The sequence below is a fragment of the Scardinius erythrophthalmus genome, assembly GCF_964197995.2.
Source record: "Scardinius erythrophthalmus genome assembly, chromosome: 16".
In the NCBI taxonomy this organism is placed as follows: Eukaryota; Metazoa; Chordata; class Actinopteri; order Cypriniformes; family Leuciscidae; genus Scardinius; species Scardinius erythrophthalmus.
In genome coordinates this window covers 10,297,342-10,525,401 of record NC_138236.1, presented here as the reverse complement: position 1 = coordinate 10,525,401, position 228,060 = coordinate 10,297,342, and the positions used below count along the sequence as shown (strand labels likewise).

At 38.4% G+C, this 228,060-nt stretch overlaps 6 protein-coding genes across 11 annotated transcripts in view; 3 read left to right on the top strand and 3 right to left on the bottom strand.

The window, feature by feature from the left end:
- The first annotated feature begins 101,045 nt into the window (after window positions 1–101,045).
- On the top strand, window positions 101,046–105,056 carry snrnp48 (small nuclear ribonucleoprotein 48 (U11/U12)). The gene is made up of 9 exons (XM_081389381.1): window positions 101,046–101,347; window positions 102,056–102,163; window positions 102,288–102,348; window positions 102,441–102,521; window positions 103,134–103,316; window positions 104,071–104,192; window positions 104,388–104,488; window positions 104,589–104,720; window positions 104,898–105,056. Exons 1-9 carry the CDS (start codon window positions 101,198–101,200, stop codon window positions 104,959–104,961), a joined length of 1,002 nt encoding a protein of 333 aa, XP_081245507.1. The 5' UTR covers window positions 101,046–101,197; the 3' UTR covers window positions 104,962–105,056.
- Window positions 105,057–106,092: 1,036 nt separating this feature from the next.
- On the top strand, window positions 106,093–126,420 carry LOC308704000 (uncharacterized protein; the record flags this gene model as incomplete). The annotated part of the gene is made up of 25 exons (XM_081388049.1): window positions 106,093–106,113; window positions 108,533–108,602; window positions 108,709–108,777; window positions 109,506–109,780; window positions 109,860–109,913; window positions 110,003–110,056; window positions 110,156–110,209; window positions 110,317–110,370; window positions 111,052–111,105; window positions 111,394–111,447; window positions 113,605–113,658; window positions 113,778–113,831; window positions 113,925–113,969; window positions 114,206–114,259; window positions 121,096–121,149; window positions 121,470–121,523; window positions 121,988–122,059; window positions 122,146–122,181; window positions 122,320–122,364; window positions 122,448–122,480; window positions 123,031–123,177; window positions 123,281–123,457; window positions 123,535–123,625; window positions 123,713–123,790; window positions 125,268–126,420. 25 exons carry the CDS (start codon window positions 106,093–106,095, stop codon window positions 125,468–125,470), a joined length of 1,956 nt encoding a protein of 651 aa, XP_081244175.1. The 3' UTR covers window positions 125,471–126,420.
- On the bottom strand, window positions 126,391–154,708 carry LOC308704915 (uncharacterized protein). 3 transcript variants are annotated; one of them, XM_081389592.1, is made up of 6 exons: window positions 129,462–129,608; window positions 128,645–128,766; window positions 128,418–128,537; window positions 128,296–128,329; window positions 128,155–128,205; window positions 126,391–128,009 (listed from the first exon to the last, which is right to left on the bottom strand). In XM_081389592.1, the coding sequence occupies exons 1-6, from the start codon at window positions 129,520–129,522 to the stop codon at window positions 127,930–127,932; spliced, it is 468 nt and encodes a 155-aa protein (XP_081245718.1). In that variant the 5' UTR covers window positions 129,523–129,608; the 3' UTR covers window positions 126,391–127,929. The 3 variants fall into 3 exon arrangements, with proteins under 3 accessions (XP_081245718.1, XP_081245720.1, XP_081245719.1); XM_081389594.1 differs by lacking the exon at window positions 129,462–129,608 and adding an exon at window positions 154,595–154,708 and having other exon boundaries at window positions 126,421–128,009; XM_081389593.1 differs by lacking the exon at window positions 129,462–129,608 and adding an exon at window positions 129,621–129,967 and having other exon boundaries at window positions 126,421–128,009.
- On the top strand, window positions 129,627–131,982 carry cd83 (CD83 molecule). The gene is made up of 5 exons (XM_081389591.1): window positions 129,627–129,780; window positions 129,862–129,977; window positions 130,402–130,630; window positions 130,804–130,910; window positions 130,992–131,982. Exons 1-5 carry the CDS (start codon window positions 129,708–129,710, stop codon window positions 131,124–131,126), a joined length of 660 nt encoding a protein of 219 aa, XP_081245717.1. The 5' UTR covers window positions 129,627–129,707; the 3' UTR covers window positions 131,127–131,982.
- Window positions 154,709–162,516: 7,808 nt separating the features above from the next.
- rspo2 (R-spondin 2) lies at window positions 162,517–219,229 on the bottom strand. Of its 4 annotated transcripts, none has more exons than XM_081389414.1 (5): window positions 218,403–219,229; window positions 197,091–197,279; window positions 186,584–186,727; window positions 185,830–186,030; window positions 162,517–163,156 (listed from the first exon to the last, which is right to left on the bottom strand). In XM_081389414.1, exons 1-5 carry the CDS (start codon window positions 218,503–218,505, stop codon window positions 163,035–163,037), a joined length of 759 nt encoding a protein of 252 aa, XP_081245540.1. In that variant the 5' UTR covers window positions 218,506–219,229; the 3' UTR covers window positions 162,517–163,034. The 4 variants fall into 4 exon arrangements, with proteins under 4 accessions (XP_081245540.1, XP_081245542.1, XP_081245541.1 ...); XM_081389416.1 differs by having other exon boundaries at window positions 162,517–163,142; window positions 185,834–186,030; XM_081389415.1 differs by having other exon boundaries at window positions 185,836–186,030.
- Window positions 219,230–221,832: 2,603 nt separating this feature from the next.
- Window positions 221,833–228,060, bottom strand: part of eif3ea (eukaryotic translation initiation factor 3, subunit E, a) — a 43,199-nt gene continuing 36,971 nt past the window's right edge. Inside the window, exons 11-13 of the mRNA XM_081387952.1 lie at window positions 224,862–224,964; window positions 222,778–222,912; window positions 221,833–222,044 (exon numbers count right to left, since the gene is read on the bottom strand). Coding sequence (XP_081244078.1) covers window positions 222,009–222,044; window positions 222,778–222,912; window positions 224,862–224,964 — 274 coding nt within the window. The 3' untranslated portion in view covers window positions 221,833–222,008. The remainder of the gene's footprint in view (window positions 222,045–222,777; window positions 222,913–224,861; window positions 224,965–228,060) is intronic.

Sequence of the window (228,060 nt, the reverse complement as noted above, 5' to 3'; positions counted from 1 at the left end):
GGAATATTTAGGATATACTGTATAGGAAGGGGTCAAAATTTGACAAGTTAGCTTGTAGATGTTATATACACAATTTGGCTGATAATCTTTCTAAATTGGTCACCATTCAAAAGATGTCAGATTTCAAATTGCATACAGTACATTCAGGCTGAGCAGCTGCCATTAAGATGAGTGGGAATCCACACAGTTCTAAATTAGAGGCCTTTTCAGATCAGTTATAACTAACATTGACTACGGCTAAGTTAGAAAGAAACGTTATCACTGAGAGTCTGAGAGCCCTGATTTGTAAGATATTTGTAAAGTTTGGATGATAGCCATGCATATAGCTCAATGTTGCTATAATGTTTCTTCTTTGCTAAGGGGCTGTTTACACGACACCATTTTTAACTAAAAACGTTAAACTTTTTATGCGTTTTGGCCGTTCGTTTACACGACAGCGGCGTTTTGGGTGGCTGAAAACGGTCTCCGTGTAAATAACAAAAACGTGAATCTGTGAAAACGATGACGTCATTCACATGCGTATTACATGTTCAGTCTATAATGTTTCATCGCCATCTAATTGCCTGGCAGCAGAATACAGCGTTCTTAGTCGTGATCCCTGAGAATGAGGATCATTTTGACAATGGAGTCGTCTGTATACGCGGAAAACTCAAAGTAAAAGCTTCTCAGTTTTAAGCATATTGTTGTCATGTAAACATACCCAAAATCTGTGTATGAATGTAACAATTTAAAGTTACCAAAAATGTGTACGAAAACTGTAACATAAAAAGAAAATTATGTATTGCAGTGATATATGAGATGTTGCAGCTTTAGGGGCCGTTTACACTTGGCCACTTCATGCGTTTTCTCAGATCGGATACATATCCGATCGTGAAAAGACCAGGTGTAAATGCCCTCCGAAACGCACTCGAGACGGATTTGAATCCGATCGCTCAAACCACTTCAGGAGGTGGTCTGGGCCGCATTCCAGATGAAACTGGACAAGTGTAAATGCATCTGGTTGTTGAAACCACATATGTAAATTGTACTCCTCCCAAAAATGCTAAAAAATAAACGTGTGAGAGCGTGTTATAGGCTATATCTAATGTTATAGCCAGATATGACGACGCTACTGGAACACGCATCGCCGCAGATGAGAAGCTGAGCATCTATTCATTAAGTCAACGTGCAAACTATCGCAAATCAAAGTGAAAGTAAGTCGCAGATGCTTAATACGCAATCATCATCATTAAAGTAGAGAAACCAATGATCTTACCAGGGCTGATTGCCGCTCTCTCTTATTGCGGTCTTTGATTTTGAAATTTTTGCTGACGATCAATAAAATGCAGCTCATATCTGTTGCTTTCGGTGACGTGCACTCCATTACATCTGCATATAGCGCGGGAATTGAAGATCGGATTTAAATCCGTTTCGCAAAAACACATTTATGTGACCAGGTGTAAATGGATTCGTTTTGATAAATCAGATAGCTATCCGATCTGAGAAAACGCATGAAGTGGCCAAGTGTAAACAGCCCCAGATCTTTAGTCTTTATTTTCTGTCACCATGCTAATCCAAAAGGTGCAAAGAACTTTTTAAATATATGAATGTGTCACATGTGGCGGTGGTGAAAGAAGCGCACAATGATAGAAATACAATAACAACAGTCTTTAATATAACACTTTTGAGATAACCGGAGGAGAATTGCATAACACAGCCACTAGCATAAACAACGCAAAACAGGACCAAGGACTGAACAAAAGAGAGAAAATATATATCAAACTAAACAAGGGAACTAATGGGATAATTAACAAACAGCAGGTGAACAGAATGAAACTGACACAGAGGAAACTAGGTCAACATAGAATGACCAAAACAAACACACTGAACAGAACATAGTCCTAACAGAATGTTAATTAATCATTATGGGAACCAGGTACACTACCGTTCAAAAGGTTGGGGAGACCAAAAAAATGTACCAACCAGTTTTTTTGGTCTCACTTTAGATTAGGGTCCAATTCTCACTATTAATTAACTACTACGACTTTTGCCTCAATAAACTCCTAATTGTTGCTTATTAAAATTTAAGGTAGTTGTTAAATTTAGGTATTGGGTAGGAAGGATTAAGGCATGTAGAATATGTTCATGCAGAGTAAGGCATTAATATGTGCTTTATAAGGACTAATAAACTGCCAATATCCTAGTAATATACATGCTAATAAGCAACTAGTTAATAGTGAGAATTGGACCCTAAACTAGAATGTTATTAAAAGTATATTATGCTTACCTAGGCTGCATTTGTTTATTACAGTAAAGTGTGAAAATGTATTATACTTTAAAATGTAATTTATTGCTGTGACAGCAAAGCTGAATTTTCAGCATTATTTCTACAGGACTTTCAGCATTATTACTATAGTCTTCAGTTACATGATCTAAAATGCCGATTTTGATGCTGGAAAACCTGCTTTTTTAGGATTCTTTGATGACAGGAAAGTTCAAAAGAACAGCATTTGTCAGAAATAGAAATATGTTGTTACATTATACTTGTCTTTACTGTCACTTTTGATCAGTTTAATGTGTCCTTGTTGAATAAAAGTATTATTATTATTATTATTATTAAATCTTACTGACCCCAAACTTTTGAACAGTAGTGTATGTGTACAATAAACAAACAAATAAATAAATAAATAAATAAATCATTTTGTAATATTGAATGCTTGGTCACCAGAAATATTCAACAAACCATGTCTTTGTCTTCTCTTTAAGGAGACTAATTTTTATTTTGTCCCTTGTGTGCAAAAATCCCTTGGGACAAGCTAGTAGAAATATAGATGCTAACATGCCATTCTTCCTGAATCCATCTTTGTTTAGGTGGTAAAATGCTGGCTAACTGGCAGCAACAGTACATCATCAGCTTCTCTTGGCTATCCCATTTGCAACTCTGTTAGCAGGGGATAAATCTATGAGTTATTGCTCCTCTAGGACTCATGAATCAGGGAGCCCACTGTAGTGAGAATTAAAGTCCTTCTAATGGGCCGAGCTTCTGCAACATATTGCTGTGTTTGCGATCACAATAGCTACCAAGACTTGAATACATTTTGCAAAACAAGTCATTGGAGGAAGCACAAATATTAGAAAATAATCTGCCATGGGCAATTTGATAACAATGTCAATTGAAAATATTTGGCAGGAACAATGCTGAGGGGGAAAACACAAAATTTTCCCTAATCTAAAAAAAAAGTCTAATATGGTTTAAGCTGGTCTCCAAGTTGGTCTCCCAGACTAATATAACCAAGGAGAATCCCAATGAATCCATAAACATGATTATCTCAAACGGTCACATTTATCTTTCCAAAGTGTGCATTTAATAGTTACAGCTGCATAAAAGGACATTTAGTAAACATGTCAATGGAAAACATTTGTCACAGCCCTGCACTTCCATTAAAGCTCCCATCATGATGGCAGTCATTTACACACACATAAATGCAGACAGTGTGGTCAATAACGCAACACTGTCTCCACTGCTTAGGCAATGGGCAAATTTGCTCTTGACAGATACAGGATGGAATAAGAAAGAGAACGGAGGTGTGTTTGTTATCGATGATTTCTAAAATGCCTCTAGCTGGCATTGATCGCACAAAAGAACTGTCCGCGTGCAGTCAGAGAGAGTGTTTACGCATTGGGTGGTGCAGTTTAGCATCAAGGCTTTGACAGGTTGCCTCTTATCACTGACATATGGATAAATGTTTTCCACCACTTCATAAATTCTCTCTGACCAGCCTGCTCACTCACTGCTGCTTTTTAAAGAGCAGCAAAATGTCAGGAATCCCAATCCATAAGCATGAATATGGGCATGATGTACATATTGATTTGGAGTGCATGTTGGTCATTTCTATTTTAGGTTTGACACTGACTGATTTTGCTCTTCTGCATGTCTGGTGCGGTTCACACAGAACAGGTTTTTGTTGTTAAAAATGCAAGACGCCGGTCAGTGAAATGAAAAAAAGTGCGAGGTCTTAAAAGATGAACTTTTTAACTTGAGCGCCTCGATCTTAGAATGCAGTGTCATGCGTGAGAAACGAAAAATGTCCAACTAGCAATAATAACAATAAAAAAAGTAGTGCAGTGGAATGGAAAAACACGCTTCAGGATAGACTTGATGTTCTTACTCACAAAAGATGCCTGCTTTCATTGAATCACCATTAAAAGGCTTTGAAAATACAAAGCCACATCAAACGTCCACATAGTTTGGGCACTATGTACCATGTGGAGGACAAATGCATTCTGCCAATTACCCAAAATCGTACTTGGCCAACTGAAAGAGGCATACCTGAGAAGCTTTTCATAGACAGTTGAAGAAACGGCAAACATATTATTTGATAACTCTGAGTATTTCAGGGAAGAGGTGTTTTCATAATCACATCTTGAGGATGTCAGCAGAAAAGCAACTATTATGCATGTTGGACAACTAGCAATCGAGAGTGCATAGTGTATCATTATGTTAACATGGGATGACATCTTTGGCATCACACTGAAATATCTCTGTCAAAATTAAATGCAATCTGTCACTTCAGTCGTTTTATTTATTTATTTACTTATTTATTTATTTTATGAAATGGAGTAACCTACCTTTCTTTGTCTATGTACCCCCTGTGTAAAATATGAATAGAATCCTGATTGTATTTGCAAGTAATTATAGACTTTGGCCGGTAACATTTTTATACATTTTAACAACGCATGAACGTGAACAAATGTAAACGACGTTCGGGACAGTGGACGGGCCAGCGCTGCATCATCACGAAAGTTTAAGCTTTGACAAGAAGACGCAAAGGGAGCTCATTTCGTTACTTTGTGGAAAGCTTTATGTGAGCAAACATCCGAAGCGAGCAGCCAAAAAGCCACGTCTCATACAGTGCGTGAATACTAAACTGAGCTCTCTTTTTTTATTTTTTTAAACTGAGATCTCTTTCATGATTTCTTGCAATTGACTTGAGTGGACAAATTCACACAAAATTGTCAAAGTAAACATAGTCGGTTATGTCTTATGTGAATGTTAAAGGCACACTATGCAAGATTTGTACCTTAATATATCAGCTTTGAAATCATTTCGATGGTAAATGAACTCATAGTAGGGCGAATCATCCCGATAGCAATGCAGGTTTGAGAGGCGGCGCCGCGACAAATCTCGCGAGAATCACGACTTGCTTTACGGCACGACGTCACATACATCAACAACATATGAAGCAGCCTCTATGTAAGACACTAGCACGCATTTCAGACGTGAATCATGGCAGAGTCGACAAAGAAAATGAAGAAAGCGTGGTCGGAAGAGTGCAGAGACGGCTCTGCGTGAGTGGTATTTACGACAGTAACGTTAAATACAAGAACTCGTTTGAGAAAAACAGAAACTGCATTGTGTGTCTTTAACAGTTGAGAAAGTAAACGCATGTGTACAGTGTCAGTATATCAGATTCGTGCATTCATGAAAAGCACTGTTTATTTATTATACAATTGTTATATTGTATTTATTTGTGCTTTTGCTTGTGGATCGATTATTTGTTCTTATTTTATCATTGACTGTTTACGACTCTTTAAAGGGGTGGTATAATGCCCCTTTTTACAAGATGTAAAATAAGTCTCTGATGTCCCCAGAGTGTGCATGTGAAATTTTAGCTCAAAATACCCCACAGATCATTTTTATAGCATGTTAAAATTGTCCCTTTTTGAGGGTGAGAAAAAACGTGTCGTTTTGTGTGTGCCCCTTTAAATGCAAATGAGCTGCTGCTCCCGGCAACGAGGGCGGAGCTTCAAGAGCTCGTGTGTTAGCAGCTCCGATTACCTCTTCTCAACATGGACTCACCCTTCTTTGTTGCATGTTCATAGGGGTGGGGTTTACATACATTTTATGGTTTGTATTGTCACTAACCCGGGAGGAAGCTTGTGTAGTCCCTGTCAGTCGTTTGTTGCAGTCCTTAAAAAGTGATTTCTTTAAAAGCAAATATCTCCCTTTGCTTTGAACTTTGAGCATTGTAACTTTGCAGATGATGTTTATGCTTAAACAGCAACATTACACACTAACTAAAGTTAAAAAAGAGAAATCATAATCAACCTTTAATAATGTTTAAAATTTATATCAGTAAGGCCAGTAATTTTAGCTGTGGTATCGAAATTGGAATAGAGAATTGTGAATTTTCACTGGTATCAAAAATGTTGGTGTCATTATTGCCTGTTGCAAAAACAGTTTCATGGCCAGTAAAAATATTTATGTTTACTAATTAAATTTTCTTAAGTCACCGGCCATTGGCAGGTGTGGCAAAAAGTTAGTTTCCCCACTCGTATTTGCGACTTTGTGATGGCGTCCATGTGCGTTCAACTCATAAATGCGATGGATGGATGGATGGATGGATGGATGGATGGATGGATGGAATCTGACATGTTTCTTTGCTGAAATGGTGCCAGCCAGGGTTGAGTTAAACTGGTCTTTACAACAGAGCGAATTATGGCACATTAACCGCACAACTTTAACTTGATACAACCTCCTTCATGTTTTATAGCATTATGAAGAGGTTGATTTAAACTCTACACGACCCCTAACACAAATCCTCAGACAAATGTCAGCTTAGGCAAGATAATACTTGGTGAGGCATGTTTGTTGTCAGGTGAAGCTGTTCCAGTTCCCAATTCTAAAGGGGCCGGTCAGTAAAGAGGAGGGCAGGCAGTATACAGGTCTCTCATGCATAATGCATCTCTCTGTGCATGTTCTGAAAAAGAAAACTGTCAGGCCCAGTTATACCCAGCTGAAAGAAGATTGCACCCACGTCCCCTTAGGCATATGCTTCTTTCGGGCCCGTGCATTAACACGTCTGTTTTGATCTTTTGGCCTCATCTGCAGGCACTAGCCACTTGTCTCACACCTAAGGAACACAGTGTTTAATAATCTACAATGACTTTCTAGGCTGGGTCTAGTTCAGTAAAGCAGAAATCAAGACTTTTGTTCTTGAAATTAAGAAAACCCCAATGAGTTGGATGTGAGAAAATAAATCAAATAGCTCTAATAAGTGTTGCACACATCTGTGCACTATCACAACAGTGCAGGCAACTTCAGAGTGTAACCGCATATTATTTAAGTGGTTAAAATGTTCTGTGTTAGAGACAATAACAGCATGTCTGCTCCATAAGATCCATGCTATTTCATAGCAGACCTTCCAAAAGATCATTGTATATGATAAGGGTAACTGATTTTATATGGTGTCTTGTTGGTCAAGTTGAAGTTGGTTTAAGTTTACAGCTTTTAGGTCAGTGCCGCTTTATCACGGAAAATATTTTTGTTGATTTATATATCCGTTTATTTTTGCCTGTATTCTGCGTTGTTGTTGCACATTCTTGTCACCGAGATGATGCTCTTTAGTTAGCATTTTTGTCAAATTTGTCAGAATCACTTGTGACAGTTTTAAAAGAATCAGACAGAATTACAGTACAAACTAATCGTTACTGTTTTGGATCAAATACTATATATTTTTTAGCTAAACTAATTCAAGTTACATTATATTATATAGATCCTTAGTGGTGATGAAAAATTATAATTCTTTGAATTCTCTCGCACACATATTCCACTACTGAGAAACTCTCAGATTTATTGGAAATATAAAAATACATTGCTAAATTTAAAAATTATTTCCTTTGTGGTTGGGCCAGTGAAAATGTTGCCAGCGAAAGATTATTATGGGGGGGAAAAAACTTGCTGTTTAGCTCTGGGCTGGTTGACCACCTTAGCTAATCTAGTAAAACCCTCTTGACCACCATGCTTTAGATTTTTTTAGATGTACCATTTCAGCCCCTTCATTTTCATTTGTATCAAAATACGGGCCCTCACTCAAACTCACAATGCTTTTATGTTGTACACAATCAATTTGATAATATGGAGCATGTCAATCAATTCCCCTTTTCCTATTTACGTTTATTTTGAACATCCTTCGGTGTGGCGCAAGTTGAAAAAGGGAAGAGAAGAATGCACCGCTCTCACCCTGGAATTTGCAAACATTAAAATGACATTCTGTCAGTGTTTGGCGCGGGCAGAGATGCCAAGAGAGACAGGCTGAAGACTAGGCTGTCACTGTATGCAGTCAAGCGCTTATTCATGAAATGGAATTACTTTCTGACAATAGCCAGGCATACTTCTGAAGCTTCCTGCTTTTGCTGGACTTTAAATCTCTTATTTGGCAGTCAGCCTCTTTTTCTAATTGGTCTCGACCATTCTAGTTACTGAGTTTGTATGATTGCGAAGAGCATTTCATGTGTGATCTTTTTCAAAAAGGACAAACTGGACAGGAAATTATTGACAGGGTGAGCACTGATGTTGCTATGGATGTCGCTATATATGCATTTGATGTCATTATTCTTGTGCTTAACCATTGTCATTAAACCTTTGAAACATCTGAAATTTTATTTTAGTAGTTATTTAATAAATGAACAATAAATATGTGGCACACCCGGATTTTGCAACGTCACGCGTTCCTGGGTCAACATATTTTGTTGAATCTGGAACAATATTCCAGTCCTACCCATAACTTATCCCTAAAATCAGAGAGAAAAGTTGAAAAGCAAAAATTCAAAAATTGAAAAGTTCAAAATTCATGAAAGAAAATTAAGAACTGCATATTTTGGGAGGTTTCCGTGCTACACTGTAAAAAAATATATTATCAATAAGTTACAACAAATGTTATTACATTGCTTTAACTCATCAAAAATAAGTTAAGCAATTTTCTACTTTTTTATGTTATACAAGATTTAACTAATTTTTAAGTCAGTTTAATGTAATTTAAGTTGAAATGACTTAAACATCCAAGTTGATTGTACTTTTTTTTTATATTTCTTTTTTTGTAGTTTAAACCCAGACAATTTGTCTGTGGTCAGGTTTCAAAGTGTTGTTCACCCCAAAATTAAAATTATGTCATCATTTACTCACCCTCATACTGTTTCAAACCTGTATGACTTTATTACTTCTTTTATTTGTCCATGCACTGAATGTGGGGTCCAGTTTTGGTTTGGTCCCCATTGACATTGTATGGACAACATGTTTCTAATAAATATCTTATTTTGTGTTCCACATCAGAAAAAAGTGAAAGTCATGTAGTTTTGGAACGACATGAGTAAATAAAAAGTAAATAATTGCTGAAAATTTTTGACCTTTGCTTCTTTTTTTTCTCTTTTGGTGCTACAATAACTGAACTGAGATGACCTCACATATAGACACTCGCTAGTGGTGTATTCATTACGGTACTTAACAAGACAACATGAATAGGGCTCATCTCTGAAAACATCCCTCTTTGTAAAAGAAAGATATATAAAGGCTTTTTGCAGTGTGTTGCTTTGAAAAATGATCAAAGAACTAAAGCTGAGCTGGAGACAGATGTAGAACCAAACATCAATTTGTGTCTGATAACGTCCAATTCTTAAGAGGTCAGAAGTTGGCCCCTTTTAGCTTCTGAGCCAAGACTAACGAAGACAGTGCCAGTATTAGCAAACACTTTCCAGCAGGCACGAAATGAGAGTTCAGTTATCGTGATCCTTGGCCCTCATTAAGCAATTAAAAGTCAGACGTTGACAGAGATACTACTTATTAGAGTCTGTTCAGTGTTCACCGTATATGACTAGAATTACAATCCGTCTCCAATCAGTGCCTACTTACAAGGCAGGGATGTTTCTTTCAGGCATAACTAGGAGGGCTGGTTTTTTGATCATCTTCCATTTGTAGTTGTCTCTTCAAATGTCCGTCATTCTATTGGATCAGACTGAGATCACATTAGTAATCATACTGTAGCTATTAGTACATATAAAGTGTGATTTTAGCACACATTTTATTGCGATTTTATGATTGTAAAGCTGAGAATATATATATTTTTTACATGTTAAATGCTGTCAATACAGTCATATTATATGTTTCAGTGTATAAACTATTTAAAAACTAGCATTGGGGAAAATGTGCCACACTCACATTAGTTTTTTGCTGGTAGAAATCAGAACTTATGCTCCGATCAATAACCCAGGTGGATGTTTGTACCATAAACAGTGCTAAATGTTTACAGCCTGGTGTGTGTGCGTGTGTTGTCTATCCACTGTTGAATGCGACAGCACGTTTTTTGTTGATCAGTGCACTCCATTGCTGTTAGCTGATGGTCCCAGGCTGACCACTCAATTATAAGCTCGTTCTCTTGTGACTCCCGCACACGGTCCTCATCAAAGCTGGCTATTACCTGGCCTAATTACCAGCCAGCCAGGCATAAGTCAACATCCGCTGGGAATAACCGAGCCTGTCCTGCGAGACAGAGTGACCCTCGCACCCCTGAAAAATATTGCCATCTATTTTAATAGAGCTTTACATCAATTCAGCCAGCACAAACACACGCAGGCTCGCTGAAGACTAATACCATAAACCATTACCATAAAGCACCTAATGTAGTCTAGAGATAAGATGCTATAATTTCTTTGAATACCCACAGCCTCCTTGCAGAAACTGGATATACAGGCTTTTCCAACCCAACAGAAATTAGTCATTTAAAGGTTCTGGAATTTAACACACACACACACACACACACACACACACACACACACACACACACTTTTTTTCTCTGTCAAAGGTTTAATGTCGGTAAGATTTTTAGCATGTTTCTGAAATAAATCTATTATGCTCATCAAGGCTGATTTTTATGTATTTATTTTTTATCAAAAATACAATAAAAACATGAATATTGTGAAATATCATTACAATTTAAATATTTTATTCATGTGATGCAAAGCTGAATTTTAAGCATCATTCCTCCAGTCTTCAGTGTCACATGATCCTTCAGAAATCGTTCTAATATGCTGATTTAAGAAACTTTGCTTATTATTATCAATGTTGAAAACAATTGTGCTGCTTAATTTTTTTTTTTTTTTTTTTTTGTGGAAACCATGACATTTTTTTTCAGGATTCTTTAATGAATAGGAACCGCATTTATTTTAAATAAATGTTGTAACAACGTAAAAGTGTTACTGTCACTTTTGATTATCGTGTCCTTGCTGAATAATAGCATTGATTTATGTAAAAATCTGAATAATTATGTAAATAATAAAATAAAATCCAGATTCAATATGGTCTCACACTTTTGAACCCCACTATATTTTATTTATATTAGATAAATAAAACACTTGACACATAAAAAAAGGTGTCATTACAATCTAACATTATAACGCTAATTGAAATATTTACCCACGCACTAAACACACAATAAATCACTTTATCTTTTTATAACACAAGGGAAATAAATTCTCATACACTTAGTCTTGACTTAATTAAACAAAGTCATTAATTAAATATAGAGCTTTAAAATCCATTGTTTAAAAATGTGTTTTGAAATAATAGCATCAGGCAACTGCAGCATAAAGATACATTCATGTTTGATTTTCAGCAGCTCTTTATAAGCACCTAATTCATATATAAATAGTTGTAATGAAAAATAACTATTTCTAATGTGAAACAATGACAAAGCAAGAAACAACCTATAGTTGCCTTTTGACATACTGAAAATACTGCAGTGTTAAAATAAACATTGAGCTTTCTATCTCTCTATCTCTCTTCTCTCTCTCTCTCTCTCTCTCTCTCTCTCTCTCTCTCTCTCTCTCTCTCTCTCTCTCTCTCTCTCTCTCTCTCTCTCTCTCTCTCTCTCTCTCTCTCTCTCTCTCTCTCTCTCTCTCTCTCTCTCTCTCTCTCTCTCTCTGTGTGTGTGTGTGTATGCCACTCTAAATGAGTAAAATTGTTTCATCTAGATGAGTTACATTACAAAGACCAAGACAGCTGCTGCAGAGGATCTGACCAATTCATTATTCGTGTGTTATTCAATTACAAAACAAAGACAGTGTCTCTGCATTCTCATCATAACAAATTACCTCCAAACAAATAATTAGTGCTGGGAATAAATCTCTTGTCATATTCCATTACGACAACACGCCAGGATTGTGCTCGGAAATACCAAGAGTTCTCCTCAGTTTGTCCACTTTGTTTGTGTGTGTGTGTGTGTGTGTGTGTGTGTGTGTGTGTGTGTGTGTGTGTGAGAGAGAGAGAGAGAGAGAGAGAGAGCATGCCAGGCTGCTTGCATTTTCACTAGATGTTTCTCACGATTCAACCTGCACATTTGACCTTCCTGAACTTTTGTACATGTCAGTTTTGCTCTTGACTGTTCAATAAAATGCTACTATTAAGCACAGGTGCTCCATGTGAAGACGGAGCACTTTGGCAGTTCCCTTAAACTTTTCTTAAGCGCTTAGCTCACTGAACCTTGGGAATGAAAATCAAGCGACATTCTCTTGACTTGACTGGGTTTCTAAAGCCTTATTTGAAAATAAGGCTTAAATCAATAGAATAAAATATAATAGGCACTATTTTTGGAGCGTTGGGCAAAAATTCAGAACACATAATCCTATTATGGAGACAAAAGGTTAAGTGTTTAAAATTCTGGACCGAACTGTGGACATCCACAATGAGCGGAGACAAAGTCTGAGCGTCCTTGCATGTACGAATTAAAAGCCTCATTGGATTCATGATATGTGGAGATTATGTGTAAACTTTAATCACATTCCACCCTCTTATTAGGCAAAGTCCTATCAGATCATTTGTCGTATATGTTCCTGTAGGGTGAGGGGTGATCATTTCCATACAAATGAGCAGGCAGATTGTTTCTCTCTCTCTAATTACCCTGCTACACCGACCTTATTTCCAATCTAGAGGCCCGGTTTATTAAAACAGTCTGTTATACAAGTGCACATAATTAACAACAAAAAAATTAGGCTTTTTAAAAGTGAAAGCACCATATGAACAATTAATGTTCTAATCAACCCTTTTGAAACACGGTACTTAGTTCATTCGGAATAGCCCTTCTGTTTGCATAATGAACACACATGAAATGGAGGCGATACAAAGTCAGTTAGACAACAAAGAATAAACTAATGAAGATCGTGCAGAACTCAGAGAGAGCAGGATTCACACGGCCTACTTTATAGCTCAAGAGTAGAAAGTATAAAATGCTTGTTGAATATTAATGTCATTATAGGTTTTGTGAGATGTTACTGTCAAAATGATTTTTTAATTTCACTTCCATATCTTCCATAGCCTGGCAAGCCAGACCTACATCAAGATGTTAGGTCTGGAAACTCACCATAGACACGGCTCAATCTGAGGGGTGGGATAAACGGCTGTCTTTCAAATTCCCTCTGCACGCAATAGGACAGCGCTTCAACCAACCAGAGCGTTTTCCCAACAGCGGAGCTTAGTTGATAGATTTAACTTTTGCCATATCTGGCCGGCAAAACGACGAACACATCTTCCTTTTTTTAAGAATGACTTAAGTGCTGTTCTTTGCTCTTTTCTTTAAAGAAAAACTTAACTCCAAGTCCTCCAGAGTCGCGGCCAAAGCCGATTCGAAAGACCGTTGTTCTCCAGTAGCAGCCGCCATTCTTTGTTTTCAAGTGGCAGCCGTCGCAACTCTGTCGTCATATGTTAAGCCCACCCCCGCCTACTCTATACACGTCGTGATTGGCCTGACCCAATTTAGGTTTTTGCAGCTAGAAGGTCTATTGAGAGTTGCTAGACCCCCCTGGCTGCGAAATACATTTTGCTGCCGCTAGGGTGCGTCTAGATTTCTAGGCTATATCTTCCATATCATAATTCCATATCATAATTACACCACTGCGACCCAGGTGAACATGATTTCACCAAGTATAACATGTTACTGGATCACCATCTTTGTTGATCCTGAAACAACATTCTAATCAACCAATCAGATTTGAGGGACAGTTTATGTCAAGTTTAGGCTTACAACCCGGGTTAGGTGCTTCTACATCAGTGTTATTCATCTTTTTTCCCCTCTGATTTTTAGAGAAAAGTTATGGGGTAGGGTTACTTAGGATTAGGGGTAGGGGTAAGGTTATGACAACATTTTCAGACAGAAATACTGTAAGTATTTTGACCCTTGAACATTACGTGGGAAAATCATGGTGATTTCAGATGTTAAAAGTGCCTTTGATTACATTATGTCTAGATATGACTTTCTCCATAATTGAATCGTCATTTGTTGAATAACTGCTGCCTTATTAACAGAAATTGTAAATTGTTTAGTTCATTCATCCCTTAACTTTATTTATATTGAAATTGACAGTTTCAACGTCTCTTTAAACATAGTAACAAAACAAGCTTATCACAGAGAGATTATGAAACAGCTAAACTCACTTATTATTATGATTACCAAAGGACTGATGGGTTTATAATGAACCAAGAAGCAAACATGCAAATCCTAATACTTCAGAGTGAGCATATGATAACACTAAAAGCTCCACTACATTAGTTACCACCCTAATTACTATTGATTCACAATCCTTGGCTTTATAATTTAGATGAAACCCAATACAACTCACATAATCAATGTTGTCATTCGTCCTTTTGAGGATAAAAACATCATTTTTAATTTGTTAAAATTCCCTCATATAAATCTATGCCCCAAGGACAGATTTGATTTATATTGAATGTACTTGATGTTTCAGGTTTGTTCAAAAGAAACTATAGAATTAATGTGTTAGTCAAGCGTATAATTTGGAGTTAGGACCATTGTAGGACTAAGGCTGCATTTGAGATCGGCCAATTTTAAATTCCCTTGCATTGCCTCAGGTTTGTAAAAGCAGTGTGCACTAAATTAAAATGTCTTTTGAGCTTCAGAGCTGACACAAATACAGATACTGGTCTAAATACTGGGGTCCAAAATTCTGCTATATTATGTGTTTTCTTTTGCAGTTTCTTAGTGTTTCCCCCCATTTGCTCTAATGACAGCAGCACTCCAGATGCATTAACTCCACAATTTTATGTAAAACCTGCGATGACGTTCTCTAGCATGATTTAAGCAATGATCCAAAGAGCATCTTCTGCTTCAGTGAAAACAAGAACATCTTACTGCCTGTACTAGGAGCTCATATGGCCAATGTCACAATGTCTAGAAAGTGGCCAAAGGTGTTGTCCGGCCTGGGAAGACATCTTCACCCTCTACTAAAATATTATAAAAAATAAAAAATAAAAAAAAAGTTAAAAATGTTGTAAGCGTATTGCATAGTTGTGCTTGGAGTCAGTTGTTTTATTTGTGATAACGCAATGAAATATGCCAAACTGTGCAGACATAATTTTCCTCGCATAGTAATAAAATCTTTAGCTAAAGTTTGCCTTTTTACCATTGATCTATAGTGTTTTTTCCCCTCATATTTATTAAATAGTATTAAAAAATAAATAAAATATTTTCATAAAATTTTATGCTTTAATGTACTGTGTGTGTTATTAATTTTATGTCATGATTTATTTGTTTTAGTCACTGATGATGCACAAAATGAAGAATATGATCACTGAAATGTATCGTAGATCAGTGGAAGTAGTGCACATTATCATAGCAAATTGTATACTGCAGTTTAAAGTAATATGTTGTAAGTCTCTTTGGATAAAAGCATCAAATGAATAATTGTAAATGTAATGTAAATGTGAAGTGGCCAAGTGAAGTTTCTGCTAAAGTGTACAAGTTTATGATGTCATGACTGTTTGCTGAGGAAGACTGGGAAGATGACACAGAGATTAAAAGGAGCATTAATCTCACTTTGCATTCTAATTAGAATAAATGTCTTAATTATTTTCCATTTACAGATTCAGAAATATAATTTCAATTACCAGTGAGGTTCAAATATTAGGTTCAAAAGAAATGTTCAGTGAAAAACAACTTTAATTTTAGTCTGTTCCACAGACAAAGCATACGTCTTGAAATATAGTGCACAAGTCATAAGGACCAATTTTATGCATGCTTTTATGGTGATATTCTTTTATTATTTTTTTCACTTAGATATTTGAGTGGTCATAACTCTGCGATGCAGCCGCCTAGGAACGTCAAACTCGGGAAGAATAAAGGACTCGATGGGCTCATTCGAACACCCCCGGTCGCGAGTAGATAACCCCCCCAAGCAGTTGAGCCCTCCAAATTTACACCTTTGAATAGGTCCAGTCGTGTTCAGACTGGCCCGTGGAGGCCTATAATCGACGCGAGTTTCAAGCATTTTCGAGATATTAGCAGAAAAGTGAAATTCATCCAAGGGGGCTGACCCACTCTGCCAAGATGGGGGAGACGCATTCTCCCTGGCTTAGCCGTGAGCCTCAGAGAGGGTGGAAGTCATACAAAATATGGGATTCTGGACATTTTATCGAGTCAGAATGTACTTGGATATTTGAGCGGTCATAACTCACTGTCACCATCGCTGCCAACATATAGGAACATCAACCTACAGGAACATCAAACTCATGTCTCAGGGGGCCCATTCGAATGCCACCAGTCATTTTTTAGCTTAATGGGCCTAGTCTCCATTCACTTTCATTATAGTAAAAAGAACAGCTAGGACATTCTTCAAAAAATGGCTCCTTTTGTGAGTAAATGATGACAGAATTTCCATTTGTGTGTGTACTGTCCCTTTAACATTTCTTGTTTTTAAGTCTTTGGATGCACATCTTGTCTTTCAGCAGGGCTCCTGTATCTCGGCTAGAGGTAAAAGTAAGGGGAAGAAAATAAAATAAGATCTAAGAAGATCAATAAATGTTTCATCAGATTTAAAGGATGGCATTACACTGAGCTTTATGGTGGCTCCGACGCAGTTTCAGGGTGGTCGAGTCCTTGGGAATTTAAAAAAAAAACTTTATAGCGCTGTAAACATGCTACCATTCTCTTTTCCATTTCGTCCACATAAAGTGCAGACAGATCAGTAAATCTGCAATGCGTGTAGGCTATGGTTACTACTTTCTATCTCCCTCTCTCTCTCCTCCACCATTGCTCCTCATCCACTCCGTTGTCCTTCACACCATTATTCTAATAGGGCCGATTTATCCTCTGATGTTTGAGATGCCGTACAATTGCCGTAAAGTAAACATGATGCTCGCACATTATCTCAGCGCTGTGTTTATATTGCTTCTGATCTGGTCCATGATAAGAGAGCACAGCTTGTCAAAGTGCACAAAAACAAAACAAACGATCCCTTGCCCTTACTTGCTGCAGGGTGATATTTTAACAAATATCTACAAAGAGATGGCTGCATTTGTGTTTGCTGAAAATATTAGACACATGATAGTCAGCAGTTGAATTCTCTATTTCATTAGGTTCTGATTTATTTAACTCTTTTAACAACTGTTATTATCACACAGCAGCTTTTCAGAGATAGAAGAATCTCTCTAAAATTACAGAAATCTTGGAAATGCTACACACATAGCATTTATGACATATTGAAATTTGTCTCAGAGTCCATTAAATCTTCATTTATATTAAAAAAGAATATAAAAATGTTGTTTAACATATACCATTTAATATTTTTTTTTAAGAATTATCTTATGTTAATAAAAAAATACAATAAAACAGTAATATTATTAAATAACTGTCAAATTGATTAACTGTCCAATTGATTACGATTAATCGATCTAACATAAGTTTTTGTTTGCATAATATAATATATAGTTGTCTTTCAGCTGTTTGCAATGAACAATCAAACAAAAGTAATTGAAATAGCTCAACACAACAAATGTTGCAAGTGGTTTCCCCAAATTCTACTGAAAATGCGACTTTTAATGACTTCTGCATTCTCAAAATTGTTCAACTCCCTGAATAGAATCCCTCACAACAGCACAAAACTGCAAAACAGGTGTTGTCTTAAGCACACCTGATGCAACAAATCAAGGGCTTCATTAGTTGCACCAGGTGTGCTTGAGCTAGAACACATGAAATATCTGAACTGGCTAGGTTTGTTGAGTGTCACTTTTGACCGCATGTTAGAAAGTCAAAAGAATGGTCCAAAAAGTTAAGAGAATATATAATCGCCCTTCACAAACAAGGAACAGGATACAAAAAGATAGGGAATGCACTAAATGTTCCTAAAGACACCAATGGAAGAATACCTTGATGTATAATACCTTGAAACAAGCTATATTAATGGCTTTAACCAGATTTCTGAGAAGGCAGGTTCAGAAAAAAACCTTGAGTGACTGCAAAAGACCAGCAGCAAGACTTGGTGGCAAAAGGCACTGAGGTTTCAGTTTGCACAGTAAGGCAAATACTAAATGCATGTGGTTTCAATGCCAGAACACCTAGATGTACACCACTACTGACCCATAAGCACAAGAAAAGTCGGTTTCAATTTACTCAAAATCATATAAATAAAACGTTTTGGGATTCTGTTCTGTGGAGCGATGAAACAAAACTTTTTGGCCCATGGATCAGCGGTATGTGTGGAGGAAGAAGAAGAATGAAGCATATGCTGAAAAGAACACTGTACCTAGCTAGAGTGGTGGCTCGGTGATGCTCTGGGGCTGCTTTGCATCCTCTGGCACCGGAAACCTGCAACGTATGGAAGGCGAGATGGATTCATTGAAGTGTATCAGGAAATCCTAGGAGAAAACATCATGCCGTCAGTGCGGAAGCTGAAGCTTGGGTATCATTGGACCTTCCAACAGGACAATTATCCCAAGCATACCTCAAATTCCACCAAGGCTTGGTTGCAGAAGTAGTCCTGGAAGATTTTACAGTGGCCATCACAGTCACCTGACTTGAACCCCATAGAAAATCTCTGGTGGGATTTGAAGGCAGTTGCAGCACGCAAACCCAAGAATATTACTGAACTGGAGACCATTGCTCATGGGGAATGGGCTAAGATTCCTCAGAATCGCTGCCAGAAGCTCGTGTCTGGTTATAAATCTAGTTTTCAGCAGGTCATAACAGCAAAAGGTGTTCTACTAAGTATTAAAGATTCTTGCCATTAAGGGGTTGAATCATTTTGAGACTGCAGAAGTCATTAAAAGTTGAATTTGGGGAAACCACTTGAAACATTTGTTGTGTTGAGCTATTTCAATTACTTACTGCATCTAGCATTTTCTGTGACAAAGCAGCTGTAGTCACTATAACAGGACAGTCAGGCTGAATCATTTGAGCCCTGAGGCTTTTACCCAGAGGAGAATGGTCCAAACTGAGGAAGAGGTAGAAGAAACATGCAGAAATGGCTTTGTCCATCCTTATTTTCATATTCCAAACCTTGGTTTCTATGTGTACCGTGGCTTACTTTGATTTGAATTCTGTGCAGGAATGTGATTGTTTTGTTGTTGGGGAGGCAACACAGATGGGAGACTTTATTTACAGATAAGCTGATAAATGAGGGGATTTATAATGTTTAGCCTAATCATTAGCACACATGGAGTAATGAAATCTGCGCATTCAATCAGTGCCATTAAATGAGAAAATGACCCAAATATCAAAATCCACTTCATTTGCATTTCCAAACAACAACAAACATGATTATTTGTGGGGTTTTTTTGTGTTTTTTTTTTTTTTTTTTTTTTTGCCACTAGGAAGTTAAATAAGTTTTGCCATGCATAATTGTATATAATTGCAAAAAAAAAAAAAAAAAAAAAAAAAAAATATATATATATATATATATATATATATATATATATATATATATTTATTTTTTTATTGAAAGAATAACAAATTGCATAGATAAACACAGTGTTTTCCTAATTTAGAAACAGTGAAGAATCCTAATTAAAGAAACCTTGGTGATGCAGTCTTTTATTCTCATATTTAAAACATTATTTCCATTCTTCCATTTCCTTCTATTGCTAAGACAGTAGAAAAATACAATGACATTGAGAAAAGATGAAATTATTACAGTAAAACATATTTTACAGTATCTGCATTTGATGGCAGTTGTGAGATTAAATAAATAAATAAATAAATAGGTATCAATATGTTTCAACTCAATGTTTGCAATTCATCTATCTTTTATTTGTATTTCCTTTGTAACCAAGGACAATATAGACCTACAAAATAAAAAATATATGCTAAGAATTTGTGTTTTTAAGTATTTAAAATGTTGATATTGGCTATATGATATCAAATCTTCATAAGAAATGCAATCTTATGGCTTGTGTATAAAATGACAGAAAACTCTGTCTGATACTATCATTTCAATTATTTCCAGCACAACCTACAGTATGACCAAACTTTGTTCTTTTATTAGACATGATGTACATAGCCAAACTTTCTTAGCTTATACATTTCATAGAAAGTACCTCTTCATGCAATCAGCCGCTGGAGAACCCCAAGATGCTGGCTGTGACAGGCTGAATGCTCTGGGCCAGGCTGAATGCTCTGGGCCCTCCTCTGTGGGTTCTCACACCACGTAACTGACTGTTGTTTGGATTCATAAACAGAGTGATTGAGTGTTGCTGGCAGCCCAGCTGCCATTACAGCCAGTGCTAGCTGAAATACGACAGCAAGGACTAGCAGCGAGGGAAATCACGCCGCTGTCCCGCTGACGGCTCCTAATCATTTCCTGCGTTTGTGTTCTTAGTTGCCCTTTACTACTGCTGTCCATCACACACCTTACATTTGTGTGGCACAATCGTTTTTGCTGAATGATGATATATATTTTTATAAGGAGTACTCTATTTCTATTTAAAAATATCAGATTAGCTATGGTATCAGTGCATATAAATATCTTTATTTTACAACTTTGTTACACAAGCTCAGTAGGGAAAAGCTGAGAGAAATTCTTATACCCAGAAAGTGTTTGAACACTTTTGGACACTAATCACATTGGATACACAATGTATGAATGTTAATGCGTTAGGCCCAAACATCAAATCTGAGCTTTCTCAGAACCAGCTTCACTTTTATTAGCCATTTTGCAATTGCTTTTAGCTAACTGGTCCCCAAAGTGAGTTGTACATTTGTACTTTTGATGTACTTTATGAAGGCAGTTTTCAAGTTCACACAATTTTAAGTGGCATTTATTTAGCTATTTTCGATAAGTGCACCTTAAGTGTCCAAATACTTTGTGGGGCCACTGTGTTTAAAGTGTTTGTAATGAGGGCTCATGACAAGTGCATGTGGTGTCCTGAGAGTGCTAGTTATGGTACAGCTGTGAGGCCCATAAGTGGGGCTTTCACAGCTTAAATAAAGGGCACAACAAATAACTAGCATGTTTTCATAGATGCTTGATAATTACTGATTAAATATTTATATGCAATAGACAGTGTGTATTAACAGTACAGATATATATGAGTTGCTTTTCACTTGTCCTCTAAAATCCAGTGTTGCCCTCCGGATATCCAGCATATTTCAAATCCAGCATGTTGAAGATATTTCAAATGAAGCCCCCGACTTGCCACAAGGCCTGCCTGAGGGCTCTATTTAGTTGTCTCTAAATGCCAGTGATCACGGCATCCTCACTCTTTCCATGTCAGCAAAGGTATATCCCTAGTGTTTTAGTATACAGGGACAATTTGTTACCCTATTGACACTACTGCAACTGTACTTAAGCACAAAAAATAAAATAAAAAACATAATACTACAGCTAATAAAGTCAGTAATGAACTATCAATAAACTCTTTTTTAGACAATACCCCCAGGTTTCACAGACAAAGCTTAAGCAGTCCCAGACTAAAATGCATGTTTAAACTGTTTTAATTGAAAGCAAATTTCACTGATATATCTTAAATATGTCAGTGCCATTGTTTTGTCTCAATGTGATACCCCACTGCCCCCCACACACTCCTGTCCCACCGACTTTTTAAAACTGGGTTACACCACTGGGTTAACCCTGTAATGCTGCTTACTGCTACAGTATATGTCAGGATATTACAGTCTCTATATTACAGTCAGGTATTTTACAGTCAGGTAAATGGCAGATGCAGTTGAAAGATAGATAAAAAGATGATCATAAAGAGAAAAATATTCAGTGGCATTTCTGTCAATTAATTAGAAAGGTCTAGAAGATGGGAAACATTCACTGTGTGAATTTCAAGGGTGAACTCTGGCTTTTATGGTGAAATTGTGACTTTTATAGCATCAGAGATGTGAGGGAGCCTAAAAGCACTTTTGGAAGCTGAAATGTAAGAACAGAGTCATCCGCTGTTTTGTTTTGAAGAACCCACTTTTGCCCTTGTGCTCCATCTGTCATCATCCCCTTCCATTGACAACACATTAATCGCCGAGGCTCAGAGAGGCTTTTACCCAAAGTCTCTTATTCTTTACCATTGGCATTGTGACGCTGGTTCAAATCCCATCGGCATAGTGCATGTTTGTTGTTGTGGAAAAGTGGTTTGTTAATGTGTGTAGCAGGGCCTTTATTGTACTGTATATCTACCGGGTTTCGCTGCAGATGTGTCAACACAAGTCCAATGGGAGCTCTAATCAGAGCAAGAGTGCACTCGAGGGCCACGCGGAGTCGTTTGCTGCTGGCTCGAGCTGATAGATGGGCCCGCTGTGGACCCTTAGACTGGGCCAGAGTGGTGCCGCCCCCTTCCTGCTAACCAAGCCTGACATCTCCACGGCCCACCTGCAGCTTATGTGTCCATGTGGCCCTGACTCATTGGCACGCTCCAGATAGCGTGACAAAAATAGCCTGCCTCCACACCTCCTTCTTTTATCACACTCTTCTGATTCATGCGTTTACTTGTATGCAACCGATAGTGGACTGTGATGTGCTTTTTTGCAAATCACGCTTGATCTCTCTCAAAGGCGTTTGGTTTGAATTGTGTGCAGAGCGAGAACCGAGGGGTCGGAGACGTAAACTTCAGTCCTTTTCTTATGCTCAAGGCATATTTGCTTGAAAGCTCCTTTCGTTTCATTTGACTAGATCGAATACTGCCATTTACTCTGTGCATTTCATTGGTTGTATGATTTCTAACAATACTTCAGGGGATGTTCATTGTATATGTGACCCTTGAAATTGAGATTTATACATCATCTGAAAATAAATAAATAAGCTTTCCATTGATGCATGGTTTGTTAGGATAGGACAATATTTGGCAGTGATAGCTATTGAAAATCTGGAATCTGAGGGTGCAAAATATCAAAACATTGAGAAAATCGCCTTTAAAGTTGTCCATTTATGTTCGCGATTGTTCGATGTAATGTTCACTCACAAAAATAAATGTTTTATATATTTACGGTTGGAAATTTACAAAATATCTGAATGGAACATGATCTTTACTTAATATCCTAATAATTTTTGGCATAAAATAAAAATCTATCATTTTGACCCATACAATGTATTGTTTGTATTACCACAAATATACCCGTGCGACTTGTGACTGGTTTTGTGATCTAGGGTCACATATTGTCCATGGTAATGTAGCAACATGTAAAACGGCCAGATAATGTGAATGCTGTAGGAATTGATCATTCATCACCATGTGGCCAAAGAGGGCTGATATTTTCAACTCCAAATCTTCAGTTTCTAAAAATTGATCAATATGATAGATTCAGTCTTTATTTGCCTGATCGCTCGTGGCAGCCAATTAAAATGAGTTATTCCTGCTGCTGCGTTTTTCGTGTGACAGGTATTTGGTTGTATCAGCAGACAGAAGCTTCTGCGCGTGGTGGAATACTCTAAAAATATATTCAACAATACCATGTTGTTCCCAACACAGACATGGTTGACTAATTCACTAAGACGTTGACTAAAGGATTGTCAATACTGTAAAGAATCACATTTGTTCTACTGATAAAAATGTAGTCTATGTGCAACTCACTTTTGATATAACGTCACTGAAATACTAAATTGTGTGTGTGTGTACCTTAACTATATTTTGGGGACAAGTTTGTAGTGACCAAAACATGACAAAAAACAAGTGACCAAAACATGAAAAAATCTCCTAAAACCTCCCTTTAGGGACGTCCTCATTTGTAAATCTGGTATAAAAATAAGTAATTAAAGGTTTTTTAAAAATGTAAAAATGCAGAATGTTTTGTGTGATGGCTAGGTTTAGGGGTATAGGGTTAGTGTAAGGGGACAGAATATACAGTTTGTACAGTCTAAAGACCATTACGCCTATGGAATGTCATCATTTAGATAGCTAAGTAAACGTGTGTGTGTGAGTGTGTGAGTGTGTGTGTGTGTGTGTGTGTGTGTGTGTGTGTGTGTGTGTGTGTGTGTGTGTGTGTGTGTGTGTGTGTGTGTGTGTGTGTGTGTGTGTGTGTGTGTGTGTGTGTGTGTGTCTGAAGGAAAAAGTAAGCAAGGACAGTAACTGAAACAAAATTTAAGAAAATCCCTTACAACTTGCAAAAATCTATCAACTCAAAGTTATTTGGTGATATAAAGTATGAAATTAGGAGGGCTGCTCAGGGCACCAAGCTTGCTGATATGGGACACTGGCCTTCCTATTAGAACCACCCCTGCTGATGCCTCTATACACTGTTCGGGTAATTGGCATGTAAAAGGATTATATGAATTGGGTTTTGTGATTAAAGAGTTATCAGATACTTGAGTGCATGTATTTCCCCTTGTTTAACAGATTAAAAGAAAAATGATTTTGCTCGAAAAAACACATTGTAAACAGAAACAGTGTATACCAGATCTGTATACCAGATCTGTATACCATGTATGTATATATAAGAAGAACGCATGTAGTAACAAGCAGAAAAAGGTCAACTTGTTAGCTCATATTAAATGTGATTCAGCACCTTTCGGTTCAACACTCAAGGCCGTGCAGCGAGACTGAATTGATCTTGGACTGTTGTTGTGATAAAAAAGGTTAGTGAATGGATGAATTGTGTGGAAATGTGATAGCATAAAAAAAAATCTGTTGAGTGTCAGATGTGTTTAAGGTTAGTGACTGAGTGTGCATGCATGCGTGCGTCTCGCTGGACGCAAGTGTGTGCGTACGCTCTTGTTCCTTTGTGTTTGCACTCATCGTCTTGTTAATTGTCTCTGATTTGTGCGTTTGTTGAGTTATCTTGTCAGTACACGAGTAAATCAATGTTTTATGAGTCAAGGCCTTTTAAGTATGCTCATTCCCCAGCCTCAAGCTGTCACTTCCAATTCTGCTGTATTCCACTTTCCGTTTCCTTCACTCCCAATGAGGAATATTACGGCTGACATGGCTTAATTACATGAGTATGTTTAGCCTGAACACATCACCTCATGCCTCACATAGGTCACTTGTGACGCAGGTTGTTTCTTGGTCAAGTCACCTGAAGCCTTTGTCTCTCTGATATAGTTTTCATTTGCATGACTAAAAATAATCAGCTGAGGGGTTTCACTGTCTCATAAACTACATACGATAAAACCGTGTGCCCGCTCTCACATATGTATATTTAATGAGCACAAAAGGAAGTTAGAATGATACACTGGCATGAATTTATTTGCGAGTTGTTAAAGTACATGGTGCATTCACACAAGGAGGCTGATTTTTTTTTTGGAAAGGGACAGCTATTGTTAGTGTACCGGCAAGGTGAACACAAGCAGCACTAATGAATGAATAATGTTGGTCACCAAGGTAACTGTGCATATTTATGCAGTGCATCCTATTTACAATGAGGGACAAAATCAAATGAAATGTTTGCTTGTTGTTCTGCCAAAGCAGTGGTGCAGAGCAGCATTTTATCTCATTAATAAATGCCAGATAAGATCTAGTGCTGTGACTTCCAATCCCCAAGACATAGCATTAATGTTGCACAGCATAAAATCAATAAACACTAGATCGTAATGGCTGAAATCTATTAGTAATAGCAGACAAACCTCTAACTCAGGTACAATTCTCAGAAAACGCTAAGTAGTTAGCTTGATTAGTCAAGTCATTCATGTGAATTATTGAATGTAATGGTTCAAGTTAGAGCCCCTTCAGCTTACCGGACAACAACATTACCAATAAATTATTCAGTTATTGAGACTAAATGACCAAGTACATGTTGCTTAAAAAACAAGTCAAAAATAAAAACATCAACTGTGTTTTTGTACTAATTCCTTGGTACAAATAGTTCATGAATATATGCAATTAAGCCCTGGTATACTGATGAAGAAGTATACTGACATGTAATAGAACAGCCAAAACACATTAAAAGTTTTCCGTTTTTAGTTTAAAAGGATGTCCCGTAAACGGCCACTCAGATATCCACACCTGATCCTCACATTAAAATTATTCGAATTCTCAGTGTTAAAGGAGAACTCCGGTCAATTTTAACATTGAGCTCATTTTTTTGTACATTTGGAGTGCTGTCAATACAGAGAACAACGACAAAAATCGGTGTTGCCTACACCGAGTTATTCTATTTTTAAAATTTGCACCCTGTTGACTTCAATGGGGCAAGTTTTAAACCTGCTTTTAGCCTCTTAACATCCTTGATGTGTCATTACAAGTGCACAGAAAATGTGAGTGATTCCTTCAGAGTGATCACGAGTGAATCTGACTGCAGTAGATGTGAAAGATATGTATAAAAATGATGTTATTTAAGCCAGCGCAAATACCTGTGTTTACATCCTGTTTTCGGTTGAAGTCCAAAGTAGTCGATTGCCAAGTTCACACGCATAGGTTTAGTTACCTATGATCACGCGCGTGAACTCGGCAATCGACCCCTTTGATTTGTTTTTAATTCTCCTTTTCTCTTGGATCTGTTTTGCCTACATTGCTGCTTAAAACCAGTAGACCCCACAACTGGCTTATTGAGAGCCTGCAAATTAATGCCTGACAAAAAAATTAAGTTTAGAGAATGTAGTTAATATTTCCATCATTAATTATTCATCTCATCCACCGCGACCTAATCGCTATTTATCAGAATGTTATTTTTTATTACCTAGGCTACTCGGCCTGCCCGGCCAGCGGATTATCCCCAGTGTCCGTTGATATAATTACGATCCATGCATCACTAAATCATAACATGTGAAATGTTTGCAGAAGCTCTGCAACTCTGCACTCCAGTCAAGTCACGTCACTTTATATAGGCTATTACTTTATTCAAAATATTGCTTTAAAGATGCACTGTATAATTGTTAGCGGCATCTAGTGGTGAGGTAGAGCTAAAGCAGCTCTCCAGTGTGTGTTCATGTTTTTATCCGTGTCTGACCTGATTGCAATCTCCAGAAAGTTTGTTTTGACAAACTGTTTCGAATTCCCGAAACGAACTCCAAATCAAACGTAGCGTCAGTTCTGGCAGGTCACGTTAGTCAAGCTTGCATCAGCTGACTCTCAGTTTATCCACATCTACCTATAGGAATACGACACCTATCACTGTATACATGTATAAGCTCCTTCAGTATTATCAGCAGCTATCGCGTTTCTCGGGAGCCAATTCCCTCCTCCATCCCCAGCTCCTCCTCTCATCCAGTTCTGATTCCCCTTTGAATCAGACTAAATTCTCGAATTATGTTGTACATTAAAATATTGAATTAATGATATACGCAATACAATCGTGTTGGTTCTGTTCTGTTTACCCTAAGGGGGGTTATTGCTGCTCTCCCTACTCTTATCCATGCTAGGCTGCATGGATGTGCAGGGAGTTCTTGCCCAGAACAGAACCATACCGCCAATCCAAACTGTACTGTATGTTAATTGTCAGTCGTATTTGACGATAGTGGTCCTAACAGAAATTGACTTTGTTTTGGCCTGATTAGGTTCGAAATTGCATCGCACCAGTCCATTCTTCGGTTTCGCTTATATCAAGGGACTGTTCGCACAAAACGTGTTTTTGCACTCCACTGTGCTGCTTTTCCATTGTTTTTTCTATATAAACATGCATTAAATGGGCTTGAATCTTTTGCAGCATGACACAGAATTTTTAAAACATTGCCCTCAAGTTAAAAGAAGTAAACAACACACGTTTTTTCATTCATCTGCCCTGCGGTTTAGGTTTTTAAATGAACAAAAAAAAAAACTGTTCTGCGTGAATGGCCCCTAAACCTTTTTTTTTTTTTTTTTTTTTTTTTTTTAGCATCATCATTTTAAGCAGTACCAAAAAACATTTATTCTTTTTTTTTTTTTTTTTTTTTTTTTTTGTGCACAACTTTGGAGTCAGTTGGAGAACTGGGAGATCTGTGTTTGCCCCAGAGTGTAGGCATCAGAGCCAGAGGGGGGAGGATAATGTATTTGGCTGCAGAGTGTATCACATGTGGCACTTTTAATGTGACAGCTGGACTCTTTGGGCACTTTGGCTGGGTATGGACAGCCCAGGAATGCCGTGCTAATGGTGCTCGGAGGGTGACAGCCGCAGAGGCACAGGCCCGTTGCAGCCCCTCTGTCAACCCACACGGCTGCTCCGGCTGACGTCTGGCTGCGGATTTCCTCCTCCGTGTGCCACTCACCTACAAGGACGCCGGCTAATTTAAGCATGCCTGGTGACAGCCGCGAATTGGTGGGATTAGGCTTTTTTGGGGGGAGTCAACACGCAGTCAAACGCAAGTGTCTTCTTCTCACATTATTCTCTTCAAAACCGATGATCTCAGACGTCCTTTTATTTATTTACTGAAACATCTGCGTGGTATCCGTTTCTTTCTCTATCGATCACAGGAAGAATTGCAATGCATTGTGATTTGGTATAATACTTTGTGAGGTGTGCAGTAATAGATATTATTTTGAATAGTTCTATGGGTTTTTTATTTATTTATCTTTTGTCCACTATGAGTTTTGGGGCTATGCTTGAAATAGCTTACTAGCATTCTACTCGTACTATAACTGCAGTATGTACAGTATGTGTATACTGTGAACATATTTTCAAAATGAGCAGTACTCAACATAATGCACTGCTTGGAATACTAAATCACATCATGCAGTCTACTCAACTTCTTTTTTCACTCATAACTTGCTCATAACCAAACTGCCAAAAGGTTTTATTTCCAATTTTTATAACCAAATACAACATAATGGAGTCATGTGATAAGAATATGCAGTGGTATACTTGTCACGTGTCATTGTATGTTTGGACTTTCAGTTTGTGTTTTGATTGATTCCTGTTTTCCTTTGTTCTTTTTCCGCCACTCCTTCATTTCTATGGTTACTGTCTTTATCAGTTCAGTTGTATCACCTGTTTAATCAATCATCATTATTTGTATCAACTGTGTTCTGTTAATCAGTGTCACCTGTGTTTGTATTTAAGTTCCGTCTGTTCAGTCAGTCATGGTCCGATCTCCGTTATATTTAGTGTGTGTTGCTACCTGTTCTACTGTCCTGTGTTTAATTACAATTTTGAAAATATATCCTCGTCTCCATCTGCCTTCCTGCAACCCACCGTGACAGAAAATCGGACCAGCCCATAAGGACGACAGGGCTATATTTGTCGCAATTGCTCAAGAGAGCATGGAACTTTTCTCCTTCGTGGCGAACTTTGTTCGTCAAGCCGTCACTAGCCCCCTCGACGATGAAACCCTCAAGCTGCTCTTCTGAATAGGGGCCAATTTCCACCAGGCCACCGACCTCCCAAACACAGATGGACTGAACTAGAGGGAAGCCATCAGCAGGTGTTAGGTGAGCGTCGCGTCCCGATCCAGAGAACAACCACCATCACCAGCAGCCGCCGAGACCACCCTTCCGGAGTCTCGTCCCGCCGAGACCACCCTTCTAGAATGTTATCACATCATGCCTGTCGAGCCCTCGCCAAAGATGGCCGCCGCCTCACCGCCTGAGCTCTCGGCAAAGATGGCCGCCGCCTCACCGCCTGAGCCCTCGGCAAAGATGGCCGCCACCTCACCGCCTGAACCCTCAGGCAAAGATGGCCGCCGCCTCACTGCCTGAGCCCTTGGCAAAGATGGCCGCCGCCTCACCGCCTGAACCCTCAGGCAAAGATGGCCGCCGCCTCACCGCCTGAGCCCTCGACAAAAATGGCCGCCGCCTCACCGCCTCAGCCCTCTGCAAAGATGGCCCTCTGCAAAGATTCAGCCAGGATGGCCGCCGCCACGTCAGAGCCTGTTCCTGTTCCCAGAACTGTTTCTGTCCCTAGACCTGTTCCTGCCCAAGAACTGTTCACGTTCCTAGACCTTTTCCTGCCCCAAGAACTGTTCATGTTCCTGCCCTCAGAACTGTTCCTGTTCCCAGAACTGTTCCTGCCCCCCGAGCCTGTATCTGTCCCCGAGCCTGTATCTGTTCCAAAGCCTGAGCCTGAGTCTGTTCTCGAGCCTGAGTCTGTTCCCAAGCCTGAATCTGTTCCAGAACCTGAACCTGAGCCTGAATCTGTTCCTGAGATGGTTCCTAAGCCTGTTCCTGAACTCCCACCTAGCCTCCCTCTCCCACCTCCTCCCATCATAATCTCCTCATCCACGTCTCTGCTGTTTCCTGTCAGCCCCTCAGCTCACCCTTATTCCACCATCAGAGATGTGGGGTCGCCGTAGGTCTGCCAGTCTCCAGCTCCATCATGGTCGGTGGATCCCTGGCCTCCGCCTCCTGCCTCCGCGACCAGGACTGCACCTCGGCACGTCGGTCCATTAACTCTTCTTTGGCTCCCACCTCCCTCATCACCATGGCCCATCAGTCCACCAGCTCCGCCGGGCTCCCTCGTCCCTCCGCCTTGGTCATTCGTCGGCCTGCCCTCGCCTCTGGACTACACTCCTCTGGCTTCGCCTCATCCTTTCGTCCCTCTGGCTCCGTTGGGCTCCTCACTCCCTCCAGCTCCACCTTGGTCCTCTGTCGCTCCGGCTCCACCGAGGCTTTCTGGATCCCCGCCAGCACCTCGGTCACCAGAGCCGTCGACATCACCATGTCCCTCCAGATCCTCTTCATCGCCTTGGCTCGTCGGCTATCCGGCTCCATCCGGATATCCTCTTCCACCTGCTCCGCCTCCGTCAGTCAGCCCCCTGGAGTCGCCTGCCCTGCCTTCACCATGGCTCCTCCCTCTGCCCTGGCCGCCTGATTTGCCTTGGCCGCCTGCACAGCCTTCATTTGCCGATGTGATTTATGTGTTTTAAATTACTTGTATATCACTTCCTGAACATGCTCAGTTTCTCATGAGTTCTATCATGAGAATTATCCTTTTTTTTTTTTTTTTTTTTGCAATGTGTGAACAGCTTGTAACTAAACTAAAAAACGAGACCTTCACCGACTAGGTTGTCTATTGAAGCCTGTTTGTTATGTGAATGACTTGGGACTTTTTTGCCAGGAAAATCAAAGGATGTGACGTTTACTCATTCTGAGAGCCTCTCTTCTGTTTAATGACATATGCAATGAATGCTTATACAATGTAGCCGAAAGAGCTTTTCTATACTGTAATGTCAATGTGTCATGCAAATAAAAGGGATTAATTCAAACTAGTCTCAAATATACTTTATAATCAAACTATCATAACAGCGTAATTTTAATTACCTCATCTGTCGACTTATTATTTGATTGATAGAAAGGTCAAAAGAACAGCATTTATTTGAAACAGAAATCAGTTATGACATTATAAATGTCTTTAATGTCACTTTTGATTAATTTAATCGATCCTCTGGGAATACAGGTACTGTATGCATTTCTTTAAGAAAACTAAACCCTTTTGGCTAAATAGAAGGAATACAAACAAAACAAAAACTTGGTTTGCAGTGTTACAAGAAAGTGGAGATGGTATTTGTAAACTTTATTTATATATATATATAATTTTTTTTTTTTTTTTTTTTTTTTTTTACAGAAGCCAATGAGCATGACATTTGTTTCCCATATGTGTTGCAGTGTCATTTTTCATCAGGCTATAAAATGAACTCTCACAGTTTTCTTAAGCTGGCTTTTTGGCACAGCATATAGCAGAGGTATCCTTGATTAAAGTGCTATATTTAACTCTCTATATCTTAATATTATTTTAATGTCAATACAGCACTTTCAGCCTTTTAAAAAGGTTTTTAGTTGTTAATGCTACTTTGGCCGTTTTATGGGGGTTTATGTAAGTGTTATGTTTGTGTATAGTTGCACTGATTTCATGTGACCTTTTTATGATACTAAAGACAATTTTACTATATCCAAATTTATAACACTGAAGGCTATAACTGTTTTAAAGGCTGACTTTAGGCACTGACTATATTCTATAGTCTCACTATATTCTTTTGGCTTTTGTATAACTCACTATATTCTTTTGGCTTTGGTATTTGGCAACATTCACCGTATAATCATACAAAAGGAGCATGTGAGGTAAATTATAACTGGGTCTCCTACCTAATAGATAATCAGAAATGCAGTGGTCGGAAAGACATTTTTTGTCCTCGGTATGCAGGTTTTGACCTGCTTTTACCCTTCAGAGAAAATAAGTGTTCCTTTCAGGCATTATTCTTGAGGGGGAAAAAAATACAGTCCCATGAATGAATTCCAGATAAGCTTTTATTTGAATTAGAACGCCTTTCCTGAAGACACATTTAGTGCTGAAACACCGCTGACTGTAGGAGACAGAAATTACATGGGGTTGTGTTTGCGAAAGGCTCGAATAGATGGATAACAGCAGCTGGCTGATAGAAACTGACAAGCCTTTTTGTGAGGCTGTAGAACATTACAAAAACAGTGGTTGGTTGATTTAGCCACAATTTGGTCAGATGGGCTGGTGGAGATAAGAAGAAATAGCCCAGCTGCTTCCATTATTGCATTGTGCTTTAAGTGCCCTTCTGACTGTGCTGCGTTTCATGTTGACCCAGACACTGTAATCTTCCTCTTATTTGTTTTACAGTGGTTTAGTCTGGTTTAGTTTGGGGGGTAGCCAAACCAGGGGTCATGGTTAATGAATACACAGGCATTAGGCAGAAGTAGCCATGTTTTGATGAAAACAAGGTTGTGAGTGGCAGAAATACAGTGTGTTCAATATGTCGAACTGTCTGTTCTCCTTTATCTGTCATTTTGACACATTTGTTTTATTGTTTGAATGACACCCTGGTACACAACAGTACAATACACTGAATAGACTGTACTTATGGACAGACTGTACATTAAGGTGTCTATTTTAACTAATGTCTATAAGCTGGTCTTTAAACTAAAATTTGTTCAATTCTAAGAAAGATATACTGAAATTATAATTTTGTTTTAACCCCAGATGTCTTTGAGAGGGCACTGCACTGACCTTCAACCCAGCAGCATTCAATGTTGAAACGTTTTAGATGTATTAGAGTTGACTGGTCAAAGCTAAATGTATGTTTTGCAAGATAAATGTCATAGGTGGGTTATTGCTATTTTTGTTGTTATAATTTGTGATTCATTGCAAGGCTCACCGAAAGGAGTAGTGCTACCAGATTTTAGTCAGTATTACTTTAAATAATATAAATTCACAGGGTTTGAAATTTTTACATATATATTTTTATTGATTTTTTTAATATATAATTTATGGTGTGCTTCCATAGACTGTAAAAAAGATGGAAGACTTCATTCCACTCTAGAAAAATAAAGCCAAAATGTCTTGAAGAAATGGCCGTTGACATCTTGTGCCAATGACTTAATTTGGAGCTTGATTCTGTGCATAGTGCGCACTGAATAGTTTTCATTTTATAAATAAAGTTACAAAAGTGATCCAGTCAAGATCAGTGAGTGATTTTGTTCTTTGGTTAACGGTTATGACATTGACTGCAGCAGGTTTATGAGGCTGCTGTCACTTTAAGTCCTCATGCAGGATCCAATATACTAACATGCATTTTTTTTCTCAACTGTTTACGTTCACTTAAGACAAACCCGACTGTTTTTGTGTGCATTTGTGCATTTAAGCACAAGAAGACACGTACAAGAACTCAATTCAGTATCACGCACTATATGAATATGAAAAAAAAAAATTATATGAGAGTCAGCTCTCTGTGAACTCGCTTTGGATGAGTGCACAAAGAAAACGCTGCGCGGCATTTTGAAATCACATTAAAATGCGCACACAGAAATCGATAAGTGGAATCTAAAATTTTATTTTATTACAAGTATCCGATTCCTGACCTTAAAGGAACACTCCGACTTTTTGGGACTTTAGCTTATTCACAGTATCCCCCAGAGTTAGATAAGTCCATACATACCTTTTTCATTTCTGTGCGTTCTGTAAGTGTTGTTTGATGCACCCACTGCTAGCCTAGCTTAGCACAAAGACTGCATGTAAATGGATAAGATAGCATACTAATCCCAATCCCAATAAGTGACAAAATAATGCAAACATTTTCCTATTTACATGTTGTGATCTGTATAGTCACAGCGTGTACAAATAACGTCTCGTGTGCTGCACTAATCACTCCGCCCACGTAGCTGTGCTCCTACGCCTAGTGAGAATAGTTCCCAGTATTTATACGATTAAAAATGGTCTCTGTCTCATATAGCCTTGTTATTTGTACACGCTGTGACTATACAGATCACAACATGTAAATAGGAAAATGTTTGAATTATTTTGTCACTTATGCTACCTTATCCATTTACATCCAGTCTTTGTGCTAAGCTAGGCTAGCGGTGGGTGCGTCAAATAACACTTACAGAACGCACAGAAATGAAAAAGGTATGTATGGACTTATCTAACTCTGGGGGATACTGTGAATAAGCTAAAGTCCCAAAAAGTCGGAGTGTTCCTTTAAGCATTCCAATTCCAGATTTGGAATCTATTTTCAATCCCTAACCATAGTTGAAAACTGTTATTAATTGTTGTTATTAATAAACATTTGTAAGAAACAAAATTAAGCAAAAAGCTACACTTTAGCAGCCTGGAAATCCAGACCTAAATCAGAAAGATTAATGGTCTGGCATCGACTAATGAAAATCGCACAGCTCGAGGGGCGGCACCAAGCATGCATTTGAAAATCTCACTGCACGCAATTGGATAACACTACGACCAATCACAACAAGCCCCATACACTTAGCTACCACCGGAGCTACTGGTAGATTAGACTCTTGCCTTATCTGGTCGGCAAAACAGCAAAAACGCCCTTCTTGCAAAGGAATGATTCAAGCGCTGTCTTCTGTTCCTCTTTTAGATAAAAAGCCAAGTCTAACTCATTCATTGTTGCGGCCAAAGCCGTTTCAAACAACTGGTGTTCATCCATAGCCATCTTGCAATGTTTACTAATGACTTCGACGTCACAGCGCTGTCGTCATCTGTTTAGCTCGCCTCTGGCCCGCCTATATCAGATAACCCAATGTGATTGGTGCAGCTCGGATACAAGGGCATATTTAATGAGCATCATTACTCGGCGCCTGAGTAAACTTGCTGAGCAAATTCAACTTGTGCTCTCACGAGAACTCTGGATTTCCAGGGTAACACTTTAGTAGTTATCAGCTGAAATGTGCTTGCTTACAAATCAGAAGACAAGTAGTCTGCAAATAAGCCAGCCCCCTTTATGAGAGTTAAATCCCCTGTACAGGAAAGCCAGAAAGTTCCACGGAAGAAACTCTAAGACTAATTTCCTAATCTTGTTACATAATGACTCAGTCTATCAGTGGTATGGTCCTGGGGCGTGATTAGCACTGCAGCTAAATCAATCGTGTAAATCCAACTTCTGACTTTCCCCTCACTATGTTATGCTTCTAATTAAACAGTTCAAATCATCTTCCAAACGAGAGATATTTTAGTTTTGTCTTTCACCTTTTTACCTTCACAACAGTTACCGGGAGAAGGTAAACAATTTTTCCTGTTCTGATTTGTTTTCAAAGCTCTGCATATATACCTGTTTGGGTGAGATAGGAAAGAACCAAGCAGAGACACATCTCTGTGCTATCTCTGCCTGCGACATATGTGCCGAAAAAGGGCTGTGCGTACAATAAGCCAGTATTCGCTGGTGGAAACCTGCCTGCTGCTTCCCGCTCGCCTCGGTACTACACAGAGGTTGACAAACGACTGAATGGAATAAAAACATATTGGTGCTGGGGTAAATGGAAATCGAAAAAAATGTAAGGGGAAAAGAAATGGTAGGAGGGAGGTGTGTGTGATGCGTGATAAGGCAGGTCGAATGCTTTGAATTGAGCTGAGCAGGACAGTGAACCGTGTAAGTGTGTGTGTGTGTGTGTGCTTGCTTTTAGGGGTCTGCGGCAAGGTGAGTCATGCCTTGCAAGATCTTTCTCAGTGGAGTTTTAGTCCAGAAATGATTCCAATCTGAACAGACTGGGGTCAGATGCTGCGGTTTATTATAGATATTATTTTTATATAATATTATATGATAGTAATAGGCCATTTTCTGGAAGAGCTAATACAGTATAGTGCATCTACACTTTAACTGTTTCTGCTCATTGTTTTACATTTTTGAATTGGATCGTCAAAGGTCAGCAGCAAAGACATTGGTTAATAAAGTGAGCTGTGTACATACATGTGTATATTTGTGTAATTTAATTATTCCAGGTTTACATAGAATTTGAGTTTTCGCTGTTTTTATTCATTATGAGGAATACTGTATTTGTGCAAGTGAGATGAGTAAATGCATGTTCACATTTAGTCTAGAACTACAATAACCATCACATTCACACAGCGCACACAACGCCTCTGCTCCTTACTCCCAATTGCTCTCAACACTCAACATGGGGGTAGGAGAGGCGTCAGTCAATAAATGGGAAAACAAAGTAAGTTGTGTTACTTATCCGATAAAGTAACTCAGAAATGTTGTTGTAAATTTAAAAGTTATATGTTACTTTACTAGTTACTTGAAAAAAAGTAATCTGATTACATAACTCACGTTACTTGTAATGCATTACCCCCAACACTGTGCATAAGTACAGGAATTGGGATGCACCTATAGAGTAATGGTTTCCAATAATTTTCTGTTCTGTCTACAGTCTCTATGGGGCTAAATATTAAAATAGAAAGAAAGAAAGTCACTGAGATAATCTCACAAATTCATAGTGATGGTTCCAGGTTTCTCATTTAACCCAACATTCAGACGCAAAACTTTCAGTAAGATGTGCTGAATCAGAAGATATCCTTCTGAGGCGAGCTCCACCTGGGATGTTACTAGCTCCAGATTTCTCGTATTTCAATTATAAAATTTAATGAGCAGTATCATGCCCACCACTAAAAAAGACAGCTCAAACAAAAGCTCATTTCCATTTGGAGCTTGTGAAAGCTCATCTGAACCGCAATCTGTTCCAGCATTGTCTGGAGCCCTTGCCTCCTTCTCTGGCTCCTTTCTGCTCTCCAAGCTCACCATGCCATCTGCTTCTCTCATGTGCCACATCTCATGATGACAACAGGACAGGGACCAGTGTGTTAATAATCCACGAAGCTAGTTTGTCCCTTCCTTCCAAAAATGTGCAATTGTTTTGTTCTGTTTTTAACAGTGTCCTTGTCATGTACGAGTCTCCAGCTGTGTCATCTGCAGAAAGAAACAAGAGAGGAAGAAACAATAACAGGAACAACAAGGATATGTGTTCATTGCTGGGTTGTTTGATGTGCCAGAGAAACCCATTAAGTTGAGCCCAATAAAGCAAGAGTAATATCGCACCGCAAGTCTTCGGTCATGGCGGTGTGTGTCTCAGTGAGACGGCCCCCGGTGGGCAAACCAAAGGGGTATGAAGGTCATGAGAGCTAAAAAGCTTCTTCACATGTAAAGATAATGTTCTTCTATAATTTAGTGTCACATGGGGCAATGAAACCTGTTCATTCTGCGCAACCTCCTGTTGCATGAAATGATTGTGCTCTGATCAATGTGGGCAAATTACCATGAGATCCACTATGTGTTGGGAAATATAAGGATTATGTTGTGCTGGCCAGCTCAGGTGAGAGCAACATGACAATCAAATGGAGCGTGATGTAGACAACTCTAGTAAATGCACTCTAACAAATGCAGTTACAGAAACAGTTATTGGGCCCTATCTTGCACCCAGCGCAACTGACTTTGTACACCGACGCATGTATCATTCCTATTTTGCACCCGCGCACAGCGGACTTTTCCCTCTACAGACGCACGTCGGTAAACTAGGAAATACACTTGCGCTCCCGGGGGCGGTGCAGTGAAAAGAGGAGGCTTGTTCCAGCACAAACGTTCCCTGATGCTATTTTGCAGGTTTATAAAACAATTCCGCCACTGACCAGGAAAAACCTAGTCTAAAGTCAGTGGCGCGTTGCGCATGATATTCATATGCTATTTTAAGGGTGCATGCTTGGCCATAATCAATGTAGCGTGTGCACAACGCACATACACTTTGATTCTCTCATCTACACAGAAGCAGCAGTTTTCATTTTTGCAAATCATACATTATTACAATAGATAGATAGATAGATAGATAGATAGATAGATAGATAGATAGATAGATAGATAGATAGATAGATAGATAGATAGATAGATAGATAGATAGATAGATAGATAGATAGATAGATAGATAGTTTATTATAAAAGCATACATCTTTTACCCTTTTTAGCTTACACATTTACCCAAATTATCATACGCCTGTTTAACCGAAGTTAATTTGGGTGGGTTTCTCCCATCCTCAATGTCACTTCTCTGTGTTTTACGGCCCTGACGAGAACGTCAGTCTCCTCGGCTGTGAAACGCTCCTGGCGCGCGCCTGGCAAATCCGCCGTTATAATAGGAATCCGCCATAGAACAAGCGTGCCTGCTCTTAAAGGGAATGTGAGATATCACTCTGATTGGTTTATTTCACGTTATTTATCCCGGCGGTATAATAGCAACAGCGCCCAAGACCCGCCCACAAAGTTACTAGCGTTTCGCGTTTGATACTTGCGTTTCAGATCGTTAAAATAGGGCTAAATCTGTCCTTTTTGTTTAAACTACACTCTTAGAATAAAAGATTATATAGAACTTTAAAGGGTTCTGTCAGGCGCTGCATGTGGGGTTCCCATTATGGAATCATCCATAAATGTATGGATTTAGTTTTGATGAATTCATTTTAATAAATATTTCATTCAAGTTTTTATTAAACAGCTCATAAACATAGGCTGCATTATCACATTTTTTAGCGCAATTTTCCACCGGACAAATTGCGATTGTTAACTCATGATTTCTGTTCTGTGCGTCTGTGTGCACCAATCTTGCACTTCTATCTACTCCTCAACCTGACCACCTAGAGACTTCGGGTTTTCGGCATTATGTTAAGGAAGGTCTAATCTCGGGAACGCACAAAAAAAATCCAGGAAAAGATTTACTATCTCTTAGTGTTGTGATCCCATGAGGTGAGAAAATTGCGCTAAAACACTCACCGAGTTTTTATTACTTGTTTTTTTAAATTACCCATCAATCATTGCAAGCATTATGCAATCATTTAAGACATGTCTCCTTATATACAACCTTTTTGGCATAAAGGATTCTTTAAAATTGAGCCAATAGCCCTAGGATTCTATATTGAACCTCCATTGAACCTTTATTTTCTAGAAGTGGTCAGACTGGGTAATGTTACAAAATGTCCTGATTCAATTAGATTCAGATTCTGACCAACTGATTCAAACTGCTAAGTCTTTTTTTGAACTATTCAATAAAAGAACTGGCTCATCAAAGTCATTAGTTTCAGGAATCGAGCCTCACTGATCGTGCTACATGTTTTTGATTCATTAAAATAATTGGTTTATGAGTCATTTGTTAGTGATTCAGTCTAAACTGTGATGTGTTTGATTCACTAAAAAGAACTGATTCATGAGAGAGATTTGTTTGTGAATCGAACAAAAGTGTGCTGCTTTGAAGTACAACTCAATAGAAGAACATTTTTGTTGTTATTTTCTTTGCATTCTGTACAATGAACTCTGCGGTGAACTAACATTCACAAATGAAGATTCAGTAACAGGGAGTGTGTGCAGTAAACACCTTTACAAGGAAATCTAATTGAGCACAATATAAAATATCAATGTAAAACAAAACACCAGGTGCAACAACTAATGTAGTATTGTCTGTGACATTTGTAACTGATACATTTAAATATGATATTTGCTAACTGTTGTACACACATGTACCCTGACATATTTTTTCGGTTAATTCAGTTTCTAAAATTAATGATGATTCACCAAGCAACTTTATCTGAAGCCTGACCATTTTTCTCACCTGCCCCACCAACACAGATTCATTTCAGTTCCAGTGGCTGTTAGCGCTCAGAGAAGGTCAACTGCCGACCTTTAAAACCCAGGTACAACAAATCTAACACCTCTTTGTACATCTCCCAGCAGGGTATAAAGAGCACTGTTGTTTTGGAAGCCTTGTATTGCATGTGTGTAAGAAAAATAGAGAGTGTACTGTATGTGTGAGAGTGTACATTTTTCCAAATGTAGTTAATCTAAAATGTTTAACTATTTAATTTCCAGCAAGAGTTACACATACCCTTGTGTGAAAATTTTAATAGACATTAAACTTAATAGACATCCTTTTGACCCTTGCTGAGCTCTTATTCTTTGTTATGAATGTTGGATTTTGAAGATTTTCTTGCTATATTATAATAACCATCTTTTTACATGCATGACTTTTTCTTATTAAAACTATGTATTGATGTGTTCTTGGAATAACTTGTATGTGTTAGGCTGTTTGTCCAGTATCTATGGATCTGTTTTAGATTATGCAGTGCCAATGGTCTATAAAATTACTCAGAATAGGACACGTTCTATGACTGTGTGTGTCTGTTGTGTGTGTTCGTCCTTGAGACTGCATTTAGAAAAGTAAATATCTTTGAGAGTGCACTATTGGTCCACTCTGTTTGTGATATATGTTCAGTAGTACTCCTAGGAATTCTGTCATTTACTCACCCTCATGTCATTCCAAACTTGGGAAAGTGATCAGATACACTCCTGTTTGCTGACTTATTCTGGATTACTGATGAAACTCCATACTCTTAGCAGTTAGATTAAAGGGTAAATTCATGGGTCACAGGTATTTGTGTAATACCCAGAGATTTTGGCCTGGCCATTGCATTAAGTGGATTTTTCCACTCATATGGGCTGTTTGTCTATTGGAGTGGCTGTTGTTTTGGATGCGCTCCATGGAGGATACAAATTGCATTATTCACAGCATGCAGGCCAGTAATGGCAGCAATGAGCGATGGGCTCTTTTTTGCTCCTGACAGCGAAGGTTGAGAGAGGAGCTCTGTACAATTACCACTGAGTCTCTGCTCGATCATGCTGTTCTACAGTTAAACCGAAGCAGAGGGTCGCTGGAGGCTTGCCCCGGGGGTTGGAGGTGTTTGAACAGGTGTTTTATAAGTTCAGATCCCAGGTGAAAGCTCTCTCACTGAAGTAGAAAAAAAAAGCTTTGGTTGTAGAATTCCTCTACATGAGCTGTCACTTTTGAACATCTTGTTTTGTCCAGATTTTTTAAATGTTTCTGTGAGTCATTTTAAATGACAAAATGGTCCACTAAATGTTTGAATTTGTGTAACCAAACTACATAAGATCTGTCAATCAAAAAGAGAGATTTATTCCATTTTAAAAAGGCATTTTCTTGCATCATTGATATATATCATGTCATTGTTTATTAACACATTTTAGACCTAAACCACACGAGGTATGGGATATGGTATGGCATGGGGCTGGTTTTCAAAGGTTGGGCTAGGCTCCTTACTTCCAGTGAAGGGAAATCTTAATGCTTAATCATTCCAAGAAAGTTTGGACTATACTATATTTCTAACTTTGTGAAAACAGTTTGGGGAAGGCCCTTTTCTATTCCAATATGACTATGCCCCAGTGCACAAAGCAAGGTCCATAAATACATGGATGTATGAGTTTGGTGTGAAAGAACTTGACTGGACATTTTTTTAGATGAACTGGAATGGAGATTGCAAGCCAGACCTTGTCCAAAATCAGTGCCGGACCTCATAAATACTCTAAAAATTCCCACAGAAACACTCCAAAATCTTGTGGAATGTGATGTCATTACAGTCCCTGTTGGTGAAGTTATCAGTTGTCTGAATACTTTTGTCCATAAAACAGATATTTGGTTTGAGTTAGTTCTACATTTTATCTGTATGCATGTATCATGTATTTTTTTTTTTACATATACAGCATATATATACACAGTGTGTGTGTGTGTGTGTGTGTGTGTGTGTGTGTGTGTGTGTATATATATATATATATATATATATATATATATATATATATATATATATATATATGAAGTCATATAAAGTTAATTAAGGAGATCCAGCATCCTTAACACACTCACACACACACCTCTTGCTATGTCCATTTCACATTTGATCCTGTCAACCCGTCTTTTTAGGTGGCGAACTGGCGAGCATTATCCTATTATCGAAACATATTGACTTATGAAGTTCATAATCTCTTGTGGCACGATGGTGATACAGGAATCATTCAGGCGCAGTGTGTGCTACACTTTAATGAAGTCATTTATCTCTGATCTACAGCTTTGCACCTTACCCTCCAAATGAGCCAGTGTAAGTGTGAGACACAGTGGTCAAGAGAATAGGATGAAACATTAGGAAATAATTCACAGCGGAAACGTCACTTCAAAATGATTGGCCTTTTCCTCTTTTTAGGGTCCTATACAATTAGACCTTGATTAAATGATATTAGAGTAATTGCTCTCCGTGTGAGGCAATAAATGGTTTGCTAGTCGACCAAGTTTAAGTCACAGCAAGTAAATCTGACCCAAGAGGTAGATAGTGGAAGGTTACTCTTTAGTACAAGGTGCATGACTTGGCTTCAGAGGCAAATGAATAGGCTACTGCGAGTTATTAATCTCTATTACCTCATCGTCACATAATTTTGCTCATTACACACATTAATTTCTATCTAGTGGCCTTTCATTCTCTTTGACCGAGAGGCTTTTGTGCACGATAAAGAGAGAGGTGAATCTGGTAAATTTCAGCGCTATCTTGTAAATCCTGTTCCCTCTGCATTCCTTTATGAATAATGCATACAGCGGAACTCTGACTTTTTCTGATATTACCTATAGCCAAAATGATTATGCAGAGTTGGCAAAATAAATAAATATTCAAAATATTATAAATGGACACCAGAGGCGCGGATAACTTGTGTGCATTTATCAGGGAATGGAACACTGAATGAACGTTTCTTATCCCCCAACTCCTATTAGATTTTTGTTCTCAGTGTGATTTGTGCGAATTAAAAACGTAATGCCTCAGCAGTTGTGTGCAGAATCGTTTAAAATGTAATTACTCTGCAGTTGACGGTCGGTAGGATGAAGGACAAATGACAGTATTAGTGGAACCCAATGCTCTAGGAGCTGCATGTCAGCCTCATTAACATGGGACCGAATGTACAGTGCAGAATTTGGGATTACAGATGTTTTGCAATCCAGTACTGATTTTTTTTTTTTATGCGCTATCAATAAACGCTATCAATAAACGCTATCAATAAACGCTAACTTTACTGATAGCGTTATCTGAAAAGAATGATGACAAGAGTGGTGCTTTCAGCCCGATCTCATGAAAGTGCGTATCTATAGCACAAATTTTATTTCTCTTACCATTTATACTGCAAAAATAGTTTTTGCGTGCATATGATACGCAGTTTTCGCGTATATATAATACGCACTTTATGGTGTGTAATACGCATGCACTCCACACCCCTAATCCTACCCAAGGGGTTTACAGTGCGTATCATTTGCAGGCAAAAACTATTTTTGGTGTATAAATGGCACAAGAAATAAAATTTGTGCTATAGATACGCACTTTCATGAGATCGTGTTGGAGCTTTTCTGCACAAAATCATGTTTGGGGTGTTTTTAGCTCGTTGTTAAGGTGCTAGAGTATTGCTAGGGTGTTGTTGTTGCTAGGCCATGGGTGTTTTAGGTGGTTGGGGGGGGGGGTAACTGCTTACTGCTTTTTTATCCAGGTTTGCTGCGCTTCTTGTAGAGCTGCACACGTTGGCCAAAATTTAGAGGTTATGTCAATTTGGCTATAAAGTAATAATAATAATAATAATAATAATAACAAAATAAGAAATATTACTCTTGTAATATTTCATTGCAAAATTGTATTTTAAAAAATGATGATTTTACAATACAACTATAAAATTATAACTGTTTTTGTTACTTCATTTTTTTTGTTCGTCATTTTATTTTGACAGTAAAAGCCTCTCTTTTGTTGAAAAGCGCTCTCATTTCAAGTATGGGAAAAATGGTTGGCACACCTCCGGATAATGAGCCACTCACATGTATAAGAACACATTGACCTGTTTCACTCCGAAATACGCAGTGCACATATTTAATAATCAATAATTAAAATCAAAGAGATTTTATTATCTGTTATTCAAGAGATGCCAACTATGATAAAAAAAATGATATAACCACTTATATCCATATATATATATATATATATATATATGTATATGTATATTATTATTATTTCTATTCACATATACTTCTAAAACATCCAAGTTCCTTTAAGAGGCAGAAACACGCAGTGTTTACGCATTTACGGTGACCATGAGAAAACATGAGGGGACATGTTCGGTTCACTTCATTTTGTCGTGGTCACAACATATAAACTCGTGGGAACGTGATAAAATGTTGTTGCCACGAGATATTAATTCGTGGGAATGTAATATTAAGTCGTGAGAACGTGATAATAAATCGTGGCCTCGAGATCATATGTTGAGGGAACGATATATTTTTCTCATGGCCACGACTTCATAGTTTGAGAGAACGACATCTATTTCTCGTAGCCACATGTTATGTTGAGGGTACCACACCGGTCACAGCAGTCGGAGATGGAGATGACTGATGAAATAACATTTTACTTTGAATTAGGAATGTCATATAAAGATATAGTGCAGTCTCTGGCATTAATTAAGTCCGGTTTAAGGCAATAAACAAAAAAAAATGTATAAGAAACTTAAATTAACAAATAACAAAATAAATTATGACCAGGGTAAAAGGAGGAGCCCGTATCGCGTGTGAAGATTCTGTTACCACATGTTATAAAACTGGTAGCCACGAGAAACGGATGTCGTTCCCTCAACATATTAAGTCGTGGCCACGAAAAACGGATGTCGTTCCCTCAACATATTAAGTCGTGGCCACGACAAAACGGATGTTGTTCCCTCAACATATTAAGTCGTGGCCACGAGAAACGGATGTCGTTCCCTCAACATATTAAGTCGTGGCCACGAGAAACGGATGTCATTACCTCAACATATTAAGTCGTGGCCACGAAAAACGGATGTCATTACCTCAACATATTAAGTCGTGGCCACGAGAAACGGATGTCATTACCTCAACATATTAAGTCGTGGCCACGAGAAACGGATGTCATTACCTCAACATATTAAGTCGTGGCCACGAGAAACGGATGTCATTACCTCAACATATTAAGTCGTGGCCACGAAAAACGGATGTCGTTCCCTCAACATATTAAGTCGTGGCCACGAGAAACGGATGTCGTTCCCTCAACATATTAAGTCGTGGCCACGAGAAACGGATGTTGTTCCCTCAACATATTAAGTCGTGGCCATGAGAAACGGATGTCGTTCCCTCAACATATTAAGTCGTGGCCACGAGAAACAGATGTTGTTACCTCAACATATTAAGTCGTGGCCACGAAAAACGGATGTCATTACCTCAACATATTAAGTCGTGGCCACGAGAAACAGATGTCATTACCTCAACATATTAAGTCGTGGCCACGAGAAACAGATGTTGTTACCTCAACATATTAAGTCGTGGCCACGAAAAACGGATGTCGTTCCCTCAACATATTAAGTCGTGGCCACGAGAAACGGATGTCGTTCCCTCAACATATTAAGTCGTGGCCACGAGAAACAGATGTTGTTCCCTCAACATATTAAGTCGTGGCCACGAAAAACGGATGTCGTTCCCTCAACATATTAAGTCGTGGCCACGAGAAACGGATGTCGTTCCCTCAACATATTAAGTCGTGGCCACGAGAAACGGATGTCGTTCCCTCAACATATTAAGTCGTGGCCATGAGAAACGGATGTCGTTCCCTCAACATATTAAGTTGTGGCCACGAGAAACGGATGTCGTTCCCTCAACATATTAAGTCGTGGCCACGAGAAACGGATGTCGTTCCCTCAACATATTAAGTCGTGGCCACGAGAAACGGATGTCGTTCCCTCAACATATTAAGTCGTGGCCATGAGAAACGGATGTCGTTCCCTCAACATATTAAGTCGTGGCCACGAGAAACGGATGTCATTACCTCAACATATTAAGTCGTGGCCACGAGAAACGGATGTCGTTCCCTCAACATATTAAGTCGTGGCCACGAAAAACGGATGTCGTTCCCTCCACATATTAAGTCGTGGCCACGAGAAACGGATGTCGTTCCCTCAACATATTAAGTCGTGGCCACGAAAAACAGATGTCGTTCCCTCAACATATTAAGTCGTGGCCACGAAAAACGGATGTCGTTCCCTCCACATATTATGTCGTGGCCACGAAAAACGGATGTCGTTCCCTCAACATATTAAGTCGTGGCCACGAAAAACGGATGTCGTTCCCTCAACATATTAAGTCGTGGCCACGAGAAACGGATGTCGTTCCCTCAACATATTAAGTCGTGGCCACGAGAAACGGATGTCGTTCCCTCTACATATTAAGTCGTGGCCACGAGAAACGGATGTCGTTCCCTCAACATATTAAGTCGTGGCCACGAAAAACGGATGTCGTTCCCTCAACATATTAAGTCGTGGCCACGAGAAACGGATGTCGTTCCCTCAACATATTAAGTCGTGGCCACGAGAAACGGATGTCGTTCCCTCAACATATTAAGTCGTGGCCATGAGAAACGGATGTCGTTCCCTCAACATATTAAGTCGTGGCCACGAGAAACGGATGTCGTTCCCTCAACATATTAAGTCTTGGCCACGAGAAACAGATGTCGTTCCCTCAACATATTAAGTCGTGGCCACGAGAAACGGATGTCGTTCCCTCAACATATTAAGTCGTGGCCACGAAAAACGGATGTCGTTCCCTCCACATATTAAGTCGTGGCCACGAGAAACGGATGTCGTTCCCTCAACATATTAAGTCGTGGCCACGAAAAACAGATGTCGTTCCCTCAACATATTAAGTCGTGGCCACGAAAAACGGATGTCGTTCCCTCCACATATTATGTCGTGGCCACGAAAAACGGATGTCGTTCCCTCAACATATTAAGTCGTGGCCACGAAAAACGGATGTCGTTCCCTCAACATATTAAGTCGTGGCCACGAGAAACGGATGTCGTTCCCTCAACATATTAAGTCGTGGCCACGAGAAACGGATGTCGTTCCCTCAACATATTAAGTCGTGGCCACGAGAAACGGATGTCGTTCCCTCAACATATTAAGTCGTGGCCACGAAAAACGGATGTCGTTCCCTCAACATATTAAGTCGTGGCCACGAGAAACGGATGTCGTTCCCTCAACATATTAAGTCGTGGCCACGAGAAACGGATGTCGTTCCCTCAACATATTAAGTCGTGGCCATGAGAAACGGATGTCGTTCCCTCAACATATTAAGTCGTGGCCACGAGAAACGGATGTCGTTCCCTCAACATATTAAGTCTTGGCCACGAGAAACAGATGTCGTTCCCTCAACATATTAAGTCGTGGCCACGAGAAACGGATGTCGTTCCCTCAACATATTAAGTCGTGGCCATGAGAAACGGATGTCGTTCGCTCAACATATTAAGTCGTGGCCACGAGAAACAGATGTCGTTCGCTCAACATGCGATCTGGTGCCCACGACTTAATATCACATTCCCACAAGTTTATATGTTGTGGCCACGATAAAACTAACTAAACAGAACATGTTCCCTCCCGGTCACCGTACGTATTCACAAAATGTGTCTGATATTTGTAATATTTGATTAATGTGTGCGTCCTTTGGTTTAGTCTGTTTAGTACTTCAATAGACTGGCACTTGTTATTGATCTGCTCTCCAGGAGGTGTTTCTGCAGGACCAAGTTCTTACCTCATTGAATTGGACCAAGCCAAGCACTGCAGTACTCCTAATATGACACAAACATCTCCCTAAGCCTATAAATACATCTCACATGTGTTTGATGGAAGATGTCCTTCCGCCACACAATAACTTAAGTTCTGAATATATTTGAAATTTTCAGAGCTATTACTGAAGACTGTATCTTTGTTTTGCGCTGTATCCAGTGCATTAATGTCCTGCCGTGAATGAAATTAAAGATGTGGGTGGAGAGCACACGCTGGGGCCACTTGTCTGCAGGATCCACACCTGATAGGCCTCTAATCTATTACCACTCTGCAGATGCGGTCTGACCCCAGATGCCTCTCTTCTTGCTAAACAATGCGATTGCTTTCTCACCTCAGACTGGGGACTCACTTATCCACACACAGAACAACCATGTGCAGGTGCCACACCCTTCTACACACACCTGCGCACACACATACTGTAGGTTTGATGTGCTGTTGCTGTCTGTATATGACTCAGGTATGATAAGCAAGTAATGAGATCACCTCGCTGGTTCCTTCAGACAACCTGTCACCAGATTTAGAGAATTAGCCTCAGCTCTACTTGGAATGTTCAGCCGCTGCTGCTGTCTGTGGTCACAATTTGATACGAGGCAATTGGACTGAACCTGATCTTGTTGAATTTGAAAACCTTGTGGATTTGTCTTTGTCTTCTGCTCACCTGTATAAACTTTTACTATTTTTTTCACATCATTATATCATTTATAGATTAAGAAAATATACATGATTATCTATAAATATTAATATGAATGATTATATTAATATTTTTCTTTTCATGTCTTTTTTTTAATAGCAGTGTTACAATGGTTTTTCAATGAAGAATCTGGTCAAAAATACAGTAAAAATAATCATATTTTGAACTATTTTCTATTTTAAAATGTAATTTGTCCTGTGATGGCAAAGCTGATTGGTTTCACTTTATTTTGGTGGTCCCTTTAACACATTCTGATGATTATAAGTAACGTTGCACCTACATGTAACTCTCATTAGATTGTTAATAGAGTATTCGTAGTCGGTAGGGTTAGGGTTAGAATAAGTTGACATGCAGTTGCGTTACTTATAGTCAGTAGAATGTCTGTTGGAGGAGCATCACAATAAAGAGTTGGCAGATATTAAGCAGACAGTCTACTAATACATAATGAGTTACAAAGTTACGTAATATGTATATTCAACAGAATGTTCAAATGCATGGGACCATCAACATTTTGTGTTTTCAGATTGAATGTAGTATACTGTGCAGCTTATTTGATGAATATAAAGCATTTCATTGTAATATAAATCTTTTTGTAACAATGTAAAAAAAAAAAAAGTGAAAAAAGTAGATTCTGTCTTTGCCTTTCCATTATAACTGCTTTTACAAGAAGGGAACCCTTATGACGTCAATACCATGAACATTTCTAAATAATTCATTTTGGAGCTTAATTTCCATAAATGCATTTTGTGTGTTTTTTTTTTTTTGTTTTTTTTTTCAATGATCATTTCAATCATATCAGAACACAAGTGATGGTGATGCAAACTAAATCTTTGATTGAACCTCCTCTACTGACAATATTCGTCACAGTTTGATTGGTCGGCTTAGACCTTGGCACACTATCAACTCTTTATCTACACTAAATCTCATTATCGCAGGCTTTTTCACAACAGCATTCTGACTGCAGAATGTGCAGTGACTGGCGGCTGATGCTATATAGTGTGTGGGCATGTGTGCTCTAGGTGGAGGTTTCTGAGTTTTTCTCTAGGGATGTCCCTTCTTCAGCAGAGCTCTCAGCACTGCCCGGCGGGCATTGGTGAACCGTGGCATGGGGGGTTAATCATATTGTCCCCTGACGTCTTTGCTGGAGCTCTGAGAGTGGAATGGAGGAGCATTTATGGCCTCTCTTATGTGTGTTAGTGCCGCATGAGGGGGCCGGAGCAGCGCGTGGTCATCGCAGATTGCACTCTTATGGTGCTCAGGGGAGATTATACGGGAGGAGCGGTTGTGGGTAGAGGCAGAATTTTGCCTGAAGCGAGGAATGTTTTATTTTTTAAAGTTGAAGTTCTGTCCAAGATCACTCCATCACGATGGGAGAACACGTTATTAGCACATAATGCAATTGCATGTCAAGAATTTATGTTGAACACTACTACACTTTTAAGCTTGTTTTTTTAATTGAACATTGTTCATCAAAACCCTTTTAATAAAAAGAAAAAAAAAAGAAGGTTTGATTTTTTTTATGATGTGACCCTTTAAAGTTTAAAGAAACAGTTAACAGCTGGCAAAGAATAAATTACATTATGCATGATTAATATTTAAATTAATATTTAATATGGCTCTTTAAGCATCAATATTCTTATCTTGTTTTGTAAAAGATAAATCAGCAATGCCTGTTAAATCTTTGAGCTTGCTATATCTGTGAGCTCTTAATATTTTGTGACAACAGATAATGCCTCTCTTGCGCTGGTCTTAACTTCACACATATTTAAACAGCATAACACACATAACACACACACTGATATCACCAACTGTAGATCTGAAACCCATCCAAATTCACAGCATGCATGGGGATTTTCACACATGCCCATGCAGTTTCATGACTGGACAGTAAGCTTGCAGCCAAATTGTGACACTGCCTGTATTGATTTACTGTCATTCACGCAGCAGGTGTGTAAATTGGCTACAGAAGGGTAGTTGTCAAAGCAATGACATGCTAGGGATGCCAAGACATTTCAGGGAGGCAAAAACGTGGCATTACAACAAGTGTTGAAGGCAGTGCATGAATAATATGAAGAATGTCAAGGTTTTTGATGAAATTTCTAGTAATTTTGGGAGCTCAATCTATTTTGGTTTCTTCTTGCGCAATCCAAGTTTTCCCTACAGTTATGAAAACAAACAGAGAAAGAGTGTGTGTGTGTGTGTGTGTGTGTGTGTGTGTGTGTGTGTGTGTGTGTGTGTGTGTGTGTGTGTGTGTGTGTGTGTGTGTGTGTGTGTGTGTGTGTGTGTGTGTGTGATTAATGCTCAAGCAAGGATGCATTAATCAAAAGTGACAGCAAAGACTTTTACAAAAATGTAAATAAATTTGTCAATTATATATATAAAAAAATATGCTTTGTTTGAGCTTTCTATTCATCAAAGAATCTTGAAAAATGCATTATAGAGCATCAAATCAGCATCACAATTATTTCTGAAGGATCGGTGACACTGAAGACTGGAGTAATGATGCTGAAAATTCAGCTTTTCCCTCACAGGAATAAATAACTTTATATATATATATATATATATATATATATATTCAAATTAACAATTCTACTGTATTACTGTATTTTTGATCAAATACATGCAACCTTCCATTTGTAAGAGACTTCTTTCAAAAACATTTAAAAAATCTTACCAGCCCCAAACTTTTGATTGGTAGTGTATAAATATCAATATTAAAAATTTTCAACTGAATTACTGAAAAACTTTCAAGAACCTTCATTCTTGTGTTTTCACTTCTCCGGAAGGGTTCGCGCATTAAAAGAAGAAAAATAAAGTGTTGAGAACTTAAAAATCCAAGGCAACTTGATGCGTTCAGATTTTTAAGTTCACTCATCTGTCTTAATTGTACTAAGCAACAGTGCTTTGATTTCAATTTGTATTTGTTCACTAAATGCAAAATGTCTCATTCAACCAACAAAATTTGTCAAGACAACAAACAATTTCATATTCAGCAAATTTTCATTTCGTAACACAGATTTATTGTTTTGATAACAATAAATTTGTTTGTAAATGGACAATCATAAAAACAAACTGTAGGCACAAACCTCAAGAAGGGTGGTAATCAACAAATGTAAAAAGATGAGCTCTTTAAATCACAACAACAAATATCTAACAATAGTAGTGACAAAATAAAGTGTTAAATGACAGTTATTAAACAACAACAACAAAAAAGTTTAAATGAAGTCAGCAAACAGACCCCTACACCCATTTTATTTGTACCCTGTGATGGACTCATTAATGCATAGACTCTTCATCATGTTATGTCCGTAGTTTTTGCATTAGCTAATGTAGAAATGGCTCAGAATGATTGGTGAAGCTGTAAAACACATGCTAAGTGCATGTGGCTTGAGCCTCTGTGATCTGCTAAGTGAATTGTACAGCAGACTAATTCATATCATTGTTCCAGGTTAAGACGATAATTCAGCCCACAACACAACCATTTGAAGCATTCCTTTAAGAATTCAGAATGAGATCGAAAGGCATTAAGTTCAAGGACTTAGAGACCCTATCAAGGGCGTCTGTGACATAATCAATAAGTGAAAGGAATGAGGAGGTTCTGGCATGACCGTGTTTCAGATTTTGCTGTATCCAAGGTCACTAATGAGCTTCGCCCATCACTGTTTTGCAGTTTCACCGACAGCATGAGTCATAAACGCCCCCACAGCGGCTTTACATGAGCCCGCCATTCTCCTCTGCTGTCAGGTTCAAACAAACACCAGCGCAATGCTGTGAAAATGATCAATTTTGCACTCTGTTTAGACAAACAATGTTAAATAGACTAATTACAGTACACCAGGGAACCCCGGGAAACTGAATTGCGGGGTGGAGCCCTTTCCAAGCATTCCAGGTTTATAAAAAATCTAGTTCACGTGATGAAGGCCAAAGGAGACAAGACTGGGTGCTTGCAGCATCTTTCAAGTTTTTTCTTTTTATGTCAGACAAGAGCAATCCACTCTGTCTATCAAAATTCTACCTACCAGGAGGGAGAATTGGCATCTGGTGGAGGTAGCAATTAATGTCTGCCGAAAGAGTGCTTTCCATCACCTGCCTTTAATAGCCAGCATGTGGAGTGCATCTCGGCAGATGTTACACAGGAATTCATTAACGCCCGTTACCAATCATACGCCTCCCTTGTAAGCTATTATCCACAACCCTGGGTATGAGATATATTCTAAATCCAGCACACAGCACTCCCCCGACAACTGTCATATACTACATAAAACAACATGTGGCATTTGAATGAGTGGCCCTTCCGTCCCGACTGGAGAATAGTTTCTGGAAAGGGAGAGAGATGTGGGACTGAAGGTTTGCTGCAGTATTTTAAATACAATTCACATTAGAGAATATAACAGAGTCTTTGGCTACATTCACAACACAGTCCAAATATGATCCTTCACATGCGACACAGACATCAACAGTTTATATAATGGACACCTGGTGAAAGACCCTTCCTGGAATATAAAAGCAGCTTGTTTTTTTATGTAAAAAGGTGCATTTATAATGTGAAAAATAGTGGTGGGGTATTGCTGCTCTCCCTGCTCTTATCCATGCTAGGCTGCATGGATGCGCATGGAGTCCAGAACTGAACCATCCCGCCAATCCAAACTGTATTCTAATTGTCAATTGAATTTGATGATAGTGGTCCTGTCAGAAGTGTCACTATTCAGCGCAAGTCAGTTCAGTGTTGGTTCAATTTAGTTCCATAACTGAAGTTCACTAATGAAATGGGTTCAATTCAACTATAAGCAGCTCTACAATGCCGTTATTTAGCTTGAGTCAGTTCAATGTTAATTCAATTTAGTTCAGGTCGCTACCTGGGATCGCGGGATGGTCACGATCTTAGCCTCTTGTGTCTGGGCCTCGAACACGCTAAGGCATCCTTCGTGGATGAGTCATGCACCCATTTTGGGAAGATGACCATCACGGAGCTGCGGTCGAGACCCTCGTTCCTGCAAAGGGGCGGAGTCCCCATGCCCCATGTAGCTTCAGGCACTGACACGGGAGACCTGAGGATTACGGTGAGCACGCTTCCTTCGGGGGACCAACCCCCTAGGAACTCTCATCCCTCTCACGCTCCGCAGCCAGTAGAGCCGCCAACTGGACCATCCTCGAGGTGTGTACCAGTCGTTTCCTTCGGTGCTCCCCGCAATGAACAGATGTCGGTTGCTGCATCGGAGGGTGGGTCAGACCTATCCGCGGACGACGACTCTGCCCGAGTCGGACCCGGAGATGATGGCCATGCTCTCCCGGGCCACCAACAGGATCGGGCTCATGTGGAACCCTCCACCGTGTCCCGAGCCCTCGAGGCTGGATGATTGGTATCTTGGGGTGGCGCGCGCTGGTTCTCAGCAATCCACCCCAGTGCCTTTCTTCCCGGAGGTGCACGAGGAGCTCACAGGGACGTGGATGGCACCTTTTACTTCCAGAAACCATCCTGGTGGCTCCTCTCTCATCACCCTTGATGGCGGGGCGGCTAAGGGATACACACGTATCCCGCCAGTGGAGCGGGCCGTTGCTGTGTAGCTGTGCCCTAACTCCACTTGGCGCAGAGAACCGTGTCTCCCTTCCCGGGCCTGTAAGTACCCATCCGAATTAACCGGCAAGGCTTACAGGGTTGTGGGGAAGCCGCCTCTGCAATGCACGTCATGGCGTTGCTGCAGGTCCATCAGGCCAAGGCACTGAAGGAACTGCACGAGGGTGGTTACGATCCACAAGTTCTCCAGGAGCTTCGTGCTGCAACGGACCTCACGCTTTGTGCGACGAAAGTCACCGCGCAGTCAGTGGGTCGTGCGATGTCCACTTTGGTGGTTCAGGAACGCCATCTCTGGTTGTGTCTGGCCGACATGAGGGAGACTGACAAGCTCCGGTTCCTTAACTACCCCATGTCCCAGACCAGCCTCTTCGGCGACGCGGTCGAGAACTTCACCCAGCAGTTCTTGGCTGTACAAAAGCAGACTGAGGCCATCAAACACATCTTGCCCTCAGTCTGCTCGTTGCCGGGGGCGGCCATCTGCGTTTGCCCTAGCTCCCGTGCCACAGCAGCAGCCTCCACCTAAACGGCGCCATGGAGCCAGTCGCAGGCAGGCCGCCCCGCACGCCCAGGCCCCTGCCAAGAAGGGCGGCAAAACCAAGAGTAAGCGGCACGGGTGACCCAGAGATGGATGGGACTGCTCTTTGGGAGACGGTGACCGCACCGCTCCCTCCCCCGGAAGAGGGGCGGGTGGAAAATCCTTTGTTTCCCTTTGTTTGTGTTCCGCCGCTGGCCTCAAAACCAGTGGTACCCATATTCTCAATAAAAGAGCAGTTTCTTTCATCTCTGGGTCCGAAGAGGGCCCGGAGAGCAGTGGGGAGAGAGAATCCTCACCACTCTCATCCACCTCTTCTATCGCCAGCGGGCAGCAATGTGCGGTTAGAGAACGCAACCAAGCCGCCTCCTGCACCTCCTGCCCCGTGAAACCAGGTAAGTGTTGCTCAGCACACTCAGACTCCACTCAGACTTCGCTACGGGCCCTGTACGGTTTATAACTACAGCACTACAGTACGCCTACGGCCCCTTTGGTCCCGCTTGTACGGTCTCAACGAGCCTGGTTAGCGCTCCCCAGTCCGTCTCACTGGCTCATTCGGACCATCAGGCTCGGCTATGCGATTCAGTTCGCCCAGCGTCCCCCCAAGTTTTGGGCCATCCACTCCACTACAGTGAGAGTAGCCGATGCCCATGTCTTGCGGGCGGAGAACGCAGTCCTACTGGCGAAGGACGCCATAGATGCTGGTTCGTACAGACAACACTGCGACCATTACATCAACCGACTAGGTGGTCTGCGCTCCCGTCGCATGTTACAACTCGCCCGCCATCTCCTCCTCTGGAGTCAGAAGCATCTGAGGTCGCTTAGTGCCATGTATGTTCCCGGTGTGCTCAACCATCTGTCTGTAAGAACTGATTTTCCTGTTAAAACAAAACTCACCCTGCAATAACGCCATAAAATGCACCCTGGACAGCGGACAACAAAGGCAGAGCACAGAACCTTGTACTGCCCAAACTTATCTCATTGTTCCCCTGTTTGACTTCAACTCATCCCCCCTCTCCCTCCTCAAGGCACTGAAAGTTCATTAAGAATGTCTATATATCACATATGATGTATCTTGTGAATATGTTGTTTTTCCTTTTCATGTTTGGTGTCATTTTAAAGGGCACAGTGCGATTGGTAAAATGGTCTTAATTTCATTGCAGTCATTGGTTTAATGAAAAAGATTGAAGAACTTAGGAGAATCCTGTATCTCCTCTCTGGCTGATATCTCTTTACGATATCTCAAGAAACCAGGTGCTACCCCCCTGGGGTACATGGATTGGCCCAACCAACTCTAAACAACATTTGTTTAACCCCTTTTGTTCTGGTCTGGTATTTAAGGTGAGGGGACAGAGCAATCATTGGGAATCTTTTACCGGGATCATCCCCCACACAGTAATGCATGGCAGTATTTTCCTGTTGGAAAATCCTGACACATTACTGTGTGTCTTTGTCAGGAGAACATTGCTTACTTTTAGATTCATCTTTGAGTAAATGTATATTTGAATTGGCTTTTAATAAATTACTTCTGTAATTGGCATAATACATTTTTACCTGACAAATAAATGTTACATCTTGATTTATTCTGAAGTATTCTGAAATCATTATTTTAATATATTTAAGGAGGCTGGTGCTACCGCAAACTTAGTTAAGGTAGGTCAAACTACAGGCACATGAATGAACGGAGCAGTAGGCACGTCATCTTGGAGACCTGTTGATTTCTGTCTATCACTGGTTTAGCAAGTTGTATGGAAATGGCTAAAATAAACTACACTCTCTAGTCCGTAAGCAGTAGGCGACTGACTTTAGGGGTATATTAGCAAACCCTACATCCTCTGACTCAAATCAGAATTAACAAGTTTGTGTCCGTGAGAAACACGAATTGGCCGACGTGATCTCTGTGCGGCATTCGGGTCCATAACGTATTAATAACTGAAAGTATGGGATAATCAGGATAATCAAAGATCTAAATTAATTCATAATCGATGTTTATGATTAATTTCTAATCAGAAATACGATCTAAATTTGATTATCATTTGAAATTGGAGTCAGATCAAACGTAGAGCTAAAGTAATACTAAAACTAAGTTCCAATAGATTAAGTGAACTTCACTGGAGCGCTGAAAAGACATACACGCTTTAAACCTTCGCCAGGCCTTTGGATTCCGTCGTTGGGCCAATGGGTGGTCCTTACATGGCCGACGAGCTATCACAAGCTGTGCTTCCGGGAGAATGGCGACTCCACCCCCAGGTGGTTCAGCCTATCTGGAGAGAGTTCGGGGAGGCTCAGGTAGACCTGTTTGCCTCCTCAGAGACCTCCCACTGCCAGTTGTTTTACTACCTGACCGAGGGAACACTCTGCAGGGATGCACTGGCACCGCAAATATGCGTTTCTCCCAGTGAGCCTACTTGCTTTTGGTGGCTCCCTATTGGCCCACCAGGACCTGGTTCCCAGAACTCATGCTCCTCGTGACAGTCCCTCCCTGGCCCTTTCCTCTGAGGAAGGACCTTTTGATTCAGAGACGGGGCACCCTATGGCACCCGCGTCCGGACCTCTGTAAACTCCATGTCTGGTCCCTGGACGGGACGTGGAGGTTCTAGGTGACTTATCCCCAGAGGTACTTAACACCATCACTTCTGCACAGATGCCATCCACGAGACGTGCGTATGCCTTGAAGAGGAACCTGTTCGTCGAGTGGTGTTCTTCTTGCCGAGAGGACCCCCGAAGATGTTTGATAGGGTCCGTGCTTTCCTTCTTGCAGCAAGGGTTGGAGCAAAGGCTGACTTCCTCCACCCTCAAAGTCCATGCTGCCGCTATTTCAGCATATCACGACCACATAGACGGCAATCAGTAGGAAAGCATATCCTGCTCGTCAGGTTAAACCCTCCTCGACCCCCCTTCATACCCTCTTGGGGCCTTTCCCTGGTGCTTCGAGCACTTCAGGATGCTCCCTTTGAGCCTTTGCAATCAGCAGACTTAAAGCTTCTCTCCTTGAAGACTTTGCTGCTGATTGCACTGGCCTCTATCAAGAGGGTAGGGGACCTGCAAGCATTTTCGGTCTACGAATCGTGCCTAGAGTTCGGGCCAGGTGACAACCATGTTGTACTGAGACTTTATGCTTTGAATCCTTGAGAACCGGGTCTAGGCTGGGTTCCATATGTGTGACCCTACGGGGATCCCATATGTGTATCCTTCCAGGGCTGCACCTAATCAAAGCCTGTGTCTTTCCTTTGGGCTAAGTCACCCAGTATTCATATGCAGTACAACCTTCGGGCTAGTCAATATGTATTTTTCCACATAACTCCTTTGAAGAATGCAGCTTCCGCAGCATTCCCCTTCCCATAGAAAGGGCACACTTTCCCAGTGTTATCCAATACTCTCACTGCATGGGTTATCACGGAACAACAGTGACAGAAACACTCTGTCGTCCTTCCAGGGAAGAAGGTGTAGAGGCTTGCACAGCAGCAGCTGTGGCGCTTTGGTAAGGATTCCTATTCCTATTCCTATACTGATAGGTAACATCTCAGTTACGTATGGTAACCCTCGTTCCCTGAAGGAGGGAATGGAGATGTACGTCCCGTTGCCACATCTGCTGCTGTGGGGCGGCCAGCTTATCAGGCTTGGCTCCTCAGAAAAAAACTTAAATGCAATCGCACCTTCTGCTCATTATATACCCGCGCTGCGTGGCTGAATAGCTGATGCAAATGATTGCACGCCAATGTGCATTGGCTCGTTAAGTTTCACTCGAAGTAGATTGGCCTCTCTAGCAAGACTCCTATTCGTCGGTCACGGCGTATGTGTCCGTTCCCTCCTTCAGGGAACGAGGGTTACCATACGTATCCGAAACGTTGCGTTGAGCAATCCGAGACGATTTGGGTATTTATATTATTTTTTCAAAAACTGGATTCAGCAAATGCAAAGGAATTCGTCATGGTGACATTAGGTGAAAATGGAAGATTTGGTGAACCACCAGGTTGAAACATGACGGTAGAGCTGCCGTTTAGCCAGTAGCAGACAACTGGCTTAAGCGTGATGATCCTGCTTCTTGTTAAAGACTGCATTGTAATCCTATAGCTGGTCCTGGCATGACACATTCATAGTTGGCCATAGTGATCTGTTGAGGACTTGTCTAGTTGTTGAGGTCTTCACTGAAGATCTGTGCAGAGGGCTTGTCTTGTCTTGTGTAGATTTAAAAATCTTGCTTTTCCCCTGTTATTTAATTTCATGGAAACAGACACCAGTTATTTTGTCAAGAGATCTCTTATTTATTTTAAAATAATTTAAGACATAGGAGGGAGTGACAATGGACCAAACAAAGGTCTTCATTCCAGCTTCTCGGTCATCTTCTCCCTGTCCTCTGGACAAAGAGCTCGCTCTATATATGCTACTGCCCAAAAAACTACATTACCATAGGAACACATACAATACCAGAGGAACATATAGTTCCCATTAACATGGAATGTATATCCAATCCCGGTGGAAACTATACACTGCATATACTTTCAGTCTAACTCCAGCACACACTCTCTCACCCCCATTCATGCAGTCTAGCTTATCCCAAAGTCGCTCCCACACATATGTATTCAAGAACAGTATGATTCATAAAAGACAGTGATTACAAATGATTATAAATGTATATAAAAAGTAATTATACAGATACATAATACTACTGATTATGAATAGTAGTAATAATAATACTAAAACAATATTAAATGATGAAATTTTAGTCTTCACTTGTCTATTCTAATATAATATAATAACTGTGGTTTTAAAAAGAAGGAAATAGCAAAGATGTCAAATTATTATTTTATTTGTCCCATGTTAAATTAATTAAATTTATATGCTTATTTATTGTTGTTTCTGTTGTTGTTTTATACAATTTCATACTATTTTCTCTGATCTTTACTTTGGATGACAAAAGTGACATTTTCACTTCAGATTTGGGCTGACCTGAGTTATTGCAATGTCAGGTCAAATTTAATCAGATTTTTATTTATTTGTCATAATCGCACACTAATCAACATGCAATTTGAAGACAGCCTGCCCTATTTTACTATAATTGCTTCCATCCATTTGTTTGTTTACTTCCAATGAACATGCCAGGGTAATGTATTTTACACATTTAATTAATTTAGAAGGGAAATTTGCAAAATAAAAATAAATAAAAAGGATTTGGACAGAAAATACTAAAATTAGGCATTAGGTAGTAAATGTAGCCAATGTTGCCTTAAAACAGAACTATATGCTTTTTAAACTGACAATCTCCCTGAAGCAACCTGGCTTAAGTGCTTTTTTCAAGGGTACTATGACAATGCCACATAGCTTGCTTCTTGTGGAGACTGAACAAACAACTTTTTTCTATATATTGCCTATATAGAAATATAGATATAGAAATAAGTTTAAGTTGAAGCACTTAAGTTACTAATTGATACAAACTAAAACTACGCACCCAAGGGGACATGGTGATATGGTGAAAATATGATATTCAATTCAATTCAATTCAAATTTATTTGTATAGCGCTTTTCACAATACATATTGTTTCAAAGCAGCTTTACAGAAAGTGCATTTCAGAAATGTACATAGAGAAATACAGTTAGTTAATCATGTATTGATTTAGGGCATAAACATATCGCCAGCGTCGAGTCGTCTCTTCACAGGCGCCGAGTCGTCTCTGCACGGGTGTTGGAGAATCTGTAGTTTCCATGAGAGGCTGGATACAGACTGGAGCTGACGATCTGTATTTACCTCGGGACTAGCATCCCGAGATAACAACAGAAAAGCATATGGGAAATAATTAGCGTAGCTGCTGTTCGTAATATTAATGCATTCAATCTGATTCAACTGTAGTATAAAAGGTAAGTATTATGTGAATGCTTGGCTAAAGAGATGTGTCTTTAATCTAGTTTTAAACTGGGACAGCGAGTCTGAGCCTCGAACAATATCAGGGAGGCCATTCCAGAGTTTAGGAGCTAAATGTGAAAACGCCCTCCCTCCTTTAGTGGACTTAGATATCGTAGGAATGACCAGAAGCCTCGAATTTAGTGATCTTAAAGAGCGCGATGGATTGTAGGGCGATAGAAGTCCCGTTAAATACACGGGAGCTAAACCATTTAGGGCTTTATAGGTCAGTAGTAATACTTTGTAATTGATACGGAACTTTATAGGTAACCAATGTAGAGACGACAGAATTGGTGTTATATGATCATATTTTCTTGATCTATTAAGAACTCTAGCGGCTGCATTTTGGACTAACTGTAGCTTGTTTATTGAGGATGCAGGACAACCTGCTAATAAAGCATTACAGTAATCTAGTCTCGAGGTCATGAATGCATGAACTAACTTTTCTGCATCAGAAACAGATAGCATGTTACGTAGCTTAGCAATGTTTCTGAGGTGGAAAAAGGCTGTTCTTGTAACATATGAAATATGATTTTCAAAAGACAGGTTGCGGTCTAATATAACACCCAGGTCTTTTACTGTAGAGGATAAAGTAACAGGACACCCTTCTAAATTAAAGTTGTATTGTAAGAGGTTTTGTGGGCAGTTTTTTGGACTAATTAGTAATACCTCCGTTTTATCTGAATTTAATAGCAGAAAATTACATGTCATCCAGTATTTTATATCTTTAACACACTCTGTTAATTTAGATAATTTATTGTTTTCATCTGGTCGTGATGAAATATATAATTGAGTGTCATCAGCATAACAGTGGAAATTAATTCCATGTTTTCTTATAATATGACCAAGTGGTAGCATATATATTGAGAATAGCAGAGGGCCTAACACAGATCCTTGCGGTACACTGTAGTTTACTGACGTTATCTTCGATTTTTCCCCATTTACCCAGACAAAATGGTAACGGTCTGATAAGTACGATCTAAACCAGTTTAATGCCTGTCCCTGAACACCAGTGTAGTTTTGTAGTCGGTCTAAGAGTATTTTGTGATCTATAGTATCGAACGCAGCACTAAGATCGAGTAAAACTAGTATTGAGATAAAGCCTTGGTCAGAAGCTAGAAGTAAATCATTTGTAATTTTAACGAGCGCAGTTTCTGTGCTATGATGCGGTCTGAATCCTGACTGAAATTTTTCATAGATATCATTTTCTTGCAAGAAAGAGCACAGTTGAGCGGACACCACTTTTTCTAGAATTTTAGACATAAATGGAAGATTTGAAATGGGTCTATAATTTGCTAGGTTATTATGATCTAATTGTGGTTTCTTAATGAGAGGTTTTATAACTGCCAACTTGAATATTCTTGGAACATGACCTAAGGATAAAGACGAGTTAATAATATTGATATGGAGGGAAAATTATTTGTCAACGCATTTGAGTAAAAGCACTGACATATTATTTTTCTCATATTTTTTTTTACCACCACCATGTCCCTTTTGGGGCTCCATACAAAACATTTGTGAGAGAACGCAAAGTTTCTTGGGGGACACAAAAGCATTGACTTTTTATTTTTCCTCCCATCTCGTTTTTTATTTTATTTTTTCACCACCCTGTCGCTTTAGGTTCTCCATTTAAAACTGAACTGAACTCAAATTAAAAAAAAAAGAAAAGAAAAAAAATAGTAATATTAAAAAAATCTAAAAATAATAAAAATGACAAAAACTTGAACAAAATTAAAATATAAACTGAAAATATAAAAATAAAAGAATAAAAATATTCAAAATTAAAACTATAATGTTATATAAATAATACTAAAATAACACTGGAAAATATAAGCCTGTCTGGTGGTTGAGGATGTGTGAATGCTGAACATCTTGGGTCCTATAAATGTCATTTGAGTTTATCCATGTGGTTTACAGTGGGACGCGTTCTGTTGAGAATAGAGTTGTCAATCATACTAAACACCCAATACACTGTCAGATCAGACATGAGATTGCGCTGGTGACAGATGGGGAGAAAAGACTACCATACAAATGGCATAAAAGGAAAATCCACTGTGGAAAAGACCATTAAACAACATGGGGCTAAATTAGTAAAACACACTCCACTTCATATGTATTTTCTTCTGTGTTTTGGCATACCGTGGCTCAGAAGAAGGGTTTAAAAGGTTATAAGACTGTCAAATGCTGTGTTTTTAATCAAACACTAAAAAGCAACAGTTGGAACGCAGTTATAGCCAATTTGTGTGTGTGTGTATTTTTTGAATGTGTGTACAGTGCGGCTGTCTGACAGCATTCCCAGAGAGGCCACATGGGAACCGCTGTCACCTCTAATCTTCAAGACCATACAAACACCCCGCAGTGCACTGAGCAGTGAGAAAGAGAGAGAATATGCAACCATGGTTGAGCTACAGTGGCTGAATAAGAACTTCAGAACCAATAAGGGTCCTGTCATATTCAGAACTACAAAGTGCAGTCCAGATCACTGAATGATCATTGGTAAGAGAAAGATCATTATTTCCATCATTCTTTCATGACGAGGGTATGTTTTGGCTGGCTTCCTTGTGCTCTTTTGAACCAGAATAGCTCATGCTAGAAGTGATTTATAGATGTCTGTGTCCGGTTTTCTCTGCAGGATTGTAAAACATTGCCACCTCAGGAAGTGCTTTATATAGGGCCCCAGGTATTTATTGTTAACACGAGTAAGAGTGCACACAGACCAAAGGCTTTGCTACATTCTATTTAGGGGGGCCTCAGTCCCCTGTCTTTCATACCATCTAAAAATGCCATTAAGCTGTCAGACTCTTAAAAATGTGATTATGGATCTCTCCTCATGTGTGCTGAAAGCAGCAGCTGCAGTCTGAGGCTTTTTCCCTCCCAGAATCCTCCCCTTACCAAGCATTTAAAAACTTTGATGTTAGTTTCATTTCATTCCATTATTTTTTGTTTGTTTGTTTGTTTGTTTGTTTGTTTGTTTTATTTACTGCTTGTAAATGGAAATGAATGAGAAACAGTTCGAGTGCACATTATATGGCTATGGCTATTATCACCCAATAGAAAATACACACAAAGTTATGTCATGAAACTCTAGATGGCGCTGGCTGCCAAATCCTCCACCTTCTCCAGCTCCACCTGTTTATTTTGTTTAGCAGCAGCATGTTTTACATATAAGTGTATGTATTGGCAGCAGCAGTGTAGCAGATCTATTCCTCCAAAATCAAACATATCAACATTGTCATGTCCATCACTATGCCACACACTCCAAGAGTTGTCATGACAGAAATAAAACTAATGGTTTATGCTGCCTCCATGTGCTATCTGAAATTCCCATACTTCCTACTCCTGAAGTCGTAATTACTAGTTTGTCACGTTCAAGTGTTTTGTTGTTGGAAAGAATTAGGAATCATGGAAGAGGCCAGGTTCATATGCACCACTTTAATGACAAGACAATGTAGCTGTTGTGAAAAAAAATAAAAAAATAAAGAATACCAGTCACAGCAGCAATCGTTCTCCATTTACTTTAGTTACTCTGCTATTTTGATATAGAATCGGCTAGTAGAGTAGATTTTAATTTAAAGGCTTTATACTTGCAGCAGAACTGTGTGTTTCAGCTTTGGTAAATATTTGCATATGCATAATTGACACTGGGAACATGTCCCACCAGTTTTTGCCGTGGACGGTTTTGTCCTCAACACTTTATGAAGGCCTTACTTCTTTTAAAAATGAGGAAAAATAACTAGCAGCAGGGATGTATCGAATACAGAGAAGTTGTTGAGCAGGATTTTTCTTTTCGTTAGCATGATTTAATGAGGGTATTTTTTTTACTACTGGATATTTTGTGTAAACTGATGTTATCATCAGTGGGGGATCCTGTTGTACAGAAACTATGTTCTCTCCTCTACACTTGAGATATCACATAATAAAATGTATACAAATTCATCCCTGCTCCTTATATAAAGTACATCCACACTGATATATGTTTTGTTAAATGTTAATATTTCAACCTTAAAAAATTATATTTTGTAAAAAATATTTCTTAAATAATTGAATAAATATATTATTTTTTATTGTTATTTTGTGGGATTAAAACCTGAAATCATTCAAACCTGAAACCTGGCAAAAGTGTTATTTTATTTTATATTTAGAATTGTATTTCTTCTTATATTGACTTTAATTGTGCATATATCCAAATGTCCATCTGAGGATGGCATCCTAATCACACCACGCAAACAATCGCTTGATTTCTTCAAAGATTCTCTCTGCCATAGATTCCACTTCATTTCAATTGGTGTGTGAAGTGATAAACAGTCGAAATAATGTCCCTGAAGTGCCGTAATCTGCTTAGAGAGAGAAGATGGGTGAAGAGCGGCGTTAATTTCATCAGAAAGCTGACTGACTGAATACTGGTGCCTGACGTTTCAGTCTGCTGGAGGAAAAATGACCTTCCTCTTCATATCATTATACACCAAAAATACTCCCACAACTCCTCCTAATGAGAAAACTCCATTACACCCCACACAAAACCACTGAGACAAGTGTGTCTGCATGTGTGTAATGGCGATATGCACTGATGGGGAGTAGATAACGAGATAATTGTGTTTTTGGTGATACGCCATGCCCGCTAAACCTCAAACATTCATGGTTACACCACAGCTCCCACAATACACCACTGGCCGCCTGCTCTGACCTACGACCTCTGCTTTGCCACAGAAAAACATATTAAAAGTTGCGAGACGTGACTCACTACTCCCTCTTTGGCAGACGTGTTCCTCCTTTGATTTAGTTGAATTACTCTGCTTTTTTGAATAATTCAAGGCCACTGAAAAATTCAGAGTCCATTGCTTCAGTGTTAACAAGGAAAGCTACTCTACGTGCGTGGAACCATCATGTGTGCAGGGTATGATGCCATGAGTAATTTATGATGGGACACCTTGTGGAAGCAGAAGGGGAAATGTTTGGTGGTCAGCTCAGCCAGCCCCAGACAGGGCACCTGTTTCTACACCTGCGTTAAACCAGGTGAGCTATTTGTCAACGTTTGCTCCGATATCATATTAATGAAGTTGGGAATGTGCAGTTATGAATTATGAAGGTGGCAGGCCTAATTCTGCAATAGTTGTAATGCAGGATTTCTGGGGATGCGTCTGCGAACACACATGCGTCACCTTGCCGAACGTCAGGATTTTGAAGGCTCTAAAGCTTCAGGTGGTTACTAGGATTTATTTAGCCCCATCACACTCCCCAAACTTTAATTTGATTTATTGATCATTTTAAAGAGAAGATTACAGAGGCTTGAACTTTGTTTTTCTTCCCTGAGATTGGCTAACATTCTCCAGCTTTAATGGTTTCTTCGGGGTTATTGACTGATATATTATCCTCTGACTCTGAGAGCCAAGGTTTTCCGATGGTCAATTACTCTACCACTGTGCAACAGGATAGAGAAAAGAGAAAGACAGAGGGTGAAAGTTTCTTTCAGGGGTCTGGTGATAAAAGACTGTTGTGTTTTTCCCCCTCTTTTGGCTGAGCTATGACCAAAATCAATTGAGAAGCAAACATCTAATCAATACCTGTTTGACAGAGCTATTAATCTGTTTACCGTTCCTTGTATTAATGCAGTCACGCTGATTTTTTTGCTATTTTTGTGATTTGTTTATCCTTTGTGATTTCTAATATGGCACTGAATGTTATTTTTTCATACTTCTCATTGTCCTGGGTTCACAGAGCCAGACTTTTGCATTAAATCTGGATTTTTTTCTTTCTGGTTTAAGTTATGTGAAGATTGTAACATAATTTAGTGATTCTGACAGGTCAATTTAGCTCAAAAGGAATTATTAATTCATTTATAGGGAATTCGAAAGAATCACTTATTACGGCCGAGCAAATGACTCGTCCTGGGTTCATTTGAACCGGCCGCAACTATCAGCTCTGCAGCAGATATAAATATCCAAATTATAGTGAAACACTGTTTATTAGCTTTATTAGTTTATTAGATCAGCAGTTTAAGACATTAAATTCGTAAGCACATAACACAAGTAACACTTCTCTTTAAAATACAAACAAGACTTTACTGATTATTCTAACACATAACTCTAATATCTAACACAAACACACGCACACACACTCATATGAATGAAAGAAAGAGAGTGTGGAAAGAATGAGTTTTAAGAGATGATGAAATCCCAAGTTTCTATGCACTTATAAGACATGACCTGAACGAACCATCAATCATTCATTTAACCCTTCTATCGTTTCTTAGGCGGGTTATTAAATCTATATCAATGCACCAGTTCAGTTTAAGAGTCTGGAGGCTACTTGCTTGTCTTTGCTTTTAGGGATTCCCTTCGTCGGCGTGAAAGGGGTTTCCTCGTCTCCTCGTGCCTGGATAGATGTCTGGGGCGGCCAATCACGTGGTGTTCTGGCGGATGGATGGAAAGTCTTTGTTTGAAGCTGACTTTGCAGTCGAATCGTGGACTGAAACTTTGCCGCAAAACTTAACTTAGAACCGAAACTCACAACGGAAAAGAAAACTAAGAAAAGAAAGAAAATTGAGACGAGAGTAGATGGATGGCTTGAATGAAGCTGTTTAACCCATGTTCTTGTGAGTCTGTCTAGTCAATCCGTCATGGCTTCTCCATGATGGTTTTCGAATCTACTTTTTTCTTCATCTGCCCTAAGCTTTGTTTGGGTCCTAAGATTTAAACTCAAATGTTTGTCCAGCCTCCTGGATGAGTTCTGACCAATTAGACTTTGATTTTCATGCTGCTGCTTTGATTGGTTTGACTGTCTTTATTTGAGAGGTGGCATTTTCTTCACCTCTCATCATAAATCTAATAGTTATAACAATTACATGACTTATATGGGATCTAAGCAGCATATTAGACACACATATAGGTTGTATACACAATATAGAATTATGTAGTTGAACGATGTTTGATTATAAGTCCATCAAGAATTGTTTTGGGATGATTTTATGTATTTTTATAGGTAAAGTCTCAAGTCTCTGTGGTTTTAAGAGATTTCAACCTTGGGTCATTCAGAGGTCCTTAAGAAGAAGGAGGTCTGTTTTATATATCTGTTGTGAGATCAAGCAACATCTGCCGTTATCTTGATCGGGCACACGAGTTTTGCCATCTCTGAACCAATCAGACTTTTCCAAACCATCTAACATTGACAACGTTCTTCCTTTAGTTGCTTTAGTTGGCCTTAAAGCGTAGACTAGCTGGAGCCTGGATTTTATGGTTCTGGATTGGTGATTTGTGGTCTGGAATGTTGAGTTCTGTGTGGAATTATGTTTGAACAAATCACCTGGAAGATTAATTTGTGTTTGGTTCGCCCTCAAACCCTACAAGATTATTAACAATAAAACGTTGCAGAAAATATAACATAATTAGTTTGTAGCTGTCAGTTTTGGATATTTAATTATGCATGCTCATTTAAAATATTTTTACATTTAGATTACCTTAGTCATCATTTTAACTCACTTAAAATTCATTTTTAAAAACACAAAGAATATACTATTAACATTACTGTTAAATGTGACTTTAGGAAATCTCAAAATAAATAGGCTATTCATTATATTGCTTAGCTTCACTTGTAGTGTTTAAAGCATTTTTTTTTTTTTTTTTTTTTGTGTGTGCTTGTTTTTATTTGAAATGTACATGTATTGTTGGCCATAACATGAAGATAATGATCGGATTGGCCATTTCTAAAGCTTCTAAATGAAGCTTCTTTATTGTCACTGATAGTTCCATGAAGATTAGATTATTATATTATTAAATGTTCTTCACACTAAGAGGGGAAAAATGGTTCTTTTAAGAGCTGTTCACTGAAAGGTTCTTTAAGAAACCAAAAATCTTTCTTTTATGGCATGGCTGTATGTGAAAACACCCTTTTGGAGTTTTTAAGAGTGTTAAAGGTGCATTAAGCAACTTTTCATGTTAAAAATACCCGTTTTCTAACCCATACTTGCTTAAACAATTGCCTGATGGGCTGAATGAGCCCTTCTCTGATCACTGAGATTGTATCTATAATCATATAAAGTAAAATAAATAAGAGGGATTCGGGCCGGAATTTTAGACTGGGCGTGACGTCATGCGCGTTCACGGCACGCTCACATAGCTATGCCTGGCAGGTTTGTGTATTCGCCGGCATTCTCCGTAGAAGATGGATTGTAAGAGACCTGCTTATAGTTCATAGTTCAAACACCAACGCAAACTACACGTAAGATAAAAAAAAGAAAACTTTTGTCCGTGAGCGTGCACACCTCTGGTTGCAGTTTCGCTTGCCGCCAGAGGGGGCATAGTTCTGCAAAAACTCAGAGACTTGCTTAATGCACCTTTAAAGTGTACTGTATTTTCACAATTTATATTTCTAGGTAATAACGACAAGATATGAACACAGGAAACTCCATGGGCCCCATGGTCTAAAGCACACAGCACATGTTCACTTAGGGCGTGTCCGAATCCACTTTTGCTAGTTTAACGACGGGAAAAATGGTCGGTGCACCAAGCGCATGGTCTAAAAGGGTTGTCCCTTTCTCATAATGAGTAATAGGTGTGTTTTGGGATTTATGTGCGTTAAACCAATCAGAGTCTCATCTCCCATTCCCTTTAAATGCCAGTTGCGCTCGCGCCATGATTCGCTATTTACATGATGGAATTTGATAGTGGAAAGACCGAAGCCATCTCCAGAGCGCAAACGGAACTGCTTGTGCACGAGGTAAAAGTGCGCAAGCAGACCATCTACGGGACAAGCCAGATTCCACCATATCTTTATGTACACAATAATCATATTTTACATTATAATCCTTTTATTTTAAATATTTGGCATGTTTGTGTGCTGCTGTGCGTTTAATAAGCAGAGTGTACGTGCGTTGTGGACCCGCCTATTGGCGCACATGACTAACGCTCATTAAATAACAAAAAAAATATTGACTTTAGACCAGGTTTTTGTTGGTCAATGGCGCAGTCTATTTCTTTTGCCTCAAAATAGCAACGCACCAACAATGCACCAGAACATACCTCATTTTCAGACCAGCAGCCCATGGACGTACAAATGGGTGCAAATGCATTTGCTATTTAAACAATGTGGCGCAGAAAGTGAAAATGATAACTGGGTCGGGCTGAAACTAGCAAAAAAACACTTGCGTCGCGCTTGGCGCTGCATTGCGCTGGGTGTAAGATAGGGCCCTGTGTGTTTTATAGACATTTGATCTCAGACAATAAGATTTCATAATGCATGACTTTTAATTGTTATTAAATTGTCACATAAACTTCAAATGTCAAGTGAAGGTCAGAATTTATCTTCCTTTTTGCGAATCCAGTATGCTTTGCAAACCTTGCAAATGACTATTTATCTATCATGGGGCTTGTCCAGTCTTGTTTATTGCATTATAGTCGTCTACAATCAGTATTTAGACACAGTTAATTCTTTCATAAAGGGTAAAGCACTCGATTCTGAATAATTCATACAGCACAGGGGCCTATTAAAATGTGCATGTTACAACCTTGTGATCTGACATACAAGAAAACCAGGGAATTTATGGTCAGTGCCTTTATGCTTTCAGCATCTGCTGTTCCTCTGGTAGGGTTCCCAGGACTCTCCCTCCTGCAAGTTCTTGAGTCTTCTAAAAGGTCTCCCACATTAATCTTTCTTTTAATGTATTTCATTGAGATAAGGAGTGAAAACCCCTGAGGAGAAGGGAAATGGGAGATGCAGCGATACAGAATTTTCCAGAGGGTTGGTGGCCAGACTAATGGAGCTCTAGGAGGTTTGCTGTAGACCCCCGGTCAGCTCACAACATGTGATAGGAATGAGCGCAGCAAGATAACAAATTTTGGTAACACTATTTTAGTGTCCTTGTTAAATGGTTACATGTACTTACCATAGTAATAATAGTAAATTATGCATAATTACATGCAATGAACCCTCAACCAAATCCTAATCCTACTCTAACCCTATAAGTACATGTTGTTAATTATTATTACTACATAATTACTATATAATTACACTGTAACAATGACACCTTAAAATAAAGCGTAACCCAAATTTTACCGCAATTGTGGCTGTGTACTTGGTGTGTAATGGGTGTTTGAGTCCACTTTTGGCCATGTGGACTCTGATACACACTTTCACACTCTCACTGGTTTAATACTAACAGTTGTCCAACAGTAAACATACATGCATCACAGGATAATTTTTTTTTTTTTTTTTTTTTTTTTTTTTTTTTTTATGAACATTTCCACCAACTCAAACAGTGCATTGCATTTAATAGCATTCTGTGATGGAAATGGCATTTACATAATTTCTTCTTCTTTTTTTTTTTTTTCCTAAGGCTAAATTGATAAATATATTTTCAAAAAAAGGCAAATAATAGTTTCAAGGTTTTTGCATAATTTGACAAAATTATAGCTTAATGTGCATTAAAAAATCTCAGTTGACAAGTTTATTTACTATATTTTTGTTTATTTTAATTGTTTGTTTCTTTTGACCTCTGTTTCTTTGGTAAACAACAAGGGATTTTTTTTTTTACAGAAAAACACTCAGTCAAGAGCAAAGCAATTGGTTCTGTTGGAAAAATGATGGAAAATCTACCCCTGGGACATAAGTTGAAGAAACACCCACTTAAATTTATGTAAACACGTGTACTCAAATACTGCTACACATGCATTTGTCACAGGTGCACCCATAAACATGATCTGTGCAAACGCTGCGAGAACAAATCACACAGAAATCTAAACACCAGATTTATACAAAGACAAACACCCATGCACACACACACACACAAATGCAAGATGATATTTGGAGCATTAAAGGAAGCAGATATTGTGCCAGTGGACAGTGCTTTAGAAGATCACTGGTGCCCTCTGCTGCTGGTTATGTGTGTAGAGACAGTCAAATAGGCAGAACCCAGGGGGGAGAGAGGCATTTAAACCGTGTCCAAGCTCATGAGATACTGAAAGGTCATTCTTTCACACACACATAATAAATGATGTAGAATTAACTATAGGGCATTTTGATCAGTGAATAATCGAAGGACGAATTCACTAAACCATTATGCCACTTTTGCATGCAGTAGCCTATTTCAATGCAAAAGCCTGCATCTAACTGACTAGCCACACACCATCATTAACCAACCTACTAGGCTATCTAGTTTACCAGGTGCTAAATGCACTGAAATAGTGAGTATGTGATTAAATTGCCCCAATAATGCTATTAAAAGTTTCTAATTTTGTTTTGAAGGTCACCTACAATAGGTTTACTTGCATCCAAGGTCAAAAAACACTTTCATTTACTCATAATATACACTGCAGAATCACCTCGTTTCTTACACTGTCTGAAACAGATTGTCGATTATATTGCTGCTGTTGTAGATTACTGCAGAGCAAGTTAAGGAATGTGCTATGTGTATGTATGTATGTGTATATATATATATATATATATATATATATATATATATATATATATATATATATATATATATATATATATATATTAGGGCTGGGAAAAAAATCGATTTGATTTAAAAATCGAGTTGGTAGGTCAAATCATTCATATTTTCAAAAAATCGATTTTTTTTTTTTTTTTTTTTTTTTTTCCTCTTCATTTTGCATTCGCCAAATCTTCCTTCAGGGTTTTTGTAGCACGTTCCCTGCGGCGCAGCCCTCGATGCTTCACGACTAGCATGTTTAATTTTTTAACGGTCCTCCACGACGACGGCGCGCGAGTGAGTGAGGGAGAGTGTGTTCGCGAGTGTGTGTGTGTGTGTGTGTGTGCGCGCGCGCGAGAGTGAGTGTGTGTGTGTATGTGCGAGTGAGTGAGTGAGCTTGTGTATGTGCGAGTGAATGAGTGTGTGTGTGAGACGGCTCGCGATGACTGGTCGGAAAACAACGTGTAGTCTGACGTGTTTCTTGTCCACGACATGATTAGATTTTTAGGATTCAAAATCGTGTAATCTGACACAGTGACTATTGTAACAGACAAAAAAAATCGATTCGAATCGTAAATCGATTTTTTTATAAAAAAATCGCAGATTTTTTTAGGGGAAAAAATCACCCAGCTCTAATATATATATATATATATATGTCATATAATTATAATTTTTTTGTATCAGTATTAATATTGGTGATTGTGGTAGATGCTTTAACTTCACCATAGCTACAAAAGTCATTCTCCACTGACAGCTATTTAAAACTGTAATCAGAGACTATAGCACCAATTTATGAAACTGACCTTAAAAAAAAGTTGCTGAATCAAAGTCTCCACATCAGAGCCATGTCCTCAGCAGTGAGTTACATCTCCTATTCTACAACATTTGAGGAATGATCAAAGCAGCTCTGTGACCTGCACTTTAGATTATCTCAGTGTCTGCTTCACTTGTGCCACCCCCCACCTCCCACCTCCCTTCTCCCTTCTCCCTTTTTCCCCTTGAGACATGATCATATCTTTTGACGAAAGTCCTTTATTTTATAGTCATGTTCCCCAATGTACATACTATGTTCTTATTATAGTAATTACAATAACTAGGTACTAACCCTGAACCTACCCCTAAACCTAACTTAACCCATGTAATTACCATATAATTTCTTTCTTAGGTAAGTACACTGGTAAGAACAAGGAAGTGCACGTACTGTAAAATAGTGTTACCGAATGTTGTTTAAGGAGAACGTCCAATGTAGCAGCTCATCTTACTGAGATTGGCTGAGGTTCAGAGAAACATTTGGATGGTGCCACCTGCAACATATGCCTTCTTTGGCAGCAAACAAGTGCAAAAAAAGGAAAAAAACCCTTTTTACTTAAAAGCAGAAAATAAAGCAAGAAAGTAAATACTGTAGGCTACAACATCAGCAGATCATTTACCTTCCTATCTAGATCATATTCATTCATCCATTATGAGTGTATTGTTGCTTTTAAACAACAGTTCAATAAAGAAATATTTAAATATTGGGTAACTGTAGGATAACTTTATCTATTTTTTGTCCTGCCAAATAAATAGTTCAAACAAATCCACAGCAGAATTAACCATTGAGCATCTCTTAGCAACACACAGAGGCGGTCAAACAAGTGATTCAATGACTTACTTAAAAGCTGTATTCGAAGGACACACACGTCTCATTTCAGAAAAACAATCGTTATAAAATTGTCTTAATCGAGCTGTCAATTGAGCTTGGCTTGTGTTGAACCTGGAAACATTTGTTTAGGAAGGTCCCTAAAGATAAAAAAAAAAGTTTACCCTCTGAAAATTCTGTCTGAAGCAGTATATGACAACTTCAAAGTCTGATTTGTCTTTGTCACAGTAGGCACAGCCAGACAGAGAACTAGCTTTTGATCTGTCATTTAAACCGCACCTTATATCCTTACTCCCTGTCCCGCCATTCCACCTTAGCTCCTTTTGCCCTCATTTGACACTTCAGTGTCTTTTCCTCTTCTTTGTTCCTCAGGCAGTCTTTGAATGTGACAGAGTCATAGACTCTGCTAAGGTTCAACTTTGTGGAGTGCACTGTTTGGACAGTTCTATATAAATAAGTCATATAGATCTGGAACAACATGATAGTAATGATTTTCATTTACGGGTGAACTAATCCTGTAAAAGAAAAAAAAACATCCTCTATCTGTATTTTTCGCTTGTTCTAGACATCAAGTGTGTTAATCTGAAAGCACAGCTCAAATTGGTTTGAAAGTGTGAAAAAAGATGGGTTTCCTGAAGATGTGCAATTTGCCTGGTGCATTTCAGAGTATAAGTTTTGGAAAAGAGGAATTTGCTATAGAAGTGAGTAATAAAAAGCTGAATTGTCACTCCAGTCTTCAGTCAGTGTCGCGTGATCCTTCAGAAATCATTATAATATGCTGATTTGGTGCTCAAAATTTAAAGGGGTCCCATGCTTTTTCACTTTTTCAACTTTAATTAGTTTATAACGTTGCTGTTTGAGTATAAAAGAAGATCTGCAATGTTACAAAGCTCAAAGTCTACTCTATACTCCAAAGGGAGATATTTTATTTAACAGAATTCATACACTTTCCAAGAACAAGGCTGACAAACTTAGAGTGGTTTAAATTTATTTTAAACATTAAAATCCTAACGTTTATTTGTGTGCTGCACATTTCATGGAGAACAGCTTCCAGAACCAGTACAATGCAGGCTATTCACAAAAGTCCCCTTAGGAAAATTAACATTGGTTTTGTGATTAATTGTATTACCATAGTTTTCAGACAAACTGGAACTACCGGAACTAAATGGCGCGTTTGGGACAGACTGGGGAGAGTGCTGTTATAATGTAAAATATATATATATATATATATATATATATATATATATATATATATATATATATATATATATATATATATATATATATATATATATATATATATATATATATATATATATATATATATATATGTATGTATTATATATATACAATGCATTAAATTAAACTTTTACAAAAAAAAAAAAAATATATATATATATATACATATATATATATATATATATATATATATATATATATATATGTATATATATATATATATATGTATATATATGTATATATATATATATATATGTATATATATATATGTATATATATATATATATATATATATATGTATATATATATATATATTTTATTTTTTTGTAAAAGTTTAATTTAATGCATTGTTACTGAATAAAAGTAGCATTTCTTTTTTTATCTTACTGACCTAAAACTTTTAAAAAGTAGTGTATAATAAATATTTTAAAAGCTAAAATAAACTATTAAAAATCCATATAAAAGTCTTTAAATCAAATAAATAAATAAATATAAAAAATCTGTAAATGCTGTAAATGTATTTTTTTTAAATATATAAAACTGTCTGTACAACTAGAAATGAAGTTGGGAAAATGTATTAAAACAAGAAATAAATACTCGGTGAGTGTTTTAACTCAATTTTCTCACCTCATGGGATCACAACACTAAGAGATAGTAAATCTTTTCCTGGATTTTTTTTTGTGCGTTCCCGAGATTAGACCTTCCTTAACATAATGCCGAAAACTCGAAGTCTCTAGGTGGTCAGGTTGAGGAGTGGATAGAAGTGCAAGATTGGTGCGCACAGACGCACAGAACAGAAATCATGAGTTAACAATCGCAATTTTGTCCGGTGGAAAATTGCGCTAAAAAAAATACATTTCATAGTGAAAACATGACTTAAAAATATTATGTTTCCATCCTCTGCCTTCTACTTATTATTCTTCCCCTGGATATGTAGTGCTAATAGATTTTGTCTTGAGACAAATTATTGTCAGATGAACATCCCAGATTGGCATTAAAACCAAAGAGGAAATGCCATAAGGCCATATAAAGACATCAGTGCAGAACTCATTATAAGATAATCATGGAAAATCTAAAAACCTATCCAAGTCTGATGGCAGTTACCAAAATTAAAGATGGCATTGTTCAAAATATAATATAGACTAATTAAAGTGGCATCATAAATCCACATTTAATTAGATCCAAGCTTATTGGATTGGAATTTAAGAATTAGATTCATTTGTGTGACTCTGCAACAGGCAAATTTAGCAGTTTCAACTGCCAAATCGCTATTGTTGGCATTATCACATTTGTCAAATTATTGTTTTCTGCTTCGTCCGGAGTTACACGAGTGGCCCATGTTGAGTTATTCAGGATCTCCAGGATTTCCATCCCATTTAAGATTAGCAGAGGCGTTCTGTTTGGGATTAGGTGCTCCTCCACAAACGGGCCTCCTGACGCCTGAAGATAAGTTCCCTGCCGGAAAGCATGTGTCACATAAATAAAACAAATTGGGAAATTGCTTTTTTTTTTTTTTTTTTTTTGGTGTTGTTGGATTTTCAAGTTTGAAGTTCTCTTTGTACCCACCTCAACCGCACAGAGTATGACTTTGATTGAGTGAATGTAAGAAGATTCGGATATATGAGTGTAAAGTTACTTTGCACTCGTTGTCAGAATACAAAATACAGAAAAGCAGAATACTTGTTTGTGGTTAAATCCAGAGGTGGGTTCTTGGGTGGCAGATACTTTTGTGCTGGGAAATATATTCCAGTGTTTTCTTTTTTTTTTTTCAAACATTGACATTTATTAACATTCTTAAGAACTGCATAGGCCCAACAACATGTAAAAATATCAATAAGCTTCCCAGCTAACACAGTACGTTGTGACGACGTCGTCAGTTAGACATCATTTGGTAAGCGTGACATTACTTTATGACAACGTTGTGAGGACGTCGTGGTAAATTTCCATTTTTTATATAAACTAGCGACGTCTTTTGAGGACGTGCCCACACCGTTTCTGGAACATTAGCCAAGATTATAAAAAAATGGAACTTTACCATGACGATATATCATGATATATTATTATTATTATTATTATTATTATTATTATTAAGGAGGTTGAGTTTTCGTAAAAATTAACATGAAGTTTAATAAAACCATTAACAACAGCAGATATGGGTTTACAGTCTTTATAGTTTGATTGGTTTCAAAATGTCTCTTAAAGGGGTCATGTAATGCCATTTTTGTACAAGCTAATATGATTCTTTAGGGTCTAAATTAAAAGTTTGTAATATACTTAAATTAAAAATTATCAGTAGTATTGTAAGAAAACACTCATTTTACCTGGTCAAAAACAGTTCTGTTTTCAGCAAGCCGTTTAAGTGCATGTGTCTTTAAGTGATAATGAGCTTTGCTCACCCCGCCCCTCTGTTCTGTGGGGCATTTTGCCACAACAACACACATGGGGTGTTGCCTTGACAACAGTTGAGGGTATATTTTGAAGAATGGCAGCGGGAGTCTCTGAGGACACTGTGCAACCGTATCAATTAGAAATTTCAGTCGGAAAACAGGACGTTTCTGAATGGTTGGTTAACGTAATGTCACTTTGATCTATCTTTGTATGTACTGGCAGGGTAGAGTAGTGAGATATGAATGCTATGTGTTTACTGATGTATACGTTAGTTCATTGACAGATTGATGTTACAGCTAATGGTCATGAAAAACTTTTTTTCGGTAAATGAAGGCTTGTCAGTGATGCGTAACGTTATCTATGCAGTGTTAGGTACAATTGTCAGGGCTGAAGCACTAAAATTTGACTGATCTGTTTAAAAAATAAGCAGTCTGTGAGACTATGACAGTCATTGGGCACATAAACAACACATACTCAGACAGGAGCTAATACCTTTTTCAATGTTCTCGTTTATAAAGCAGTCTGGTGAAATGATTTGCGCAAACATGAGAGCATTGACGTTGATAGTGGGGAATATTTAGCCTGGTTCTACCAGACTCTCGTACATTTCATTTGTACAGAGAGTCTGGAATCTCTCCATTGAGAAACGTTTACTTCCTTGTAGGCGGGTTCTCTGTTAAAGTTCAAAACTATTGGATCTGCCCAGAGTCACTCAGGATCTGCCATAGCCAATCGCTAACGTGTGGTCGTGACGTATGTCATGCGCCGAAACCGGCCGGAAACATTTACAAATTCAAAATGTATAAGGACAGTGATGTATTCAGTCAACTGTCGAAGCTGGGTCTAATCATTAACAATACGCCGCTGCGGTCGTTTCGGATCTGCCGCAAATGCTGTACAGTGATCACCGGCTACTGCGCGATACGGAAACAACTTTTCTGCCTCCTTCACTTGGTCCTCCATTAGTGCAACAAGAGGGGAGAAGACAACAACTATCGGCTTTGCATCCCTATCGTTCGCCTTAGCTAACACATTCACCACTAGAACTGCCAGTCATTTTTACCGTTTTGAATTTTATATCTGCAATAACTTTGTTGAAAAAATAAATACAATCCTGCTGGTACCTGACTTTTCCTAAAAGTGTCTGTATTTTCATTTAAAATGTTTTTCATATAAATTACCTATGTAAATTACACATAAAGCAAAAAAAAAAAAAAAAATGAACATATTTACCTATTTCGGCCATAAACGGTCATATTGACCGCACTGAATTTCGCGGTATTATTATACCAATATACGCAACAATAAAATGTGGTAAAAAATACACTAACATATTCAACAACAAATCATTTAAATGTAATGATATTCAGAACAGAACAAGAATGAAAAAATAACTAAAGCCAAAATGAAATGCTTTATACGCGAAAGTGAAAGTAAGCGGCGTTGGGCTCACGTAACTCTCTAATTAGAATCAAAATGTTTCAACATTTGCGATGTATTTGGATGCTAAACTATTCTTTATCATATAGGCTTTGAACTTCACTCACGTTCCAATATCGACGGAAAAAATCATCCTCTTCACACGCATAAAATGGTACGAATTGTAGCCTACCAGTACTGAGAAACAGAGCAGTGGAATTTTTATATGTTAGGTTGACTATTTTATTATTATATTTTATTATGGCTATAATGAACAGGCTGCAATGCTGGAATATGGTGTGTGTGTCGGCGGGCGCGATCGAACAGTGGAAACATGAAAACATCTCCGTCATTTTGTTCAGGGCATCTACGAATATTATTTATTTATAAATTATAATTAAACTTGTTTAAATGTACAGTTTGGTGTTGTTTTGTTTTTAAAAGACATCCTAATACAATAAATGCATTAATCTCTCAATTGGGGATTTATCATTAAAGATACAGAGTTTTGAATAGCGATCAAAATGACCGCTTGTGGCAGTTCTAGTAGTTATGGAATTCTGGCACTTCTAGTGCTGAGTGAGCTGGAAAATCAAACTTTTCCCGAACCCCGTGGGGAGGAGGGCCACAACATCATGGCCACCAACAAAACTTAGCAAACATTGTTCTTGCTCCGGCTTTAACTTCTGTATATTCGGCAGTTTTGCAACAACGGACCGAATAGCTTTTCTCACATCTTTCTCCGCTGCCATTACTCCAACTCAAACTGACGCACTACATCAACGTCATCGTTCTCAGCCACTCCCTCTGTTCGCTGATTGGTCCTACAAAAAATTGATTTCTGGAAACCTAAGAATATACAGCAGTCCCAGACGTAGTACTGAAGGAAAATGAAATTGAGCGGAAGTACGTAGGAGGGCGGAGCCAGGCTAGGGAATATTCCCTTCGAAAACAAAACTCAGCCACTGCGTCTTTCAGCGGTTCGGATTTAGGAACATCAAAATGACTGCTTTGTTCGTTATTACACCCAAGAACAGAACACCACAACTGCTCATAGACAGTGCTCCAGCGTATCAACCATAGACTGTAAAAAAGGTATCAACAATGACACGCGGACTATGATTGACAGCTCGCTAACGAGTAAGGGCGGGTCTGTGTTGAAACGCTGCTGTCAATCAACAATCGTAGGAGGGGCGTCCGACCGTGTGACGTCACACGGTCGAACGGCTTGATTTGAGAGAGGGGAAAACATATAAGAAGATTAAAAAAAAAAACACACTGGATGGATTTTTATCATTTTATGATGGTTGTGTACAGGCACATTTCAGTACAATCAACTTGTAAAAGTGCATGTACCATTATATGGCCCCTTTAAATATAAATGTTTTTTTGCTCTCAGCAGCCAATAATTTATTGCACAAAAAGTGGTCCTCACAAACCTCGTTTATTTTTGTTGCAAGTGAACCTTAATTTAATGAGTTGCAGTTTTGGGGTTTCAAGGATAAGGACTTGTCATGCAACCAGTTCATATTTGCATCAGTCTAATTGGTTAGATTTTACCAAGTGATAACAGAGCCATGGACTTTGACATCAGCAATAAAAGATAGTGTTATAATTTATTACGTGAACACAGTTGCCCAGCCCTGTTTGTTTGAACCGCAAGAGGTTCATTTTTTTTCATTTTCATTTTTGGGTGAACTATCCCTTTAAGTGAAACTTGCTCTGGGTGTTGTTTTTATAATTTTGAGTCTATCAGACAGTATAATTTCATATGTTTTGGCTTCTGCACAATTATTCTAAACATAGCCTTTGTGCTTCTAAATACTGTAATTTTATATCCCTTCAACTTTCTTTTTTTTTATTTTAAAAATTCAATAATGTCTGAATGGTCAATGTGAATGTTTGAAGATAGGTGTACTCTATGTATTCATCTTAAAATGTTTTTTTCTGAAATGTTCTGCCCCACAGAGCTTGTAAGAAGCCAGTCCTTTCTCATTCAGATCTCTCATAGCTGCCAGCAAAAGTTTTGAAAAGAGGGATGGAGGGTTGGGGGAAAACCTGTGCATGAGCTCAAAGACTTATGAACCGACACCATTCCCAGAAAACAAGAACTCAACAGCTTCAAGGTATTTTTCGCTAATATGATGCTTCGGTAGACTCATCCATTCTTGTTTTATCTGAAATCGCAAGAAAACACAAATCACATGGTCTATGCATCATAGCACAAGTGCAGATGATTGAAGAAGTGTTTTGTTTTTATAAAAAAAAAATCAATTAGGCCACTTGTGTCAGCAAGGATGCATTAAAGGGCACCTATTATGCCCCTTTTTAGAAGATGTAATATTGGTCTTGGGTGTCCCCAGAATGCATTTGTGAAGTTTCAGCACAAAATACCCCACAGTTAATTTATTATAACCATTTGAAAATGTCATTTTTGGGGCCTGTTTTAAAAAGAGCTGTTTTGTGCGTACCACTTTAAATGTAAATGAGCGGCATATCCCCGCCCTGCTGCTGGACCTAGATGATGAAGAGAGTCTGGCACACAATAAAAACGAATGAGAATGGACTAAACGTCTCGGAATGGTTATTTGATACATTTATGTACTTACAAAGTTTTAATCGCGTCCCCTTTGCCATTATGGATGTGCAACACACACACACACACACACACGAACTGTGATAACGTTCGCGCAATTTTTTGAAACTACACACGCACACACACACGCACACACACACTACTGTGATAACGTTTGCTAAGTACAAACAATTTATTTATTTATTTCTTAAGGGGAGGGAGATAGACGTTTATATAGCCTACTGTCTATGGAGATAGAGCAGACCTTAATTTATTTACATTTGTAAATGCTGCAAAAAAAATGCCTACGTGACATATAACTGTCTGACGTTGTTTGTTGAGACATCCTATGACGACGACAATAAATAGCTTTAGATGCATTTGTTGTTGAACTGGCTGACATCGATTGAAATGACTATTTGCTCAAAAATCATAAAATACACTTACTTCTTCTGGAGGTGACGTTGGATCGCGAACTGTTGGCAACGATCCACACTTGAGGATTAACTTTGACCCTCGTTCACTATAAACAGTCAGTCAGAAAATGAATCTCGTATTTAGGAAGTTTAAGTGGTGCCTTTTCTTCATAAATAAAATCCATCCGCTGCGTTTTCAGTGGCTCTGATGTCAGTGAAGACTAGTATGTCCATCCTTACATCCCACAACAGAACACCTACACTTCTTAGGAGACATTACCGGCTGTCGTTGAAACAATGGAGGATGCAGATCACCGAGGGCGGGGTCTATGCCAAAACCAGATGTCAATCAAATCACGTCGGTGGGGCTTAGCTCATTTCTACGTCACAGTGAGGGAAATCTAGAACAGGGTGTTCTGAGACAGTGCTTATGATTTATGGAGATAGTAAAACAACTACTGGGTGGATTTTTATCATTCTAGGGTGGTTTTGCTCACACACTGCCAACACACATTTATGTTCAAACACCATGTAAAAGTGAATTTTGCATAATAGGTGCCCTTTAAATTAATCAGTGGGATTAAGGACATTTATAATGTTACAAAAGATTTTGGTAGCACTTTATTTTACAGTCATGTTCCCCATACACATACTATGTGCTTATTATAGAAAATACTGTACAATAAATTGGTAATAACTAGGTACTAACCCTGGTGTATCACGTTTTCTAAAAGAAATTGAGCCGCACAACTCTTTTCACCATTGATAATAATTTAAGGATTAATTTAAGGATCAAATGACATTGAAGACTGGAGTAAAGGCTACTGAAAATGTAGCTTTTCCATCAATAAATTACATTTTACAATATATTAAATTAGAAAATATGTATTTTAAATTGTAGTAATATTTCAGAATATTACCGTTTTTACTGTATTTTAATCAAATTCAAATAAATGCAGTCTTGGTAGCATAAGAGACTCATCTGTAAAAACTCAAATGTTTGAACAGTGAAGAATTTTATAGAAAAGTTATATAGAACAGTTACTATATATGGAATTTTGGGGGGATGATCTGTGGCTTGTGATGAAAATCGTGAGGATAAATAGTTTCACACAAAACTTTGAGTATGGATTAATGAGTGTGTAGGGGGCAAAATGTTCAAAGTGGATTGTATATAAGAGATTGTGATAGAGTGTGAGGTTCTGTAGCTGTGGTCTAATTGGCACCATCCATATTAGGGATGACAGTCAGACACTGGTCTGGTCCTGAGCAGAATTCCAATGCGACACTTACGTGCCACAAAAGCAGCTCCCCTGAGATATCAGGGAATATTTTTTAGCCCTCAGACAGAATTATAGAATATTATATCATCTGCCTTTAAACAAACATTATAACAGAGTTTGAACCATGCAGATGATATGTAATTCTGAGTATGTAATATTCTATAATTCTGTCTGAGGGCTAAAAAATATTCATGTCAGAGAAAATCAAAATCCTGCCAAATGAAACAAGAAAAAAAAATCTAAATTGCTAGGTCTTTCAACTGAAGCTTTAACTATAAACCATCTGATGCAATCCATTTAGTATATGATATCAGTTTTCTCTCTTATTATATTTCATAACGAATAATGAACCATTTTGTCCAAGCACATTTTTTTTCCTCTAACAAAACACTGAAAAACATTTGTCATTATAGCACACATTGTAAATTGGCCTCCCTAGCAGTTCCCATGTAACTGTGTCCTTTGACTTAATAGTACCCCGACACGCACACACAGCCGAACACCTGTTTCATTATTATCAGGAGAACAAGGACATAATGGAGTCTTTTTTGGGAGGAGGACTACAGAAGACACTGTAATTACTGAATGCTTTGATTACCTTTCGCTCAGCTCATTTTGAATGCTAGTTCAATATCTATTACTTTGAACATTTTATAATGGCCGCTAGTCGCTCTCACAGTAAATGGAAGAGGTTAAAGAGGACAATAGGCGCAGATCTTGCCACTCAACTCATACTTCTCTACTCTCACGTCTATCGATTTCGGTGGTGGCGAGCAGATTGCCTTCCTCGGGAAGCCACAAGTTCAGGTGGATCACAAGCAGTTACGTGGTGAACGAAGGCTGAATATTAACAAGTATTACACTTCCCTATCTTAATATTAGCTTTGCTTGCTGTTTTCACAGCTAAAGGCCCCACAGGGTTTGATTTTATTTTCTCCCCAAAAACTGAATAGCAACAAACTGAATCACAGTACAGCATGAAATGTTCCTGATCCCTGAGGTCATTGCGTGGAGATTGAATTTGAGGTAACAGTTTGATCTAACATTTATTTCCCCGGTTTCACAGACAAGGCTTAAGCCTAGTACCAGAATAAAATGCATGTGTAATCTGTTTTAACTGAAAGCAACTTCCACTTACATTTCTTAAAATATATCAGTGTCATTGTTTTGTCTCAAGATGCACACCAGTATGTTTTTTTTTTTTTTTTTTATAAGGCACATTTTTAAAAGGTACTGAAATGTCCTAATTGAACTAAAGCCTAAGCCCTGTCTGTGAAACCAGGCCAATATATTTTTAAACACTGCATGGAGATTTATAAAAGAATGCCTAAATCTATATCACATATATTTTTGTAGTATAAAGGTACATTATTTTTTTAAGAGGTTGTGAAATGCCAACATTAAATAAACCATAAATTAGTATTTATTTTGAATAAGTACTTAAAGGGATATCATGTAAAAAATGAAAATTCTGTCATCATTTACTCACCCTCAAGTTGTTTCAAACCTGTATTAATTTCTTTCTTCTGCTGAGCACAAAAGAAGATATTTTGAAGAATGTCGGCAACCAAAGTTGACAAACCACACTGACTTCCATTGTATTTTTCCTCACTATGGAGGTCAATGGGGTCCATCAACTGTCTGGTTACTGACATTCTTCAAAATATACTCTTTTGTGCTCAGCAGAAGAAGAAAAAATTCATATAGGTTTGAAATATCTTGCTGTCTCAAAACTATTGGATGTACATATAGTGAATTTATTTGATAAAAGTCAGGAGCCAGTCATTGAGAAAAGATTTGAAGTGCTGGACAGAGTCGCCCTTACATTTACAGCTACAATAATGAGTATTCAATATTTTATTCCCACCATTATAATTATTCAGTATGTAGAAACTGATTTATGTCTGTCTATATTCGAAGCAGTGGGATTGCCACTCAACATCCATCTTACTTCAAGTTTCCTTCAGCCTTGACAAGTCAAATAAAATTACAAGAACTTTTCCTAGGGCTAAGAAACAGAGGCAATGTGGGTAAAACGGAAGTTAAAGAAAGAGTGAGCTATAGTGAGAAAAAGACAGAGGGGGTTAGAAATTTCAGAGGAGCCCAGGGCTTGATGTTGTTCAACACCTTGTAAGAAGATAGTCCCATGCCCATGGCTTTACCCCTATTTTGCATGCATTAGGTTGTCAAGGCCTGGAAGAGGCAATCCGATTCTGTTCATCATTCTGAGATTATTTCCAGTTGTCTCTGAAAGCCACAGGCAGGGCCGTTTGAAAGAGTCGCTTATTAAACCTGCACCAAAGGGGAGGAGCTGAAAGGCAGGAGCAGACTCTTTTTTTGAATGGCTCTTCTGACAACGTAATTTGCATTCTGTAATTAACTGTCTCTCCTGCTCACCCCCCACCCCCACCCCCACCCTTTCTTCACCGTTCTTGCACCCCCCTCTCCGCTCCAGAGGTTAGTGCATGACAGTTCCAAGTCTGTGAATTAGGTCTGTGTTGCCCCGGTAACAGGTCTTTATCAAAGACCAACACACTGAAGTAGGAGGAAAGCTGTTTTTTTCCCTCCCCTTTTATATTTTTCTCTCTTTTGCTCTTTTTTTGTGTTTTTTTGTGTGCACACAACACGCATGAAAAGCATGAATAAATGCGATTCGATGTCACAAAATATGAAATGTTCTGACTGAGCAACACAAATAAAAGATGAAAATATAAAAAAACTTGAAGAAAACAACTGTTTTGTCCCAAAATAGATTGTCAAAAATAATATAGCCTATATACATATATATTGGATCATTATTGCAGTGATTATTATGTTTCTAGCATATCTTTGGCAACAGTTCTTCTAACCCTGTAGCTTTTAATGTCTTAAACAACCATTTAGGAAGACACATCATGGCCATATTCCAGGATGACAATGTCAAGATTCATCAGGTTCAAATTGTGAAAGAATGGTTGGGAGGGAGCATGAAGAATTATTTTCACACATGAATTTCCTTCCAGACCTTCAAATTCATTGAAAGTCTTTGGGATGTTGGGCGACCCCCACATGTGTATTTCCACTGTAAGGCCCCGATCACACCTAACGCGTTTTTCAGGTTCAAAAACGCGAGGCACACAGCACTGCCCTGATCACACAGAACGAGCTGTGCGATGCGTTTTTTATATTGCTAGGCAACCACCGAAACGGCTGTCCTGTCAGTCAAGTAAACGTCAAATCAGCCTTTTATTAACTTTATTTACTTTATATTAACATTGTGGTATTTACGGTTCGTAAAGTCGTTAAGCTCCTGGTAACCCGCGAGAGCACTCAAGTTTATCCTCCTTCATCGCACTCTCCGGGCGTTCAAAGCAACTGTAGTTTTCATCACTACAACAACGGAAGGCCCGCCTCTCCATTCATTCGATTGGACAGTGAAAAAAAACGCGATGACGTCGGGCGCTTTTTCCGCTCAGAGTTGCTTTTTTTTCCCAACTGCGAAAACGCGAGGCGCCTGGGGGCGCATAAATAGTTCACTGCCATGGGAAAACAATTGAAAAAAGGCGCCTCTCACTGCAAAAAAACGCATTTGGTGTGATCGAGGCCTAAGCCTCTATGAGCATGTGTCTTTCCCTTGGCAAGCCACCTTGCCCCCCCTGGGGTTGAAACATTCCATCCTGCGGGCTGGACAGCGCAGTGTTTCTCCATATGTAGCCCGCGAGGGTCATATCAACCAGAGTTACGCTATGCAAATTCCGCAGACCCATGGCATTTCCTTGCCATTGGCTCGTTTGGAATACTCGAAGGTGAGAGGCTTTCTAAGCGAAACCCCATTTGTCGTCTCTAAGTAATGTCTCCGTTCCCTACTCAGGGAACGAGGGTTACATACGTAACCGAGACGATATAGTACTTGAATAAGATAATCTTTCATTGCCATGGCATTACCATCTGATATCATTCATTTATTGTACCATAGTTGCGCCCCCTTGTGTAAGTTCTTAAATCTGTTTTGACAATTTTGTGTTCATATTATAGTTACTTTGATTAAATATTGTATACAAATTCAGTTTTACACATATATTAGCATTTACCACATCAGTTCACCACTACTAAAACATTACTGAAACTGTTGTTGAAGTGGGTGTGTTGTTTCCCTCTATCTTTCCTTTTTTGCCACAGCATTGGAGGCAAGTCAGTTTTCCTGACAAAGCACACTATATCATAAGCTTGAGCGCTCTATTGTGAACGCATGCATGTCAAGTGCAGCTCTGGCACTCATTTGAATACAATCAACTTCACTGTGATTTCAGTCAGAGGCGACAGCTGTTTTAGAGCAATATTAAATTGTGTATTTACGTCTCGCTCTTATTCAGGGCGAAGCGTTATTCTGCGGTTTAAGTGGATATGGATCCCTGTGTTTCACACACATTTCCTCTGAAGTGAAATCAATAGAATTACACGAGCATTGAGCTCCAAACACCATTCATTGTGGATCCTTGCGATAGCCACACAGACTTCAATATGCGGCACGAGTGAGTCGCTGCTGGAGTCTTCAGAAAGCTCGGAAGACTTTAAAAACAAAAAGAGATAACAGCTTAAAGAGGGAGGGGATTCCAATTACCCCTCTCTGCTGACGCCCATCACAAACCCCTGTTATCTTAATTGTACAAGACAGGCTGCTCTAAACTAAAAACGAATCAAAGAGATCAACACATTTATTTTAAATTAGAAACCCATGCAGCCACACATGAATTTGTAATTACTTATGCTAATACACTGGTGACAGAGGGAGGACATTGAGAAGAGACAGCCTGACAGAGGTGGTTACAGATGGATAGATGGATGAATGGATGGAAAGTGTGTGAATAGTAGCCTATATCACTCAAAAATGAAAATTATTTTATATAATGAAAGTGAATGAGGAAGGAAGTTGTCAAGCTTTAAGTTAGCTTTGTGAGACGAACAGACTGAAATGGAAGTCGTTGACATATTAGTGCTTCTTGGCCTGTTATGACAGCTCATAAGAGACATAGGGAATTATGAATGAATCATTCTTTCAAATCAAATCTTTTCAATGAATCAGTCGATTCAGTTAACAAAATTGGTCTAGGCCTGTCCTAATACCCACATTTGTGGTCTTGGCCACTTGGTAACGCATGCATTCAACAGAATTAAATGCCCAAGATTGTCCCAGGTCTGAATAATGCCAGGTAACACTTTATTTTGATGGTCTATTTTAGACATTCTACTAACTATAAGTAACTTTGCAACTACATGCCAACTAACTCTCATTAGAGTATACTTTAGTAGACTGACTAATACTACTAATACTCTATAATGAGAGTTAGTTGACATGTACAGTAGTTGAACAGTTACTTGCTGTTCGTAGAATGTCTGCTTACAGTTTTTCGGAATTGCTAAAACACTAAACCCCATTCTCTGAACCAAATTCTCAATAGCCTAAACCAATTTATCAAATAAATCACTCTTTCTGTAAAACATTAAACAAGTTCAGGTAGTTAAAACACTGTTTGCAAATATCAAGCACTCTTTTTGCAAAACTCTAAACACATTTTCACTCACTAAAACACATTTCACTCTGATGCACATATGTTCCAAAACACTAAACACAAGCAGGCAAAAGTTTAACACAACTACAACACTGTTGTCATCGTTTACACATGACTCAAAATTGTTCACACTTATTTCTAATGATGTGACCAATCCAACTGTACATGATACAAGTCAGTTCAGAGTGCCAGATTGACTCAAAATGTTGCACTGAATGTTGATACCAACAATGGATAGAAACAATATAAGAGGGAGAGGAAGAGTATGTGCAAGAGGTGGTGAACAAGGATGAAGAGGATGAGGACGAGAAAGAGCAAGGTGTGGAGAATGCTGTCAAGGCTGGATCTGGCTTTAGGGTTTTTCCCTTTGCCTGCAGAGATGGCATTGCCTGTGATGTGGAAGAAGTCCTCAGGCCGGACCCAACATGAAGACATGATGCTGAAGCAGAATAAAATCTCTCTCACTGACCTTGATTTTGCAGTTGCACAACTCTTCTGAGTGTACTGTAACATGCTTTTCATTTAGAGTTTTTTACTGTAACCTTTTTGGCTTTTGCAGTTGGGTCACTGTATTTTCACAGTATGCAAACGCTGAATATACAGACATTCAATACTATACAATATTCAGTACAATACTATACTTGCAGTGAATACAGTATACAATTTATTCAAGTTGTCATTAGAATACTTTTTTACATAATTCCAAAATTAGTTTACTTTGATACAATATACTTTTTTTCGGCATGCTTTGGATTTTGTGTTCTCCATCTTTTGATGTAGTGTCTAATGAATGATCTGTAGTGTTTATAATTTTGACTCGCCGTGTGTAAGATCTGAAAGTATTGTTTGATTTTGAGCACAGATAAAATGGTTTTGAGGCAATTGTTCGATTTTGCCAGAAGAGTCAGAGTTTCTCTGAATGTAGTTTGAAAATTTGGTTTTGTGTTGAAGGTTTTGAGAAAGTGAGTGATGGTTTCGAGAAATGTGTTTTAGCAATTTAGAAAAACTGTAATATCTGCTAACTCTTTATTTTGACGGTCCCCCAACAGACACTCTACTAAATATTAAGTAACTTTATTACACGGCTCTGTGGAATGCTTGATTTTTGATTGGTCAATCGCACCATCCAGCGGTATGTTATTCTTCGAGAACAACTGCTAAAAACTATGGAAGCTTGTTTCCGCCACTGAATAATAAATAAATAATAATAATTGCGACTTTTTATCTCACAATTGCGAGTTTACATCTCGCAATTCTGACTTTATTTCTCAGAATTGCGAGATATAAAGTCTGAATTGCGTGAAATAAAGTCGCAATTGCGTGTTATAAAGTCAGAATTGCGAGATATAAAGTCAGAATTGCGTGTTATAAAGTCAGAATTCTGACTTTTTTTCTCGCAATTGCGACTTTATATCACGCAATTCTGACTTTATAACACATAATTGCGAGTTTATATCTCGCAATTCTGACACCTTTTCTCAGAATTGTGAGATATAAACTCACAATTGTGAGATATAAAGTCCAATTCTAAGGGGAAAATTATATCTCACAATTCTGACTTTATAACACGCAATTGTGACTTTATATCATGCAATTCTGTCTTTATATCTCCCAATTGCGACTTTATATCTCGCAATTGCGACTTTATATGCGACTTTATTTCTGACTTGATATATCGCAATTGTGAGAAAAAAAGTCAGAATTGTGAGATAAAAAGTCAGAATTATTATTATTTATTTATTATTCAGTGGCGGAAACAAGCTTCCATAAAAAAACAGATAACACAGGCTCATCCGGGTTACTGAAGTCAGCAGCGCTATACGCTTGTTAGGAATGTTTTTTCCTCGTGGAAGTTTTGAGTTTGGTGAGCTCATAAAATATTAAAACTCAGTCAAATCAATATTTTGTGTTCAGTTATTTAATTATGCCATCCAGTATCGTGGACTCGCTCTCTCTTGTTTCATTCAAACTCATCTGCTGCCATTTTGCAACATTTGTTTCGTACACTGTAATGGATTATAAGATAACAAACAGGTACAATTTTAAAACAGTTTTTTATCAGATCATTACCTCTTATCCCCATAATAATTTATGTGGTGAAATGCTGTGTAATAAGTGGTATGACTGTACCGTATCTCTTAAATGTCCTTCTTTGAACTTGCTGCTTGCTAGCCAAACGTCAAAGCTTTTAACATACTATCGCTAATATTGCTTTGGAGTGCTATTTGAGGCTATATATACCATCATCCCACCCACCCCCCAAACCAGAGGTTTGGAATGATATGAAGGTAAGTAAATAATCACAGAATTTACATTTTTGGGTGAAATAAACCTATAAAGGAATCAATATAGCACGCAAGCCTAGAGTCTCTCTCTGCGTGGCCCCTAGAGAACCGGAGCCATTGAGTGGTAATTACTGTTATCTGCCACTTGTTTTATTAACACATATCCTCAAAGAATGGAGTTCAGCTGTGACGCCATGAGGGCCGATGCCCAATTTGATAGGTCTGCAGAAAGAAATAATTATTATGAGGAAAGCTCTAGTTATGCCATATAAAAAGAGCTTTACATGGAAACACCCACGCGGACCCTCACAATGTGTGAGGCAGTTTGGCTAATGGAAGGATAGAAACTATTAAAACGCACGAGAAGATGGAGAAGATATGTGGGGGAGGTGAAAAGGGGGAGTGAGAGAGAACAGTCCAGAACGAGAGAGAGAGAGAGAGGAAGATGACTTTGGGAAGAAGTTTTAGATGCAGACAGAGAGTTTTAAAAAAGGATCCACAATAAAAAGAAAGAGGGAGGGCAAAAAAAAATTAGGACATACTAGGTCTTGTCTGTGCCAACAGCTAGTAATTACACGCCAATCATCCACCTCGAGGACAGCATGGGAATTAACTAAGCAGAGAAATTGTGGAAAAAATTCAATTAAAATTTGAATTAATAAACTTGCTTTGGCTTTCCGGACTGGTGTGAGTGGTTTTGAGGGAATTGTACAGAATAGAATCCTTTACCTGTGAAACACAGAGTGAAAGTGCATAAAATTTGTTTCAGTTTCATGTGTATGTGTGCCCAGCAGTTTCAATCTCAACAAAATACTGACGAAAATGATTGTTGACAGTATTTTTTTTTTAATTGTCAACAATTAAGAAGTCAAATGTAAAAAGCATGATGAAATATATATATATATATATATATATATATATATATATATGAAAAGAAAAGAAAAGAAAAGAAAAAAAGACAAGAAACAAGAAAAATGACTGATCCAATTACACTGTTACACATAATATTACAACTTAAATTTGCATAGGCAGTAAAGTGAAAGCAAATGTGAATTAAGATACACGATACAAATATTCTGTTGTTATAACAAACACGCTTACATTATAGTGTCACGGTTCTGTTATGTTTTGAATTTGTTTGCCACCATGGTTACTCATTTGATTTCGTCATTCTGTTCAGCTGTTCACTATTTATTACCTTGGTTGATGTGTGTATCAAAGTTCCTGTGCTTTCAGTTCTCATTTGTCCGGTCTCGTCTATGTTATGGTTGTGTTTGCTTGCCTGCCCTTGTTTGGATTTACCTGTGGATATTATTAAAGACTGCCTTGGATCTATATCTTCTCCGACGTATGTTTTACTGCAGCCAGTGTATGACATATGGTGAATGTAAAATATTAGCCCAAGTCTATAAAACATGAAAAAATTAATAACAGTCGGAAAAGCATGAAGGATTTGACTAATAACTTCTAAAAAAAGATAATAATACTTCAGTTCACTCATTATATGCAATTATTCAGGAGCTCAAGGCAGTTTTCTATATGCTTGACAAATTCAAATGAATGTTATTTATACATTTTTAAAAGGTTAAAAAAAGGGTTAAAGTTTCATTTTGAGTTTCAAACTGTCAACTAAACTTAAAACAAAAATGACTTTTTTTTTTTTTTAATCAAAGAACATCTTTGTTAAAAGACAAAACTATGACTAAAAACGAACCCCAAAATAATTGGCTCCTCGGTTACCTGCTGCGAGTGTAAAAAAAAAAAAAAAAAAAAAAAAAAATGATTTGAGCAGCAAGGGCCATCTTTCCACTGAAAAGCATTATTAACCACCTAATTGGACGATAATTAAAGCATTGTTTGTTTGGCACTTTCAGTGAGTCCTAATACTGACCCAGTTTAATGATTAATTGCTCCATAATTTAGATTCTACAAGTCTAATTATTTTCTCTCCACCTTCATTATTGCTGCCATGTTAATGGCATGCTTCTCGCCTGAGGGTGTTCCCTCATACAAAAAGGAGGTCCAAACTCATTTGGCATCCAATGCTGCATCTGCATGACCTTGACAAAGGCACCTTTGCTCTTTCCCAACATCTCAAATAAATACCTATATCTCTTACTCATGCTTATTATTGGAGAATGTCCTCTAGCATACGTTCCTTTTTGGATTGATACGGGTCAAACATCAGGAATTGGTGTGGGAACGGTCTTTTAATACACCGGACACTCTTTCTAGCACCTTTAATTGTGGAAATAGATTTGTAGAAGTAATAACTGCTCTGTCATTGTGCTAATCCTGCACCCAGAGTCTCTGTCGGCCCCCCAGCAAAGCCTTGACAGAGAATTAGTTGCTGCTGCACTGAATAACTGTTGGGTGTGTATTAAAGCATTTAAAATCAAAGCTGACAGTTTAATCTCAGCATTTGATATATCTCCAGTGCAAGAGTGAAAATAATGAAATTTGTGAATTTAGGATTTTTACAATGAGATATTGTGACACAAAAATGGTTTTACACAATTGATTGCTTGAGGTTGTGTTAAAATACAGTGCAATAAGCACTGTAAGGGGGGTGGGGGTGGGGGTCGGGGGGGGGGGGGTTAACGACACCTATTTAGTCGTTGACTGTTCAAAGTTTATCCAAATAAATATTGTTATGGACTCTATTACAAAACTCTACTTTAATTCTTCTTTACAAATATGTGCGTAATGTAGCTCCTTTAAATCTAAGGACAGTAACTAAATGGTAACACTTTACAGTAAGGTTCATTAGTTAGCATTATTAAAGTTAACATGAATTAATAATGAACTGTGCTTCTTATTAATGTTAATTTTAACATTTATTAATACATTACTAAAATCAAGAGTTGTATTTGTTAACATTAGTTAATGCACTGTGAACTAACATGAACAAACTATGAACAACTGTATTTTATTATCTAACGTTGAAAAAGCTTTACAAACACAGTAACAAATGTATTGCTCATGGTTAGTTCATGTTAGTTAATACATTATATAATACATTAATAATACATTAAAAGAAATCCGGACCTGAAAACTGTGTTTAAGTCCTTTTATAACCAGCTTTTTAAAATAAGCCTTTTGAAGCATGCCAAATAAGAACATATGAGCATGTGGCTTAAAATAGAAACATCAATGTCTCTGCTTAATGTCAGGATTTTTTTCTTTTCCTTTTTTTTCTTCTACATATTGGTGCACTCAGGACCCGGACAAACACAAAGACCACTCTAATGACATGTCTGTCTAGCTTACAGCAAGTCTACTTCACCCGTGTCAAAGTGCGCTTCACAAAGCCTGAGGTTTAACTACTCCAATGATGACTAAGTATGTTGTCAAACACTCATGAAAGTCATTGCAAGTGAGTGTGTAAAGTTCAGGACAGAAAGGAACATTTAAAGGGATAGTTTGCCTCAAAATTGAATTATGCCATCATTTACTCACACTTTCTGTCTTCTGTGAAACACAAAAAGAGTTGTTAGTGCCACATAAAAAGTCATAATGAAACAATGTTTTGACAACAGAATAAAACAAGAATGAAGTCATAAAATTAAGACTTGTCAAAATTCATTTTTAAAATGTCAAAATCCATTTAATCTAAGGTCTATTATGCGATTATTCTCAAAAAATCTTTATTTATTTTTTTACATGGCACTAAATTCTAGACTACATTACATGACTTTTGCCTAGTTTCTTTTAGCACAGAATTGTAGTCTGGAGTCAGGACTGTAAAAAAAAAAAAGATCAATAAGTCATGACAACATATGTTTTTTATGGAAGCTTGTTTCCGCCACAAAATAATATAAAAAAAAAGATAATTGCGACTTTTTATCTCACAATTGCGAGTTTACATCTCGCAATTCTGACTTTATTTCTCAGAATTGCGAGATATAAAGTCAGAATTGCGTGAAATAAAGTCGCAATTGCGTGTTTTAAAGTCACAATTGCGAGTTATAAAGTCAGAATACTGAGATATAAAGTCAGAATTGCGAGATATAAAGTCGCAATTGCGTCTTATAAAGTCAGAATTCTGACTTTTTTTCTCGCAATTGCGACTTTATATCTCAGAATTCTGACTTTATATCACGCAATTGGGAGATATAAAGTCAGAATTGCATGATATAAAGTCGCAATTGCGTGTTATAAAGTCAGAATTGTGAGATATAAACTATTCTGTAAAAAAAAAAAAAAAAAGTCCGTCTTCCCCCCCCCCCCCCCCCCCCCCCCCTTAGAATTGGACTTTATATCTCACAATTCCGAGAAAAGATGTCAGAATTGCGAGATATAAACTCACAATTATGTGTTATAAAGTCAGAATTGCGTGATATAAAGTCGCAATTGCGAGAAAAAAAGTCAGAATTCTGACTTTATAAGACGCAATTGCGACTTTATATCGCGCAATTCTGACTTTATATCTCAGAATTCTGACTTTATATCACGCAATTCTGACTTTATATCTCGCAATTCTGACTTTATATCTCGCAATTCTGAGATAAAGTCAGAATTGCGAGATTTAAACTCGCAATTGTGAGATAAAAAGTCGCAATTATCTTTTAAAATGTTTTATTCAGTGGCGGAAACAAGCTTCCATAGTTTTTACATTACTTCAACTCATCAAAATAAGTTAAGGATAAAAAAAAAAAAATTGCACGAGATTCAACTCATTTTCTAAGTTAAGTCAGTTTAATGTAATTTAAGTTGAAATGACTTACACAGCCAAGTTAATTGTACTTAATTTTTTTTTTTTTTTTTACAGTGCACTAATTGCCAAAAGTCATAGCCAGTCTGGAGATTTTTAGTTGGAGTTGACAGATTAGCTTCAGACTATGAGGACAACAAACATTTTTGATATTTTGAAGCGATTTTAGAACACATATTGTTTTCATTTTTCATGCATCTACAACTAACGAGCCACATGTTTCTGTTTGAGTTTGTTTGTACGTATGTGTTTTATTTTGCATTTAGTTTTGTGGTGTATTCCGACCTTCATTAAAATCTGCAAAAAAATAAAAAAAAAAAAATATATATATATATATATATATATATTCTTGATTTAAGCAAGAGAGTAAAATGCAATTAAATATTTCTTTACAGTATTAAAAACAGGTGTCATGAAATCCAAACTGTGTATAATATTTTTACCTGCTGATGATGCGGATGACAACATGTAGTTGGTAACCAGGCTGTTCTTGGCCACTAAAATCAGTTGCGCTCCAGTTGTCGACATACCTTTCTTTCACCATTGAGCAAGTGCTCCAAATGGTTCTGTAACTTTAATTATGTGATTCCTTCCCTGCTGTGCTCCAGCATAATATTTATGTCTGTGCTTCTTTTATGTGGCATCAGAACAGATTGTTCACTTCTGATGCACTGGCTGATGTTCACTTCACTGTACGTTCACACTGAGAGAGTGGCAACAATGCAATTTTGCTTTGAATCCAGTGATGTGCTGCAGGCAAATCGACCTCGACCCTGTTAATTTACCACTGGGGATGTTGAACAAGGAAAGAAGGAAACTCTATGCAACAGACTGAAGACGGTTCCTGTCAACACTTTCTGTTCACACTCTGTAATAAAGTCATCAATGATTTGGAGAAATTAATTAAAGAAATACACAGGCTTCAGATGCAATTGAAGTGCACTGAGCGAGTTTTCAAGAGCTACAGCGCTTCAGATGTTATCAATATTTCTACTTCATTCATCTCGGGGAATAACTAACACACAATGTGCTCTATGCCAGATAAAATGATTCCAGCTTTTGCGAGTAAACATGAATTTAGAGTGTTGGTTCTGTGGTGGAAATGCAACGTTTTTTTGTGTGGTTTAATTTGCGGGCGAAGCTCAGCAACTCTTTTTATGTACAAGGCTTTTAATGTTCAAATGCAAACGCTCAAATTGAGTCTCTTTTCCTGCCGGCAACCAGTGCTACGAACAGGGTGTTCAATAGAGACAAAGGCACCCAAAAACGTCCTTCTTAAGGGACTAAAAACACTTCATTAACTTGTATTTGCATGACTAACTCCTTTCATGTGTCGTCTGATTGTCACAAGGCCAGCAGACTGTAGGCAGTTCATTCCTCACAATTACTTCTCATAAAGCCGCTGAGACATCAGAAGGGGGGTCTCCTCAAGGAATGGCATTTACATTGGCAAGATTGCTTAATATAAACATAATTAAAATAACACAAAATGATTTATATAACAACTGTCAAAAGCTTTTCAAAAACTGTATGAACAGATTCAAAGTGATCAAATAATAATATTAATAATTGCATGACATACTGATTATTCAAATGAATAACATACATAAATATTTGCTGAGAAACATCCCTATATGTTACTTTTATTATTCAAAGACTTTACATTGTTGTGTATCCAAAAAAAGTTTTATAACTACTCCCAGGAGGAAACATGACTAATTGTGTGTGTTTTTTCTCTCTTTTATTCTTTGTTGCGTTTATTTCCATATTGTTTCATATATAACTGAAATTGTCACTTATTCTGAGGTTCTGGAAGTATTATAGTCTCGTTCTTTTTCTTACATTTGGCCTGTAGTGATCAAAAACTGAACAAAAATTCATTTGACCTAATTTGACTCACAATAAATGTTTTATTTACACAAGACCCCCATGCGACCGACACATTAAACATGGCCTCTGTGGAAGTTCTGCAACCACTCTGTTCTTCTGTTTTTGTAAACACGCCCATTTTTGGGACAGACCAATCCAGCCCTGCAGCTGGGGGCGGAGTTACCGAGTGAGCCATTTCTTCTGCAATCAGAGTCCTGTTTTCTCTTCCTCCACCAGCACCTCCATTCTGTTCATGTGTGAAATGAGCAAGGGTCTTATCTCTTAGAAACACACCACTGAGCCAGAGGAGACACAAGCGAGAGAGACAGCGCGGGAGGGGTGAGGGCAGAGAGCGAGGGAGAGGGAGCATTTGAGAGTGTAGTTGCTCACGTGGGCTGCACACTAATAGGCCGCCTTTGGTATGCCACAGGCCACACGTTTATTTCCAACAGCGCCAGTGCTAATCCAGCCGAGTATGAGCTCCATACTGCAGACGTGAGCTGAACGTACTGAAACGTTCGAGTGAAGTCCCAAGACACTGTTTTTTTTTCACCCTAGTGCTGTTTTTGTGATCATTTTCATCTGCGAGGTGGTAATTTTGATAGTTCAAGGGCTGGAGGTAATCGGAGAGGGCATTCTTTTGTGCGTTCAGAGTGAAATACATTCAATAGCAGAGTCTGCTGAGTGAGACGCAGAGACCTAGAAGGCGGAGAAGCAATAGGGCATCTGTGTGAAAGAGAAAATCGAGTGAACTGTAAGGGTCTCTGAGTGGGACATGTTTTTTATTACCACAAATCTTTTCCGCTTCGACCGCTGCTGTCCACTGATGTCTGTCTACAGTGTCTGGGCTGAGAAAATTGCTTCCTTTTTCATGACAAACTTGATTGCTCCTCAATAAAGGGCTATCAGAAGTGTTGCTATACAGAAACAAAAACATGTACAAGTTTGGGGGTAAAAGCTTAAACGTTGAAAAGATTCAGCTAGGGTTTCACTTTATCTTGATGGTCCCTTTAACACATTCTGTTGACTATAAGTAATATTGCACCTATATAACTCTCATTGGAGTGTTAGAGTATAAGTAGACTGGAAGGGTTAGGGTTAGATTAAGTTGACATCTAATTGCAAAGTTACTTATGGCGCTTTTCCACCACACAGTACCAGCTCGCCTCGACTCGCCTCGACTCGACTCGCCTTTTTTTGGTTTTCCACTGTGTAAAAGTTGTACCCGTACCTGTTTCCAGGTACTTTTTTTCGTATAACCTCCGGCGAGCTGAGGTGATACTAAAATGTGACGTGAAAACACGGCAGACTGCTGATTGGTCAGAGAGAATCGTCACCATTCACTGCGTCATCATTGCACGCGCCAGACGGAGTATCCTGAATAAAAAACAGCAAAAACAAAAACATCCAAAAACAGCATACACTCGATTTCCTCCATTGTCCTGTGTGTGTGGGTAGTGGGTGTGTGTTGCATAGAAGATTAAGTCACGGCAGTTTCCTGCGGCATCGCTATGACGACCAGGTACTATTGTGGAGGTACTATCTGCAATGGAAAACGGAGCGAAAAGCGAGCCGAGCCGAGCCGAGTCGAGTCGAGTCGAGCTGGTACTGGTAATGGAAAAGCGCCATTATAGTCAGTCTGTTGGAAGAGCATCACAATAAAGAGTTAGCAGATATTAAGCAGACAATACTCTAAGAGTAAGTTGACTTGAAGCTGCAAGTTTCTTATAACAGAATGTCCAAAAGGGAACATTAAAATAAAGTGATACCAAATTCAGGCCCGGTTTCACAGACGGGGCTTAGATTAAGCCATGATTAAACCTTAGTTCAAATGGACATTTGAATAGCTTTTATAAATGTGCTTTAGAAAAAAAAATCTTGAGACAAACAATGTCACTGACATATTTTAAGAGAGTCAGTGCAAGTTGCTTTCAGTTAAAACAGCTCAAACATGCATTTTAGTCTGGGACTAGCTGACTGAAACCGGGGGGCATTGAGAGAAGAACTGTAGTGATTAGCAATTTAACATAACTTCTGTGGTAATAAAGTGGCAAAATACAAGGTCAGACTTTATTTGTAACTGACTTTGAATGAATCTTCCAGTTTGGATTGAGTTAAAGTAATGTAAAAACATAAGGTGTCATGGCTCATGACGCAGGCCCTACACATGAGTAGGCTAAATGTCAACATACAGTGCATTATAGACGCAAGACTTACAAATGTGCCTGAAAATAGAAAAGGAGACAAATATATTTTAAAAGGCAAAATATAAAGCATATCATTGGAAACATTGCAATGTGACATTTAAAACATGTATTTCTGCCAACATAGACTCAAGGTTCTGCACTGTATTTTAGATGTTTGAATTTTTCAAGATACCAATTATCTTTTTCTCCCCGGGTATTCTTAATGCAGGTGTTAGTGCTCAGCCAGCAGACGTCAGAGATAACCTGGTTTTGCGTGGGAGTAGCGAAACTCTACTAGTATCGTCAATTATGCGTTAGCATGGCATCAGGGCAGAACGCCCACACTGGTTATGAAGTGAATATCGAAACAGAAAAACTCATCCACAGATGGCCCGTAAAATGAGAGCATACCATTATTACCATGCCAACATCTCTATATAGCCTATAGAAAAACAAAGGAACTTTTCACTTTTGGCTCATCATTGGTTTAATATGCAGTCAGGTGTTGTAATGTCTAAAACAATGTCAAGCATCTGATTGACTGACTGAATTAGAAATCTTTCAAGTTACTTTTAATTGTCACATGTTGGTCTCAAGGTTTATTTAAAAAAAAAAATCAGTGATTCATTCGGTTTGGCATAATTAAGTTGAAATGCTGTTGGATTTGAAGTCCTTCAAAGGTAAATACATCCAGTGAATAGAGGAAAACTATGATTCACTGTCACATATTCTCAGAATGAAGAATGCGTTGATGCCACGCTTTTTTCTTACTTTATAAAGTGAGTCATTTTAATGATAAAACAAAAGGCTTTATCGAGAGTTATTTTGGACTAAACCCGTAGGCAGTCTGATCATTTTGATAATTGAGCCTGTTTCCAATATAACGTGGTAAAATAATGTGAAACGTGTTTGTTCACTAAATGAAGATGTGCTGCCATCTGGTGATCTAGAAGGAAATTGAAACAGAATGCACACACACACACACACACACACACACACACACACACACACAAACGATGATTGTTATACTGTTCAAACTGTATATTCTATCCTCTTAATTCAATTCAATTCAACTTGATTTCCAGACTCAATGTCCATTAGAAAGAAAACATACAACAACCAACAAAAAATTACAATGATACAATTGTCATACAGACACACAATTGTCATACGGACAATTATGCCAATACTTTCTTATAGGAGACTGGAATTGCACCACACTTTGACAACAGCATAATAATAGCATTCTGTGAATTATCCAGCCGACAAGTAAATGTATACATAAAATTTCTCATTAAAGCCATAAAAGTTTTTACTCTTGACATAGGCCTACAACATTGATAACTTGCACTGCTCCACCTCGTTTTTTTATATATATAAATAATCCTCATATAATCATTGTAGGCAACCTGAAGCTTACCCTACCCCTAAACCTACCCATCACATAAAACTTGCATTTTTACATTTTCAAAAAACATCACTTAGTATTACTTATAAGGTGCCCTCATGGGGGCCAAAACATGTCCCCAAAGGGACAAGGATTTTGGATATTGCCATTTGTGGGGACATTTTGTCCCCATAATATAGGTTTACCAGGACCACACCTAACCCCCTAACTTGTTTAGAAAAAGACATTTCCCACCCAACAGTCAATCATTTTGAATTAATGTCTTCTAAATACCTGTAATTCCTCTTTTTTCTTCTTCTTCTTCTTCTTCTTCTTCTTCTTCTTCTTCTTCTTCTTCTTCTTCTTCTTCTTCTGTTTTTTTTTTTTTTTTGCACGAACGCGCAGTAGTGGTGTTTTTTCCCGGTTGTGGCAACCACAGTTCGAGGCTACGTCGTGCTTACGTCATTTTCAAGCGCCAACAAACACTCGCGTAGACAACAATCGTAAAGCAAGAGGCTTGTTTTCGATCGTTCCTGATGTAAAATGTGTGAAACTACTTTTTCGTTGGGTCTCCAGGAGCGCATGCAGCGTTTGCAGGAGCTCACAGACTTCACAGAGAGTTGTCAAGCCGAACTCAGGGATTTGTTTGACTCGCTGGAATGGAGTCAGGAATTAGATACACATGCAGTTCAGGTAAACGTCAACAGCCAAACACAAAACTATAAAGAGAATGCAGTGAATGGATATGTGATACTTTGTAGCCTTTGTGTTAATGACCCTGGATCTAGTTTATATCCGCTTACCATAGTACCAAAAATACCACACACTACTGACATTTCTATAAATGCAAATTAACAATAAACTATTTGGTCTATATAAGTCTTTATTTAAAAATAAAGAAAAAACAATCTTCATTCTTAGAGGGATAGTTCACCCAAAAATGGAAATTCTGCCATCATTTATTCACCCTCAAATTGTTCCAAACATGTATGAATTTCTTTCTTCCGCTGAACACAAAAGAAGATGTTTTGAAGGATATGGATAACCAAACATTTGATGGGCCCCATTGACTTCCATAGTATGAAGAAAAAAAAAAACTCAAGGGGGCCCCATCAAGTGTTACTGACATTCTTCAAAATATCTTCTTTTATGTTCAGCAGAAGAAAGAAATACATACAGGTTTGGAACAACTTGAGGGTGAGTAAATAATGACATGGATAGTTCATTTTTGGGTGAACTATCCATGTAATACTTCATATAGTTTAATAAATAGATACAGACAGAGAGTATGGTGGTTAAAAGGGTAACATTTTGTAAATCTGTAAACTATTTGGCACCTGCTTTACCTCTCTTGGGCTTAAATCGTTTTTTTAAATACCTGTATTGTCTTCTGATTACCAGATGGAAGTGTGTCCATTCAATCCAAACCACACTGTACCGCGGGACAGGATGGAGAAACACAAAGCCGCCTGTCAGCTCAGTCAGCTGGGATATTCTAAAGAAGAGCAGGTGAATAATGAACCACATTAAGTACCGCGTCAGCAAAAAGTCTTGTGATTGACTTAATCTCATATTGGAAAATATGAGCATGAAGTTTGATGGTGGGTTTTTTTTCCCTGTCATTTGTTTTCAGGCTGAAATGTTTGATCCTTCAGTGTACTATGAGAAAGCTAACATTCCGTCCATTACCATGGGTGAGTTTTTTGACTTTGTGAAAGACATACTATTCAATTTTAAGGTTTTTAAAGAGCTTTGCTCTGTGATGCAATGTTGATATCACTTTCAGACGTTGACACATTTCACCAAGTAATTCTGCAGACCCGGGAAAATGCTCCTTGCGTGAGCTCGACAGGAATCCACACACAAAGTAAGTGTTTAGATAGCCAGCTCCTTTCTCTAGACACATGATTTGTTCATTTCAGCACTTATCAGGATAATAAGCAATATGGCACATTTAAAATTGTGTGTGACAGAATGAGTGTATTAATGATATCCATGTCTTTATTTATTTTTCCAAATATTTTCAACATTTATCTGTGTTCTTTGTTTTGTTTTTCCCCATTAACAGGGGTGAGTATTAAAGGAAGTCTGGTCTAGACAATTTTCCACTCATACTTGCTGTATCCTTTGGCTCAATATCCTTTTAAAGGCTTGGTCCTTAATATTGCTTGATAGAAGATTTTAATTTATTTCACTCAAGTACACATTAGTTAAGCATTCATAAATGACATAAGACCAAGAAATGCAGAAATCTATTGTTCCATTTGTCCCATTACGTGTTGGGAGTGTTTTTCTTATACGCTAGTTCTGCACTGGATTTCCTTTTTGCAGACTGGTCATTTAAAATGTTATTCGGAAACACGTCCCTGAAATAAACACACATTGATAATGAATCTTCAGAATCAATGTTATTTGTTTTAACCATTTACTAATAATTGTGATTTGTGTAAAATCTTTTTTTTTTTTTTTTTTTTTGCAGGTGGCACATCTACAGATCTCCCTGGCATACCTCAGAATCATAAGCGCGCATTATGTGACCTCACTGTGGCGGAACGATTGGCCGTCCATGATCATGTGTTACAAGAAGCCAGTCAGCAGAGTGCAAAGAGAGAATCCAACAATGAGGATCTTTATGTAGACCTTGTTGCAAAGCTTAAAAAAGGTACTTGAATTCACAGACCCATTATATCACCATTGATCCTGAGTCAAATTAAGGGGAAATATTTGTCTCTGGGCTTCATTTTCACATATTCAAGGTCACACATTTACATTTACACATTTATTTGAAAGGGTTAATTCACTTAATAAATGAAAGTGCTGTCATCATCCTCATTTCATTTCAAACCCATAACACTTTCATTCATCTTCAGAACACAAATGAAGATATTTAAAATAAAATAAAAAAATCTGAGATTTCTGTCCCTCCATTGAAGTTCTATTCAACCAAATCTCAGAAGCTTCAAGTGTAAGTTTAAGCATTTCATAGAATAAATTCTCAGTCTGATTAATAATGGCAGTTACCTATAAAATGACAGCCAGCAAATACATAGTATCTGTAAAGATGTCATAACAGAGTAAAATTGGGCTGGGCCTCACTGAACCCAGAGGTGGAGCTGCACCACAAGACCTACTCAGCCCTAAGTCAGAGCTACACCATGGAGCCCACTGAGCCCTGAGGTGGAGCTGCATCACAGGGCCCAACTGCAGCTGATACGCATAAGACATAAGTTGCTCCAAACTTGGAGAAAATCTCATGATTGCCTCCACTTTTAAAGGCTTCAGTACCAAGTCCATATAACTTGTTTTTTTTTTTTTTTTTACCTGTGTGTAAATTTCACTATATTGAGGACCAATTACTTGATAATATCTGGTTGATAAAGTAAAGAATGATGTTTTGTCTGAAATCCATTCTATAGGAGATAAACAGAGTGGGCCGAAATCTCATCTGGAGGTCTTGGCTGAGATGAGGGACTACAGGAGGCGCAGACAGTCTTACAGAGCGAAAAACGTTCACATCACCAAGAAGTCTTACACAGAGGTCTGTGATTTGAGTTTTTGCTCTTGGGGGATGTTAATCTACTTACCCACAAAACACTTTTAGTTTAATGTCACTATGCATGTTCTCACTGTAAATTGCCTTTGTTTTGAATTTAAATTGTCTTCTCACAGTGAATGGCTTGAGCGCCATCGAGAATATTCTGCGTAATTTTATGCCTTTTCCTACCTTTTCCAGGTGATCCGTGAGGTTATTGACATCCACTCTGAAGAACTAGGCAGGATTTGGCAGGAAGTGAAGGATGAGGAGTCCAAAGCATCACAGCAGTCATCCCACAGGTCACATGTCTGATTTCAGTACACCAAATCTCTTTCCTCCCTGACAGAAGTAGCACAGATTGACTGATATTGATTTTTTTATGTTGGTTTTTGGTTACAGAGGGTCATGTGAGAAAGGCCGCTCCGCATCCGTTGAGTCACGGGAGTCTCGTATCAGCTCCCGAGATGAGCATGGGCATAAACAGCACCGCAAACGCAAGCGCAGTCGAGAGAGAAAACACAAGAGCAAGAGGTAATGTTAACACTGACCTAAACAACATGAAAGTATCTGAATATATCAGAACTTAACTTAACCATCAGTCCATCATTCTGAAATTCTTGTTGTGTATTTTAAAAGTTCAGCATGGATACAAACTCAAAGTTTGTGATGGACTGACTATATTATCCGCACCTTTTGTTTTGTCCTCAGAGATTCACACTCTCCGGATGTGGAGAGACATCACAAGAAAAAGAAGAAGAAAAATAAATCTTGAAATTTTAGTTATTTTCTTATCTGTATTGTTCTCTTTAATGTTTTTAGTTGGATGATATGCTACAATAAAACGTGAATAAAAATGTATAAAATATTTGTTTATGTGCATTTCCTGCATTTTTAACGTCCATGCCATGATAGATCTTCATATACACTATCGTTCAAAAGTTTGAGGTCTGTACGTTTTTTTAAATTAATTTTTTAAAAGAAATCTCTTGTTCACCAAGGCTGCTTTTATTTGATCAAAAATACAGTAAAACCATAATATTGTAAAATATTATTACAATTTCAGTTTCTCTTAAAATATTTTAAAATGTAATTTATTCCTGTGATCGCAAAGCCATTACTCCAGTCTTCAGTATCCTTCAGAAATGTTTAGAAAATATGCTGATTTAGTGCTCAAGAAACCTTAATATTTTTATGGTAACTCTGATACATGTTTTTCTGGATTCTTTGATAAATAGAAAATTGTGAGTGATGTAGCTGTGTAATTCAAGAAAGCTCTGCATTTTTACTAAGTTGGTGCACACGATCTTCCTAATTTGTTTGAACCTGCATTTCATTCAACCTTTAGCTGTTCATTGGATATTTCCAGCCTCACTTTCTGTTGTTAAAAGACAATAACCACCCGATATGAACTTTGAGAAATCTGTTACGTCAATGGCACATTTTTCCAAGGAGGTCAAAAGGTCATTAAAAATCACAAAGTCAAAGCTTGCAATTCAGCTTTACTGATTATAGTAGTGAACCATGTATATTACATCAAAATTGAATGTAATAAATTCTAAATAATTCATGTTATAGAGTAAAAAATAATGATGTCTCTCTGATAGGAGGATTCTTTTTACAGTGCTTTGATTCCTCACTTCTCTCTGTGCAGTGGAGAAGTGTGTTTGTTTGGGGAAGGCTCAGGTATTTCTCACCCAGATGAGGAGAGTTGGGAGCCTGGGAGATTCTGGTGAGGGACCTGGAGGTCTGTTCATCTGTCTCAGCATCGCAGGCAAGGAGGGAGAATGCTTTGAGGACCACTGCAGCTCCTCATTGAAACAGTGCTCTCTGCGTTCTCTAAAAAGCCCTTGACTGAGATAATCCAAGGGATCAGAGCTCAGTGCCCGTAAAGCACCTGGAAACCATGGGAGACTCCAGGGTGAAGGTAAGATGCAGGATGGGGTTCTAAAATGTTGGGGGAATTCAGAGGGGAATCATAGTCAAAGCAGATTTCTCATAAGCTTTCTTTATGCTTATTCAGATGTTCAGATCATATGCATTGGTAGTTTTGTTGTCAGGTTCATAGTGGTTGGTTTCAAGGACAGTTTTAGAAAAAGCAAACAACTTGTGGGTCGCTGAGGAGAATTTATTTTGACGATGCTTTCATCCTATGGACCGTTGATAAGTCCATTTTACGTTTTTTTGTTATAATCTAACTATCAGGCATAGTATGCTTATGTTTATCTAAGACTGTCAAATGGTATCAATTGAATGGAGATATCACAGGCTACAGAAACTTGTATGGGTCTTTACGAAATGTATAGTTTGTTTTATATTCCTTAATGTGTGCCATGAACAACCTATTATTTTGGTTACATGCCCAATTAGACCAGTATAAATCATGTAACATTAATAGTACAATAGTATTTTAGTACAATTGTGTAGTAGTAGTCAAAGGCCAGTTCCAGATTTTAAGCTTGTGGGGCTGATGAAAACGTGTGCGTATCATCCATCCGTAAAGCACCTCACTGTCCCAGAGGGCCTGTGAGTTGGTGAGGAACCCAATGTTTCAGCCCTATGAGCCATTAGCTCTGCTACGTCACTCTTTCAGGTTTTGGAGAATTAGCAGAAATTAGAACGAAAATTCATCTTTTTAAAACTGATGAGCCTTTTATATATATATATATATATATATATATATATATATATATATATATATATATATATATATATATATACATATACATATACATATACATATACATATACATATATATATATATATATATATATATATATATATATATATATATATATATATAGGAAATAAATAGTAATTCTCAAAAGAAAAAAATATTGCATTTAGTCCCTGGGTTAATGTGAGGTCAAATGAGTTGAATATACACTACCATTCAAAGTAATCCATTCTAATATGCTGATTTGGTGCTCAATAACTTTTTTTTTTTTTTATCATTATCAATGTTGAAAACAGTTGTGCAGCTTAATATGATATTGCTTTTTTCAGTATTATTTGATGATTAGAAGGTTAAAAAGCAACTATTAGGAAAAAAATCTTTTTGAATATTAAATATATATTTACTGTTCATTTTGATCAATTTCATGTGTCCTTGCTGAATAAAAACTTAATAAACTGAAAACCAAACTTTTAAAAGGTTGTGTAAAATTAAGCTTTATAAACTTTACAATTTTGCCTGTAACTTAATCTCGTTGGCTGTCTGCCATTTAACAAGTGACCTGAAAAAAGTCAGTTGACTCTTTACATAAGCATTTTGTATTTGTTGGAAAGGTCAAAGGTCACATTATGTGTACAGTATGCCTTGAGATGAGAGAGAGAGAGAGAGAGAGAGAGAGAGAGAGAGAGAGAGAGAGAGAGAGAGATTTTACAGACTTATACTGGAATGTGAGAGCAGCATGAGAACTTTAATGCAGTGCAGCATTCTAGAGGACCTGATTGAAATCACACACAGACCATCAATTTTACATTTGTACAATTTTTTACAATTTTACGTCTGTACTTTTCTGGTAATTTTGTGAGGTGATTTTCTAGGGAGTTTTGAACATGTGCTACTCTGTTTAACAATGACCACTAGAGGGAGTTAAGATAACAACATCATTTGACCTCTTACTAAAATATACCTCGTTGCTGTTCGTTTATGTTCGTTTATTTGAGGGATCTCACATCTATCTTTAGCCATTTTCCTCCATTTTTTTTTTTTTTTTTTTTTGGTAAACGATTCTGTCTGCATGGTTTAATAACTACGATTATTTTGTGGGGAAAAGATAAGAAAAAAATAATATGGTGTAATTTTAAATAACTGATTAACTGTTTTTTTTTTCTATGCATAGTTGATAAGTTGGTCTTGATTTATTTAAAATCATTAAATCATTTCTTATTATTCATTGTTTTTAAACATGTTCCATGACCTCATTAGTGACATTTGAGCTAGTCACATGAGGAAGTGCAAAACAGGAAGAGGGGTAATTTAAGCACAGAGGCCTTTAAAAACGATCAGTTTCAGTTACTGCATATATCCATTTGTTCCAGCAAAAGTGAACCGAAGTAATGTAAATTAAAATCCCTATTAGCAAAGTGGAAACACCACTTGAAAACCCCCAGTTTGGTGAAATTACAACTAAAAAGACATTGTTCATTGTAAAATCATTGTTCTTTGTAAATAGATCATCAGTATTTCTAATGAAGTTTGTAAATCCTTTTGTAACACTATATTTAATACATTATTATTATTTTTTTTTTCAGTAAATCATATTCTTTAGATTTGCCACCATGATGTGTTACTGTAACCTGTTCCATGCATTTGTTTGATTTGTTGGTGTATTGTCAGGTATTGGCTGTGTTCCTGTTGTGTGTCCTGCACACTCAGGCCCAGCAAGACTATTCTGGTCTACAATCAGGTGAGACAACATCACCATCAACATGCTTACATCTGTATAACTATGTATAAATAGCCAATAAAACATTAAAATGGCAGATTATTTTCTCTCTCTTTTACAAACACAGGAGAACACCACATGTATGAAGGCTCCTTAGTCGATCGATATGACGGACATTCTGGATACACTGACAGTGGTAAATAAGATGTTACTGTTCATACTACCACCACTACTACTACAACAACAAAAAACATAAAGAACCGCCCAAAATGAAACCTCAGCAGCTGTGCTGTATTTTCAAATTTTATTTCGATATTCACGTTTCAACAACGTTCAACCCTCTTCTGTAAGTTGAACATTAATTACTGGAGTGTTTATTTATTAAAAGCAATACATTTCATAATTGGTCACAATTCACAAATCTCTCAAACTGGTACATCATAGCTGTATTGTTATTTAAAGCAAAAATATGCTTTATTTACTTTATGCAATATAAATTTCAGAATATTTCGTATTCTGAAATATTATATTATATTATATTATATTAGACCAAAACATAGGTTGAAACAACCCAGCATTTTTTTAGTGTATTATATTAATAATATACTGTATATAATGGTAAACCTTTACAATAAGGTCCGTGAGTTAATGATTGTATTAACTATCATTAACTAACAATGATCAGTACATCTGTTAAATGTTTAAATCAACTTTAACCAAGATTAATTAATGCTTTAGAAGTATTTTTTCATTGTTAGTTCATGGTAACTAATGTAGTTTACTAAAACCTTAAATTAAATTAGATAAAAACATTATGTATACATTTTAGACTATTAGTCACCATAATGTGTTTTATATCAATATATACAGCAGACTGCAGTCAGGAGCAATGAGTGCCTCAGTGTCTTTTCTCTGCTTCCTCAGTTAAGTATCCTGCAGAGTCCAAACGCAGCAATGAAGGCGAGCATTCAGCATCTGGCTTCGACCCCTATGCGCCTGAAGCCACCGTGGTCACCATGATCACTGAGGAAACATACCCGTATGCCACAGTCGTGGAATCTTTTGATTATGCCAAAGAGGATAAAACCTTAATAACACAGGTGCCATATGGAGGAGACGCTGAGCTGGGGCAGGAGAGACCCACTGAATGCGACTGTGAAGCAGGAGAGCCGGGATTTGGAGGCTTCGCTGGACCCAAGGTTGGTTATTGCCATGCCTTTAAATGTTATAGTTTGCTGTCTTTTAAAGTATAATGCATTCGATTATGTTTGCTTATAGGGTTCTAGGGGTCTTCAAGGAAAACAGGGGTTACCTGGGGTCCAAGGAAGGGAGGTAAGAGCAAAACATCAGATTTGAATGTTCGTAGTGTTATGTAACTAGTGTGAAAGTGTAAGCGACCAAACTGGATGTCATCTTATAAGGGTTACAAAGGAACCAAAGGAGTAAGAGGAAGAGGAGGAGACACTGGTCCTGAGGTGAGTGAAACAGAGAACACTTGTTGAATCTGCATCCTGTTCATACCACGAGGTTTTCAATGAACTGGCTTACCTTAATGTTATTTGCCTTATGCTTAGGGTGACTCTGGGCCTGATGGAGAGGATGGTGCATCTGGTTTCTTTGGTGCAATTGTGAGCCAAGACTTTTGGAAAACTTTACTATTACCTACATTATTTTGTGTTTAATTGCTAATTACGGAAGAGTCTCTGATATGTAGTTTTCTTGCTCTTCTTCATAGGGCCTTCCCGGGTTACCAGGGGACCCAGGTGAAACTGGACTATCTGGATTCAAGGTAATGCACTGTAAAAAGGAATAAGTAGAGAACCTGTGGAAATGCATTGTCTCAAATTTCAGAAGCAAATTATTTTGTCTGCAGTTTTAAAGAGAAAATCCTCAGCAATAGTGTTGACTAATGTGCATATTAAAAACACCACATAGAAATATAAACAACATTAACATTTTGATTTTCACCACAGGGGGACTTTAAGAAATGTCCCTGTTTTACTAATTTCTGGCTTAATTTGACAATTTAATCTGCAATGTCTCTTGACTATGAAATGTATCTTAACATGGGTTTTCTGAGTAACAAAGGCATAGTATGCAAATAGTACAGATTGCTAGAATTTTACAATTAAGTTACAATTAAGACAAGTTAAGTAAGCTAAAAAGTGTTGGTTAGAACATTTGTTAGATCTCACTTAAAAAAAACTGAAAAAAAATTCAGGTCATGAGTGGAAAAGAGTTATAATTCTTAGTTAAATAGCAGAGCTATACTGTTATATTATGTATACAAGGTTTATCCAGAATGATATTCAATGCAATTTAAAATTATTTATATTTAAGTTAGGCCAATTTAGTTTTTTTTATTTAAATTCGTATTTCATTTAGTTATTATAGACATTATTATATTATTTAGATATTATGACTTGTGATTGAAATTGAGTTTGAAATTGAGTTTATTTGTGCCTTCCAGGGTAATTTCGGAATAGAGGGTCCTCGTGGAGGAGTGGGTCTCCCTGGAAAGACTGTGAGCAACATAGCATCTTCAATAACACATCACAATCAGGGTTTCCTCTCCAGATTACTTCAAAAAAAAAAAAAAAAAAAAAAATCAGTCAATGATCATAGTGATAATGATAACAACTGAATATATAGGGAGATCACACAGCTGAGATGGTCTAGTCCTCCATTTTATAAGTCAAAGCACAGCCAACACAAAGCTAACACATCTTGTTATCATATATTAGATTCTTAACAAAATCCCAGATTTCTCTATGAAATTAATCAGAGATAATATTTTTCTGACTGACTACAGGGTCCTGTTGGCCCAAAAGGTAAATCTGGAAAACCAGGAGGTAAAGGTGTTAAGGTAGGTCACTTTACTCTTTTACAAATTTTATATGGTGTACTTGCTGAAATGTAGTGAGCAGAAGGTTGCTGGTTCAAGGTCTGTAAGAAGCATGTCAACAGGTCCACATGGAATTTACATCTTCAGGACTCTGCAGAAAGATTAGCATATTTACAAGGAATTTTAAAAACCATTTTTCACTTTTTGTATTTATTTATTTAGATTATTTGATCATGATTTCAAGCTACAAATACGAGTAAATGAAAGTCGTTTCAAAACTAGGGTACGTGAGGTGACAGAGGGGGTACGCAAACAAAATGCTGAGTTTTTCCTTTCATTTAATTCTGCCCAACCTTAAAATAACATTAAAACCAAGCATGTATTTCTAACAGGCAAAATGCCACATCTAGTATAAAAGTGGGTAATTGGTAGTACCGTAAAAGGTCAAAAACATGACATCCAATCAAATTACCTCATATTTTGCTTTCAAAACTTACTGACTTAAGACTCAAACTCTCTTCGATAGAAAAACATACCTGTGCGAATTCTTGTTTTTATAATGTTGATAATATATTATACAAGCATAAATGCATTTTCTTCCCAAATATCTACATAATTGCAAATGTGACATTGATTTTATACATTTCAACGAACAAAAATGTAATATTAAGTGACGTACATTGTAAACAGTATTGTCAATATTGTTTCCTCTATTTTGCAATGAAATAATAGTTCCAATGAAAGCCATAGCAGAACTTTTGTGCATCTCCAACACACAGCGGTGTTTCATTAGAGAATGAATATGTGGGTTTGAATGAATCGGGTCAATGATTCAATGACTCATTCATAAATATAGCCACTTGCTTCGTTACTAAATGAATGACTCGATGACTTACTCATTAAGACATATATAGTCATATAGTTCACTTGATATATGTATATATATATTTGATTAATACAGTTAATAAATGAGTGAGTGAATTCGGACACTGTAAGTGTGCCGGAAGGGCTGCCGCTTTTGCATAGTTTCTGCTTACTGTTTAATAATCATTTAAAACTTAGCAAACTGGCATTTATCTTGAGCAAACTATGTATAAACCTTAATTAAGTTATTATACAATTTAATAATAAAAAAAAGGCAGTTATACCTGTATGATGTTGTGCTGTAGCCGCATTAGACCACTGGTGTGGAAAATGGATGGATGGATGGATTATTAAGATGCAGATGCCATCTTCTAGTCAGATGAGAGAATTCATTCTGCACACAACTCTCACAGTGCAATGTGGGTATTCCGTTGAGCATATATGTACACTTGTTATTGCGGTGCGTTGTGGAATTGATTGAGTGCACTTGATAACGTCCACTATGGTTTCGGACACCTCTACAAATGGCTGTCCTCTCAGATAGTGCCCTATTTAAGGGCATTAAACAGTGTGCAAATGCATCTAGATGCAGCCTGTGCCACTGCAGTGCAAATATGGCACTTTATTTGATTGAAATGATTGATTTAGTTAAATGTATTGCTTTATTTATTATATCAATAATTCAATTTCAGAATTTGACAAAACATGCTACATTTAATAGGGTTAGAAAAACGTTGTCCACCACTGCACCTCTGCTCTAGGGGGACAGTCCCTTCACAAAGGTTATGCTACAATTAAACTTATTTTTATATGCTGTTAAGTCAAATGCATGTGCTTCCCTATTCTGGTTAAATGTCATATGTCATGAGTTTCATTTCCCTTGGGGGGTGTGGGGGAGTTTTTCCGTTCGGTTTGTTTGTCTGTGGTTTTATTTTTCTTAACATTTTGTTTTGCAATTCAACTGTGGAACTACAGTATATGTGGGTAGTTGACATGACCTTTCAAGCAGTCTGTCATGCTATACTGGTGTACAAAACTCAGCTTCAATCCTGAACAAATGCAACTGATCCAGCTAATCAAGTCCTTCATGAATATTTGAAAACTACAGGTATGTGTGTTGGAGCATATTTGGGACTAAACTCTACAGGACTGTGGCTCTCCAGGAACTGAGTTTGGCACCCCGATTTAAAAACATTGATGTTTAATACAACAAGTCCATCTTTACTGTCAGCTTCTCATGTAACAGAACTAATACATTTCCAGTTGAGTTTTGATCTGTCCAGACTTGTATTGAGTCTCTCCATCTCTCAACAGGGTTCCATTGGTAAAACAGGAAAACAGGGTCCTGAGGGACGACAGGGACAGAAGGTTGATACCAAGATTTATGGGCATATCTAAGTCATAGACTAGTCATTAGTTTGACACGCTTTATTACACCTATAATTATTGCTGCTGACTAAACTTTAATTTCCTCTTTGCATCATCAGGGTCAGATTGGAGCACCTGGATTCTCAGGAGACCGTGGAGAGCAGGGTTACTTGGTGACAAAATACTCACAACCTTTCTCTTTCTCACATTTAAAAAAAATCCGTGTTGTAATCTCAATAAACCACTATTTTTCATCATGTTATAAGGGTTATACAGGAGTTCCCGGAGACCGTGGGGTGACAGGATCAAAGGTTTGTTTTCATAAAAGGCTTATGATGGTTATCAGACAGTAACTATGAGAGAGATTAGCTCAGTGGAATTATCCCTTGTCTTATCTATGTTTGCATATATACTCACTATGTTCTATAAGTAAATACTTCATAATTTGACAATTCCAACTAAAAGCTTTTCCTTGAATTAGCACTTGGTGACTTACTTTTGGTATTACAGTAGGCGCATTTCTCTTTCCATCTGCTATCATCTTCAGGGTGCTAAAGGTACCGGTGGCTTGCCAGGAAGTGACGGGGAGCCAGGAGAGGATGTGAGTAGCAAACTGTTAGTGATGCAAGTGCCATTGTCAATTGGAAAAAAATTCCTGAAGTATTCTTTTTCTGAACTAATATTAATAAATATAGCTGCAATTAGCAATTATAGAAATTATAGCAGCCAAGCACAACAGAAGCAAACAAGGAAGCTAGCAGCAGACCAACTGCAAAAATGAGTAAATAAAGACATATGGAGACAATTTTAAGCAAAAAAAAGGCTGAAAACCCATGAATACATTGTTATAATGAGATACAATTGCTTAAAAAATAATAGCATTTCAAATTTTTTAGTACTCTCAGGGCATGGTGCCTAAGACACATTATGAGTTTCATAAAGTTTCATAAGGATACAGTATGCCAATACATTGGTAAAATACATCAATATGCAAAACCATTGCATTTACAGCTTTGGATCTTTTTTTTGTCATTTTGTAAATAAAATGACGGCCAGGTTTTTCACACTGGCACACCAGTGTCATAATGGACTATGATAGCAACTGAGACAAAGACACTGCATGTCAATTTTGAAGTCAATCAGACCAACGGTACTGTAGTTAGAGCCAATTTCATGTTTTGTTCAATTATAGTGCCACCAAGAGTGCCTTCATACATAAGCGTGTCAAATGTGATCCAAATGTCTCATTTTGTTTAGGAGTTATAGACATTTATATTTATGAGCGCATAAAAACTGACCAACACTAGACTTTGATTGCATTTTTTGTCACTTACTATCAAAATTTTGACATTTGTCCAGGTACTTCTGGGCAACGATCTTTGAACGATGACCCATACAGAGTTCCCTTACGAGAACGTTCTCTCGTACTGCGTTGCAAACGCTATGGGAAAACTCCTTTTCTCGAGAATATTGAAGCCTTTATTTTAAAACGCATTTGCTACAGCACAGGCGAGAGCATCAGACCCACGTGAGTGAGCTGATAGGCTGTGCTGTGGGCAACTGCACGAACCAATGGCGGATAGACAGAAGCGCGCGAGCCAATCAGGGCGCTTGGCGCTCTGTCACTGTCAAGCGCGCGAAACTACACGTGACCATAACATATAAATACAGATAGAATCCGCCATTTGACAGATTTAATCTCCTTCAGCTCGACTCACCTCGTCGCTGATTTTCTCCGGTCGTAAGAAGCCCTCGTCGTGGAAAAGCCGTCCAGCGGAACAGCTTCGCATCCCGGCATCTCGCCAGCTGAGCGTTTCCCTGTGGCATCCGACGAAAAATTATATCCTTTTCATTGCATATTTATCTAAAAGAGCAAACCGCTGTTTTCACAGCGCGGCATAATGCCTCTCTCCATCTGTGAGAGCTGCGGGGTCTCCCTGCATGCATCCGACGGACACACCCAGTGTGCGGCCTGCCTCGGCCCTGAGCACGCCGAGGCAGCGCTCATGAAAGGCGGCTGCCAATTCTGCGACGGGATGCCTGTCTCCGTTCTCCGTTCAAGGCTGTCTTCAACGGTGACCGATTCCGCCCACCTTCCGTCTTCGGCGCCCCACGAGCCCCGTAGGAAGAAGCGGCGCGATCAGAGGCGTCCTGAGCGCGGTGAGTTTAGCGAGTGCACGCCGGGCCTTTCTCCTCGTGCCTCGCCCACGCCTTCTTCGCCTGTCCTGTTCTCTCGGAGCGAGCAGCGCCCCTCGTCTGAAGCGGCTGGACTCGTCTCTTTCGGCGCATCTCCGGATGACGTCGATGACGCACTTTCTATGGCGGCATCTGAGAGCGAGGATTGGTCGGGCTCCGCGGACCCCGCCCCCCCCTCTCAGCTAGAGTTTTCTGATACTCGAGCGAGCATTGACGCCGAACTTCTCCGTGTCATGTCTCGCGCTGTTGACGAGTTGGGACTCGATTGGCTTTCTCCAGCTGAGCCCGCCAGAAGCCGCCTCGATGAATGGTACCTGCCGGGGCGCCAGCAGGCCCCTCGTCAGCGCGCCGCTCCATTTATGCCTGAGGTTCACGAAGAGCTCACAAAATGCTGGCGCGCGCCCTTTTCAGCGCGAACGCGCTCATCTGCCTCTTCTACGCTCTCCACTGTTGACGGCGCTGAAGAGAAAGGATATGTGTCTCTCCCCCCACTGGAGGAAGCGGTCGCTGCACACTTATGCCCCCCCACTGCAGGTAGTTGGAGGTCTAAGACGGTGCACCCTTCTAAGCCGTGCAGAACTACTTCGGCCATTGCCAGCCGCGCATACGCTGCCGCCGGTCAAGCCGCCTCTGCACTTCACGCCATGGCGACGCTTCAAGCCTTCCAGGCCAAACTTCTCCGTTCCATGGATGAGTCAGGCCCGGACCCAGACACATTTAAAGACCTCAGGAGTGCCACGGATCTGGCACTGAGGGCCACGAAGACCACCGCTCAAGCCCTGGGCCGCAATATGGCCAGCCTAGTGGTAATGGAGCGCCACCTCTGGCTAAACTTAACCGAGATCAGGGACGCGGATAAATCTGCCTTCCTCGACTCGCCCGTCACAGCCTCAGGTCTCTTCGGCCCATCTGTCAGCGGCTTCGCCGATCGCTTCACTGAAGCTCAGAAGGCTTCCAGCGCCATGAGACACTTTCTACCAAAGCGCTCCAGCTCAGTCCAACGGCGCCCCAAGAGCACGCCGCGACCTGAGAAAGTGGTGTCCCAGGTCCTCCAGCCCCGCCCAGCGGCTGAGACCAGTAAGCACATGAAGCCAGCGAAACGGTTCCCGTTCCCTAAGCGCCAGGGCCCGCGGCCGAAGCTGACGCTCGATCACGAGCCCAAGAAGCCGTCCTAACCGGCACAAAGAGGGGTCACTGTCCCGCTGCGGCCGGACCAGCGCCAAAAATCGCTCGACTACTGCTCACGGCTCCCTCTTCAGTTCAGGCGGCTGCAGCAGTTCTAAATGCAGTTCATGGGCCCGTCACATGTCACGCACCCCTGCAAACAAACGCTGTTTTAACAGCGACCCACACAAAGCACAAATCGAGCATAATTTCTCACATGCATACATGTCAGTCCGAGCCCCCCACTCTGGGTGTTCCAGATATGATAATGCCTCTAGCTCTGCGGGCTCTAGCTTGGCAAGCTATCCCCGGAGTTTCAGTATGGGTGATGAACATCATAAAGCATGGTTACTCGCTTCAGTTCGCCCGCAGACCACCGCGTTTTCGCGCGGTTATACAAACCACGGTAAGGGGCACATTGAGTCATGTCCTCCGCACCGAAGTGTTAAGTCTGCTGGCGAAAGGGGCCATCGAGAAGATCCCCCCTTCTCTGAGCGAGTCAGGTTTTTACAGCTGATACTTTCTTGTTCCAAAGAAAGACGGCGGCCTGAGACCCATTTTAGATCTCAGACATCTGAACAAGGCTCTCATGTCACGGCCGTTCAGAATGCTCACGACCAGACATATCCTGGCGCAGATTCGCCCAGGCGACTGGTTTTTCTCAGTAGATCTGAAAGACGCTTACTTTCACATTCAAGTGAACCCCCACCACAGGCCATTCTTGAGATTCGCCTTCGAGGGGCAGACATACCAGTACACAGTTCTTCCATTTGGACTGGCACTAGCGCCTCGTACATTCACGAAGTGCATGGATGCAGCTCTCTCCCCCCTGAGACAGCGGGGAATGCGCATCCTAAACTACCTCGACGACTGGCTCATACTGACCCAGTCAGAGGCGGAGTCACATACTCACAAAGCCTGGCTCCTCAGCCATCTAGAATGTCTAGGGCTCAGAGTCAATGTTGCAAAGAGTGTTCTGTTGCCCAGCCAACGTATCACGTTCCTGGGAACAGTTCTCGACTCCGTACTTATGAGAGCATGGCCCACACCGGCCCGTGCTCTAACGATTCAGCAGCTCACGGCATCGTTCATAGAGGGCTCTCTTGTACCCCTCAGAACGTTTCAGAGGATCCTTGGCCTGATGGCCTCTGCATCATCAGTACTCCAACTAGGCCTACTGCGTATGCGTCCTCTTCAGCTGTGGCTGGCTCCTCTGGTGCCACCCCACGCCTGGCATTCAGGCCACTTGATTATCAAGGTGGACCAGCGCTGTGTTCAAGCCCTGGCCCCTTGGAAAAACGCCAGCTGGTACCAGCAGGGCGTAAGCATGGGGGTAGTTTCAGAGAGGAGGATGATTTCAACAGACGCCTCCAACTCCGGTTGGGGAGCTCTGTACGAGGGCAGGCCTGCCTCCGGCCTCTGGTCGAGCTCGGAGAAACGCCTACACATAAACTGCCTCGAAATGAGAGCAGTTTTTCTAGCCCTAAAAACATTCCTCCCATACCTGGCGGGACACCACGTGTTGGTACGGACGGACAACATGTCGGTGGTCTCTTACATAAATCGCCAGGGCGGCCTCAGGTCCCGCAACCTGTTTGCCATAGCCTCACAGCTCTTGCTATGGGCTCACACCAATCTGCGCTCGCTCAGGGCAGCTCACGTGCCAGGCACGTTGAATACAGGAGCAGACATGCTCTCTCGGGGCAGAGTTCCCCCAGAGGAATGGTCTCTCCACCCTCAGACAGTTCTCCTACTCTGGGAGGTCTTCGGGAAGGCAGAAGTAGATCTTTTCGCCTCAAAAGACAACTGTCAATGCCCAATCTTTTTCTCAAAGAGCAGGGATGCGTTGGCCCACGACTGGCCCAACCTTCCTCTCTATGCGTTCCCCCCGGTCTCGATGCTCCCTCAGGTCATCGAACGGATCAGGAACACGAAAAGCGCAGTGCTATTAGTAGCTCCTCTCTGGCGGACCCAGGTTTGGTTCCCAGAGTTGATGCAGCTGTCTGTAGCAGACCCGTGGCCAATCCCAGTGAGGCGCGACCTCCTGACTCAGGCCAACAGGACAATCTGGCATCCCCGTCCCGACTTATGGGCCCTACATGTATGGCCACTCAACGGGTACCCCAGAACCTCCCAGAGGGCGTCCTGAATACTATAAAGGAAGCTAGAGCTCCGTCTACCAGACGCCTCTATCTCAGTAAATGGTCAGTGTTTTCCAGCTGGTGTTTAGCTCGAGACCTCGACCCATACACTTGTGAAGTACCAAGAGTACTGTCTTTTCTACAGGAGATGTTGGACGCGGGTCGCTCCCCCTCCACTCTCAAAGTGTACGTGGCAGCCATTGCTGCTTTTCACGTATTGGAAGCCGGGGCCTCCTTAGGAAAAAGCGACCTTATAGTTCGCTTCCTCAGGGGCGCCAGGAGGCTTAACCCGCCTCAGCCACCGTCTGTTCCGGCCTGGGACCTCTCCTTGGTCCTGCGGGCTCTTAAGGGACCTCCCTTTGAACCACTTCAGTCAGCTGATCCTAAGTCTCTCTCTCTGAAAACCGCCCTGCTTCTAGCACTGGCGTCAGTAAAGAGAATAGGGGATTTACAGGCGCTGTCTACCAGCGCTTCCTGTCTGGAGTTTGGTCCTAATGACTCCAAGGTCATTCTTAGGCCAAGACATGAATATGTTCCTAAGGTGTAGGAACATATCTTTTTATCCTGGCTATTCTGTACTTCCCGGAACTCTGGTGAGTCAGAGCGGCCCAAAGATTAATAGCACGGCGTTTTAAATGGAAACGTTCCCATAGCGTTTGCAACGCAGTACGAGAGAACGTTCTCGTAAGGGAACGTACTGGTTACTTTCGTAACCTCGGTTCCCTTAGAGATAAGGGAACGAGTACTGCGTTGCCTTGCCGTGCTATTTTTCTTATGGCAGGTTTGTCGCTTCAGTCGATTATACCTGTCAAATGGCGGATTCTATCTGTATTTATATGTTATGGTCACGTGTAGTTTCGCGCGCTTGACAGTGACAGAGCGCCAAGCGCCCTGATTGGCTCGCGCGCTTCTGTCTATCCGCCATTGGTTCGTGCAGTTGCCCACAGCACAGCCTATCAGCTCACTCACGTGGGTCTGATGCTCTCGCCTGTGCTGTAGCAAATGCGTTTTAAAATAAAGGCTTCAATATTCTCGAGAAAAGGAGTTTTCCCATAGCGTTTGCAACGCAGTACTCGTTCCCTTATCTCTAAGGGAACCGAGGTTACGAAAGTAACCAGTACGTTTCGTAACATAATGTGCTAATGTATTCATTAAATACAGAATTTTACTACAAAATTCAAAATGGCCGACGCCCAAAATGACCGATATGGGAAATCTGGATATCATTCAACTCGGCATGCCGCCCCAAATCTAACGAGATAACTTTTATTTTTGGGCAAACTGTTCAGAAGTAATAAGCAAAAAAGTACCATTTTTCATATCTCCTGACCAGTAGGTGGTACTGTGCCAAAACGCAGCATGTAGCCTCAAGTCTGTAAAGCTAAAGCATTGCGGAGGTATAGCCTTGCGTCAAATTTGGGATGCTCTACATTAATTTAATTTGCGTGTTATTCGAAAACGGTTGGGTTTATCAAAAAGCTTTTAATAACTTTTTGCCAGCATGTTCTGAAGATGATCTGATTCGATTTTCATTAAAATCAGACAGACCGTCTGGAGGAGTTAGAAAAATTATTTTTTCAGAAAATTCAAAATGGCGGAAAAATGTTCATGACAGAAAATGCCATCATAGGTTGCAACTTGCAATCAATTGCATCAAATAGTTGTGAGCCAAAGAATCAGAGGAAATATTTTTAGCCCTTACGGTTCAAAAGTTATTAGCATAAACACAAGTGAAAATTTGGAAAGTTGTTGGCGCTTGAGGGTTTGAGTTAAAGACTATGGTGACAGTTCAGACTGTCCTCTATCAGTGTGCAAAAATTTCACAAACAGAAGAAGAAGAAATGGAAGATGAAGAAGAACTCCAATGGATACAATAGCACCTTCAGTACTTGGCTCCTAATAATAATAATAATAATAATAATAATATATCTTCCAGGGTCCTCTGGGTGTTCCAGGAGTTGAGGGGGTGCCAGGGTCTTTTGGACCCAAGGTAAGAGAAAATACAATAAACACACACTCATATGTCATATATATATATATATATATATATATATATATATATATATATATATATATATATATATATATATATATATATATATATATATATATATATATATATATATATATATATATATACATATATATATATATATATATATATATATATGTGTGTGTATGTATATAGTTATAAATAAATCAAAGATTATAAGATAATTCAGTGTCCACAATCCACTTGTTATTTCTTTGTAAAGAATAAGGAATTTTTTCAAAAAAGTTTCAAAATTTCCGTCTTCCTCTTTTCCTCAGGGTTTGAAAGGTGATCGTGGTCTGAGGGGACCACCTGGAAGAGTAGGAAGTGTGGTAAGATAGAATTTTGGCCCTTTGTGGCAATAATACACTTCTCAAACATTGAAAATGCGCGTGACACAATCAGAAACCACACAAGGTTAATCTGTTGACTGACATGTGATCTCTTCTAGATCAAAACAAAAGCCACATTATTATTCTGTGGGAGTACACCATATTGTTGGAAGTTGGAAATCACCACAAATCTGCTAGATTATCTTGCTACTGTTGGTTTAAAAGTAATCCAGCAGGGAATGTCCCTGAATGGTGGGGTATTCAACAGATAGTCACGAGACTGAAAGTGAAACTAGGTTCTATTTTTACATTTCAGCAGTTTCATTATACTTGCAGTGTAGGCGTCCGGATTTCCCCTAAAATTTTCTCCCTAAAGGAAATGAGATTGTACAGTACTATGCATAGTGTAGTAAAAGAGCAAGCTTGAGAATTTATTGGACTTTTTCTTTATTTTCTTTCCATAGGGTCCACAAGGAGACAGTGGGGATGCAGGAGTTCCGGGGAAACCCGGGCCAAAAGGCTTGCCTGGTCCCACAGTATGCAACTAATTTTAGTAAAAAAAATTGTTTATTTATTAACCTGTCTATTAATCAAATGCTTAGTTTGTTGTTCTGATCTACAGGGTGCCAAAGGGGAAACAGGCCCAGATGGTGAGAAGGTAATATAAAAAGCATTTTACATCAGTATAATATTAGCCACAACCTTTTTATAGGCATTAGATAAAATTATGGTGTCACCATGAAAACGATCTGTTTGGTTATATGAATTGATTTTATTGAATTCATGACTCTCTCAGGGGACACAAGGACGAAAAGGAGGGAAGGGTGCTAAAGCAGATAAGGTACCAGCCATCACAGTTCCTCTTCCTGTTTCCATTACACTAGCCAGTTTTTTATTTGAACCACAATTTCGTCATTGTTTTAGGGAGACGCTGGATCTCGTGGTGACAAAGGCCAGGTTTGTCATCATTGAGTGAAACTATTTTACGTCAGAGCCGTGGAACAGTGGTAGTCCACAAGCTCATGACGTACAAGGATGCAGGTTTGAATCCGGACTACACTGTTTCTCCACAGTATTTCTTCTCACTTTTCATTGTCCTAGTTAATAAAAGACAAAAATTCCAAGAATAATAATAGTTTTAAAATGTTATATAATTTTATATGTTTTTAAAATGTTCTCATAAAACAGTAATAGTGTGAAATATTATTACAAGCATCATTACTCTAGTCTTCAGTGTCACATGATCCTTCAGAAATCATTCTAATATGCTTATTTTGTGCTAAAGAAACATTTCCTATTATATCAATGTTTTTGCGGAAACATGATACATTTTTTTTTCAGGATTCTTTGATGAATAGAAAGTTCAAAATAATAGAACTTATTTTAAATTGATTTTTTTTTTCACAATTTAAACACTTTTAGTGTCACTTTTGATCAATTTATTGTAGTAAAAAGTAAAAATAAATCCTGTTGATTATTACAAGTAAAAGTTTATTTTTATGTGTAGCGTGGAGTGAAGGGTCGTTTTGGCCGCGATGGGCTTGTTGGTCCTATTGGACCTCCAGGTCTTCCAGGTCCCAGAGGAGAAGGAGGACCTAGCGGAGACCAGGGAGGGAAAGGACAGACTGGGCCGAAAGGAGAGCCAGGTGAACATGTGAGTATCATCGTGATTATTATGAGAAATAAATTAATTTTGGGTGTATGAAAGAGTTTTAGGCCAGAACGCAGAAAACATTTGTACAACTCACTCTGTGCAGGGTCCAGGACTGACGGATGAGCAAATATTGCAGCTGTGTCAAGGTGTGGTTACTGCTCAGATCTCCCAGTATGCTGCATCTATACGTGCCAAATGCGTACAGGGCTGTCCCATCAACAACCGTACCCTCATCGGACCCCCAGGTGTCACAGGACCCCCAGGAAGTTCAGGAAAAACAGTGAGCTGATATATGAGTTGCCACAAACCTGTCATATAAAAGCACTCTTACTTTTTAACACGGTGTATTTCATTCAGGGTAAAGCAGGAAAGGCAGGTGCTAAAGGAGAAAGAGGCCCCCAAGGCATGAAAGGTCTAGAGGGCCAGAAAGGAGCTCCAGGGGACAGAGGTACTGTGCCGACATCACTATTAAAAGTTTTAACTTAACAAAAAAGCTGTTTATGCAAACAGATAAGCTCACTGTGTTTTTCTAAAGGTACAAAAGGTCAGAAAGGACAGAGAGGTGATGCTGGCAAAGGTCTTCCTGGGCATGATGGTCACCAAGGCCTCAGAGGTAATTTTGGGGAGTTTTCACACTTGGTTCACTTAGAAGGTTTGTTTTCGAGACTGGGCGTTTTCACCCTTGGTTCAGTTCATGTAGGTGTATATGAATACGGTAATCGTGCTCGGATCCGCACCAAATAAGGCAGGTTTACTTTAGACCACCTTGTTCAGGGGATCTCAGAACTATTGGTGTTGATTCAAGTGTGATTGGTGTGTTCATAAAAGGCTAACCAAACTGGGGGCAAAACAAGTGTCAGTGGTTTTGTTGAAAACTCTGGAGCAGTTTGGTTGTGCTGAGAAAGCAATCCGACCTAAAGGACCAATGTATATACACTGAAAAGCCAAAAACATTATGACCACTCACACAGGTGAAGCGAAAAATGCTGATCATACCCTAACAAAATGACATGTCAAGGTCTGGGTTGATTAGATGGTGATGGAGACAGGAGAAATGGGCAGGAGAAAAGACCTGAGAGACTTTGACAAGGGCCAAAATGTTATGGCCAGATGAATGGGTCAGAGCATCTCTGAAACGGCAAGGCCTGTGGGTTGCTCCCGGTCAGCAGTGGTGAGAATTTACCAACAGGGGTCCAGAGGGACAAACCACAAACCGGCAACAGGGTGTTGGGCACCCAAGGCTCATTGATGCGTGAGGGCAACAAAGGCTATCCCGTCTGGTCTGAACCGACTGAAGGTCTACTGTGGCACAAGTCACATAACATTTTAATGATGGGAGGAATGTGTCACATCACAGTGCATCTGTTGCATATTGCAGACTGCTCCGAGGGCTGACCACTGTCCACTGTTGAAAGCCCCTACAATGGGTCTACAAGTGTTGGAACTGGACAAGAACATTGCCCAGAGCATCCAAATGATGCTCTGGGCAATGTTCTGCCAGGTAACCGTGGGTCCGGCCATTCATGTGGACATCAATATGACACTTGCCACCTATCTGAACGTTGCTAACTTAGGTACTTTCCTTTATGGCAAATTTCCTAATTGCAATAGCCTCTTTCAGCAGAATAATGCACCGTTCCACATTCTACAGGAATGGCTTGAGGAACATGAGTTCAAGGTGTTTCCCTGGCCTCCAAATTAAAAAAAAAATCCCCAAATCTCAATCTGATTGAGCATCTTTAGGATGTGCTGAAGCATCAAGTCCGATCCACTGCAGCTCCACCTCACAACTTACGGGACTTGAAGGATCTGTTGCTAATGTCTTGATGCCAGATACCACAGGACACCTTCAGAGGTCTAGTAGAATCTATGGTCTGCTCTGTTCTGTTGGGACACGAAGGACCAGCAGCATTAGACAGGTGGTCATAATGCTTTGGCTCATTGGTGTTACGTACACTTTGGTACTCTTTGAAATGTTGCCTTGTAAAAGTAAACCGAAACATTGTTCCTTAAACGATCTACAGGTCTGAAATCTCCCTCAATAACTGTGGATTGGATGTAGTTACAGTAACTCTGGTGTATCTCCCCAGGACTGCCAGGCCATCCAGCAGAACCTAAAGATGGCATTGAGGGCCCACAAGGACCTCGTGGGTTTCCTGGGCGTGTGGGTCAGCCTGGCATGGCTGGTGATGCAGGAATACCTGGCGTGTGCGAGGCGCGAGACTGCAGCATTCATGCACCTGTAGTGCGCAAAGAGATGGGATTGGTCAAAGGGCCCCTCAGCCAGGCCTGAGAACAGGGAGGATTGTGATTGACCTGGGACAGAAGGGCCTTTCTAGCAGAGACCATGAATATTGTGCTGTTGGGTGCAGACTGGAGTCAAAACAGAGTCAAAACCTGGAGATCAAGAGTCTCATTTATAAAATGTTGCGTAGAAACCGTCCTACATTTGATCTTACGATCATTTCTCAAAAGTGCGTACGTGTGATTTAGACAAAAAGAGTTCTCTGATGTCTGCTCAGACCCTGACGTAGCGCTAAGCACTTTTCCGGTCAAAGACCGTAACTATATAAATATAAAGAACGTTGGCGTGGATTTTAGCGTACACACACTTGAAGATTAAATCTGTGCGTACGCACGTTTTATAAATGAGGCCCCAAGTCTCTACGTTTTTTGTTTTACTAATTTGATTCTTAGAAGCCGTCAAATGAAACTACACAAATGAATACTGCCTGCACTTTTGCTTTCATTCATCAACAATGTTTTGGTTTCATTATGTATACAGTACAGACATGTAAATAATTGTGTAAAGCATCTTAAATATACATCTTCTGTGTCCTGAAATATCATGTTTTATTTTCTCTAAAAACAAGCCTTAAATTATTTAGAGACAATGCAGTTCTTTTGCCCAGTAGTTTCAGGGAAATATTTATTTCCCTTTTGATGCATTAAGTTGAATTAAAGAAACATTTTTTGTAAACTGTGTATGATTGTGTGTCATGACTATAGTGTAACCACAACATTTTCTGATCTGTGTTCAGGTCATTATCAAACATTTTTTAATGACTGTAAAATCTATTTAGGAAAATGCTTTCTCTTATGTTAATGTTTTTGCAGTTTGGTACATAAAGTAGTATTGGTTCTTAAGGTCCTGTTTTTACTACAGTGGCCTTAAATATTATTTGTACACTTTAAACACAATTAAAAACATTTAAATAAATGTTCAGTTTAAAACAAGTTTTTAAAACAAGCAGCATTTATTAAAAAACAACAACAAGAAAAAAACACGACTAGCAGTAAAACATACAATCATCAGAGGTAGATATGAAGCAAAGAAAATACAAAAATAGTTTAATACATTATAATGCCGTGTCATTTTGTATGGGCAGCATAATATATAATTTTGCACCTTGGGGAGACATCAAACGCAAAGCAAGTGTTTTCATGTGTCTCCATTTACACTTAAACTTTTATGTACACATTTATAACTAAGTAGTATTTAAATATGTCGTTTTTAATCATTTTATTTTAGTACATCAAGTTAAACTAAAAATGAGAAATGTTAACTTGGCAACTAGCTGAAATGAAATGTGTATTTTTTTTACTTTATTTCAAGTAACAATTTTTTTATGGTTTCAGTTTTAGTTAACTATAACCCTAGACAAACCGTATATAAAGTTGATGTACTACTCCTATTAGGGATGCACCGATGTATCGGCCAATAATTGGTATCAGCCGGTTATATCCGGTCAATCAAAAGGTGGCAGAAAAACATGTCAGACTGCAACTTATTTTGTGCGAAGAAAATGTCTCGTGTTAAATTTAGGGCTGCCTAAGCGAACCTAGTCTCAGCCTCAGACGTGACGTGACGCCCACAACTGTTGGCTGAATGTCTGATGCATATGACACTTTTCTGAAACACTTTTGAAGTTTCGAAGTCGTGGTCTGATTGGTTGAATTCTACAGGATGTCCGAGAGGCATGTGTAGCGTTCTATAACAGTCCGCCTGGAAACAAATGGCGTGACGCCAAAACCCCTCGTGGAAGAAGAACGCCGTGGTGTTTACAATTGTTACAATGAGCGCTTTCTCAGGATTTTCTCAGGATTTTCAAAAGTGTGTGAAGTTCACGCCTCCATTGTTGAAATGTCTCATGTCATCGCTCAATCTGTGTTTCAACCACGGAAAGTCTTCAATAAACCAGCATGTGAGCAAAATGTCACTTAACGTTGAATTTACTGTGCAATTAGTTCATTAGTTAGCAATAAATAATAAAAAATAAAAAAAAATTGGGAAAGAAGCTTATTTACTGTTAATTATTTATGCATGTTTGAATGAATTTTCCATTAGGACAATGTGTTTATGAAAACTAACTTATGTGCAAATGTGTTATACGAACATTTCAGTTTTTATTTGAGTGTAATTATTATATCTGCAAATAAATAGCAGCTGAATGTAATAGCTCTGTTGTAAATTTTAACCTCTAGTATTATATTAATGTACCAAATGAGAGGGTTCCCTGTACAGTTTATAGCATAGGTTGGGAGAGATTTTCTTTCCTTAAGGAAGTAAAACTATATTCGTATCTACATATATCATTCTGAATAATCGGTAGAGGAAATTTAGCACCGGTGCATCTCTAATTCCTATGCTATATACAAATATGAGTCCCTGCCATGATGAAGCTAAAAAAAAAATAAAGTAAAAACTGTAAAAAGTTGGATCTCTATTGAAAGCTCTCTTCATCCAATATCTTAGTGAATGGCTTGTTTGCATCCAGCATATAGTAGACATGCAATGGTTATGACTAGCAAGGCAATGGACAGGAAAATACCTAAAAAAAGAAAAAAAAAGAGATAAACAAACAGAGAAATCCTCTGAAATGAAACCAAAAATATTTATTCAAAAATAAACAGAACTATTGATTGTAGTGCCCCTCCACCCACACACACACACACACACAGTTTGTTTCTTCTTACCAATTTGTTCTCTCTTCACAGGTTTGTGCAGTGATTGAGGTACCCTTTTGCCTAAAACGAAACAACAACAAATGTGTAAAAGCATTAACTTGTGATATATAATTGTTATAACAATATATTATTGTTGGAAAATAAACGTACCATTAAAATGCACACGGTGTTCAGTCAAATCATCCTTTACAATTTAAAGAGACACAGTTAATGTGCTATTCAAATGCAGATTCTTAAAAGACATGCCCTGCAGAGCACAGAAAATGACTCACTTGTGTGCATATTACAGCCAGGGTGACATTGACACACTCAGTCAATGTGATTCTCCCAACGGACAACTCTTTGCATGGACTGTGACACTCCGGGGTGAATCTCAAAAACGTTCCAATGGACTGAAGGAAACAGCATGAAAGTCAGTAACCTGCAGAGTATTTTACATATATGTATTCTATATATAGAATCTATTACTTAACTTCAATTAATTGTTTATTATACTCACAAGTTCTTGTGCAGACCAATACTGATCACAGTCTGGGTGCTTCGTCGCATATTCAGATTGTAGATGGTGTAATTCTTCCGTGCAGGTGTAGCTTTGTGTCGTCTCTGTGACCATAGTCCAGACTGAGGGAAGATAAATAGGTAGGTACTAGGTAGGTAGATAGATAGATAGATAGATAGATAGATAGATAGATAGATAGATAGATAGATAGGAGAATCAAGGCCTAAGCATATTCTTATCTGTATATGAAATACATGTCTGTGGTGTAAAGTAAACATTTACTTGAGTGACAGTGAGGGCTGATTTGAAACTACCGCGTGTATAATTGCGTAGCCTAATATGGGGGAATCCCAAAGGGGGGTTTTCCAAGTGAATCTTTAATTCTCTAGCAAACATGTTTTTTTTTTTGTTTTTTTTTTTGTTTTTTTTTTAACTGCTCATATATATATACACACACACACATTTTTAACAAGATGCATTGTTAAAATTAAAACCTTTTGAAGAAGCTTGTTCCAGCGTTTCTCACAGCTTAAAACTGCCGCAAAGCACAGAGACAGAATTACAATTTAGAAAAAGCCAAACTGATTACAAAACATTACGCATGCAGTATAATAATAATTAAAAAAATAATAATAATCAGAATAACACCAAGCATTGTCCGTTCGTGCCTATTCTTCAGGCTGACTAACGTTAGCGGAATGTAAACAAACGCTACGCCTCAGCATAATTGCTGAGGCTTGAATAACTTCAAGCCTTAGCAATTAAAGTCGAGATCAAATGTGAAGCGATGGCACTTTGTATTTGAATTAGGTCTTACCAGGCCAAAAAAAGTACGATAGCGATATCAAACCCACGAAAGCTTCTTTGATCCAACTCATGGCGTGGTAGCAGCAGGTGTCACAACAATGAAAGTAAAATAGCCTACTATCAAACCAACTTCATGCCAGTACACCGGTTCCGGGTTAACGTCACTTACTTTCTCTTCAGTTCGTCACTCTCGCGTGTGGGATTTTCCAACTTCCCCAAAAGCCAAATGAGAAAGCGTGTTGCTGCTATATAAACCATGTCGACACCGACCAAGATAGCCAGAACCATGCATTACTTCTCGGAATTCATCGTATGCCTTGTAGCTTTAGGTAAGACTCCACACGTATTCCTGCGAGTATTTTCACGCAGACTCTGTTGATCACGGTTGACATGAGGTGTTTTATTTTCAGCTGTGGCAGAGGGTGTAAGGAGTGAGATTCGCGCGGTCATTGGCGAGGACGTCGAGTTGCCTTGCGCTGCGAAATCAAAGGCGGGTGTCCAGTACCGCTTGGTGACATGGTACAAGGTAAAGTTCAACATTTGTATACTTTACTGAGAACCTTGTGTTTTTTCCCTATCATCTTTTGTTTACTATGTTCGTTTTGCTTCAATAACCACTAAAACTATCTATTCAGATATTAAAAAAATACATAAAAATGACTAAGTAGCCTACATTTAATTTGACATTTTTAAAAAGTATTAAACAGCGAAGCAGATTATAATATTAATATTTTAATGTTCAGCCAAATAAAGGTAAATGTGATATGTAGGCCTATAGATTATTGTGTACATTCGTGTAGGCTATTCAATGAAAGCAATTGTTGCTTTTACATTTTTGTCAGGGTACTTCATACATATTAGTCCATATGTTCTAGCTACTTGAGAGATGTTCAGTGTTGTTTTAAACGAAGATGCCGTTTAACTTAATGAATTAAACTTCTGTTTTACAGGTTGTTGAAGGGCCTCCCCGAACGATAACTGGTCTTGTAAGACTAACTGAAAACAGTGGTAAAGTGGAAAAATACAAAGGTGTCGAACGAGAGGTTGAGCTGCTTGAGAAAACACAGAGCCTTCTTCTGTCTAATGTAACTGCACAAGACAGTGGAATATACAACTGCTTTCTGTCTGCTCCTCTTGGCCATCAGAACCAGGAAGGCGAAATCGTTCTGAAGGTCTATGGTAAGTGTGGGGATTTTTAATGGCCACAAAAATGATTTATACTCTTAAACTTAAAAACAGTTCCAGTTAAGTTCACTGGGGTGATCTAGCACATTAATTAAAGCAGCAATAGCAAATGAATGATGAAAGTGGGCAAACTAACAATCTGATGTTAATGTGTTTTGTATTTTTAGAGCATCATACAGCTGAACAAATGGAATTTAATAAAAGTGATCCTATTTATGTAGTCGTGGCCATCACAGTCCTCGGTGTGGCACTCCTGATGCTTTGCTTAAGCTATGTAAGTAATTTATTCATTTAATAGCCTATAAAGTATATTTGAGTCAAGATAAGGCATTTACCAAAGACATGTTTACCACAGGTTTGTTTAAGGAATGTATTCCAAAGCAACAAGAAGCTCTCAAAAGACTCTTTGCTAAAAATGCCACATCAAGGCAAGAACTTGATTGTCACCAAGCATTTGGATTGCAAGACTTTGCCTGAAGTGTTAGTGTGATGATAAACCAGAGTACATGGGACATGTACACCTTCAGGACGATGTGTGCCTGACATCATCGACCCGTGACAGTGATGGCTGACCAACATCAGCATGATGCCACGCCCCCCACCCTGTCAGACCAGCCCAGTCTCACGGCAGTTCGTGAAATGGACACTTAATTTTATCTATTGATTCGTGTACACCAGTGGTTGGGAACCTATGGCTCGCGAGCCACACCTGGCTCTTTGGCAAAAATCATGTGGCTCACAAGGTCTCTCACCCTTTACCAACAAATGATCGATAAAAAATGAATTCCGTGGCATCAAGAGCGGTAGCGAGAAGTAGGCCTATGAAAGGCTGAAAATCTGGTTTGTTGGGGGGGTGGATGGGTCAAACAACACAGGACTTTCACCCAGGAGACCGGGTATCGTGTCCTGCGTGTCAAGCATCCTTTATTTATTTCAATATTTATCATGTGCGTGGCGCACATATAGTAAAATAAAAAGTGCTTACTGCATTAGATTTGTGTTTGCTTGTTTGTGAGTGTGAACCACGGAAGTAGAGAAGGACTGGCTTTGGATGCTATGCTTGGTGATCAATGTTATTGGAAGGCAGGCCTTCAGATTTTCACTAAGTTCTCAGAATACATATGTTAAAATACTTTTAAATGATATTTGAAATCATGTTTTCATGTTTCTATTTTATAGAATGAAAAAAACTACCTCATATGACTTCCTTTGAATTTATTTATAAATTCATTTTCTTTATTGTATGTTATGTAAGTTATTGTATGTTAATGCGTATTTAATTAAGTGCTTTCTGTTAAGATCGTTCATCTATGAAGTGAAAATCTAAATAAAGTACTTTAATTGTCAGGTGAGTTTTCAATGGGCTTTTTATTAATAATAAAACAGACCAGCAAGGCAGGGCTGGACAGCAACACCTAATGGGGAAACATCCACAACAAACTAGCACAGGACTGAGGACAAAGGGAGAATACACAGGGAAGGAAATCAGGAGGGTAACGAGGGAGAGCAGGTGGGGCAAATAACCCAATAATCAGGGAACAAGAGAGTGGCCAAGACTAGAGACACAGAAAAGCACATGGCACACATACAGAAACCAGCAAAAGGCACATGGCAACATGACAGAAGCCATGTGCTCACACAAACACTCGAGACAAGTCAGAAGATAAGTCACATGACAAACCAATGGCACTACAAGTCATGTGCTCCATTAGAAAACAATATACAGGACAGAAGAGCTCATGGCAGACATTCTCATCTGCCATGTGCCCAAACAGAAAACAAGACACAAGACAGACAGAAATGCATGGAGCATGGATGTCAGGACCCCGAAACTGAACCAAGACTAGACCGAAGTATCAGGATCCAGACACCATTCCAGCAAACACTCAAAACACAGACATAAGAGTGCACAACCCAGAGAACACCCCCAAAGCCATATGCTCACACAAGGACAAGACAAACACATTAGTGTCAGGATCCCGTCACCAAACTAATGCTGCCTTCACTAACTTGCTTTCGGAATTATTCAAAAGTGGACATGAACACCCTCTGAAGTTGTATTTACTACCGGGAAGCTCGGGATTCCCGGTGATACCCAAGTCTTGAGTTGGGCGTGCCATAAACTTTAAACATGGTGGAGGGGAGAATGTCTATCCTCATGAATATCACCTATTTTTATATTCCTAATTTTAATTTTATAGGCCTAATAATATTCTTTTAAATAATCCTTTGGGATTAATTTAGGCACCTGAGGAATCAAGAATACTAACAGGTATGTTTTGGTGTTACAATGATGTAACTAACTCTTTAGAAGGATCATCCTCATGTCGGGTTAGTGTTTTATGTCTATGATAAAAAGCAGAATTTAACGACAAGACATGACGAAATAACCCAGGAAGTAAAATGCTGTGCAATCAATAAAGACAACAAGGATACAAGATTCATGGCGCTCTCTAGTGGCTGCCAAACCAATGAGCACTACTATCCTTTCTTATGAAGAACAAGTTGAGCAGTTAAAAGTGTTCACATAGTCTACAACACTACTAAAGGAAAATTTAAAAACAACTCTCAATTCTTTGTATTTAATGTACACATTTTCTAGGGGTCCCAAGAAAAATGCTCCATTGTGAGATGTTTATATAGTCTTTTTTATTTATTTATTGATCCTTATTTCTAATTAGTTGGAATATGTATTATTTATTTTCCTGATTAATCATAACACAATCATATACTTCAATGTAGCTGTAAATTCAATCATTTTAAATGGTCTTGAGCATAACCAGACCTGCCTGCCCATTTATCAAGCTCGCTAATGAGCTCACAAACCTGTCTGACATTTCGTTATTATAAATTATTCGAACTCAAAACTTGTGGATGTTATTGATGGTGGTGATGACGGGGTTCCTCAGCCATCTGACTGTAATAGTAAGCGTGCTTGAACATGAAAAATAGACAAACTGCTTTGCCACAACCACTGACCCACAACATAAGACATGACTTTCACCTCAAACACTCAGTTAGCATTCGAGATCTTATTTTTTCAAGCTCAAATGGAGTGTTTCATTTTTAAACTCGTTTTGGGTCTGACATAATTTTATGGAACAGTAACACAAACCAAACCGCATTTTACATAATGCTCCAATGGAAACCTGGCAGTAAGGAAAATGCTAAATGAACTCCCCTTGATTTACATTAACCTTGAATTATAACCATCAATAACTTACTGGATTTGATAATATGATTGGCGCTCAATCAAGTTATTCACCACACCAGTCATACTTATGATATCAAATGGCTTGGCTGATATTATTAAGTGTGTGTTAAGTAAAACATATGACTCTTTTTCAGTCAAGCACAGATGTGAAGGAGCGGGTAAACACAAGCTGATAAATAATTATTTTCTGTCTTTTTATCCTTTATATTATTTTGGTGCATCCCAATTAGTACTTTTTTGTATTTTGTAGTAACCTATTATTGTACTAACCAAATTACAAAAAGAAAAAGTACACTTTAAATACCCACATGATGCATTTAATTAACTGAACTTAAAAAACACTGTTGGACACTTCATTCACTGTCGCTGCTTTAATAAGCAGAAGGGAGGGGCTATCTCTGTCCCAAATGGCACACTTTGGCCCTGTCCCAATTTAAATGGCTTACAGCCTTGTGGACTTAAAATGGCCGCCACGTGACCGTGAAGTCCACAAGAACGTAGGGTGTCCCATTTGTCATTTTAGTTTTCAGAAGGGTGCTCACGAGAGTCCTTTTGTGGTCGATATGCGCCCACTATGTGCACTTTTGAGCCTGGAAGCCCGCGAGCTCCACAGCAGACTTTTACCCGACAGTCAATGCGGCATCACGTCACGAAAGTGTGGATTCGTAGGAAGGCTGCGAGTGTTTAGGGTGCCATTTGGGGCAGGGGTTCGTGCACTTGCGGACTTACAATGGACGTCGTGTGTGTGTGTCTGTTAAGTCCACAAGACCGTAGGGTCTCCCATTTGTCATTTTAGGTTTAACAAGGGCTCACAAGCATCCCCTTTGCGGCCGTTATGTGCCCTATACTCTGGGTTTGGGCCAAAATTCTGAGCCCGGAGCCCTCCCCCGGACAGCACGCCAACTACGCATAATCTTTACTCTGTTTAATTTGTTGCAAGTGCGAACTTGTGAATGACTTTATAAGTCGCAATTGCGAGTTTATATCGCGGAATTCTGACTTTATAACTCACAATTGCAAGTTTATATCTCACACTTCTGACTTTGTAACTCGCAATTGCGAGTTTATATCTCGCACTTCTGACTTTATACCTCACAACTGTGAGTTTATATAATTGTCCCAATTACCTTTTCAGTGGCAGAAACAAGCTTCCATAAAATAGTATACAAGTGCATAGTGCATCATTTAGAACACAACTCTAAAACACACATGTAAAAAAATTATGGAATTGCCTGATAAAAATGGTTGTTCAGAAGTGCTTCAGTGAGTGCATGGTTTCCAGTTTTAGCTAACGAATCAAATATCACAATTGCGGTTTGCTGAAATGAACGGACATTTGATTATGTAAAAAAAATGTAACGTTTTAAAAGAATATTTCTATCTGTTTGAAAAAATAAAAAATTATTTTGAGTGGATTAATGCTTTCAACATGCAGGTCACCCAATCTTTCTCTTACAAATGGATCTAAACAATAATTAATCAATAATATTTTGTCAATTGTGTAAACTATTTGAATGCTTTTTAAGAAAAGCATTGCTAATCTATTACAATTATAAAACCGTTGTCAATATGTATCTTTAATGTCATACAGTATGAACAACGAGCGAGTCAGTAAATAGATATCAGACATAACGGAGAAACGTCTCTTGGTTTAGAATGATGATGCAGTGAGCTAACTCACGAACATGTTCTAGGCTGTTTTGTGAATCTTTTTGACTGCCTTGTTAAAAAAAAAAAAAAACGACACATAGGTGATTCGGACAGCAAGTCTCCAGCTGTGCTAATTGTTTGAGGTTGCATGAGTGAATGAGGCGAGCTAGTAAGAGCGGTGCAGGTAAACCTCACTCCCCTGATCTCAAGAGGCGCACTAGCGACAGATGCTAGTCTTTAGCATCCTTGTTAGCGCACCTGCCTCACATGCCCAAATGCTGCTCAGAGAGGGTCGAGTAGGACCAGAGTTACATTTGGTGCCGTGACCCAGATAGGAGTGAGGTTTAGGGGGGTGAGTGTAACAGAAGCAAGCCAATAAGAGCTGTGTAAACCTCACTACCCTGGCTTCAAGAGACACACTAGCTACTGACGCTAGACTGACGTTAGAGACTGCGTCCTTGTTAGCACGCCGGCCTCCCATGCCGGAGACATCTGTTCAAATTCCACTCAAAGTGGGTTGAGTAGGACCAGGTACATATGCAGGACATGTATATTTCAGAAATGTCACACTGCAGTATTCCTAAAAGTGACGTTGTACTTCGCAATACTGTATAAAGTAGACACATATTTCTAGTTTTTAACCTCATGACTTAGTAGACTGTCTTAATTTTTACTTTTAATCTCATAATTATGACTGCATAATTATGACTTATACGTCAAAATAAAGTCATAATTATAACATAATTATCACGAATTATGTCATAGTTAGGCCCATGACTTAGCATGCCATAATGACTTTTTATGTTATCAAAATGACTTGGTATGTCACAATTATGACTTAGTATGTCATAATTGCAACCTATTTTGTCATAATTATGACTTTTTATGTCAATTAAGATTTACCAAAGCATGATTTTTTCTTATGTGGCGGAAATGGGCTTCCATTCGTAAGAGCTCTGTGATGAAACTTGCCACATCCACCTCCGGATTAAACATCATCTGCTTCATTAAACCAGAAGAAGCCCTCCTTTGTATGAGGAGCAGTCTGGGTGTAATCCCTGGATACTGCAGTTACTATGACTAGGCAGCTGTCGTTAGGTTGCCAATGACAGAGGGTCCAGTGTTTGACCGACCAGTGAGAGACAGCAATGTGGTTTTCTACTTACTGAGAAGGCATAATAACGTTGAGATGTTATTGTGAGTCTGCTACTGTAGCTCTAATGCGGTGGAGACACTGTGGCTTTGGTTGAAGAGGTTTCATTAGACAGAGGATTTGCCAGGCTCCCACAGGACACTAATTAACCACTGTGAGTTTGAGCAGGACCACAGTCCAACGACGATGCTCTAGCTCAGACTGCGAGAGAATAAAGGTGTCCATCTGCGGAACATTCAAGGCTTTCACTCACAAATCCGTAAGATGTGTGGCAGTGGGCCTCTATTACTATTTTTAAACCATGAAATACTGTTGTTAACCGCTCTGATACACAGGATTTGAGTTTTTTTGAAGGCTGAAGTTCTTTGGATGCCATGTTTTTATTTGGAAGTCAAGGTGTTTCGATTTTTTGTGTTGCTAGATGTGTTCTGGGTGAGTCATTATTATGAAATTAAAAGTCAAAATTATGATATAGGCTATGCTAAAACATAAATATGAGATTAAAATTACGAAATTTCGACATGTCATAACTAAGTATAATTCTGCCTTTTTTAAGTCTTTTAAGTCTTTAAGTCTAAGGCATGTTTCTTTTCCTATGTGGAGGAAATGGTTTTCCATACTCGTCTAAGTCTGTATAGAACTTTTTGGCTACTTTACATTATCATCTGCCAGGTAAAAATGGGAAGTCCAATTACTCGCTCACTCAGAAATTTTTTTAGTAGGCTTATCAATAATGAGTTTCTCCACTTGGCAGAACGGTTGACCTCATTTCACCACAAGATGGTGCTGTCTGTTTAGTTTGATAAGATAGACGAATGAAAGGAGGCCATGCTGCTAGTGTTGAGAACACGCAAAGGCGACTTAAAGCACCATCAGCTTTGATTCTCTTTCATGAGGGGGCAATTTATAGGTGACTATCTTTGAACAATACGAAAAAAAAAACAACAGACAGAAACATCTGAAAACAGCTGTCCCCAAGAAGAAAATATGAGTTCAGTTAAAGCTGTCACAGTCTGGATCTTTCAGTAGCCTAGTAAAAATGTCAGAATCTCTGTTATTGGTATATTAAAAGTTTCTTCTGTTGACTTCATCGCAAAACATACTGTTACATTGCTTCTTCCGGCACCCATCCAAATTTTTCTCACAAACATATTTCCACTTATCAACTAGACCTAGAACACGAGATTGACAAGAGTATGTCGAAGAAGAAAAATCTCCGCGCTACATTTCACATCAGTCACTTGGAAAGCCTTGTTTTTAATTTAAAAGTTTACCTATATGCAAATGAGTTTTGAGAGCTATAGGTCATGCAGATATGCAACGACATGATGGTGGTGAGTAAATAATTTGAATAGTTTGAATAACTTTTTATTCGTTTTATAATTAAGTCATTTTGAGTACCAATTAAAGCTGATTTCTTATACACACACACCAACAGTTGCATGATCATATAAGTGCTTTGCACTCATTCACCGACTAGCACTTTCTTCACATGGAAAGTTGAGGTTCAGTAGGGCTAAGGAAGGCATACAGTAGCGCTGTGACTCTCAGGTTAAACCTGCACCATAATTTTTCAGATCAATGTTTGTTTTTCTTGGGTTTTCTTCTCCTCATGCACATCTCCCCTCTGCACACTTCTCTGTCCACTTTTTTCCTTTAGGAGGACGGCTGTGGATGGTGCCGTGGCTGTCATCCGGCAAAGTTGCTTTATTGCAGGTCGGGGGTCTGGGCTCTTCCTTAAGCCTTCAATCCATCATTTCCACAAGCTGAAAGCAAGAAATATAGATCTGGAAGGAACTGCCACTGGAAGCTCATAACCATAAATACTCCCACAATATTTATGTTGTTGCTTTTCTCATCAATTTATTTTTTTTTAATCAGGAGACGGTTGAGGTTAGAGTGCTCTGTCAAGGAAGTATAGAATTTGGAACAATCTTTTACCTGCCAGATTTTTATCAATGCCTACTACACCATGATGGTATAAATGAACTATGTCAAACAGATGGTCTTAGTATAAATAATTATTATAATAGCCGAAATTGAAGACAACTCTAAAACAACATGATGATGATGATGCAATTCTGGTCATGGTCTATGAAAACTCTGCTTTCTTTTACAAGCCAGGTAACAAAAGTCATCCAAAAAAGTCAAAATACAAAACATTTTTAAGCTGTCAAGTTTCTGAAGACTTGCTTCAGAAGCTTTATCATCACTGGAAGTTTATAGAAACATGGCGTTCCACACAATGCTCCTTTCAGTAAGTCATGTAGATTTAAACCTCCGTTCTTTGGTCAAGGCTGCAACCAGAGCCTCGAACATGATTCACTGGGACTTGTCCATACTGCCCAACATAAGGAATGTTAATTTACAGTAATCCTTTGAAGCAAAGAACTGATGGAAGTCAGCTCATTCGACATGCCGTGTGACACGTTTGACTCTGGGAATGAAACAAGGAATGCAGGTTGCCAGGTATGCACCAAAGAGAAGAACACGCACGGAAACATGGTCCAGCGTTAGGCAAAACTTCAATAAAATACCTTCTGCACATTTTTAAAAGCATTAGTCCGAGGCAAATTAAAAAGCAGAGTGCAATTAAAAGAAATCACTGTGTAAATGTTAGCATGTGGAAGTTTTCCTTTTGCTCATTTTTTCTTTTCTTTTTTTTAATGTAAGGAAAAGCCCTGAGGCAGAGTTATGCAGCTGCCTATTATTACTGCATACATCTGGTTTTGATAAGACCCTATTACAATCAAAATCATAAAAAAGGTAATGTGGTCCTCTTGAACATTTAAATATAAGAAACACTATACATACAAAGTTCATCTGTTCGTGGCCCCTCTCAGCTACATGAATGAAGAAAAGGAAGGGATCACTTTAAAGTCTATAACTTGGAGTAATTTGCACTTGGTGGAGCCTGACCATGTTACGACATTCTCTCTAAATGAACAAGATCTGTGAATATGATTATCGCGTCTGCTTATGTGTTTTATCATAAAGAGAATTATGATGCTCAGTTATATAATATGATTTGCATTAACTGTATTTCTTTCTGTCAGCTTGTTTAATGTGTTTAATATCATGTACTAGATGCTCTTGTGCAAGCCATTTGTCCAGGGTTTTTTTTTTTTAAATTGGCACACAACTCATTTTCCAGAGTTTCAAAATTCTGGTGAACCATCCACATAACAGAATTCAGAGGAAAACTTTAGGATCTCACAGGTGGAAAATTACATTTTATAAATAAAATATATATATTTTTTTATTATTATTATTTTACTATCTAAGTTTTTGGTCAATTGCATTATAATTGACAATCATTTCTCACAGTGCGTGTGAGATTTTTTTTTATTTTAGCCTTGAGATTTAGGTTTGTTTATTTCTAGTTCTCAAGAAAAGTCTGTTGGCCACTCTGCGGCCATATTTGCAACACCTCCGGGCAGCTAATTTGTACGGTGGCCAAGAGAGCTCACTGCACTGCAAGATAGCTCAACTCACTGCAACTGAAGAAAACATGCAAATATTAATAAAAAAACAAACAAAAAAAACATTCAAATTAAGAAAACATCTTCTTCAGTTCGACAGCAATATATCGCGGAACAGAGAGGGCACTGACAACATGCTGACAGACAGGACATAGTTAACATTACCAGCTTACTTTTAATATGAAACAAAGTCTCATTTGGTTATTTCACCTTTCAAATGTGGTCATTTTTTAAAGAAATGTAAACAATAAATACCGTTTTGTGGCTCTTGAATGTGTCGAACAGATCGCTGTAAGTTAGATCATCAGTTAAAACTAACTGATCGTCTCTTGCTTCTAGTTAATTTATAGCATCAAAATCAAATAAACCACATAAATGAACATAACAAAGAATGTTGTTTGACTACAAAAAGATGTCTGTACACTCCGTTTTTCAAGTTCAAATCCTCCATGTTAATCTACTATGAGATCGCCTGTCAAACTCCCGCGAAGGCTTTTTGTGTGTGTGTGTGTGTGTGTGTGTGTGTGCGCGCGCGTTTTGCGTGTCTATGGCAACAACAGACTTTAAACGGGAATACAGAATCACTGTCGTAAAAGTTTGATTCGCCCGCGTAAATTAGTAATATATCAAATACAGTAGCGTAACTTTAGCCTAGTCCATATCAACATATTATTAGGGATGCACCGATTGATCGGCTGGTGACCGGAATTGGCCGATTTTCACGTGATCGGCCGTGACCGGCGACCGGCCGGTCAGTCTGACAAATGCCGATTTTATGCCGGTCAAATGCGCTCGGGCGCCACATGATTAACATCGCGCAACATCAGAATCACACGTGCACACGGACGGAACACGCATGTAGGAAACCTCGTGAATTACGTCCGTTCAGACCGCAAGCGCGTATTTTTTTTCAGCGTGCATGTTAATCGATGAGTGCTTTCACAACGGAAGCAGGAGCAGCGCGTGAGCGTCAAGCAGGAGCGTCGCGAGCAGTGAAGCGCGTGTTTCGGCGCCGAGTCTATTTGCTGCACTGCTCGCGCTCAATAGGCTTTATGCCCAGCTCCACTACTTCCTGAACTTCAGCCAGCTCCTTTGTTTCCTGTCTGCAATTATTGGACAAACTGATTAATCCAGGTGTGCCTGACCTTAGTAGTAGAAGTAGTGGAGCTGGGCATAAGGCCTATTAAAGGGAAAGCACACTTTTGATGGATAAAATAGCCTAAATAGGGTTTCACAAAAAAGCGCCCAAAATGCACAGAATTTGCGTGTTTTAACAAGAACTGGAGTAGGCTATGTCAGAAAAGAAAACGAAGACTAATATTTATAGAAAATGTACCCATTTAAACTTGTTTTATTATTCAGTTTGTACAAGTGATTGCAATAGGCCTGTGTGTGAGTGCTTTGAGAAATATCTTTATACTGCAAGGCTATTTATTTTTTATTTATATATAATTTTATTGCCATTCCCTGTTTTCATACAGACGTTTAGTTTGCTAAATACATTTATAAAAAATTATTGGATATTGAATGTGAAAAGGAAATTGTTCTTCTATAACACTGCACTTTAGATGTTTGAATTACCCACACCTGGAGTAATTTATATAGTTCTATTTTATAGCGTTTATCTGTTCAAAAAAATATGTACTATGCAAATTGTTAAATGTTCTATTACAGAAAAGATATAAAATAAATATTTGTGTGTGCTGTAAAGTGGTTAGAAAAAATTAAATCGGAATCGGCTAAAATCGGTATCGGCAGGTCAAACTTAATGAAAAATCGGAAATCGGAATCGGCCCAGAAAATTGTAATCGGTGCATCTCTACATATTATTCTTTCTTTTGCAATGATGGACATGTGTAACATGATAATTATTTGCCCATGCAACACTAGCATGTCAACCAAAATTGTAAAATTGGGTTTAAAAACATTTGAAACCGTGCTTCAAGAAGTCAAAAAAATGCTCTTGTAGATTCGTATCAGCTGCCGGCAAAGTCGACAGAGCTGAGAAATGGACAGACCTAGCAAGCGATGTGGTGTCGACACCAACTCACCAGCTTGGTTCGGTTGTCAGTGGTGTGACGTCCTTATTTCAGTTCAGGTATTTAGTGAGCAGAGTCAATGGCTGCCATAAGTTTCCTTAAGTTCAACGGTTTGAATTGTTACATTTTATTTTGAAGATTTTCTGAGAAGATTTGTATTGAGGTTAATACTATTAAAGATATTAGATGAAACATTGCTTGAGATGTCTGGTTTTTAGTAGAAAAAAGTACCGGTACACACATTTAAAATCAGCGCGCGCGCGTGTGTGTGTGTGTAAAACTGCCACTGGAGGAAAATAAATAAATAAAAAAAATAAAAAAAATCCCTACCGACCCATGACCTCAACTGACAACCAACCGGAACCAAACTTTTTTTTTTTTTAGGCCCAACGCATCCAAATACAGAAACGCGCTGCAAATACCACAGACCACAACAGAAATGTTTCTGCTTATTGTTCAATCTCTACTCATTAGTGTTGTTATTGGTGACCTGAAAGGTGATTTTTGTTTATTTTAACATCCTGATCGTATGTGCTCAGTATTTGCAGTGCATTTCTGTATTTGGTTGCTTTGTGAGTATTTGCAGCACTTTTATGTATTTGGTTGCTTTGTGAGTATTTGCAGTGCGTTTCTGTATTTGGTTGCATTGTGAGTATTTGCTGAGCTTTGTGTTGAGTATTTTCAGCACGTTTCTGTATTTGGTTGCCATGTGAGTATTTGCTGCGTGTTTCTGTATTTGGTTGCCTTGTGAGTATTTGCTGCGTGTTTCTGTATTTGGTTGCCTTGTGAGTATTTGCAGCGTTTTCTGTATTTGGTTGTGTTGTGAGTATTTGCAGCTTGTTTTTGTATTTGGTTACACTGGGCCTCATTCACCAATCGTTCTTACAAAAAAATGTCTTCTTAATCCCCACTTTCGCACTTTTTACGCAGATTCTGACATTCACCAATGTTTTCTTATCTTGGATTTGTTCTTAGATAAGAACAAAATCTACACACACTCAAGAGCACACTTACACACATTTGAGTGATGACAGTTTGCTCGAAATAATTGGTTACTGCATTTTATTTAATTCGACAGTCGTTTACAATGATAGTATTTTCCTGTAATGTATTTCTGATCATTTGTTGGAAAAAATAAATCACAGTATGCAAAGAAACACTAACACTGCAATTTACATCAGCAATTAAGCTGATTAAATCAAATATTATGCCTCGTTTGGCATTTACCTGTTGCAGTATAATTTCTATTTCAGAATTACTGAAGTTCTTTATTGGTTTGGTTGATCGGTGGACCACCACCATCTGTGCGTCTTTTGGACCTTCTACAACTTTTCTTGCACACGGCCCTGAAGTGTCATGTCCTTATATGGGAATTTGTGGGGCGTTTTCTTATGCTAATAAGGAACAACTGGCAAGCGCTTTCAATTACGAAGACGTGGGATTCATCAATCCTAAGAACACAGCTGCGAACAATTCTGTTGTTTAAGAACATGTCATGAATCCGACGTAGACTTTTCTTAGGAAGTTTATTAAGTACAAAATTCTTAGGAAGATATTGGTGAATGAGGCCCATTGTGAGTATTTGCAGCACATGTTGTCAAAATGTTTTCTTAATTTGGTGTTTTTTTTCTAACTGTATGTGTTTTCTTCAGTTGCAGCTCTCTCGGCCACCGTAATTTCAGGCATCGAAGACCAAGTCCTATCTATTTGAATGGGGGAATCCTGGAATCTCAAAAACTGTTTGCCGAACTCACAATTAAATAACATATTTCACAGAAGAAAATGAATAGTTGAATAAAGTCATTATTTTGGGGGGCTTTTGCGCACAAAAAGTATTCTCGTCGCTTGATAAACTTATGGTTGAGCCACTGTAGTCATTGGACTATTTTAAACACAACTTTACTAACTTTAAAGATGATTGGCTCTTTTACTTAGAAGGACTTATTCTGCCATATTGTGTGCTGCACTTACTCAAAACTTTACAAATTTATAGATCTAACTTATGTCTAAAACAGTATGCTAAACGTTTTAAAAATATCCTCCACAACCCTATGGTTGATCACCTCTTAGTTTAGCCAACTAAAGAGACTATGTTTTGTGTGAGAAAAATGAGGCTGTCCTTAAACTTAAACTGAGGAATAGGATCATCAATATACTGATGTGCAACATTAGTATTATTTCAAGACACAATTCATGGAGAGAAGTTTGCTCTGCATATTTTAATGCTGAAAGGTCCCTTCATCTAAATGTGTTTGGATAGCAGGTTTCATCTGTATAACCTGGCAAATAGTTTCATCTTTGGCAATTGCTTAGCATTTCCCGACAGGTTGATTTGACAGCTGTGGCTCCGTTTTGGAGGGACCATGGACTGTCGGGTTTCCACTAACCAAGAGATGAAATCGTCTGTCCAGACCTACTTTCCCCAGCATTAAAAATGAATATTTCTCTACGGTTAGAAGGGCAAAGTCTAGGTTTTGTGAATGTTTCATTGGCAGGACATGTATTTTCTCTATAGATTCATTATTCAGAGACCCCCCCCCCCCATTCAGAGGTGGATGTGGATTCTCTGCAACTCAACACTTCAACAAAGCTCACAATGCTATTCAAGAGTTCCAGCTGAGAAAATATATTAGATGCTCAATGTGTAAAATGTGCCATGTTAAATTATGAAAGCTGGGTGTCAAGCAGGATGGATAAAACATGCAACATTTCCAGTATGTCTATTTAAGAAGCGGGGTCTTGTATGAAAGGTGAAGATGAAATGGTGTATTCGCTGTGTAAAAATCCTCAAGTGACTCCTATTGCAAATGTTAATGTAATTGCTTGGTAAAGGACATTTCACCCAAAATTGAAAAACTCTGCCATCATTTACTCGTGTCATGTCAAACCTATATTTATTCTCGACTTACTTTCTTCTGAACAAAAAGAAGATATTGTGAAGAACAGTGGATGGTCCAAACAACACTGACTGGACCAATTGGCTTTTAATTGCATGTGTAAAAAATAAATATAAATATATTTTTCTCTAAAAATATATTCTTTTGTGTTCCAAAGAAGTAAGAAAGTCATACAGGTTTTAGGATGGATCAACTGCTAATGATTTTACAGACAATTTAAGTAGGCTGGTTATATATTCAGAATATAGAATCATATTTTAGACAGAATAAAAGAGTGTCATGGCAAACATTTAAAAAAAAAAAGCACATTAATGCATTACTGATGCTTAGCTTTGCAATAATGAGAAATCCTGAAAATATCACAGTCTGAGGAGGTTACATATTTTGCTATCCATTTTATTTTCTTGTATACTGTACAGGTCTTCAATAAGTGGAAATTGTCTAATTCAGCTCTTATTATGGCTTGTGTCTAAGTGAAGAATCCTTTTGGGAGAGATATGAAACACCTCAAGTGCATTTTCACTTGACAAATGGATATTTTTACAGCACTGAGTGACCGTCAGTAACCCAGCAGGCCAAGGCTCTCAGCCAGCTCCGAGTGGCATGTCAGACAGCTAAATATAACCGTTCCAATCAAAATCACCAGGCAGTCCTTTCTGGTTTGGTCTCTGAGATTAATTAACCAGCCCAGGACACAGTCTGTGCAAATTACAGAGCAATGTACGCTACAGTAGGAGGTTGGATATACTATACAGTATACACATGGAGGCCATAATGCACTGCTAATGCAAACATCAAGGTTACCTGTCTGGCTCTCCTATTTAATCTTATTCACTCTTTCTGGGGCCTAACCCGAACTTCAGCCTACCTACCTGTAAGCATCATTCATTCATGTGGCTATGATTTGGTCTGCCAGCAACCAGTGGTGTATGAATTCCTGACCCAGTCTATGCCACTTTTTATTTCTCCAACACTCTTTGAATAACCACATCTTTAATAAAATAAAAGGTTGGGGGAATGTGATATGGTGGCCCCATGGTCATTAAAGAGGGCTAATCGGGTCTAAACAGGTCATATTCTGTGGCTGGGGCCAAACCGGTCCTATACAATAATGAGCCAGACTCCTCAGCACCACATCAAACCAAAAACACACCACCTTCTCTACCAGATTATTCTGCAACAGCAGCAGGCGTGTTTTTAATGGACGTGGCACACAATGTTACACACATTATCATAACATTGTCAAATCGACATGCTTTAGCACTGACATTCACTCAGGGCCTCATTCATATCTTTAATCAGGATTTATATGCACATAAAATGGGTTTGAATTAAACAAAATCCTCATACAAATTGTCAAACATCCGTCAATTATAAAACAAGGAAAGCAGTTCCACATTTCCTCCTTACTTAGTAGCAAAAACCTTTTTTTTTATTATTGTTAGAGGTTGAGCTCCCGTTAAATTGTTTCATTGCTACACTAAGGACGCCCTTTGACTCGGAGTAGAAGACATCATTCGCTTACAAGGTCTCGCAATGAAAGCCATGCACGCTGCAATAAGCCCTGCTTTGTTTCCAATACATCCATGGTAAAACATTTATTAGTCTAATTACAGCAGGCTCCCGTTGAATTTTCTTCCTGTGTTACAGATGCGTTGGCGGAGTTCCCATGTCCTGTCACAATATCGTTTTATTCAGCACCGTGCAACTGGGAAGAAACTTTGGCGGGATGTGGTTTAACTAACAAAAGTCTCAAATGGCCTTCCGCACCTTTTTTGCTTTATAAGTGTTAGTGCGTCACTTGTTGGCGCGGGAAGTTTTGCTTTGTATTTATTGGACGTTATGCTAATCTTTGGGGAGCTAGTTAATGAGGAATAGGATTAAGAATGAACACATTTTGTATAATGACTTTGCCGTTTGAGTAGTCTGAGACTAAACCGGTTTGTTGTAGCTTTAACCAGTGTGTGGTGTGAAGGAAAGCTGTCCTCAACATGTCATCTGCCTCAGTGCAACTGTCTTTGTGTGTGGGCACTATTCTCTTTTAAACTAGGGTCTATATAATCCTGTTTTGATTGGAGCTTATGTCTCCCCTGCAGAGACTGGTGCCTCGTAGCCGCTCTCTCAGACAGGGAGGCCCCCGAGCGGAGGGCCATCCCCCGAAAACAGTCTCTTTAAGCAGCATGGTAGATCTCGGCTTCATGCCATGCCTTGCGCCTAGACTCATACCTATTCTACAAGACAGCTCAGACCACAAACAGATAGCATAGGACGTGACCGTAAGCTACATTTGATCTCTCCAATTAATCTTTCTTTCTATCTGTACAGAATTATAACTCAAATTATATAGATTTTTCCACAGTCGTATAAGCTTTTATACATTTATAAAATTAAAAGGGGGGGGGGGGGGGCAGTAATTAAATTTTTTAATACTTTTTTATTATTTCTGCTGATAATAATAAAAAAAATCTCATTGGGTTCTGAGACAATAGGTACCAGAATTTACACATACTATATTAGTGTTTTGTATTTTTCTGTGCATCGTTCTAAAAGTTATGACAAGTTAAGTGAGTGAGTCACTGATTTAACGGATGTGTTCAAAAACACTGATTCATTCAGGAATGAAACAAGTGACTTGTCTTTTTGAGTGAGTCATTGATTAATACACTCAACCTATTCGTTCAAAAACACTGATTCATTCAGGAGCAGGTAAATTCAGATGTGGCTTCCTTTAAAACCATTTTCATTTGCGAAGGAAAAACAGACACATTTTATTGTTTATACACAAAAATTACACATAATATTTTGTCTGAAATGTCATTTTACACATGAACTGGTAATGGTCTAAATATCTGTAATGGGGTAGTTGACGTGACGTGGCTTTTTCACCGTCACAGAAGATAAAAAATAATTTATTTAACATTTTCATCATTTAGAATACTATAAATGGTTAAATATTTTCTTGTTTTACATGAATTTGTTGTTTTAATACCCGAGTTATTTTTTATTTTTTTACAACTTTGAGCCAAATCTCAAAATCGTCCTATGGTGTGACGGTAGACAGCATTATTTAATAAATATTAACTTTTATAAATAAAGAAAATAATGTTTAAAAATCTTAATGAACACTCCTGGCATAATTGTGCAAGTGTCTATTTCACCAAATGGCCATCACTTTTCCTATACAAACATTTCTAAAAGTGTAGGAATTTCATAAAGTTTGTCACAGAAAAAAATGTCCTTTGGTGTTATGCAATAACCTGATATTAAGTTGGGCAATATCATGGACAACTGAATTTAGTTGAAAGACCCCATTCAAGGTCATGTGACTGAAGACCCCTATGAAGCCCATGAGCAGTGCACATGATGAGTATTTCTCTCAGAATTGTTCAAATAATTAACTATGTTTTCAGACCACTGAAGTTGTTAAGTTTTTTTGTCCTTTGGTGTGACACCCCTAAATTTCATTTTTTAATTCAAATTTGTATTTTTAACAGCAGGACTATGTAATATTATGCAAATGTATTATGCCAATTGCTAATGACAGTTCAGCTAGTATTAGCATGGTTATTAACTGCCACAAAAGCTCAAATGTCCTTTGGTGTGACAGGAAATGTCACAGGAAATGTCATTTGGTGTGACACTTTGGCCTGTCACACCATAGGACACAGATGTCACACAATAGGACAAGACCTCCTTAAGAAGCTACTAAAACGAATATATAAAGTTTCAACAAAAAAAACAAATGTCCTCCTTTATAATTGTTACAATAAACACTATATATTCTGACTCTTTTTATGCAATGACTATCTTTGTCCTTTGGTGTGACGTTTTGTCCTATGGTGTGACAAACATAAAACAACAGAAAAATATAGGCCTACTTATTTTAAAATATCTTTTAAAAATAGAGTCAAGTTTGGCATTAGGGGAGTTACAATAATATCTCCTCTTAGATAGGTACAATTTCAAACAGTTTTGTAAGGTTGGCGAAATTTTTTTATTGACAACAAGGGAAAAGTTTATCAAGTTCATCTATTCATGGTGAAAATGATTCTAATTAGTACTTTCATGTAAAATAAATATCACTTTAAGAAAATAATGTTTTAATAATGTGAACAATTCTGTCTCAAGTATTTTTTTATGTTATTTAATATAATTTCTTAGTACTTTTTAAATGTCACACCATAGGACACATTTACAGTACTGTTGAGTGAAAACGTGAAATAAATATGTGAAGTCATTGACAAAATGAGTGACCACTACTATTTTCTGAAACTGCAGTTTTCATACTCCATAAATATATGTATTTTTTCTTAAAAAATTATGTTTTCCAAAAAAAGTACTTTTTCTTGGCCATTTGTCAACTACCCAATGGTAATGTAATGGTCATATCTCGTAACGTGCGATTAACTGCTGTGTGATTATTTTAAAATATCAAATATTCCAAATAGAAACAAAACACAAATTGCAGTGTCAGTCTGATGTCATAGCAGAGCGTTTTTTTTTACTTTATATTATCTAGTCCTACAAAAAGGTGCTACCTTATTTTTCAAAGCAGAATTAAAGGGTTAGTTCACCCAAAAATGAAAATTCTGTCAGTAATTACCCTCATGTGACCCTCAAGACTTTCGTTCATCTTCGGAACACAAATTAAGATATTTTTGATGAAATCTGAGTGCTGGATCACTCCTCCTGCAGGCTTATGGACACTATAACTTGCTGGCCAAGAAAATGTATTAAAGACATTGTTAATATAGTCCAAGTGACTCCAGTGGCTCAATCTTAAGTTTATAAAGCGACGAGAATACTTTTTGTGCGCAAAAACAAACAAAAATAACGACTTTATTCCACTTTTCATTTCCTTCTCTCTGGACCTCGAGTTTTTTTTTACATAGTGTAATAGCGTAGCGCGTCTTCGTTTCACGTCACCACGTATCACACATGACCAGAGTCGCCCAATAGTGAGCCTACGTGGTGACGTGCAACACAGACGCGCTACACTTAAACACTACGTAAAAAGACTCGAGGTCCAGAGAGAAGGAAATGAAAAGTGGAATAAAGTCGTTATTTTTGTTTGTTTTTGCGCACAAAACGTATTCTCGTCGCTTTATAAACTTAAGATTGAGCCACTGGAGTCACTTGGACTATATTAACAATGTCTTTTAATACATTTTCTGGGCCAGCAAGTTATAGTGTCCATAAGCCTGCAGGAGGAGTGATTTCATCAAAAATATCTTAATTTGTGTTCCGAAGATGAAAGTCTTACGGGGTTGGAACAACATGAGGGTGAGTAATTACTGACAGAATTTTCATTTTTGGGTGAACTATCCCTTTAAGCTACCTCCTGCAAATGTGCGTGATTTCGGATTCATTAAACTCTATAGGTAAACAAATTGAATAACAAATTGCAGTAAAACCAGTTGTGTTTCTGATTATTATAATATATTAAAATAATATGACAACAAATACCGGTTTGCTACTTCGAGCAGCATAACGGACCATTTTTGTTCAGTTAAAACAATTGAAAGAAAAATATGTTCTAAGACTATTTTGCAAATGTTCCCATTCAGTTCTGAAAAGTTTTTTAAATGTTTTAAAAACAAATTTTCTTGGTAATGTGAACATTAGAGAAAACATTAAGGGAATGGTTTCTCTATTTGTTAATTTTATAACCTTGCCAGAACGTTAGCCAAAGTTGTGTCCTGTTAGCTAGGCTGACACCTAAGTTCAGATACTGCCTTAAATTTTCAAGTAATCTATATATACAGTGCAATGCATAAGTTAATACACCCATGCTAAAGTTGACTAAAAAGAGGAATAAAAAATCTTATTTTGGAAATTGAACTTAATTTAAAAAATTAGGAAAAATCTAACCTTTTAGGACACCAATTTTTTTGTGAATGAATAATGTATCGTAAATAAATAAATGTTCTTCCTTAAAATACATGGTGCATAAGTGTGTACACCCCTATGTTAAATTCCCATAGAGGCAGGCAGATTTTTATTTTAAGTATTTATTTTTTTTATTACCTTTTATTGGCATGGTTTTATTTCAGTTAGCCTAAAAGCTAGTTTGATTTGCATTGAGAGATGATCTTATGGAAAGTACCCCATGCCAATCTCTAGGTATGGTGAAGGCTATGTGATGATGTGGGGCTATTTTAATTCCAAAGGCCAAGGGAACTTTATCAGGATGCATAGTATCCTAAAAATTAATAAATAAAAAAATACTTAAAAATAAAAATCTGCCTGCCTCTATGGGAATTTAACATAGGGGTGTACACACTTATGCACCATGTATTTTAAGGAAGAACATTTATTTATTTACGATACATTATTCATTCACAAAGAAAATTGGTGTCCTAAAAGGTTGGATTTTTCCTATTTTTTTAAATTAAGGCATTAAGTTCAATTTCCAAAATATGATTTTTTATTCCTCTTTTTAGTCAACTTTAGCATGGGTGCATTAACTTATGCATTGCACTGTATATATATATATATATATATATATATATATATATATATATATATATATATATATATATATATATATATATTATCTTGCCTAGTTGAGTCTCGTATAACTTAAAAATGAAGTTGAAATTGAATAAATTATTTTGATTAGTTAAACTATTGGAAAGGCACATGTTGTCATGACTTTTTTGTCATAACCCTTTGGTGGCGAATTTCTTTAGAAAATTTAAAATTTTCTTCAGTTCACAAGAAGTAAAAAACAAGAAAATGAAATATGTTTACTGGCTGAAGCTGGTAGACAGACGTACACATAGGCAAATATGCAGAAAATACATGGGAGGTTGTGTAAAGCTTACAAACATTCTGTGAAAAGGTTAAAGGCTAAACACATACTGTAGTAAAAGGTTTGGAATTAAAGGCTTGCACAGAACACTAGCCATTCATTTAGAGGCCGGTGATAGCATGTATTCAGTTGGTATTCCCCTCCGACAAACTGCCTGTCATTGCTTCAGACACGTAAATGAGAGGAGAGCGTAATGAACGTGTAATGTGGGGATAAATAGCAGACTGATGAAGAAAACAGATCACTTATAAACTCACCTGGACTCTGATTTTCTATTTTAGTCAGCCACATAAATGCCACACAGCTGAATGATTTTTATGACACTTCTCAGGAGCTGAAAAATGATTAACTGTATTTGTAAGCGTCTATCCTCCATGCATCACCAAAGAGATAAACTGCTTAATTCACACTAGAGAATCTTATTTGTAGAACATTGTGCCTTTCTGTCACTCAAATGGTTTCTGTTAGCGCTTTCTGTTTGCAATTTCCACCTCTGTACCTCACTGGGTATTCAGGAACCGAAATAGATAAAAAAAAAAAAAAAGTCTGATGTGAGGCTTTTAAACAATGTTATAGAAGCCACTTTTACTTTTTCTGTGTGTTTAATTGAGTGATTGTATATGCCTTGTATAAATAAATGCAAATACAATTAGCTTTATTTAAAGTAAAACATTTACATACCTAAATAAATAAGCTTTTATTGGTTACTTTTGCAGACTGAGTATTTTAAAAAATGAATTATAAAAAAGACAGTAAACCTTACATTAACAGTAATAATTTTTGGCCACGTTATAAAAATCTTGGTGCAGAAAATGACTGCACGTGAGTTTGACTAAGTGCAATGGTGGATATACTGTAGGTTGTGAATAAAATGTCAAATGTGCTTAACATTTTAAAATATCTTTGAAAAGATCTTATTTGTTCCATAATATAAGGGAGAGTATATAATGACGGAATTTACATTTTTAGGTGAACTATTACAATATAGCCTACTTAACACACAAATATAAAAGTCGCATAATTAAATTTTATGGTTAATAATGTAAGGAATAATAGACAACGGGCCGTTGAATTATTAGAGAAATAATGCACACCGAGGTGTATTTATCAATAATTCAATGGCCCGGAGTCAATTATTCCGCTTGTACTATGTTTACCAAACCTCAAAACATTGTTCAGATGATGTATTTCAAGGGATTTGTCATTTTTTTGTCCTTAAAACACTCTTGTGTCTTGCGCTTCTAATCCCAAGCCTCCGTTGCTAATCCAAAACGTCATTTTAGAGCTAGTAATGGAGGCTTCAGCCACTGATAGCAGACTAATGCAGAAAGAGATAGAGAGAGAGAGAGAGAGAGAGAGAGAGAGAGAGATTTAGTGTATGTGAATTAGGTATACCTGAGTCTGTGCGTCTCTCAACACTGTCCGTCTCTACTAATAGCGAAACTGTTAAGTGTTTATCTGCTCCAAGAACGGCGCCATTATTACCTCGCTAGTGAGAAATGTCATGTAGCTTTTAAGTTGTTAAACTATTTTACTGAGAAAATCGTCAGAACAGTGATAACAGTGACAAAACGTTTCTGTGCGAGTGTGTGTACGTATTCTCTGTGTGTGCGTTTGAGTGGGAGAGAGAGTATATGCTGTCTGTACTAAAATGTAATTTTGTGGTAAAAACAATGGAAACAATTTGTCTTGTTTACAATTTTTTTTTTTTTTGCTTGGTCAGTGTCATTATTCTTTTGATGTTGTAGGCTGTAAGGACCTTTGAAATAACTGAAATCATTTGGGGAAGTGATATGGAACTGAAACGCGGTCAAGACCTGCCGCGCGTTTCCCTTATTAAATAATTGCACACCTTAGAACGTTTGTCAAACAATCAGATTGAAGCATTTAACAGCCCCGTAGTATAAAACAATATGTGACCGTGGACAACAAAACATGGGTCACATGGGTCAATTTTGTAAAATTGAGATTTATACATCATCTGAAAGCTGAATAATTAAGCTTCCCATTGATGTATGGTTTGTTATGATAGAACAATATTTGGCCGAGATACAACTATTTAAAAATCTGAGGGTGCAAAAAAATCAAAACATTGAGAAAATCCCCTTTAAAGTTGTCCATTTGTGTTCACGACTGTGCTGCATCCACTCACAAAAATAAATGTTTTATATATTTATGGTAGGAAATTTACAAAATATCTTCATGGAACATGATCTTTACTTAATATCCTAATGATTTTTGGCATAAAAGAAAAATCGATCATTTTGACCCATACAATGTATTGTTGGCTATTGGCACAAATATACCCGTGCGACTTGTGACTGGTTTTGTGATCCAGGGTCACAGATAATGATTTAAACTAATTTTTTAGCATTAAAATGTACAGAACATTGACAAAGTATCCACGCACCATTTAGAAGCAAGCACAGAATGGCCTGGCAGAAGCCGAGTTGAGTGTTAGACTGAAACTCCAGGTGTTATGGCACCAGAGATGTGTGAAAACAGCAGAGACCGTAGACAGTGTGGCCACCCCATTCAGCACAAAAATCTTTCAATAATACATCTAATAAAACCAGCATTCTTTTTAAACTCTACGCGAGCAGTACTTTGAGTTTCCTTTTGTAATCTGTGGTTATGTTAAGGGTGATTTTTAGAGACCACCTATAAGTGTGAGTGTGTGAGGGAGGTGTGATTTAGCAAACTACTCACCTCAAAGAATTGCTATGTGGAAAAAATATTCAGGATTTACACCTCAAGCTACCTCCTGTACATGGTTTCACCTCTATAAAAACCTTCGCTGCATGTTAGCATTGTTATGTCCAGGGGTTAAATTAGGCCGGAACAATCCGTAACAGCATTCCGGCACCTTTGAATCAAAATAGAAAACAATTATCAGACATTTTCTGTATGCTCCAGGCCAGTTTTTGTATGATCCAGTACACATATTCCTCAAAAATTATAAAGTTTATAACATACAGCATTATGCAATATTAATTTAGCAACATTACATGAAGCAATGTAATTTCTTGCCACTCCAAAATTCCAATTTAATTCCCTGTTCTGTTGCTTCCCTCTTTTTTCAAAGCAAAGTAATATCCCCCATTCCTCACAGTTATTTGTGTCAGCAATGGGATTGATATCGCCCTTTTGGGTCCTTACTGGTAATTCTATAGGCAGCAGTCTTTCTATTATGGTTTAATAAGGGCTGTTTTGTATTAATCCTCCCTTGAAACCGCTAGCTAATGTAGCTACTAGACCCCTATAAAATTCAATAAATGGAGAGCTGTTGCCAAACAAAAAAGGAGAACGCAGAATCATGATGGAGGTTTTAATTTCGTCCACAGCAACAGGCACGGAGCTTGGCCAAAAGTGACTTTTGTCTCCACATACCGCTGTCTGGCCATAAAGGGAGCTCAGAGCTCTAGCTAATGTCTTTTAAATATACGTAACTGTGCTCAGCGGCACTGATAAAGAACATATGTTAAAGATCCTTCTGGTAAGACCTGAACTGGAGTCCAGAGGAAGGTGGTGATGGTGCGGTCGACTCACGGTTTTGACCTCTCATGTGATTACGAGACCTCAAGGCCTCAACGGAAGACGTGAGGTCTCGTGCGGTTGTCTGACTGAAATAAAACAGCTGACTTAGTGTGGCGGTGCAGTGGTCATTTGCAAGGAAACTAGCCATGGCAAGGGAAAAGGCGCTAAGAATAATATCGTATGCCCCATAATAATACCGTACCCCATGCCAGACCTGCCAAGAAGTCTCTCTCCAATGGGAATCACATCGAGCCCATATCCACCGCTGCACCTGCCATAATGAAATCAAGATGACCAGGCTCAGAAATGAGGCCGTAAATATTATTTTACTCCCTCTTGACTTCGAGGCTGAAAGTGAGCATGAAGAGGGCCAGGCGTTTAAATTGATAGAAACATAAAAGAGGATTTGCCTAATTGTGATAAACCCCTGTAATGCACTAAATGACATAATTCTCACATGCTGTATTCAGATAGAGTTTCATTAAAACCACTCGACTGAGCTGTATGTTTCCCTACAGTGACAGACCATTATTGACTGAATACAATAGTGCCTCTACTTTGCACCTCTAAAAAACAACATCATTATACTTCACATTACAGAAATTACATCACCCACCCAAAGGACTACTAAATTCTCGAGGTCCCATTCACACCCACTGCGATGGATATTTAGTAAGAGACTATTACCATTACGAGTGTGTGAGAGAGAGAGAGAGAGAGAGAGAGAGAAAGTTAGATAGATAATTTCGTCCATAAATAGATAGATAGATAGATAGATAGATAGATAGATAGACAGACAGACAGACAGACAGACAGACAGACAGACAGATAGATAGATTTGGGTCAGTATGAGCACGCATTTCCCAAAAGGATTGGGAGTCTGGATATTATTTGCATTAAAAAAACGTATTCTCTCTCTCTCTCTCTCTCTCTCTCTCTCTCTCTCTCTCTCTGTGATTTTAATTTTGTATGTTTGCATTGATAGTACACATATGGTAAAGTTGTAGGATACACTATACACCAGCAGCCACTTTTGGCCTGTAACATCGGAGCATATATATATCCACCCAGGATCTCTCGCCAAAAAAAAAGTCATTTTCAGCGAGAGGGCTAATGATCCCAGATTTCCTTTGCCTCGGTGGGCAACCAATGCCCCATTACACAGTTAGCCTATTGAAAAGAGCAAATTATTTCAACATTTATTGTCCCGGGCATAGTCATTAATCCGGCGATGCCATGTCATAACTTCCATCTCCGGCATCTGCTTTGGAACAAACGTGTCATTCAGGCAGCAAACGTTCTGTACATGACAGAATGATGAGAGGGAAATGGCACGGCACGGGAATGAGGACCACTAGCACTCAGGCCTCACAAACAGCATTTCCTGTTTGTGGTTCCACTTGCTCAGTCTTTGAAGTGTGCCGTAATAATAGAACCAAATGGAGCTAATAAAAACGCACTCCGTCAGATTAAAAGGAAGCCTTAGACTCAACTAGACCAGAAGCTCATACCACAGGCAAACACACACACACCAGGAACATACAGACATCCTCACTATGATACTCTGCCTTTAAGGCGCTGCCACGTAGTTTACAGAAGTGGTTTTATGATGAAAAGAGAATCGCAATATGCCAAGAGGGAATGGGCAACGCAAACTTCTGATGTGTGGACCGGCATTAGAGACCATAACATTAGCATGTGCAGTGTGTCCTGGATTACTTCACCCAAAAATAAACATTCTGTCATCATTTACTCACCCATATGTCGCTCCAAACATGGCTTTCTTCTGTGGAACACAAAAGGATACAGTTGATAGCAAGTGGAACTTTCAAACTTCAAAAAGGATGCAAAAGTGTCATAGAAAACATGATAAAAGTCGCCCAAACTGCTTGTATGCTATATTTCCACTGAATTCATATAGCCTAATAGTTTTGCATCAGGAACAAAGTGATTTTATCACATACTCAGAATTAGTAACATGAATGTAAGACAGCATGTAAAACTATGTGGAAAAAGTAGGGTACAATGGGACTACAATAAGAAAAATGATTTTCACTACTCCCATAGTGTATAATTTCAGAAAAAGAAAAAAAAGTTTTTATTAAACATTGATAGAGCAACAGATTTTGTGTGAAAATAAATCATATAAGTGGTTTGTTTGAAAATCTTATAAATGTCTGAGGTGGCAAAAGGTGGCAAAACATATTAATACACATACTTCAGCTAAAATAAAATGTTTTTAATAATGTCTAAATTAGGCTAATACTTGTTCAAAACAATCACTTCAGCAAAGTTTGTACTATTTTCAATTTATTTTGATAAAATAATTCATTTTTGTTCAATTGATATACTGTCATTAAAATGCTCATTTTAAAAATACAGAAACAAAATTATTTTAAAAAGTAAATATTCTGAAAGCATTGAATGAGATCCCATAATAATTTAATAAAGCTTTAAAGTACCAAATAAATATATTTTATTATACGATATGATTAATATCATATTTTTAAATATGATGGTTTCATTATAAATATGGGGTCTAAGTTGGAAACCCATATATGATATCTGAATCAAACCATGTCATGTCAACAAATGGAAAACTCAGCTGGCTTTGTATTATCATGTTAATTATTGTGCCTTTAGCCCCAACAGCAGGGGAGCCAAATACCATACTTTTACATAATTTTTCTGTTATTGAAAAACTTGCTTTAATTCATTTAATTGAAAATCATTAACAAGACCTTTGTCTCAAAACATTCAATCGATTCTCATTTGCGAAATAAATCTACAACATTTAAAGTCCCCCTGTGGTGAAAATCAAGCTTTTAATGTTATATGTCTATGTGGTGTTTTTAATATGCTTTAAGACAAACCATGTGCAAAAACACCATTGCTGAGTATTTTTCCTTAAAACTGCAGTGAACCAAAGACAGTCTCAAAAATGCAGTTTGAAATCGCTGGTGTTTCTGACGTCACAAACTACCTTGTAACCAATCAAGCTGGTGTGAGTGAGTGGAGGCGGGGCTAATTTGCATATTCATAGAACAGCATACTAAATGAGGCAAGGGTGTAGAGTTCCATTCAACATTTGCACCTTTACCGCCGTTGTACCTTATTCAATAGGCTATCAAAGAGTAAACACAACTACAAGCTATACTTAGAAGACTCAATTATACTTTTAAGTAGATCTCGAGTACTCAAAAGACTGAATACAAATATAACGTTAGGCCTTATCAGGGCTCTCAAGTTTTACCAAAAGCTTGGAGTGAGATCACATGCCGTTAGGGGAGGAGCCCAAATGGAGCCCCGCCCCCATATGTCCCCGCCCCCCAATTTGACCCATTGTTCATAATTAACCAACCCAAATTGAAATTATAATTGGTAAATCTGATAAATGACAGAGCAATTCATCACATCAAATATACTCTTTAATGTTATATTTCAAAATTACAAATAAGTTATACAAAAATTACAAAAATATAACAAATTGCTCCAAACAGTTTGAAAAAACAAATATTTTTGCATTTTGAATGTGTCTAGTCAAAATGGTATAATTATTTATTGTGTGGTGCATGGGACATTGTGAACAAATAACATATTAGAGTATTATTAAGGTGTGTGCGTGTGTGTGCGTGTGTGTGTGTGTGTGTGTGTGCGCGTGTGTGTGTGTGTGTGTGTGTGTGTGTTTACACAAGAGTACACACTCCAGCTTATGAAATGTGTTTTGTGTTTGAAAAATATAAAATGCAATGGCAATGATTAATGTATGTTTTGACAGGATATAAAATATAACCCAGAGCACTCTGCTTTAATACATGTAGCCTTAATGTAACTAGAAAGACTATTAATACAGTATAATATATAATTTAAAATAAAATAAAATAAACAAATTTAAATGTATTTAAAATAAAATGAAGAAATACATCTTCATTCCTTCCCATACCCACTAACATTCCCTTAGTTTAAGAAAACGTAAGCTAGCCAAACTGAGCCAAAGCTTCTGGCCTGGTTCAAGTGGTTGCAGAGTAGTTGTAGAGTTTTTGACTGCATCAATAATAATGTAAACGATGGGCTATATATTAAATGTTCTAGCCTAAAAATGTAAGACGAGCTTTCTTCCAACTTACTTTCTCCATCACGACGTGTGTTCACGCGATGTTGTTGGTTACCTAGTAACGAACGTACGGTGGCCGAGAATGTTCCGTCAACTTCCGTGTGTTCGCGCATCTGTGTTGCCTTGTAACGAACGCAATTTGGCCGAGATACGTGCTGGCGGCAGGAAACTTCACTTTGTGTGCCTGCGCCTGGTATATAACGTTATATATAAAGCTCGCAGGACAACTTGGTTGACATTGCCTTTTCAGCGTGACAAATACACGGTGTGGCGTGTGAGCGTGTGAACTGGTTGAATTGCGTGTGTCTCACGCCCAATGCGTGAGACTTGAGAGCCCTGCCTTATGTTCCAGAGAAACAAGTGCACAGCCATCTTTAGCATTTTGTCTCTGAACTTCCGTTTTTGAGGTAAGTTAAAGTTAGCTCTGTTATTTCAACTAAAGTTATCATGAGCATTGTAATGTTTGAAGCGGATGCCATAACAAATGTCAGTAGACCGGGAAGATTTTAAAACCAGAGGTTCATTCATATCCGTGAGTCTTACCTTCACGCTGTGGAAAGAGGCCTATAAACCGGAAGACAGAACACAACAAGCGTCGAACGAAGCGTTAAAAGGGGGCGGGGCTACATAATTTGACTTTTCTGTCAGTTTAACTCATCATGTAAACGAAGTGTAATTTTAAATATATTTCTGAGAAGTAGGCCTGCCTACATAGTGGATATTTCTGATATTTCTGAAAAGTACATAAAAAGTAGACTGAAAGAATACTTTCTTTTTAGTTTAAAATAAGTTCTTGTTAAAAAGTTTACTCTTGAAAAAAAAAAAAATGTTGTATGGGTTGATAGGATTTCAGTTTTGGGATTAACTACAGAGAAAAAGAAAGATACATAATTTACATTATAATGTTGTACTACACAGCGGCAGATTTTTATATAGCAAAAAATATGTAGCTAGACTAGCTTTTATTGTTTTTTGGTGGTAGCCTAAACACTTCTTTCTTGACTGTAAGTTTCCAGTTCGTTTTGGTGATGGTGTGGCCCCCGAGGTGACATCTGTGAGGAGTTCATTAACTTGTAACCCACAGCAGATGGGTGTTTATACAGTAAGTTTACATATACATTGACTACATGGAGAGTTTATGGACCCCATTCCTACTTCAAAGAAGGCCCAAATTGCACTGGTTTTAAAGCATGGGTTTTTGTTCTTGTTTTTTGTCTCATCCAATCAACAGTTTTGTCCAGGTGTCTTTCAACATAATCATGAGGATAACGCATAAAACTGTGAAATGCAAACAGTAATTGTGGAAAGATACTTCACACTTTCCTTCAGGCACCAGCCATTTCCCCCTCCCACTTAAATAAAATTCTAATTAAATGTAATGTGAGTATATGACTCTGTACATCAATAATGAGCATTCAATTTAGTTTTGTTTTTTTTAGTTTGAGACTAATACTGCATACAGTTGAAACCAAAATTTATTCAGACACCTTCAACATTTCTCACATTATCACAGTTTATTTGTTATAGTTTAGAAAATGGTAATAAAATATGACAAGAACTCAAGAGTTATCAAATCAGTAGATATTTCACTGGTTTTGGCCATCCTTCTGTTAGCCTGTATCACAAATTAGGTTGAATGGCTGGCAGCTGTTAAATTTAAGTACAAAGTTAGATAATACCAATTTAGGTTAACCAATTACCAAAAAATGCTTAATTTTGTTCAGTCTGTGGTGTAAAAAGGTCGCATTAGCAATTAAAGAAAAAACACTTTAGGTCAAAGTGTCTGAATAATTTTTGGTCTGACTGTATATGCTTATTCTTATCGTCTGGAAATAATCTCTAGGTTCACAGGTAGGCTACATTAGAATCTGGACGTCTGCTGTCTGGACGACTCTTAGTACATGATAAATGGACTCCGTTTGGAAGATCAGCCTTGTTTTTTGTGTGTGTTTTTTTCCCCAGAGGCAACGATTATACAGCACACAGCACTAGGTTAATTGTCCGTGACTCAAATGAAACCCTTTTGGACCTACCTGAAGAAAATGTTTATTCATTTTCGTTCTGAGAGGTTGTTTGAAGTGGTTGCGGTGCCTGTAGCGACGGATGGAGCGATGCCATTTGCACCTGTCAGAAAGACTTAGGGCCTACAGCTGCTCTGAATGATGTCACATCCCAATAAGGGCCCTATTCTCTGCTGCCAATTGGCCATATCTGTTGGTGTGCTGTGAAATGACAAATGTTACGTAATAGAGCTTCAGGACTCGACGGGAAGGTTGGCGAGGTTCTGAAAGTATACAACGGCACCAAGTGCAACATGAACTGCGTTTTAATAGCACACAATATACACATTATCAATCAGTTGACGATATACTTCAGCTGCTGCAGGATGTGTGATCAACATAAAGTACAAGATGTTAAACCAGGTTTACACAGTGATTTTCTGAGGAACATTTACCAGCAAATCGGACACAATCGGTTTCCACTGTTGGAGATATTTTGTATTGTTATAAGTGGTTGAAAGAATACTTCAGCACTGAGGAGTATCAGGTACAGAGACATCATTTTCACCAAACATAAAAATAATAACAATAATAATAAAAAAAAGAATCAATAAATAAATCAATTATATACCATATAAATGTAATAGCTATGTGAAGGCTATGTTTTTTATTTAGCTTTTTTGTTCTTTTTAAATTCATTTAACTGTAGCTGGTATTATAACCCTTTACACATTTAAACGCTGAAGTGTCAATACTGAAAATACAGTAAGGTTTTTTTTATATTTATCATCAATGTTACCTTTATTAGATAAACTCACCGACTATGTACACATGAGTTTGTGGCCATGCTAGTTGAACAACTAAGATTCTTACCCACAATATACAGTTAAAGCATAAAGCGGTCTGGACGTAAACATCTTGTGCTGAGAATAATAATTTCGCAACTATGCATGGTTTTGCAACATTGCTATGAAAAACAAAGTACCTATTTGACAAGAAAGGCCATACATGATGCCCTCTGCCTTGATTCTTAAGGAAGGGGAATGCTGTAAATTGTACATAAATACAGATAAGTCTCTCTCTTGTTTTTCAGGGCATCATAATCAGTCAATCACGTTTGAGTAACCTTTCCAATCTCTTCTGCTCCTTTCGCCGGTCTGTGCTCGTTCGACTCCTCCAGGTCTCCATGCCCAAGCTTTCTGTGCTTCCAGCTCAGTCTCTCTCTTCTTTCTCCTCAAATAGGACGAGATATGAGCTATATGAACAGCTGCTGTAGTGTTCCATGATATCACAGTGGGGTCATGGGTCGGGGGGGACGTATCACCGGTGAGGGAAGCAGCAGGAGGCACAGAGACACAGTGTGACCACATGAATGTGGATAAATGCGTGTGTGTGTGTGTGTGTGTGTGTGTGTGTTCATCAGGGTAGGTGTGTGTGGAGCGTGGCTAGCAGCTTTGTGGTCTTTGTTCCATCGTAAAGTCTTCTTTTTTTTTTTTTTTTACTGGCCGGCCCGAACAGAGGCGAGGTGGTCGCTGTGTTGGTTCTGGGCCCGGAAGCGCAGCCTCTGCTTGTTGGACTTCTTCTTCTGCTCTTTGGTCCGGTGGCCCTTCCCCGAACCCCCTATGGCAAAGAAAAAAACACATTAATTCAGAAACTGTTGATACGCTCATTTTCGGATTCGTGATCAGGGGTGTAGTAAACATTATGACATCCATTTTTAGAAATTCAAAAGTCTTTTTGAGTAATAATCAAGAAAAAAAGAGTTTCCGGTTGCATAAAACAACAGCTTTAAGACCAAGCAGAAATTTTAGTTGCAACAGAAGTTGATTAATATTCATGTTCAGTGTTGGGAGTATCGCATTACAAAAGTAATTATATTACAGTAATACATAATACAATTTTTGTAATACTATACTCGTTACAATCTCAGTAACGCATGTTACAACGCATTTTAACCCGAAATTAAGTGGTTATTTTATATTTTATTTTTTTAATTTTTGTGCAATTTTAATGCAATTTATTACTGTGACGGCAAAGCTGGATTTCTTCAGTCTACAGTGTCACGTGATCCTTCAGAAATCACTGTATGAATCATTGTATTTCCTTCAGAAATCATAATGTGCTAATTTGGTGCTCAAGAGACATGTCTTATTAATATCGAAATTGAAAACGGTGCTTCTTAATATTTTTATGGAATCTGTGATACTTATATTTGTTGAATAGAAAGTATTTTTTAATTGTTAAAGCTTAGAATGAAAACAAGTACAAGAATCTTTTAACTCACTCAAAGTAAAACACTTTTGAGTGAGTTAAAAGATTCTTGTACATTATGATTTCTGAAGGAAATACAATAAAAAAATAAAAAAAAATTCTCTTAACCGTTTTATGGAGTGACAGTTAAAGGGTTAAAATACCAAGCCAGACCTTTAGCTGCCCGTGAATGATATTTTTAATGGTTTAAAGACAGCAGATCTCCGAGCAGAACCCCAAATCAAATGAACCTTTCTTCACCCCTTCTCCCCTCCTCACACTCCAGTGGAGCAAAGTGCATAACACTCGTTTGCTTCTCAGCCAGGCTTCTCAGACCAGAATTAATGCAAGCCAGGTGTCGCAGGCAAAGCATTCTGGGAAAGACTGTGTGGCATATCGCACACAACGAAGGGTGGCTAGCTAAATCCAACAGTGGCAAATAAGATAACGAGGTGCATATGATTGAGTGTGTGAGTGTGTGAACGTTCGAAGGAGAAAGTGTGACTGAAAGGCACAGAAAATTTGTCAGCAGGGGAAAAACGAGTCAGACTTGGATGCCGGGTGGTATCTGGATCCCGATCTGGCACACATTCTCCGTTAGCTGTGCTACGGTTCACATGCGGGCTGCAGAAAAGAATCTTTCTATAGTTGTATTTCAAGGCCTGGCTCACAGTCTTATTATTGCACTTGTTCAGGCCATTTAGCACCACAAAATGAGGCAAGACTGCATAATGTGTGGTGACTTTATCTCAAGTGGGCCTCTCTCTCAAACGCCGTCCCAGCTCTTGGCTCGCTCGCAGCTGCCCGATTGCCATTCCCAGCCCCAATGATGTGAATTCTTAAGAAAATGATTTTCTTAAGTGGAAACAACCCTGAGAAAATGCTCTCTTTTGGTGGCACGAGAAAAAAAAATCGTAATCTTCCACCGGCAATTTCCTGCAATTAATACAATCGTTCTATTTTTGGGACTTATTTCTTGCGGTCTCGCAATTTGGCACAATGCGAAAATGTTGTCTTTACACGACGGCTCGTTATGCCTTCAGAAACGCCTCGAAAAAGAGCTAGGGGTCTGAGATCACTGAACCGAATCTCCATGCGCCTCACATAAAAACTACAGCAACAGCGAAACCGTTGAACCTCTTCGATAAATGTCGCTTTCAATTGCTCCAAGTGAGCTTGAATGGATTTATTCAGGCACAATATGCAAGTTCATAATGACCACAGGCAATATCTTTTCGTTTTCCATTTTAAGAGGCCATTTTGATTCAAAACTGTGTGCTTTATAAACATAGTCTACTCTGCAATGCGATCAATTTGGGGGTGCAGTTTGATGGCAGTAAAGAGCAGAGGTCTACATTAAAAAGTCCTACAGTATGTTGCAGGCCAGAGCACATATGTTCTTTCCTCCCAACCATTAGAACAATATCCTGTCTCATTAAGTTCTGTTTATAGTAGTGGAGAGCAGTGTGATTACCTAAAAGAGAACTAAACCTCAGGCTATGCCTCTATGGCTGATCAAATCATTTCAAAGACATCATTCAAAAGGACGGGTTCTTCTAAAGCAGTATTGTAGTAAATATTTGTCAAAGGCATTATAAGTTACCAGATCCCAGGGAATGTTCTCAGAACTTTGGCTAAGGTTTCTGGCAAGGTTCTCTCAAAGTTCTGAACAAATGTTCTTCCTGTAACATTAATAGAATGTTTGTTCAAAGTTACCTGGTCTTTAATAATGTTCTCAAAATGTTTGCACAAAAACATCATTGATACATTGCTCATAAAAAAAAAAAAAAAAAATCATATAACATTTAAAAAAAAAAAAAAGTGACTACTTGTTTCAATGTGACTAACATTCTCATAATGTTTGCAAAATGATACAAAGAAATAAATGTTTTCATAACTTGATAGGAACATTAGCAATATGTTCTTAGAACATTTTGTTAGCTGGTGGTTTTTGGTGGCCTTTCCCAGCTGGAAGTGTCCTTGAAAATGTCCTAATTGTCTATTGTCCATTTAAAAATTGAACTTTTGAATTGAAGTTTTGGATGTACTTTGACATCATTGTCATTCAACAAGTTCTTTACAGTTAAAATACGTATGTTGATTACTACAAGTAATTTAGTAAGACAGACTATTATATACTATAGTTCATGACAGTACTATATTTACCATGGTCAAAATACAGTAAACCGGGTTTCCGTGTTTTTTGTTTTTGTTTTTTTTTTTACCTTAAAAATTGTAATAACACTGCACATTTGACTGTTGAAACTGCTGTAGAAATGCCTGTCTCAAGAAACAGGGTCACGCAGAACTTCCTACAAGTAACAGCTTTCAATTACACATCCCATTGGACGCTCAAATCATCATTCATTTGTGAATTCTGAAAAAATGCTGTTGGAAATTTCATAACATATCATAACTGACAGCTAGAGGGCAACCAAAACTAACTGAAAGCTTTATGTCTGTGCAGGTCAAAACAATGCATGAAATGGGAAATCATATCAAGATGTCTGCACCTTCGCCTCACTGTGCCTCAACCTGAATTGATGTCAGGTGTATGATTTTGTGAATTAGGACTGGGTTTGCAGTTTTGATCTAATATTAACAATTAATTGCCAACTTTAATTAGCGAGGTTCACAGAGTGAGGTCAAGACAACACTGCCTTTCGCTACAACCCCACAGTTTGAATTACCGCGGAGAGACGTGAGGGGAAAAACTGATGTGTTTTTAGCATTTCTGATTGGGAAGGCTGAACGCAAACATGCCAGAATGGTTTTTATCTATAAACACTGGTTCATTTTTCCTTTTTTTTTCAGTGGAATTAAAAAAAGAAATCTTTCCAACACTGATTGCTTTCCTTTTGTAGATAAAACAAGCATCTGCCAAAAGACACTCAGTTTTACATGACTTTCAGCATCAAACAAATAAACAAGTTAGTGCTAATCAGAAACAGTGTACTAGTGTGCGCTCTAATGTTTCGATATCTGCACGGGAAATTGATTACTACTCCTTGGCAACAAAAGAGAGAGTTTTCCCCTGAGTGTACGAGTGTCAAGAAAGCAAAGCAAAGCAAAGAGAACACAGGTGTAAGTTGAAACACATTCTGTAGTGTACATCCGTGTGATTTCCTCATAACTTTCTTTCCTGGTTTCTGACACACGCATGGATATGATCTGCTGAAACACCTGGCAATGGTAGACCACTGAGTGGAAGTTCCACTCCCAACCACAAATTCCTTCAGCGTATGGTTACTCTCTCCTTTCAATCCTCTACCTGGATCTGACTGCATGCATTTGTTTTCTTTCATGTCATCAAAATAACACATCATTTCATAAAGTTTTTTTTTTAAGCTTGAAATGGTATTATCAAGATGAAAACTCTAATCACATGCTTGTGAAACTGTAGCTCAAATAGCCATTCCAATAGTTTACAGCATGACACTAGCAACACCAAGGTCATGGGTTTGATTCCCAGGAAATGCATGAATTGATCAAATGTATACACTGGCAGTCTGGAATAAATATTTTTTTTATGATTTTGAAACAAGTCTCTTCTGCTCCCCAAGGCTGAATTTATTTGATAAACATACAGTAAAAACAGTAATATTGTAAAATAATGTCACAGTTTAAAATGTTTTCTACTTTAATGTATTCTAAAATGTAATTTATTCCTCTGATGGCAAAGCTGAATTTTCAGCATCATTACTCCAGTCTTCAGTGTCACATGATCCTTCAGAAAACATTATAATATGCTGATTATTACTGGTGCTCATTTATTAATAATGGTTACTATAATAATTATTATAAACTTATAATATATTTTAAATTATTATATATACAACTTATTTTAAATCATTTTATACCAAATGCAAATAAATACATATTAATAGTTAAATATATAATATAATATAATTAATATAATATAAGATAATATAATATGGGCTGAAAAGAACAACATACAGTAATGTTGATCCTTTACAGTGATTAAAAATATATTCCTGTTATGCTTAATTTGAAAAGGCTTCTCCTTAATTAAAAAAAAAAGGGGTTTAAGAATGTTATACCATTGTGAGTCTGACTACTAGATTCTGATTGGCTGGAAGGTGTGCAATAAAACTGTTTAATGCACAGGTAGTTACAAGTCAGTTTAATCATATTCTTCATAATTATATTGTTATATTAATACGCTGTTTTCATTGAAGCGCACACATACGTCTCGCACACAGAGAGCGGAGATCGCATTGCGTGCACACACACACACAAACATTCAAGAGCACATACACTTGTTATCAACGCTGCCCAGCGACTTTTAGTAATAAAATAGTTTCGCTACTGAATCATTATATTTCTCAGCAACAAGGTGGTTACATCGCTATTTTGAAGTAATTAAACTTACAGCTTTATTGTTTAAATAGAGTACGCAGGTACAAATATCTCTCTCTCTCTCTCTCTCTCTCTCTCTCTCTCTCTCTCTCTCTCTCTCTATAATTATTTCAAATAAATTCATTCATTCAAATAAATGTAAACTTGCACACTACTTTATCTATGTGTCTGATTCAAAGCGGGCAGAAGATGCTAGATCTAACGAGCCATAACTGACGACAAAACCGTCAATTTAACCCTTCCGGTCAAATATTGCGCTGCAAACATTAATTACAGCAAAGTTGTCACTGCTATGAGCTAGCAAATGAGCATGGTATAAGCGAGATAATCCACGGCTAGCTGTGCCTACGCGCCGTGCATTAAAAACGCGTAATGCACGGCTAGCCGCGGATTCTCCCTTACAAATTCTAGAGATTTTTTCCCACCAAATCAGTGGAACATGCATAAAAACTCCCCATATTCCATCTGAGCCTGGCAGTGACCTGCCGAAAAGACGCTGAAGAGGCCGTGACTAAATGAAAACACGTCCTTCCAGCCTTAAAATCCAACCCAAAGTGACTTCATCTGCATGACTCAAGTAGTTCAGGAATCGAAAGGCCTAATCTTATCAGCACAGCATGTGGTTTAAGGAAATCGATGCCTGACCTCAGGAAAGCATTACGAGCGAGCGGTAAATGGGCCTCTCTGCGAAGGCTCTTCTTCTGCTCAGAACCTTCTCATCTTTCAAGGGATCAACAATTAATAATTGCCTTCTCTGCTGATCCTTAATCTCATCCACTCCCCCCACCGCCCCCCAAAAAGAGCAAAAGAGAGAATGAGGAGGAAAGACGCAAAATGGAGACCAGGGTACGATGCTTCTTGTGGAAGGAAGAGATGATAAAGCTGCTGTTTTGGTGGTCCATCATTTTCATAAAGACACCAAACGCAGAGTCATTATTTGTGAGTGAAGGAGAGGACCACTGGCGCCAGCGAGATTTGATTTCAGTAGCAGAAATTGGATTAGCAGCCATTAAGGGCCTCCTAACACATACATTTATAATGCTGTGAAGAGATGCGTAACTGCAAACAGCTCCCCTTGACTTACACTGTGGACAATGTGTCTGGAAGGAGATACAGTGAACCTGGCAGAACACAGAAGGGGAATTCACTGAACTGTTGCGTCAGTTTTACCCACAGCATTTCAGCGCAAAACTCCGTTTTATTCACTACCACTGCAATCCAGTTTTACCGGTCTCATAAGTCATAAAGTCATGTTTCAAAATAAATTAAGCTAATTATGGATTATGCCTTTTTTTAAAGGTCAGAACTAATGCCCTGGTGCAATTAATGTTGTAATTAACCAAATTTAATTGTGTGTTGTGTATCTTGTATAATCCCCATAGCAACAGTTATTCATCAGATGTTAGTAGATAAAAATACAAAAATAAAAGAAAATCCGTAAAAAAAAAACTATGCTTATTATCAGATGAATTGCAAATAAAGATAAATTGATTCAAGTCCCTGCAATTAATTTTGTTCTCTTCATTTTAAACTTTTTTTTTTCAAGTGTAATGTTATCATGGTACTATATTGTATTTCAAATAAAATTGTCAAGTTTAAATTTGCTTTATTTTGTCATTTCTCATCTTCAAACAGGCATGGGCTACACCGGGTTGTTCTATATGTAACATATAGGTTATATATATTAGACCATATACTGTATATTAATATATACATCAAATAATAATAATTTAAATAACCCTCAAAATAGAAAATTAACTGGTAACAGAAACATTTAAATCATTACATTAACATTAATAATAAAACATATTAAATGTTTATATAATACATATATAGTATTTCAATTATAAATGATGTCATCAGATAGATAGTATTCGAAATATACTGCCATCTACACTGTAAAAAATTATATGATCAATAAGTCATGGCAACATGTTTTTACATTAACTCATCCAAATAATTTAAGCAATTGAAACTTTTTGTTGTATAGATTATATGAGATTCAACACGATTTAAGTCAGTGTAATAAAATTTAAGTTGAAATAACTTGTACAGACAATTTGATTGTACTTAAAAATCTAAGGCAGCAAGTGAACTTAACTCTTTCCCCGCCAGCGTTTTTAAAAAAAGTGTCTAGCCAACCAGTGATCATTTTTGATCATTTTCACAAAACTTTCATGGGCCCCAGAATATATTTTTGTATGAATATCTGAACATCCAAGCTTGTAGTATAGCTAAACGCTTTTTCAAAAAAGTATCTTAACTGTAGTTGAACTACTGTAAATTATGATTAGCTTGTAGCTTAATATACCGTTTCAAAGCAGCTTCCCCAACACTGCCCTGAGAAGACGATCCTTTATTGGTAGAAGTCCATCTTGCTAACCAGCTGACAAGAAGCTTCTCTGCACAGTGTCTCTTAGCCTAACAAGGTTACTCTGGATCATACTTCTCTCCCCTCCTCTCTCTCTCTCCCTCTGAAGCTCTGCTTACTATCAGAAGGAATGATTTAAAACACATACATTCCGAACTCAAAGCTAATGTTGAGATTAGGGCATTATTGTCTTGAATCTGTGCAACCGTAGAAGTGTAGAGAGATTAAGGAGCAGGTGAGTGTATCGCATTGGTTCTTTGAAGATATCCGCCATGATATGTCCACTGCCGTTAGATCATCATCTTTAGCACAAAAACATGCATGACTGATGCAGTGATTTATCTGGTGGTACTGCACAGTTATCAGGTCATGGGCCAGAGCTGAACTGGAAAAGTCTGAACACATTATCTTTAATGCAATACAAATAATGTGTCCAGACTTTTCCCAGATCAGAGCTGGATATCATTTAAGACTGATGAATAATATTATGAATAAAATGCATTTTTTTTATAACTTTATTGATCATAGATATCGTAAATGATTGGACGTAAATGATCGTAAATGATACATGAGCACTGCAGCTAAATATCTCTGACTGCAAGGCAGCTGATCCAGCCTGCATTTAATCAAAACATAAGAATGATAATAGGAGCTATGATAAAAATAATTCATAGTTTTGACTTGTTTTCTTGTAAAACTCTAAGGACCCTGAAAACAAGATATAGTTACAGACAAATAGACAGCAATAAACCGATCATGTTATCTTGCTTTTTGATGTCTGCTGTATGAGAACGCAGTCATGTAAGACAGTTCTGGCAGTAACTACTGAACCGCTTCGACGACATACTTTGTTCAGGCATTTCAGAACTACCAAAACAGCATTTCAGATGCTGTGCAAAAAGATCCTGCTGGTTTGGTCCAGTTATGCCATCCCATTGCGCAGTCACATGCGCATCGCGGAATTTATTCTGTGAGTAAGTAGTTTATTTCAGGAATACGTGGCCTCTCTGCCCATAGTTCCAAAGTTACAATAGCATTTATAGCAAATTTTTTTTAATCCGCTAAGAAAACATGCGCATAAACTATGATGGAAAAACATTTACAGAATAAATTTGCCCATTATATAATTTATTCTGTAAATGTGTTTCCATCATAGTTTATGCACGTTTTCTTAGCAGATAAAAAAAAAATGTATCCGACTTTTTTTATGCGCATCTTTAGAATTTATGCGCACATTGGTGTTTCCATCCAGCGTTTTTTTTTTTTATGCGATAACCCATTAAATGGATGGAAACATGGCTAATGATGTGAACTTCACATACTTTTGAAAATCCAGCGTTTAGATGGTCCTGATAAGCGCTCATTGTCACAGTTGTAAACACGACATCTTCTTCTTCCATAATGGGTTTGGCATCATGACGGCTTTGCTTCGAGGCAGAACGTTAAAGAAATCCTTAATCAATCACTAGAGATGGTAATTAAGGCAGATACATTATTCTGAACAATGCTACTGTGTAGTCTGATTAAAAATATGTGGAGCTATCATTCTATTCAGAATTCCGTCAATCACCTGCAGACTTGAGTGATGTCCACTATGAGTTACCACGGCCATACCAGCTGCCCTCTACGCCACACACAGAAGCTGATATGCCTGCCACCGCAAACCCATATAGAAGGCTGCAAAACAGCTTCTGTGGTCTCCTATCTCACTGCCTGACTCACCCCCACATCTGGGCATAAGTACATAGAGCTGAAGTCTCGAGTCCCTCAGAAAATGAGGCGTAATTAGCTTTAGTTTCATTTAATTACTGCCTAAATGTTATGTTACATTTCTGACGAACGACATAAACAGCTTCCATAGCTTTATCAAAGAGAACCTCTGTGCTATTTTAGCAAGCATCCAATGGACTATTACCAACCAGGACTGAGAAAACGGCAGTAGGATGATAAAAAAGATCAAGGGAATACCATATATTTATAATTTGTGTCACATGCCACAGTTTCACGAATGCATCATTTCTGATAAGGCAAATGACAGCTATAGCCAAGGTAAAACTATTCAGCTTTTCTGGATTCGCTTAAGTGTATTCAAAACTTCAGCGCGGCGCTTTGATCTGTCAGATTTACGTAAACATCTGTTTTGTGCTGATAGAACGAAGGAATGAGATACTAGGAGTGGTTCTTATCAAATCAGTCATCGCCGGATTGCGAGGAAAAGAACTGATCGCCCAGGCATTTTGTGACTAACATCTCGGAGTGTTTAAGAACACCTCGTTTATATGAACAAAACAAAAAAAAACAGTTGCTATAAATAGCCCATGATTAAGGCTTCTATCATTGCTGATACATACAAACAGGAAAAAATCTCGTCCCTGGAATCCATCACTTTTTCGCTTGCTCCAGGAGTGCACAACTGTACAATTACTGTACGTTTAAAATCTCATTTTCATGTTTGTTCTGAAAATGGAACAAAAGGAAAAATAGGAAAAAAAATTCAACAGCTCCGCCAAGGATGTGACCTCGTCACACTAAAATTACACGAACTATTTGATGGAACATTTGTTTTCGATTTCACTCCTGAAGCTGCATTTCCTGCGAGTGCTGTGGGTGATGGGAAGTACAGCCAATAAGTGTGTGCGTCATGGCAAATGAGAACATCGTAGCCCCCTTACACGGGGCCAAACTTCAGATTTTGTCATGTACTGTACATATGGATGCAGAGGTAGAACTATTTTACACCCCTATGTGCGGTTGTCCTGGCAGGAGAGTGAACGTTCATTATTGTAGAGTTATGGGAAACATTTGGGGCCGCCGTCACCACTGGGGCTTTTCAAACAGGGGTCCATGTTAAATTCATACAATCTAATCTGTTCCTTATATAAATACACACTGAGGTGCAGCCATACTATAAAGCAAACCTTTAGGCTACATCTTGAGTCAAGAAAGTACCTGTCATAGCCCTGTCTGGGCCATATGTGTTTCTGAGCAATACACCCGACCGTTTCAGATCTGTTTGCTCCCCAAGGGCGCTTCTGGAGGATGTAAGAGGAAATTGTGCAGCATGATGTGTTCTTTATATCTCATTTCAGAAACAAGGCCTTCAATCTCCATCTCCAATGGGGAACGGAGAGGAAATCTGCCTCTTGTCTCCAGGAACCAAGTGGGTTTCTACATAAAGAGGAAGTGCCCATGAGGCAGACGATCTGTGCCAAATCAGACAGGCTTACACACTAAAACTGAAGAGAGTAGTGTGTAAGCGTGTGTTTTCGAGGGCAGGGACCCTCTGTGAAATGCTTCAAGTCAAGGGCGTCACGCCTGCTTTCCTTTCCTTACCTCAATTTATAAAATTCTCTTCAAACAGCTTTCATGTGTCTAAATGGTGTGCTTGTATCCTTTCGAGACAACTTAACTTTAAAGAAGAGCAATAGAAACTTTTATACTTGCATCTGTGGGCCTGTGGGGCTGTGAGGTGTGTTTAATGTTTTGAGGATCTAGGTGCAAAGGTTCCTGTCAACCCAAAACCACTCACCTGAGTGAAACTGGCAGCTTTTATCATCTATATGGAGCCGCCCCGGTGCCAGTAATTCCCCTGGTTCTACTACAGTACTTCTGCTATAAGCTCTTGCAAGGCCCAATTGGGTCAGGGGTTTCACACCGCAGCAATGGTTAGAAAAACAGGAACATGTCAGGGAAAAGATCCAAAAGTAACTAGAGGTAGCAGGGATTTATCCTACATCCAGGTATTAAGTATAAAAACTGGAGACTTGGGATCTGGATGAACGTTGAGAGGCAAACAAACCAACTAAAACAGCAATACTGAAGTTACAGTTCTGAATAAAATCTGCATATATTTAGCATAAAGAAAACTAGAGATTCAACCAAGAGCAACTGCACCATTTAAATAGGACATTTGAGGGTATATTTTTAACTTAAAACAAGGGTTGTGCAAATTTAAGAACTGAAGAACTGGCTAATTGGCTAAAAATTGGCTAGTTTGTATTAATTGAAATAAAGCAGAAGTAACAGTAAAATATGTACATTAGATTTAAAAAAAAAAACTTAAAAATGAGAAATGCTGCCTTGACAACTAACTAAAATTCAAGATGATGTTCTTTAGTACTAAAATGAATAAAACTAAAATTAAAATAAATTAAAGCTCGATAAAAAATTATAAAAATGTGAAAGCACATAATAAATGACTAAAACATTAAACATTAAAATGATCAAATGGCCTTCTACTTCCTTACATTTAAAACCAAATTAAAATTCTGCATTATGTTTGTTACTAAATCCAATTCAGGAATTTCACTGGAATTTAAAGGAACTCTCATTTCAGTTCCAAATAGTGCACGACCCCATTTGCAACCCATCTGTTTATCTTATTGAATTTACCCAATTGCAAATTGACACAGTCTCTTTTGGCTATTCCCTGCTGTGTGTATGCAAGCATGGATGTACAAACACCTAAAAACACATGCATCCAGCAGCAAACGACACTTTGTTTTGTCTGGGTGTCTATTTCGTTGGTCCAAGCTGCTGGATGTGAGTGGGTCAGAAGCCACAGCTTCCCTCAGTATCGTGAGGCTCTGATTACAAGCTGTGATGTCTCAATAAAAATGCCCGAGAGAGGACCGAAGATTTTAGCGGTTGAGTTGGTGCAACTGTGCACCAGATGTTGAAAGTCATACCCCGCTCCCATCTAGCCCCGAAGAGGGGGGTGGTCTAGGACGTGCCAGTGTCCCACTGATATTGCGGGTACATGAAACGGAACCTCAGCATACACATTATCAAAAGTTGAGCTTATACATTAGTGCTTATGTGTGGGAACGTATGAATGCATGTTTATTGAATGCTGTGTGGAGGAAGTGTCTTGCCTGTCATGTGTCATGTGTGATGTGTGTATGGCTGTTGTGTGTGTCTGTGGAGATGAAAGCATGTGTGGGGCCTTGCGGAAGGGCTTGCAGAGGGCTATGCAGAAGCCTGGAAGACAGAAGGGCCACATTCAAATGGCAAACAATTTGAGTGACGATAAACCTATGATGCTATCATGAGTCAAAATTACAGCTGAAAGTCACTGTCGCTAGAATGTATATTGTGTTTGGCTCTCTAGCAGTCTCTGTTTATATCTATGACGAGTCACGCAGGTACTGGACAGTGGTATGACCCGAACCAATCTTACATAGTCTGAATATAAACACTTATTATAGGTGTACCTTAGTGATTCAGGGTAAGACAGAAACACGGTGTGGAAAAAAGGATTCATGACTTATAATATCTAATATCTAAAATATTTTTGTACATTTTGAACACAAAAAAAGTTACGGACTGCAGCTTTATTCTGCATTTCAACTGGTAGAGTATGATGCAAGCAGAAGGAAGGAAGGAAGGAAGGAAGGAAGGAAGGAAGGAAGGAAGGAAGGTTTTGATGCCAAAGACCCCTAAATATGATGATCCCTTTGCAAGAGACCCCTTCCCTAAAATATAAAAATAGCTATATATTTTAATAAATCCCAATTAATACTCTGTAACTGTGAAGTTACAGTGTACCTGGAAATAACAATTTTTCTTTTCTTCACAAAAGTATAAAAAGATCAAATCAAGATATGAAGATAATACTTAAACTTTGACTGTCAATAGAATTAAATAATCATTATAATAATCAGGATAATCAGAAATCAGTATAATAGGTGGATGTGAATTAAAAAAAAAACAATCATTATGTAAAATATACTTAATATCTTAAAATTCTTTCTCAAATTCTTCACAGACACCCTTTGTGAAGCACTGAGGGTCCCCAGACCCCTGACTGAAAACCCCTGAATGAAATATTAAGAATCTACATGATTTGAAAAAAAAGAAGGAAGAAAACAAAAAGCAGACATATCAGACAGACAGACAGGCAGAAAGACAGATCCCCTTCAACCCAGTCCCTCTTTCACAGGACTCCACGTTTATGGTTCATGCCTGTGGAATGACGACGGATTCTCCATATAAAAGCCGGCGGGATCATGGGGTATTTCAAATATTGAAGACAGTTGCTGACAGAATGACAGGGGCCATATTTATTTTGGTCAGGGAGCAGGGCACTTTGTGGGGAGTTAATCAGAGACTCCCCTCTCCCCCTCTACAAGGAATGTAACTGTGAAGAAAAGACAGCCCAGGGCTACTGGTAATGACCTCCGCTCTTTGTGGAAGATTTAGCACTGGCAGAACTCTTCAGAGATCACATTTAGGCTGAGGGTGTCACACAAATTGTACAGCAGGTGAGAAGTTGCCTGAACTGATGCACTCCCTGACTGGCAGCTATTACTTTTACATGGCTTCTGACTTGAATGACCTGGTCTCTCCAGTAGGGAATATATATATATTTTTATAATTCTCAAAAGCTGCAATCTTCTGCTATCAAGGGGGCAATTTAAAGTGACTTTCAAGTTGGAGAGTGCCTTTCTATGTAAACACAGTGATAAACATCCAGCAAATTCTGGAGTGAGACTGAGACTCATCATGAAGCTTGATGGTTAGCAAGCTACACATGTGCCAGGTTAGCAAAGCTAGATAGACAGATTGCTTTGATTATTACTTATTCTCCAAAACTTCAAAAGTTTGTAGATATACAAAACTACGGAAGCCATTTTCCACTTGAGTAAAAAATAAAAAAATGTTTATAGTGAGATAGACTTTAAAATAAGAAATTAAGTCACATTGTAAGATATGAATTCAAACTGTGAGATAGTCACAATTATGAGCAATCAAGTCACAATTTTGAGATACAAAGTAAGAATTATAATATAAAGTTTCATTTTGAGATTTAAATTCACACAAAAATTGAGTGTCAAATTAAGAAATAGTTATTTTGTACAATGGCACAATTGGTAGATATGAAGCCACAATTACAATAAAAGTTACATTTTTCTTTTAATGGAAAAGGGCCCCCATATAAAAATTGTAAGTTACTGTATCACCTAATCAGTAAGATCGTAGTTGAAGTTGATGTTGAATGAAGAGAAAGAATTTCTTGCAATCAGGCACCTTTTGAAAAGCCAACCGAAAATCATGAAAACTGCAATCAATGGGCTGGGATAACAATATCTCAATGACTTCTTATGAATAATTCAAAAAGAATCATTAAGGATCAATAACTATTGACAAACACCATTTACTATTGACCTCGGACCAGATGTCCAATCTCAGACGCCTCATCTTCAGTCAGGCTTTAAATGGATATTTATGTTTCGTAGACACTTTTATCCAAATCTACCTACGAGCGAGAAACAAATGAGCTATTAATCATACAGAGCCAATTAGCATTAGCGGTGCCGCAATACAAAAAAAAACAGGCCAAAAGGGTATCCCAATCCAGCTCCTGCCGATCGACTGTCCTGCACAGTTCATCTCCAACCCTAATCAAACACACTTGAAGCAACCAATTAAGGTCTTCAGGAGGATCACTTGAAAATTAAAGGCAGGTGTGTTTGATTAGGGTTGGAGATGAACTGTGCAGGACAGTCGGTCGGCAGGAGCAGGATTGGGCACCCCTGGTATAGAGGTAGTAGGGAAAAGTATGGGAGCTGTGGTGTGAATGCAGAAAAGCGAGTAGGCTGTGAAACAGCGGCCAGTCAGTCCTGCGGAGTCAGCTAATTAAAGAAAGATTAGTCCATTGGCACACCAGTCACAACAGACCTGGGCGCAAGGCACGGATAATCACCCAACACGGCAGCCAATTAGTGAGCTCCTCTTGCCCTGGGAAAACAGCACACGCTGCGCTCCCGCTCTATCCAATGATAGCCCGCAGTATTACCCAGACGTAATACACCATTTATCATTCCTGAATTTCAACACCGAGTCAGGATCTCATCGGGAGTCGTCATCTGCGGATCACTTTCTCCTGCGAGAGGCCCAAGTTTTAGTGGGAAGCGCAAGGCAGCCTGACAGTTATTAAATAAATAAGTGCAAACACACACTCTCGGCAGCAGTGGCGAGAGGCGTCCGCTATTTGTTTTGGAGGGGCGCTCGGCACAGGGCGAGTGTAAGAGAACTCGCATAAGAAGTGAATTAGTTGTCTGTGGACGCTCGCATCTGTAGCAGGAATGTTTGACACTCAGAAGACGTTCAAATATGGATTTGGATTTTTGGTTTTCCAAACTAAACACAGGCCCTGAGTCAGATCATAGAGCGTAATTAAAATGCTCAGAGAACAAGGTTATCCTGCCAAGCCCCCAAATTCACTCCGCTAACTAACCATAAACACACCAGTGCCACACAAAGCCGCGCACACATTAAAACGAAACTCCGCCAGTGTTTTCTCTGTGGCACAGAGGGGCATGCCTTGCTGCGGGTCTCATCCTGCTTCCCTCAATAACAGATTAAAGGCAATTACTCCTCTGTGGGCATCACTTTACCATAGTCTCCATCTGGCTCCCAGACTGGCCTGGACTGACAAGCAGAGGATTTAGGGGGGGGGGGGGGGGGGGTGGAGCTCCATCCTAATCCGAAGACGGGAAGGCAAATAGCGCCTTCGCAGCCACTGATCTCCCCACAACTTCTAAAGGGAGTATTAGTTTCAAAATTCAAGAGAGCTTTAATGTCACACCAGCCATACAGAAGTATACAGAGGGGGTGAAATACTGTTCCTTTAAGGCCCTGTGGTGCATTTAAATTGAAACAACATAAAGAGACACAAAAGATAATATTTTGAAGAATGTTTCAGCTTTTTTTTTTGTCCATACATTACATTTTACATTTACATTTATGCATTTGGCAGACGCTTTAATCCAAAGCGACTTACATTGCATTTCAAGGTACACATTTTATATTCTTATCAATTCTTGCTTTCCCTGGGAATCGAACCCATGATCTTGGCGTTGCAAGTGGTCAATGGGATCAATCAAAGGTCAATGGGGGTCCAAAATAGTGCTTTGCACAGGATAAATTTTTCACTAAAAATAAGTGTCTATATTTCTTCCTGCTCCCGCCCCCAACTTTTATGCTTTGTTAAAACTCGCAAAATCCTGCAGGTACGGATCTACATTGATTTTTTTAGTCCCGTTTCAGTCTCACTTTGGTGTTATAGGTTATCTTTTTCAATTCCCACACAGACATGATGCTTCTGACCTCACCCTGTTACATTTGTCTTAGTAGGAAAAAGAAGAGACATATAACCGAGAAACATGTCCACCCCTGTGCCTGTAAAACGCTTATTTTTGTTAATAAGCGAATAGACAGTAGACGTTAACATATAACATTCTGTACCTTAAAACATAAATTAAATTTGAGTAACTCTTGAGTAACTCATTTTTAGATATTTTTGTGGAAGTCCAACAAGTAATTTCCCCCCCCCTGCTTCCTCTGCACACATCAGTATCTTCCCTACCGCACCAGCATTCAGCAATTCAAAACTTGTCCCGAAGACCTCTAGTACAAAACAATTTTGGACCCCATTGACTTCCATTAAAAGGTCAAAAAACACTGAGACATTTTTCAAAATATCTTTCTTTGTGTTCCACAGAAGAAAAAAAGTCATACAGGTTTGGGCCACACAGGTTTACAGCACATCAAACTTCAAGTTCGAATTGCAATGGTTTGCTACCTGTTTGCAAGCTCAATTCCAATCAAATGTATTAATTTAATTTAAATTTTAAAGGCATTCTCAACTGAATTCTGAATAGCGTAAAACTCTTGCAAGAAGCCAAAGTGTCTAAATGATACATTTAAGAGTGAGAAAGGATCATGAGCAACCCAAGAAGGACAAGGAACTGTCACAGATATCAGGGCATATAGGAAAAACGGTATGTTTCTCCTGTTTCAAAAATGGGAAATCAATTGCACCATGCAAGGCTCTTTGGCCCTGAGCTATAGAATCTAGGAACCACAGAGAATCGTTACGAGAAGTTGAGCATGCATATCATTGCACTATGGAGTCTCACTTGTTCCTGAAGTAACATTTTTTCCCCCCGATAGAGCCACTCATAAGTGGCGCAGACGTGGTTATGAGTGTACCAAAATGTCATTCAATACACAATTTCTAGCTGTCTGAGAATCTGAAAGCCGCTTTGCTACGAACAGAAAAATTATCCAATAAGTCTCAATGTCGTGTTTGTGTCTGAACCTCAGTCACACTAAATACAATCTTAGGGAATTACTACTAGGATTAGGAAGATGAATGGAGGCAATAAGAGTCTAAGTTGTTTACACAACATTTAATACAATTGACATTAAGTAACCTGCTGCTTGTTGGTTGCAAAAAGGCAGAGGGCTAACAACCTTTGTGGAAATCCTTTGCTCCAGGAAGGAAGGAAAATCTATCCACAGAACAGCAGTTCTACTGACAGACGCTCCCTGCTGGAATATCACTCTACAGAGCAATTTCATGGCAGAATTGTCTTAGCATTGCTTTCTCTCTAGTGTGGCTGGTCAGTCAGTTGATTTGATGACAGGGGTTTGGTTAGGTGAAAGCTAGAGCTCAGCAGGCATTTCATTTTCGCGAACAGCCGGGCGACTATTAATAAATTGTGTTTACAGCCCACTCTATACACCACCCTGAGGAGTCCCGTCACGCTGCCAGAAAGAGGCCGTCTAGCCTGCTGGGAGAGCGTCGGCCCGGCAACCGACTCCCAGATCCTAAACGGAAAAGTGAACGATGGTGATATTCAACAATAGTCAGCAATATGTTAATTCAAAGTTAATTTTATCTGATTCATTCAAACCAACAACGTGTGAGTTTGATACTTTAAAAAAAAAAGTTATTCATTGAAATAACTGTTTTATAAGATGTTTTATACGATTTTTGGGGGGAAATGGACAGCACTACATCTGTAATGTTTTGCGTAATGTAATGATCAGATTTATAAATTCATTTTAAATGATGATTATGTTTTTTTGGTAACACTTCAAAAAAAGACAAAATCAATTAACAGTATTTCATGAATTAGGTATCATTAACAATTTACAACATTTAAATTTTAAATTGTATTTTACTTTATTTCAATAGTCTACTTTAGACATTCTACTAACTATAAGTAACTTTGCAACTACATGTCAACTAATTCTCATGTCAAGAGTATTAGTAAGTTGTCCAACAGTGTAAGTACACTGCCCAATTCGGATTATTTGACTATATCCGATTTTTTTAAATTTATATCCTTCTTTTAAAAGTGACCCATATCCGATATCTGCATTTACACTATACAGTTGGCGAAACAAACCAAGGTAGATGTACTGACCAGGAAACGGAAGTAAAAACAGATTTGCAATGGACGCAGACAAAATGATAATACAAGCTTTTGCTTTCTGCACTGGTGCATGTGAGTGCTTTAAACTACTGGTGTCCAGATGTTTTCATCTTTTCTTAAGTCGCTCGTGCGTCAAGTTCAAGCTAGGGTCTGTAAATGACGTCCGGCGACATTTAAGCACAAAGAAACGGAAACTGGATGATCAGATAAACAATACAAAAATATATTCACATGTATAACTCCTCTGATGTTATTTACCATCTCATATTTCCTGCCTTTGTCTAATCCATAGCAATCTGCAAAGTCTGCTGTTACGTAATCTTATACCGAAGCTGGTGTCTAGTATCTAATGTTATGTGCATTATGGTAACAGGGTTGTATTCTAGCACACTCCCCCACAGTCACCTTTTACCTCATTTTCCTTCTCATGTAGAGCAATTTGCTTGGCAGCAGGGCATACATAAACTTACACATGCGTACATGTTTATAGTCTGGCTGTAATCCTATTTATGTCTCACAAAGTAATTTGTTATATTGCAGAGCAAAGCTGTCGTATTAGGTAGCATTCAGGGACTTATTGGTAAAGTCCTTGGAATCCAGTGTAATGTAAGAGGTTAGTCGGGGGCTATGTTATCATGGCCTCTCGTTTAATGAAGACTCTAAACCAAGCGCCCATATCCTTATACAAAGGCTTTGGCTACTTCTTAGTCACCCACGCACAATATTTTATCTGCCGTACCTGCACTAGGATGCAAGACAATGAACATAACATCATTATTTCTATAGAACATCACATGAATATCTAAAGGGCCTATTACACCTGGTCACTTCATGCGTTTTTACTGATCAGATAGCGATCCGATTTGTTAAAACTGTTCAATTCACACTTGGCCACATAAATGTTCCTACGCAAAACAAATATAAATCTGATCTTTAATTCCCGCTCTATATGCTAATTTAACGGTGTTCACGTCAGAGAAAGCAACTGATAGTATGGGCTGCATTTTATTTATAATCAGTTAATTTCAAGATCAAAGACTGCAATAGGAGAGAGAATGGCATCAGTACTGGTGAGATAATTTAGTCACACTACTTTTAATTAAGATAAGTGTGTGTTGAGCTTCAGGATGCGACGTCGAACTTTCAGTTTTACTCAGCTACTCATCTGCGGCGGGCCACATGCGTGTTGCAGTAGTGCTGTCAAATCTGGCCTACAGGAGCTGGTATAACACACACACATATTTTTTTATTTATTTTTTACCATTTTGGGAGCAGTAAAAATTGCATTCTGTATATGTGCTTTCAACAACCAGATGCATTTACACTTGTCCAGTTTCGTTTGGAATGCGACTCAAAATGCCTCCTGTTAAGTGGTTTGAGTGATTGGATTTAAATCCATCTCAAAAGCGTTTTGGGGGGCGTTCACCTGGTCTCTCTTTTTTTTTTAAGTAAAACACAGGAGTAAACAGACCCATTGAGTATTATCAATATTTCTCTAGTAGATCTCCTGAACATCAGTTAAATGCACTGCCTTAAATACAACATACAGCACCATCAGTGTAGTCAACATTTATAAACAAATGGCTCTTATGAATTGGTTATTTTCAGTGATGCAACTGGTTCTTTTTAGTGAATTAAAAACATACAACATGAGCAGTGTAGCCTGATTCACTATCAAATTACTTTTATGAATCTTATGAATGAGTCTTTTAGTGAATCAAATACATAGTGCGCGACCAGTGCAACTCAATTCACAGACAAATGATTCTTATGAGCAAGTGCTTTTATTATTATTATGAAAACCATGCAGCATGACTAGAGCGGGTCGCATACCGGACGCGCAGCTCAGCGCCGCGACGCGCCACGTCTAGGACAACTCTCACCTGAAAATCCGATAACATCAGCAATTTTCTGATTTTTGTAAATAAATATAAAACTAAATGTATATTGCAGCACAGGGTGAAGTCCGTATATACATTAACTACGATTTGAGACACATAAATGTAAATTTAATATAAAACTATGCAAATGGCGCTCTCTGGGGTGGCAGGATTTTGAACACGGTCCTGAGCCGGTGCTGGGCGCCACGGACAGACGCCGAAAGGCACCGCCGGTGTGTGTACTCTCATAGAGAATAATGTGTTCGAATTTAAAAGACGTGGCGCTGCGCGTCCGGTGTGCTACCCCCTTGAGTGTAGCCTGACTAATAAACAAATTATATTTTTAATTGGTTCTGTACAGCATGCCCAGAGTAGTCTGATTCCCAAACTAATGACTCTTAATATGTGGTTCTTTTAATTAATTGTTCAAAAATACTTTACTGCTTTTAATCCATCAGACAAATCCTTTATTGAACTGAATTGATCAGAGTCATCATCATTGTATTTAATGATATCTATATCGAAATAAAGTATTGTGTCAGTGTCATCACTGACTGATTGTCTATGTAACAACTTGCTGTTAAACATTTCTTGGTAAGTTCAAATGCTATTTCCTAACAGTTATAGTCCATCTCAGAGGTACACTCTGTTAGTGACTCATAATGACCATAATATCATGTAGGACTTTTCCATAAGCTTACTTGGTTATTGGTTTCTAAATGTAACAAAGGAACGGCTCCACTGCGTGTTTAATTAAGTCTTTAACAATGGCTCCTAATCACTGACCTCAGATGAGATAATTGAAACCAGGAACCATGCATCACAATGCCAGTTTTTAATTAAATATGACTATAAAGTACTTTTGGAAAAGGTCAGGAGGAGCTGAATTAGGGAGGGGAAAATTCCTGTGGAGAGAGCCAACATAGGGTAAAGAAGGAAGACATGCCAGAAAATCACTATTTCCAACCTTCGCTCCGCACCCTACAAGCACCCGAAAGGGGAAAAGAGCCATGTGACATGTCAGAAACATACTTACTCAATCAGCACGTCTTTAAAGCAGCTGTCAGAGTGCATATGTACCAAAGTAGACACATTTTTATTTCTTCCAAATGATTTAAATGAAGATGAATGGATTCAGTTTTAGCAATGCACTTCTAAAAACGAATAGCTCATGGAGCAAAATTCAGTGGCTGTGACCTGATACTAAGATGGACATTGTGGAAATTTAGATACAGTACGAGACTGAGGTACCTAAATAAACAATGGAAACTGAGCAAGTTCAGCTTCATATTGCCTCGGGTCTCTGGGTTGACAATTAACCTTTCCATAATCAGTCAAAAACTTTCTCAATGTGAATGTGTTGTCCTTTACTGACCTCCGAAATTGAAATTGCATGTGTACTCGGTGTGACAGTATCCTAAGTCAGTGACCACAAAAGATTTAAGTTTGTTCAGGTGAGCAGAATGAAAAAAAGCTGCGAGGAAACGTCTCGATTAATTATCATCGTGAGTTTTCCTGATAAGCCCTCCTGAATACGGCAATTATTTCCACGAGTAAACTTGGCCCATCTCTTCTAAAACTAAACACTTTATAAAATATGTTTCCTTGGCTCTATTTACTCAAAAAATATTTTCCCTCCGATTTGACTTCTCGTTTTAGTGGTAAAATACATGCACCACCTACCGCAAATAACTCTCTTATAGAGAAAGGAAACAGAGTACCATTGAGGAAACCTGCACTTCATACTTTAAGGAATTCCACTGGGAGGAGAGGAGAATAAGTGAGAGAACACATACGCTCTCAAGAAAAGAGAGAGAAGAAAACCTAAGGCAAGCTGGCTAAAGTGAGCATGGAAAATACTAATAAATCATGAATGAAAATGCCAGTCGACATTGAAAACCCAATCGGATGACTTTTCAATCCAAAAATACAGAGCTCAAGATTAAACAGGTGAGATGCAGTCAAAATGGCCACAGTTATATTTCCTTCTTCAAGTGGAAAAGGTTTGGAAATCTAATGAAATTGATGATTTGCAGAAGGAATTAATGATTTTTATCTTAAACCAAGGCTTGTATTGAAGGCATGAGCAGGTCTAGATCCACATATGCTGATCCAATCACACACACACACACACACACACACACACACACACACACACACACACACACACACACACACACACACACACACACTCACCTCTCCTGCAATGTCGCATAGCCATTTTGCATCTCCTGGACTCGGCGATGGTTGGACATGGTATTGTGTCCTTTGGTGGCTTCTTCACAATATGCCGTGTTCGGGTTTCCAGACCCCACTTGAAACCACAGGTCTTGTTTCTTCTGGCGCAGGTCCCCCACTCACTCCATTGGCCCACCTCACAACCCTCTATTAGGTGAAAGAAAACTTATTTAGAGAACTAGATGATGATGATAATGAAAACCAACGATAATGGCCATGAAGGTTTGGATATGATAACATATCTAATGTCAACAATATCTTTATTCAGAGAAGTTTTAGGTTACAAAAAAAGAGAGATAGAGGTTTTTGAAAGTCTTTTGTGGAATGAAGCATTGGATAGTAGAGAAAGATGATATTTGTAAAAAAAAATCCGGCTTAAACTGGTAGCTGTGTTTTTGGAATATAGTAGCTGGTTCTAGTCTAAAAAGGCCATTAACTGTTCCAAGCTGGTCATTATGGCACAAGCTAATTATTTGCTGATTGACCAGCAACTATGTCCCAGAAGCCAGCTTGACCACCTTAAAATGGTTTGACCAGTTGGTAGCTGGTTTGTTGCTGATGCAAAGGACCATCTTGGAACAGCTAATGCGCAAACCAGAGAGATTTTGTGATGGTGTCATTACAAACCAGTAATCATGTTCCAGAACAACTAACAGATTTATCTGGATTTTCCAGTAGGCTTGTATAAAATGATACTTACCTCCGCACTCCATGCTGTCCTCCAGCGGAGCAAAGCCCTCCGGACACTTTTCGAAGCAATGGCCCTTGTGCAAGTAAAAACCAGGCTTGCACTTTGTGCAGAAGTCCTTGCTAAAGCAGGCCTCACAATTATCTATCCTACACCCTGTGAAGAAACAAGAGAGACAGATGTCAGTGGGGACAGCAGACAAAACCTCCTCATCTGGAGCAGACTGAAGGGTGGGGGAGGGGATCGACGTGAGAGAGGGATTATGAGGTTGGGAAAAAGGCATTTTGATGCCATGTGAAGCTTTTTACTTCAGGGGAGTGAGATATTCCAGTGCAACTTCCACTGACATGCATGTTGAGCTAGGGAGTGTGGGGTGTGAGAGTTTTTAGGGCTCCATAGAACTCCAGAGATGTGACGACATCCGGAATGAGGAATTACCTCACCATGACCCCTTCACAGAAGAAAGGAAAGCAGAACATCTCAGCCTCCAAGAGTACAGAGTTAGAAGGAAAGTTTGGCTCTCATTCGCTCTCTTGACTGAGCAAGTGGCGGCACACTTTATGAGCATAAAATCATTATTAGCATTCAGCAAGAACTCAGCATAAAATCATTATTAGCATAAAATCTGAGCAAAGTTTTAAGAAAAATTTAACATGCAGTCGTTATTAGCATAAAAATTTGACAAATTATAAATAAGAACTCAGCATAAATTCATATGCATCATAAAATCTTATCAAAATGTTTAAGAGGAACTTAGCATAAAATCATTATCAGGATCAAATTTGAGCAAATTTTCAGCAAGACCTTAGCATACAATAATTATTATCAAAAAAATCTTAAAAGGTTGTCTAGGCCTATGTGAAATAATCTAGTCAGGCAGATGATGATGTTCTCCTGTGTTAACATCAGAGTTGGATGGAAGAGAAAGAGAAAGAGGGGTCAAGACACTCTGTGAATGAGGCAATACCGCCGCGCCGATCCTCCCACGCCCTGCCTTGCCACAGCATATCAAGGGCAGCGTGCCAGCATGTCATCAAGCTGTGACTCTGCAAATAGCACGTCAAGCAGAGCGAAATTACATGAGCCTCACCAACAGGGCGATACACTGGCCTGCATAATTAAAAAGAGCCACTGGGAGCTGTCTAATTTATGGCGCTTCTAAAAAGCTTCTTCAGAGACCTGATTGCCAGATAGGCAAAGGATCTCAGATTACAGCTATCCACAAACCTGTGAAATTGGTTGCTGGTTCCACTCAGGTAGCTTAAGGCACCTGTTTGTAGATCTTTAGTGGAAGGATTGTAACTTTTACCAGTCTACAGGTAAGCATGTATTTAATAAAATGTTTGAAAGAGGAAAATCTGGCACAGTACAAAGAGATAAGGCTCAGGCTTTTATCTCTGACCTCTCTGGGCTTCGTGAAGGTTCTCACCATCACACCCCCCTAATTAGACCATCTCCAGTTAACCAGCCTGTCTCCTCAGCTACATTCCTTCCCAACAAATGAGTCTTTCCCCTTCTCCCTTTGAACCCCTGAAGCCTCAGCCCACTTTTCCTGATCTCTCACGCTTTCTTTATCCAGTCCAAACAATCTCATGGCGAGAAAATACACACTCACACTCACACTCACACTCACACACACAGCACTCCGACAACCATAATCACCATCATTATCACTCCCAGGGGAATGATTGCGATAAAGTATTTTTTGACCTTTTTGCAACCTTTAAAACCTGTATGCAATAAATTGAGGTTGTAATTTACTGTGAATATAGGCGTCGAGCAACACTCCTTTAGCCTAATTACATGAACAATAGGTTCGACTTTCATACTTTATTGCTTAATTATAGAAGAGAAATGACAGGAAATCATGGGAGAAATTATGGAGAGATCAGTAAGATTTTTTTCCAGCTGGCCCAATTCTGATACTTTGTGTCAGGGTTGGGTGAAGGGATGAGGGAACACAAAAGAGGGAACATTTGAAGAAGATCTGGCACAGAACACAAACAGACACTAGGAGAATAAATAGGGAGCAAACAAGGCAGGTAACGAGGGAGGACAGGTTGGACAAATGAACCAATAATCAGATAACAAGAAGGGTGGGGTTACACAATATACATGGGAGCACATGGCACAAAGAAAGAGACATGACAACCATGTGCTCACACTAAACAAAACAAAAACAAGAGCACATGGCCAAGGAACACCAAGTGATCAAACAAAATAAGACACAAACACACAGCTAATGAGAACACTCATAAGCCACTTGTTCACACAAGACATAACATGAAAACACACGGCCGATGAAAACGCAAACTGCGTACCACACAGAACACAACACACACGGACAGAACAGCGTACGGCCCAAGCGAACTCGGAACCACACGCTCACAACGACAAGACAGAAGGAGTGTCAGAGCTCTGTCACCAAACCAAGAATAAATAGACCAAAGTGACAGAACCCTGATACTTTGCCCTGCCCGCATTTTTTTACTGGCACCACCACAAAATATTATTATAATATTTTTTTATTTTATTATTATTAATATTATTATTTATTTAATTATATATTGCTTTTTCTAAAAAACATATAGTTGTCTTGACAAAACAAGTTTTCATTCATAATTTATTTATTTTCAAAACACAAAAAAGCCAGCAGGCCATCCTTATTGTTGAACCCTATTACGGGAGCAAGACTCTAACTTGTGGTGCCCGTATGAGCACCAACGATCAATGTGTTCACATGCGTTCAAACTGCTAAGCCATAGTTTGCAATAAATGTAATACACACTCAGTCTGAACCGATGAGATACTCCGATTAAAGAGACGAGCCAAGTTGTCTCATAGCTTTGCTGCAGGCAATGTAAAGCACGCTATTCAAAAAGAAAAAAGGACAAAAAAAAAGAACATCTTCATCATGTCATTATTTTTAACACCCTTGTCTTTACATCAGCCAAGACACCAGGGCAGAACTGCATCTTTTGTTTGATAAACACGTGCTCTGGCTGGTCGAATTACACTGTGCTGTAGAGATCTTGGCGCAAAGTCTGAGAAGAGGAAGGCCACACAGATGGATCTACTTGCTTTTGTTCCCAGATTAATCAGCTCAGTCTCTGTGTCCCTACATGTCCAATCTATGACAGGGAGCAACAGCTAATAAATGAGCTTTGTAACAGAAAAGCCGCCTCTGTTCTCGGCCTGATATACTGCAGCCATTGGGAGGCTGTCATCACCTTTTGGATCGCTTACTTCAACAGGGAATTGAGGACGAAAAAGAAAAAAGAGCAACTATTGGCACACGACTCAGACAGTGACTGGACTGACTTGACATGCAATGCAACGATTATTAAAACTGCAATATCAAAATCCACTGTGTTGGAATATCTGTTAGAAATTAGTAACGCTATCTGTGTATCTGAATAAGGTGAGCCTGGGTTCGAAAGCCTGATATTGAATGAATAATGACCATCAGTGAGAAGATCATTTAGGGTCTCAAACCACCAAACTGCTAGTAAGAGCTAATCCTTAAATCCAGCCCAATTCAAGCAATATTTTGTTATAATACAATATATTATATAATTTATAAAAATGCACGCACACAAACACACACACACACTGTATATATACACTACCGTTCAAAAGTTTGGGGTCAGTAAGATTTTTAATGTTTTTAAAAGAAGTATCTTCTGATCACCAAGGCTGCATTTATTTGATTAAAAATACAAACAAATACAGTAATATTGTGAAATATTATTACAATTTAAAACAGCTGTTTTCTATGTGAATATAAAGTGTAATTTATTCCTGTGATCAAAGCTGAATTTTCAGCATCATTACTCCAGTCTTCAGTGTCACATGATTCTTCAGAAATCATTCGAATATGATGATTTGATGCTCAAGAAACATTTATGATTATTATCAATGTTGAAAACAGTTATTTACATTTTTATTTCATGATGCTATGATGAATAGAAAGTTCAAAAGAACAGCATTTATCTGAAATCTAAAGCTTTTGTAACATTAAACACTACCGTTCAAAAGTATTTGAAGTAAAGAATTTTAATTTGATTTTTTGGAATAAAATAAATCAATACTTTTATTCATCAAGGATGAGTTAAACTGATCAAAAGTTACAGTAAAGACATTTATAATGTTAGAAAATATTCTATTTTAAATAAATGTTGGTCTTTTGAACTTTCTATTCATCAAAGACTTTGAAAAAAATTTTTGCACAACTGTTTTCTACATTGATAATAATAATGAATGTTTCTTGAGCATCAAATCATCATATTAGAATGATTTCTGAAGGATCATGTGACACTGAAGACTGGAGTAACGATGCTGAAAATTCAGCTTTGCATCACAGGAATAAATTACTAAAATAGAAATATATTAAAATAGAAAACAGTCATTTTAAATTGTCATAATATTTCACAATATTACTGTTTTTTTAATTGTTTTTTTTATCAAATAAATGCAACCTTGGTGAGCAGAAGATACTTCTTTTAAAAACATTAAAAAATCATACTGACCCCAAACTTTTGAACGGTAGTATATATATATATATATATATATATATATATGCATTTTTATTCTTTTTTTTATCTATGAAGATATATGTTGTTTATATATAAATATATACAAATAAAAATAAAAGTGTAAAAATAAGGCCACCGACAGAGTTTGAGACACTTGTTCCAGCCGGATTAACCTTGGTGCCACTTTTGAAGGCCAAGATGATAACATGAGGCTAATATGACATAATTAGATTACTTGTTCTTCCACAGACATGGGGATAAGGACAGGCGGTGGGAATCTGATGAAAGCCCAATGCAAGAAGGACAAAAAAAAAAAAAAAATCCTAAACAGAACATTATAGGAAATTGCCTACTACGCTGCAAACTGTTGCTTGAGATTTATGTTTGTACTTTTTTTCCAGTTGGCTTTCAATGTGGTTTTCAAGTCAAGTGCATGTTGAGTTGAATCATCAAGCTTTAGGGGTGATCTAATCCTGAAAGACTTGTGGCAGGAATGCCTCTCTGCTGTGGTCTAGATGAAATTCTTTTCACAAAAAAAACAATAAAGCAAATTATTATGTGGACATTCGAGCCAGTGTTATATTCAAGCGGCTGCAAACCATCTTGGCCAGGGTTGTTGAAAGTTTACTTCATTTTTAAGCAATTAAACGTAATTTTCAGTAACTTCTTTTTCAAATAAAAATAAAAATCGACTTTAAATCCTATATGACAGTGCCTTGTAAACAAGGGGTCAATTTGGTAGCCGGTCCTCAGGTCACAGAAACCAATGCATAGTATTCGGCAGCCATCTGCGGTGCAACAGGGATGTCCATGCTTGGGGAGTGCTAAATCCAGACACATTTTTCCATTTCTCCTACCCAGAGAGCTTCCTACCCGAGTCTCATCTGACCTGCTTTTTTCCCCTGGTGAGCATTATGCAGTTGACTTTCTCACACCCCAAAATGTCATCTTGCTGTGACAGCACGAGACCAATCCCTCTGGGTTTTTCTTGAGGACCTTGCAGCATCTTTTTGAATGATCCTCATGCAACTTCCTGCAAGAGAGGACTGTTGATGTTTTCTCCGTACATACAAAAGTATTTGGATACTTAAAAGATGTTCAATCAGTTCTGTATTGTTACAATGCTGATATTATATATTTATGGAGAAAGATTACACACTGTTCATATATATACTGTATATATATATATATATAAACAAATGTATAATCTTTCTCCATGTTACCTGATTTATTTGTCAGCAAAGGTCAGCTGGACTTGTCAACACGTTATTTTGAGTCATCCAAGGTGTTTAATAAAATTACTGATCGTACTTCCGTATATTTGTATTCCCGCCCATTGACAGTCAGATTGTCATAGGGGTGGTGCCAAAGTCAGAAATGAAATAAATAATTTAAATATAAAGAACATTCTGGTTGTCAAAGTTAGTGGTTAAATGTCCAATTGGCTGGAAAGTCATTCCAAAAATGGCTGAGAAAAAGTCTAACATCAATTGTTTGCAGAAATCACTTGGCTTGATGTTTCATTATTTAATGCAACAGTCATTCATTTTAAGTGTGGCCCGTTTTAAGATGTAAGCTACTACAATAATAACAAAAAATACCAACTATTAAAGTGTCCATAAATGTATATTCAATTCAACTGGGGCCATCTAATTTCTCAAATGATCATTCAGACCTGTAAAACTCAGTAGAAACAGGGTGAAGGATAGGTGTACCACTTACACTGTCTGGCAAATCGAGCTCTCTGGTGTGAGAATAAGACAGAGGGTCCAACGGCAATTGCTGTTTTGCAGGTCCCAAATGACATAACTTTAACTGCAACAACTCATTCTTTTCCAGAGGATACAGGACTCATTACCTCATTGGAAGGGTATATTGTGGAATTGAGTTGATTCTTTAACTATTGGGTACCACTTCAGGCAACGGTCCTTTCGTGTGGCTGAGGTCCACCTCAGTCCCATTGGATTATCAAAACTACCTGTAAAACTCAGAAGCTCAGGAAGGTTTCGAACAGACGTACCAAAACGCCTGCATTTGCCCATTTAAAATAGTGTCAAAGTGGGAATTCTTACAACAACAGTACAATAGGAACAGATTTTACAACACCAATGACGATAAAACAAATTGGATGAAACAATTATGGGGGGCTCTCATGTGGCACATATACTAGTCCTGGATGAGCTGTCAAAAATACTTGAACTAAACGTCCAGGATATTGGCAATCAGTAAGCTCTAAAAAAAAGGCTTTCAATGTGAGTAAAGAGATAACAGGAAACTTCACGTATGGACAAACAGGAGGTCATCTGGGGCTAATTTCTATCATTCAGTGGAAGGCTGCTTACTAACATGGGCTATTAGTCATGTCAAAAATATTTCATAAAGTCATAAAGTCAGCATTAATACTCACAGCCCTGCCACTGTGAAGTCACATGTCCATAAAAAAGATGTATCAGCTTGTTGGCTGCTGTAAAGGTTATGATTCTCCCTGATTGCATGTTATACCCTAATTCTCAGTCTAGAGGCTTTTCATGCATTTATCTGCTTATGTATCCGTGAGAAAGAGGGCATGGGGGGGGGGGGGTTTCCTTGTGGTGACACTGAAAGATTTAAAATGTAAAGGGAGAAAAGGAGGGTTCAAGATGGATGAGGAAGAGGGCTTCCACTTGACAACCTGTGGAAAAACTGATGGTACCAGCACACCAGTTCTGTCTGCATTCTGAATCTATTTTCCAGCGTTTATCTCTCCTTCATCCTCCCCACACTCTCTTTTTATCTGGTTAGCTTAAGTGGTAGGCTGCATCAGTGTTTAGGAGCAACCAAACCAAACCAAACCAAAAGCAGAAAGGCTATCGCGCACACAGTCAAACAATCTTGTGAGATCAGGTAATTATTAAACAAGCTCTCCAAGTATGTCTCTCTCAAATAGTTCTATCAATCATCATCTACTGAGTTTTACAGGTCTGTAAGATCATTTGAGAATTTAGATGGCCCTTCACTCTTAAAAATAAAGTTTCCAAAAGTGATGCCATCGAAGAACCATTTTTGGTTCTCCAGAACCTTTTAGAGAACAGTTCTTAAAAGAACCATTTTTTCTTCATGTAAAGAATGTTTTAATAATCTAAAGAACCATTTTTTCTTCATGCAAAGAATGTTTTAATAATCTAAAGAACCCTTTTCCACAATAAAGAACCTTTTTTGGAATGGAAATGTGGATGATTAAGGTTCTTCATGGAACCATAGATGCCAATAAAGAACCTTTATTTTTAAGAGTGGTTTGATTTTACATTTATGGACACTTTAATAGTTGTTATTTTCATTATTATTATATTGACCTACAATTAAAACGGACCACACTTAAAATTAATGACTGTTGTTGCATTCAACAATGAAACATCAACCAAGTGATATCTGCAAACAATTGATGTTAGCCTAGATTTTTTCTCAGCCAAACAACACTGGACCCCATTGACTTTCATAGTATGGACATCTTTCAAAGTATCTTCCTTTGTATTGTACAGAAGAAAGTCATGTTTGTTTGCACTGACAGTAAATTATGACAGAATTATTATAATTTTTTTTTTTTTTTTTTGGTGAACTATCCATTTAAGTCAATTATGCAATCTTCCTTCTACACATTTTAGATGGTTGGGTCACGCATATGATGCTCGCCAGAGGTAGGTCAGTGTTCAGTTTGGATTTCAAAAGCTCTCGACACCACCCCACGGCTCCAGCGGAAGAGTCTGGACTGATGTAGTGCAAACCTGTCTCCTCTTTGCCTTTGTTTTCGCTCAGGCCTGGCGATACTGCGAAGCATTCTTAAACGAGATAGGATCACACACACACATTCAAGGTCTAATGATAAGCAGCTGCTGCTTAAGTGATTTCAGAGCATGTTTTTTAAAAACACGATCAACTCCAATGTAATCCGCCGTTTCAGACTCTTGGAAGAACTAACTGTAGTTGTGCTGAAAACCCGGACAAGAGAGAATGCGGACTTGCGGAGTGATTTTGAATGGATACGATGTGTTCGAAATTGTTCCCAGTGACCCGACGATTAGTTCTCGCACTAACCCTGATAGAACATCCCATTATGACTGGCACACATGAAGAGCTTAGTGAAGATGACAGAAAAAGCATAACTTAAGGAGATGGGTCAAATGCGAAGCTGGATTACAAAGTCACTGAAACAGTGATCACATCAAAGTAGGCTTTGCGCGGAGATTTGATGCTACGTGACAATGTGAGGTTTTGTTCTGGGAGAAGTTCTCCTGGAAAGGAATCCAGATTAACTGGCCACATATCAGTATCATTTAAAATCAAAATTCAACCAGGACAACGAATGGTTGGAGGACAGTCTCAGAAAACAACATGCCTTTGTCCCTTCTCCACAACTTAAGAACTTACAAAATGTAGGTGCAATGACTTTGATTACTAGTGGAGAACAGACGAGCTCTATAACGCTAAGTAGCCTCAATTGGTACATCCAGTTTATGGTAAATGAGGCGTTTTAGGTGTTTCCCCCTCCTCCTCTTTTGATAAAATTGGCAGACAAATCTGTATAGAGTTTGCTAGTGAGAAGGGACATGTTTTTATACAGGGGTATCTGTACTGCATCTGGGTTTATTAGCACTGTAGGTCCTGACACACTCCTCTGAGGTTTCAAGTCTGTCTGTCAGGAGTTTGGCTCGAACAATCCAAAGAGTTAGAGTTTTGTTTTCACATAAAGTACAAAGCCAACACCTCAGGCTTTTCACTTAACCTCAAAGGTCCTGAGTGTCTCAGGCCTGGCACAAATGTTAAAATAAGGTTATGAAATACAGGGCATGGAAGGATGGGGATAAACAATTCCAATAGGACTATTATATTACTCTTAGCAGAAAAATGTTGTTTTCCTATTTCATTCTTGTTTCTAGGGATGGGTGACATCCAACATCTGACTAGTCAATAATTGAAGTTGACTAAACGTCCTCTTCTTATAAAGAATCCCATCTCAAACGCCACGTATTAACTCACTAGGTCAAGAAAGACTCTTAAAAATAAAAACTCATCTTGAGACCTTTGCAAAAACACATCTTATATAAACACACCCTAGAAAATGTCTCCAATCAGGTCAAAACGAAACTGATTAGTCAATACTCATGTCAATATTGCATTCAGTTCATAAAAAAAATATTAAAAAAAGATTTTGGTTGCCCAAATGACTAGTTGATTTAGGAAATATGTATTTTTGCACATCCCTACTTGTATCATACACTGAATGTAATATAAAAGTTAGATATTTTTGATTGTAGTTAAGGAACTACAGACAGCACTTAAACATATGATAGAACACATGGAAAATGCTGGAGAAAAGGGTCAAAGCATATAAGCATATAAGTAAAACAAATAAGCATAAGATTAAGATTACAGATTTCAATAGTGAATATCCTATTTGCAAAGTCCTAACTAGCCAAATTGACATTGTCAGATTTGTCAGTTCACTCAAACCAAAATTACAAGCTTATTGTAAAAAACAATTTCAAGGTTTGCTATCTCGAGCCACCAGGCACTGTTGTTGTGCGAATGAGCGGGCCGGAACGCGTTAAGCGTTGTCGTGTAAGCGGCCCCTAAGTTAATAACTAATGATCTTTGCAACGGAAGTGAATCAATCAAAACTAACTTTAGATGGACAATAACTTTATTCTAGAGCTCCTGTACAGCCAAAACAATCTCTGTTACTTTAATTTCCTATGATCACTGTAAAGCTGCTTTGAAACAGTCCTTATTGTTAAAAGCGCTATGTAAATGAAGGTGACTTGACTTGATTGTATCAAATACAAGGCCAAATTACTTTGAGTAGGCCTATTCACAGTATGTGACACGGTAAATATATTCTTTACAGAGTAAAGAATGCTAAAGCGGCATGTCTTTGCTTTAGCTTCCACACACCTGTGCTACAAATAGGCAGTGTGTGTATATGTGAGTGAGTAAGTGTAGGATCTTACTGGAGCACATGTTGATCTCTGTCCCGCGCATGCCGTAGTAGCCTGACGGACAGGCGTGGAGACACTCGCCGTACTGCCTCATCCTCTCCCTCCTCAGGAACAGGAAGAGCTTGGGCTGGCAGTTCATACACCCGTTGTCCTTTGAACACACCGAGCAGCCTTTACAAATAGGATAAGCTCCATAGCTAGCTGCAATAAAGGAAGACACAAAACAGACACTTTAAAAGCTAATAACACCGTATAATGCTTAAGTGACATCTTGACTAGGTTTGCCAACAATCTCCATTTCTTTATAGAACATGCCACTTGAGATTTCAGTAAAATACTGGTGATATGTGACAATTGATCACAAAATAAAAAACAAAAACAAAATGCTGCAGTCACCGTGTGCAGCCATTTACAGTATGTGTATAAGAAATGAAGAAATTTTATTGACTTAACTTCAGCCTAGCCAAAATATAACATGAATATGTTATAATCAGTATCACCCTTGCATGCAATTTGTTTTCCAATACATTCTAATATGCAATAGTTTAACAATGAAAATTGTATGCTGAATAGTAAATCAATTCAAATGAGATACATACAGAAGCTTTCCCAAGTGTTTTAATGTGAGACGCTAAAATAAGGGACAAATTGCATCCCATATGGGATGAATATAGAAATGAAAGATTCTTTGCTTAAATACAGGACTATCAGCAACCTTAATCTTGACCTAGCCTACATGAATGCCGAATGTACTGTAAGTACCAAGACAAAAGCACACATTTTTAGCAACAACTAAACTTACTGTACACTTACACTTACTGAGGTTAAGTGCTTTGCTCAAGGGAGCATGGTGATAGTTCATGACTCCTTTCTTGCAATCAAATCAGAAACGTTAAGTTGAAACCGCTTCACCACAGAGTAAGTTAACTACAAAGGGCTCTATTGAATGGTTAAACGTGTGCTGCTATAGAACTGTCTAAGACATTTTCATTGACACATAAAACTTTCATTGACTAAAGAAACTGTCATTACTGTGACACTAGCGAGGCCTGACGTTTTCGCAGCACAGTGATTTGATTCAAAGCTCAACTCCTGTAAGTTTAGTTCAGACAGCCGCTGAAAGCCCAAAACCGCATTGACTCCGAGAAGGATCATGTTGCTGGTAGAAGACAAAGGAGCCAGTAACGACCATACCGTTTCACAATAAATGTCTCTTAATGTAAGCGCCTTAGCGTCCCCTTTACAGGAAAATGTCCTTGGGCGCACACAATAGCTGCAAACCAGAGACATTGCTATTGATTGGAGCCAAGTTTTAAATATCACAAACCGTAGATCAACCGTAACAGTCCGAACTGGACGACCCACCACAACGCTTTATAAAATATCATGCATTTCGCTGACCTTTTTCCCATTCCCTTTTTCCCTAATCTTTTCTTCAGTTTGAATAAATAATTAAGAGCGCACCACATAAAAAGAAAATTCTGCATGGCTTAAAAAGACGTTACAAAATATGTGTCATTCATAAACATTTTCCACTGGACAGACCATACACAAGGTGGAGTGAAGGTTTGCCGTTCACCGTTCTAATACTCTTCATCAATCAATCTGCTCCCCAAATGAACCATTTCTTGTCAATATCTTTGCGCACTAAAAAATATGCTCACTAGAAATTCCCAGAATGCACCTTAAAACCATTGAGCATTAGTAGCTCACTGCATTTGCTAGCTGCAAAATGTCGTCATGCTTATGTTAATGTTTAGTTGAACAAGGCCCTTCCTATTGCCCAATATTGTATTTAAAATATGCTAAGAAGCAGAATAAGACATAACCTTTGTCTTTAATATAGCCTAGATTTCAAATTTTCTAATTTGATAAAGGACTGGAAATTTTAAGTAAAAATGCTTGACTGCTTGGGATCAGATATGCTTGGGACCTTTAATATGTGACAACAGACATACAGGAACCATACAGGAATTTATCTCCTGTAGTGAGAAAAAAAAAAAAAATCAGTGATGTTGAATTATAAAAATATATATTTTTTGTATTCATCACAGCATTTATGTTTTCTATATGCTACACAGTCAATACCATGTGCTATACACATTCAAGTTTACATTGTAAAATTGAAATGTTGCCAATCAACTATCCTGAAACAAAAAGCTCTAGAACAGATTAGGAAGGCTAGATCAAAAGAGAATATTTATAGCATTTTTTGGTTTTTATCATGTTGTTTTCATGTTAACCAAAAAATAGACAGCATTATTGTGTAGCTTGATTCATGTCACGTGACCTTAGTGTTTTGTGACAAGGAAATGATCTGGAGACATTTTTTCCCCAACCACACATATGGACATATGGTATACAGTTTGAACATGTTTATAGAAACCTGACATTCACCATAAATTGGTAAAAAATCTCCCCGACTCAGCCCACATACTTCAGACCTGATTGCGATCGTAGAGCAGAGAACAGGCGGAAACCAGGACTGGCGTGAGGTTGGAACTTCAAAAAGCCGAAAACTATCAGAGCGTTTCCCTTACTGAATTTGGTTAATTGAGGGTGGTATGGCAATATCACAAACCGTTTCCCCTGTTCTTAATCATAGGGGTGTTATTCCTTTCATCCCACTGTCAGAGTTAAATGCGGTAGTTCAATTATTACTTTAACTGTTGCTGTCAACATGAGCTTGAACAACACAATCAACTTTGAACAATCACATCAGTGCAACGATTGCCCTGCATGATCATATCGCTTCCCTCATCGCCTTGTGTTTGGCAGGGTTTTGCTTGTTATCAATTGTATGGCATGATATTCAGACCAGCCCTGACGGGACATGCTCTCACTGGCCTAGTTATTATAAATGGAAAGAGTAAGGGATACGGCATAGCTGACGTTTTTTTTTTTTTTTTGCCTCATACGAGATTTTTGGAACAGCAGCATGTCTGAGGACGGCTTTCCCAGCTCTGACCACAGGCATGTCAAAAAGGATGCTGGGATCTGGTGTGTCTAGGGCAAGGGTGTCCAAGAGCCACCCTAGAGGGCCCAGCGCTTCCACATTTTACGGAAATCTTTTCACCGCCAGCTGATTTATACCTGGAGCTATGACCGGAGTCTTCCATTCTGAATCGTATTTTCGTCAATTCATCAAGGGGATTAAATTCAAGCTCTAAACCAGAAAATTTGATGGCTTTCCAATATCACTGTCAAATCAGGCCTTAAAGAGACACTGGGACCCAAGAGGGGAAACAAACAAGAAAAAGTGCCCAGTAGGACCTTATTCATATTCTGCATTCAACTCTACTTATACTTAAACTCAAGCTAAATAGAAAAAAAATAAAAATTATTTATGTCATAGCAATCATGTGGCATTTATGCGTCTTATTCGTACAGAAATCTGCCCTCGTTGTTTGAATGATAAAAGTCCATCCAAGAAAAACCGAATGATCCAAGTGGCTTCCATACATGTAAACAACATCTCCGGCTATGTTTTTAAGTCACTCTAGAACGCTAATTATCTAAGTGTGTCGGTCTGGCAGAATTTCGAGTTCTATGTAAATTACAGTGGATAAGCCTAATTTGGCTGCTAAGAGTGTTTTTTGTTCCAAGAATCATACCAGCGTGAGCTTTAAACTTTACCATAAGTCTGTCATGTTAACCTGCCAGAGTGTAACTTATGCTGGCAAGCGTATATTGCAGAACTAAAACTAAGATTTTTTTTTTAAAAAGAGAGAGAAACACATTTCTTGTTTTAACTTCACAAAAATTCACCCCATCCTGAGAAAAAATGTTAAATAAACATTTGTTCTGACTACGATTTGACTGAACTACAGTTAAACATAAACAAAATAATATATTAGGCTTTACATTCATAGTCTCAATGTTTTATCCAAGGTTCAATTTGTGCACATTACTGAGCCAATAAAATGAAAGGATAATATCACATCAGCAAACTAAAGAATCACAACTGGGGAAGAAAAACAACAACAGTTAATTTACTTTTCTGAAATTGATGCATGCAATTATGAATAATAATGCTGAAATCCAATCTCTGCAGCATGAACCTTTCCTCATTAAAACTGTGCAAGTGGATAAACTGAGATGGCATCCGTAACACATTAGGTATTATAATGGATTATTCAATTTCATTATCCATGCAATGATACAGCTTTAAACCCATATTCAAAACAATATTCCAAGGGGAAAAAAAACTGTCTTTGTAATATTGACTTCAATGCTTCCACGCTACTTTGAAACTGTTCCAACGCCCCTGACATCAACCTGACAACCTGTGCACCTCTCTTTGAACTGTCCTTTCCCATAACAAAGCGAAATAGTTTACACTGAGAGCACGGGACAAATGTTTCACAAAACCAAAATATGCAAGTGCCTTCTTTCATCATGCATTAAACGATCCATCTACAACCTAAACAACTGTATTTGCCTTTATCCACTCTGAACATCTGGGCTTAGGACACCACAAGGACTCCAAACTATTGCAGCCTGACCAGAAGACGAGACAATTTCTGCAAATCGTCTAGAGTGGGACATTGTATGGTGTAAAACAGGGTTCATCAAATTCGGTCCAGGAGGACCAATGCCTAAATGAGTTTAGTTCAAACCCTAATCAAACACACCTGAACAAGCTAGTCAAGGTCTTCAGAGTTACTAGAAAATTGCAGGTAGGTGAGTTCGATCATAGTTTGAGCTAAACTCTGCAGGACAGCTCTCCAAAGCTGGATTTGAGGAACCCTGGTGTAAAATAACCAACAGACAGCTCATCATACTGTCTCCTCCATTTCTGTTAGCCAAGAATGAGGCTTTATGAGGCAACAGAAAATCACCAGTACAAACGGATTAGATGTGGATGTCTTGATTTGTTTGGGGAGCAAAATGAAGGGTCGTTATTTCATTTCTTTCCTTTATTCTCTCAATCGTTCACCACAGTTTTCTGGGCATTTGCTTTCCTCTCTCATCTATAATCGGCACATCCCTGTTGACATCAGGAACATCAAATGACAGGTATGGCATCCAACTGCAGACAACTATTCATCTGCAGACATTAGTGAAATTAAATTTAACTTATGAGGAGTAAAATATCTAACCAACAATACTGTGTGCTAGCTTCACTGTGCCCAGTTTCTGTGGGGAGACTGTGGTTCATTCAGGTAAACGCAAAATTCTTGGTCCTTCATTCATGCGAATCACAAGCTCAGAACACAACCTATGACGGCATTGTTGGATTGTGTTGCCTTCATTCATATTTGGCTGGCTTTGTTTTGAATCCTGATCAACAGTAATTACAGTGTGAGTGAGAACCGACAGAAAATAAAAAACTGTCTCAGGTACATTTAAAGACTCTTAAACAACTGTGCCGTTCATCGCCTCGGGCCGCCAGAGCTGGGAAGAAAGGGCAAACCCCCCCCCCCACCTCAAACAAACACTCCCAACAACTCCCAATGATCTCTCTTTCTCACACTCACAAATACCTATGACATCATACGGTGACATCATCCCTTTCCCTAAAATCTAGATGATATCATGCATTATCTGTCAAGATTCAAAGCTGTAAAAAGTTAAAATACAAAAATCTCTAGAAGAAAAAGAGAAAGACATGAAGAAGCACAGTACCTACAACAATGAGGCTAATTCAATGTTCATTCAATTAGTACGAATTGTTTGAAAGATAGATGGGAGATCATTCTCTGTCTCTCTACATAAGCTATAATTCTGCTACTGTTAAGTAAAGCAAAAGTGGGATCAATTACAATCTGTTTTGTCTTAATTTTGCACATAAACTAGTTTTACAGGAGCTTCAAATGACATTGTCACTAAAATGTCAGAATTGTGTTTTAAACACTGATCTATATAGAATCACAATTTTAAAATTTTGACATTTAAAGTTAAAACCACCAACTTAAATAAAAAAATTGTTTTAGTAATTTTATGTGCTTTTGTCATAGTATGAGTTATTTTCAATTTAGCTTTATTTTATTTCAGTTATAGTCATTTTAGTACTTATTTATTTATTTATTTTAGTTAGTTGCCAAGGCTAGCCTATGTGTCTGTAAGTGTTTTTTTTATTTATTTCTGATTTATTTAAATTATATATATATACATACATAACAAAAAAATATTTTAATTGTTGTAGATATCAATAACAACACTGCTTTAAACCACTGTACAAAATCCACCACAAATAAGTATTGGAGCAAATAACAATATGATACAATATACTAAGACCATTCAAAGTTCTATTAAAATGAGGATTTGATTTGTACTGTTAATGAATAATCAGCATTACATGAATGAGAATCGAGAGAAAAGTCAGAGTTAGCACAGAGTCAGCTGTCTCATTTTGAAGTTCTGTCATCATTTACTCACCCTCATGTTGTTCCAATTTGCATAACTTTCTTTCTTCGGTGGAACACAAAAGGAGGTGTTAGGCTGAATGACAGCCTCAGCCACTATTCACTTTCATTGTAATCTCCATTTGTGGAAGGAAGAAAGTCATACGGCATTGGAACAACATGAGGGTAAATATTTTTGGGTAAACCATCCATTTAGAATCAGACACGCTCGCCTCTTATAATGGAAAAGAAACTGGGAGTATGCAATAAAACTTTCAGATCATCCACTAAAAGTGTGCCAGTCCCCACATTGTTCCACATGGTTGAAGGCAGTACATGGAAAACTGCATCAATCCACCCGCATTTGTTGCATCTGACTTTATTTGTCATGGTCATGGGTATGGAAATCACACTTTGCTGAAGATTAATACACCAGAGCCAGAATGGTGGGATATGGCAAGGGTACGTTTTGCTCTACAGGCACATTTCTCCTCAAATTTAGCAGAAAATATGCTGGACCTCACCTCCGACTACTTTGCAGCTGGAAATAGTCAGGATTTAGGCATCCATGTTTTTCTCCCCTAACTCCAGTTTACTTTAACAGATTGTACTGTATGCATATGTTTACAATTTAGGGCAATCCCATTACTTATAATGATTCTGCACCCATGTGTCTGAGTAAACACATTTGTTTCACGGCACTGGCTTATTAGCTTAGTGAGAGTGTTCCTGTGATACAGGCCCGGGAGGCATGGCAAGCACCGATGGATTTGTAGATTGGATCACCGCGAATGAATCGGTGGACATGATATCGAAACATGCCTTGTAAGTTTGGGCAGCTGGTACTGGTGTTAGTGTGTCTTTGCAGTTGGTGCAAGACAAAAGGAGATTCAGACCTGAGGGCAAACCTGCTGACGTGTATGCTAATACCTTGGCTTGGCTTTTAAGTCCGCAGAGAGATTGCAGAGCACACGTACGGGCTGATTATTGTCATTCATTTAAAGTAGGAAATACAGTCATTTAAGGTAGCCAATTATTTACACTGCCTCTAGAACTGAACACTTTCTCATTGATGAAACATTTATTCATTTATTTAGTTGACTTAGGGCCAGATTTACTAACAGCTTGCGCCAACTCAAACCCTCTTTTGCCATTAAAAAACTACAGTGAAAAATTAGTGCTGAAAAGGCGGACACAGTTATTTTTGCGACTGACCGTATTGTTTCCCTTTTAAGACGAAAAATTCATGGGAGGAGAGTATTGAAATGAATCATGCAAGGTGATTTACTACGGTTTGCGCTAGTCAAGTTACTGGTATTTGCGGCATTATTTACCGCCCCAAAAAAACATGTCTTAAACCAGACGCTAGTTTGCGCTGCTCTTGGTAGTTTTTAAAATCCAACTTTTTAAAACTTAGGGTTTGTATTTGGTAACCAAAAATGTTGTTGGTTCAATCCCTGGTGGGAATGAGACATGAGAAAAATTGTTTAAAGAAACTGAATTCAACAATATACATATTTTATATACTTTTTTTCTTGTTGGATATCCCATTTTATTCTGAAATATATCATATTAACGGGCTGTGAAAAGGGATTAGCATTATCTTCAGGCAAACTGCAATTAAGCTTGAAAGAGCAGACATTTTGATTCATGTAAATTCTCATTTAAAAAAGCAAATACAATGAATACCTGCTGATATGCTGTAATTCTTCAATGAGAATTTTGAATGAGAGGTCAAATAGCACTTTTTCTGTTATGAATCTCGTAAAAACGAAAAAAAAAAAAAATCTTTATGTGTGGACCAAAGACAGGTGTTGTAAGGTGCAAAAGGCAATCTGTCATGTCGGGCTATGTGTGAGAAGACATGTTTATGTTTCTGCACAGCTAACTCTTCTTCTTTAGAATGGAATTTGGAAGTTAGCAACTTTTTCCACTCCATGAATTCTTTTCAGAGTGAGATGTTCTATTATGGTCTCAGGTCTGTAAAGAAAGTTCAGAGGTGAAGTCTGAGATGAATCATTTTCTCGATCAGTATTTTGGTCTTGTTTCCAGTTAAAATATCTAAGCATCCTTAATAAAAGATAAATACAAGTGATTCACAAATCTGTGCCCAATACTAAGACTTTTTCAAAGAGACTTTATCTGTTATGAGCAGTTTTTATTTTTCTACCACTAGCAAAATATTTTAATATTATTATTAAGTTAAATTATTATTTAAAAATGAATTAAAATCATTTGTATTAAATTATTTGATGTATGCTTATAAAAAGACCTTAAAAAATAAGAAATGATAGCAGTGTAAGTGGCAGAGAAGCAAAGACATGAGGGTGGTGGTGGAGAGGGTGGTGGTGGAGAGGGTGGGAAGTGGAACGGTTAAAATTAGCACACCTGTTGGTAATTTATCACACATAAACCTCACACCTAATTTTCACACCTGTGGCACAATGGGTTCTGAATCCCACAATTCAGTCACACATGCTGTTCTACAAACATGCTAAACAGCTAGCAGTGGATTTTTTGGATGGAGAAAGAGCAATGTCGCTGCCAAAAGATCAGAGAAAAGACATGCCTGGGATAGTTTCACAACATTGAGCATTAGCGGACCTAACAAGACCCTCCTTTTTCGCCTGCCAGTGATCCAATCAAATTTCTTTTTTAAACCTCCTTTAGCGTTTGACAAAAAGTAAGTATACAGGTTTGGAACAACATGAAGGTAAATGCAGAATTTCATATCCATTTACGGCAAGTACTAAACGCTATCAAATATTTGTGGTCTGGTGAAGAAGCTGTCAGCGAACAAAATATTGATTTTGAAAATGATAGTTTTGAGAATATGTTTGAGATCGCAAATATGAGCCAGATACTGAATGAGCTCTGATGAGGACAGTGATAATGGTATAAAACATCTGCTCAAACTGAACCCTTCCAAGCTCCAAAAGGTAACAAAATATGCTTTATGTTATTCTTCTGTAATTGTCACTCTAATGAGGAGAGTTTTATATTATCATGTCAGGTGGAGATCCATCCGTGTTCGATATCGAGTTGCTAAAGACCCGAATATGTAATAATGATTGGCGAAACATTCATGCATTTAAGGATTAATGACTTTGAAATGTAGTGGTGAGTTTACTGAAATAAAGCACCATCAATGACGTATGTGGCTGACAAATGAGACCTCTGTAGTACGCGGCCTTCGAAATGAGACAGCTTATAATTTACTATTATTTTAAGCTTAGGCTATTCATTCAGTTACCTTTGTTTGCTCCTTGTATTTAAGTTCCTGTGTTTCAGTTTGTAGTTGGTGATTCTTGTCAACCTATGGGTTAACGTTAGTGTGAATTTTGGTCAAGTTTAATTTCTGAGTTGTTTGGGATTGTTAATAAAGACTGTTTGAATTTATTTTCTCCGTCATGCTTGCTAACCAGCAAACATGACAATATGAGGTTCCCAAATTTAATAGACCTAGAAATGTAATGCAAATTAATAAAAATCTTAAAACACCATGGGTATTTATTTTATTAAGAATAGGATTTTTTTCTAGAAATGTCAAGTTCTAAAATTCCTTTAAATATTGCTATAGAAGATCTTGGTCTGGTTGTTGCAGTTGTTACCCACCATTCTAAATGGTAGACATGACATGGTTCTTTTTATTCGTCCATTTTATCATTTGTCAGTGTATATCATGTATGAGTCGCTTGGAAAAGTAATAGCACAGCTGTTCTCAAGGCGCATCGTTTGAGGTATCACTCATGTCATTAGCTTAAATTATGAATTTGGTAAAGGATTTACTTTGAAACAATCACTCAGAGATCGCTAGTAAATTTGACAAATAATTACAAAGAAACGGCAAGTAACACATTGAATTAAACATGACATTTTGACGTAGAAAGTCTGAAATAGTATTTTCTTGTAAAAACTACTCCAATCATTTTTATTATTTGATATTAGTTTAATAATAAGCATTAACGGGTTGTTCAAAACTCAAACCAGAAGTTTGAGCACTAGTATTCGTGAAGCTTGCCTTCGCAAACACCTCTAAAAACTAAGTTTAGAATTATGAGTGCACATAAAACTCACCCAGCCACACATACATATACAGACACACTACCCATCAGACCTCCCTCTACACAGTATTGTTTGCCTTCACGCCTGAGTCTGTGCTATGCTATGGAACATGAAAGGTATTACCTCATTAACCCTTTAACGAGACCTCTTCTCCACCTCCCTGCCTCAACCCTTCCCTACAGGCCAGATCAGAAGTGATCCACAGGGTCAAAAGTGGAGAGCACCATGGGGGTGGTAGGCAGAAACATGCCGAGGAACCTCATATGGTCCCAACCACTGTGAGGGGACTTCAAAGCCTGATGCCCAAGACTGAGTCTTCTACTTCATAAATAGCTTCAGCAGACCCTCAAAAACTTCTATTGAGCTAATTAAGCAAAAATTCAACAGGATACCACGCAACACCCATGCCATCGACTTCAAAAACGGCAGGCATACGATAAGCATAAGCTTGAAAACAACAAAAACAGGTTCTACAGTTGCGGTTTCCTGCACACATGGGTGGCACAATGTATAAAATCTGCGTGTATTGTTACAAATTTGTCAAATCCCCGTGAAAACCTGGCCAGCGAGGACATGCCAGAACACTTCCAGATACAAATGAACACCAGGGCAGCGTTTTATGTAATGGCCGCTCATCTCATCTGCTCCCCAGGGCAGAGCTTACACTAAAGAGCTCTGTTATAATCACTCAACTTCAACCTCTTCTTGCTCTTACTAAAACAAACCTGTCTGGCAGCCAGATACATCTCAGATACGGCCCCTGTATGGCCCCGTACTCCCATAAACACGTTGGCCACACCATGCAACTCTCTTCTTTTGCTTTTGAGACTTGAAAGCACTGTTGATCTTGTCAAAGAAATTCTTGCTAAAAATGTTTGTTGGAAAAAAGTGATAACTTAGACGAGGCAAAAAAGCACCATAATGATAATTAAACGACTTTAACTATACACAACATTAACATAATATTACATATTACTTTATAAAAAAATATAAAGTTTTCAAAAAATAAATAATTAAATTTAAGCAGCACAGCTGTTTTCAAATTTGATAATAATAAGAAATGTTTCTTGAGAACTAATTCAGCACATTAGAAGTATCATGTGACTGAAGACTGGAGTAATGATGCCGGAAATCCAAACTGTTAATCATATAAAGCAATCGTGTCTCTTCAGAAAATTTGGGACTAAACCACTCAATTCATTTGGATTTGTTTTACAATCTCTTTACAAACTTTTTGAAGCATCAAATCGAAGCGTGATTTTTTAAAAAAAAAAGAAACTTTTACATCTTACAGCCCATTGTCAATTAATAAAAAATTTAAATTTTAATGAGTTTTACTATTTTTTACTCTTTAAAATTTTCATCAAAAGACAATGACAAAACAAAAATGTGTGCAAAAATGTATTTTGTTTCAAAGACACCAGACCTTTGTGCATGTTAATTACAGTGACAAGCTGGTATTATCCATTACTGGAGTGCCACCACCAAAGCCATTATTAGCACATGAACATGAAAACTACATGTGACCCCTGCCTGCGGATACCTTCAACGCACCGTCCCTCTCCGTGACAGCTGTTTACACAAGAGAAGACGGTGTGCTTCTGAGGTCTGGCTCTGGTTCAAATAAAATAATACACTGTTGAAGTCAGCCAAGATGTAATACAAGTGGATAACTGAGTGGGTGAAAAAAGGAGGAATTTGTGAAATGTGCATGGATATTTTCTCTTTCCCCACATCCTAAACCTTTTCTTTATCATTCACGCCGCCACTGGCCTGACCCCATCTAAATATCTATCTACCACTGAGCCCAGTGGGTAGTTAAAGACAAATGGACAATAAAGGGACAAAAACAGAGATATATATTGAAGTCGCACAATACATAGGCCTAAACTCACCACAATTGAAGTCGTCCTCTGCATTTCGAAACTTCAGAGTCTGATGAATTGAAGACCACATTAAAATCATATCTTGAGTTTGTGAATTTCTTCAAATTATGCGCAAAAGATCACAAAACACGGCTTTTTCTCTTCAGTTGTGTTCTATTTAGGTGGCACAATGCCAGACTACATTACATGCAGGCACATGACCCAGCATCAGCAAAGACAACGCAAAAACAGACAATAGAGTGGTGGAGGGAGGACGTATTTTTATAGGCCAACCCGGAAGTTAGCATCACCCTTGACAAAAAATACAAAAATACATCATCCCTGCACCACTCTATAGCTGCTGCAATACTACACTGAAACTTCCTGTTATCACGCAGCTTACTGGAATACTTGATTCTGATTGGTCAATCTGCAGGCAAAAATATAATGCCCGCTAAACTGTAAAACATAATACAACTATTTTAACTCAAATCAATATCAAACTCCTTACATATTTAACCCCAAGTATTCAAGACATTCAAAACATCAAGATATCAAAATAAGTCAAATAAGGGTAATACAAGACCTTTCCAATAAGAATCAGCATCCTGCTCATGAAGTAAGGGATTAGTCCTGATAACTATTTTCTAAACATATAGGAATAAAATATTTAATCTCAAATATGCACAAGCCTACTGTTTAGTTTGGGGTCAGTAAGACTTTTAAAAGTTTTTGAAAAAAGTATTTTTCACCAAGGCTGAATTTACTTGATCCAACAGTAACAGTAATATTGTGAAATATTATTACAAATTAAAATAGGCCTAACTGTTTTCTATTATAATATATTTTAAAATGTAATTTATTCCTGTGATGCAAAGCAGAATTTTCAGCAGCCGTTATTCCAGTTTTCAGTGTCACATAATCCTTCAGAAATCATTGATTTGGTGCTAAAGAAGCATTTCTTATTATCAGTGTTGAAAACAGTTGTGCTGCTTCATATGTTTGTGGAAACCATGATACTTTTTTGAGGATTCTTTGATAAATAAAAAGTTCAAAAGAACAAAATTCTTACTGACCCCAAACTTCTGAAAAGTAGTGTAAGCTAATTCAATATTTTCCTAATATATATAACTGTGTCCCTATACTGTATATTAGCTCAGTCTGTGAGAGAGAACTTATAAACCATTATAAATGTTACTTATAAAATTTTATAAGTGTAAATGTAAATGTAACCATGTTACTTATAAACCGGCATTATAGTAATGAAGTAAATTTATCATTTTTATACTCCAAGACATATCAAATTTATAAGATTGACAACGAATCATCTGAATAATAGCTTACAACGATAATTTCCCATTGCACAGCTTATTATATAATAGAGAACAGAATGTTTTAAAGACCTTTTTGTTTAGTTTCTTTTTGATTTAAGCGAGTTTTGCAATGACTCATGACTCCAAACAAATACGCTGATTACAGATACGAGCTGGCTACTGCACACAAACCACTGACACTTTCTCATCAAGGGCTAGTGACCCTTGAGGACCCCTTCACATCTAAGTTGTATGTTGAATCCTCACAGAAAGAGAGAGAGGGAGGGAGAGAGACAAAGAAAGACAATGAGCTTAGCGCCTGGGCACTGTAATGACTACCATGCCTGGCCTTGATTAAAACCACACCAGGACTTCTGGGTTCCACAGGCAGGCGGGCAGCATGCAGGCAGGGTGTCTCTGCCTCCCTTTCAAGCTCTTAGAAGGTCCAGACATCCTCGACCTAGACTCACGATGGAGACGGGCACAATGACAGGGCAAAGGGGACGAGACCCAAGCTCGATTCACAAACAAATTACAAGCAAGTGGTGTAGCTTTATTGCCCCTGACCGTATCACTTCCGCACTATACTGAAAGCAAGGCGTGTGGATGGCTGGTTTGATGTGGTCTGGATGCGTAATTAGAGGTCCTATCAAGCGCAGGGGAACAGAGGAGGCCTGTCCATCTGTCGGGTGTTAGAGAGATGGGGAGGGGGAAACGGCAGCCCAACGTTCCTCCTTGTTGTTGTTCCAGCGATTTGTGTAGGCGTGGATGTAAATATCTATCAGAGCCAGAGACAGGCCACACACGCCTGCATATGTAGCTATGTGTGTGTGTGTGTGTGTGTGTGTGTTTTTTATGGAGGAAGCCTCTAGAGCTCACGTTACAACAAGGCCCTCGCAGATCGATTCAGACTAGGTAGAAAGCCTGAATGCACACGGACAGACATACTCGCACATGGAGAACAAATGTGGTATGGAATAGAACCTGGCAAGGCCTGGGAACACAGAAAGCCTATACTTCAAGGCAGTTCGATTTTCTCCAACCCTTTCAGGACATTTTGAACCACCAATTAAATTCTTCAAAATGTCCTGCACACTCAACTGACACCCCATTAAGCGCCTTTCAGACAGGACGCGGAATGCGCGGCGATGATTTAGCGTAGCCCTTCAGACACAAAACGATTTGCGTTACGCTGTCCCTATACGACCTCAAACTTGTATCGTACAGCTCAGGAAATTCGCTGTTCATCCATTTTGATTTCCGCGCCTGTTTGGATGCCCCATTTCTATTGGCCGTGCAGGTAATCGTCACAGAGCGCAGTGGCAAAAGTTGAACTATTTTGAACTTTGACCACGGGGTGCGTGCGAGCTCGCCAATGGTGCACTCCGCAAACCATTGAAATAATTGGATTTCATAGCGCAGCACATTCCACATCCTGTCTGAAAGGGCCATTTTTTTTACATTCAAGCTCTGTTTCAAAATCTAGTGAACTTTCTCGCTGTCTACTACCTACACAGGCAGCTGCGTTGTAGAGTCCTAACTGAAATGTAACCACCAAATCTTAAGTGATTTGGAACGATCTACAAAGGAATTCATCATATAAATAATGCTATACACGGGACATTCGACACAAGAGGAATGGCACGATACGTCAATGAGAATTATTGGGATTATTGAATATTATTGAATTGTGTGAATATATACACATATGGCTTCTGTAAAAAAAGACACAAGCAATGCTGCCTTACAAATTGGGCAAAAAGTGAGCATCTTAGAACACACCATAATTAAGATGTCTTTTTTTTTTTTTTCTCTTGGAAAAGACACATGATGCCTTCAAAAGTTGCCAACAGGGGAATCTTACTAGGATTTGGAACACAGCAAATGTCTGTCACAGAACATGCAAAACTATGTCAGTGACATGTACAATGTTTGTCTCACTTCATCACATGTCCAGATGATACCAAATAGAACCAGAACTTGATGTAAAAAGCAATGCTTTGGAATAACATGCATGGTACAGATGTGCAAATGTAAATTACGCATTCTTACTTTCAAAATCAAAAAGAATGGAGTGAAACAGAAAGCAGGGGTCACAAGATGTAGGACTACCTTTTAAAAATGAACTACGCTTAACTTGACATGCCATCTTATAAGTGCAAGCTCATGCTCCCGATGGTGAAAAAAACTGAGACAATGAATAGGCTATGTCCACCTCATTTACATTTGCACATCAACATCTTCAAATTTCACTTATTTGTGTCATTGTATGATTTAAGTTACTATTTTAAACAATTTGTTTAATGTTAAAACAACTTGTGTTGTTCACCTCTTGGAAGTCCTATTTTCAAAAGTTTTATAGCTCAAACTTAAGAGAATCAGACTCAACTGGCTTACCATATTTAGCAGCCTTATAAGAAATGCATTAAAGTAAAATTAGTTTAGGGTCTGGCTGTCGTGGAAATAACAGAGGTGAGCATGTAAAAAAAAAAAAAAAAAAAAAAAAAAAAAAAAAAAATTGTAAAAGTACAGTGGACTTTTTGTCTGTGGCAAAACAGTTTTCAATCACCGTCAGGAAATATGGAGCTTATTATAATAGATTTATATAATAATTCTATTTTATTTCACATTTCCGAAAATGAACTTTTACAGTGTGGTAAATTGTAGCCTGAGAGCAAACCATCTGTTTGGCATTTAGCTTTGCCACCATATGGGATCTTCTGATGACAACAATTGAGGCCAGTGGAGAGGATGCCCTTGGTTACATTACCAAAAAAACTATGAATGCACAATGGGTATTTCTCTGCCGCGACATGACAAATAAAGGCGTGGAAAGTGTTACAAAACCTCTCTGAGCGGCATGCATTCAATTCTCATCAATGCTCCACTTTGAACATGAGGCAGTTCCCCTGGTGATGAGGAAAATGTCTGCACAAAGGATGCCTGGTCTGGACAGCAAGTTTGGGCCTGTTTAAATTTACAGAATTAATTGAGTTAATAGTGAAGTGGATGTGGGCACAGTCTTTTAGTAGTACATTTAAAGGGATACGGCCCCAGACAGTTGATGGGCCCCATTGACTTCATTTTTCCCATACTATGGAAGTCAATGCGGCCCATCAAATGTTTGGTTATAAATATTCTTCAAAATATCTTCTTTTGTGTTCAGCAGGAGAAAGAAATTCATACAGGTTTGGAACAACTTGAAGGTGAGTAAATGATGGCAGAATTTACATTTTTGGGTGAACTATCCCTTTAAGGGTTTTTAAAAATTGTGTAACACTTAAAACTGTCGGCTAATTAATCATGCTACTGGCTTTCTACGTAATCAGCCCCACGTCTATCTATATACACAAGCACCACATTCTGCAAGTAATGTAAAAACCCACTTAATACAATGTATAGGCTACATACTGACAAAAACACACCTTCAGGATAGCGGAATGGAGAAAGTGAGAGACAGAAACAGAGAGGGACATCTCATCGGATATTTGTTCACTTAGAGAACACCAAAAGATTTAATCCGTCTCAGGTGATGGTGCTCCCATTAAACCAACTGATCTCCTCAAATATGCCATCCATCCCTCCCTACAGTCTCTCCAGTGCCCCCAGATCAAACTCTTCATCTAATGATATTTACTCCCACGCATACTCAATTCTCAGAGATTCTCCAAAGCGATCACACCACGGATCGATGGCAAGCTATGGTGTGACAGGAAAGGGACACAGCGAACACACCCAACACCGTCTAACCTGCTGGAATAAAAAAGTCACTCCTGGCCAGCGGAATAAATGGCTGGGTGAGAGAGTTGGCTGTACTTGACAAAATTAAATGAACATCAATTTCATGAAACATCCCGTCCATTATGGATTAGAATGAAAGGAAATGTCACATTTTCCAAAAGAAGAGTGTCAGAATGTTTTTTTTTTATTATTGTTTTTTTTTTTTAAATAAAGAGGCTCTGGAGCAGTCACCCATCCTGTCACGCACTTCATCAGGACATTAAATGGCACGAACATAGCAAGAGCCAACATTAACACTTACACCCATAAACCTGGGACCTTACATAAACTTGTAGAAAGCGTAGCTCTAAACAGTTCTTTCTGTCCTTACTCATTTTAAACGTCTTCCCGGACAGATTTTAATAACAAAGAAGTCTTTTACATCCTACACTCTCGCAGTTTAACCGCTCAGGCCATTTTTTCTTACATGTATTCTCTAATTACATGCATTGGGCTGCACACACCATGTCTCTTGAATCAAAAGTTAATCCAAATATGAAAATTCTTGCATCTTTACTCACCCTTACATTGTCCCAAACCTGTATGCAAACATTGACTATCATTGCAATAAAAAATAAAAAAAAACACAACAGCAACATTGAGACGTTGTTCAAAATATCATCTTTTGTGCGTCACAGAAGAAAGAAACGCATATAGGTTTGGATTTGCTTAACTATGAACCATATTAACTTATGAAACATTTATCAATACAAAACAGTTTCTGAGGCATAATGGGACAGATTACCGTTTGCTGCCAGCAGATTAAGATATAACTGTTCGATAGTGTTAAAATACAGGTGCTTTCCCCCTAATCCCTTCAGGGTGAAGCTGAGGAGCTCAGGGATGGAGCTAAGCCTTTCCTCTCTTCCACTTTCCCATGGATTACCGCGACTGTGTTTCTCTGGAAACAGACTTCTATTAGTTCCATTACTGTGAGCTTAATCGGGCCGTTCATCAGAGCTAGCCGCTCCTTAACCTCCCGTAGTGCAGAGTTTCACTTAAAGTGCAAGTAGATGGCTTGAGTACAGAGATTGGTCAAATTCAAATTTGTATGTTCTTATATATACAATTAAAAAAAAAAGTCAAAAGTTGTCGTATTGAGAGCAGTAGCTCTGAGGTAAAAGCATTACCACCCCTCCTGAGCCTGGCCTGTCAAACCCGCAAGTCCTGTGTGAGAATGTTCTCTAGTCTCCGCTGGCACGTGAGCCCACAGTTTTATGTAGTCAGCAGGTGGCATCATTAGCCAAAGAATAAAAATGAAAAGTATTACCCCTGGGCCAAGCAATGATATCATTGCAAACTCGCTGGCATCTATAAAGCACTGAATGGGGGGTACAGAGGTGCAAATTTAATGTGTCTTTCTGTTGGCTTTGTTATATTCATATGAGGAAGGCTGTGCGAATACAAAGAGCTGACACAAAACCAATCACGAACAAAAACACAGAAAAAGTATGATTTGAGCTTCGATTTCAGTCTGCTCAGCTTTAGTGGACTATCTGTTGCGAATATACACACTTGTGGGGTGGTTAAGACAAAGCCTTGTAAAACAAGGTTCAAGAGGATTGACCGTGCCGCTGGGGTGATGTGGGATTGTAGTGCACACAATCACGCCAGAAAAGACTGCACATTAAGCTGTCTCAAGTGTGCCGAGGGCAAGAAAAACACTTAAGTGTTTTAGACTCAATTGAATAGTGACACATCCCTCAATAAGCATGATAAATATAGGAACGAAGCACATCTAAAAGCTTAATGGCATTTCAAACCGAAACAAGCCACATAGTACACACACCTTCAAACTCAAAACTCTAAGGCATGTTTTACAGATGCGTCACCATTTACAAATACAGTACAAAGGATCCCGCTCACCTCCAGATGCACTTCTGCCACCATTTTCTCCATCAAAATCTTTCAATCCTCCTGAAAATGCTTAACTAGTCTGCCTCTGCCAACAAGTTTGATCCTATTAAGAAAATTATATTACGTAGTATCTGAAATCGCAAATCTTGTAGAAAAACAGTGGGGCTGAAAACTTGTGTGTGCCAGTTCCCTACAGTGTCTGACTGATTATTTGCAGATGGGCAGTGGTTGGGGCTCTCAGCCGGAGCAGATCTCCCCTGGCATGCCATGCATATGATTAAATCTACGAATGCCTCCCAATTTACATCTCTGCGGATTTAAGCGCGCATATCAGCCATGGTGTCAGCAAGTGTCTTCATTTTGGCTCAAGTTAAATTGGGAGACATGTAGGCGGTTGTCCTGTCACATGCAGTGAATGAATGATGTTCCAGAGTTTAAGGTTTAGGGGGGACGGTTACGTTTGAAATGTTTGACTTCCAGCAGCCCCCCGTGTCCATATGCATTGGCTAAGCAAGGCAACCCCTTATATTTACTGATGGGTTAAATCCCTGTGGATCTTAAGTGTGGATTGTTATACTTGCAGCAGTTGTTCAAAGCTTAATCAATGTCTGTCTGTGAGATCAATTAAAAGCGGCTTAGGGCAAGAGGGGGGTCAGTGCATTTGAAAAGGGTAAAGGAAAGCTCAACTCATCAAATGGCCACCAGACAGCGCCGCACTGTGAGGGTCTCTGTTCTACAGTCAGTACTTTGAGAATGAATTGCCCATATTCTTTGAGATTATTCATACTATGAACACAGCTCTACAAAACAACATGAAGTGCAAATGTGAACTAGGCTAACCCATCACAATCAAAATGAGATTTGACATTAAAAAAAATATAAAGCTTCAATAAAGTGTGTGGATTATTCATAGACTTTCAGGGTGTCGACTTTTTTTTTGTTTAATGGCAGCAATTTTTGCGTTCCGAAAGCAATTACTATTTTTACGTTCCGAAATCAATTATTTGATGGCGTCGCTAACACATCCAACCGTCACTAGAATATTAAACACTTTCAAAGCAAAACATTAAAGATTAAATGATAAATATGTGAATTTATAATAAAATGAAAGCTTACATAGATATCTACTTACGTTTAGTAGTACTGGACGAAACATCTGAAGACGAAAGTATAACGCACTCTTTTCAGCTTGCTGAACTATTGATTTTTTTAAACCGGCTCTCAATTGTTCATGTCATGCGTTTTAAAGCTCTTAAACGGAGTTCTGGGCGCCGTAATTTATAACAAATTAAAGGAGTATTAACGTTAGGCTAGTTAAACATGAAGGCGCCGATGAAAAAAAAGGTAACGTTACGCTTTTTTTCACGTTTGGACCTTTAAAACGTATGCATCAAATGGAGACACCATATAGCCTAGAGCTTTCTCTGACAGGAACAGATGCTGAAACACAATCCCAATCCTAAATTATCATCTTGAAGGTACAACAACCCAATTGTCTTTTTTAAAATTCAGACAGTAGGCTAAACGTCCTAAAACTGCTTTCTTGGATTCAGTTCAGCATGCCAAAATATACTATAAACCAAAAAGGCTGCATGGACGAGTAACGTTAACAGGTTATTTACTCAATCTATGATAATAAAAAAATAAAAACGTCTTATTTTTTAACGTTTTGCCAACATACGTGTGACTAAAGCTACGAGAAGTTGCGGTGCCCATTACCTATAGTATTAACCTGTTGTACGTTCAAACGTGAAATTAAATGATCCGAGAACATCTCTCACCGAACCTCGTTCTACAAAAATTACCATGGTAACGATACATTTTCGCCAAATAGTCAAAACTAGTCATTTTTTACAATTGTAAAACTATGGCAACTTGCCACCGCTTCCATCAAAAAGTTAAATTGACAAAAAGATTCAGAAAGCGTGCTACGGTTACCATGGTATTTTTTTGTGACGAAGCAGCGTAACACCAGGTGGGACTGTCCCTGTCATGCGCTTACCGAAAGTCTATCTATGTAGAAGCGTCAGCTAAATGACTAATGTGAATTAATAAGCTGAAGCTTCTATCAAATCCACACGCACACAGGTCACTCACCTCTTTTGTTTCTTCTCCAGCGGTGAGACTGCTGCGTCTGACAGTGGCTGTAGTCCACACAGTTCAACACGATCAGCGCAAATGAGAACAGGCGAAACTGCATCTGGGCGGCTGTATGATTGTCCCGACTCAAGGTAGAAAGCGTCAAAGGTACTCGCCGCGAGCCTTCAAGGTCCGTATATGAGGTTTCAATATGTATATTTTCCCACAGAGGAGCAGGGAGTTGAGGAGTCCGGACTCGGTTGTGTCACACATAGAGAAAACACCATTTCTCACCACCGGTTAATGTCATTTTAGAGAGCGAAACGTGCTTTTTACACTAAAAAAAGCGTCTCGTTAATGTCTGTGGAGAAAGAAAAAGCTTTTAACTTGAGCTTCTTTGACTAAAAAATACACCTTGATGGTTCAATGTGTTTGCGAGTGAACTATTTCATTCAAAATAACTGAAGGAATTAGCGAATCTCCAAAAGCGCACGAGACGAGATGGGTGCCCTCAAAAGTAGATGCACAGAGCGAAAGAAATATACCTGCGCGAGTCCAGTCCAAAAAAAGAGAAACTTTGCCTATACATCAAGTTCCTTCCGACTGCCAAAGCGGACTTGGAACATCCAGCATCCCTCTCGCAGGAAAAGTTTAGTCCTTTCGTCCCCTAGACAGAGTGAGAAAACACATGGATGCAATAGTCTGCAAAAGCTCTATAATAAACCCTTGAGGTGCATGAGGATGTGTGTGTAACTGTGGCATATGCTGCAGTGCTCGGCTGGTGATGGAGTATCACTCTACTGGTGCTGATGCTATATAGGCGCTGCTGTCACGTGGAGACTCCCAAGATCTTGTGGGGTTTTTCGGAGCACTTTCAGAAGCCCCTCGGCCAGAGAGAGGGCTGTTCTCCCCCTCCTTGTTTAAGTTTTAGAAGATGACAAATGGAATTTCTCCTACTGTATCTATACAACACAGATGAGCTTCCCCAGGGTCCTAAGTGCATTGGCTTGAATTAAAAGCAGTGTGAATTTTGTAGTTTACTCATTAAATTAGTTTTTTTTTTCTCTAATCATAAACCTGACATATATAAAAAAACAGTAACTTCACATAAAATACAATTTAATAATTATTTAATAATTATTAATAATACTGCGTACAAATACCTGAGCTGAAATCTTCATTTTATTGTTCCATCCTGTTGGCAAAACAAACAAACAAAAATTTTGCTGGTCTTTACTGGTCTCTGTGAGCAATTTTCAGGTGATGAGACCAGTTTGGCGACCCAATAAACCAGCTGAACTTTAGTTTGGCCAGAGTGAGAGACCAGTTTAAACCTGCTATAAGACCAGCAAACCTATTAAAGATGGTTAAAATGTTTTTTTTGTTTGTTTTTGTTTTTAAGCCAGGATGAAATCAGAAAACTAAAAATAATACATTATGAGAAGGAAAAATATTTGTACTCATATTATCCCTGTTATAATGATGTAAATGTCTCAGTTTGATGTTTGGAAACTGTAAACACTATTAAAATTTGAAAGACTGCAATTTTATTTTTATATATTAGCATTAATACAACTTAATCTATTCAGGTCGATTATAACGGCTTTCATTTAAGCTATTAAAATGAGTTTAAACAAGTTTTTAAACTATTTAAAATAGAAAAAGAATGAGTGCTGCTGAGGCAATTTTCCTTGAGAAGCTTCTTTGCCAAAATGGACATTAATTGCTTTGAAATGCAAGAAATGTTTTACCCAGGTTGACCACTAGGTGTGGCACTTAATCTTTAATTTTTATATCTTTTTTTTTTTTCATGTTCTTGGACTTCATCTTAAAATGTATTTCCCCCTTCTATCAGTTTGGCTCAGATTAGCTAGAACTCTTCCAGGTTAGGTCAAGGTGTGCAGCGCCTGATTCAGGTACCAATAGACTTGCGTATAACAAACAGGTGTTATGCAAGGCAGCACTTTAAACAGTCCGCACAGAATCTCTGTTCCCTCCTCAGAAAAAAAAAAAAAAAAAAACATTTGTCATTTCTAAGTGATGACACTCTCTCCTCGAGAGCCCTTTGATGTTCAGATCAAAGTGAAATTCTCCTAAAGTCAATGTTAATTATATGACAGCTATTTGTCTCCATCAGTACAACACAATAGTGTTTCATTTCTCATTAAAAAAAATCTTATTGAAGATATGTATTTATTCCCCTGCCTTCATAACTAGAGTTGTATCAGGTTGCTTTCCTCCCCTAAGAGTACCTGAAGACTTTCAATCTTTCTCCATCATTTGAGTGCATACTATACATAAACCTAAATTCAAAACAAGTGATTCCCTGACAATATAAAGCTTTTTAGGACAGACGCTGCAATGATCGCTCATATTACAGAAAAGCTACTCTAAAAAAAAAAAACAGGCATTGCCTTGTAAAAATGCATTTGCAAGTTGGAAAACAAGACTCAAGGAATAATCCCGACAAAAATTTATTAGGGAACATGCGTTGTATATTTTAATTATGTGGCCTGTGTTTGAACAAATGCCTTAACCTTTTCACGTAGGGGAAAAGCAATGAACAATGCGAAAAAGGGAAAGATTATGTAGCCATTTTAACCAAAACCTACGTTGACCTTTTCGTTTGGGTGTTTGTTTATTTATTTTAAGTGAAGTGACAGACGTTGTGGTGGACAACCTTCTCAGCCGCACGTCTGCTGTTGGTCTGGATGTCTTACTAAAACAACATCTGAGACAGCACTCCTAAGGTGAATGTGATAATTAAGGGCTAGGAGGGTTTTATTTTCGTAATGTGTCATGGCACAGGACCGGTAAACCAATCACTTTAGCCCACCCCCCCTTCCTCCCCGCCTGCTCGCTCGCTGGGAAAGTAAAGGTGACGTCAGTTGTTTTAGATGTCTGGCTGGGAGCCCGAGCGCTGTGGCAGCTATAAGCCCCCTCTTCACTCGTCCGGAGAGACAGGGCCCATAAACATGTCAGCTGATAGAGAGGCCAAAGCAGACATTAAGACACGCTTCGAATCCCAGCCTGCAGCGTCTGCGAACGGTAGGGATGGAAACAGAAAACGTATAGAGCGTTAGGCTGTAGGTGTCGTGCGCGGAAGATGTGATGAGATGGGAAAGGTGGAGAGGCATTACGTTGATTGTCTAGCGCATCTGACGTGCCCGTCTGCGAACAAAGAGGACGAGCGGCATTGAAAATGACAACGCGAGTTCGGGATGATCACCTTTCCGTGCCCTCTTCGCATAACAGCGCCGTAAACGCAGCAGACTAAACACTCATTCATCATTACGGCGCATGCATGTGCAGCGGCACAAAACCCCCCATCCCACTCAGTGACTCAGAGCACATTAAAACTTCATCTATTACACAAAAGATCACAACCACTTAACCCTCAACCACCATTCGCAATGTCCAGGAATAAAATGCAAGCATGAGGTGAAGATGGTTTTGTAAGGTTTTTTTTATTATTTATTTAATACCAGATGCATTGAACCCAAGTTCAAAAATAAGGCCTCTGTCTCGCTCCTTTGAGGGACACGAGAGGGAGAACAGGATGTTCGGCCGCAATATGGGAATGCTGGAAGGTTAGATGGGAGCGTACGGTCTGCAGAGATCCACTCAGAAGCCAGAATCCTGACCCGCCCAGTTTGGAGTCTGAATAGAGAGGAAGAGAGAGCCAAAAGATGTCATTACCCAACACAAATGAAGGTGAGTTCAATATAAATGAGTGAACATGCAACTGAGACCATCTACTACAGAACCGCAGTCGTTCCTTAAGTACAAGCAGTTCAAGTTCACGTTCGCGCCTTTTCCGTTTGCTTTAAAATTGCGTCTGGCCAAACACATCAAAATACAGGACTGTGTGTTATGACCTTTGCCACTGTGGTGTTTGTGCGAGCGAGTCACTTAAATGACGTGGTTTGAGGGACCGAGACATTTAAAGGCCGTTATTTGGGAAACGTTCTATTTCAAACAAAAGAGAGGGCACGTTTGTCGTGGGCCAATCAGTGCACACATACGAGATCAAACGGAGACAGACTGGACCCCAAGCAAAACATCTGTGGTGACTCCTAAACGCAGGGAACTCCATGGAGCGTGTGTGTGATTGTGTGCAAGCGTTATTTACTCTGCAGCGCTGAGTCATAGGACTCAGACCTTCTTCTTTATGGCTGAGCTGTGCTACCTTGTCATTAGGCCTTTGAAGAAAAACGGCATGATGAAAGCGCTCGCTGTGTTAAACCTGCTCTTACTGGTTTACACTGTGTAAAGACAGTTCTGGGCTGATTGCCGCTCGGCATTCTTCTGGATAGATCATTTATGTGTGTAAACTACAGGGCTCAAGACAAAAAGAGATGAGATCAGATAAAAGAGATGCAGAGATGCTGACCTCAGTCCTGTTCGCGTTGGTCTGCTTCTTCTCGATGTTCATGGCCAGCATTTGGCTTCGGAACGAAAGGCTCTTGGTTTTCTCGATCACCTGCTGATATGGCGATATGGCGTTGTTGCCCATCACCACGTGTCCCTGCCAAAGGAAAGAGGAGAGGAAAAGAGTGTCAGAGCTAAACTCAGGGAACACCGATCCTTTTCTGTTCCCACAGACACACGGACATGTATTCACAACCTCCTCACAGTCAGCTCAAAACACACAGGAGCTAATTCTAGGTCATTCCAGTAGAATGCCATGTGATTTGTGAGATCAGAAGTCTCGTTACTTGTTTGTGCTGTTATGACATGTTAAGTTCCTAGATCAATTGACAAAAAAAAAGTCACACAAACATTATTTATTAATATATATATATATATATATATATATATATATATATATATATATATATATATATATATATATATATATATATATATATATATATATATATATATATATATATATAACTGCTCGAAAGTTTAGAAAACTTAAAAAAAATTAAGTTATTATTAGGCATGAACTCATTAAATTAATCAAAATTTACAGTAAAGACATAGCATTACAAAAGATTTATACTTCAAATGCTGCTTTTTGAACGTTCTATCAAATAATCCTGAAAAAATATATATCAGTTTCCCCAAAATATTAAGCAGTACAATACAAATGATGATATGAAAAAATGGTTTAAGCACCAAATCAGCGTATTAGAATGATTTTGAAAGATCATGTGACTGGAGTAATGGCTACTGAAAATTAAAAGCACAGTATGCAAGTTTCGCCACTAGAGGTCGCTTATTCAAAACCATAACAAAGGCGTAGCTTGATGACGTTGCGAGTGAGTGTGGAATCATGGAACTTGTCATCTTCACCTCCACAGCCGATGGAAAGCAATCTTACGGGACTTAGCAGAAATCATGTTCATGGATGAGCGAACGTATTGAAGTTTTATTAACGTTACTGTGGTTTGAAGCAGGACGGGGCCGAGAACCGTGGGAGCGGAGCGAGCGAATGCTAACAAGAAACACCTGCGCAACACACTGGTATCGAGTCCCATGGAGGAGCTCGGGAGCTTTTATTATTCTTATTATGCCGCATTCGGCCGCTGACAGTCCTTTCGCTTTGTTGTTTATATTTTTTTATATGATTAAAGTTATGTTTAACGTTTGCCAGTTCGGTGGTTCTTCCCTGAACTTGAACTTTATTACAGTTTTGTTTGAAATTACAGTTATGTTTGTAATAAATGAACTTTATTACAGTTATGTCTAATTATTTTATTTCATTCTAATAAAATAGCTGAATTACTACTCATTCAGGTCACTTTTTTAACTAATTAAAATTATACACATATATATATATATATATTTTTTTTTTTTTTTATTGAAACAATATAATACAATGTATTACGTGGTGGGAGAAAATCACCATGTGCACATTTTAATGGCAATTAAACATCATATGAACTTGTATTTTCAAATAGTTTTTAACATTAATGATACATTTAAAATTATTTATATTATCACTTATAATTATTACTTATTTTGTTTGTCTGGGTTAGGCATTAGTGCAGGGTCTAAGTGTATATAAATACAAAAAAACAATACAAAAAAATAAGAGTGTGTATATATATATATAAATATATATATATATATAAATAAAAATATAAATATAATATATAATTTTTATTTTATTTTTATTTTTTATAGTTTTCTAGAAAGTTAATAGAATATTAATCTTTGTCATGACTAAAAAAAGTAAAAGCTACACGTTTGTCACCATATTGAGAATGACCCTCCTTCAGGACTGTAATGACAGTCCTCTTACCCTCGAGGAAGGATATGGTGAGTAAGCGGGCACTGGGCAGAATTACTGACGTAATTGATTGCCTCTCCTTTATGTATTAAAGCAGAACATAATCCCCACACAAAAGAGGCTGAATTTGATTTTCGGACTAATTAAAGGACACTAACGCAGCATCTATCAATCGTTCGCTATTTGAGGAGGGCGGCAGAGAAACAAGAGTGAAATAAAATATGAGAGACTCTCACCAGTTTGGAGTCGATTTTGGCATCCAGCCTGGCATTGCGAATGAGGTTGACGATCCATCTTTCTGCCTCCTCGGGAGTCATATTCAGCTTATCGGCCAGCATACTGCGAGGCAAACACAGTCCATTAGGACAAACTTAGGTAAAAGGAGAACATTATATACACTGATGGTATTACGTGAAAATTGTGAGGTATATAACAAGCTTGTGGAGTGTGTGCATGCAGGTTTAAAGTGCTGATCGAAAGTGCTGGATGATAATGGGTTTACTGTCATACCTCAGCATTTAGATGTCTGGTCAAGAGTGACAAATGCTTTGCATTATCTGTGATTCTAATCGTACTAAGAAACCCATAAATATGGAATACAATTACATCATTGCGTTTCGTGGATATGAGGTCAAGGTAACGATAAAACAAACTTTGCAGACAAGAATAAAATGACACAGCTTGGGCTTGCATGGCTACTGACCATCCAATGGCATTTTGGAAAAACCATTCATAAATAAAGCCAGGTGTCTCCTCCACGAATGTGTCATTGAGGGAGGAAGGTGGCAGCAGGGGCTCAAGTGTTCTTTGATCCAAAATCCTACAATACCGCAGCTGGCTTTCTTTTCGACTAAGCTCATTCCGTGCTAGTCAAAAAGAGCCGGCTTGTCCCATTCTGTTCTGTAAGTAAAGCCAACACACCAGGTTTCCAATGCTTTCGCAGTGAAAGGTTAACTCAATCACCCACCGTGGCAACAGCATGGATCTGGAGACAGGCAGAGATGACAGCTTATATCATTTCACTCCCAGTGAAACCCTCAGAAAATGATGCGTGACAGGCTAGATTGGTCATAAAGCTCATTATTTAAGAGCTAACCGCCAACGAATGTGCCGGTTGTCACATCACGAGTTCCAAGCCGGTGATGGTTAACACATGTCCAACATCAAGCAGTGACACTCGGTGCGGGAAAAAGGAATGCCTGTCGACTCCAGGGGTTAAAGCAGGGACATGAAATCCAAGCTCTTCGCCAGCCCCAAAGCATGCGGCGCACTGATGAACAATTACAACCGAAAAGGAACAGGAAACCAATTAAGACACTGGGAAGTTTAGATAGCTGAACATCCATTACAGGCCCACAGACCTAGGTCTAGACCATGTCTGAAATGAAGCAGACAAATTGTGAGCTTTAACAGAAAAATAAAATGGAAATGCAGAATTGCATGATAGATAAACATCTAAGACAAACTCGGTGCTGCAAGTGATGCAAGAGACAATGAATATTATTTCACTGATTTGATTAAGTGGTGACACATGTCAGTCAAGCCAAAGTCAAAGATCAACTCAAAAAACACATAAGATCGAGTTTCCTCTTAGGGGAGCTAACCCTCCGGACAAGCTAAACCAGAGACCAAGGTCAACCACTGCCTCAGTGCAATGAAATGGCCCACACACACACTAATCTAATTTTACCCAGAAGTTTGACTTTAAAACAAGAAGGAAAAAAAGTCGTACTTGCACATGCTTGCCACTAATATGAATGAAAGTCTGAACTGAAACCAAAAATATACAAACGCTGAAAGAAGTAATTATGGAAAAGAAAGGTCGGGTGAATGAACCACTCAAGCATAAGTGCCTGACATGGCGTTTTAAGCCAAGTTGCTTGACTCCCCTCGCTGCAGTCTCATTTTACACAGGAATAAACCTGGTCCTCTGGGGTTAGGGGGTGAAGGGTAAGGATCGTTTTCACTTCAACCCCCTTACATGTACCGGCTCCTCGCAGTTGATTTATCCAATTCCGATTCCAGGCCGGTGGGACTGAGGCAACCAGTCTCACTCCAGGATCCGTAGACAGCTAAAAGGTCAGCTGTGAATTCATACAGTGCTGACCAGCTCTAAAGAAGTTTTTAACATGGTGTACTTAAACGCATTGTTAAATATTTCCATTGGAAGGCACAAATAGATTCACATCATTGGAAGTGACCTCTGCTTCATATCTTGGGGGAAAATGTATTCCCCTCTTCCCACTAAAACAACCTTCCCTCTTTCTAATTGTTAATTTTAAAAAGAGTAAAAAATGAACAATAAAAACCCGATGGGAAGGGAATTCAATTTTTTTTTTTTTACCAAAAATAAAACCATCCAGATTGAATACAACAATGTCTCCTATGTGCTTGGCCCCACAAATCAACTGCAAAATGGATTAATGTGGACTGTGAGAGATCACATTGTTTTACAGATGATAAGATCGTAGACATCAACTAAAATGTTCATCAGATGCACACAAACTTTCTACTCAAATAAAGGCCAATGAATGCAAAATTGGGAATTTAAGACTTTTGAGGGCAAGAGACTAATACAAATGCCTTCATAAGCGCAAGTCATAAAATCAGATTTCAAATAGAGCCTTCTCAGACATTTTTATGTATAAAGCCATTTGTAGTTGTGGTCTTTTTTTTGGTGTAGGCTGAGGGCAAAAAACACAGGAAAAAAATATTCTGCCTACCCGTTCAAGGCCAACAACTGTAAACATAACAAAACTGCTACAAAACTTGCATGCGTTTCATTTGAGCCCACAATTAGCTGCAGAGGCCTTCTGCGTAATGTACCAATGACATGCACTAGTAAACCAAAAATGGATGTTTTCCAATCCTCTATATCCTCTAAACAGACATAACACTGTCTTTCAGGCAACTCCTTTGAGCTACTAACCTGAACAGATAAACAGCAATCACAATTCGGTTTCCTAGTTCAGCATTACATTTGTCGCCTTTGACAAGAAAATGGATTCAATTGCAACGAGACTGCCAAAAAAGAGCCAAGACTCCAAATCAATTCCAGACTATCTGCAACTGGAGATTTGGACAGAGCCTGATCACATTCCATGTTTCAACCTTGACTCCAGCCCTTCTCGGTTTAATACAGCTCAGAAAATGTGAGCGAGCAATTAGGCTGTACAATGAAGCATGGAAATAGTGCGAGAACCTTTTTGATCACCGGGTGTGCGTTTAGAAGAGAAATAACAGATTCTGAATGTCTGTCTATGTTTGCACGTGCACTGCTGGGAAAAAAAACCCCTCCTTTCATCAAACATGGTATATGATATTGTGTCGGGTGAGTGTGTGCATTCACGAACATGGACCTTTCGGGATTTACAGGATGTCATAAATCCCCAGAGGTAGATGCAACCTGTTAGCAGATCTCCAGTTTGCCGTCAA

Bases quoted from the DNA above. Each gene is read 5' to 3' on its own strand.
- LOC308704915 (XM_081389592.1), bottom strand. From the start codon at position 129,522: ATGAGTTGGATCAAAGAAGCTTTCGTGGGTTTGATATCGCTATCGTAC. The intron at 128,538-128,644 runs GTGAGTATAATA...TGTTTCCTTCAG, and splicing joins ATTGGTCTGCACAAGAACTT to TCCATTGGAACGTTTTTGAG. The intron at 128,010-128,154 runs GTAAGAAGAAAC...TTCTTTTTTTAG, and splicing joins TGTGAAGAGAGAACAAATTG to GTATTTTCCTGTCCATTGCC.
- cd83 (XM_081389591.1), top strand. From the start codon at position 129,708: ATGTCGACACCGACCAAGATAGCCAGAACCATGCATTACTTCTCGGAA. The intron at 129,781-129,861 runs GTAAGACTCCAC...TTTTATTTTCAG, and splicing joins CGTATGCCTTGTAGCTTTAG to CTGTGGCAGAGGGTGTAAGG. The intron at 129,978-130,401 runs GTAAAGTTCAAC...TCTGTTTTACAG, and splicing joins GCTTGGTGACATGGTACAAG to GTTGTTGAAGGGCCTCCCCG.
- snrnp48 (XM_081389381.1), top strand. From the start codon at position 101,198: ATGTGTGAAACTACTTTTTCGTTGGGTCTCCAGGAGCGCATGCAGCGT. The intron at 102,164-102,287 runs GTGAATAATGAA...ATTTGTTTTCAG, and splicing joins GATATTCTAAAGAAGAGCAG to GCTGAAATGTTTGATCCTTC. The intron at 104,489-104,588 runs GTCACATGTCTG...TTTTGGTTACAG, and splicing joins TCACAGCAGTCATCCCACAG to AGGGTCATGTGAGAAAGGCC.
- rspo2 (XM_081389414.1), bottom strand. From the start codon at position 218,505: ATGCAGTTTCGCCTGTTCTCATTTGCGCTGATCGTGTTGAACTGTGTG. The intron at 186,728-197,090 runs GTAAGATCCTAC...GTTTCTTCACAG, and splicing joins AGAGATCAACATGTGCTCCA to GGTGTAGGATAGATAATTGT. The intron at 163,157-185,829 runs GTGTGTGTGTGT...TCTTTGCCATAG, and splicing joins CAGGAGAGGTGAGTGTGTGT to GGGGTTCGGGGAAGGGCCAC.